At 37.8% G+C, this 267,915-nt stretch overlaps 54 protein-coding genes and 1 long non-coding RNA gene across 80 annotated transcripts in view; 27 read left to right on the forward strand and 28 right to left on the reverse strand.

Annotated features, from left to right (window-relative positions):
- Positions 1-1,987: 1,987 nt before the first annotated feature.
- LOC120013439 (phosphoenolpyruvate carboxylase kinase 1-like) lies at positions 1,988-3,400 on the forward strand. Its single transcript, XM_038865245.1, has 2 exons — positions 1,988-2,800; positions 3,033-3,400. Exons 1-2 carry the CDS (start codon positions 2,017-2,019, stop codon positions 3,065-3,067), a joined length of 819 nt encoding a protein of 272 aa, XP_038721173.1. The 5' UTR covers positions 1,988-2,016; the 3' UTR covers positions 3,068-3,400.
- Positions 3,401-9,066: 5,666 nt separating this feature from the next.
- On the forward strand, positions 9,067-9,810 carry LOC120012653 (early nodulin-75-like). Its single transcript, XM_038864091.1, has one exon. The coding sequence runs from the start codon at positions 9,067-9,069 to the stop codon at positions 9,808-9,810; it is 744 nt and encodes a 247-aa protein (XP_038720019.1).
- A 3,108-nt stretch (positions 9,811-12,918) lies between these two features.
- LOC120012340 (ethylene-response factor C3-like) lies at positions 12,919-14,128 on the reverse strand. Its single transcript, XM_038863729.1, has one exon. The coding sequence runs from the start codon at positions 14,098-14,100 to the stop codon at positions 13,339-13,341; it is 762 nt and encodes a 253-aa protein (XP_038719657.1). The 5' UTR covers positions 14,101-14,128; the 3' UTR covers positions 12,919-13,338.
- Positions 14,129-14,784: 656 nt separating this feature from the next.
- Positions 14,785-15,582, reverse strand: LOC120012342 (DNA-directed RNA polymerases II, IV and V subunit 9A-like). The gene has a single exon (XM_038863732.1). The coding sequence runs from the start codon at positions 15,321-15,323 to the stop codon at positions 14,976-14,978; it is 348 nt and encodes a 115-aa protein (XP_038719660.1). The 5' UTR covers positions 15,324-15,582; the 3' UTR covers positions 14,785-14,975.
- Positions 15,583-17,157: 1,575 nt separating this feature from the next.
- LOC120012341 (ricin B-like lectin R40G3) lies at positions 17,158-18,298 on the reverse strand. The gene is made up of 4 exons (XM_038863731.1): positions 18,136-18,298; positions 17,821-17,940; positions 17,486-17,705; positions 17,158-17,384 (listed from the first exon to the last, which is right to left on the reverse strand). Exons 1-4 carry the CDS (start codon positions 18,253-18,255, stop codon positions 17,380-17,382), a joined length of 465 nt encoding a protein of 154 aa, XP_038719659.1. The 5' UTR covers positions 18,256-18,298; the 3' UTR covers positions 17,158-17,379.
- Positions 18,299-25,575: 7,277 nt separating this feature from the next.
- Positions 25,576-26,632, reverse strand: LOC120013948 (ricin B-like lectin R40G3). Its single transcript, XM_038865936.1, has 4 exons — positions 26,470-26,632; positions 26,168-26,287; positions 25,830-26,046; positions 25,576-25,735 (listed from the first exon to the last, which is right to left on the reverse strand). Exons 1-4 carry the CDS (start codon positions 26,599-26,601, stop codon positions 25,731-25,733), a joined length of 474 nt encoding a protein of 157 aa, XP_038721864.1. The 5' UTR covers positions 26,602-26,632; the 3' UTR covers positions 25,576-25,730.
- A 3,724-nt stretch (positions 26,633-30,356) lies between these two features.
- On the reverse strand, positions 30,357-32,982 carry LOC120012254. Its single transcript, XM_038863592.1, has 5 exons — positions 32,775-32,982; positions 31,298-31,412; positions 31,097-31,186; positions 30,913-31,011; positions 30,357-30,747 (listed from the first exon to the last, which is right to left on the reverse strand). Exons 1-5 carry the CDS (start codon positions 32,840-32,842, stop codon positions 30,646-30,648), a joined length of 474 nt encoding a protein of 157 aa, XP_038719520.1. The 5' UTR covers positions 32,843-32,982; the 3' UTR covers positions 30,357-30,645.
- A 450-nt stretch (positions 32,983-33,432) lies between these two features.
- On the forward strand, positions 33,433-39,980 carry LOC120012075 (DNA repair protein RAD5B-like). 7 transcript variants are annotated; one of them, XM_038863321.1, is made up of 18 exons: positions 33,434-34,735; positions 34,857-34,990; positions 35,117-35,252; positions 35,341-35,394; positions 35,792-35,941; positions 36,066-36,217; positions 36,501-36,588; positions 36,744-36,965; positions 37,140-37,283; positions 37,387-37,539; positions 37,805-37,872; positions 38,056-38,178; positions 38,265-38,364; positions 38,477-38,589; positions 38,693-39,269; positions 39,366-39,437; positions 39,535-39,633; positions 39,734-39,980. In XM_038863321.1, the coding sequence occupies exons 1-18, from the start codon at positions 33,494-33,496 to the stop codon at positions 39,854-39,856; spliced, it is 3,750 nt and encodes a 1,249-aa protein (XP_038719249.1). In that variant the 5' UTR covers positions 33,434-33,493; the 3' UTR covers positions 39,857-39,980. The 7 variants fall into 7 exon arrangements, 4 of the variants coding, with proteins under 4 accessions (XP_038719249.1, XP_038719254.1, XP_038719250.1 ...); XM_038863326.1 differs by having other exon boundaries at positions 35,795-35,941; positions 39,734-39,979; XM_038863322.1 differs by having other exon boundaries at positions 33,435-34,735; positions 36,504-36,588; positions 39,734-39,979.
- Positions 39,981-41,205: 1,225 nt separating this feature from the next.
- Positions 41,206-41,800, forward strand: LOC120013525 (uncharacterized protein At4g14450, chloroplastic-like). The gene has a single exon (XM_038865359.1). It carries the CDS (start codon positions 41,336-41,338, stop codon positions 41,609-41,611), a length of 276 nt encoding a protein of 91 aa, XP_038721287.1. The 5' UTR covers positions 41,206-41,335; the 3' UTR covers positions 41,612-41,800.
- Positions 41,801-46,826: 5,026 nt separating this feature from the next.
- On the forward strand, positions 46,827-49,268 carry LOC120013923 (protein PSK SIMULATOR 1-like). Its single transcript, XM_038865907.1, has 2 exons — positions 46,827-47,046; positions 47,146-49,268. Exon 2 carries the CDS (start codon positions 47,227-47,229, stop codon positions 49,042-49,044), a length of 1,818 nt encoding a protein of 605 aa, XP_038721835.1. The 5' UTR covers positions 46,827-47,046; positions 47,146-47,226; the 3' UTR covers positions 49,045-49,268.
- Positions 49,269-51,196: 1,928 nt separating this feature from the next.
- On the forward strand, positions 51,197-54,260 carry LOC120013585 (bet1-like SNARE 1-2). Its single transcript, XM_038865438.1, has 6 exons — positions 51,197-51,225; positions 52,026-52,176; positions 52,907-52,963; positions 53,047-53,106; positions 53,228-53,313; positions 53,897-54,260. The coding sequence occupies exons 1-6, from the start codon at positions 51,212-51,214 to the stop codon at positions 53,922-53,924; spliced, it is 396 nt and encodes a 131-aa protein (XP_038721366.1). The 5' UTR covers positions 51,197-51,211; the 3' UTR covers positions 53,925-54,260.
- Positions 54,261-58,736: 4,476 nt separating this feature from the next.
- Positions 58,737-60,311, forward strand: LOC120011965 (AT-hook motif nuclear-localized protein 20-like). Its single transcript, XM_038863168.1, has one exon. The coding sequence runs from the start codon at positions 59,188-59,190 to the stop codon at positions 60,022-60,024; it is 837 nt and encodes a 278-aa protein (XP_038719096.1). The 5' UTR covers positions 58,737-59,187; the 3' UTR covers positions 60,025-60,311.
- A 3,874-nt stretch (positions 60,312-64,185) lies between these two features.
- Positions 64,186-68,214, reverse strand: LOC120013229 (ethylene receptor 2-like). Its single transcript, XM_038864970.1, has 3 exons — positions 67,750-68,214; positions 65,509-67,383; positions 64,186-65,034 (listed from the first exon to the last, which is right to left on the reverse strand). Exons 2-3 carry the CDS (start codon positions 67,249-67,251, stop codon positions 64,927-64,929), a joined length of 1,851 nt encoding a protein of 616 aa, XP_038720898.1. The 5' UTR covers positions 67,252-67,383; positions 67,750-68,214; the 3' UTR covers positions 64,186-64,926.
- Positions 68,215-69,840: 1,626 nt separating this feature from the next.
- Positions 69,841-70,968, forward strand: LOC120012654 (FHA domain-containing protein At4g14490-like). Its single transcript, XM_038864092.1, has one exon. The coding sequence runs from the start codon at positions 69,841-69,843 to the stop codon at positions 70,966-70,968; it is 1,128 nt and encodes a 375-aa protein (XP_038720020.1).
- Positions 70,969-73,348: 2,380 nt separating this feature from the next.
- Positions 73,349-83,608, forward strand: LOC120012833 (TNF receptor-associated factor homolog 1a-like). Of its 2 annotated transcripts, none has more exons than XM_038864364.1 (13): positions 73,349-73,559; positions 74,308-74,509; positions 75,311-75,422; positions 76,253-76,341; positions 76,432-76,500; positions 76,584-76,713; positions 77,153-77,311; positions 77,806-78,154; positions 79,007-79,119; positions 80,473-80,623; positions 80,696-81,156; positions 81,260-81,461; positions 82,031-83,608. In XM_038864364.1, exons 2-13 carry the CDS (start codon positions 74,350-74,352, stop codon positions 83,366-83,368), a joined length of 3,333 nt encoding a protein of 1,110 aa, XP_038720292.1. In that variant the 5' UTR covers positions 73,349-73,559; positions 74,308-74,349; the 3' UTR covers positions 83,369-83,608. The 2 variants fall into 2 exon arrangements, with proteins under 2 accessions (XP_038720292.1, XP_038720293.1); XM_038864365.1 differs by having other exon boundaries at positions 73,405-73,427.
- A 1,938-nt stretch (positions 83,609-85,546) lies between these two features.
- LOC120013506 (DNA repair protein XRCC4-like) lies at positions 85,547-88,777 on the reverse strand. The gene is made up of 5 exons (XM_038865341.1): positions 88,571-88,777; positions 88,345-88,487; positions 87,921-88,049; positions 86,925-87,047; positions 85,547-86,041 (listed from the first exon to the last, which is right to left on the reverse strand). The coding sequence occupies exons 1-5, from the start codon at positions 88,704-88,706 to the stop codon at positions 85,799-85,801; spliced, it is 774 nt and encodes a 257-aa protein (XP_038721269.1). The 5' UTR covers positions 88,707-88,777; the 3' UTR covers positions 85,547-85,798.
- Positions 88,778-90,141: 1,364 nt separating this feature from the next.
- Positions 90,142-90,667, forward strand: LOC120013802. The gene is made up of 2 exons (XR_005471480.1): positions 90,142-90,304; positions 90,390-90,667. It is a non-coding gene; the product is annotated as an uncharacterized LOC120013802 (long non-coding RNA).
- Positions 90,668-90,772: 105 nt separating this feature from the next.
- LOC120013800 (uncharacterized protein At2g34160-like) lies at positions 90,773-93,083 on the reverse strand. The gene is made up of 5 exons (XM_038865733.1): positions 92,755-93,083; positions 91,994-92,042; positions 91,555-91,617; positions 91,398-91,462; positions 90,773-91,271 (listed from the first exon to the last, which is right to left on the reverse strand). Exons 1-5 carry the CDS (start codon positions 92,980-92,982, stop codon positions 91,200-91,202), a joined length of 477 nt encoding a protein of 158 aa, XP_038721661.1. The 5' UTR covers positions 92,983-93,083; the 3' UTR covers positions 90,773-91,199.
- A 578-nt stretch (positions 93,084-93,661) lies between these two features.
- On the forward strand, positions 93,662-95,156 carry LOC120013801 (40S ribosomal protein S15-4-like). The gene is made up of 4 exons (XM_038865734.1): positions 93,662-93,801; positions 93,889-94,037; positions 94,135-94,192; positions 94,776-95,156. Exons 1-4 carry the CDS (start codon positions 93,799-93,801, stop codon positions 95,022-95,024), a joined length of 459 nt encoding a protein of 152 aa, XP_038721662.1. The 5' UTR covers positions 93,662-93,798; the 3' UTR covers positions 95,025-95,156.
- A 147-nt stretch (positions 95,157-95,303) lies between these two features.
- Positions 95,304-99,326, reverse strand: LOC120013799 (E3 ubiquitin protein ligase DRIP2-like). Its single transcript, XM_038865732.1, has 8 exons — positions 99,103-99,326; positions 98,836-98,974; positions 98,512-98,611; positions 97,506-97,827; positions 96,923-97,344; positions 96,765-96,815; positions 96,492-96,564; positions 95,304-95,853 (listed from the first exon to the last, which is right to left on the reverse strand). Exons 2-8 carry the CDS (start codon positions 98,954-98,956, stop codon positions 95,683-95,685), a joined length of 1,260 nt encoding a protein of 419 aa, XP_038721660.1. The 5' UTR covers positions 98,957-98,974; positions 99,103-99,326; the 3' UTR covers positions 95,304-95,682.
- Positions 99,327-101,522: 2,196 nt separating this feature from the next.
- Positions 101,523-106,152, reverse strand: LOC120012113 (magnesium transporter MRS2-I-like). Of its 2 annotated transcripts, XM_038863391.1 has the most exons (11): positions 105,823-106,152; positions 105,698-105,727; positions 105,183-105,321; positions 104,897-105,018; positions 104,652-104,726; positions 103,839-104,066; positions 103,704-103,748; positions 103,051-103,095; positions 102,396-102,425; positions 102,134-102,253; positions 101,523-102,041 (listed from the first exon to the last, which is right to left on the reverse strand). In XM_038863391.1, exons 1-11 carry the CDS (start codon positions 106,081-106,083, stop codon positions 101,955-101,957), a joined length of 1,182 nt encoding a protein of 393 aa, XP_038719319.1. In that variant the 5' UTR covers positions 106,084-106,152; the 3' UTR covers positions 101,523-101,954. The 2 variants fall into 2 exon arrangements, with proteins under 2 accessions (XP_038719319.1, XP_038719320.1); XM_038863392.1 differs by lacking the exons at positions 101,523-102,041; positions 102,134-102,253; positions 102,396-102,425 and adding an exon at positions 102,463-102,945 and having other exon boundaries at positions 105,823-106,151.
- A 745-nt stretch (positions 106,153-106,897) lies between these two features.
- Positions 106,898-109,868, reverse strand: LOC120011744 (protein transport protein Sec23A-like). The gene is made up of 2 exons (XM_038862850.1): positions 109,089-109,868; positions 106,898-108,823 (listed from the first exon to the last, which is right to left on the reverse strand). Exons 1-2 carry the CDS (start codon positions 109,800-109,802, stop codon positions 107,162-107,164), a joined length of 2,376 nt encoding a protein of 791 aa, XP_038718778.1. The 5' UTR covers positions 109,803-109,868; the 3' UTR covers positions 106,898-107,161.
- A 304-nt stretch (positions 109,869-110,172) lies between these two features.
- Positions 110,173-112,527, reverse strand: LOC120013286 (phosphoribosylformylglycinamidine cyclo-ligase, chloroplastic/mitochondrial-like). The gene is made up of 8 exons (XM_038865039.1): positions 112,508-112,527; positions 112,195-112,296; positions 111,987-112,088; positions 111,853-111,912; positions 111,276-111,448; positions 111,002-111,104; positions 110,748-110,906; positions 110,173-110,572 (listed from the first exon to the last, which is right to left on the reverse strand). Exons 3-8 carry the CDS (start codon positions 112,080-112,082, stop codon positions 110,405-110,407), a joined length of 759 nt encoding a protein of 252 aa, XP_038720967.1. The 5' UTR covers positions 112,083-112,088; positions 112,195-112,296; positions 112,508-112,527; the 3' UTR covers positions 110,173-110,404.
- On the reverse strand, positions 112,184-112,823 carry LOC120012655 (phosphoribosylformylglycinamidine cyclo-ligase, chloroplastic/mitochondrial-like). Its single transcript, XM_038864093.1, has 2 exons — positions 112,508-112,823; positions 112,184-112,296 (listed from the first exon to the last, which is right to left on the reverse strand). The coding sequence occupies exons 1-2, from the start codon at positions 112,821-112,823 to the stop codon at positions 112,184-112,186; spliced, it is 429 nt and encodes a 142-aa protein (XP_038720021.1).
- A 2,870-nt stretch (positions 112,824-115,693) lies between these two features.
- LOC120013284 (CBL-interacting serine/threonine-protein kinase 7-like) lies at positions 115,694-117,209 on the reverse strand. Its single transcript, XM_038865038.1, has one exon. It carries the CDS (start codon positions 117,143-117,145, stop codon positions 115,835-115,837), a length of 1,311 nt encoding a protein of 436 aa, XP_038720966.1. The 5' UTR covers positions 117,146-117,209; the 3' UTR covers positions 115,694-115,834.
- Positions 117,210-119,500: 2,291 nt separating this feature from the next.
- On the forward strand, positions 119,501-121,507 carry LOC120012277. Its single transcript, XM_038863617.1, has 2 exons — positions 119,501-119,736; positions 121,092-121,507. Exons 1-2 carry the CDS (start codon positions 119,608-119,610, stop codon positions 121,191-121,193), a joined length of 231 nt encoding a protein of 76 aa, XP_038719545.1. The 5' UTR covers positions 119,501-119,607; the 3' UTR covers positions 121,194-121,507.
- Positions 121,508-123,676: 2,169 nt separating this feature from the next.
- Positions 123,677-126,210, forward strand: LOC120012322 (3-ketoacyl-CoA synthase 20-like). Its single transcript, XM_038863685.1, has 2 exons — positions 123,677-124,641; positions 125,277-126,210. Exons 1-2 carry the CDS (start codon positions 123,868-123,870, stop codon positions 126,063-126,065), a joined length of 1,563 nt encoding a protein of 520 aa, XP_038719613.1. The 5' UTR covers positions 123,677-123,867; the 3' UTR covers positions 126,066-126,210.
- Positions 126,211-128,701: 2,491 nt separating this feature from the next.
- Positions 128,702-132,164, forward strand: LOC120011958 (armadillo repeat-containing protein LFR-like). Of its 2 annotated transcripts, none has more exons than XM_038863160.1 (8): positions 128,702-128,965; positions 129,052-129,221; positions 129,323-129,450; positions 129,516-129,787; positions 130,933-131,038; positions 131,128-131,266; positions 131,354-131,481; positions 131,636-132,164. In XM_038863160.1, the coding sequence occupies exons 1-8, from the start codon at positions 128,788-128,790 to the stop codon at positions 131,889-131,891; spliced, it is 1,377 nt and encodes a 458-aa protein (XP_038719088.1). In that variant the 5' UTR covers positions 128,702-128,787; the 3' UTR covers positions 131,892-132,164. The 2 variants fall into 2 exon arrangements, with proteins under 2 accessions (XP_038719088.1, XP_038719089.1); XM_038863161.1 differs by having other exon boundaries at positions 129,537-129,787.
- Positions 132,165-133,200: 1,036 nt separating this feature from the next.
- LOC120011867 lies at positions 133,201-134,693 on the reverse strand. Its single transcript, XM_038863009.1, has 3 exons — positions 134,270-134,693; positions 133,964-134,153; positions 133,201-133,880 (listed from the first exon to the last, which is right to left on the reverse strand). Exons 1-3 carry the CDS (start codon positions 134,654-134,656, stop codon positions 133,282-133,284), a joined length of 1,176 nt encoding a protein of 391 aa, XP_038718937.1. The 5' UTR covers positions 134,657-134,693; the 3' UTR covers positions 133,201-133,281.
- An 8,917-nt stretch (positions 134,694-143,610) lies between these two features.
- LOC120013003 (pyruvate kinase isozyme A, chloroplastic-like) lies at positions 143,611-147,665 on the reverse strand. Its single transcript, XM_038864596.1, has 6 exons — positions 146,889-147,665; positions 146,674-146,764; positions 146,368-146,561; positions 145,213-145,334; positions 144,414-144,892; positions 143,611-144,272 (listed from the first exon to the last, which is right to left on the reverse strand). The coding sequence occupies exons 1-6, from the start codon at positions 147,453-147,455 to the stop codon at positions 143,971-143,973; spliced, it is 1,755 nt and encodes a 584-aa protein (XP_038720524.1). The 5' UTR covers positions 147,456-147,665; the 3' UTR covers positions 143,611-143,970.
- A 138-nt stretch (positions 147,666-147,803) lies between these two features.
- On the forward strand, positions 147,804-150,595 carry LOC120013004 (ADP-ribosylation factor-like protein 5). Its single transcript, XM_038864597.1, has 4 exons — positions 147,804-148,188; positions 148,301-148,387; positions 148,481-148,690; positions 149,928-150,595. Exons 3-4 carry the CDS (start codon positions 148,499-148,501, stop codon positions 150,285-150,287), a joined length of 552 nt encoding a protein of 183 aa, XP_038720525.1. The 5' UTR covers positions 147,804-148,188; positions 148,301-148,387; positions 148,481-148,498; the 3' UTR covers positions 150,288-150,595.
- On the reverse strand, positions 150,421-153,583 carry LOC120013006 (guanine nucleotide-binding protein subunit gamma 2-like). Its single transcript, XM_038864598.1, has 4 exons — positions 153,088-153,583; positions 150,972-151,024; positions 150,842-150,886; positions 150,421-150,745 (listed from the first exon to the last, which is right to left on the reverse strand). Exons 1-4 carry the CDS (start codon positions 153,220-153,222, stop codon positions 150,649-150,651), a joined length of 330 nt encoding a protein of 109 aa, XP_038720526.1. The 5' UTR covers positions 153,223-153,583; the 3' UTR covers positions 150,421-150,648.
- A 3,980-nt stretch (positions 153,584-157,563) lies between these two features.
- On the forward strand, positions 157,564-159,156 carry LOC120013583 (calmodulin-like protein 8). Its single transcript, XM_038865435.1, has 4 exons — positions 157,564-157,720; positions 157,820-157,977; positions 158,093-158,173; positions 158,746-159,156. Exons 1-4 carry the CDS (start codon positions 157,645-157,647, stop codon positions 158,881-158,883), a joined length of 453 nt encoding a protein of 150 aa, XP_038721363.1. The 5' UTR covers positions 157,564-157,644; the 3' UTR covers positions 158,884-159,156.
- Positions 159,157-160,043: 887 nt separating this feature from the next.
- On the forward strand, positions 160,044-163,962 carry LOC120013470 (meiotic recombination protein DMC1 homolog). Its single transcript, XM_038865295.1, has 15 exons — positions 160,044-160,182; positions 160,270-160,352; positions 161,067-161,158; positions 161,238-161,309; positions 161,418-161,456; positions 161,640-161,697; positions 161,791-161,836; positions 161,941-161,986; positions 162,439-162,500; positions 162,625-162,691; positions 162,767-162,859; positions 162,956-163,024; positions 163,106-163,184; positions 163,464-163,630; positions 163,766-163,962. Exons 1-15 carry the CDS (start codon positions 160,166-160,168, stop codon positions 163,808-163,810), a joined length of 1,035 nt encoding a protein of 344 aa, XP_038721223.1. The 5' UTR covers positions 160,044-160,165; the 3' UTR covers positions 163,811-163,962.
- Positions 163,963-165,877: 1,915 nt separating this feature from the next.
- LOC120012656 lies at positions 165,878-166,834 on the forward strand. The gene has a single exon (XM_038864094.1). The coding sequence runs from the start codon at positions 165,878-165,880 to the stop codon at positions 166,832-166,834; it is 957 nt and encodes a 318-aa protein (XP_038720022.1).
- Positions 166,835-167,106: 272 nt separating this feature from the next.
- On the reverse strand, positions 167,107-171,144 carry LOC120012049 (protein TIFY 4B-like). Of its 3 annotated transcripts, none has more exons than XM_038863286.1 (8): positions 170,860-171,144; positions 170,564-170,727; positions 170,269-170,453; positions 169,787-169,877; positions 169,540-169,699; positions 168,344-168,401; positions 168,012-168,218; positions 167,107-167,525 (listed from the first exon to the last, which is right to left on the reverse strand). In XM_038863286.1, the coding sequence occupies exons 1-8, from the start codon at positions 170,975-170,977 to the stop codon at positions 167,468-167,470; spliced, it is 1,041 nt and encodes a 346-aa protein (XP_038719214.1). In that variant the 5' UTR covers positions 170,978-171,144; the 3' UTR covers positions 167,107-167,467. The 3 variants fall into 3 exon arrangements, with proteins under 3 accessions (XP_038719214.1, XP_038719215.1, XP_038719216.1); XM_038863287.1 differs by having other exon boundaries at positions 170,588-170,727; positions 170,860-171,140; XM_038863288.1 differs by having other exon boundaries at positions 168,019-168,218; positions 170,860-171,138.
- A 4,550-nt stretch (positions 171,145-175,694) lies between these two features.
- On the forward strand, positions 175,695-176,732 carry LOC120012138 (EPIDERMAL PATTERNING FACTOR-like protein 5). Its single transcript, XM_038863422.1, has 2 exons — positions 175,695-176,052; positions 176,150-176,732. Exons 1-2 carry the CDS (start codon positions 175,938-175,940, stop codon positions 176,392-176,394), a joined length of 360 nt encoding a protein of 119 aa, XP_038719350.1. The 5' UTR covers positions 175,695-175,937; the 3' UTR covers positions 176,395-176,732.
- A 4,006-nt stretch (positions 176,733-180,738) lies between these two features.
- LOC120012136 (40S ribosomal protein S3a-2-like) lies at positions 180,739-183,190 on the forward strand. Its single transcript, XM_038863421.1, has 6 exons — positions 180,739-180,844; positions 180,941-181,046; positions 181,789-181,929; positions 182,021-182,206; positions 182,460-182,660; positions 182,890-183,190. Exons 1-6 carry the CDS (start codon positions 180,786-180,788, stop codon positions 182,980-182,982), a joined length of 786 nt encoding a protein of 261 aa, XP_038719349.1. The 5' UTR covers positions 180,739-180,785; the 3' UTR covers positions 182,983-183,190.
- Positions 183,039-190,915, reverse strand: LOC120012135 (protein NETWORKED 1B-like). 2 transcript variants are annotated; one of them, XM_038863420.1, is made up of 6 exons: positions 190,569-190,915; positions 190,412-190,456; positions 189,914-189,980; positions 189,515-189,783; positions 185,272-189,191; positions 183,039-184,790 (listed from the first exon to the last, which is right to left on the reverse strand). In XM_038863420.1, exons 4-6 carry the CDS (start codon positions 189,615-189,617, stop codon positions 183,621-183,623), a joined length of 5,193 nt encoding a protein of 1,730 aa, XP_038719348.1. In that variant the 5' UTR covers positions 189,618-189,783; positions 189,914-189,980; positions 190,412-190,456; positions 190,569-190,915; the 3' UTR covers positions 183,039-183,620. The 2 variants fall into 2 exon arrangements, with proteins under 2 accessions (XP_038719348.1, XP_038719347.1); XM_038863419.1 differs by having other exon boundaries at positions 189,914-189,986.
- A 1,767-nt stretch (positions 190,916-192,682) lies between these two features.
- LOC120012024 (protein tesmin/TSO1-like CXC 3) lies at positions 192,683-197,825 on the reverse strand. The gene is made up of 10 exons (XM_038863251.1): positions 197,564-197,825; positions 196,724-196,884; positions 195,893-196,649; positions 194,546-195,027; positions 194,383-194,457; positions 193,931-194,111; positions 193,747-193,842; positions 193,601-193,667; positions 193,292-193,448; positions 192,683-193,204 (listed from the first exon to the last, which is right to left on the reverse strand). Exons 1-10 carry the CDS (start codon positions 197,612-197,614, stop codon positions 192,850-192,852), a joined length of 2,382 nt encoding a protein of 793 aa, XP_038719179.1. The 5' UTR covers positions 197,615-197,825; the 3' UTR covers positions 192,683-192,849.
- A 2,176-nt stretch (positions 197,826-200,001) lies between these two features.
- On the reverse strand, positions 200,002-203,318 carry LOC120013413. Its single transcript, XM_038865208.1, has 5 exons — positions 203,166-203,318; positions 201,783-202,997; positions 201,174-201,701; positions 200,672-201,089; positions 200,002-200,594 (listed from the first exon to the last, which is right to left on the reverse strand). The coding sequence occupies exon 2, from the start codon at positions 202,980-202,982 to the stop codon at positions 201,807-201,809; it is 1,176 nt and encodes a 391-aa protein (XP_038721136.1). The 5' UTR covers positions 202,983-202,997; positions 203,166-203,318; the 3' UTR covers positions 200,002-200,594; positions 200,672-201,089; positions 201,174-201,701; positions 201,783-201,806.
- Positions 203,319-205,136: 1,818 nt separating this feature from the next.
- Positions 205,137-209,533, forward strand: LOC120013784 (serine/threonine-protein kinase STY13-like). The gene is made up of 6 exons (XM_038865715.1): positions 205,137-206,357; positions 207,133-207,254; positions 207,450-207,649; positions 207,744-207,918; positions 208,404-208,538; positions 209,160-209,533. Exons 1-6 carry the CDS (start codon positions 206,030-206,032, stop codon positions 209,364-209,366), a joined length of 1,167 nt encoding a protein of 388 aa, XP_038721643.1. The 5' UTR covers positions 205,137-206,029; the 3' UTR covers positions 209,367-209,533.
- A 988-nt stretch (positions 209,534-210,521) lies between these two features.
- Positions 210,522-213,928, forward strand: LOC120013035 (protein FAR1-RELATED SEQUENCE 7-like). The gene is given in 2 exon segments (XM_038864652.1): positions 210,522-210,537; positions 210,793-213,928. A coding segment is annotated over 1 exon segment (2,256 nt). The 5' UTR covers positions 210,522-210,537; positions 210,793-210,832; the 3' UTR covers positions 213,089-213,928.
- A 398-nt stretch (positions 213,929-214,326) lies between these two features.
- Positions 214,327-215,764, forward strand: LOC120011888. Of its 3 annotated transcripts, none has more exons than XR_005471170.1 (2): positions 214,327-214,493; positions 215,250-215,764. XR_005471170.1 is itself a non-coding variant. In XM_038863051.1 (2 exons), exons 1-2 carry the CDS (start codon positions 214,505-214,507, stop codon positions 215,571-215,573), a joined length of 351 nt encoding a protein of 116 aa, XP_038718979.1. In that variant the 5' UTR covers positions 214,422-214,504; the 3' UTR covers positions 215,574-215,764. The 3 variants fall into 3 exon arrangements, 2 of the variants coding, with proteins under 2 accessions (XP_038718979.1, XP_038718978.1); XM_038863051.1 differs by having other exon boundaries at positions 214,422-214,531; XM_038863050.1 differs by lacking the exon at positions 214,327-214,493 and adding an exon at positions 214,738-215,116.
- A 43-nt stretch (positions 215,765-215,807) lies between these two features.
- On the reverse strand, positions 215,808-219,444 carry LOC120011887 (protein ABCI12, chloroplastic). The gene is made up of 8 exons (XM_038863049.1): positions 219,005-219,444; positions 218,797-218,913; positions 217,834-218,070; positions 217,343-217,507; positions 217,144-217,219; positions 216,667-216,731; positions 216,258-216,428; positions 215,808-216,160 (listed from the first exon to the last, which is right to left on the reverse strand). The coding sequence occupies exons 1-7, from the start codon at positions 219,401-219,403 to the stop codon at positions 216,276-216,278; spliced, it is 1,212 nt and encodes a 403-aa protein (XP_038718977.1). The 5' UTR covers positions 219,404-219,444; the 3' UTR covers positions 215,808-216,160; positions 216,258-216,275.
- Positions 219,445-220,058: 614 nt separating this feature from the next.
- On the reverse strand, positions 220,059-221,489 carry LOC120012657. Its single transcript, XM_038864095.1, has 4 exons — positions 221,220-221,489; positions 220,987-221,125; positions 220,676-220,895; positions 220,059-220,134 (listed from the first exon to the last, which is right to left on the reverse strand). The coding sequence occupies exons 1-4, from the start codon at positions 221,487-221,489 to the stop codon at positions 220,059-220,061; spliced, it is 705 nt and encodes a 234-aa protein (XP_038720023.1).
- On the reverse strand, positions 221,451-226,091 carry LOC120012169 (glutamine synthetase, chloroplastic). Of its 2 annotated transcripts, none has more exons than XM_038863467.1 (14): positions 225,915-226,091; positions 224,439-224,709; positions 224,274-224,313; positions 224,049-224,152; positions 223,920-223,968; positions 223,698-223,804; positions 223,318-223,405; positions 223,110-223,238; positions 222,935-223,009; positions 222,630-222,683; positions 222,498-222,535; positions 222,247-222,406; positions 222,065-222,125; positions 221,451-221,852 (listed from the first exon to the last, which is right to left on the reverse strand). In XM_038863467.1, exons 2-14 carry the CDS (start codon positions 224,690-224,692, stop codon positions 221,713-221,715), a joined length of 1,299 nt encoding a protein of 432 aa, XP_038719395.1. In that variant the 5' UTR covers positions 224,693-224,709; positions 225,915-226,091; the 3' UTR covers positions 221,451-221,712. The 2 variants fall into 2 exon arrangements, with proteins under 2 accessions (XP_038719395.1, XP_038719396.1); XM_038863468.1 differs by having other exon boundaries at positions 225,936-226,082.
- Positions 226,092-226,911: 820 nt separating this feature from the next.
- Positions 226,912-236,732, forward strand: LOC120012773. Of its 2 annotated transcripts, XM_038864258.1 has the most exons (15): positions 226,912-226,953; positions 227,078-227,210; positions 228,149-228,230; positions 228,468-228,571; positions 229,881-230,007; positions 230,536-230,630; positions 231,133-231,256; positions 232,027-232,107; positions 233,266-233,364; positions 234,190-234,348; positions 234,445-234,505; positions 234,617-234,687; positions 235,138-235,182; positions 235,679-235,855; positions 236,102-236,732. In XM_038864258.1, the coding sequence occupies exons 2-15, from the start codon at positions 227,173-227,175 to the stop codon at positions 236,570-236,572; spliced, it is 1,734 nt and encodes a 577-aa protein (XP_038720186.1). In that variant the 5' UTR covers positions 226,912-226,953; positions 227,078-227,172; the 3' UTR covers positions 236,573-236,732. The 2 variants fall into 2 exon arrangements, with proteins under 2 accessions (XP_038720186.1, XP_038720185.1); XM_038864257.1 differs by having other exon boundaries at positions 226,935-227,210.
- Positions 236,733-236,895: 163 nt separating this feature from the next.
- LOC120012777 (guanylate kinase 3, chloroplastic-like) lies at positions 236,896-240,210 on the reverse strand. 3 transcript variants are annotated; one of them, XM_038864266.1, is made up of 2 exons: positions 239,259-240,210; positions 236,896-237,148 (listed from the first exon to the last, which is right to left on the reverse strand). In XM_038864266.1, exon 1 carries the CDS (start codon positions 240,133-240,135, stop codon positions 239,290-239,292), a length of 846 nt encoding a protein of 281 aa, XP_038720194.1. In that variant the 5' UTR covers positions 240,136-240,210; the 3' UTR covers positions 236,896-237,148; positions 239,259-239,289. The 3 variants fall into 3 exon arrangements, with proteins under 3 accessions (XP_038720194.1, XP_038720193.1, XP_038720195.1); XM_038864265.1 differs by having other exon boundaries at positions 236,896-237,164; positions 239,256-240,210; XM_038864267.1 differs by lacking the exon at positions 236,896-237,148 and adding an exon at positions 237,192-237,684.
- Positions 240,211-242,000: 1,790 nt separating this feature from the next.
- On the forward strand, positions 242,001-246,709 carry LOC120012776 (BTB/POZ and MATH domain-containing protein 2-like). 2 transcript variants are annotated; one of them, XM_038864264.1, is made up of 4 exons: positions 242,001-242,728; positions 243,938-244,286; positions 245,634-245,910; positions 246,241-246,377. In XM_038864264.1, the coding sequence occupies exons 1-4, from the start codon at positions 242,343-242,345 to the stop codon at positions 246,243-246,245; spliced, it is 1,017 nt and encodes a 338-aa protein (XP_038720192.1). In that variant the 5' UTR covers positions 242,001-242,342; the 3' UTR covers positions 246,246-246,377. The 2 variants fall into 2 exon arrangements, with proteins under 2 accessions (XP_038720192.1, XP_038720191.1); XM_038864263.1 differs by having other exon boundaries at positions 242,008-242,728; positions 246,270-246,709.
- Positions 246,710-246,850: 141 nt separating this feature from the next.
- Positions 246,851-252,407, reverse strand: LOC120012775 (mitogen-activated protein kinase 16-like). 3 transcript variants are annotated; one of them, XM_038864261.1, is made up of 10 exons: positions 251,677-252,407; positions 250,318-250,405; positions 249,856-249,983; positions 249,684-249,743; positions 249,237-249,386; positions 248,993-249,148; positions 248,700-248,911; positions 248,466-248,567; positions 248,155-248,315; positions 246,851-247,640 (listed from the first exon to the last, which is right to left on the reverse strand). In XM_038864261.1, exons 1-10 carry the CDS (start codon positions 251,698-251,700, stop codon positions 247,357-247,359), a joined length of 1,365 nt encoding a protein of 454 aa, XP_038720189.1. In that variant the 5' UTR covers positions 251,701-252,407; the 3' UTR covers positions 246,851-247,356. The 3 variants fall into 3 exon arrangements, with proteins under 3 accessions (XP_038720189.1, XP_038720187.1, XP_038720188.1); XM_038864259.1 differs by having other exon boundaries at positions 250,318-250,726; positions 251,677-252,405; XM_038864260.1 differs by having other exon boundaries at positions 250,318-250,679; positions 251,677-251,955.
- Positions 252,408-256,655: 4,248 nt separating this feature from the next.
- On the reverse strand, positions 256,656-259,914 carry LOC120012123 (endo-1,3;1,4-beta-D-glucanase-like). 5 transcript variants are annotated; one of them, XM_038863403.1, is made up of 9 exons: positions 259,755-259,914; positions 259,452-259,533; positions 258,876-259,032; positions 258,552-258,573; positions 257,970-258,096; positions 257,763-257,853; positions 257,464-257,553; positions 257,175-257,269; positions 256,656-256,983 (listed from the first exon to the last, which is right to left on the reverse strand). In XM_038863403.1, exons 3-9 carry the CDS (start codon positions 259,021-259,023, stop codon positions 256,813-256,815), a joined length of 744 nt encoding a protein of 247 aa, XP_038719331.1. In that variant the 5' UTR covers positions 259,024-259,032; positions 259,452-259,533; positions 259,755-259,914; the 3' UTR covers positions 256,656-256,812. The 5 variants fall into 5 exon arrangements, with proteins under 5 accessions (XP_038719331.1, XP_038719332.1, XP_038719329.1 ...); XM_038863404.1 differs by having other exon boundaries at positions 258,876-259,037; XM_038863401.1 differs by having other exon boundaries at positions 258,876-259,027; positions 259,428-259,533.
- Positions 259,915-260,780: 866 nt separating this feature from the next.
- On the forward strand, positions 260,781-261,113 carry LOC120012658 (S-protein homolog 29-like). Its single transcript, XM_038864097.1, has one exon. It carries the CDS (start codon positions 260,781-260,783, stop codon positions 261,111-261,113), a length of 333 nt encoding a protein of 110 aa, XP_038720025.1.
- Positions 261,114-264,259: 3,146 nt separating this feature from the next.
- Positions 264,260-267,171, reverse strand: LOC120013505 (endo-1,3;1,4-beta-D-glucanase-like). Its single transcript, XM_038865339.1, has 7 exons — positions 266,986-267,171; positions 266,831-266,852; positions 266,127-266,253; positions 265,646-265,736; positions 265,366-265,455; positions 264,879-264,979; positions 264,260-264,609 (listed from the first exon to the last, which is right to left on the reverse strand). The coding sequence occupies exons 1-7, from the start codon at positions 267,131-267,133 to the stop codon at positions 264,469-264,471; spliced, it is 720 nt and encodes a 239-aa protein (XP_038721267.1). The 5' UTR covers positions 267,134-267,171; the 3' UTR covers positions 264,260-264,468.
- Positions 267,172-267,408: 237 nt separating this feature from the next.
- The window catches only part of LOC120013504 (ribonucleoside-diphosphate reductase small chain A), a 4,294-nt gene continuing 3,787 nt past the window's right edge, over positions 267,409-267,915 (forward strand). The window contains exon 1 of the mRNA XM_038865338.1: positions 267,409-267,699. Coding sequence (XP_038721266.1) covers positions 267,543-267,699 — 157 coding nt within the window. The 5' untranslated portion in view covers positions 267,409-267,542. The remainder of the gene's footprint in view (positions 267,700-267,915) is intronic.

Consider the following 267,915-nt stretch of genomic DNA (forward strand, 5'->3'; position numbering starts at 1 on the left):
ACATTTATGTTACGTGTGCCATCATAAAGACGAAACATTGTTGATCCTGATTGTGCAATATATCCTGACAAAAAGTACATGTAGCTTAATATGTTAAAAGTAATCAGCACTTGCGAAGACTGATGAGGAGCTCATTTCTAATACGCTGGTGTGATGGAATTTGAGCTCCCTGCTGCCGTGATGCTTCGCAGGTGAAGTTTATGAGTACTAGTATAAATTGTTATGGTTGTTCCAAGGGGATTTCTTTTTGAAAGGGTCTTGGCGCTTGGTGTGGTTGCGTATGTCTTCTTCGTTTATTTATTTATTTATTTATTATGCATGCAGAGTCTGGTTGCATGCTTAACCCTCTGAATCATTGTTTTTAATGAATATCATCTCAAAATTTGGGTGGAAAATTGTCGATTCAATCTTCATCTTTGTTTCTTCTTGCCTTTCCCGTGGCATAAGCACGTTCCTTTGGATCTTTGAAAAAGTAAGTACCCTACCTACCCAAATTGAAAACATGTGTTGTTGCTTCCTTTAAAAGTGACTACTGTTATGGGTTAGGAGGAAGAAAATACTGACAAGCAGGTCTTCGTATCATTTTAGAATTTAGAACATATATAGGTACACCAGTTGTTCACATTTGCACGGCATCAGGTGATGTTGAAATTCACGTAAAATCCGGCATAATTGGATGACTATTACACCTACCCTATAATATGATAATCTAAATAATTATGTATGTACGTACGTACGTACGTGTAACGTGGTGTTTGTCATGACGTGCAATTGTTGGAGCATGCATGATACATGTCTTGCTGCTCGCAGTTGTAGGTGAGAAGTAGAAGGATGGTGGGAGAGGTTTTGTTTAATTCAATCTACGTACTTGAGGTATTGTTGGACATTTTATTTATTCCAACAATAGTTGCACGACAAGAACGTCAACAACTCAATATTGTATAAATTTTCTATGTAGTTATCATGCCAATGTCATGAAGTCAATTAATTATACTGTTTTTTGGTGAAGATTATCTTAATCAATCCAATGGGATCCCAAATCATCCCATAAGCATAATTCAATAGCATGCGACACTCATTCATTGAGAGTGTGTGGTGATATGATAACAAAGGGTGGATTGAAAATCATGTCCGATAAATGAGTGACACGCAATAATGTTGTTGAAATGATTATCATTAACATCATTTTTTAATTCAATTTGATTGATATTAATGAACAGCTAGCTTTTTTTTCATTCTGACATATCTTTGTAATTTTATTTAATTTTGTGCATGCATATATACTCTGCACATGCAAAATAATGAATGATCTATTCTATTTGCAACAAAAAAAACTCTTAACAATTAATATCTTAAGTATCCTAGCCGAGCCTAGGATAGTCCTCCACTTGCTTTTCGTTGTTGTCCGTATTCCGTAGCATGAAAAGCACCACATCTGCATATCTGCTCTTTGGTTCCTCCAAAAGGCAATTTATGTAACGAAAAGCAGCTTCACATATCAAATCTTTTTCTTTTTCCCGGAAATCAAAAAAAATGATATATTCTTGGGACCCAAAAAGTGCTTCCCATAGATCCTAATTTAATGTGAAATGTTGGAGAAATGAATCATATATATGTGTTTTTAATCAATGATCATTTTAATACAACTTAGATTTAGAAATTTTTGGGGGTCATTTTGAGATTGTGCATATAAATGCAAACAAATTAAAAGCAACATATGCTGTGGATTTAATCTCAACTTAAATCCTCATTATTGATAAGTTAGTCAATTGATAAAGAGACCAGTTACGTACGGAACTCCGAATAAAGTTAAGGAGGGGCACTCTCGTAAAGTTACCCAAACGGATTTAGTGTTTTTTTTAACCCTTGGATTTAACACGTGGCGAACTCTAATGAGTTCATCACCTCCTCCGAATATTCCCACAGAACATTCCGTTGAGCCATCTTTCCTTATTAAAAGCCAATCGATCATTCCCATGTCCCGCCGTAACAAAACCGAAACAATCAAGAAAACTCATGACCCAGCAACTACGCAAGGACTACCAAATCTGTGAGGAGATCGGCAGGGGACGCTACGGCACTGTTTTCCGGTGCGTTTCTCCTGCCTCCTGTGAGTCATTCGCTGTCAAAACCATCGACAAGCGACTAGTCTCCGGTGACTCCCTTGAGTCACAGTGTCTGTTAACGGAACCCAAGATTCTGCAACTCCTCACGCCTCACCCTCAAATCACGCAGCTGATCGACTGTTACGAGGACGATACGCACCTCCATATGGTCTTGGAGCTCTGTCCCAATAAAGACCTCCACCAGGTTATCGTCAATCATGGTTCTCTGCCGGAATGCGAGGCGAGAGCGATCTTTACTCGGCTGATGCAAGCAATCGCTCACTGTCACAGGTTCAACATCATCCACCGCGACATCAAGCCGACAACGTCCTCTTTCGACTCGCGAAACAGAGTAAAATTGGCCGATTTTGGCTCCGCGGAAGCGATTGTGGAAGGTGAATTGACGAGTGGAGTGGTGGGGACGCCGTATTACGTGGCGCCGGAGGTGTTGTCGGGGAGGGATTACGGGGAAAAAGTAGATGTGTGGAGCGCGGGTGTCGTTTTGTACATAATGTTGGCGGGGTTTCCGCCGTTTTACGGAGAAGATGCTGTGGGAATATTCGAGGCGGTTCTGAGGGCTAATTTGAGATTCCCGAGTAGGGTTTTCCAATCGTTTTCTCCTTCCGTAAAGGATTTGCTTAGGAGGATGTTGTCCAAGGACGTGTCCCGCAGATTCTCCGCAGAGCAAGTTTTAAGTAAGTCGGTCTTCAATTTCATTTTTTTACACTGTTTTCTACTCTGTTTTCTCTCCTGGGTTGCCCTGTCCGGTAGATTACACGCGAACAACCCTCAGCCGTGCAGATTAAGGCATATATTTTAGTCTAATCTCTAAACCCCAGTAGCGGATAAAGGAGTGTATATGGGATTCTACTTTCTTTTCCTTATTATTGTTCAATTAAACAGATGTATTTTTCCCCTCTTTTACAGGGCATCCATGGATGACAAGTAGTGGAGGGACCTGAACAGTGAGTGACTAACTGCTCCTGGAAAAAGCTATGTTGATGAATATTTGGATTGCAGCAAGCGTGAATGTTAGGTAAGGTCTTTGTAAAATCTAATAAATTGAGAGAGAACAAAGAAGCTACTTTTGTAAAGGGTCTGTACACCTTCTAGAGAGAGTATCCTGCTTAGTTTTTTTATTGCGAGGATGGTTTTATGTAGGAAGCCCCCAGTTTGCAGTTCATGGGGAAAGGTTTGCTAGAAACTGAATGAGCAACACTCGTATAATATTTTGTGAGTGTTCTACTTTGTATAATACGTTAATGTTATGCAATTGAGAATCTTCTTTTTTAATCTCTTATAATGGTTCTATATACGAGTTTAATGTTCATTATAATCTTATCCATAAAGCATATTAGTTGTTTGAAAATCATCAATGGCTGGCAATGGTGTACCCCTTGTTGGGGCCTGAAATTGATGAATGTTGGAGAGACATACTTCTGAAAATGGTTTGGTTTGATAGATGACATGACAGAGAAATTCGGGTTTCTGTGAGTAGTACCATTGAACTCGCATGGTAGTGAACGCTTTGTTGTGGCTGCGGTGACGAGTTTGCCTAAGGGCAATAGTTATTAGTTATGGTTCAAACCAAACATTGGTGTATTCTCAGCCCTCTCTTTTTCCATAAAAAAAAAATCCAACCTTTTCAAAATGTAGGGGGAGGGAGAGAATCAAAAGGAAGAATTCTTTTCTTTTTCCTCTTCCTTTGCGGATAAAGCATCCAGAGTTATTAAACATCTTTTTCAGAATTTTGCTGAATCAAATTTGGATTTGATTTTGTTGAAAACATCTAATTTGAATTTGAGAAGGATTTTTGTGTCTAGTTGAAGGGGGACCCTAGTTTGTTTGTTGAAAGTCCCTATCTTGGTTCAACTTGCTTATCTGTGCTAAGAGATGGACTGTGTGTGGTCCATTGCAGAACCAAGTTCTACTACTTGGAGTAGAAAAAGTCAGAAGCAAAAGGCTTACGGAGAACAGATGGATGGCAAATGTAGTTGTTTTTGGCTCTTCCACTTCCACACAGAAATATTGTATCTGCTGAGACTGCTTCAATATTTTGTTCAAAAATGTTTATGAAATAGTCTCTCTATGGATTGTTCTTAAGCTCACTGAGGTGGTTTGGCAAACGGGGTTTGTATTGGGTAGCAAAAGTCAGGTCAGGTCAGGTCACTGAAGTCTCAACGTGCTGTCGAGCTCTTAATTCAGCGGACAGCTATCGTGGGCTGTTGTAATTTGGGCTGAATTTGTGTGTGGTCCTTTTGAGTAAAGTCATTTAATTTAATTGGGCTTGTAATGTAGATCGGTTTCATTGAATATTGGGCCCTTTAACCTTCCTCACGAAGTTTGTTTTTGATTTGGCCCGGACCATTTAAACTACAATGACATACATTTTTAGGCGGATGAATATGCAATCAAATTCAAACTAAGCAATAATAAATTCCCATTTTCAAAGCAAATTCAAAATGAAGAATTTTAACGTTCAAGTTGCGACAACAAGCAAGGCGTGGACAATATTCTCCCGTGCTATCTACCTACTCCCAACTAAGACAGCATCCCCAAAAATTATGATAGGAATTTCAACAGTTGATATCTCAATTATCCCAGTTATTGAGTTGTACGCATAAGATTTCATGAGAATCATGTGGGACATGTAGAGCCCATGAATTCACTTAGATCATGTGCGTCGAACTTCAACAACTACGATAATTGGGATCCCAAAAAGAATGTTTATCATTTTTTATTAGACAACTGAGTCTACTGATTCGGTAGGATTGTAGGAACCACAGACGAATAACGTGCAAGAAAAGACGAATAGGAAATTCAAATTAAAAGTGACACGTGTCACAACAAGATTGGGCCAATCACATTATAAAAGCCATCCCAATTGAAACCTAAACAAAATGTCTTCCAAATACTTGCTTGTGTTGCTTGTTGGAGTACTGCTGGTTCTCACCGCTCACTCTCTTGCCGTTGATCACTTTGAAGATGAAAGCCTGGCTGGTAAGAAGCCACCAGCGCACAACCCCAAGACACCAACAAAGAAAAAGCCTCCAGTCATGAAGGAAGCGTCCACCGATGCTACCAAACCACCAGCAACTACCAAGCCACCTCCTGGAAAGAGGCCACCGCGGTCCGGCTGAAGATGCCGACTAATCAATTATAAGAATTAGTGCCTCTGCATGTGGATTTTTACTGTACCTGCACGTATAAATAAGAGCGTGAGCGCCTATATATTGATGATCACCTTATCAGAACCTACTGTAATTGAGTTGCTGCATGTACTTGCACAGCATGGATGATGGATCCACTATGACAAGTGTTGTTGTCATATAATGTATTGGTGAGGAGTTTACTGGTGTGGTGAATTATGGTATGAAGTTCTTGTGTTGCTGTGCTATGACGTACCTTGAAAATTAATCTTTTCAACAATTTACGCAAACAAAAAACAATTGAAAATGCTAAAGATCTCAGTGTTTTTATGTCTGCTAAGATGGACGCACGTGATCTATGTGAAACCGTTGACCCCACATGTCATGCATGATCAATATACAATCATGTGCGTCAATCTCCTGAAAATAACTAGCCATAAGAGTGCCGTCCATTGTAGATCCGCTGCGGATACAAGGATTCGCAACGTTGAATTGCATTTTCTGGAAAGATCATATAAATCACGGGCTTTTGAATTTCCGAATGTTTCTGTGGACTATATTAATGCATGCATGTAGTCAATTTTAGTGTCTATTGGACACAAAATTGAAATTATTTTCGAAAAAGTTATTTGTCCCAACAACTGGGATTTGTATGGAGGATTAAAAATATAAGTGATTGGCCCCACATGCATTTTTAAACCTCATTAACTTGGATCACTGGGATCCCAGTTATTCGGACTAGTAGCAGGGTTGAATTATTTTTGGTGTTTGGTTAGGTCTCTAACGTTTTGGTAAAATGCTATGAAACACTAAACGGACTCGTAAGCTAGCCTAAATGTTGAACCAAATGGATAGTTTTTGATAAACTTAGGTTGTGTTTAGTATCACTTCCGAAAATTTTGAAAACAAAAATAAAATACAAAAACATAAAACATAAAATTGAAACTTATTTGGTTGAACACTTAAAACTGGAAACAAAAACTGAAAGTATAAAACTGAAAAAAAAAAAAAAGAGTGTGTTTATGCTTTTATTTTCATAATAATGGAATATATCCACACGATTATATTTTTCATAACTGCAACCTTTGCCGTGTCTATTGCAACGTAATTCACTATTGAAAATATCAGCAGAAAGAAAAAAAAGATAAGAATAAAATAATAACCCAAAGTATTTTTGATCATTGTCTTTATATTTCCATGTAATTTGCAATATGAAATCTTAAAGAAAGTGCAATCTATAATAAGTGTAACTAGTTATGTCTTCAAAACTTTTAAAAACTTTTTTTTTCTTGTTTTCAAAAATTTTAAAAACCTGTTTTTGGTTTTCATAAAAACCAAAACAGAAAATACAAACAAACAATATTTTTTGTTTTTATTTTTTGAAAACTAAAACAAAAAACAAGAAATAAAAGTGATATCAAACATACTCTTAATCTATCTTTTCATTTCTTTTCGAGTTAAAGTAGTGGGGCAAAAATCGTAGTGGGCTTTCTACAATTCAATTGATAGGTCCAACCCTATAGCCCCTACAAGCCCATGGGCCATCAACAGGTATGACAGGCCCATTATACTTCACTTGTTAACATATACCTTGATAAGTTACAAAGTATTTTAGCACAACAATGTTAGGGATCCTAGTAATAATCATCGCAGAAGCATCCCAGTAGTGTGGTATCCATTAATTGGATATAGTGACATCATAATAAGGGACCCATTGAAAATCACACCCGATCAATGCATGTCACACATTGTTGAGATATTTTTGTGATAATTATTATTGAGATCTTTATCATTTTTAATTTTAGAGTAGTGAAATTGTTTTGAAATTAAAAGGCTTAAAGTTTGCGAGACTTGAAAGAAGAGAGAGCACGTTTCATTGAATCATTTCAAAAGCTTAATTACATTGAAAAGTCGCAGAAGCTATATAAACTACTGACAGAACAAACGGTCACAAGGACCAACAGAGAAGAAAGAGGGTGGCTAGTCTCATCAAACGACGGGCAAAAGGACAAACAAAACGATGCCGCATAAAGAAGGTGCAACAAAGTATGTTGTCGTTTGGGCCACGTGAGAAGCCAAAAAAAAAAACATCAAACACTGTCGTTTCAAAGGCATTGAAATATTAATCTCCTAACAGGTAGAAAGTTGAAATTGAGTTGGAAGGATTCTCATTTCTCAATCAACTAATCACATTTGACTTGTTGTTTTTTTGTTTTACATAAAAAAGGAAAAAACTTGACATTTTGATCAGGCTTCGTAAGAACGTTTGAATGGTAGTTAGCTAGCTCTGTGAACAACATCTCTAGATTAGTATCAATCAGACAATCACTTTCTTAATTAAGTGGGAATTGGAGAAATGTCGATGTTTCTAATTAACTTCGTCAATCTTTACACACACGTCCTTTGTAGATTTCAAATGATCCTTAAATTAAGATATCATAAATTACCTGCACATTTAAAAATATATAGAGTCCAAAGTTTCCACTTCACTAGGACCCACATGGAAAATGACAAAAATAAATAAATTATAAGTAATTTGTTGACAAAAGTCTTGTCCTAAAATAAAGATATAAAAGACATGTCATAATTTCATAGGTTTTCTTAACTTAATAAGACGCATTTTAAGCCAATAAATCCTAGAAGGTCCGAGAAATCATGTGATGTATTGGATTTGGACTTAGAAAAGCGGACAATATCTTATAATAATAGGGAATGGTTGGACTCGTTTCCTAACATTTAGAACATTGTGCGTTGTGCCTTGTTATAGTAAGAAATAGAGATAAGAAGACAACTGCGTATGATTATAATGAGTAGTTACGGAGAATGTCCTTACAAGAACAGAAGATAGAGCGCAAGTGAAGGACACTATTGAAGAGGAGACTCAGACAAAACAAGAACCTATATTTACCAAATGTATCCCATGCAGAACAGCAGAAGTCCATAGGTAGTCATTCTTGGTTTACTTAACCCAGTTAATAAGACAACTTTTATATATGTTTTGTTAGGTAAAGCCTATACTGTGTGGGAACGGAGATAGAATATGGTGTGCGTTTCTTGTTATGGTCAGTAAAGTAAAAGCTGATTACACACCCCTTTTGCATATTCTAATCAATTATTTTTACAAACAGAAATATGAAACCATGCATCCGCTACTTCACCTCACATGCACACGCATATGTAAAAACGTAAAGAAACACATGTGAACAAAATTTTCTTGTTGGGTTTGTACGCAGATTTTATCCCTATATAATATACGAAACGATTGTTTTTTAGAATTTAAACCAGTGATCTTGAGTTTACACTCCTATTAACTCTTCCACTGAACCACACGCATCCTTCACAAGCACGTTCGTGCAAATTTGAACCAATAATACGAGATTACACCCCTACAACTGTGTTACTGAAAGACATGCACATGCATGGATGCATGGTTTAGTGAATTTAGTACTAAATCGTGGATAATGTGCATGCTTTTTGTGAATTTTGTACTATATCCTTGACATAAAGTTGAAGAGACGTGAGACTAATATGCATGCCAATTGTCAAACTTTTCAACTAAATTCACCTAAAGTTGGGGGACATAAGACTGAAATCCATGCCAATTGTCAAACTTTTCAACCAAGTTCACATGTCAAATTTCAGTAGTGGACCCCAAGTAATCAGAATTTTTTGAGTAGCCTACCAACACAAGGTTATTTAGACAAAACCATGCACACTAATGCACAATGACATGGGCGGTGACGTTTACTATTTCCTCGTGTACTATAAAAGCTACTCAAATGTTCCTAGTTCTTACACACAAAAACATAAACATGTCTTCAAAACAGTGCTTGCTAGGGCTGTTCTTCCTCCTCAGTGTTCTGGTACTTCACACCACTCCCTCTTTTGCTGGTCGATTTGAGCGTATCAAGCCCCCCCACCCACCAGCCAAACCCAAGCCACCCCATAGGCACCTCTTGACAGATGAACTTGATGAGCACAACCCATTGAAAGGCAAGGGCGACAAGCCACCATTCAAGCCCGAGCCACCGAAGGGAAAGGGGGATAAACCACCATTCAAGCCCCTGCCACCAAAAGGTAAGGGCGACAAGCCACCATTGGAGCACGAGCCACCTAAGGGCAAGGGTGGCCACCCACCATTCGAGCATGAGCTACCAAAAGGTAAGGGTGATAAGCCACCATTTAAGCCCGAGCCACCTAAAGGTAAGGGCGACAAGCCACCAAAAGGTAAGGGAGAGAAGCCACCACCAGAGCATCACCCAGGACACATTTTGGTAGAAGAATTGGAGGGCTCGCACAAGCCACCATTCAAGCATGAGCCACCTAAGGGTGACAAGCCACCGTTTAAGCCTGAGCCACCAAAAGGTAAGGGAGAGAAGCCACCACCAGAGCACAAGCCATCCCATGAGCACCACCCAGGACATATTTTGGTAGAAGAAGTTGAGGACACACACAAGCCTCCTCGGAAGCTAACTCCACCAACTTATCCAAAGAAGAAACCGGATCACCCCTACAAGCCACCCCATCACCCCAAAAAGCCCCCAGTTGCCAACTGATGGCTCCAAATCGACCGGCTACCCAGCTCGGTTAAGTACTACTGTTTTTATGCATGTGAGAAATAAGAGCTTCTACTTGTAGTATTTCGCTTCTGGTTTCTAGAAGCATGGCTAGACTTGTACTGTGCTAGCTATTACTATTATGTTAATGTTAATATTATCTTAATTTGCGTCTTTTTAAATGTTTACAGCGTTGGTAAAATGATTAATTACTTCTTACAAAAAGCGCAAAGGGCAAAAGCCCAGCTAGTATCTTGCTACATGCATGTACTACTTGGGTAGGAATTAAGAATGAACAATGAATTTGAGATATAATTTGTAAGAAATTAACGATCATCCTACAGCCTACATGTACATTAGAATAATGTTCAACTTAAAGGACTACTTGTAGGATAAAGGAAGTTTGAAAACCTATGCTTCTGGTTAATCTGATCAAAAGTCTAGAACATCATTAATATCTAGAAAAGAGGGAAATAAGAAAGCAAACCGAGTAACAAGGGATATGGGGCTTTAATTCTTATATACAATTCTCTCTTGAATTTATGCTAAATCATGCTTTAGAATATGTTATTGAGTATTTTTGGTGTTCAAAATGTTAGAATGTAGTAGATTTTCAAAGAAAAAAAAAATTTTAATCCTAAACCCTAAACTTTTTTTTGGTGATCGGAAAGACCCTCAGTTCAACGGCCACTTTATGACTCGTGGGTCAATTTTAAAGCCGGGATGGCCACTCTGCCCACACGGCGGGCCACCAATTTAGTCATGAATCGAAACTCAGTGCGCGAGTAAGATTGGGTCAAAACCCAAAATATGGTTATTAACCCCTCCCAAGAAACAGGCTCATGCAATTTATCCACGAAACTCAAGAAATTACATCCCACCGAATTCGAACGCTCGACTTGAGGGATCTTTCATTTCTAAACCCGACGATATAACCACTGGATTAATGTCAAGTTGTTCCCTAAACCCTAAACGCTAATTTCCTAACTCTTCAACTGTAATATTTCATTTTCAAAAAAACACATGGATTGGTCAACACTTCTTGCTCGGAAATGTGGGCCTCCTCGTATTATAATGGCCCATGAGTATGGCACAAAGGCCACGAGCGGCCCAGCCTAAATTGTTAGATTCGGGTACAGACAGAAGAAATGGTGAAGTTTTGTGCCGCTCTTTCCCTTTCAGTACTTGTATATTTCTTCATAATTTGTACTATAACTAGCTACTATGCCCGTTGTCACAGTCTATTTGCCACTGTCAAATTGACCTTGTTTAACATTGTATTAAAAGCCTAGATTTCACCACGAGAAACTGCAGAAATATCATAAGAAACTCCAAAATATATATATCCGAATTCAAAGAAAAATATATTGATACCTTCACGAGTTGAGGGACACGAGTTAAATTATGAATTATATATGGCTCCTCTCATCATCATCGGAGGCTCTATCCCAAAAGTTGGCACTGGTATGTTTAGGAAAACAAGCAGGAACTCCCAATATCATAAGAAACTTCAAAATATATATATGATTTCAAAGAAAAATATATTGATACCTTCACGAGTTGAGGGACACGTGTTAAATTATGAATTATATATGGCTTCTCTTATCATCATACGAGTCTCTATCCCAAAAGTTGGGGTTGGCTTGTTTAGGAGAACAAGTAGGAACGCACTAAACATTAGAAAAATAAAAGGATCCCTAGCAGTATTAGTGATAGAATATTCTGCACAAGTCTCAATCAAGACCAATAATGTGCCATTTTTTTTAGGGTAATGGGCAATCAGATTCCTGATCTTTGGTTGGATTGTAGAAGCATGCTTCTCTATTTTTCTGAAATTCAGGGGTAATTATGTAATCAAATCAAGCATTAGAAGATCTTGTTATATATATATATATATATAATATCACTCTATGGACATCATTCATAATCTCCCATAGTAGTGTTTGGTAGCTAAATATTAGGGGGGAAAGAAAAGACAAGAGAGTATAAAAATCATTGATATTTATTATTTATTGAAAAAATAATAATTATTTACAAAAGCAAGGAAGAGAATGGACTACTAGTTTTTTTTACAACTTAATTCTTATCACAATCCGTCGACTGGTCACAGATTTTGACCACCATAGGACTTTAAAACCAAGGATTTTTATGGCCACAATAAAGAAGCACGTGATCTAATTGTAGAGTCACTTCCATTTTCTTGACTCCTTAGTGACGTAGCTAGTTGGACCCAAAATCGGTTTTTAAGTAGTTGAATTCCAAAATTATTAGTTAGTAAAACTCAATTTGGCACCCTAAATCTTTATAAAATCCTTGTTTGATAGTTGTTATGTAAGGACTAATGTCATGCTTTATCTTTCGTGGTTTTGGTCTGAGTTTCTGTTACGTTTAATACCATTTTGGCATGTTCTCAGAAGTTTCTTATCCACCAAATTAAGGGGGGAAAAAACATTAATAAATAAAATAAATAATATTCAAAACAAACGACTAGTCAACTGTTGCATATTTTCTTTTGCTCTTAGAATTTTCTTTCGCAGTAAGCTGTAGCTTATTGACATTTATTTTGTTTAGATTAATCACAATCTAATTCAGTGTGTTGAGATATGTATGTGAGACTGAATCCTGCACTGGTTATTCAGGAAAAACAATGCTTTAAAGTATAGATGCAATGATAGAATAGTAAAAGCACAATCTAACTCCGTCTAGTATAACGATTATATTAATTTTCAACGTTAATTTAAAAGATGTGGAAAAAAAACTATATTTGTCTTCAACGTTATATCAAAACGTGGTTTTGATTGTATTACATTTGCATGTCTTTGATCCTATTCACTATGGGAATTTTCTGCATGGAAATTGTTTACATTTTTATGAAAGAGTACCATACCTCAAAATTTTAACACCCTCATGGTGGGAATATCGCATAAACAAAGATTCGTTATTACACTGGTTTCTATAGATAACTCTCTACGATAAAATGTGCATGCATGTGTTTCCATATAAATATATATATATATATATATATATATATATATATATATATATATATATATATATGTATGTATGTATATGTATACACGTGTAAGTTGTGATTGGCTAAACAACGTTTCTTGGCTTTAAGAAAACAAAAGTTATTTTAATGAAATGAGTATATAGGCCAATGAATTACAGTAGAGCCCAACAAGATAAATCCTACAAATCCTTTATACTTTCGTCGAATTTGAAGTAGATGTCATTGTAGTTTCCCTGCAATGTTATTTGTAGACGTATGATATGTTTGCCAACTTTAAAAAATTGTGCGCACCCTACACTGATAAACAGATCGAATATCTGCAAGGACCACTCCAGTGATTCTTGCTTTTCGCGCCTTGTCCGCCCTCATATCAACTAATATATGTTACAAGAAAAAAAAATAGAGATACATCATCAATAAAAAGGGCAAAGTAAAAGATAGGGGTAAAAATGAAAAACAAGAAAAGTAATAGCCCAAAGTAAAAAAACAAATTGGTTTTTTTTTTTTCCTTTTCTTCACAAAGGCCCAGCATTTCCAGATGAATTCAACAGCTCTTCCAAGTAATCAGCACCTAAATCTTCCAACACCACCACATTGTCTATCCTCACCTCTCTCTGTTTCTTACTCCTCCCCATAATTTTCCTTCCCATTGAGTGTTTCCTCTTCAAAGCCATAACTGGGGAGCACCCATCATCCTCTCCACTGTAGTTCATGTCCTTCAATGACTCCTTAACCTTCTCAACTGGAAAATTGAGTGTTGCAGATGAGCCCCTCATTGAAAAAGCTGCTTGATCATAAGCCAAAGCAGCTGCTTCTGCAGTATCAAATGTGCCTAACCATACTCTAACGCCATTTCTAGTGGAATCCCTTATCTCCGCCGCGAATTTCCCCCACGGCCTCCTCCGGACGCCTCTGTAGGTCTTCTCCTTCTTGGGTCTTTCTTCCAAGATTGAATCGAGCTCCTCTTCCTTGAAAATATGTGAAGAGAACGAAGAAGAAGAAGTTTTTGATGTTGTTTCTTGGCTTCCCTCTGCAATTAGTCCGAATAGAAGCATTTCTTCGGAGTCGTTTTCATTGAAGGGGAGTGAATTGAAATCGAAAGATTGGCCGTAGCGGAAGGAATCCGATGACCCAAAAGAGGATTCCGGCGAGAAATTTGTATTTTGAGGGGAGAGAAAGTTAAAGAGATCCATTTGAAGTGGAAATTGAGGGCTCTGGTTTTCAAAATTATGTTGTGATATGACTAATCTGTTTCCTCTGTTTTCAAAGCAGAGCATGCATTGGATGATTACTCATACTCTGCCTCCGTATCCTTATATACTCGAGAAAACAGGGGAGATATGAATGTCGAAAATAACAATAATTAATTAATGAATTACATGGTTGAAAAGAAATAGGTACTGTTGTGAGTCAAAGCAAAATTGATCAAATAGGATGTCATTAATTTGATCAAATAGTTATTTAATTTAGCACCTTGTTGCTAAATTAGTCGCACAAGATCCAAGTGAATTTAGAAATTCCACGTGTCCCACATGATCATGATGCACATGAAATCATTCGCGTACAACTCAACATGCAAGTGACTTAAGGGGCTCCACATGTCCCACATGATCATGAAATCATTCGTTTACAAGTCAAATGCATAAGATCTAAGTGAATTCGGGAACTCCATATGTTCCACATGATCATATGATGATTTGGTATTGGGATAGCAACATTGCTTTCTACGTCCCACTATCACCGATCGAGTATATTGTTATTTTTTTATAACTTGAGAAATCGTCTACTCAATGGTCACTTTGTGACCCCAGGCTAGATTCAAACTCCGGGCCGCACCCTCATTATGCGAGAGGCCTGATTGGGCCAAAGTCTCGTGAAGAAATACTGTAAATAAATCTGCTATTAGTTGAAATCGAATTTTAGGCGCAATTGCACCTTACCCAACAGATCGTCAACTGAGTCACCTCTCGTTGATGAGTATCTTGTTATTATGCAATTAAATAGTTAACACGAACTTAATTAATTAATCCTTCTAATCACCAAAAAACCACAACAATAAGCCTTCAATAAAACTAAATTCAAGCATGCAAAATCCCATTTACAGTTGGTTTCCTCTTCTTCTTCTTGTTCTTCTTTTTTCTTCCATCTCTAATTAATTTTCTCTCCAGCGATATCCACAATTGGGGTTGCCGCAGACATAAAAGAGAGTAAAACCATCATCCCCTCTAGACTTGGCGTTCAAGAAGACAGCTTCTCCATGGTTACACTCTAGGCAACGAACCGATTTCGTGCGAGGGAGAGTTGGGTCAGCTGCCGCTTCCAGCAATTCTTGGGTCAGCTCCCCGGTGGAGTGTTGCACTTGGTTTCTATAAACGCGAAAATTGTCGGCAACCTCCTGGTGGTCGCAGTTGCGGCAGGCGTACAAGAGGATCCTCTGTTTCCTGTCCTCTTTAGGGTACAATATGTTGCTGCAGTCGGGGCAAAACTTGTATGTTGTCATTTAAACAGATAGACATGTGATGACAGATGTGGTCGACCAAGCAAGCAATGGTGGCGACTTTATATACCACTGCCAAATGAGAGAGATGATGCTCATCTAGAAAATCCTGGTGTTTTTTTGTTGTTTTCCTTTCTAGATTGGGCTGGTTCTACATCTTCTGCAATGTTCTACGCTACAACAGATGGGTTCTACTCGAGTCTTCATAAAGGAAAGAATATCTAGCGCAACTGGATATGTAAAGTGGGCCAGCCGGCCCATTATCGGCCTGAGGTCTGGGAGTCTGGGACGGGTTGAGAAAACTTTAGTTACACTCCACTCTTTACTATACACACCTCGACTCTCATTGATTTTCCTTTGACTTTGTGTTTTTTTAGTCACCGGCTCATAACACCCCACCCTCACTGTCTTCATAAAACAGAGCCCTCACTTCTTCCTCCCAAACGACGAAAGTGAGAGAGTGATTTACGGCCATCTAAGTTTGTTGCAGATCATGGAGGAGAGGAGAGGAAGAAGACGCACATCGCAACTGCTTGTAACAACACTCCATCACAATGGCAAGTTGCTAGGTTTTTTTCATATTTTTTTGGGTATGAAGGGTTTGTCGATCTGTGGGTTAGGGTTCTTTGATTTCATGTTGCAGGTTGGGGAAATAATTGGAGGTGAGGTTAACGATGACACTAACCCTTACTTTCACAACCAATTTGGTGTTTGATGCAGCAAGAGTATGGTGTTTGATGCAACTGTTGATTTACATTTCGATTTATAAATATTTATATTTTTATGGGTTACGTTTAACAAAGGGTGTCCTTAGTAAAGAGTGTGGTGTGACTAAAGTTTTCCGACGGGCTGATCCACCCGCTAAACATAAAAACAGAGGCCCAGCCTGCTATATCCCCTACGGGCCTGCCTACTGAAAATTCAAGTTGAGGGCAAAATTTCACCTATAACAGTAATAAAAAAGCTGTTATCAATCATGTGGGCCGGAAATCCCGGTCCAGCCTGCTAAGAGATGATGGGTTGCGCCGTTGACCTTCCGGGTAGCGGGCTCCCGTCCACTGTTCGTTTGACACCTCTAAGTGCAACACTTCATCGCGTAGGGGTCCGGTCCATTCTATCAAATTTTCAGTATAGCCCAATACAGTTATAGTCGGCCCATATATCTCTTGCAAGAAATATATTTTGAATGAAGGCCCAAACACCTTAATTTTGCTCTGCGATCTCTTGTTAGAAAACATAATTTAGCTTGAGAACCTCAAGCATTTCACCAACTCATTCAGTTCATAAAAAACAAAAACTATTTTTCACTCAAAAATGATAAAACCACAGGAACTTAACAGCTTCAGCATCCAGCCAAAACTAGAGACATATAAAACATGATAAGTCTGTCTGCTGATGTTTGATTAGTTGGTTGTATCGTTTTGGGTGTATTAATTCCGTCCTTAATTTGCTTCTTGATAGTTCTATCCAAGGGTTTGAGATCGATAGATCCAAGTATATATATCTAGCCGAACAGCTAGTAAGTAAAATAGTTTTCAAGCAGCGGATATAAAGCTAGAGACATATAAAACATGATTGTACCCTTTAGGATGATGACAGTCAACTTATGGTCGTTGTAGGATTGCATGTGTTGATAACCTATTAAATTTACCAGCTCAATATTACGTGAGGAAATATTGCATGTACTCGAAAAAGTATGATGAATAAAAAAAGAAATATTACTTCAGGCTCTAAGATATTTTAAAACGAAGCGTATATTAATAAGACTGCGAATATAAATAGATTCCATAGGCAGTACAAATTTTAATTCCAAATTAGAAGAAAATGCAATATCAACTTGAGTAACAGAATATCAAGCTTTATAACATAGTAGAAACATGAAACCACACAGAGAGAGAGTACAAACTTTTATTCCAAGCTACAGGATAAGGCAATATCATAGCCATATCAAGCTTTTATTACACGGTAGAAACATGAAACACACAAAGAGAATGGCGTGCATCTTGGAAAGCCAAATACATGACATCTCCTAGAGAAGGCAACACACCATCACAAGTACTCAACCTGCATTTATCATTGGGAGGAGAAGATCGATGAGTAAAAGTATACTGGTAAAGAAAAGAGTAAAAAAAGAGACTATATATTGTGATTTCTATATTCCTTACAACGACGCTCGATTTTCCAGTGCTGGTTTTTATCATCCCTCCAAAACCCGCCAACAATTATAGCGCCACGATAGGAACAATTGTCTAAAGCAGCAGCTTCCAAATGCGTATCGTTAGCATTAAGACTCCTTATAGCCGCATAACCTTCACCACGATCGTCTGCTTGTGCCCACAAGACAGACTTATCAAGAACACATGGATTGTAGTCAACCAATCTCACCTAAAAGTAAAAGAATTTTCCATAGTAAATGATTACATGGGATGAAATATGCTATCGTTAGAATTATTACGAAAAATTAAGAAAACCTGTAATTTTAAGGTTAGAGAATTCTTACCGGAACATAGTGTTTGAAGAAATGCTTTAGGGTTTGACCAGTTGCTTTATTAACAAGAGAAAAGGCAGGCAAGCCCCCTGCATCCTTTATATAGCTGTACTTGTCATCTTTGTGCCAATACTACAACAACAAATAAATTAATGTTAGGCCCATATATACACTAGAATCTACTCATTAGAGATTATATGTATGCAATTCGCTCATAAAAAGCGAATGGAGATCATGAAAACATGCACTTTTATAGAAGAAAAAAAAGAAAATATCGAAAAAGAAATAAAAACTTCAATGGATCATCCTTTCACGAATAAACCTAACCTGACGGTCATCATTTTCATTAATAGGGGCAAGAATGGCCACGCCGTCGCTGACGGTTAAATTGTGGTAGGGGGAAGCCCTGCAGTACACCCTATAAGAAGGTTGGTTTCTTCCAGACATTGTTAAACGAATAAGCTTTGGATGGGATCAGCTTTGGGATAAACGAAACCCCAAAACACCTATTAGTTTACTACCAACTTATGAAATTAAGTTAATTAATGACTCTACCGATTATAAGTCTTGTACATAACTATATATCTGCAATACCTTTGAAGTTTCGTTGCCAACTTGATATTAAAAAAAAAGAAGAAGAATAAAAAATCAACCATGTCATATCACATGTATATTAGTATATACTGTTAGACTATTTATATATAATAAGGATCATGTTGTATCATCAAGAATACATGTTGAGAAGACAAACCTGAATCCATGTTTCCAAAACAAAGAAGGATGGAGTCTTCCACAGACAAATCACCTTATGTTCTTGAAAACACAAAGAACTCTTACTCTTGAATGGGAGAAGAGGAGAAGACGCAAGTGGCGTTTGTGATTTGGCTTGGGGACCACAACCCTTGGCTTGACCTTTATATACTAATTTAGACTAGAATCCCATCAAACCCTAATCTAATTAGTATTAGGTTTCTACACATTATAGCCCATACCCAATAGATATCTCTAGAGCCCAATTAATAGATCACTTATTCGGCCCTATAGAATTAGATAGCCCATAATACAGTTGTCATTTAATATGTAAACCCAACATAAGAAAATAAAAAAAAAAACCAACAATCTCCCACTTGGGTTTACATATGTTTCCTGAGACAATTGTATCACATGTAGTCTTGAGTGCGCACCATAAACTATCTACCTTGAAATATCTCTTTAGTAACAATCTGGTCCATCTCCTATATCAGTATGAGATCAAAGCGGCCTTGGTCACATATATTCGTAACTAGACCCATCAATGGTCACCATACCAACACATTCAATGACATAGATCGAGTATGGATGCATAGCATGGAAATTACATGTAATATGATCTTAAACATGCCTATTCCCAACTGGTCCGACTTAATTCTTTATGAGATCAAACATGAACACATCCAGAGTCAATAATATGAGCAACATACTTTATTCTGCAGAAAATAAATAGAAATGTGCCCAAAAAAGGATTAATAAAAATAAATGCAAACTCCCACTAAAGCTGCACATCATCTAATAAGATAACACCCATACGAGCAGTATGCTCATGAAACACTTTGGGTGGTAAACCCTTTGTGAGCGGATCCGCAATCATGGAGTTTGACCCAATATGTTCCATAGACAATTGTTGACTCTGAACTCTTTCTTTAACAACGATAAACTTAATGTCTACGTGCTTCGACTTCGTACCGCTTCTATCATTATTGGAATATAGCACAACAGACTTATTGTCACAAAACAATTTAAGTGGTCTTTCAATGCCAACCACAACACGCAGCCCAGTGACAAAGTTGCGTAGCCATAATCCATGATTTGATGCCTCATAACAAGCTATAATCTCAGCTGCCATAGTAGACGCAGCTGTGAATGACTGCTTAGCGCTCCTCCAAGAAATAGCTCCCCCAGCAAGCAGGTAAATATAGCCTGATGTGGATCTTAAACTATCTTGGCATCCAGAAAAATCAGAGTCAGAATACCCAATGATCTCCAAATTATCTGACTTCCGATAGGTGAGCATATAGTCTTTTGTTCTCTGCAAATAACGCATGACCCGTTTGGCTGCTCTCCAATGATCCATCCCTGGGTTACTTAAAAATCTGCCTAACATCCCTACTATGAACGCAATGTCCGGGCGCGTGCATACTTGAGCATACATAAGACTTCCTACAGCTGACGCATAAGGAATCTTTTGCATTTCTTCATGTTCCAAATCATTCTTAGGGCATTGTTTGAGACTAAGTTTATCTCCTTTAGCAATAGGGTTATCTCCTGGTGCACAAAATTTCATGTCGAATCTATTAAGAACTCTTTCGATATAGCTCTTTTGTGATAACCCAAGAATACCGCGAGAGCGATCTCGATATATTTGTATTCCTAACACAAAAGAGGCGTCACCAAGATCTTTCATCTCAAAATTCTTAGTCAGAAATCTCTTGGTTTCGTGCAATAAGCCTATATCACTGCTAGCAAGCAGTATATCATCGACATACAAAACCAGAAAAATAAACTTACTCCCACTAAACTTGTGATACACACAATCTTCAACCTTATTTGCCTCAAAACCAAAAGAGATAATTGTTTGATGAAACTTGTGGTACCATTGACGAGAAGCCTGTTTGAGACCATAAATGGATTTCTTTAATTTACAAACCATGTCCTTTGAATCACTGAATACAAAGTTTTCTGGTTGTACCATATAAATTGTCTCTTTAATGTCTCCATTTAGAAACGCAGTCTTTACATCCATCTGATGTAGCTCTAAATCATAATGAGCCACAAGTGCCATTATAGTCCTAAAAGAGTCTTTTGAAGAAACTGGAGAGAAAGTCTCTTTATAGTCAATGCCTTCCTTTTGAGTAAATCCCTTAGCAACAAGACGCGCTTTATATTTCTCAATTTTGCCCTTTGAATCCCTTTTGGTTTTGAAGACCCACTTACAACCAATGGGCTTCGCACCTGCAGGCAACTCAATGAGATCCCAAACGTCATTGTCTTTCATAGATTTCATCTCATCGTTCATGGCATCAATCCACTTTTGAGAGTTAGAACTTTGTTTGACTTGGTGGAAATTGATTGGATCATCTTCCACTACCCCTATGTCAAACTCATGCTCTTGGAGGAATACGATGTAATCATCCGGAATCGCATTTTTCCTTTCTCTTGTGGATCTTCTCAATGGCACATCTGCCTGAGGTTGTTGAGTTTGCACTTCAGGTGCAATTTCTTCATTTTGTACAGGGAGCTCTTCGACATTGTCTTGATATTCCAGATTTGCATTTATGACAATGTCAGGAATAATAGCCTGAACATTATCAACAGCAATAGGAAGAGTAATAAAGTCCTCTTCAAAGACAATGTCTTTAACTTTATCTCCCTCACCAAACTCAACCTCCTCAAGAAATCTTGCATTTCCAGTCTCAAAAAAAGTTCTAGTAGTGGGATCATAAAATTTGAAACCCCTTGACCGTTCGGAGTACCCTACAAAGTAGCAGCTTGTAGTTCTTGAGTCCAGTTTCCTTTCATTAGGCTTGTAAGGCCTAGCCTCGGCTGGACAACCCCAAATGTGTAGGTGCCTAATACTAGGTTTCTTTCCTGTCCACAATTCATAAGGAGTTTTTGCTACCGCTTTGCTTGGAACTCTGTTGAGGATATACACTGCAGTCTTTAGAGCTTCTCCCCAGAGGGATTCTGGCAAGGAAGAATGACTAATCATGCTTCTTACCATGTCCTTAAGCGTTCTGTTTCGTCTTTCAGCAACACCATTCATGCTAGGTTTGCCTGGCATTGTGTATTGCGGGACGATACCGCATTCCTCTAGGAATTTTGCAAAAGGTCCTGGACGTTGTTCACCTGATCCATCAAATCTACCATAGTATTCACCACCACGATCAGATTTGACTGCTTTAATTTTCTTGTTAAGTTGATTTTCAACTTCGGCTTTAAAAACCTTAAACACATCCAGGGATTGAGACTTCTCATGAATTAGATATAGATACCCGTATCTCGAATAGTCATCTATGAACGTAATAAAATACTGCTGACCATTCCAAGAAGCTGTAGGAAATGGCCCACATATATCAGTATGAATCAGTTCTAATACATCCGAACATCTATTCGCACCCAATCTCCTAATGTTTGTTTGTTTCCCCTTAATACACTCAATACAGACTTGGAAATCTGTCAAATCAAGAGGATCAAGAATCCCGTCAGACACAAGTCTTTGAATTCTCTGTTTAGAGATATGGCCCAAACGCTTGTGCCATAAAGAGGCGGAATCCCTGTCAGTTAATTTTCGTTTTGTACCATGCGAACTTATATGCAAGGTTTCATTGAATGAGGCAACAATATCCAACAAATATAGGTTATCAGACAAAGATAAAGAACCAGTAGCAATAAGATTTGAATTTTGAAAGAGACTAAATTTATTGTTTCCAAAAGAACAAAGATAGCCTAATTTGTCCAAAACAGAAACTGAAACCAAATTCCGTCTAAATGACGGTACTACAAAAGTCTCTTCTAAATTCAAAAGATAGCTAGTCTTCAATGATAACCTAAAAGTTCCAATAGCCTCTACTTCAACTGTTTTGCCATCACCCACATAGATGAATCTTTCAGCATCACTTGGCTTTCGGCTCCACAGGCAACCCTGCATAGACACACTTATGTGAGTAGTGGCACCAGAATCCACCCACCAAGTGTGTGTAGGCACAGAAGCTAAATTAACTTCAGAACAAACTAAAGTGAGAAGCATACCTTTCTTGACACGCCAGTTGGCATACTTGGGACATTCTTTCTTCATGTGTCCAGATTTCTTGCAAAAGAAACAAGTAAACTCCTTATCCTGTTTCTTTTGCCCCCTATGTTCAGATGTCCCAGCTGCAGCTTCTTTTCCCCTTTTCCTTTTGTTGTCCTTAAAGGTAGTTGCTAAGTGAGCACTTTCAGCCCTCTCTCGTTTAATCCTATCTTCTTCTTGCACACAGTGAGATATGAGCTCATTAAGAGTCCACTTATCCTTTTGGGTGTTGTAACTCACTTTGAATTGACTATATTGCGCAGGAAGCGAGATAAGAACCAAATGCACAAGCAAGTCTTCCGACAGCTCTAACTTTAGTGCCTTTAGTTTGGAAGAGAGATTTGACATCTCCATGATGTACTCCCTTATGTTCCCTTCACCTTTATACTTCATTGAAACAAGGTTAGCCAAAAGGGTACTTGTTTCAGCCTTCTCGTTTTTCACAAAACGTTGTTCAATTTCCCCAAGGAACTTCTTAGCAATTTCTTCTTCGGACATAGAGCCCCGAAAAGCTTCCGGAATGGAACGTTTCATGATCATAAGACTCATACGATTAGAACGGTTCCACCTCTCCATGTTCACTTTGTCTTCAGTGGAACTATTTTCACTGAGAGGTGTAGGTTGTTCTTCCCGAAGCGCAAGGTCAAGATCCATGCAACCAAGAACAATCATAACGTTCTCTTTCCAATTCTTAAAATTTGTGCCATTAAGCACAGGAATGGAATTGATATTGGCAGATATTGTTGATGCGGAAGTGTTAACTGAATTGAGAACAAGACAAAATAGCAAGCTCACAATCATGTCACAGTACATGAATAAGTAATCAAATAAATTCATTGACATGATTAAACAATTCAAAAAATACCTAGCACAACATTGACATTTAGTCTTTGGACAGAAATATCAATTGCAAGTGGTACTCTTAGTGCAGTAATCAAATATTAACAACCAATCCTGTCAACTAACAAGCCTTTCTTTGGACCGACTCATTATTCACATGGAAATCCTAATAGTTGTCTGATATTTATTACCACAGGCATGTCTATTATTCGGCCAAACAACAACCTTCCTTTAGGCCGATTATCATCCGCATGAACACTGACACACACATCTAAATATTCCAAAAAATAAACTAATCTACATCATAGAGGTTACTTTGGCAACATATAATCTCAATCAATTTATTCTGAAATATCAGACTTCTAAATCCATGCACATAATCATAGATCATCAAAAAAAAAAAATTTGAAAAATATCACTCAATAATACAACATAACCTGCTCCGATACCAATTGTTAGACTATTTATATATAATAAGGATCATGTTGTATCATCAAGAATACATGTTGAGAAGACAAACCTGAATCCATGTTTCCAAAACAAAGAAGGATGGAGTCTTCCACAGACAAATCACCTTATGTTCTTGAAAACACAAAGAACTCTCACTCTTGAATGGGAGAAGAGGAGAAGACGCAAGTGGCGTTTGTGATTTGGCTTGGGGACCACAACCCTTGGCTTGACCTTTATATACTAATTTAGACTAGAATCCCATCAAACCCTAATCTAATTAGTATTAGGTTTCTACACATTATAGCCCATACCCAATAGATATCTCTAGAGCCCAATTAATAGATCAATTATTCGGCCCTATAGAATTAGATAGCCCATAATACAGTTGTCATTTAATATGTAAACCCAACATAAGAAAATAAAAAAAAAAAACCAACATATACGACTTATGAAAAGTTAATTAATGACTCTACCTAATTGTAAGTCTTTGTTTAAGCAATATATATATATATATATCTTCAATACCTTGAAGTTTCGTTGCCAACTCGATATAAAAAAAGAAGAAGAAGAAAAAATCAACCATGTCATAGCACACTCACACACATACACACACATATGAACAGTATGTATTGATTTTTTTTTGATTCACATATAAAGTCAAGTCAGGAACCAGTATTACATCGAAAGAAGACATGAGTTTCCCAGTGCTAACCTATCAGAAAATTTTAATAAAAAGACAATTAATATTGACCTTATATCAGCAAGAAAAAAAAAATCAATAATTCCAGTTCAACCCGCGTAGAGTTTTTCTTTTTTTAGTACAACCATAGTAGAGGTTGATCTAGAGATAGATGCTGTTGACTGTCCAATCTCATCTGGGTTACAGCCAACATAAGGAAATTAATTACATGATGACAAAACTAAACTTGGATTCATAGGAGAATACCAAAAATTTCCCAGCGGACGGATACCACATTAACGTGGATAGGAAATTGTGTGATTGCATGATACCTTGATGCATCGAACTCAGTCTCTAGTTAGTCTTATCGAGGCTGCCAAGCACATCGGTTAAAAACATTAATTTGTATGAGACCCCAAAATCTCATGATAATCAGATGAGTGGAGAATTCTGACAACCATTAGCCGATTAAAAAACTTAATCTGAAGAGGATGACCTCCATAAAACACTCATCAATTAATCGGAAGAGAATGAGACCCCCCACCCCCCCTGCTTGGTGGCTATGGCATGATGACTAATGAGTGATGCGGGAGCTTGGGCTGCGGCTGCGTTGTATCTTCTATTTTTATTGATAAAAAATTTGTTATAGAAATAATAGTGTGCCCTCGAGTCGGCTTGTTGCCCAAAGCCCTAACTTAGGTTAGGACTGGCCTATTGTTTATCTTCATCGACCTTTTGGATTACCAAAACTAAGCTCGGCAGACCTGTTCGTTCACTCTCTCAAGTGCTGGACCATTTTCATTCACAAAAAAAAAAGGATGTTGATTGTTGAATACCCTATATATACAGCACAATATGCAGCAATATATTGGCTTCGTCATGGTGTAATAGATCCTAAGTTATACGAAAAGGCAATATCAACTTGGGTACGTAACAGCCATATCAAGTTTTTATTACATGATAGAAACAGAGAACACAAAAAGAGAGAATACAAATTTTTATTCCAAACCATAAGAAAAGGCAACATCGTCTCGATTGACAGCCATATCAAGCTTTTATTATATGGTAGAAACATAAAACACACAAATACATGACAGCTCCTAGAGAAGGCAGCACCATCACAAGTATTCAACCTGCATTTATGATTGGGGAGGAGAAGATGAGTGAAAATATATTGCTCAAAAAAAAGAATAAAAAAGAGATTATTGTGATTTCTATATTCCTTACTGTGGGGTTCAATTTTCCACTGCTGATTATTTTTATTAATCCAAATCCCGCCCATAATTATAGCACCATGATAGGAACAATCATTCAAAGCAGCAGCTTCCAAATGCGATGCGGGAGTAAGACTCCTTATAGCCTTGTAACCTTCACCACGATCGTCTGCTTGTGCCCACAAGACACACTCATCAAGAACATCTGGATTGTAAGTAACCAATCTCACCTACAGGCATAACAATTTTCACAGTAAATGGTTACAAGGAATGCAATATGCTATCATTAATTGTAAAATTATAAACGACAGATTAAGAAAGTATGCAATTTTAAGGTTAGAGAATCCTTACAGGAACGGGGTGATCGAAGGAATGCTTTAGTGTCTGACCAGTTGCTTTATTAACCAGAGAAAAGGAAGGGAAGCCCCATGCGTCCTTCTTATAGCTGTACTTGTCATCTTTGTACCAATGCTGCAACAACAAATAAATGAATGTTAGGCCTATATATATATATACTAGCAAGTACTCCTTGTAAGTTATATGTATGCATACATAAAAAAAAACGATTGAAGATCATGAAAACATGCATTTTAACAAAAATGAAAAGATTAAAAACAATAAAAATTTAATGGATCGTCCTTTCACGAATATACCTGGCGCTCATCATTTTTATCAATAGGTGCAAGAATAGCCACACCATCACCGACGGCCAGATTATAGTTGGGAGAAGCCCTGCAATACACTCTATAAGTAGGTTGGTTTGTTGCAGCCATGTTTGCAGCCATTGTTAACTGTACGTATAAGCTTGGGATGAGATAAGAATGGGATGGGTTTCTAGGGAGGCCTGCATGCCTTCTTATATAGGCTAAACGAAACAGCAATTAATTTACTACCGACATGAAATTTAGTTAATTAATGACTCTACCTATAATGAGTCTTATTATAATATAATGACCAATTTGGACTCGGATCCCCTCAAATAGCTTCCCTCAAGGGTCTCAAATACTCCCGGAAAATGATATCTGTACATAGGTTTTTTGTACATAATTGTACATAGCCTATGTGGCATGACAAATCATTATGCCACATAGGAGCATTTTAAATAAAATATATATTTCTCTTTCCTGGTTCTTTTGTAATTTCTTTCTCTCTCTTATATGCATTCACTTTCTTGTTTCCTTTTGTTATTTCTTTTCTTCTTTCTCTCTCCACCATTTTCTCTCTTATTTTGCAGCTCCAAGCCGCAGGTTTCCATGGCCAATGGCCAAACTCCTCCATCCGACCACCATACCAACTGCCGCCACTCCCAAAAGAAGCATCATGTCCCCAGTAACAAAGCCCATCCATCATTAGCAATGGACAACTGTGGGAATCGCTCGATAATCCCCCACAATGTCATGACCACCGCCGCCTAAATGAGCTAGATCCGGCCAACTCCAATGACTTTTTGGCCAACCGTTGGTGCCTTTTGATTGACTGAACCAAGGGCAACATTTTGCAACCATTTTCGACCATAACAACCGCTGAAAGTGCCCGAGCCAGTTCTAGACCCAAACGGGTATTTTTGACTCAGCTTGGTTCTCGCTAAATTTTTATTTTTCGACAATCATGAGAGTAGATTCTAAGAGAAAGAGACCAACTACTCTCATCTTTGTGTTTCTACAACCTTAGAGGATACGAGATTGGAATGTATTGTTTGAGCTCGACTTTGTAAAGCTCATATTTTTGGGTCCTTGGTTCCTGCAACAACAATAGCCAAATTTATTAAACAATGTAATAAGATACTCGAACAATATAATAAGAGGTTGAAACAACGTAATAAGATGTTCGAACAATGTAATAACATTTTAAACAACGTACTGTTTGAGCTCTGCTTTGTAAAGTTCATACTTCAGCGTATTTGGTTCTTGCGAAAACAACGGCCGAATTTATTAAACAATGTAATAAGAGGTTGAAATAATGTAATAAGAGGTTGAAACAATGTAATTAAAGGATAGAACAATGTAATAAATTTTAAACAACGTACTGTTTGAGCTCGGTTTTGTAAAACTCATACTTTTGGCCTTGGTTCATGCAAAAACAATGGTCGAATTTAATAAACAACTTAATAAGAAGCTGAAAAAATGTAATAAGAGGCTGAAACCATGCGATAAATTTTAAACAATGTAATAAGAAGCTGAAATAATGTAATAAAAGCGATAAAACAATGTGACTAGAGACAGACGCAATGTAGTAAAATGTTTAAACAATGCAATAAGAGTTTTAAACAATGTAATAGTGTGTTATGGGTGAAATGAGGAAGTTTTATTAATTTTAATTTTGTTTAAAGAGGGAGAGCGGATTCCGACTTGTCTCACTAACATGAGCTCGATTCCGATGAGTTAAGCTTCCCACGGACAATTTGGACGTTCCTATAAAAACAATGTGATATAAGTATGGTTCAATGAGAAAATAATGTAATAAAAAAATCAAACAATGTAATAAAATGTTTGAAAAATGTAGTAAGAAACTGAAATAATGTAATAAATGTTCGTGATTTAATTGTTCCAGATCTTATTACATTGTTCACGAGAAAAGTGTAATTAAGAACGATCAAGCGAAACATATCGACAATAGATCTTGTTGAAAAGAGTTTTACATGCTGATTATGAATATGTAATTTTTATGGAAATCGAACATGTATTTTGAGAGATACAACGTTTTGAAATTCGGTTAAATAAAGAAAAAGTAAAGCAAGTGAGAGAAAAATACATATCCATTTTTAGTTTTAATTTTTTTTGAAATTTGAATTTGCTTTGTCATCAACACATGTGGCATGCCACATGTGCTAGGTACCATTATGTACATAGATTCTATGTACAGCTAGCGGGACCGAATACTCCCATATGCAATATTTAGTAGAGAATGACTATTTATTTTCAACAATACTAGGGATCACAGTAATAATCATTCCAACAGTGTGTGTCATGCATTCATTGGGTGTGATGACATCATAAGAAGGGCCTTATTGAAAACCACATCCAATGAATGCATGTCACACACTGATGTGATGTTTCTGGGATGATTATCACTAGGATCTTTATTATTTTTAACTTATTTTTGTATGTGCATCCCCATATATGCCTTTATCTCTAATGAAATCAACAACTTGATATTTAAAAATTAAAGAAAATAATCAACCATGGGAACATATATTTTATGACCACTTAACCAGTACCTGCTCTTTTTTTTTTTTACTCCCATATGAAGTCAAGTCATACACACTTGAATTAGCATTAGTCATTAGATCTAGCAATATTAGAAATGAGGAATTTTATGGTTCATTTTATATAGACACAATTATGCATATAGTTCGGATTGTAATAAATTGCATGTGTTGACTGACAATATAACGTGCTGCATTAACTCCATGCACTCTTGAGTCTTAATTGGGGAAAACAAAATGTGCATGTCAACGTATTTTATTGTACGTATTAATTGATACTACGTACGAGCATTAACTATCCATAAATACATATATATATATATATATAATATTTGTTGGACACTTATTATATGGGTAAATGTTACTTTTTACCACTGAAAGATAGTTAATGTTACAATGCACTCCCTCATGTTACAAATTAATCACTCATTTTACAACTTTGTTCACGGTTAAATTTGATGATGGGGAGCATGGGGAAGAGGGAAATAATGTTACTAATAACGGTGGGGAGGATGAAGATGACAATTTTAGTATAGTTACAAATTATGATGATCCATAATTTAGGATGGTCTATGAATCTAATGAATTAGACAATTTAACCTCTTTTAATAATGAAAATGGAGGTAGGACGCATAAGAAAGTCAATTCAAAATTTAATCCCAACTATGACATAAAAATTTCCAATTGTGAATTAGTTATGGAGTTAACTTGTATGAAATAGTTTAAGAAGAGGGGTGAATTGTATTTTTCACAAACATTAACTACTCAATAAAATCCTAATTGTGAAACGACTCAGTAAAATGAGTGACTTTATTTATTACGTTTGGAATGTAAGATACTGAGTTGTAACAAGACCTATCTATTACTAACCAAAATTAAAATTTACTCTTTATTGTAGTGACCATACATCATTGCATGCTCATGGCGTAGGGTGCAAATTGTGTAAGGTTTTAAATGCTCTCCTGGTCCTATTGTTAAACATTACTAGAGAGGTAAAGTGGGCCGCTGCGTCGAGAATTCTGGCCTGGCCCGCAAAAGACAGCGAGTCATGCCAGGCCCAGGTAGTCGCAGGCCGGTCCACCAAAGGATAAAACAGCTAGTGTTTGCTTTTTCACCAACTTTGTCAACGAAATGACCAAAATGGCCCCTTAATATCTATAAAATGACTACGTTGGTCTTTGAAGGCTATTTTTATACTTTTGGCAAAAAAAATAAGACATCACTAAAAAACCAGAATACCATTCCCAATGGCGAAGACGCTAGTTTAAGGATATATCAGTCAACAGAAAATGACCAAAATACCCTACCAACAAGGTTGGGCTAAATCGGCTGAAGTATTTTAAACATAGGTGAAAGCTGTATTGCTTATTTGTCATGCAAAGAACCATAGTCGCTCGAAAGTAACGACACTAGTAAACTCCATTAACAATGGAGTACTCCCATAAACGTAACAAGCACAGTGGGTGATGATGCAACATTATCAAAGCAAATAATACCCTCTTCATTAGCTAACCCTACAAAATATGATGCCTGACACAACCATAACAAGACTATCTTTCCCGTAAAATCTAGAAAATCAACCATACAACAAAATTCAAAAGAGCAGTTATCAGACGCCCCTTCTTCATGCCGATTTTGTTTTGCCCGGCTTCTTCTTGAGTTGTCTCCTTGGAGTCGAGTTCTTCATGCCTATGAAAAAGAGCAATGCTCCCAACAGCGCCAATTCCTGCATCGAGGAATAAAAATTTCATAGATCATTCTTAATCTCGATTCTTGACCAAAACCTCCCAAACCAGATACTATTATCAGAAGATTAGAAGAAAAAGGTGTTGAATATGGAAGAAAGTGAACACTAACAGCTCCCATGGCAGCATAAATGCTAATTGCTAACCTGAGTGAACTTGGTAAAAAGTTGATGAAATTCTTTGTTGTCAGCATCATAGTTGTAGAAATCATACAAAATGGGAGTCAGGACTGCCTGATGCAGAAGCTGCACAAGAAGATGGCAACACTTTTATTACGTTGATTTTGTCGATCAATTTAGCTCAAAACAAGATATAGAAAGGAATACATACCAAAAGACAACCTCCAAGAGAGCTGCCAAATATGAAGAGGAGGCCTCCTATGCTCTTCAATGCGATAGCAGTAGCAGCTATAACCTTCATCTGTAAAACTCATAAGCGGACAATAAATTTGAATATGATATGGCAATGTACTTAACAAAGATTCATCCCAATTGTCAAGTTCAAAGAAATGTGAGTCACATATGTACTCACTTCAATTTGCGGTAATTCCATCCCAGTATGAGATCTCACATGATTCGAGAAAACATTGAATTTGGGTCTTAATGCCTTTGCTGCTGGCCCACCATCAATACCAAATTCATTAAATCTATAGATAAGAACAACCAATCAGCGCTCAAGATCTCAATAATACAGTAGAGTAGTTGCACTATTGAAGGACTACAATTGCAAGGATGAATGATTCACAAAATAGGAAACTAATGTCGATACATATAAAGAACTCAACACACTGAGTATAAGTCTATAAATTATGTGAGCATAAGTGATTGACATACAGATCTCAAACCACACTTTCTTTCCAAAATGACCAAAGCCCCAACCAACATGCCACCATCCGTCGAAACCACCAATTTAGTTGTAAGGAACTAGGGAGTATGAACAGTTATTTAATGAAAGTTGTGCAACAGCGAAGCATACTAGCTACACTCAAGTTCAATAGCCAAAAAAAACTCTGGCAAAGAGGATTTGATGATATATCTCTCTTGTTGTCCATTTGTATAGAGAAAACAAGAAAGATAACTAGATAATGCACATTAAAAGACAACTGGTAACATTCTCATGGTAGTGAAATCATAAAATCGAATCGGAATCGAATAAGGGTGTAAAATCGGAATCGTCAAATCGTAAGATTTTACATACTATATAAAAACAAGCATAATTTTCAATATCAAGACATGTCATAATAATAACATAATGCAATAACAATTAGATAATGTCATACATGTTCAAAGTTCTAACGAAACATTTTTTATCTCTTCTTTCCTCGTGTGGCCACACATCCAACGAAACATTCACATTTTTGTTACATGCATTTTCTGGATCTACTTAATTTAAATCCTTTAATCTCTAAAGCTTATATCCACATCTCAAGCTTTGAGTTCACTCCCAATATTGTCTCATCCACTAGAATGATATCATTTACAAATAATATGGACCAAGACATAAGAAAATGAAACAATCTATAAAAAAGAACATCACTGTAAAACTAAAAAAGAGAAAATAGCAAATGAATATAAGCGTAAATATTAAGGCATAAGAATAAATCGAAAGAAAAAAAGGTTTCCCATCAACAAGTAAGGTTTCGCTTATAAAAAAAAATTGTTAGATTCCAAAGGCAGCTAAATAAAAACAGCTAACGAGCAAGAGTCAATAAACTCATTAGATCTGAAGCTGCGGTTATAAAGCCTTGAGTGAGAGCCAGCTCTCGGAGAGAAAAATAATCAACCCTGCGATCAATTCGGTCGCTGGAAAACCAGAGAAACAAACAACTAAAGTAATTTTGGATGATTTCGACAATAAGCAAACACCAAAGATTCAAAAAGCATCACCGTTTTTCCTTAACTTTTCTAGGCATACAAACACACAACCTCACTTAAACTGGACACGAAAATAACAACGATAACAGGCATTTTATAAAAGAAAAGGGAAGGCGCGGATCTAGGGGACTTACTCTTGCCAAGCAGAGAGAATGAAGACCGAAGCGAAAAGAAGTCTCCCAGCAAACGACAGAAAAGCCATAGATGTTCCACCGAGAATCTCTGAATCTGCCGAAGCGAGTGTAGAAATCGAGACAATCAGAGAAATAGATGCAGCAAATCAAGCGGACGGCGCTTCCAGAGGGAAAATTTTGGGCCGGTGCCGCTCCATGCTCAAGGCAGTCGCATTAAGTTTCACACGTCGGTCAGCCAATCAGATTGGTTCTTTTAGAACAAAAGTGATGACCTGGTTAATGAAGCATAAAAACTGATGACGTGGCATAAGAAATTAGCCAGTCGTTAGCAGATGCCTAGTTGATGGGCCGGGTCATTATCCACTGAAATTGAAGGCCTGGGCTTCAGAGAGAATTGATATCGTGATGTCCACTTTGGGTATTAATTAATTATTAACCCATAAATTAATCCACGAAACTTTCCATTAAAATCCGCTTGCCAGCGATGTCCAGCTGTCAAGCCATGATTAGCTCCGATTTTTTTACCCTACTTTTCGCGGGAAAAACTCAAAATTGAGTATAGGGAAAAGATAAGCCGCCAAGTCTTACTACAGTAAATTTGCTCTCGCGCCAAAATTGCTCCCTAATAAAAGCCATTGCCCACACGAAAACCTCCATTTTCTTCCATCATCTGCTCTCAATACTCTTCTTCCCGGCCGTGTATTGAGATCTCCTCTAACATGGAGGTCATGGTTAAAGAAGAAGAAACCATCCAACTGATCACGGCTGTACTCGGATCTGTTCCCGAATCAGGTGTTTGCGGTGACATTCTTCAATCTAGCAACAACTCGGAGGCAAAACACGTCATCGACGATCGTGGCATTCCGAGCATCACGAAAACGGTCACCGGTACCGGGGTTCGGATATCAGCCTTCGTCAACAATGAAATCGAAGAACCGGAGTCGCTCCATGGGCTCAAGCTGGAGATCGCAGTAAAGGAAGAGCCGGATTTGGGGTTCGAGAGTATTGTCTCAGTGAAGGAACATGTAGGTTTGCAGTCGGCGGAACAGTTAGTGCCCGATACAGAGGACTCAATGGCTGTAGATGAGGTTCCCCCTTTATCGATTGTAACGGTGAAGGAAGAACCCGGTTTGGATTCTGAAAGTAAGGTGTTCGAGACGAGAGAAGTTGTTATGGAGCCTGAACAATTGGTGACCAAAACGGAGGAATCTTATGGGCCCGTGGAGGTTCTTTCAATATCGATTGTGACGGTAAAGGAAGAACCCGGTTTGGGTTCTGAAAGTAAGGTATCCGAGACGACAGAAGTTGTTATGGAGACTGAGAAACAATTGGCGACCAAAACGGAGGAATCTTCTAGGCCGGAAGAGGTTCTTCCATTATCGATTGTGACAGTAAAGGAAGAACATTATTTGGGGTCCGAGATGGTCTCTGTTAAGGAAGAAATAGATATTGAGTCTCTGAAACAAATATTACCATTATCGGTTGTTGAAGCTATGCCGGAGGAGGAATGTCTCAAAACGGAAAACAAGCAACATGAGAAGCCAAAAGAAACAGAGCCTGAAATGACGAAGAAGCAGCCTGATGGTAGCAATAAGCCACTGTTACCTCAAAAGAGTATCAAGGATATGACATTTGAAGAGTATTGTATGTTCATAGAAAACAGAGATAAGGGGCAAAAGGTGAATGCCAAAGGGAAAGGAGTACCTCAGTTGGGGCTTCAGAGGAAGTCAAGCACATGGAACATACGTGATTGCTGGTTGAGGGATCAATCCCTGGAGGATGGGGATTTCCAACTGGAGGATGACTGGCATCTTGTGGGGCGTACTATAGTTACCGGCATCTGCACCACAAAGGGCTGGAAACTGGTAGACAATGAGATTGTACACTTTGCTTTCCCTTCTGCTCATTCGCATTATAATGCGCAGTGGATTGTTCGTTTCTCTACCAAAAGATTCGGAGAGGTTATATTCATCTTTAATCTCTTTAGATAAATTTATGTCTTTTCACTAATTCTTTTGTAGTACTTATGCTTTTATTTTAAAGAGCAAAGAGTAGTATGGTTATCCTATGTTTTCTTTTTAGATTGGGAGACTGCCAATGGAATGGGGTAAATGTCTTGTTCCGCTTGTTTCTTCTTCAAAGGTGAAGGTTCTTGGTAGATGTATATTTGCTCCTTCAACCCTTCATATGATGCAGGAAATCATGCTATATGTAAGGTAGGAGTAGTCATTAGCTGGTTGGTTCCGTACTTGCCTTTTGTTTGTTTCTATACATGGTTTTAGGCAAGCTGAAGTCAGATTTGTGTGCGTTCAATTGGGTTTATTGGGCTTTTATTGTGGCAGCTTCTTTATACACCAGTCAATATTCACTGAAGGTGATACGTCTACATGGAGATTGGATTCCCCCTCAAAAATTGACTCCACGATCCATCCTCTCCTCACCCTATTCAAATTTTTAAAATTAAAACCATGTCAGAAGGTGTTTGTATCTCCCCTGTGGTCATTTTGTGGTTCAGCTTTCTATCAGACGTGATATTAATGTTGTTCTTGTGTTTCGCTTTAAACAGGCTGAATTCACTCCAGAAGAGCTTGATTCTCGGAAACGCTCACTGAATCTTGAGGTATGTTAGTCTTTCAAACCTAGCCTTTTGTTTCTTTCTCTTCAATTTTCATAATCTCAGTCGCTTGAATAATTGGAGCTGCTGGATATAATCCTTGAGTGCCACTAAAAATGCTTTACTTACTCATGACAGGTTTATATTTCACTTTTAGTGTTGATTTATTATGCATTGACCAATGGATGTTTTACCCATCAAAAAAATTTCAAGAAAGCCTTTCCTTGCATTAGTAAATGACATTAAAATCACAAACCTACTGCTTTTTCCTTAAAGAATTATTCTTGTACACGTGGGAAATTTCAAGCATATGGTTGAGCTCCACAACATGCTCTGTTGAGTACTTGAGTTCTAGGAGTAAAGACAAGTGCATTACAAAAGCAAATATCTATGGTTTTTGAAGCAGGATGATACAGATGCTGCAGCAATGTTGCCTATAGTTAAACGAAGGATGGGTTGCCAGCAGTATCCAGAACAATCCAAAGACGAACAAGCTATTTCAGAATCATCTCTGAATAAGATTGTTGGCACTGCAGAAGTGTACAACTTGGAGGTATCCAACTCTATAGTGTTGGTTCTTTTATTTATTTGTTCAGAATTTTTTGGAAATGAAGGTTAAGAAATCGTGTTTTTTTTCCTTTTTAATCATTTTGTATCTCCTTTTTGAAACTATGTAGGAGATGGAACCCCCAAGTACACTCATGTGTGAACTAAGGCCCTACCAGAAACAAGCCCTCTATTGGATGTCGGAATCAGAGCAGGGGATTGATGTTGAAAGAGCAGCAAAAACTCTTCATCCATGCTGGGCAGCATATCGTATATGTGACGAGTATGTGGTTTTTCCGGTAGCTAAACAACTCTGGTATTAAAATAAAAGTGGAGAGACAATTTTCAGAAATTGAACCATGACCTTTAGGTTGTATCCCGGAAAAATTACCACTTTGCCACATTAACCTGTAAAAAAAAGTGAAGGCTAATTTTGTTTTTTTATGAGAAAACAAAAAAAAACAATTGAATAGGAAGTAGGTTTAAACTTGGTGGTCTTACTAGTTAGATTTGTTGTATAGTTAATGTCTTCACAAGTTTGCACTTTGACAAAAATTGTTCTTTAGCAGGAGGGCTTCTTCAATATATGTGAATATATTTTCAGGGGAAGCAACTACTCAATTTCCCACTGCCACACAAATGGCAAGAGGAGGGGTAATTTCCTGAGAATAATCTGTGTTTCAAGTTGTTGTCTATGTTACTGTAAATTATTCTATTGAATTTTTGTCTATTAACTAATGCATCATTTGTTTTGGGTAACAACGTATAAAATTAATATCATGTTACTGACATGGTAATTGCGTATGTAGATTTTAGCGGATGCTATGGGTCTTGGGAAGACTGTTATGACAATAGCTCTAATACTTGCAAGGCCAGGCAGAGGAAGCTCTCATAACCAAGAACTCGTCTTGAGAGCAGCAGATGATGCAGGAAACTCGAAAGGAAAAAATGGTGCTCGTGTGAACACTCCATCTAAAGCAAATGGTGGTACTCTTATTGTTTGTCCCATGGCTTTGTTAGGCCAATGGAAGGTGACTTTTCTGATATATTTTTATGCATTTTGATTCTCTAGTCCGCTTCTTTTCATGATGTTCTTGCATTAGAAAGAATCTTTGGCAAAAGCCTAATTTACTTACTGATTTTAAATTTGAAAGGAACAAGTGATTATTAATTTTCCTTCAACATTGTTCATTTGATAATTTCAGGATGAGCTTGAAACCCATTCAGAGAGGGAAACTCTTTCCGTTTTTGTTCATTATGGTGGAGATAGAACCAATAACCCCATGGTGATATCAGGATATGATGTGGTTTTGACAACATATGGTGTCTTAACCGCCTCTTACAAAAATGTAAGGAAATTCTTGCTTTCTTTCCTTTTTCCTGTTTTTAGTTTCCTCTTATCTTCACTTACAAAATTTAATATTAAAGTGGAATTCTTGAAATGTAATGTAGGATGGAGAGTGCAGCATTTATCATATGGTTGATTGGTATAGGGTGGTGTTAGATGAAGCTCATACCATTAAATCCTGGAAGACTCAGGGTGCCCAGGCTGCCTTTACCTTGTCCTCTCACTGCCGGTGGTGTCTGACAGGAACCCCGCTTCAGGTTCAGATTGGTTCTTCTTTAATATGATGAGTTTGCAATAGCAGCATAATCGCTTTTACACATGGGAATTTGAAATGAAATGAAGTTCTTAACTTTAAAAGCATTTTTTTTGTTATAATTCATCAAGTTTAAGCCCTCAAATTGATTTGTACTCGTTACAGTTTTTTGAAAATGAATATTTTTGCATTCTATTTAATATTTAACGATCATATTGGTCATCCATTTTTTTTTCTCTTTTGAGCTTATTTGTCGTCTGTTGCAACAGAATAATTTGGAAGACCTCTACAGCCTTCTATGCTTCTTGCATGTGGAACCTTGGTGCAACTGGGCATGGTATGATAAATCAATTTGAATTTCAATTATTTGAAATATCTTATCTTTTTTCTGTTTACTGAACAACGAAAAGATAAGGGTGACGATTTATACTTTAGCTTAGATAGTACTTTTTAATTTATTTCTGTAGCTCTTAGGTTGTTCATCACCACCACTTTGTTGATATAACTTTGCTCTTGATAGGTGGAATAAATTGATTCAAAGGCCTTACGAAAATAATGATCCAAGAGGACTGAGGTTGGTTAAGGCTATTTTAAGGCCACTGATGTTAAGAAGAACTAAGGATACAGTGGATAAAGAAGGAAGGTGACTATAGGCTTCCTCCCTCTTTTATTTCATTCTGCTGCGAGCATCGCCTTTTCTTTTTCTGATGGTGGTGTGTTTGGTTATAGGCCCATACTTGTCCTCCCTCCCATCGATATCAAGATCATTGAGTGTGAACAATCCGAAGCTGAACATGACTTTTATGATGCCTTGTTCAGAAGATCCAAAGTAAAGTGTCTTAACTGCTCATTTATCTATGTCTTTCACTCATAACTGAGAATGAACTTATGTAATACAGATAATTTAAAGCTTTTGTAATCTCTTGTGCTATGTGAAACAGGTCCAGTTTGATCAATTTGTTGCACAAGGGAAGGTTCTTCACAACTATGCCAATATCCTTGAGCTACTACTGCGTTTGAGGCAGTGTTGCAACCACCCATTTCTTGTTATGAGGTAGTTGACTGAGGTCCACATATAATGCTTTCCCATGTTAGCTAACCTTTTCCCACAACATTGTCTCATTTCTTTATTTATAATCAATTATGAACTCATGCAGTCGAGCGGATTCACAACAGTATGCAGACTTGAACAAACTCGCAAGAAGGTTTGTGGAAGTGAATTTTGAGTCATCTACTCCAAGGCAGGGAGCCCCAACCCAAGCATACATTGAGGAGGTTGTTGAGGATATCCGTAGGGGTGAAAACAAGGAGTGCCCAATATGCCTAGAGTATGCAGATGATCCTGTACTCACACCATGTGCTCATAGAATGTGCAGAGAATGTCTTCTCACCAGTTGGAGGACCCCAATAACCGGGCTATGCCCTATTTGCCGTACATTGTTAAAGAAAACCGAACTCATTACATGCCCAACAGAAAGCAAGTTTCGAGTAGATGTTGAGAGAAACTGGAAGGAGTCTTCAAAGGTTTCAAAGCTCTTGGAATGCTTGGAAAAAATTAAACGGTCAGGTTCTGGTGAAAAGAGTATTATTTTTAGTCAGTGGACATCATTTTTTGATCTCCTGGAAATTCCATTGCAGAGGAGAGGGATCGGATTCTTAAGATTTGATGGGAAACTGGTGCAGAAGCAGAGGGAAAGGGTTTTGAAGGAGTTCAGTGAAACCAATGAAAAAATGGTAAGCAGATAGTTAGTAGTTTATCTTTTATCCTTCTACTTTCTAGGTGCTCCAACATCAAACAATGTTAACCTTTTCAGATATTTTACCCTTCAGGTGTTGTTGATGTCTTTGAGAGCTGGTGGTGTGGGCTTGAACTTAACTGTAGCTTCAAATGTATTTTTGATGGTAAATTTCCACATCACTTAAACAATTTCCTTTTCTAGAACTTCACAAAAAGTTCTTCTATTGATGTTAAATCTCCTCCTACTATTCGAAACGTTAGGATCCCTGGTGGAATCCTGCTGTAGAGGAGCAAGCAATCATGCGAATCCATCGCATTGGACAAAAGCGAAGAGTACATGTTAGAAGATTCATTGTCAAGGTAAGGTTCATGGGATTGAATACATTATTTACGTTAAAATTGACAAGATAAATTACTGGTTAATATCTTGAGCAAGTAATAAAATGGAGCAAATATGCAGGACACAGTGGAGGAGAGAATGCAGCAGGTCCAGGCAAGGAAGCAACGCATGATTGCGGGCGCCTTGACTGATGAGGAGGTTCGATCAGCCAGGATTGAAGAGCTCAAAATGTTATTTAGATAAGTTGTCTTATTTCAACTTTCTGGTTTAGAAATTGGATGTATAGCCTTTATCATAATGGTTTGAACTTTGAAGGAATTAGACATGGCTGGGGGGGTGGGGGGGGGTGTTGTGAGTCCAAATCCATTGGTGCATACTGCATAGCTTGCAATATTCTCCATGGTTTTTTTGTAAGTTGTGCGTCGTTTGGTTGGTTTTGTGATATGTCCAGCTCAGCCTTTGACTATTCTTCGATTCTGTTGCCTCTCCCCTCGGTTTAAGACTTTCCTCGAGCTTGTTGGATTATTCAGCTCTACAGTATTTCGAAAACAAGCAAATTAAGCAATGACAAAACCAAAGAGAATGATGGTTAGCTTGGCTTCATTTCCTTCATTCGGCTTGGCTTGAAGTCGATGATAGCCAGCTTGAATTTTGAAGGGCATCAATCAAATTGCGAACTAAATTAAATGGGAAGTTGGGAGTTCAATTTATCAAATTAACAAAACAAATTTGACTTGGTTGGGATTAAATTAGACGCTAGAATTTTGACTTCTTCTGTTCATAATATTATTCTAAACACATTCTATTTAATAATTCAATTGATTATGTCTAATACCTTTGTCACTTAAATTGCAACTCGTATGTCAAAATTTGATTCTATTGCAAAGAAGGCTGAATCGGGAGAATAAAGGAAAAATGACTATCCATACCATTTAAAGAAAGAAAATTATAAAGAATAATAAAACTTATCATTAAATATTTTTACAATCATTTTATGTATTTAAAAAAGAGCAGAAGACATTCCTAATTCAATCAAGTGAAACATAGAAACAACAAAATAAATTTTAAAAAAATATTTTGTAAAAATTGACAAAGTTAAAAAAACATTCTAATAGTATCAAAATAGCATCAATTGATATATTGACATGTGATACGTACAATTAGGCTTCCACCATCAACCGAAGAGAAGCCATTCAAATTAACACAAGGCATAATAGTTGAATCTATCCAGAGTGTAGTCTAATGATAGATTTGGGTAACTACACAAAAGCCATAAAACAATCCATTGAGTTAAATAGTGAATAATTTGGCCATTATTATTTTAAACTTTTTATTTATGGGTTTTTTAAAAGTAAATGAAAGAGTGATTTAATTAAAAAAATAAATAAAGAAGAAAATAAAAAAAAATTAAAAAAGATAAAGCCAAGCCGTGTGTGACAACTGACAACACTAACGAGTGATGAGAATCCCAGATCAGTGGCGGGTATTCATCAAACACATACGACTCGTTCACTTTTGACTCTTTCTGGACCCTAACGCCCTCCCAACGTGGACGCCACAGGCCACCTATATATACACCCATCTGTATTTCAATTTTCAACCCCAACACTCCTCCATTTCTGTTCGCTACAAGTCTCTCTCTTATCTTTCTCTCTCTTTCTCAAATCAAACACTATAATCTTCTCTTGACGAAGCATCAGAGTTTCCAATCAGTCTTCTTCGATGGCCGATTCACAGAGAAACAGCTCCAGGAGCCAGCGGAGGCCGGCGTTGCTGCAGGTAAACCGGGCGCCAGATTGGAACGTGGCGATTCCGCTTCTGTCGCCGATTGCTACTTCACCGAAGGCGGTGGAACAGATGGCAGATCCACCGCGTCAGAAGGAGCCGCAGCAGCGCATGGGGAGGGAGAAGCCGGTGGTGTTCAAAAAGTGGCAGCATCCGGCGGCTCCGTTTTTCTGCGAGCAGGCTCAGTTAAGGCAGGCCTTTGTGCCTGTATAGTATATATAGTAGAATTGATTTGTAGAGGCATAAAGTAGTGCTTAGATCTCCAAAAAAAGGAAAAAGAAAATAAAGACACAGACAGAACAAGACCTGGTAGTAGTGTATGAATCTCTCATTCTCCGTTTGAAAAACGCTGTCCAAATATATTACAAACTAATATTATCAATTTTGAGTTAATTACCCTCACGGCTATGTTCTTCTTAATTTGTCGTCATTGGTTCACCTATACGATTTGGACAAATTAATATTATCGGCTTTGAGCAAAATATCCCCATATCGTGAGGTGAGATATTTCCCTTTTAACCTTAGTCACTTATGTTTAAAATTTTTCAACCAATCATATTTTCGAGATAGTTTTCTATTTTCCAAAAAATAAAAACAGAAAATACATAGAAAACCGAACATACCAGACAGACTCTAAGAGTCTTTTGAGTGACCATGATTCGGAAAATTTTGACCAAAATAAGACTTTACTCATCAAATCGAGAACTAAACACAGACATGTACGTAACTATAGTAACTAACTAATTTATTTACCCCACCCTAGGTAGAAGTTGATGATGAATCATGAACGGTTAATGGAGCTAAAGAAGTTTGATATGACGAAATCAACAAGAAAAATGATGCGTACGTTTGGAAAGAAGAAAAGTTGCACCGATCCCACTTGAATGGACATACTCTCATTCAAATAAATAAGAAAGATGGAAAAGGCAACGTCCAAAGTCTTCAAGATGATAAAAAATATAAGTTGGACAGAGTATAACGCGTAGTTACAAGGACGTTGCTTCTAATGATATTTTGAGACACTTGTTTACGCCAAAGAATTCAGTGAACGCCTGCAATGCACATCATTGAAAGTGTCTAATTTTTTTTAGAATAAAATTGGTATTAATTTCCTTAGTATTGATTAATATCAATGTCCTCATCAGTTCAAGTCTTCAAAGCAACAAAAAAAAAAAAAAAAAAAGTCTTGGCCTCACCAATAAAAAAAGACTGAGAAAACTTCTAGAGCCAGATAAAATTTCAACTAGTTTTTTTATGAGAGACTATAAATATTATATTAGCCTGAGAATCTCTAAGTCTAAAGTCCAAGGGTACTTATCTCCATTAAATCTGGGTCCCCAGATGGTCTAATTATTTGTTGGCTACAAAATATCTCAACAAACAAAGACGAAATAAAAAGGTTGAATATTCTCTTCACAAGAAGACAATAACTAAATAGCATCGTACGAATAACAAGACCTCAAGTTTTGACAATTTGGCCATGCATCTTCAATAATCAATATTCATGAGATTTTTCTGGAAACTTACATGTAGTGTAGGGGTGGCTAAATTCTTTCTGATCCAAATTAAACAAAGTTTGAACATTTGGGTACAAACACAAAAAAAAATATTTGATTTAAAACCGGATCTTGGTTCAAAAATATAAATATTGTTTGATTTACTTATTCAGACCTTAATCAGGATTATATTTTTGTTCTTATTTATTTATCTGGATTTAGACCAATCCGACTATGGTCAATTAAGTATGTCCGAAATCCAATTCAGATTAGGGTTTAGATATGTAAATATTTTGTAAACAAGGACCCTCCTAAAAGCTGTTAAACTTTTAGGATGGATGAACTTCTATATTTTATATTTTATATTTTTAGTGGGGCCAATATATATTACTTTAACCCATAGTTAAATCCTCTGGAGAGAGAGACGTGCGATTTGTGAGTTATTGTACGGGCTTGATGAGAGTGAGCTTAGTCTGTCGGATCCGAGAAAAGAAATCGAAGAAGGCTACCGTTTAAATTCATTTGAGTCCACAAAGCCCAAATGCAACACCTATGACCTAACTTTACAGGCTAATAATGGCCAATGCAAAAATAAAGTAAGCAACTAAGCCCATATGTTTCGGCCCAATTTGATGTCCGAGTTGTCAAGATTAGCTCACAACATTGTATGTGTTTGGCAGTGTGTTGTAACTGTGTTCAGTTGCAACACACCTCACAGCACCACAGTTTTTTGTGACACGCCAAACAGCTTTTGCGTTCTAACTCACCTCACAGCACCACAGCTTTTTACCTCACAGCACCTCACCACACCTCACCACACTCCCAAACACTTACAATATATGTTGACTTGTCCTACGTAATCAAATTAGGTCAATTATTGTATTTTAGATTAATGTACAAGGTAAACCTTGAGTGATTTTATATTAATATTATTAGTCATCTAATATAAATGTAATTTTGATACGTCAAACGCACCACACCGCACCGCACCACAGTTTTAAAAGTTATGTGCCAAACAGCTTTTTGCGTTTCAACTCACCTCACAGCACCACAATTTTATAACTCACAGCACCACACCACACCTCACAGCATCTCACAGCATTCCCAAACAAGCCCAATTATGAAAATTAAAATCTCGATCGCTATAGTTCTCGTTTCACGAAAAAGACCCTCCCCACCAACACCAAATAGTAGAAACAAGATTGATTTGATTACTAGAGAAGTCATTGACAAAATTGGTAATTTCATTTTTGTAGCATATTCGTAATTGAAATGTTGGACTGTGACATTTCACATCATTTATATATTCTAACACTCGTATACTCTCTCTCCTCACGTGGATAATCTGACGGCCCAACATGCCTACAATAAACGAGGCCCAATACTGGAAACTAGAGGTAGTCACACAAGACCCTCACTTAAGGTTTGAACTCAATACCTCCCGTTTTGATACCATGTCAATATTAATTACTTTGTCATTTAACTCGATAAATTAACCTATTGAATTGAGATATTTCACATCATTTATATATATTATAACACGAAAGTCAAAAAAATCAGCGCCAACCATCTACACTTGGCGAAAGTGACCTTTCCAATATTTATGTCAGGAAAAAGAGGTCATTTGGTGAGGCCGACAATGAACGAGACGCAAGTCTTACCTATTTATCTTTCATCCATGAAAGGTCATCTACTCTATACGCACAAACTTACATGCATTATGCATTGTAAGCATCAATCTCTCCTCTATTTATCTATGCCACATTGCAACTACTATTAAAACTACACACTTTTCCTTTTCAATGGTGGATAGGGTTTAGAGGGTGATTTGCACAAAAAAATATAAAAGTTATCTTCACTATGACGTGTGTATATATGTTCCTAATCCCTTGCAATAATCATAACAAACACAAATACATATTAGGTTTGATCATTTTCATGACAATATAATTGATTGTATGTATCAATGGTATTATCAATAATTTATCAAACTCTACATCGAATCGAGTTTGAACTCAGATGTATGGTCCCAGACGAGCTCGAGCTCAAACTCTCACTTTAGAGTTCGAGTCAAACTCCAAAAGGCCATAATTTGACTAGACTATACTCAATTACAACCTTAATTTCAGTACGTTAGGAAGTTGAGGAAAATCGTGGACATATATGGTGTATATGTTAAGAGATAAAATCTAATATCAGTGGGACACAAGTCTACCGAGTGGTATATATAACTAAATTCACCTTTAAATAGATATTTTCTTAGATTTAGTGATTTGGGCCTTGGCCTAGTTACTGGGTTTGAGAGAAACAAAAATAAGAAATTACTTCTTATCAAAATTTTGAGCGCAGGTTTTGTGGTAATGACTCCTGAAGTGTCACAGAACAGGACTACCAAACTCATTGTTTAATTCAAAGTTTTAGTTTTGTCTTGCATTCTTCTTTTTGTCACTATGTCAAGTGTCCCGATGCACTTTTTGGTATGGCACGCTTCCATGTGGACCTCTAATCATCTATCTAATTGGCCCACACTTTTGTTTAACTCCTAGATTTTTTCTTTTTTTTTGGACGTATCTAGAAAATAAATAGACGGGGTTTGTTTTGTGACGGAACAAAAAATTTATATAATGAGACGAATTATTGACGGGAGTTTGGGAGCGAGTGAGCGACACCTCAAATTTGTTTTTAAGACTATTTATTGAAAAGTAACAAAAAATAAATAAATATCTTGTATTGGGAGGGATTATGAATTGGGATTTTAAGACTAAATCTATATGAAATGGATTTATTTTGAACGTTGAAGCGGGTTCCCTTTTGAGTGTTTGGCTCTCACGCTAAAATATGATTGTTCATAGAAATTTGGGGCTTGAGCCCTTTCAATACACACATAAATCCGCCACATAATTCAAGACACATAGATCCGCCACTGAGGACACCAATGATGCACATTAATTATACGAGCTCTTTTTCCTGTTGGTACACACCTTGAGAAAAAATAATGCAAAGCTGGCACATATACACACATACATATATATATATATATGTGACATATAAATGGGTTTAGTGTGTTAGGTTATTGTCAAGAGCTGGTATGTAGATGGAGAAGTTGTAACTTAATTACTTATAAGAGGAGCAGGTATGCACCAAAATCCCCCGAACTTTGGAAAATCTAAGGTTATCCCACGAACATTGATTCCTCTAATCTTACAACCAACATTCCTCTAAATTTAAAGAAATGGATGGAAATCTTGTATCAAACATGATAAAGGCATTTTTAGTTTACTAACATGATGACTTTGATGATCCATTATGAGATTGATTATTGATTGCTTCAATGAGTGATAATATACATGTGATCCTTTGACTTGAGCACTTTGCACAAATTGATTTGTGTGAATGCTTTTGAGGGCAGAAATTTTGGACCTCAAAAACTTGAGCTAGATCCCCACAAATAATTTTGTCACACTTTCTTCTAGATGGATGAACTAATTATAAGTAGAGTATATTTTGTACACTCCATGTAAATGTACATGAGAGGATTAATTTCAAATCAACTTTTTTGTTAGCTGCATTGCTTTCGAAACTTTTGGTGGTTGAATTTTCTCATGTTGACCTTGGAAATTTCAGTCAAATCAACCTCTCGGGTGTATAATAGAGTGGTTGATGCCCTGCCTATGATTTAGGCACTCGATCGAATCAGTCTCAGACTCTCACTAATGTTAGAGTCGATTCTCCCTCCATTTATACTCTACTTACTTTTATTTGTAATCTCGTTTTTGAGTAATGAAATTCATTCTTTAAAAAAAATTAAAAGTAACATATTTAATATTTTCACCAGAAAGGGAGATTTCGGTAAAATAGCAAGGAACGAATGGCAATAGTGATCCTGGTAGAGAAACCCATGTCTACTTTTGAAATACAGTTCTTCAAAATGGACAAAAGGAAACCAGCTCCACTAATCCCAGCTCCTACAAAAGTCCCTCACTCAAACCGGAGATTCTCATTCTCCAGTCTCTTCATTTTCCCTCCACTCACGCTTCCTCTCCTTCTCTCAACAGATCCACGCAAGCCTCTGCTGCTCGTGCTTCGTCTCCCGCCAGCACTGCAGTGACGGCTTGATGATGTTTGCGCACCCTGAGACCACCACTCCCTGTGGTACCTTTTTCTTTCTTTTACTCTTGTGTCAGTACTTTTTCTTAACTGGGTAAGTTGACCATCAGCTACTGCTTCCGTCCTGTTTCCCTTTCGTTTTAGATGTGAAGATTTGAATATGATACTCTAATTGAGCTCTGGGTCATTTCCACGAACACTTAATAGACGCGAAAGCAAGCAGCAATGGTTGCAGAACCTTGGTTGCTGAAAATGGGTAACCAGGTGAGTTCCAACCTCAAACACGCGCTCCTTCTTGAACCTTACAAGAGAAGGAACCGGAGAAAACCAGAAGCCAAAGAGAAGGAGATTGTTGGTATTCTCTCATTTGAGGTTGCCAACGTTATGTCTAAGACGGTGCTGCTATTCAAATCCCTGTCCGATTCCGAGATCTCGAAGCTCAAGTCCGAAATCTTTAACTCCCAGGGAGTTAAGAACTTGGTTTCTTCGGATGAAAACTTCCTTCTCGAGCTTGCTTTGGCGGAGAAGCTCGACGACCTGAACAGGGTTGCTGGTGTTGTTTCTAGATTGGGGAAGAAGTGCACTGAACCTGCTTTGCAAGGGTTCGAGCATGTTTATGGGGACATAATGAGTGGAGTAATTGATGTGAAGGAATTGGGGTTTTTGGTGAAGGATATGGAGGGTATGATGAGGAAGATGGAGAGGTATGTGAGCGCCACCGGGGATTTGTACAGTGAGCTGGAGGTGTTGAACGAGCTGGAGCAGGCAGTGAAGAAATTCCAACAGAATCAGCATGAAGAGAGTCGCAAGGCGTTTGAGCAGAAATTGATTTGGCAGAAGCAGGACGTGAGGCATCTCAAGGAGATTTCTATTTGGTCTCAGACTTACGATAAGGTTGTGGAGTTGTTGGCGAGGACGGTATGTACTATTTTTGCCAAGATTTGTGCGGTATTTGGGGATTCTGCTTTGAGGACTCGCCTTCTCGAAGGGGGTTCCTCTCCAATGAAGAATGATTATGGACCTGTATCGGGTGAAATTGGTGAGTGCACACAGGTGCAAGTGGTTTCCGGGCCACTGAGACGAATTCTTAGCAGAAGCAATAGTGGTTGTCAATTGGGTTCAATTGAGAGACCGGCGGTGGTGAGAAAGGGGAAAATTTTAAAGTCTCACGTTGGTTTACAAAGAGGAGAAACTGCATTTTTTCAACATGAAGATTATAATTTTCCATGTGGGACTAGTCCGGGGAGGCTAATTATGGATTGCCTTAGTTTGAGTAGTTCGGTTTCAAGGTTTGATGATGCTGACAATGTTGATCGTGAGGGTGAGGACCGAAATAGCCAAATTTCGCGTTGCAGTGGTGTTACTAATGGTGGTTTCAGAAGTGAGCATCCTAATCATGCTGATTGTTTTAGTCCAACCAAACTTGGGGTTTCTTTCAATGCATATCCAAAGCAAGCAAAGAACAATGTGCTAAGTAGCACATGCTTTGGTCCAAATAGTAGGTTGACAGTTTATGCTCCGCCTTCTACCGTGGGAGGCTCTGCCCTAGCCTTGCATTACGCAAATGTTATAATTGTCATAGAGAAGCTACTACGCTACCCTCACTTAGTAGGTGAGGATGCTAGAGATGATTTGTATCAGATGTTACCGACTAGCTTAAGAAAGACTCTGAGGACTAATCTCAAGGCCTATTTCAAGAATTTCGCGATATATGATGCTCCGCTTGCTCTTGATTGGAAAGAGACGTTGGATAAGAGATTGTGGTGGCTTGCCCCATTAGCACATAACATGATCAGGTGGCAAAGTGAGCGTAATTTTGAGCAGCAACAAATTGTTAAGAGGACAAATGTTCTTCTGCTTCAGACTTTGTATTTTGCTGATAGGGGGAAGACAGAAGCAGCTATTTGTGAACTTCTTGTTGGTTTGAATTATATATGTCGCTATGAACAGCAGCAAAATGCACTGTTAGACTGTACAAGTAGTATTGATTTTGATGATTGTATGGAATGGCAGTCTCAAGACAGGGCTTCTTATCTCAATTAGTTATATTATCAAATTTGGATGGCTGAAGCAGGCTGTAGAAACAGTTACCTGTCTCTTGATATACATGAGAAGACATTTATGATTCGGCAAAATGTGAATAAGCTTTGCTGAATTGCTTTGTTGTTGGATGCTGGATTTGATTAATTTACTTCACTGTCAGGTATGGAGAATTTTTTGACGTACATAGTGACGTTTATTAATGAAGAAGCAGCATATCTGTAGAATGTATACATGCCTTTCTATACAATTTATAGAAGTTTTAACTTTGAAGCATTTTTTCTGAGTTACTATTTCATTGCCATGACTAGTGTGATGTTTTGTTCTTTTAGTGGCTGAAACTGATGATAAATAAGTTCATTTACTTTCTAATGGCTGTCGATGGTGGATTATGCATGTACTGCTTCAAACTGGTGTTATAAGTAGAATGTTCATGGTTTATATGCTCATGCGTATACATTGACTTGCTTGTTATGCATCAAATCATGCCAGAGTGGGGAAGAAATTGAAAATCTACAGAACAGGATTATGTGTGGAGTCTCAAGAATTAATTGATTTGAGATTTCCCTGCAAATTCAAAAGGATGGTATTTCTGAAAAGACAACTGCCCCGTGCATTTGTTTTCAGAAGTAATATTACTGAGTGCTCTTGAAGTTCATATTTCTTTGTCATGAATATTCCTCCTTCGAAACTGTCTGTTTATGAACATCAGGAGATACCATCAAACTATCGCATAGTGCTGTCAGATCTTTTCCTTGTGTACTTTTTGAATGGGGTTCACCGTTTCTGCAAAAAAAATTCATCCTGGGAGGATGACTCTTATATTTTGATCTTTCTTTTATCTTACTCTATTGTTATTATTAGAATGCATACACTTGACAATGGTCTCTGCTGCATAACAAGAAATTGCTGCATTGAAGACAGTTGAATCTTTTTTTCTTGGTAGTTAAGCGGGAGTGGGGGCTCGGACTTGGGTACCTCCCAATTCGAGTATATATGCCTTAACCACCTTGACTGAGGGGTTATTGGGGGGCCCTTTGTTACCATTCTGTGGTTTTGGTTATGTTTTTTTTTGTGTGATTTATTGGCTTCATACACAATATCAATCTTGGCAGTAATTACCTTGTACCATTACAGAAGAGCAGCAAGAAGAGGATCCTTTTAGCCTTGTGAATATCAATGGATACAATCCAATCCAACACGAAATGTATCATGTGGTATTAAACAGGGGGTAGAAGAGGGCATTGATGGTGTAATAAACGAGCTCCCTTTGACCTCACGATGTGGTTGGATGCCATTAAATTGATGGAACGAGGTCAAGAGGCCTCTCTTGTGCACATTCAGTAACTTCAGACATTGCTTGCAGGACCCAAACCAGATTCTGATTTCTACCAAATTTAGGTTGCTTATTTAGTGTCGGACTCAGGACCCAGTTGCTTGATGGTGGTAGCAGACAAGTGAAATATTTGTGAGCCTGAATCCTCCTTCGAATACATGATCAGTTGACGAAAAAATTGTTCTTTTTTTTTGTTCCCTTCTCATGGTGATGTTTACTTCGCTCTGGGCCATGGGTCCGCACATATTTATTTTACATGAACTGTCGTTATTGGTTCTTAGGCCCCGAAATCTCGTCATTTGTATGAGAGACGCTAGGACTTTATTTATATATCACCCGGTTTGAGTTATATCAATCCGACGTGGATATAGTCTTCTAACTTTTATTTCAAAAATCACTTCAATTGTAAGGATAAATCAATATAAAGATGAGTTTTGTAAAGTTACTCCCAGGATAAGGTATTGTTGAAGAAAAATAAGCTATAATTGGAGGAAAAAGAAAATACAGCAGTGCCAGCCACCTTGAGGATCAATTATGGGTTATCCTCCTCGGCCCGGTACAAATTACTTTGTTGCTGTCAATGGGCCTACTAGAAGTAGTGTCATTCGCAAACGTGCTTTACTGGCCCAACCCATTTATTTACTTAAGGGCTATGGGCTTTCCCATAGAAACGTGAGACTGTTACGTCACGGGCCAATCAGATATGGCCACATTGTCTTGTCTCACTAGCCAAGTCTGTTAATATTGGATTTTCTTTAGCCCCAAATCGGAATTCAAAAACCGCGTCAAGCTCATTTCCTCTGTAGTCTCGGTGAACAATCGGAGACCGAAGCGATGAGCTACAGAAGGTTCGTCGATTATCAATCGCATTTTCCTATTTTTTATTCACTCTTGATCATATGTGTTCGATTTAGAATATCCGTATACTTCATAGATTGTTTGCTTGGTAATCACTTCGTTGGGTCATGGAGATCTGTTTATCGTTGCGTTGCGTTATATTGGCTTCTAGGTTTATTAATTTTAAGTTTTAGTGTTTGCTTGATTTGTCTACTGGTTGAAGCTTTGCATTTTGTTTGGATGGTACTTGCTGCATGCCGGCATTTTCAGTTCCCCTTTGGCTCTTTGAATGTTGTTTTGTATTCGATTTAAGCGCTCATTATTGATACCTCTCCGTTATGACTTGTGCATGACAAGTAGATTGGAATGCAGATAAGTTCCATAGAAGTGATATGAAATTTACAATGTAGATATTTTGTGTAGTAGTCGGGATTTGACTTTCGAATATTGTTTTCACCACGCTTCATCAGCGCCTTTGTTGTTATTTTGTCTTGGATGGCAGTGGGTAGGGGGCGGAAATTTGGATTTTGGCGGGCCTCTTATTAAGTACAGTTACTACGGTATGATTGTTCTATGACAAAAATTGTGGTTGTTAGAGGTTACAGCCTTTGTTCCAATTTTTGGTGCCTTCTAGCTGCTAATGTCTATAACTTCCTTTCGTGTAAATTACTACCAAAATTAGTGTAGTCATTAGACCTCTACTGTGACAATTTATTTATTTTGCGGGAGTTTGCTTCCTAGCTATGATGGTCTGATAGGTAGCTTTCTTTGTATTTGTTTTATTTAATATGCTCCATACTTCTTAATGCAGGGAGCATCGTGCTTCCAAAGCTTCTCTCTTTGATGAAGATCTCGAGGAAGGTGGTCTCAGGACATCTTCCTCATACTCCCATGATATTAGTGAACATGATAACGACAAGGCTGTGGATAGTTTGCAAGACAGAGTTCTTTTTCTTAAAAGAGTAAGTTTCATGTGACAATTAACTTGTTTAGTAGCTAGTTAATCAGGTCATTAATTTTTGGATCCATCTTATGATGAATTGAAATGCATTCTGAGTTTCAATGTTTAAATAATTTTCTAGTACACCAACATTTCTGGTACTAGGCTTGAAAATTCCTATCTATTCACTCCTCAAGTGTAAGCTTTGCGTCTACCGGATACTATTATTGTATTTGGCTTGTGTTTGAGGTTGCATTTTCCGGTTAGGGACCCTTGGATCACTGCCTTGCCAAATTTTGGAATAATCATACCCGAAAGGTCCTTAGTTTTTCTACCCTATATTCTATTAGTTATGGTTGTACGTAACAGCTGGGTGTGTTGGGCCCTGTGGATTGGAGAGAAGCATTTCTTCTTTGTCCACATGAATCCAATTCTACACATTTGCTTCCTCTACTTAAGCTCACACACAAGTAAAAATAGGTTCATGGCCTTCCTGTGCAATTTTTGATGAAATTGCTGCGTATATGTGTCTATGCATGCATAGTTGCATACTCTTGCATGTATTCTCAGAAATATTGACAGTATGGAGAATTAAATTGGTGCTCAAAAAAATGTAAATGCATATATATGTTCATATGACTTGTGGAATTTAGAAGATGATTAGAGAAATGAATTGCCTTGAAGTTCAATGTTTTATAAATAAGTGTTCTATTGGTTAAGCAACTCTTGATATGCGTTTCAATTAGTGACAGTTAACAGGTGATATACACGAAGAGGTGGAGAGCCATAATCGTTTACTTGAAAAAATGGTATGCACCTTGCGTTTGTTAAATTGATGATTCCTGGAACTTTTTTTGTTCTTTGTTCTAAATGATTATTGGTGTGAAATCAGGGAAGCAACATGGATTCATCAAGGGGTATAATGTCCGGAACAATGGATCGATTCAAGATGGTACTTAAAACTGGATTTCAGTCTAGTATCCCCCCCCCCCCCCCCAAATGCTTATCCCGATTTTCTTTATTAGTTCTCATAGAATGGCTGAACTTAACTTGGTAAGACTCTTGTTTTGAAGGTATTTGAGAAGAAATCAAACCGTAGAATGTGCAAACTTGTGGGATATTTTGTGTTGTCTTTCCTGATGATATATTGGCTCATCAGGTAAATGACTGAGCTGTTTATTTTGCCTTTAATTTGTAATATAGTTTCTGTATGTTTATGAGTACGATCAATTGGCATCATCAGTTTTCAAAATTTCTCCTTGTGACTTGTGAGGAGTATCATCAAAAGGGTATTCTGGTGTTCAATAAGTAGATAACTGTGGAACAAGTCCAATTAAATTGTGTTCCAGTATATTTATACCAATCTACCTTGTCACTAAAAGCTCAGTATGGTCTTTCTTGTCAACTAGTCGAGATGTTTTCCGAATTTCTGGGAGTTACAATTATGCATTGAATGGTTGGTAAAGAAAGCATGTCTTTGTTGTCTGATTTCTGGCTATGAAAATCTATATATAGATGTAATGTTAAGTGAATAGATGTTGTGAAGTTTCTTGGGCTTGTACAGTTGTCTTTTTTATTATTTTCCATGCAGCCATTTGAAAGGCATGACTGAGGAGTACTACTATTAAATTTTTTAATGCATGATAAATTAAACCTTCCATAATAATGTGTGCTGTATTATCTCTTTACCATTACAAAAAATAATGTGCGCTGTCAATGCTGATTAACCTTTTTGTTTGCAGGTTCCTTAAATATTTCATGAGCACTTAAGTGGAATTATAAAAACGTATTCTGGAGGCTGCATTTAGTTGCCGGAAGGAGACTAAAGAGATTCAATCTTGTTCTCGAATTCTGTTAAAAAAAAGCCCGCAAAACAGCTCATGGTTCCATTGCATACTCATGTAAGATGATCCCCAATGTAATTGGGGATCCCAGGCTTTTGTTTCGTGTTTAAGCATTGTCAATTTCAATGGGTGACTTAATTGTGGTGCTCAGTTAAAGAATGTTTCCACCATCTTTTGGTCCCCCTGTTTGCTTGTATTGTACTTCTGTACAGTAGCTGAGAAGCAATTGAGAAGAAACATATCCCCCCCTATCATTTGAAAATATACTTGAATAATGCAGTACAGCAGGAACCTTGAACCTTGTTGCGTAGGAATTGTTTACCTTTTATCTTATCTTGGCACTGGAAGAATCAAAAGTTTAAAACAAGGCAGGGAAAGTGGAGTTGCATCATGATTGGCAATTCCCTTGATTGCGAGATGAGTCCTGCTTTTTGGTGGCAAATAGTTCTGTTATGCAGTCACTAGGAGTGCTTCACTGCTTCCTTGTTCCTTCCCTGCTTTGTGAGAAAAAAAGAAAGAGGACTTCCCCACTTATCATTACATCTATTAGACTGGCCGTATTTGATTATTGGTCCATATTAGAGTGCCCATATTTGCCGGATCGAAAGAAAATCTAGAGGAGCAATAGAATCCCACATTCTGGTCTAAGGTACCAAGGCCAAGAACAGATGCCAACTAATCAAAATCCACAAGACTAATGACCAGGTTTGACTTCCTAATCCCTCTCTCCTATCAAGTGTCAAGATTAAAAATTTACGACAACCCAACCGAATGATTTGTAAGTAAATATCGACTCTCTCTAACACAACCAAGGTTTGTGCCGTAGAGCTAACAAAATCTTGAGGTAAACCGATGTATCGACAATGAACCGGAGCTCAAAGAGAACAATATTGAGTTGTGTGAGAGGGTTCAATCTCCAATCTTCAACCAAGTTTTTTCTAGGCTCAAGCCCAAGCAAAAAGTATTGGTTTATAGTGTTTGTGGTAGATTTTATAACATGTTATGTGAACAAAAATCTCAGTCCAGTTGAATGCGGCCTCTTGATCTCTACAATCCACTTGTTTGATCTGACATAACCCAACCCATAAATACGAGGAAGTTTTTACACTAAAAATATCACATAATCGAGTGATTTATAAGCAAATATCAACTCCATTCTAATAAGAATGCGACTTTGCACTCTACAGCTCCAAAAGTGTCTCAACCCTTATCTCAAGCTGCAGCCAATCTCAACTAAGAACCAAATTAAGCTAGCTGGGTTTTATCTTTCTTGCTTTCCTTTAGCCGTTTTTCTGGGCACTTGACCTAACTTGAGATGAAGAGAAATGTCTTCTTTCTTTTTTCCCGTTCTTTTGTCGTTCTTAGCATTAATTATTAGTTCACGATCTGGACTTTCCTCTACATTATCCTCTTTAAGGTTTCTTATTTCTTGTCTATTTGGGGTCTTGCATTGCATTATTATGTGCCATGACCCATCCCCCATCCTTTGTTGCTACTTCAAGTGGGGAGTTGCTTTGACCCAATCACTACTTTTTACCTTTCATCATAATTCATAAGAAAAGGATCTCAACTTTCTCTTCTGCTCACAAATTTTCATGGAATAAGCCCAAGCAGTAAATAAATAAAGAATTTAATTTATATTCTTGTTTGATATTATATACACACATGAATTAATTAATTAATATTCTAACTTACATAACGTGACGTTCTTGCCAATTCCCACCAACCTTGGAGTATTATTGAACTCAAGGTGAAGATCCAAAAGAAAATTCTATAAATTTATAGTATTATATTAAACAAAAGTGCAAATTCAACACCTTTTTTTTTTTTTTTTAGTTTCTAAGACTTCCAAAATTTTAGGAGCACTAAGATGGTATCATGTTCCAGAAGTAAGATAATTCAATTCACACAAATTTTTTAAAGATTAGTACAAGTTAAATAGCTAGATATATTATTCTAGATTCCCCTTAATTTTCCTTGGATTTATCCTTTAAATTATTTTTCACCAGCAGCATATATGTCAAATACTATTATATGAAGTGGGTCACTCAATTAAATATCTGATCCAAGTAGAATCTAGAAGTGCAACAAACCCCATATATATTAATATACGTAAAAATGATACATTTGCAAGTGTTAATGGGATTGTTGATCTTGCAAAGAAGATGCTTGCAACAATAAATGATTTGGTTATCCGCTTGTAATATACATACTTATGACACTAGCGTTAACTCTACCTGTCGCATCTGTAACTATAGAAAAACATTTTCAGTTATGAAAATTGTGAAGTATCAATTGTAAAATCGGATGGGAGATGAATGATTCAATAATTATCTAGTTACATATATTGAAACATAAGCGTTTAATCAAATTCCTAATAATTTTCACTGCCACGGACCTCCACCACTTATTTACCCCCAACAATTCTAATCCTAGGTCCACCCTACTAGTGCATTATACTACTTGCGATTTGCCATAAGATCATATCAATGGCCCAACATCTTTATAACCTCACAACTTATAAAGATGAACCCACAAATTTTGTGGCCATTAAGTGATTGATATATAATCATGGTGTACAAAACATGTTGTGTTGATTCACAACTACCAACACAACATTGTAACATCTTTCTATGACAATGTGATTGAGCCAAGTCTTGTCATCCTAAAAATGTCAAAAAGATTTGTACTATACTTAAAAGTTATTTCAAACATCATATTATTATCTAATTCTTCTTTGCCAATCTAATAGTTATAAAATTTCCGAATTTGGAACCCTAGCAAGTCATTATTCTAGTAAACACCGAAAGGATTTAAAACAAAAAAAAAAACAAAGGGGGTGTAAAACAACATGTAGGACCATCTTCACGTGATATCACGTGTGATGGCTAAACAAATCTTAATAGAAAATAATTATTAATTAGCAACTTGGGGTGCAGCATTCCAAGACTAAAAATTAAAGTCGCAAATCAATGGACCCCACAATTGGTTATAATTATTGAGTCTCCTAATTATAAAATAATCCCCCCACCCCGCCCCGCTATCCTAATCCTCCCATCCTCCAACATAAAATCCCCCATCACCATGGGGGCACTAGGCTCTTGTAAAATAATAGCACCCTTTCATTTTCCTTAAAATATAAAATAATTTTTAAAAAAATCCCAAAGAATAACAAATAGAGTAATATGTAAGATTTTGACCTTGATTCATCTATTCAACTATTAGATTTCAAAAAAAAAATGTTACACACTTTGTATCTAATGATTTAGAACCATTTAGATTTTTCATATTTTTTGTAATGAATTGGGTTTTATTATTCAACATAGTAGGAGTAAAATACAATATTAGATTCAAAATTATTAATACTTATCTTTTATTTTATTTTTTAAATATTGATCTCATAAAGCAATAAATAAAAGGATTAGAGATGCTCAAAATATGATGCCAAAAGTCCTCAAAATCTATGATGCATTAAAATAATCATTGATTAAAAATACACATATAGGACCCACTTCACATCCAACACTCCATATTAAATGGAGGTCTTTTGAATGTTAATTTTTGAAGGTCTCAAGCGTTATTCTAAATAAAAAAAAGAGAAGCTTATTCTCATGACCATGTTAATGAGACCAAGAAAATCCAAATATATTCTCCTTTCCAACTAGTGTTGGCACTAATGAACCACTTTAAGATAGTGATTTGAATTAGCAAAAGAATTTGTCAGCATTAATTTGAAAGAGAATCCACTAACTCCCCATTAATCAAATGTAGACTCCATATTATATCATTATATTAAGAAAAAAAGTGGATCAAGGGAATAAAAATAATTAAATAGAAAACTTGTGCGGTGGGGGAAGCTGAATAGCAAATCCATGTTAGCTTTTCTTTTTGCTGCAATTCACTGGCTCTTATTCTTGTCGTGGAGTACACGTCACTATCTCTTCTTCCATCAATTATTCGATTAAACATTATTTTTTTAATACCCCAATTCTTCAATACACCAACACATTAATTTAATTTATTATTTATTTTTTTTATTTTTTGCCGTCCAAAAATTGTAGGGGAAAGAAGAGAACCCAACAAGTCTCCAAGATGGTGGTGTCCGTGCGGTGTGGGTGCGAGACTACGTACATGCACTTACACTCATATCGGTCCATTCTTGACTTTGAAATGTTGGGCCACGAGAAAACGACGTGCTCGCCACCTGCCCCAGCTGCTGGCGACCCCCACCAAAAAAACCCTAATTTCCAAACACATCCTCCTCTAAAAAAAACAGCAGCGCTATCCTTTTCTTACTATAAATTCTTTTAATCAGAATGATACCATACAATCTTATCTTTGAACATTCGAACATTAATTTAAACTTAGACAGACATGCATACAAAAATTTATCACCTAACGAAATGGTAAATTGAGTCAAAACATGATACGTAAACATATACGATATATAATTATGCATGCATACAATATACAGAAGTGATTGGGATCTCAGTCATCTCGATAATCAATTATGTCCCTTGATTGATGTGCATCAAGTTTGTAGACCCTTATACTTACATCAATCAATTGTCAAAATTGATTACTGGAATAACGATGATCTCATTTACTGGACTCCCTAACATTTTTTATCATATATACAAACAAAAAACATACATCACACATGACGTTGAAAGTGAAGCACCAAAAAAAAAACACTATGCACTACAACGACAAGAACAATCCGTTGCTTCCTTGCTCTACCTACAGTTGGTCCTAATTTATGTTTAAAATCTTCACTCTCTCTCTCTCTCTCCTCCATCTGTGGTTAGTGATCTCTTTGATCAAATTACCAATTGAGGAAGCATTCTCTAACTTTTCTCTGTTCCTTTATACTTGATTCCATGAGCAATATTGCATCTAATTCTTTCCTTTTCTCTTCTCTCTCTCTTCCCTTCTAGTGGTACAGTAAGAGACCTAGCTTGGCTTAGCTATTTGCAGCCTTGTTTCTTACCGAGTTATTACTTTTGACGACTTTTCTGATCTCAAAACTTCCAGTGAAGAAAACAAAGACATCACAGCTGTTCTGTTCGTTCATCATCGTCATCTGCAGGAACAAGGAGGTTAAATTTGAGTTAGTATTTCTTGTGTTGGAATCAAGATTTGCAAACCTGGCAAATCACTGGTGGACGGGTCAGGTGGGTCTGCAGGGTATGGATCACCCGGCAGCCAATCCACCTAACCTTAACAACAAAGACAACAACCTGGAAATCTCAATCAACCACCACCACAACAGCAAAAGAAGTGGCGCCGTCGACGACGAAGATCGGGACACTAGCGACGAGCCTAGAGAGGGCGCGGTAGAAATCGGTTCCCGTAGGCCCAGAGGCCGTCCTCCCGGATCCAAAAACAAGCCAAAACCACCCATCTTCGTGACCCGTGACAGCCCAAACGCGTTCCGCAGCCACGTCATAGAGATAGCAGGAGGAGCTGACGTGGCTGAGAGCATTGCCCAATTCGCTAGAAGGCGTCAGAGAGGCGTTTGCGTGCTCAGCGGAAGTGGAACGGTAGCTAACGTCACGCTAAGACAGCCCGCGGCACCAACTTCTGTCGTGGCACTTCACGGTAGGCTCGAAATTCTCTCGCTAACAGGAACATTCCTACCCGGACCCTCCCCACCCGGCGCAACCGGACTAACAGTGTACTTAGCCGGCGGGCAAGGGCAAGTGGTTGGAGGTAGTGTTGTAGGGGCATTAGTGGCGGCTGGACCAGTAATGATCATTGCGGCGACATTCACAAATGCCACCTACGAGAGATTGCCTCTCGAGGATGATGATGAAGATGGAGGTGATCGGATCAAAAGTGGAGGGAGTAATGGTTCACCGCCGCCGCCAATGATGGCAGGTGGCGGTGGACAATCGAGTGGATTGCCTGATCCGTCGTCGTCACAGCTGCCAATGTTTAATCTGCCGCCGAATTTGATGCCTAATGGTGGACAGTTAGGGCATGATGCGTTTGGTTGGGCACCTCATGTGAGGCCGCCTTACTAGTGGTGCTGTATTGCAAGGTAAGATTGATTCCAAACAAGGTAGAGAAGATATATATGTATATCATCTCCATGGCTTTCTCATGGTGTTCAGTAGTAGTATATTCAAGATGATTACGTATTTTTAAAAAATCGTCTCAATTCATCCTATTTTATCAGATCCGAGATGTGATAGGGTTCCGAAGGATGAATTGGATATGGACAGTGTATATTGTTTTTTTCTTTTTTGGGTTTGCTTTTCTAGCTCTGTGTTTGCAATAAAAATATGAATTCTGTCCTCCTTTTTTATAATGTTCTTCCCAATCACTGATCTAGTTGTTATTAATAATGGTTCTTCTAGTGATCAATTAATTTTTGTTATTTATGAAATAAGATACTATAAAATCATATATCAATCACTGGAAGTAATTACAAATGTATGTGAAATGATGGAGCCGAGCTCACATTGATCTTCTTGTATATATAGCTCAATTTTAGATAGTGTTTGTTGGTGGTGGGGTTCTTAGAATTTTACTAATTTCGTGGTTATGTTCTGAGAGTAGAGTTGATTGTCTTTGTTTATCTTTTTTTTTTGTTTTAAGTTTTTGGGTTCTGGTTTCATTGTGGTTGGTTTCTTTTCTTTGGCTAATTATTTTTCATTCAGCCGCTGCTTTGTTGAAGATCTGCTTCTTTCTTTTGTTGTTTGGTCAGGCTGGGGTCGTGTTGTTGTTGGCTTCTTCTGGATTGGATAGAGAGATTTTCTTGGTTGTATGTGGGGTTGCTACGAGGTTCTTGGTCTTTCCTAGTTTAATTCTTTTTCATTAATAAAGTTCTGGTTTTAAAAAAAAACTCTAATAACCTAATTTTCCATGATGAGCAAAGTGGAGTATATCCATAATTCTGTAAATCTTAAAGCCAAAATTTGTAACGAAGTGTGTACATACAAGCTCTGACTCGCACTAAATGAAAATAAAATATAGTTTTAGAAATTTCCTTGAGCTTGTTCGATATATATATATATATACATTGATCAGTATTGTTGGAATTATTGTTGGAATTATGGTGCTTATTTTAGATATTTTGTTTATATAAGTTTTTTCAATACTCCAATGTTGGGATTAGGCTCGAGTTGTAATTTAATACAAGTTTTTTTATAATATATATGTATTGCCCGTCCATGCAATTTAAATTCTATGCAACTCCCTTACAATTCAAATATCAAGTATTAATGAGGGAAATTTTAAATTGACATATCATGGAATTCAAATCTCAAATGAATAGCACACAATCTCGATTGGAATGAGCAACAATTTTTGGGAATCTCAAGCAAATACAACAAAATTCCATATATCAGTACTATAGACGAAGATTAATTTTGCATTGCTAAATCCAAACCAATAGTTTTTTTTTTTTTAAAAGATCAAATAGACCTGATTGTATTTATTTATCCAACAAATTGAGTTATAATTCAGACCTGTAAACACTTGAGTCACCATAAAGATAGACTACAAATAACACATGACTGAAAAAGAAAAACAGGAAAACATAAACACTAAAACAAGAAAAATAGGAAACCACAAACACTAAAATCGGTTGTCGCCGGACATCCCGGACGACAATCAATAATAGTTATTCATATAATTAAGTTCTATTAAAAAATCGTTTCTTTTCACCCTTTTAGTTTTCCAATATATAGTGTACTAATTAAATGCATATCTTTTGGAACAATTACATTTGATGAATGTTTGACATGCATTCAAAAACCATATAATTATGTATGCCATGAGTTGCATGCTTCTACAATTGAAAACTATATATTTTGTTATAATATATATATAGTAAATCTTTGGCGTGTTTCAATTATTGCATTCATATGATTTATATATGTTTTCCATACAGTGAACTTCCATGGCGACATGAAAACATCAAAGTTAGAAGATAACATATATTAATAAACTGGAGCCCAAAGATTAATCTATTGTTAGTGGGTGTCTGAATTTTTTTATTATACATTAATTTAGAGAACCATGTGATCCATGAATTAATCTATACATTTGACTACTCAATTACTCAATTATATTCCATAGATAAAACAGGTTGCCAAAAAAAACTATAATTTGGGAAGAGTAGAAGACTAGACTACAGATTAGATCAACATGCATGGCACACTAAATTTGGAACAACTTTTATAAGATATAAGACTGAATATAATATATATATATATATATATATATATATATATATATATAGATTACTGCAAATTAATCACTACATGTGGATGCCTTCTTTGCATCTAATGGTATTGTCTACTTTGAGATACCTCTACGAACATTCTTACCTTTTCCTCTAATTTAATTTCAAGAAAATAAGCTCGATTCCCTCACTCAAACCCATAACATATTTAGTTTGAGAAAATGAATACTCAAATTACCATCATCTAGTTTTGGGAGAGACGACCATAGTTTTATAACTCACGGGCGTCCACACTTGAGCCTCTCGCAAGCAAATGAGGACATCGAGTGGGTATGTACTCTGTACAAATGCCGGCCATGCATAGTACAAAAATTGACCATCTTGAGTTGTGACTTTGTATTGTACCCATCACGTGTAAATGATTTCCATATCTTCTTTATATCGCCACTATTTCCATCTTCTTCTCGATGACAGCAGACAGCTTTGTTTTTTTTTATGAAAATAAATCATTGACATTTGGCCCATATAAACCTGGATACTATTGAATCGCTCCTTTCCCCATGGTATATGACGAGTGTAGAGTGTTTGATGTAGAGAGTTGAATTTGAATTCTTAACTGAAAAATATTCATCCCCAGTTAACTTGGTCTGGAGTACCTTTAATTTTATGTATATTCTAATCAAACATATTAGGATGTTTAATTTACGTATATCCATTGTTTAATCAATTAATTCAGGTAGCATCTCACCTAGATGACAACTCATACATACCCTAATGTGAATGTATGTATATTTTGGGCCAAATATTTCTCTGGGTGACGTGTTGGCGGTCAAAGCACAAAACTCAAGAATAAATACAAAGAAGGTGGTAGTGGGGAGGTTACTTAATGCTAACATGTCAGTTACAAAGAAGTGAGGGAGAATTATATCACCCTCACTCTCATTCAGTGAGAAGTGGTTACATCACCCATATTGACTACCATTACTCAAAGTGGTTACTCCAATACCCATAACGCTTATTAATCAAGAGAGTCACTGGTGAACAAAGTTACACAAGATGAGTATAAAAAAGAGCAAAAGGGAGAAAGAAAGAGGGGATCTGATATGATTTTAGCACTCGCAATCTCTTAATTCTTACCCTCAAAACACTCTCTCTAACTTGAGCAACATAGGTTCTCTCCAGCTAAGAAGAGCCTCCCAACATTTTCTTTTTCCTTATCATTTGTCTTTGCAAGTCTGGAGGTGGAAGGAATTGTCAGTCAAATTATGCTGCTTTGTTAGGATATTAACAAGCCAATTGTCAGACATGTCGTGGTTCTCGTGGATCTAAATTCTAAGAACCAATGGGCCTTCGCAAATATAAATCACTCATCACTTTAGATCCATTCATTGAGGCCTAGCTACCATCTTCCTGTTAATTCTTTTATTGGGCTTTTAGACTTGTATGATTTGGTTTGGGCTTCAGGATTTCTATACCAGAACTGAAGGGCCTAAAAGTTAAAATACATCCACAATGAATCAATTTTCACTTGCAGACATGGCCGCCGCCCAAGGCCCCAAATCCTCAAGATTCCATATCTTTGAAAACCTATTATTGTTATAGTAGCCCTAAACCCATTTAAATAACATAAGACATTTATTTTTTTTAAGAGGCCAATTTTTTAGAATTCATCCAAGATCTCTAGAGACTCAGGTACGCCGATGCATTGGCATGAATCATTCAATCATATGAATTAAGTCCACTGAATATTATAAACATAGAATTCAAGTTGCTAAGGGTAAGTGTAGATCACTTGATCATACGATCCAATCCAATGCCAGGAAAGACAAAGCTGGGGGCTCTATTTTATTTGGGTACAGATCCCCTGCCACAATACTTTTCTTTTCTGTATAAAAATCACTCTCTACGTTACCAGGCATCTCATCTGCAATAAAGCATGCACAAGTTGCGTGCGACAAGATATTTCTTTTCGGTTCGAATATGATCCGAGGAATGCCTTGTGAACATGGCATTGTTAATGCTTTAAGAAATAATGAGTATTTAGAAACAATGTTAGCTGTGTCGTAAACTTTTAACTACCTATGGTCATATAATTGTGCAGAAGTGTCTATGTAATAAAGAAGACAAGACCAACATGAAAGAGAAGCTAACCGTATACCATTGTTTCTGAATGTTGTGTATGTAACATCTATGAGCTGTAAGTTCATGGGGTATTTCAGGGGCTAAACAGTGCTGCTGTATGCTTACCCTCTCCAAAGATCCAGGATGGATTTGAATGGATCCAGGCTGCTCAAGTTCTGTAACATCACACAACTTTGTTTGCAAGCATCAAGATTCTCCGAAGCTTATTGGCAATTCCTTGCAACTGGACCGGTCTTCGAATGACTCCGTTAATCCCACTTTGCAAGCATCTATCCCACATATCTACATCAGCACTAACAGTCAAGGTCACAATCAATGGCCAGCTACAGCTTTGAAGCTTCCTAATTCTCATCGCAACTTCATCTCCATCCAACTTCGGCATCTGAAGATCCAGAAGAATAATTTGGAAAGACAGATTTGAGGGGCCAACAGCACTACGGCACTCAAAACGACAGATGAAACAGCAAAAACAGTGCAACAAAGTTTCTCAAGCAGCCTCCGCGTTACAGACCTGTTCATGTCATCATCATCAGCTATAAGGAACCTGCAAGCCTCTAAAAAGGGAGTTGGGGTTTGTGTGGTCCAAAGATTCTCAGATAGCTATTGCAATGGATGGTCGGAGTTGAAACCGTAGGACAAGTGCCATACTTTGGGCATCACCGTGAGGGTTTGGGACTACCCAGATGTTACCTTGCATCAACTGCCATTATAAGAAAGTAAGAGATGAGGGATGAGAACATTCGAACGAGAGTAAATAATGTCCAAGCCATCTAGAGCTTCAACCACGCTATAATTTTCAATACAGAAAGCTATGTGCTACTGAAGTGCCCAACATACAGTTAAAAAATGAACAATCAGACATGCAGGCCGGATAGGAAACATTCCAACAAGACATTATTCAGAAATCAAACGACAATTGAACTAAAGCTTCTTAAACCACATATAACTTTAAAGCTCAAGGTTGCTCGTTGAATATTCTACCATGATGTAAGAGAAGAAAAGTATCCTTCGGCATCAAAATAATTTATTCACGATAATCATGGAGGAGCATTTGGATGCAAATAATTATCTCAATGCACATTAGCTCACTCAAAAGATGTGTTTCTTCTACAATCATCAACATCTAAGAGGAAGAAAAGAAAAGGCAGACAAACACACAATTTACAGTTCTTACCTGCACTATTTTTTTACAAATACTGAAGCTCAAGCCCTCATCAAGTCCCTCGCTTGCATCTCTCTTTCTACCAAGCTGCACTGCTGAACTTGAGGCGTCTGATTGAGGACCACTATCCTGTACCCCGATTTCAAATCTAACATATACATTCCCATCAGATGAGCTCTGTTTCCAGCCAGCCCATCTTTGATCACTCCATTCCTGACTTCCACCCACTGATATAACTCTAAGTATTACCGACCCTCTTCCATTGTTGCTGCTCAACAGATTCCCAACCATATGCAAGATCACTTGAAAAACTCTTCTTTCATCACCCATGACATGATCAGGTAAAGTATTGTCAACCACAGTGGAGAAACCAAAGCCCCTATAGACACACAAGCACTTGGCAAGGCAAGCTGCTTCTCTTATCATGGCGTGCAAGCTGAAAGATCTCATCTCCAGTGGAAAGCTACCACTATTTTTTGCGGAAATCTCCATCACATCGTTTATCAAGGCAGACAAAACATCACTTGTCTTCAGCATCGCATCAACAATAAGTCGTTGATCAGTACTCAAATTCCCATCTTGAATCATTGAAAGCAAACCCAAAATCAAGTGCATTGGCCTCCTCATGCCATCACTCATAACCTTCTGAAATGAGTTTCTAGTTTGGCTTGCCATCATAGCATTTTTCTTAGCCTGCTGCAGTGCTCGGTTCTGCTCCTCCAGTTTTTCCCTCATCAGCTGGGACTCTTCAAGAACCGCTGCATGAGAGAGAGCCACAGCCACCTGATCAGCAACCACTCTAATTATCTCTACTTCCTGGTTGCTCCAAGATCTTTGCTGCTGGCATGGAAGGACTAAAGCCAATATGCCATAACAAGTATGGACTAACTCTGGAGTTCCTCCTTTGAAATTGGAACCATGAAGCACTGGAACCCTAATTGCAGCGACTGGTCCTGACTTACCAGCTTGTCCACAACTTGCCACAGCTAGTGCCGAGTCAGGCACAAGGATATTTACTCCATCGCTCTTTGTAATCCTCTCAACATCCGGATCAGTAATTGCTAAAGAACAACTATAGAAATTCCTCATATTCAGCTCATGAGTTAAATTCATCTGAGAATTGGTCTCATTAGGCATCCAAACAGCACAAGTTTGCAAGCCCAATGTCTTAGATAGCTCAACCAGTGTTGTATACAAAATCGTATGCCTATCAAGAGACTTCCGGATCTCTTGAGTAAGCATAGAAACATGTAAACCAGCTTCTTTCTGTTTCATTATCATCCCAACCTCACGCCCAAGATCCCAGGCTTTTTTCTTCAACATGAATTCCCGGACCTTGACTCTGAGAAGTAAGGGAAGAAGGGTAATAAGTGTAATGGCAGTGGCACACGATACCAGAGCAGTCAAGATCTTGAAAACAGTGAGGGCTAGCATCAGCTGAAAAGTGTGTTCGACATAGGTCCAGGCATTTAGCAGATGAGTCAACCCACACAGAACGATGAAGGCAATGAACTGAAACAGGACCCACTTGAATGGAACATTCGAGCAGCTCACAAAGTACAACAGCTCAAGAGGAATCGAAAAGTAGGCCACAGCAATCAAGAGATCACTCACTCTTTGACATTCCAGAATGCTCTCAATGCTCCATAGGCTCCCTTCATCGTCGCAATTACATCTCGGGAAGCCATTATTGGCCGCAGATCCAGATATAAGGACAGACGAAATCAAAAGCCCAGATGCCAATATCCTCAACATTGCATACAGATTGACAACTTATTGCTTCTAGCTGCTTCAATTCATTTGAATACGAAACTAAAAGGAGAGGTTTTAGAAACCCAAGGCTCCATTCATTGGAACCTCAAAACCCCAATCTTTAAGTTTTATATCCTGTGAAACAAAATTGAAAACCCAACAAACTTTTAAGGACTTTACAAGAGATCTAACATAGTACCTCCTAGGTTCCGAAAATTAATCAAATCGAGATTTTTTTTTAATCAAATACTTTTCTTTTTCAATTTCTGTTTTTCCTTTCAAGATTCCCCAAAATTTTCGATTTTATTAATTAGAGAAAACAACACAGTAACTAAGAAAATGACATTTCCCGTGAAAAAAAAACTAACTTTTGGAAAGCAATTCCGGAAAAAGGAAACACCCTAATTACGCGGACGAAAACCCACCGATGTACGTTCTTTTTAGGAAAATTAAGAACAGAATGAAGAAGAAATGCAGGCTAATCAAGCAAAAAATCCATACCGGAATATTATTCAAGTCACGCCCAGCTCCGGATCATGTTAATTAATCCACAAACAGAGCTATAGAGGCTTCCCTTCGTCGGGGCATTTATAGAGGCAAGGAGTCCAGGCACAGCCCCTCAAAGTCCAAATATTTACTACCGGATATCTCCATAGAAGAAATTAAAATAAGGGACCCACCGGGCGCCAAATCCCAACCAAAGCGCAATGGTACACCACCGCCGGAGCAAGAAGCTGTTTTCTCTACAGGAAACCGAAACCCGACCACTTCGCGTCGCGTAGATCGGTGGATTTGACACTGCTACCACAACCGCCACTATCAAGGTTGTCGCTTACGTGAACCAAACGGACTCCGATTTCATACGGTTCGAAGGGCTCTCTCACTCTCTTCTCCGATTAAACGGCAAGAAGGGGAGAGGTCTGTAGAGACGATAGAGAGAGAGGAATAATCTTGTGCGCAGTTTCGTAAGCGGAGTTGTAATTAAAAGGGAGAAAGAAAGAAGAGGGACCCGCAGGGGATTTTAAGTTTTAACATGCTGAGAACTTGGACGCTCATTTGAATAAGAAGTCAAAACGTCTTCGTCAGACTCAAACAGTCAAACAATGAACTTTTCAATTTAATAGCTCTTTTAAGTTATTCAATGCTTCTATTCCCTATTTTAGGGCTCAACAAAATGAATCAATTCATCGATTTTTTTAAAATAATTTACACATTTCTTCAATAAAAACCGAAGCAAAAACCATCAAAAATTGAAATTTTTTTCGGTTAATTATACTTTTAGTCACCGAAAGATACGCATAGTTCATTTTTAGCACTGAAACATTTTTTGTTACAAAGTCGTCACCCATTGTTCCAAAATGAGACTTTTTAGGTACTCGGTCATATTTGTTACAATAACGGGCAGGGTCAATGCTGAAGTGGCATCTGGTCAATGATTGTAAAATTGAATGCGCTTATATGGCAATTTAACATGGTTTTGAAAAAAGAATAATAAAAATGACATGTAATTAAAAAAATTTAAAAAAAACTTAGAGTTTCTCTTACCTCTCCCCCTCTCTATTACCTCTCCCTCTGCTACACTAAGTTCACCATGGACATGCCGATAGCCGGTGACGCCTTCAGATACCTCCCGAACGACTTCAACGAAATTGATTATCCAACACAATCCCATTAACATTCATACCCCTCAAACTGTAACCATAAACCGATTTACCAAGCCATTGGTGGAAGCTAGTTATGCAACAAGCTCAGAACTGGACTATGGATATTTGGCTCCCACAAAATGATTTACCAAACCAACCTCCCCCGCAGGATGGCCATGGTATCTGTGTAAGATATGAAGAGAAGCAGACCAGACAATACACACCCAAATAGTACAACAAAAGGTACACATTAATAGGGAAATAATCTCTCTCTCATAGTCCAGATTTGTACAAATTAACAGGGAAATAATCGGTTGAAGAAGAAGAGTGCGATGGTGGTATTCTTAGAGCTACGGTGAGAGAGATTCAGGCAAAATGGCAATGGAGCTGACAAATGGGGAGGTGTATGTTGAGGATTTTGGAGACTTATGTGGCAATATGTAAGGATTTATTTTTATTTTTTTTCCACATGAGCATATCTTGACCAATGACCTTTAACTAAATGCCACGTCAATGGAACGCCTGACCGAACTTAATGCCACATCAGCGAAATTCTGCCTGAGTACTTTAAAAGTTTCATTTTGAAACAATGAGTGACGATTTTGTAACAAAAAATCTTTCGGTGTTAAAAATGCATGACGTCTATCTTTCGGTGACTAAAAGTATAATTAACCCAATTTTTTTTGACAAAATCGACTGTTTGATTGGTTTAGTTTATACAAAAAAGGGTGACTGAAACCGATCGCAAACACCATTACTCTCTTTCCCTGTGAAAATAAAAATGCAATTGTTGTGGGTTGGGCCTTAGAGTGCCGCAGCCCATTTAATTTTTAAAGTTTTTTGTTTTTTTATGAGGTTTCTTTATTAAAATTTTAAAAATGATCTGCCGATCCCCTCAGCTCGAAAAAATTTGAACATATCAAACCCCGCGTTGTCTTCTGCGAACACCATGGATCCGCCTCCTCTGAAGCTTTTGATGTTACAAGGCCCTCGCGAGGGGGAGACGCTGGAATTCGGGGTCCGATCTACAGTCCGCGTCGGGCGGGTTGTTACTGGAAACAATGTGACCATCAAAGACGCCGGCATATCGTCCAAGCACGTCTTCATCGGATTTGAGTCAGGTCAGTGGGTCATCCGCGACCTAGACTCCTCGAACGGTACCTTACTCAACTCCTCCAAGCTCACTCCACAGACGTCATACCCTATCAACCATGGCGACACCATCAAGCTCGGCGAATACACATCCATCCTCGTCAAAATCGACGACCTAGATTCTGTGAAACCGCCCAGGATCGCCGGACCGGAGGGAAACATGAGAAGTAGCAATGTAGAAGGATTAATTGAAGATAAATCGCAGAGCACTTCGCAGATTTTGGAGAATCGGCGGCGAGGGAGGCCCAGGAAAGGTGGGGCTTTGAAGAATGAACTTAAGAGCCTGGGTATTCCGGAGGCTGTAGGTCCTGCGAAGGAGCAAAATTGGAAGCCAGAATTGCAGCAAATGAGTTTGAGGGTTACCCGGAGTGGAAAGAATTTGAGTGTGGATTGTACAGCAATGGAGATCGATGATAACAAGATCAGACGGGGAGCAAGAAGGGGGAGACCCCCACGTCCAGAGCCACTGGAGATTATCCAAGTCGATGATAGTGAAGACGATAAAGAAAATGTGAAGGAGTCAAACCTTGAAGAAAGAGATAGTGAAGAGGACAAGAAAAAAAAAGATAATGATCGGGAACCACCACCAGAGAGAGCTAGAGTGGATGCTGTAAAGGAGAATGTGAAGGGATTAACCATGCAAGAAGATAATTGTAAAGAGGATATAAATCAAAGTGAACATGGTGTTCCGAAGAGCAGTAATAAGGAGGAAGAAACCCTGGATTTGGAGAAAATGACTCTAGGACAATGGTTTGATTACATGGAGGTTCATTTACAAAAACAGATTGTTGAAGAGACTGAGGTGTTGATTGAGGGTATGAGGCAGAAAGCTGAGCAAGTTCACGCATACAAGATGCAGCAGAAGAAGAAAAGGGCAAAGGAGAAGGAGAAAGACAAGGATGTGGTTCTTGTCAATGTTAGATAGATGGTCCATCAGATAGATGTTTTGGTAATTGGCACTTTTGTTTTGATAATCTTATTGCTTTTGCCAAGAAAAATTAGAGATGTCTTTATCTTTTGTGGTAACTATAGACTAGTTTGTGAATGTGTATTTCATAGGCATATTGAAGGTCCTGCATATACCTTTATGCTATATATGTTTTGTCATATCTGATATATAGACCAGCATGATATCTTCTTCGTGGTGCAACTAGACAAAAGATCTGTATTCTTGACTTGCTATTTGGATACTTGGTTGAGAATTTGAGATTTCTGGTTGTATTTTTTGAATATTATTTGAGATTTCCCCCGGTATAGATGTTGTGCATTTCCACAGGATTGATTGCTAGGTTGCTTGGCCACTCTCAGAGTCTCAGTCTCAGGTCCTAGTGAACTCAGATATTTGCTTTAAAGAACTTTTAGTTAGTTTAGAACTTGTGGGAGCTAGCACATTCTCTCTCTTTTTTTTGGTATCTAATTTTCTGTTTCTTAATATATGGGAAGGACTCAAATTTTCACCTGTTGTAGCTGTACTTAATTTTCTTTCCTGTTTTCTTGGAAGGGTTAGTTGTATGGTTTTGGTGAAGAAACCAGCAAATCGCTTTGAAGGTACTTTTATTCTTTAATTGGTCTGTTTGGAAATCTTTGGACTTTGGAGTTATTCATTTCATTTATTATTGTAGAATGAAGACTTCATTTTCGTATTCATGGCCTTCTTGATATTGCTGTTTTGTGATGAAGCAGTTATTGGGGAGTTTGACATTGATCAGATTGGTGTTGAAGCACCACTAATGCATAATGTAGAGTAATGGTCTTGGGCAATGGCCAGAGGCTATGTTTGGACACATGATAGCATATAGGAGAACTAGGTTGTTTTGTTTAACATGTTTCTCTATGCAGAAATATGTTGGACCAAAGTTTGCAGATAGGATTTAGGATTTATGTGTGGTTCACTGGTGGAAGACTACTTGAGGGGGTTCGTCCTACGCCGTAGAGGCTGGAGATCAGTTTACCTTAACCCATCAAGACCCCAAATTTTGGGCAGCTCAACAACAAATTTAAGTGACCTTTTGATTGGTTGAATCTCCTCCCTCAATTCTGCCCTCTTATATATGTATTGTTACGTCTGTCTTTTATTCAGTGCATGTATTATGCAAAACTTGCCATCTCCCCTCTTTTCTAACGCTTGTCTTCATGGTGCTTAGTTACTATTCCTCGATTGTGCCTATTGAATGGTATCCCTATATAGTATATATCCTGAATTAATGACTTTATGTATGCACTTGACTACTCAATCTCTTAGTCTCTAATGCATTTCCTTGGGGATTCACAGGTTTTCAGTTCTTTATAATATTCTTGTTCAGTTTTGTAGCTATCCTATCTAAACAATTATCGGAGATCCTTCTTAGTGGAAACTCGATCAGGACGTGGAGTACTGAAACAGAGGATATTCATCACAAAGACAATTACAGCACGTCTTTATGGAAGTTTGGATGCTTTAATGAAACGGAAACACTACATGTCTCTAATTTTGATGTCCATAAGTATCCATAATCTAGATGGCATGAGGAGAAGTGTGGGGGACCATCTAATACAAAATGGTCCCTCACACTTCTCCTCATGCCACCTAGATTAGGGACACTTATGGATACCAAAATTATGGACACATATCATTTTGGTTAATTGAAAATAAATGGTGCAAGGGAAGCCAGTTTCTTGCTCACCAATAATAATCTTACCTATGAGAGATTCTCATCTATCCATCATCTCTCACATTTTTGCAATCGCCCTTCACTCACTTTTACGAGTAGAGGGCTAAGGGCCTCCTAGACTTGGATAATTGGATTGGAATGAATTGATTAGGGATTGAGCTGCTCAGACTTGAAAGTGGAACTTCGACAATGAGTGGTTGGATTGAAAGTCTGAAATGTTTTTGGTGGGTGTCCTTGTAACTAAAATTATACCCACAAAAATTAGTCCCCGGTGGTTTACATTGGATCCATTTCTATTTACAAGAATATGTTATTATTAGGATGGATTGTCCTCGACTTCATTTAGTGTGAGAGTTTTGTGCACGAGAGATGAGATGTTGCAAGTGTCCAAGTAAAACCATAACCAGATGGGCTTGGATTCATACCCGGGTCACGCAAATCCACTTCCTTTGCCCGACCCTTATGAGTTATGTACAAACCCTAATAAAACCAGTTTTGATTTAAAAAGAAAATCAACTTTTTTTTTTTAAAAAAAAAGACGTAAACTACTAATGGGGTCCACGATTGGGTCAAGGCAATCAACAGAGGACCATACCATCTTCTTGTTTAATTTAAATTTTTTAATCTTTATTTATTCATATTTTCTGATTTTTGGCTTTAACCCCTTTTGTTTCTCACATAGAGGAAACAAGATACGTAACGCCGAAAAAGGATTTTGTTTTGGTAAAATCAAGTATACAATCTTCTCTTTTCGGGCTCCGCCTCTGCTACCTCTCTCTCTCTGCGTTGCTACCTGAACCTATCTCTATCTCTGGAATCTCAGAGCAGCTGCCCCGTAGCCTTATTTGAGGAGCCTGTGGTCTGGGTTTGTATCAACAATTCGATCTATGTGATTTAGTTTTTGTTCCTGAGGTTTCTATTTGTAATTGAATTTTTGTTCTAGCTTTGATTCTTTGAGGTTTAGGTTTTGGTCTTGATATTGATGTCGGCGATCTTCCGTTACTGGTGACCTTGTTTTGTGGGTAATTTATTTAATTGGGTCATTGGAGATGGTTTCTCTTGTAAAGGATTTTGGTTATTTGATTTAAACGGAAAAAAAAAAAAAAAGGTTGGCTCCTCTACTTTGATTGTCAATGTTTGTTCATAATTTTGATGTTAGGATTTATTGCTGTCGGGTTTCTGGGGATGATGTTTTTATGTTTGGCTGTTGATGATATTGAGGAAAACCATTGTTAGATTAAGCCAAAAATTTAAACCTTTTATTTTCTTTATAAGGTTTTATTAAGAAGCCATTAATTGCATTGAGATGACTTGACTAAAGTTTTCTAGCTCTGGTGGTTCCGAAGGAATGCCGAGTTGAATACTCAAACTACTGTTGTTTTTTGTACATTTTGAGTAGCCAAATAGATAGTTCTTGTATTTTTTGAGTTTTCTGGTGGTTCCGAAGGAATGCTTGCATATAATTGTAATCCTAATTTGATTTTGGAACTTCGAATTCTATTAGAACTGATGGTTAATCCGTAAATGTAACTCTGTATCTATTTTTTTTTAACATGCAAAATAAGGTGGCTCCTCATTGTGACAGTAATTTTATCTGGTTGTCTTTTATCTAGCAACGTGAATTGAAAGTTTGGTTGGAGGATTTTGAGTGGGAAATGGCGGGAACTGCGAGTGAGGAGTCTGGATTGGGAAGCTCTATGGATGGAAGTTCTAGTGCAGCGGAAGCATCGGGAGAGTGGCGGTGTTCTGAACAAGTTGAAAATGGAACCCCATCAACATCACCCCCTTATTGGGACATTGATGAAGATGATGATGGTATTTTTCTTTGACCTGGCCATGTTTCTATTAAATTTATTGAGTTGCACACCGATTTCGGCTACGTGCTATCTTGATGATTGATAGTAGAACTTAAATAAATTGATACAAGTATTGTGGTTTTATTTGATATTTAGCCCACGTTGGCTTTGAAGAAACATTTGGTTACTTTATGTTGATACAATGAAGGGAGTCTAATTGGTCATGGTGACATCCCCCAACGGTTTCTTAGTTGGCTGATGCTTTTTGTGGTTAGAAGACTGAGGATCTTTGACTATAAATTACCAATCTAAGCAAGTACCTATTTGATTACTTGACCCTTGTGAAGATGTTTAGACAGGTGATCGTGCTTACCACTGGAAAAATACCATCATTTTCAATTCTTTTATATGTTCCCCCCCCCCCTTTTTTATCTCCCTGCCTCCACCCGGTCTTGTTTGAAGTTAGGTTAATCCACATAGGAATGGTTACCTTAATTCTGCTTGTTTAAGCATTCTTCTAGCTTTCGATATTCTTGGAAGTGAACATGGAGCAAATGAACATAGAGGAAGAAAAAGATAATCCGTCTATGAACATAGACAAAGATAATCTCAACTTCTATGTTCTCAAATCATTTCAGTACTTCAGTTTAGGAAAATTAAATTTTCAGGTTTTTTATGTTCCTGCTGAAATGCATTATTCCCTTTTCCATTTCTTATACAAACAGCGAATTTCATGATTACTATTTCTGTACGTTTCTTCATTTGTTAGGTTCAAAGTTGTTTGTGGTTATTGTTCATCGACAGGTTTCCTTCTTTACAGGGCCAAAACCTTCCGAGTTATTTGAAAGACATACATGGGAGATAAAGAAATTTTCGCAGATCACTAAAAGAGAACTTCGTAGTGATGTATTTGAGGCCGGCGGCTACAAATGGTATGAGGCTTTGCATATGATGGTTTTTGCTGCTGTTTTTTGTAATTTGTTTCGCTTCTTTTTCCTTTTTTCCGGTCACAAATGTCATTCCTTAGAGAGAACGAAGTTTGGTGCCGCAGTGAGGTTGCTCTATTGTAGCCAAGGTATCATATCCGCGATGTGTGGTAAGGTTCTATACATTGGCCTCCATCAAAGCTGTAGTGGTGGCAGGCAGTCATGATTTGTAATTGTGTGATAACCCTTTCATCACTGAAGGATTTCCAGTGTATTGTACCAGAGAGACAAATTGTGGGTACGAGTTACTGTCTGGATTGCAACAAACTAAATATGAGTTTCTTTACAATCTCATTGGCGACAGATTTCTGGGGAAACAAAGTTGTTTTTCTAACATCTTTGCTTCTTCATTTTATTGTGAAATCTACACATCACTGATTAGATCATCTGGAAGAGAGGAAGAGAATGTAGATTGGCTGATGTTAGAGCCATAAGTGGAAGCTCTAGGGAAAAGAGAATGTCTAGGCTTCTCATCAATTTTGTTATATAACAAGAGTGAAATTTTGTTATAAAAGGATGTGTATCAGAATGCCCCTGAAAACAAGGGACCTTCAATGACTTTAATTCAGGATATGGTTAAAGGCTTAAACCTATTCGATTACAGGTTCTGGTAGTTCTAAAGAAAATTTGCATCTGGATATAATTCAGTTTCTCTTGTAGATGACTCTCTGCTTTTGTTGTACTCTATGGATGGCACACCTTGGCGCCTCCTCAATGAATTCCTTCCTTTGGCTGCTCAAAACAAGGTTTTTATTTAATCCTTCTGTTCATGACAGGTATATTTTAATTTATCCCCAGGGCTGTGATGTTTGCAACCATCTCTCTTTATTTCTCTGTGTTGCCGACCATGAAAAACTTCTTCCAGGTGTGCTATCATTATTGAAATTCCATGTTGATCTTGTCTGTATTTTTGTAATAGTGCAGTCACATACTCTTTTTTTTTTTTTTGAAACAGGTTGGAGTCATTTTGCACAGTTCACGATAGCTGTGGTGAATAAAGATCCTAAGAAGTCAAAATATTCTGGTTGGTTGGTTTATTGTTGGTTTGGCTACTCAGTGTCATACTGTCATTTCCAAGGTATTTTATGCTGACAGAAAATTCTGCAGATACACTCCATCGATTTTGGAAGAAAGAACATGACTGGGGTTGGAAGAAGTTCATGGAGCTATCAAAAGTGCTAGATGGGTTTATTGATGCCGACTCTCTAATTATAAAGGCCCAAGTGCAAGTGATCAGGTGCTTTATGGTTTGTTATTTTTTGAATGTTTTTATGTGATGCTTTGTGCCAATATCTTTGTGCTGTAACTGCTGTTGACTTTGTATGCTACCCCGTCCTTTTAGATATATAATGATGTCTATTCTGCGACTTTCTCTTTTAACTAGTGTATATTAGCTCATGTGTTGGCATGGTGCTGCTGTGTATGTTTGCTTTCTGTCAATTCTGTCCCATTGATATCCCCGATGTTGACAGTCTAAAAAAATAGCTTAAATTTTCTGTGGTCCCATCTTGATGTTCATCTGATTTCTGAATCCGATGGGGATGGGTGATTTGCACACTCCTTATAAGATCTCTCATGGCACTTAAATGATGGTTGACTGTGCCTTCTCTACTGAATTTTTAGTAGTGTTTCATATCTAGATAAGAATTACTTATTTTTTTGCCTTTTGTTTACAGGGAAAAAGCTGATAGGCCTTTTCGTTGCCTTGATTGTCAGTATCGGAGGGAACTTGTTAGGGTGTATCTGACAAATGTTGAGCAGATTTGTCGGCGTTTTTTGGAGGAGAAACGAGGCAAGCTGGCGAGGTTGATAGAAGATAAAGCTAGATGGTCAAGGTATTGTATGTTTCTCAGATATTAGTAGTCAGTTTTAAATGACTGAAAACCTTGATTAAAATTTTGGCCCCTGAATATTTTGTTTCTCATAGCTGTGGTGTCTTAAGGCTTGGTCTCTTAAAGTTCTCCTGCTTCCTTTAAAAGTTGATTTAGCTTTTGTGTTGACCAAGTATTTTTGTTCTTATGGTTGAACTTTTTCCCCACTCGATAGTTCATTTGGTGTTTCACTGCTTGTTCTACGACATTGTCTCCAGGTTCTTTGACCTGGAATTTTACTTGTGTGCGTCATTGGCCTATGAATCTATTGACTTAGTATTTTCTTTTGTACAGTGCCAAGCATTCTGCAGCCTGCACTAGTATTATTTTTGTGAACTGCATTACTTTCCTGTTCTTTTCAGCCTTGTGTTTTGATATTATGTGTCGCCTTCTTTAGTTACTCTTCTGGACAATGTGGAATTTGTTTGATGATAATAGATGATTTGAAATGTTTTTAGCTTCCGTGCTTTCTGGTCGGCAATGGATCAAAATACTCAGCAGCGCATGTCTAAGGAGAAAAGAGATGCAATACTTAAAGTTGTTGTGAAGCATTTCTTTATTGAGAAGGAAGTCACTTCAACGTTGGTGATGGACTCCTTATATAGTGGATTGAAGGCTCTTGAGGATCAGGCTAAAGGCAAGAAGGGGAGGGCGAAGTTGTTAGATGTCGAAGAAATGCCAGCTCCTATTGTTTGTGTGGACAAAGATATGTTTGTGTTGGTGGATGATGTGCTTCTACTACTTCAGAGGGCTGCACTGGAACCATTGCCTCCTAAAGACGAGAAAGGCCCTCAAAATCGCACAAAGGTGAAGTTGTATTGCATGTTAAACCCTCTGGTGACTCTCATACGAGTGTCTCACTCTATGAGACAATGTATACTGCACACGTTCAGTTGTCTTGCCATGGTTTGCCTGTACTTTAAAATTGTTATTGTAGCTACTAATTTCTGTTTAAAATTCCCTAATTATTCCAAGATTGTTCCTCTGATGAGAGAGTGAGCCTTGTCGGCGTACTAATTTCAATTGTCTTGCTATGGTTTGTCTGTCCTTTAGAATTGTTATTTTAGCTACTAATTTCTGTTAACAATTCCCTAACTATTCCAAGATTGTTCCTCTGATGAGAGGGTGAGCCTTGTTGGCGTTGTCACAATGCTAAAGTTGTCCATTGCAACATAGAAGTCTTAACAATATAGTAATAAAAAAAAGTTCTTGACATACTGGTAGCCTATTCCTTAGGACTATAGAATCAGGACAAGGTTCAAGTCATTTCTCACTAATAACATAACAATAGAAAAAATAACTTGTCAAAAAAGAGCCGTAGGAGTACTATTCTTTTTTAATTTTCTTTGAATGAGAGGTTGGGCATTTACAGGCCAAAGAGAAAATCTGCATTAGAATAGCAGCACTATTCTTCTTTTAAGTCCTGCAAAAATTTGGCTTTATGTGAATGGTTTTGCATGTTAATGTGTCTCAATGAAATGGAAATTGCCAGGAATGGAAGGCTTTCTGTGCTTATCTTGCACTATCACCTACTTTTGAATTTCTTATGGTCTAATTTTTTTTTCCGGTTTTTGTAGTTCCCATCTTCTACAGATTTCTGAATACATTGATTTTAATTTGATAATCATTGGATACCACAAATTTTCTATTTTTATATAGGATGGAAGTTCTGGGGATGACTTTAACAAGGACTTCATTGAGCATGATGAAAAGAGGCTTACAGAATTGGGTCGTAGAACTGTGGAAATATTTGCCCTTATCCATATATTCAGGTAATTTAATTGAGAAAATGCTTTTGGGTTGTGTGATTTAACTGTCTTGGTGTCAAATATTGCTGCCATGAAATTGTTAGCAATTACCTTTTGTCTCACTTTCACGAATGGGATCAACATTACGAGTCTCTTCTTTTGATTTGATTATATTCCTTTGTTACTAAGAGAAACCTTCAAGAAGCAAACTGATGAAGTTTCTGTACACTGCTGTTGCTATGTATGCTGAAATGACTTTTACTCTGCAAGATGGGTCCAATGTGGCCCAACTTTTTACAGTGGTTAACCACACTCAACAATGATTAAATAAAAAGTAATTTTGATACTCCTGTCTCACAAATCATGGTCTTAAGGAAAAGCAGTAGTTGCTTTGCAGTTTGCACCTAGTATTTACTAGTATCGAAATATCGTTTCTGGGTTGTACCTGCCTTGTGCCCCTTTAATAAATTTTCCTCATTCATAACAAGAATAAATATCAAATTTTCTTCATAAAAGAGTTGACATATTTTTAGGTATCCAAGAATGAAGTGAGATGTATGATGACAATTAAAACAAGAGTTGTCAACTATGCCTTCATTTGAAATTATGCCTACTCATATGGTGTTCCAGCCTAACTGGCCACCCGCAAACCCCCCTGACCTTGAAGTCAGAGGTTCAAAATTTCAAATCCCCCTCCCCAATGTAAAAGCGTACTTATTACTTATAAAAAAAGAAAAAAAAATCATGCCAACTCATGTATAGTCTGAATTGTGTCTTGATATGGTTATCTGAAGTAGTGTTTTTCTTTAACACCTCTCTATTGAAGAATGTTTTCGTGGGACACGATTTTACTTGATTGCTAGGCTTTGGTGTGGTTTTTGAAATTGTCGGGAAAAGAGAGAGAGCTGAAAATTTAATTTCAATTCTCTTTGCACCGGAGGTTTGTCATATAATATGTGGAAGGCCTTATCCTAGTATGTTATTGAATCTTGGTTCCTTAGACCTTTTACTTTTCTGTAATTTACCTAGACTGGATTGGACATTTCACGTATGTAAGCAACCATTTGCTTCTTGTTTTTTACTCTACCTAGCAAAAGAAGAACCAAATGGTAGTAGTATTGGATTTCGGGCACTAGAAAGCATAATTATATGGAATAGGTTCAGTTAGATTTCATTTTCGCTTTTCCCCTGCTCATCTTTGACCTTTAACAGATTAAAATGGAGTAATCAGAGTCTTGTATATTTCTCTAACCAATGGAGACATGGTAATAGGGGGTTGCTATCGTCTGATATAATTTTTTACTATCATCTTTCTCCAGCAACTTTCATATGTGAATCTCATCTTTATGGAAAAAAAAAATTATTCTTTATATGCAGCAATAAAATTGAAGTTGCCTACCAGGAAGCTGTTGCTTTGAAGAGGCAAGAAGAGCTTATCCGTGAAGAAGAGGCATCATGGCTAGCTGAGAGTGAGCAGAAGTCCAAACGTGGAGCGCTAGAAAAGGAAAAGAAATTAAAGAAGAAACAGGTATATATTTTCAATGTCGGGTCGCGAAATAAAATTTGATTGTAATCACTGGTGATGTCTTGTATGCTGCAGTCTAAACAAAAGCGGAACAATCGCAAAGGGAGGGATAGAGGGAGGGAGAGTGTTGTAACCCAAGAGAAGCTACTAGATGAATTACCTAGTGAAACAAGAGACTCCTTTGTGGAGGATGAGCCACCTGTGGTTGAAAAGCCTGATGTGATGGAAGATATTTCCGATGTGTCAGACTCAGTGGATGGTGTTGCTGAGGTAGTTCCGCTTGATTCAGAAGAAAGGGATGCCAGTCTTGTCAGTTGGGATAATGACACATCAGAAGTTCATCATTTAACAGAAGCTGGTAGCAGTGAAATTGATGGGCTGTCATCTGTACCGAATGGAACTGATAGGAGGAGCTCATCTGCGATGGATGATAGCTCCTCAACATGTTCTACAGACTCGGTCCCCTCAGTAGTAATGACTGGATCCTACAAGGGAAGTTCATTTTCAAACTATCAAAATAAAAAATTACGTAGCAGGTAAACTGATAGTCTGCACTTATTTTTGCATGCCGATCACTTATTTTTGCATGTCGATCTAGATATGTGATATTGTATCTGAATTTGTATCTGCTATTTATAGAGAGAAGAGTCGACAAGGTAAGGTCACATGTGATGGAGTAGGTTGGGCAAATGGAATGGATAATCGGACAACTGTGCCTGTAGTAGATGCAATGGATATTCGTGATGCCTCTGGAAATAGCAAAGCTGGTGAATCTGAATCAGAAACTCCTCAGTCCATGCAGGGGCAGATTAACTGCATTGAGCAGAGTGCATTTAAGAAAGTGAGTTAGTGTACTCTGTTATCTGATTTACATTTTATGCAGACATTGAGAGTGTTTGTAGCTTAGAAATCTCTTAACAAGCATGACAACTTTGCGTATTTTATGTGTTAATTTAATCTTTTTGTTAGCTTTTCTCTTAACCAACCTTGTGGATATCATGTTTCTTAGGGTTCCCTCCCTCCTTTGCCATTTTGTGGGGACTGTTTTTAGGACTATGATTTTGTGAATGCAAAGAATTGATTCAAAATTCTCTCTTTAAGTAAAGACCACATTTCCACGACTAGAACTCCCCCACCCCACCAACCCTAAAAAAATTGGTAAGAAAATCATTGGAATGCTTTTCGCAGCATGATTCAATACTTTTTTTTTTGTTTTTGAGAAGAGCATGATTCAATACTGAATGTTGAAGGCTGGTTTGTCTTGTGCTTTTATGTTGAAGCTCTCATGGTAAATTACTGGAACCTCTGGAGCTTTTTGCTTTCTGCTGCCTCTTATTCAAATCACATCATGGTTTGCCTTTTTCTTTTAATTTATCTATCATGGTGATCATTTCCTTTTCTATTTGATAGGAAGAAGTTGTACCACCCAAGAAGAAATTGGACTCCAAAGATCTCGATGTGGAAAGATCTAATAAAGAAAAGGCAATAGCTTCACCGCCTTCTCCCAAAAGCCCTCCCAGAAATCTGCCATCTGGTCTTCCATTGAAGTCGGGGCAAAATGTTATGTTGAAGTCAGAGCAAAAGATTTCCGCTCCAGTGGATCCTGCTCCAGTTAAGAAAGTTTCATTAAATAGCTCACCACAGAGTGGAAAAGTCTCATCTTTAATCACTTTGTCCCAGAACTCACGCATGTCCAAACTAGAGGCCTCGAATACAATAGCTGAAAAACCAACAGAAAAACCCGTGCCACAGCAAGTGCCTTCAATGTCAAGGCCTTCTAGTGCTCGTCTAACCATGGTTCAGACAGCAACTGGCCGGTTGGGTCCTGATCTGTCACCAGATACTCATAGTCATGGTCCACAGTCTTACCAAAATGCCATAATGAGTCACCCCGTTGGTTCAGGTTCTGCTGCTTTTAACCATCCCAGCCCTACAAGTTCTGGAATAACTCCATCTACAGCATACTCACAGTCACCATCCTTGTTATCTGCCCCCATGTTTGTACCGCAGAGCTCTGAAAGGGTAGGCCTAAACTCTGTTCAGTCTGGCTTCTCGTATGGCATGGGGACTGTGGATGTTGTACAGAATGGGCCTCAGTGGCTTGAAGGTTCTCAAAGGGATGGCAATAGGATTCTTCATCATGATCCTTCTCCTCTGCTTAATGGCATTCAATACCTCGACTTGTACAAGCCTGTAAACGTTGGATCACGGAAGCATTTCTCCCCTGAGTTTTCAGCTTCTACTTCTGGATGTCACACCCAGGGCGTGGTAACAGATGAGTTTCCACATCTTGATATCATCAATGATTTGCTTGATGACGAACAAGGGATTAAAAGAGACAGGACGAACACAGTTTTCCAGTCTCTTTGCAATGGGCGGCTCTTAAATCGACAATTCAGTTATCCTCGTGAAGTGGGTGAATCAGGTGACTTGGGGACCTCATCCAGTTCTGGCAGGATTGAGCGATCACAGAGTTACCAAGATGACAGATTCCGGCGGGGATATAGCCCACCTAGCAGTCATTTTGACTCGATGGGGGACTTTTTTCCCCGTTCTAATCGTTCGTTACCTTATGCTAATGGGCACATTGATGGGCTGATGCCAAACCATTGGCAGCCGACTAGTTATGACCTATCTTTACTAGGCGGCACGAGGAATGCGGATGGTGATGGCTATCCATATTATAGTTCAAATTTGGCATGTGGTATCAATGGCTATACTGTCTACCGGCCTTCAAATGGACATTGAAGAAACTGTGATGGAGATCTTCCTGCTAACCAGTGGGGTGGAAATTCATTGTATTAATGTATGAAGGGATGGTTCTTGGTCTCAGGTTGTAATGAGGCCGTAACTCTATTATCAAAACACATTTTGTAAAGAGTGTTCTCCTGCATTGCCTTTGACTCCAGTCTTTGTTCTGATCAGGCTTTAATAGACATTGGGGTCTTGGGTTAATAGTTGAAGTTGGCATGAAGAATTTTGATTGACAATACGGATTAGTGTCTAACTCGTTGCTGCATCTTTTTTCAATGCAAGATGTTAAAAAAAAAAAAAACACATGAATGCCAACTTGTCAAGCTCACCAATGAATCTATCATTGAAGTGGGATTTTCTACTTTCGATCAGAATTCTCTCATCTCTGATCTGTGAAAGGGTCAGCTCAAGATATTGTGAAATGGGTCATACCCAGTAGCAGCTCATGCCTCATTGTAGGTGTCTAATTTCCACTCCTCTAAATGATCTACTTTAATTTTTGGTTAAATAGAACGGTTTATTACATTTCATCACGGAAAGATAGATCGTGTTCTAATTTGTATACTGATTGTTACCTTATCTTTCGTGCTTTTCCACCTCCTCCCTTGGCAGCTAGAGTCTTGGTCATCATCACTTTTGATTTTCTTCTGCTCCTCCTGAACTAAGCAAGTAGGCTTCCTCGGTAGTCGGTAGACATTAGCGAAGTTGATTGTCTGAAAGTATCAAATTTTGTCCAAATTATCGATTTGACACAATTTTGAATTTTAGGTTACCAAATTGACACACAATTTATTTTTTGGTGATGAAATATTATACTAATGCTCGTAAAAATATATTATCAAATGATTAGGGCCGTGATATGCATGAATTTTTTCATATTATATATTTAAGAAAATAACATCTATATATTTTCATAAAACTAAATTGGCTATTTGCATGATTTAGGGATTAAGTATTCTTCAGTATTAATCTTAACTTTTATATATATATATATTACAACGTCATCATTGTATATGGACCGAGCGATTGTGGGAGTCAATGTGATCTGATCCTCTCACCCTTGGATTAATGTGATAAGAGAGGTTACCAGAGTCAGGCGAGCTAGGGTTTCTTTTCGATTCCACTATAAAGACCACAAACACGTAATGACTTCGTCAGACCAAAATGAACACGTAGTGTGTGCACCCATTTTTGGGTGATTTGTACGGCGGTATATGGCCATGCCTACATCACCTCTTTGTAAAGAGAAACCGCGGTCACACGCAGACTGACTAATTTCTCTCAGCTGCTTCCACCGCGTTTCTCTTTGCAAGTAGGCGACGCAGGTTTTGGCATTGCTCGACGACGCCGTTTGCTTTTTCATGGTTTTGAGAATTGTTGATCGCGATCCTTGCTGATCAGTTTCCATGCCGTCCAGTCTTGAGTCAGATTTGGCTTGGCGGTGTCAACTTTATGATGATTTTATATTTTTTTTTTATCTATATAAAAATAAAAAAATTTATGATTTCATGTCTCGGAGGATCTGAATCACTGTGATTATCTATCTTTCGTTTCAAAAAATATTATGGAATTTGAGTTTTTATCTCCCTTTAAAAAATTGAGTTTTCCACAGACTCTGTTCTCCATAACCTGAATGAATCTGTGACTGTCAATAATGTCGAAGAGTGCGTACTCCTCATCCTCTCTTTTTGCTTGCCAAAACCACAAATGATGCACAAACCAGTAAAAATCTAACCATGAAACGACACAGTCAAGTGAGTAACCAAGAAACGACTCAGTCAAGTGAGTAATCAATACCAATTTGTAACATGACTTATTTAGTAATAAGAATCATCAGGCCCAGTCTAACTAAACCTAGCCAGCCCATCATATAAGGCCCATTCAAGTACCCATCATATATAAGGCCCATTCAAATAGTGGTTATCCCTGTATCTCAACGAATATATTTAGACCATATCTGCTATCAAAAGGAAATTACTAATGTCTATCCTCAGGAAAAGAGTGGATCATCCACCCCCTTGCAAATAAGTCTATGAAGGTAATCATAGTCTTTTCACAAGTGAACATCTAGAGTGTAATGTTTAGATCGTGTTTAATGGGGGTGGACCTAAATAGGATGGACCTAAGAAGGTCCCCTATCAAAACTGTTCTTTCTCAAACCTCTTTATATATAAGTGGCCAAAAAGTAACATTTACTCGAATGAAAACAATTTCATGAGCAGTATGTGGAAGAGAGAATATACCTGCCCTGCCTTCTAATATTCGATACCTTTGAACTTACACTCCTCCAGAATCCTCAAAACTACCAGAGCATATAAAGTTAATAAGATATTTACGGATATTGGGGATTGGGAGGTTGACAGAGACACAAGTAAAAGTACAGATAGAGCTTATGATAATGCAGAAGGCCATTTGGTTAACATGCTATCTCCGGGTAGTCCTCTTTCGACCACGAGCCCTACTTGGTGCTACATCCTTTGACATGCCTTCACGTTTCTTTGGAGATTCTTTGTCACTCTCCTTGTCCTCACTTTCGTCATCCATGATCTCAGTTCTGTCTGTGAACTCTTCATCTTCTTCTGGCAATTTCCCAACTGTCTTCTGCATAGAAAGCTGATCTCGAAGCTCCCTCAGTTTGGCTTTCTTTGAGTTCAGGACCGCAAGGAACTACCAGTTCAAAATGTCCATGTCAGATTCTAGTATTTCACATTTGAACAAAAGAAAGAAATGGCATCCCCAATATTTGGTTAATTTTAACACCCATAACTTACATAAGAGTCCAATAGACACTACAAACTCAAATCACCACATATAATGATACATCAATTATCATCATGGCATGAGAAAAATAATGTCTCTTGATTCTGCTTTCCATACCGATCGGGCAACATGAAGTGAGATTCATCAATAGATTATACTTTGTAAAGGTAGAAAATCACAGATATGTCTAATAAGTTTTTGGCATAATTGTTCCAAAACAACTTAAGTAGGGTTTAGTGTCAACTGTCAAATTTCTCTTACTAAAGCTTACTTTTACAAAAAGTTCAATTATTATCAAGTTTCCTAGAATTACAATATCAATGGGAAAAAATAACGACTTTCTTCCTTTAAATTTTCTCTGATCCTTTGACAGTTCCAGATTTAACTCTACTGTTTCAAACCTTCAATTTATTATTTTAAACATGACCGAATTTCAATCTTAATAGTCTAAAATCACAAAATTTTACTGTTCGTGTCCCCGAAACAAACCATAACTCCCACTTTCACTTTATTAATACCAGTCATTGTCGAACCTAACCCCAATAGAAACTCTAATCTCTGAACTCGTTTCTATCTAAAGCACCAAATTAAGCCTTTAAGAAGTTCCAAGAAAGTACATCTTTAAGGCCATCATACATCAAAAACTACTACTGATGTTTCCGTATATGACCTAAAAGGAACGCATCAATTGAGTAGAAAAGCGTATGCCAGAAAATGATTCAATGAAACGTATTCTGCAAACTCATTTGTATTTTTTATAGATCACTATAGAAAGTTAAAGGGTTTACACCTTGGCATAAATTGCAGACTCAAACTCCATCTTCTCATTGTTGAACATCTCACTCTGTGCTAAACACATCTCAGCTTCCACTTTCAGCCGCTCGAATGATTGGGTCTTCCTGAAAACTTCTTCCTGCACATAAATACGAGTATATATAAGTCTAATGAGGTTCTACAAAAATTGTTAATTTAACAGTTTGTATCACCCAAATGTGTCATTGTGCCTAGCAGTGATGATCTGATGTATATTCTCTTAAATATTGTAAACTGTATTTTATCTGAAGTTGAAACTTTCAACTAGGCTGAAATTGAATACTAGGATGGTAATATTACGAGGGGAGACTCATTTAAGTTATATAATATTTTTGAATGAATGGACTTCATATTATTTAGATATATAATAATATGATGTTGCATAGCAGATATAAATGATATAATGGATTTCTAACATCAATTGCTCCACTTTGATAACAATGGAATGCGAATTACCACCAAGGTGAGCATAGATGGTGGAATGGAATATAGACCACCAGAAATGGCGAATGGGATGTAGGGCGGCATGGACTGGCCATTCCATCCTACCAAACATGAAGTAAATGTTTCTTATCCTCATTAGTCATTATGCATCTTATCCTTTTGTACTCTATTCTCGGGACGTTAGTTTCTTTGTACCAAATTAAGAAGTAAAAAAAAGTCTACAATATGGATGCTTCGTATTTCCTAACATAGCCAGTAATCAAGTAATAGATTATTAGTAGGAAAGGAATGAAGTCGGGCTACAATCATCCTCGTCCTGTTGACCATGATGCATCATCTATGATTATATGCAGAAGAGGAGATTACTGTACATTACTTGTTTGTACACACAATCTCCAATTGAAACAATTAATTGTTGAAATTATACTGCTCTAGAAAAGCAGCATACCAAGGGGCAGGAGTTCGAATCCCCATCCCCTTTGAAGAATCAAAAGAAGAAAAGATATATCAGAACAATGTGAAATCTTACACTTAGCCTTATATTTGCATCCATAAGGAAGTCCAAGATCCCAGCTGTCGTCTTCTTACTATTAGGCGATGGCTGACATTTCCATCGCCATTCAAGCTTAGTTCCTTCCCTCTCAAAGGTCCACGATAACTGCAATACATAGCACCACCATATCAAATCCCATTTCCTTCTTTTAAGTTTAGAAACTAAACCATTCTTCATATACCCACTGATATCAACAAATAATTTTATATTTTCAAAAAAAAAACCCTTAAAATTTTGATTTAGAATAGTGAAATCTTGGTATTTTGTTCAGACGAGATTGGCTTGAAATCATTATTTAAAACCCTTGAATAAATCAAATCTCTCCACAATTTCTCAGAAATAAACAGTAATTAATCACAAGAAAAACTGTATAAATTGAGGAAAAGGAACAACAACTAACTCTTTTAGAGCCATCACCAGCATCGGCAAACCCATAGACCGAACCAGGCTGTTGAAACCCTAGGTACCGCTCGGCCAATTCGATGTATTCACTTACTGGTTGGTCCCACTGCGATGCTCTCTCACTCACGTCCTCCTCTGAAGCTGCAAAAACACAACAAAATGGCGGCAACAAACAAATTAGGGCAAGAATATAATGTAAGAGTGTGGGAGTAGTAGTAAATCACCATTGCAGATCCAAGATTGCTGGCCATCAGTAACGAAGAGGTCGAAGTGAGAATCGAACCAAGTGCCTTTGACGAAGATAGAGTCCTCGGCGTTTGAGAGCTGGAGCTTCAGGCATGTGTGTCTGGCTGTATCCATTTTTTCTTTCTCAGGGAGAAAATGGGTTTAGTTTCTTCCAAAAGAAGCCTTCGGATCTTCCCGCCTTCTCCCAACTCTCCTTTCCAAAGCCCAAGCTCTCGATTGGGCCTAATAGCCCAAAGTCATCCCCTCTCTCCATATCATTTTTTAAATGAATAAAAAATAGGGACTTTTGGAGGCCGGTACATCAGATTATACTTAATTGTAAAAAAGTGCAGTCACTAAAACATCCTTTTAAAAAAGTACACTGGGATCATCTTTTACCAAAATAACCTCAAATTTGATTTTCTCTCTCCACGAATTGTGATACAATAGTGATACTTTTAAATAGAAGATCCAATTTAGTGTTCAATTTATATCTTTTGCTTATAAAATGATGATATAAATGTTAGAATGTAAATTTGATTGCATTACATGTCTTTCTAGTTCAATTATGTCATTTTAGTGGATTTTTGGTGTTGGTGATACTATAGTGATACATCTCTGCAGCTGTAAATGTTTTTCCAAAACGAGCAAGAGATGTACAAACCAATAAAAGAAAACCGAGAAAGGAAAAGTGATTAGGAAGAAGAAGTATGCATATTGGTTCAATTACATCATTTTAATGAATTTTTGGTGTTGGTGATACTATAGTGATACATCTCTGCACTTGTAAATGTTTTTCCAAAACGAATAAGAGAGGTAACCAAGAAAAGAAAATCAAGAAAGGAAAAGTAATTAGGAAGATGAAGTATGCATACTAGTTTCATTGTATCATTTTAGTGATTTTTTGGTGTTGGTGATACTATGGTGATACTATAGTGATACATCTCTGCAAAAAACGAACCAGAGTTCAGATCTGCAAAAAAACAAAGCACAGCCCAGATTGAACAACGAAGCATCGTCCAGATCTGTCAAAAACAAGGCAGAGCAACTCGACGCAGTCCAGATTGAGCAACGACGAAGAAGGCGATGAAGAGAGGAGAAACTCGACCAAAAACGGAGAAGAAAGCAACGAAGAACAAATTCAGATCGAGAACAAGAAGAAGAAGAAGAAGAAGAAGAAGAAGAGAAAGAAGGAGATAACTTTTAGTAGAGAAGAAGGAGAGAAAGAGAGGAAGTTGGATAGTTGGAGGGAGAAGAAGAAGAAGAAGAAGAAGAAGGAGGGTATTGTAGGTATAAACTAAAAAATATCTTAAGTCAGATGACCAAATTACCCTTAAATTGTATTTTTTTACAATTTTAAAAATGTCCATGACCTTTTTACAATTAAGTTGTCTAATGTGCTCTTATTGCCAATTGTCCGTAAAAAATATGAGTCGTTCTTGGCACACGAATTTCGACTCACTACACACTTGCTTTTAACTTCACACTCGAATCTCGCAAATAACTTGCTAATCTTTTTTTAAAGAAATTAATTGAACAAATTCTTGGTATGGAAAACATGTGTGCTTTTGCAGGACACTGTAAATCAGTGTATGGTTCCTATTCTTTTGCTCCACATCCCTACTTAAGGTTGTTGGATTTGCTTATGAAACAACAGCAATGATGGTTTCATTTCAAGTCATACCGACTGAGGGTTCAACAGGTCTGGGTTCAAACCTAAAAGGTCACTGGAGGTTGTAGATTGTAATAGAAAATGATAGTGAATCTCCCACCACCCTGTAATACTAGGTTCCTTATGTTTTGCCTTTTGACTTGCAGCCGCTTGCTCGCAGGTAGTCAGACACTTGCAGAAGCTCTGAAGACAACAGTCGATGTAGCTGCTAAGATTTCAAACAAGAGTGTGCTTCCTTCTAGCTAACCTCCGCGCCCTGGGGAATGGGAGTGCTTGTATGTTTGTGATTATCAATAAAGTTGTGTATTTGATGCGAAGATTATTGAAACAGGCTTATCTTTGAGCAAACTGTGAACTAGTTTAATTACTTGTATCTAGTAATGGGAACATGTCACTCCAATAATCAGTAATAACCTTAATGTCTTATGCAGTTGTTGGCCATACTGATTACTGAAATTCTTCTCACTGCAGGAGCATTAAAGTAGCTAGGATAATTGCAAAACGAACCAAATTCGATCTCTTGCTTGCATCATGTGTGTGTGTGTGTCTGAGGGTGAGAGAGAGTTGATGAGGCTAAATGCATGGTGGTTATTATTCAGTAAAATGAAGCAGTACATGTTCAAATGGAGTATGGACATGATGTAGTAAAAGTTTTGATATCTAAAACAGCACTCACAGGAACTGTATGTGCTCAGCAAACACAGAAGAGCTGAGCAAACAGATACAGTGCATGAGTAGATGCAGTAAGTTAGATATCTACACAGCACTCGGAAGAAGCGAGTGATATGAAAAGCACATCGATGCCTAGGTTTACTCTATACAATATCTACTAAGCAGTTTTACTGTACTGGCTTGCTTATTGTATCTTTAACAGATATTAACAGAGAGCAGTATGACCACAAAACTATCATATCGATCAACATCAGACGACAGTAGGAGTACAACTATTTGAGACCTCAGCAGCAGCTTACTATTGCACCAGTGGGCTCCTCAAGTTCCTCGGCAACCTTTTCAAGCACAATTTCAATCTGGGAATGGTGAGAAACAAAATTTTCTAAGCATACGATTATTTCAAATCCAGTGATAAACTACAAATAACAACTGTGGTGCTTGTAAAAATGGACAGAAACCAGTAATAAGCATGTAAAAACAACCTTAGCCTTTGTAATCAGGCGGCCCTTATCCTCATCCTTTAAGGGAATTGTAGAGGTCTCAATCTCTGTAACATTTTCAATTACAGTGAATTCAATTAAACTGAGAATCAAAGGAGAATTAATAGGTGTATTAAGCATACTGGGTTTCATTTCTTACTTTTCAGAGTTGCCAGTCCATTTTCTTTCAGAATCTCAGAAATTGTGACAACAGTAGGAATAGCTGGATACAATAGCAATAGATGTCAGTCGATTCTCAGACAATGAAAAACAATTCAAGGGAATTTCTTTCGGAAGACCTAGAAAAACATTTTTTTTATGTTCACTTTCTACCATACTCAACTCCTTAACTCATGTAATCATAAAAAGATCAAATTGTTTTTCGATTGGAAAACCTACTGAACTTCATGCATTAACCACAAATTTATTTCATTCCATAAGATACAAGAAAGTGAATATCAGCATATGTAAACATTCAATCATAATTGGGGGATTCCTATTACTGCAATAATGCAGAAAGTAAATTCAATAGAAGATTATCCTAGATTGATAACTAAGCAGCAGAACTGTCCAAAACAAGAAAGATAAGAGAAAGATACCCATCCCCAAGGCAGAGAGCTCCACATCATTGTATTGATTGATGTACTTCTGAGACAAACAAAGAATTCCATTAGTGAAAATCTTATCAAAGAACATGTGTGCAATTCATTGAAAGCACTCTATCATCTGAGAATCAGAAAACAAATTCTATCACATTAATTCAATTAGATCCATTCATCATTTTCATTCAAGAAAACACGAAAACCCAATCAAATGCTGTCTCAGGGAACAATTTGTCCGCAATTTTTTGTAAAAGAGGACGTGAAACCTTGATTACTCTACCAAATCACAAATACATAAGTTCTTTAAGTATTTTCTCCCCAACCAAAAAGAACATGATTTGGCTGAGAAAGCAGGGAAAACCTTGATTTAATACAGCCAGAAACGCCAAGATCCTCAAACAGAAAATGCAGAAATCAAGTAACAAATCTCTATTATTACATTGATGATGACTTGATGAGAAATCTTTGCAAAAGAAATCGCACCCCTAATTACCCTAAATACTCTACAAAATCCCAAGGACACAAGTTCTTCGAGTATTTTCTCACCAGCCAAACAGAGCATGATTGGGCCAAGAAAGTAAGTGAAAACTTGGAAAATGCCGAAATTCAACATCTAGATACAGAAATAAACCAACTAAAATTTTCTAAATCAGAAAATTTTGGAATGATGAGAAACATCCGTGATACAAATATGATCGCACAGAAAGAAAAAGAAGAGAAACACAAGATTACATAGAAGAGATGATGCGCAACAATACCTTGGCAAGATTCAAGTAGAAGAGGAAGGGTTTCTTGGTGTTAGAGACTTGAATTCGGTTCTTCTTCTTCTTCTGAACCGACTCAGCACCAATAGTAGAAGCGATCTTTCCATCTAGATCTCCATCCGTAGAAATCTCCAGAACAACAAGCTTGTTGTCATCGTTGGCGTTCTTGCCTCCGTCAATAGCCTTAATCTCCTTTACAAGAGCCACGGCGGTAACCTCCATTGACGATTCTTTCTCTCTCTCTGCAAAAGGCGGGAAATGTTGTTAAAGTGAAAGGCTTTGTGAATGCGGTTATGAGTGTGGACTGGCACTGGGGCGGTTTTTATAGTCTATACCCAACAGCTGAGGATGCGATTAGCGACTGACACGCGTCAAAGTGTTATTGGTTAGGGTTTTAGGTTAGTTATCTATGGCGGCGCCTGCCGTAACTGCATTGGAACTGTTTACTTGATTCGACAATGTGGGTATTTTGTGAGTGCGATCTGGGCCAAAATCATTAATGGGCTTTTATAAAATAAAGCCCACAGTTGATTTGCTAAGGGCCCAATTAAACGAAAATAGAGTCAGGCAGACTGCCTCAGCAAAATATAGAGAAATGGATGATTAATCACCTGTAGCACCCTGCTTGAATGGGTAGGATCACAAACCTCTATCATGTCAAATTTGGTGATTCTGACATGGATTTGGGGACTCGACAATAGCTCACATGGATCTTGATGAGAAGATAACCTGGCCGTTGACCCGTGGGCTCGGCTGTATGCAAGGGCGGATTTTGGCCCTACAGGTCCTTGCATTCAACATTGTTGCAAAACGGCAGCGCATGATGATTGCCAATTTCGCAAAATTGAAACGTTTTTGCCTGAAAAATAATTTTGTAATATTATAGGCCCTTATTTGCAATCATCTTTTCCACTCATGTTAGGGACTTGGGTTTCACTGATGCTCTTGATACGAATATCGCACAAACGAAAACCCTAGCGGCCACAGAGTGAGAGCCATTCCGACTGAGAGCTTCTGATTTCGGAATTTAATCCAATTATGGTGTGTTCTGACTTCATGGGATTGCATCTTCGTGTTCTCTATATGTCTCTCGATATATAATTGCTGATATTGGTGTTTTACATGTAGGCTGATGTTGAGACAGACGTGGCGGCGGCTGGACTGCCTAAGAAGAGGACATTCAAGAAGTTCAGCTTCAGAGGCGTTGATTTGGATGCTCTCCTCGATATGTCCACAGATGAGCTCGTGAAGCTCTTCCCTGCTCGTGCTCGCAGAAGGTAGTCTTCCATGATTAACATTTAGCTTCCCGTTTATCTTGTTTTGCGAAATGGATTTAATTCAATTTTTTTTCTCTGGTTGTGTTGTACTCCACAGGTTTCAGAGGGGTCTCAAGAGGAAGCCCATGGCCCTGATCAAGAAACTTCGCAAGGCGGTAATTATTCCTCTTACACAATGATTTTTTATGTTGTGAGATCCTTATTAAAGAACTAATTAGGGTTATTTAGTTTACTTCCTAGCTCTTGGATGTCCTGTGCTTAGATGTGTGTTTAGCTTGGTTTTTATGTGCTTGCTGAAGATGGAGAAATTTTGGATGCTTCTTAAGTCAAATTTTCTTTTCACCAAAGAGAATGAATACTTGTGTAAATTAGCTTGAGTTCCGCCACACCTTACTCATATATGGATGGCGTGCTACTTCAACAATGCTGATAAGAAATTGTGTGATTGTTCTGGTGCTTGCATGTTTGTGAGTGCTGATTGGATTACTTTTTTCGAATGGAGATAGATGATTGTGTGATTGCTCTAGTGTGTGTTCGTCATTAACTATTCTATGTTGTAATCTTCCTTTGCTCTCTGACACCTTGATTTTCCTTTGATGTTGTTTGATGGAAGCTCTAAAGTGGTGCTTATTTGTTCAATATTTTGATATTCACTATGAACTTTTGTAATTAATTTTTTTTTGGGATAATTATTATTAGAATTTCACAATCATACGTCTCTTTGATTTTCTGGATCAGAAAAGGGAAGCTCCCCCCGGTGAAAAGCCAGAACCAGTCAGAACCCACCTGCGAAACATGATCATCGTCCCTGAGATGATTGGAAGCATCATTGGGGTGTACAATGGCAAGACCTTTAACCAGGTTGAAATCAAGCCTGAAATGATTAGTCATTACTTGGCTGAGTTTTCAATCTCATACAAGCCTGTTAAGCACGGCAGACCTGGTATTGGTGCTACCCACTCTTCGAGGTTCATTCCTCTTAAGTGAAGTCTTTCTGGCAGTCTTCTTGTTTTTGTTCATGAAAGACGGTCTTGTTATTTTAGTTCATAACCATGTTTGGGAAAACATTTACTTTGATCAAATTTTGTGCTACTATCCTAGATGGTTGATGACTTCTTATGAATTTGAGTTTATAGTCCAAAACTATAGGCCCAAGACCATGAACTCTTGGCCCATGCTCATGCTCATACCTCTGTAATTTGGGTTTAAGCCAAGTAGTATTCTCAAATGGTAAATTTTGCTGGGGATATCACAAAAACATAAGACATATCTTGATGAACTGTGGACTGAAAAACAATTAATGGATATGCTCTGTTCCAGCTTAACTAGGAGCATAATGCAATACTAACATCCATGCATAGTCAGGTATCAAGTTTTCCTCCACAAATTAATGGATGGGGCCATTATTCACCACATAGACCCAAATAATAAGGATCTGTCGACTACCTGTATATGCTACATATGCTATGTATTTGAAATTTAGCTCAGAACTATCTTTTAGTGTCAAATTTCCTACAAGCATGTTGAACAAACAAAGAACCCAACATGTTTAACTGCACGGGAAATGCACGGTGATACGGATTGAGCATGAGAATTGAAATCAGCGTAGGATTAACCAACTGCAACCACCATTGCAACATCTCTACTATGGCGGAGCTTTTCGGCCATATGACAGAATCATTATAAACTCTTTGGCTGAGCTGCCCACCGTTGTCTGTATACTTCCTGATTCTTGTGCTGTCTGCTGCCACAACTCCACCAAATTATGCAATTGCATTGTAGAAAGCATTGGTTGCCCTCGCAATGAGATTTCCACCTGAATGAGATGTAGCAGTGAGTTTGACTTTGTCAAATGCCATGGGCTTGTACTACAAAGATCTTAATTTTTATAAATAATATTACAATGCATTATATTGTTTTGCAATCGGTAATGCATGACTGAATCCTAATTGTAACTTAAAATCCTAAATAAAATTTACACCGCCTCTTAACCACTAGAAGTCTTCTGTCTACCACATAATTCCTTCTTTACATTTGGCACTAACTAAGATCGTAACTTTTACAGTTAATGAAGGAATGCAGCATAAAAACAGGCCCTAATTTCTTGTCAATGTTCAGAATGTTGTAATGAATACAATTACGCATAGAACTTGTTGAATATCAGCACTCGAAAAGTTTAGCAAACATAATTCCTGTAGTCTATTTTGCAGGAGACCACAGAGAAACAGTCAAGGCAAAGGGTAGATGTTTAACAATTGGCATGTAATTGGTTCACAGTCTATCAAGAGAAGGAAATGCATCAAATGGATTAAATGAGGAAGATGGTTTCTGAGTGATTTGCATATCCCTATCATCTTACCATTGATCTTTTGAAAAAAGAAGAGCAGCCTGGAGGAATCTACCAGGCAACATATATAAAAACAGACATTTAGATAGGGGTAAAGATGACGGTACCTCTGATTCGCTGGCAAGATTCAGCTTCTTCACGAGATACTTTTTGATGAATGAAACAGGCAAACTGCCATTCCTATAGTTGAGAGAAACAATCAGCACCAGTTGAACTACTTCATCAACAAAAGTTATAAGTAGCATCTCTGCTAGAATAATACTGGAATCATAAAGGCAGTTGACTAATCAGAAGTGGTTGAAAGTGTCATCATTTAAGTTTTCAGTTATAATCCATAAAAACATTTTATGGAGAAGAGAAAACGAGCAGATAAAACTTACTTGACTCTTAAGTAGCATGGAGATATTTGTGGCAAAGGTAAATCTCCTTCCCTGAAACCATTAATCAGGAAATCAGAACATAGTTTACGTGAGCTTACAATATCAAAATAGAACAGACGGATTAATTCTTTCGAAGTGCCAAAAGTATAAATTCTTACTGGTCATCGGAAGCAACTAATGAGAACCAAATTGGACTAAATCTTTGGCCAAGTATGCTGTTGGAATTAACAATAGATTGAGCCAAAATATTTGATCCCTCTGACGTTGCTCCTCTTCTTTGTCGTGATCTTTTAGGTCTAGCCAAACCTGGTGGATCAGGAGCTGAGTTGCTTTCTTCCCCATGAACTTTAGATTTATTTCTAAGTTGCCTTCTGCGGGTTTTGGGTGCTTGAGGTCCATTTTCATGGGCATCAGGTAGGCTCAAGGTGAAAGCAGTCTGTGGTGAATTCAACTTATTAAGCTCAATATTGGTTGCAGCTTCAACTAGGCGATTTAAGGGCTTCCAAGAATCAGTTATCTCTTCTTGTGATTCAGCATTCTCAGGCACGTGATCTATAGAAGCCTCCACAACAAAATTATTCTGCAGATGACAAAAAAAAAAATCTGACGCATTTAAGAAAAATTGCATGCCCCATTTAAAAGATAAAAATTGAAGAAAACCAGCATATCATAAGTTTATCGACCATAAAACTAAAAGATCCACAGTATTAAGTTCAAACAAACTGAAACTCGCTACTTTACCTTCTCTCTGTCAGTCAAAATCTTGCTTGAAATCTTAGAAGAGCTTAAGCACAGTTCTAAATCTTTCACAACGGTGACAGCCTCCTCTATGTTAAACTTCAGTTCTTTTGGGGCAGAATATTTCCCTGGGATACATTTTCCTATTCCTCTAGTTAGAGTAGACTTGACCAATCCTTTGGGCATGTTGGCTGCCAAAGAAGAAAGAGATCTCTCCTTTCTTCTGGTTGGCAATGGGATTGGCGGCACCGCTTCAGTTGCTTTTGCCTTTTGTCTATTGGAAGGGAAGATTTTGTCCCTTAGGTCTTGCAAAGTTTTGTCCGGCCTGTGGATTTCGCAAGAAGAAATGAAGACCAAAGATGCACTCAACTTCTATCATCTTTTAAGTTCTACTCTAATCTTGAAGATGATTTCAAATCTGATGTATAATGTCATTCAATTGACTATGAACTTAAAACGTAATATTTATGTAAGACAGGAGCTACCAAGCATAATAGTTTGAACATAAGGAGATAGGAAGAGATTTTTCACTCCTACGAACAAAGGGATCGCAATATTTCAGTCAAAACCATGATTATAAAATCATATAACGAATAACAATAACTGCAACAGATAAACACCAAAAAGGAATGGAAGGAAGGATCATCCATGGTCAACAGAATTACGCCATTTGATCTATGCTAACACATAGTTCCGCATAATATATACATCATATTGAAATGCATTATAGCTTTGGCTTGCCATTGTTTGCATATGCCTTTTTTACTTTCACAAAGAACCGAATGGAAAGATCATCATATTATAAGCCTCATGCCAACAAATTTTCAGGATTCCTGCAATATGGATTTCACAGGATTACCGTACTTAACTTTAGTTCACAGAGAGCACAATGAAAATAATACGATTTCAAAAAATTCCCAGAATTATGGATAGAAATACTGTCTCCACGAGGCAAAAGAATTATGCATATCTCAAAAATCAGTAGAGGAGGATTACAACGATGAGGTACCTAAGCTTCTGCAGTGGAGCACCACCGAGGTCGACTTTGCATACTGGACAGCTATTCAATCCCTCATCCGTAAACTTTTGATATATGAACTTCTTGCAAACTGTTTTGCAAAATAAAGATAGCATTCATAAGTCATCACTAGTAAAGCAATATAGAATATGGACAATGGATCCCCGTCCGCTTACAGGTTAAACTGAACTAGACTAAACTAATATGGAGATATTCTATTACAAAATAGCCCCAGAAAAACAACAAAAGTAGACCGAAATCAAACAATTCCAGAAGCTTATTGAGAGAAAAATCAGCAATCAAAGAGAAACTCACATGTATGGTGACATTCAGGTATTACAGTAGCGTCGGTGAAGGGCTTCTTGCAGAGAGGACAAGTTATGCGTCCAGCGAGATTCTGCAACTGTACCTTCACTATCTGGCTCCGCATCATCATAACGAACTGTCGCCGACACTGACAATCACACAATCAAAGTTACTTCACCGATTCGCTACAAATCACAGACATTCTCCACAAGAATTTCACAAAATCAAAACCAGAACGAACAAATTAAGCAGAATGACAATCAATCTCCGTCTTACTCTTATCGTGATTGATGCGCTCCATAACGGAGAAAATGGAGACAAATTTGGAGTTTTGTGGTTTGGTCTTGTTCGATTAGGAGAATGACTGTGCGATTGATGAACTTTCCAAGGCGAAGATGAAATAAGGTCAAACAATCACACCACCAACAACAAAAACACACAACTCTCTGTTTTTTGGTTTGTTTCGTTTCGTGTTTTTCTGTTTCGAATCTGACAGAGAAAAAAAAACGTGAAAAGCATGACGGTTGCTCATATTGTGCGCCGGGGGAATCTACATGCCGCTTTGTTTATTCATTTTTTATGTGCCGTTTCATCGGGACGGGAGTAGCGATTCATTGTGATTGTTGAGCTGGCGGCCACAATTTTTTTACTAGAATCGGCTATCATTTTCTTTTTAAAATAATGTTAAATCATTCATTTTTAAAAAATAATGTATTAAAATTTAGGAGTTAGAATTTAGGATTCGAGTATTTTTTTTCAATATATATACATATATATATTGGTAATTGAGGAATCACCCTCTCTAACATGTATTTCAAACAACTAAATAGACATAAATTTCTAGTTATCAGAATAATTCACACCATGCTAGTAATAGATAAGATTCGACCAAAAACCATAACAAAAATTTCACGAAGGAAATATTTCAGTTGATTAGTTTGAACTTCCAATATCAAACATCGTAAGTCCTAAGTTCGAAGGGATAACCAACTCGGATATTATTTAGTGATTTCAAAATCTATATATTCTAACATTATAAACGTACAAAATACTCAATAATATATTTAAATCATAATTTAAAATAATTTTGGAGTGAAAATAGTAACCGATTATAACTAAAAGAACTGTAACCTCTATTTTGGTTTGTCCGAGTTGTCGCGCAGCACATGGTGACATGTGTCCAAAACCACAAGGCGGCATTGGCGTACGTCAGTTAGTTTAGTTTGTACCATGTGAATGTCACGTGGTTATTATGATGAAGTGGTGGTGACGTCAAAGCACAAGTCAAACAAGGGAAGAACAGCCAGCTCAGCTGGCATCCTATTCCTATCCACCCCATAAAAAGCCCAATATAAAAATTAAAACCCTAGTCAAACAAATCTGAGTAAGAATGACTTAATGCTGATGTCATGATCAAGTGATATGAATGAATGGCCCCACATTATGCTTGATAGATGACCGTCAGATCTCTATCACCAGGTTTGTTGATTAAGACCAAAGAATGACTGCAGATATGGTTAGAAAGTGGGAGTATGAATGAGGTGTGTATAGGGTGGCTGTCAGCCTGTCACCAAATGTTTTCTGCATTTTTGGCACCAAGACAAGAAGAACCAAACACAATAAAAACTATCCTAAACCAAAACTTCCTCCTCAATCCTGACAAATTCTACCCTTTTTTTATAAATTTTTAGATGATCTGTAAAAGAATCAAAAAAAAACTTTTCTTTTTGTAATTAATAATTCAATAAAAAAAGTTCATCTGATTCTCCCAATTTCAAAGAGGGAGACAATTGGGATCAAGAAATTATAACATTTGTTGAAAGAAAAAAAAAATTCCTTTGAGAGATCAAGAGAGAGATAGAAGAAGAATGATTAGAGAATACCTAATTTTGCATTCAACTTATGGTTTGTGTTCACCAACAACACCGTATGATCGTTCCAGATTCGTTCAGTGTATGAACCCTTGTGTCGTTTTGATTTCGCTTACTTTTCCGATTTGTATTCACCAACGTCGTATGATCGTTCGCGATTTGTTCACAGTGATGAACCCTTGTGTCGTTTTGATTTCGCTCTCTCCGATTCATATTCACCAACGCCGTCTAATCGTTTCTCCATTCGTCAATAGTATATGAGTTTTTCATCGTTCTATTTTCGCCCTAAATCTTTAGTGATTTGATAATATCAATAAGTATCTCAATTTATAATCTAATTGATCCATTGAATTGACTACGTGTCATCGTGATTACGTGTCATTCCAATAGGAACTAAACGCATCGTTTTGATTTTGCTCAACTCCCTTCAATTATTTGATAATCTCAATAAGTATCTCAATTTATGTCTCTCAATTGTGTGATTGTGATTACACATCATTCAAATAGGAAATGCATTATTAATAGCATTAAATTGTTAAAATCGAGTTCTAATTGTGATATATAGTACTTTGAATATGTTTTTAGAATCTTAGTGATATTTTTTTAGAATTGGGGTCCAAACTAAAATATGGACCCCATTCAACCTATTGATGATTATCTGTTTTTCTTGGTTTACATTTTTCTTGTATACATTAATCCAAGAATATTCTACCATATGCACATGTTGTAATTGTATGGCAGTATCTGAAAACAGATCTTGAGGGCATCCTAAAGCGCTCATGGTATAAACCAAGTTTTTGTATAAGCAGGTTGAATTTAACTTCATAGAGCCAAAAGGATCAAAAGTTTAAAGAACGAAATACCTGGCCATTGACTTCAGGGTTCAGATTCTACCAGAACTATCGCTAATTTATTGTAAAATTTACTTGTTAAGAACATGAATGCTAATAACAAGATCCTATCTCCTTCCATCCCGTTACGATTTGTTTGTCCCACATTGCTTGGTTAAGCCGATGTATCCACAAGAACGGTATATCCAAAGCAGACACCTCCTGCCATCTACAGCTAAAACATGGGGATACTTTATATAAATTTATCCGGACCTGGAGGTCAAGAATGCACCCACATTTACCGCTGGTGCCTGGTTGATAGAGAGAGAGTCTCCTAGATCTGGTATGAATCCAATGTCTTTTAATCCTAGAGTAGTGTCCCATTTCGGTCTCAAAAATTCCATCTGAACAGGGTAAAAAGCTGACTTCAAGATCCAACTAAACCCTTGCGGCGAGCATAGGCTACAATCACCGCAAACAGAAGTGCACTACCTACTCCCGATATAATGACCACCTAGCAATGGACAAAAAACAATATCATTCATTGATCTGGAAAGGAAATTTTCTGTCTGAAAAGCAAACGTCGTCGGAATAAACTCTGCTTACCCATTTAAACATGTAACCATGGTCCATGTTCCAAGTATACGGAATATTCATGCCAAATATTGCCGTCACCAAAGAATAGATGGATACGCAAACAGTTCCTGAACTGAGAAAGAGCTCTAACTGCAGCACAATGCAGAACAGAATGCAAGAAAAAAAAATCAACAAAACATGTTTCATTGCTTGACATATCAAAAAAATTACCTAAAACAAGGGAAATAAATTAGTCATGGATATTGATGAATGGAATAGAAGAATAAAGAACCTGAATCAGCTGATTTCGATGATTATCAAGCTGCAAAATGGAAGCACAAGTTCTACTCAAATTTTTTTAATAAAAAATCCAGCCCTACAGTTCTTCCAATAAACTTCAACATTTCAACAGTGACTGAACAGCAAGAAAATAGGGAAAAAGCAGCCGGTTCCGGACAACCAGTTCAACCAAATTTCAACTGTGACTGAACAGGTGAAACTAGAATAATCACTAAATCGAGTTTATTTCTCCGAATAAAAGAAAAGTGATAAAAGCTAAAGAAGTTGAGTAGTCCGGTAGAAGAGAGGACCAAGGCGCACAACTTCTTCTAACAAAGTATCCTTTAATATTAGCTTATGGAAGAACAAAATGATGTATGCTGCTGCAACGTTCACCAGATTATACTTGAGATGTTCACCTAAATAGCTAATGGAGGAGTGATGTGATGTACACTGGTGAACCATACTCCAGACTGTACTTGACTGGTACACTGAAAATGGACCTGTCTCAGTGATTGAACTCCAAATTCGTTCCAGTTTCAACTGGTCTTCATTCTGTTTGACTAAAGACTGAAGATCAGTCAGAAAAATGACCACTTCCTGGTCTAGCCGGTCAAAGGTCTAGTTTGGTCTAAAATCATCTAGTATACAACTATCATAATGCATACCTGAATATTAATATAATCTTCTGTGTCGTCTATATATTCTCGCAGCTGCATATGTCAAATGCAGGAAATTAGAGAAGCTCAGTTGCTGGCAAAAATAACTCAAAGTGATTATTGCAATAATTTAGCATAGCAAACAAACATCTCATTGAACAAAGCCCTACCAAAAAAAACTCCGATCAACTAGTTGGATGTACTAAAGACACATGAAGATAGAACATGATTACAACTGAAATTACATGCATACTGATTGAAAAACATTGAAGGAGATGACATTCTAGCAGACAAAGCACGGATTCAACTACCGCATCTAAAATCAGAGAAAAAAAAGGCATATTTGAAAAAAAGAATCAGTAAATGAAGATGGGGGGACATAATATGACAAACTTCAATGAAAAAAAAAGTTCAGCTGCTTGGTTACAAGTAACCACTGAGCCACATGTTTGCATGTTTGCCTGTTGGACACAAATAACTCTACATAGTGTAATTCAACATCATGAATCATCCATCACAGTAGCCCACTTCTCCATCTTCATGACATAAATTCGCTTCACAATGAATCGTTAAGGAATGTTTTGGGCCCATATTCTTTTCAAAGGTTTTTGGCCCATGATACGAAATATGATGAATTCAACTGATAGACATATAGCGTTTACCGTGGTTAATCTGTTTAAGGTCCCATCAATTTGCATGAAGTAAGCCTGCAATACATTCCATGATTTGTTTTAGATTCCAAATTTCAGAAGAAGAAAAAAAATCATGAATAATATAATGCAAATTATTGATACGACCTCTAGCAACATTTCAAGCTCCTCCACATCATTCTCATCTCCACGAACTGTTGCCACACTTGCTCTACTAGCTCTGGAAATCTTTGAGCCAATGGTAGGGGAAGCAGGAAGCCAATTGGCACCACCTGAACCGCTAACTGGTGAAGATGCCCCAGCCAATTTTCTTGACAAGTACAGATCAGCCATATCATCATCGTCGTCGAGAAGCTGTTCTAGTTCATCCCTCACCTACATTAAGTGATGAGCATGGTCACGTATTGGTCTTGCATAATCCACCTAAGCAATCAGCTTGTTGTGATGTGCATTTTAAGATATTGTGGAAATTTGTCTTTATTATACCTCATTGTAGGAGTTTACAATTGTATATTGTTTTAGTTAATATATTGTAAATAAGGAGATTCGGGTTAACTTTAACATAAGCCGTGAAGTGTACTACATCAATCATTTGTATGACAGAAAATACTGAAAAACAGATAAATGGATACAATATTTTGTTCCAAATAACAAAAAAATACTTTATAAATGAATTTGCAATTGGTTCCTATGGCTATTCTTTGGTGCTTATGGAAGGGGAAAAAAAAGGGAAAACCTTAGACAATATAGAATCTTTCATTTATGTTCTTGTTGAGAGTATTTGTTCTAATTTAAAGCTTTGGTGCTCTACTAACAATCTTTTGAAGGCTATATGTATTGCCTCCTTGTAACCTTAGTGCACATGCTTGGGGCATATGAATATGTATATTAATATGTGGACACTTCACAAATAGTAAGGATTTGTAACCACAATATTTAGCACATCATACACACACATACCTTTTGAACCCGTGCAGTCAACCTTGTCATGGCACTCTTCAATTTACGAACCCTGTCCAAGTTACGACTACTTATCTGCATGTTAAGCGATTTACAAAGAGTCACAATCATGTTAAACCAATAAATACTTTACCGGAAATTTTAAAAAGAAATACAAGAAAAATGATTCTTCTTAAGTTGAAAAGAACAATTGACCCAAAAAGCTAGAACCAAACAATCCGAAAACTGCTCAAAGGATTACTTACCTTGGAGGTAAGCTCATCTAAAGCAGGATATGCAGCAGTTTCTAATTCCGTTGTACGTGCAGCTAGAAAACTACATATTGCTTCCAATGCTACCTCTAAGGCTCGAAATTCAAAGGGAGATTCTGCAATGCATATTCTACATTATTCCACTACTGTAGAAATATAGTAAGAAGAAACAATATCTCGTCTTAATTGGTCATATTTGAAAATGAACAAATAATGCATATTGATCACATGAATTTGACTGGCATTTTAACAATTGAACCATATAATCAATCTGACATACCATCCTCTTCACACACTTCAACATCATTCTGCCCACCAAGGTACTCTGTTTTGGAGTTTGCGTTTACAGGAGGCAATCGCCTTCGGAGCTCTTGAACAACTAGGACAACATTTTCATCCAGCGGATCTCGAAGCAGTACCTGTTCAATATCATAGATATAGCAAATTAGCAATCACATGGAAGTCCCCCAAGTTATTTTCTTATTGGAGAAATCAAGGAGTGGACGAAAGTTGTTTGCATTTTAACCAGGGTCAAATCTGTTGTAAATTTGGCTGGAACTGCAAACATCAATTCATCACTTATTATTTCTTTGCTTGGAATGGAAAATCCACAATGATGGAAAAAACAAACCAAAATCTATCATATATTTCCTGAATGAACAACCAAATTACAACTTTTTTGAAAATAAAATAATACTCTGGAAATTTATTAGGTTTCATTTCAGTCAAATCAAACTCGCTCAAATAACTAGCATAAAGCAGAAAAGAAACGCAATCAAGCGGGATAAGACACACCTCCTCAGCAGTTATGATCGCCTTTATATGCTGCAATCACATGATTCAAACGCATTTCATTCACTGCACTGCAATCAACAACAAAAAACCAACAAGAATTGAGGAGAAGCATACGAAGGAGTGACCTCAAGATTCAAGATGATGGCGCCATCACGGCCGAGAATGGTGGAGGGGTAGGAGAGGAGGGGGTCGAGGATGCGGAGGTCGCGGGCATGGATGAGGACGTGTTGCATTATGTATTGCTTGTCCCACTCTTTTGTGATCTCGTTCCCCGTATTGTCGAGAATCATCCAGCTCGTCTTCTTCTTGACATTCGTCGCCGCCATTCCTCCACCAGCTGTCGGCAGCAGCTCCGCTGGCACAACAACGTATCCGTCCTTTCCCATCCTCCCCCACCAGATTTCTCACATCTTATTTATGTTTTCTTTCCAAAACAAAACGAAGGCGGTTAAAAGAGGCAACTCCCGTGTTTACTCACAGGCGCAATTATGGGGCTTCTGTTTTTTCTTTATTTACTCATTTATTTTTTCTTTTAGAGTTAATTTCATTGGACGATACTGTAAGATTGCTACGAGAAATTATCCAATAGTGATGAAGATGGTGCCAATTCACATGTAATTAGCGTATTTTTGAAATTTAAATTACAAACTACCTATTTATATCCTCAACTACCAACTACTCATATATTTGTCACCAACCACTTGTGTCAGTACCATTGAATAATTTCTCGAAATGCTATCATTAAATCACACATAAATGTTTTGAAATAGTCCATAATGATCCTCATAGCTTTGTCTTCACATCTTTCTCTGAGCGACGTGGAATAAGAGACTTAGCTCTGTTGTCACTAAGTAGATCGCCCAGTGTCACCAAACTTGATACTCCATAGCCATATTGCCCCGCTCACTCGAGTCGGGTGCTACAGGTGTTTTATTCTCCATAAAGGAAATTGAATTACAAATCTTTTGTGGATTTTGCAACTTGCCAACTAGACCAGAAACAGAACCTGTTAAAGCAGCAAAAAGGTTGAGAAAACCAAACATCAAATCCTAAGGTCTCCCATTATCCCCTCAGGCCATGACCAGACTGGTCCAAATGTCGAACTATACATGTTCTCCCTTTTCATTTAAAGATGGTCATCCAACGCTGGTCCAACAAACTTCCAAGTTAAATTAGAACAAAAACGAGTATGCGAACTTGAAAAGAAATAAAATAATGAACTCCATTCTCTAAAATCATGCAATCACAGTGACTCTCGCAAACCTCAATGGATACAAATAAAGCCTAAAATCAAACCAAGGAACCTCTGCTTTTACTGAATAAAGAGAAACTCAAACTCAACACTCGTCGTATCTATTTTGGTAAACCAGTCAGTCTCCTCAGCTCAAAAAAGAAGACTTCTTTTACTGTAACTAAATATAAACAAATGATTTATAAACAATATACACACACCTCTATTCTGCATTAGCCCTGTACTGCCAGGGTCTGCAAATGATCTATGAAAACTTCCAAGCTCAAATCATCAGTAAATATAACATCTAATCCTTCTGTATACGTTGAATTCTGAGTAACTGATGGATTTAACTTGGCTAGAAGAAACCTAGCCTGACTACCGTGCTGATCACATTTTATCAGTTTGGGTGCTGGAATTCTTTCAGCCACTAATTGCTCTGCATCAAGCTCTGGGGCTTCCAACAGCTTTCTCAGGTTTTCATGGTTTGGATCTTTGTGATAGCCAAGCTTCCTCCACTGAGCAATCTTGGACCCACAGTGAATAACCACATGGAAGTAAGAATCAAAAAGCAATATAGTATCAGGAGAGATCGAGCGAACATCAAGGAGCGCCGGAATAGGAGGCCCATCAAATGAATATTGAAAAAGTGTAGGTTGGATCATTATAAGAGAACCCACTACACCCTCACGGTTTAGCATCAGCCGGAAGAAAGCAGTCTCATCAGGAGTGGTGTTAAAGACATCAATAAATTGGGACCTTCTCAAATAGAACATGAATTGGGGGTAAAGGGAGAAGTTAGATGACAAATGGAAGGAAGATGGATCTTCCTGAATGTAATCGCCAAACTCAGATGTAAAACGAACAAGTGCATCATCAAGCCACCTGATAACATCTCGGGCATAACAACTCTCTGCACGGTTGATGGCTAGCCTAGCCATGACTACGGCTGCTGCTTCTTGATCAAATCCAGTAGAAACTTCCGATGACTTGCTCCCAACCCATCGTCTTGCAGCAGTTGTCACCCTCCGACGAATTCCCAAGTTCCCGTGCTGATATTTTGTTATAAACTGTATAAAAAATGCTGATCCAGGCTGGGGTTTTCGAGAATCACTCACTTGGAAAAAGAAAGCAATGCATGTTTTATTAGTGAGAGTACCCAACTTCCATATATAAGTACCACCCTCCCCAATTTCATTGTCGCTGACTAAATTATTCTTTTTCCGAAGAGAGAGACAAGGCCCAAGCGCTCCACAAATTTTTACATCTTCTGTTGTCACTATTTCAATGGTTGCGTCAAAATACATCTTCAAATGTCCCTCTTTGTCACGACTGAAAATGTACCGCAAACATTTTCTGAATTGATCAGACTCAAACGACTCCCCTAGCATCATGAATCCACCCGAGAGCTCAACAGGGACTTTTAGCTCTGCTGCTCCAACTTGATCAAGAGAACAAGCAAATAGATCAAGAACAACAGCAGTATCGGATAATCTCTGTGACAAACGCTTGTAGAAGGAGCACGACTTTCTGTAGTATGGCAAATGACCATTTACAATGTCTCTGTGAGTTCTGATGGCTTTACTAAGATCTGCATCTACAATAGTTCCAGGACCCAAAGTTGCAGGCCCAGATGTGAAGACCATGATTCGGGAGCCTGTATTATTAATTAGGCATCCTTCCAAAAGTCCAAGTGCAGCTGATATGGCCGCTCCTGTGCACCTTTGAGGTCGATGGCCTGGCATGACTTCTGATGCATTAGAAATTTCTTCAATTGCAGTGGTTACGTTGAATTCACATTCAGACACAGTTAGCAAAAAACCATGCTTTTGGACTACTGGTATCTTCCCAACATGCTGTTGCTTAGTACAACTAATGCCCAGAAACTGTTGTGTCTGAGGATTTAGTAATGAAAGAAAATAACAAAACATTATAATTTGATTGAAGTAACAAGAATAAAGAAGGACTGACTAGTTCTTAGCATTTACTGGCAGAAAAAAATGGACTACTTATTAATGCAATCAAGCCATTCAATTTTAGCAAAAGATTTCTAGCATTTCAGAATATTAATCAAAAAGCAGATTTATAACAAGAACACTAGAGCTCAGCTCAAGATGGTAAAGTATCTCTAAATAAATGAAATTGAAGCTCAGTTCTTACCTGCTCAGCTGAAAGCTCACGACCGCCATGAAGAACCACAACCCTTGAGCACTCCCCGTACCCAAGATCATGCACCTTAACCATGGAGTTAAATGTAACCAGCCCCACCAAAGTGCTCTCTGGCAACTGCTCCACGACCCGTAACAACTCATTCTTGACAGCACTCAACTCCTCCTCCGCCATACACTCATCCACCACGAACACAAAAGCAGGTCCCGCCCTCCTGACCTCCCCACCGCTACCTCCACCGCCAACCTGCGCCAATGAACCCACCGATCCCATCGCCGACAGAGACCCGGATGAAGAAGAGTACAACCCGGACCAATTAGGAGTAGTGCCATAGAAATTGGAGGTGGAATTGCGAACAATCTCGTACTCCACTGAACTGTAAGTGGGGAAGAGCTCAGCAGGAAGGTTAGTGTCAGTTATGCCGGCGTAGGATCTGGGGAAGGGGTTCCGATTATAGCAAAATGGACAGCACCAGATACGGGACCGGTAGTCAACGCGAGCATAAGGATTCAAAACGGCACCGCATTTGGTACATACGAGGGGTTCGTAGGAGAGCAGCGGAAGCTCCGACAAGTCAGACTGCATCAGTGGCGTGCACATGATGGCAAGAGGGAGTACGAGGGACGTGGTCTCTGTTTTGGTCGTCGGCCATGAGTGCCATGTCCACCGGAGGCCCTCGATCGCCTCCAATTCCACGAAATCCATTCTTAGATTTCGATGATGCCTTCTACTTTACGTGGGGGTTTGAGTAATCAGACATTCTCGATGATTTTATTTAAATTTTTAAAAGTGTTGCTATGACAATTGACAGGGATGTATGCTTCTATGAGGGACAGACCATGGTTAGTGGCAGGTTGAACCAGTATTTCATTGCCACGTATCAAAGTCCTCCCGATTATTGCATTCGTGTGACTGGGTCTGGGCGGTATAGATGTAAATGGACCGGCCCGGTACAGTCCACTAGTGGGCCGAGGCCTGGCACGGGCTGAACCAGACTACGAAATATTAAAATAGAGACCCGGCTTGTTGGCCCGCATACGAAAAAGAGAATTAAAGCGCAAAATGCACACAGAAATCAGAAACAGAAGCTGGTTTTAAATTAATTATTGCTCATTCAAAACTTTCTCAACAACATGGATACGCAGAATTCCCCAGATTTTGGGGGAGGTCAACCTGCATTATAGGGTAAGGAAACAATTCCTTCACACCTCTAAAACTAAATTTTACTTATCGAAAGCCAGGTGTATATGTGGTTGCAACAGAGGAGAACCAGGAATGTTAACAACACTAGCAAGATGGTATCATTTTTAGCAAAACCTCACTCCTTCACCACCACTTACAACCTCACCGATGCGACGAGCCTTGTAAGAACTTTCCTCCAGGATCTGATGGGCTGCCTCCGGGCTCACAACAGCAACCATTCCGATTCCCATGTTGAAAGTTCTCCTCATCTCAGTATCAGTAATTTTTCCCACCTAAATTAAAACCAAAAAACCGGAAGAACAAAAAAAATATCAACAAAAACTTCATAGAGGAGATAGAAAAGGAGAAATAAACTGATGGGAAAACAGTTGCAGACATATCTCATGAGAGTTCATTCAAACAGGCTTCCAATTCGAATTCCAAGATAACAAGTCAAATGAACTCTACCTGTTGGATCCATTTGAATACGCCTGGGATTTCCCAAGAGTCGTTATAGATGACAGCACCAAGCCCATTAGGAAAAACACGAGGGATATTGTCTGTAAAACCTCCACCAGTGATGTGGGCTAACCCCTTCACACCTCCCTTTCCGATTAAGTCAAGTACCTTTTTTACCCAAAAAAGAAAAAGATGAAGACTTCAACCAGAATGCAAGATCACTAAGCAAGAATAATAATATTAAATAGGGATTGACGGAGAACCTCTTTCACATAAATGACAGTTGGAGCCATCAAAGCTTTGCCTAATGTTATATTTTCACCAGGCAGTTGATCATTTAGAGAGAGGCCACTTTGAGCCAAAACCCTGTAAAGTTTTTATAATGAATAAGGTTAAGGATTTTGGCACGAGGTTAGAGCAGTCTTAAAGAAAGCAATTGCAGAACCATGTTTTCACGTGGGTGACAACATCATTAGCATGGGCATTAATTAAGCCAATATGGGGGAAAAAAAAGAATTTGTAACATCAGTAACCAACCTCCTCACAAGTGAGAAACCATTGGAGTGCACTCCACTGGATGGCAGACCAATGAGGATGTCACCAGCAACAATGTTTTTCCCGTCAATAACGGCATCCTTCTTAACAATGCCAACCGCAAATCCACTAAGATCATATTCACCATTTGCATAAAAATCTGGCATCTCTGCAGTCTGAAATGTGCAAACACAATAATAGGTGTTAAGCACCACTAGTCTGAGATATAAAGAAGGGGGACATGGTAGAGAACTGGAAAGACCTGAAGCAAACAGAGTAGAGAACAAGAGAAATAAGGAAGCCCCCAATACATACAGTTGGCATCATGTAGAATTAGCATGGAAAAATGGCATAAAGTAGATAACTATGAGAAGTCAAATAAATAGTCTTACAAGAGGATGAACAATTCTTAGCTGCCATTGTATTCAATCAATTAAAATTCAACACCATCAGTAATATATTCAATAGTTTTCTAATCAAATTTCTCTTGGTAGTCAAAACGAGAATACAATATGATAATTTATTCAAATGCATTCATTGACACTAAGCAAGTATAAAGAAAATAAATAAATGAACATACCTCTCCCCCTAAAAGAACACAATCAGATTGTTGGCATCCATCAACAATACCTTTTATAACCTAAAAACGAGAAAAGAATATTAGTGCTCAATCAAAGCATAAATCTTCGATCTATATAACTGAATATCATGCACCTTTTCGGCAAGGTCAACGTCAAGATGGCTAGTAGCAAAGTAATCAAGGAAAAATAAGGGCTTTGCTCCGGAAGTTACAATGTCATTGACACTCATGGCAACCTGAAGCAGAAGCACATAGGCATTTAAGTAGTTAATTACTTAAAAGTTCAAACCAATGCAAGAAACTTAATTACTAACAAGAAGGCATATCTCATCTATATTGAACCTTTTACCAGATCAATACCAATAGTATCATGAATTCCAGTTTCAAATGCAAGCTTAAGTTTTGTACCCACACCATCCGTGCCAGCGACAAGGTACGAATCACCTGTTTAGAAGCATTTCAGAAAACTTAAGCACGAAACCAGTGATAGAGAACAAACCCAATACGATTCCTACATCAAAATTTTCAAACATTTTCCACTTGAAAAAGAAATCCAAACTTTCAACAACAATTCTCTATCTAGCATCAGGCCCCAATTTAAGAAAATTAAAACGAGAAGGGGAAAACAATAGATGATACAGAAGATGAGTAATACCAAGAGGAAAAAGACCCCCAAAGCCTCCAATTCCAGGGGCCATCTTAGCGATTCTCCTCACAAGCTCCGACCCAGCGTCTATATCTACGCCCGCATCCTTATACGTAAGTCCGGTATCCGTACTACTAGACTTAACGGTAAATTTATCGTTACTAGGTTTCGACATCGAAAGTACTACGTGGCTATTGGTAGCTCTCGCAGAGAAGCAATGAAAGGCAGCAGAAATTTGTCTCGTACGTCGAGATTTTCGAACAGAACCTGCAACAACAGCACAACCAGACAGCTCCGAGGCTGTCGAGAAGGTGGTGGTGGCCATGGCAGAGACACCCGAGGGAACGAACTTACAGTGAAGATGTTTAGTATAGTGAAGATTAGGGCTTTGGGGTTTAGCCTTTTAAGTTGAGTTACGGGAGGCTTACGGATCCCAGGTTATGGGCTATGCCTTATTGAACAACCCAAACTGGCCCAAAGTAATGGGCCTGTATTAATTACCAGGCCTGAAAGAAAAAGAACTCTAGGTGGGCCGGTATTAATTCCCCTCCCTGCACCTCCAGTCATTACTTCAAAATCAAATGGCTCCATATTTAGCAAACTGGGCCTCACCCCATAATTGGCCCAATAGGTGACCATTAAGTATGGGCCTCAACGAGCTGGATTTCAACCCAGTATCTGCCCAATAAGTGACCAACGAGTTCGGGCCCTAGCAGGCTGGGCTTCAACCGAAAATACTGTTTAATTTTGTTCATGATATTAATTGTACCTCTCAGTAGGATGAACGATTTTTTTTATTTTTTTTAAGGAAGGGGATGGGGATGGGGAGGCTCAAACTCGATACCCTTATGAGATATCACATATATGAATATTATCTGATCTATTCGTGACGAATTCTTCCAGAAGATGCAGTTTATATTAATACATGCATACTCGTAAAATATGATTAATTTAATACTATGGTTATATTAATATCATATTTTCTTTTATTGGTCATATATTTTACGAATCATATGATAAACGAAAGTGTACAAGACAAAGGCCATAATGATCACAAAATTAATCAAATAAACAAAATTATACATTTCATCATAGCCAAAAATAATACTTGAGAACAAGAAGCCAATCGAGGGCAAGAAAAATAAAAAAAAATTATATTCCATCACATTTAAAGTATATGAAAGTTGCATTAATCTAAACAATAAACCGTACTAAACCCAATAAATAAAAAAAAATTAAAAGAAAACTATAATTTTTTTTCCTTATTATTTTTAGGCAAATTAAAAGACCAATCTATCACAAAAACCCTAGACTAAATAACTGGGGAAACTAGGCAGAGTATCCCTCTTCAAACGCCTAGCCATCTCTTCAAGACGGTGAGGAGGAACAAAGCCAGTGTTCTTCGTATTGGCAGCCCACCTAGCAACCCTATAAGCCCAAGCATTCGCTTCTGGAAATACAAGACGAACGCCACCACCAATGCACTTATCAAGACTCTTTGCAACAACTCTCACAGAGTCAATAATCTTCTCGCCCACCATACCCGCCATACCCGGATCATAGCGATTATCGTTCATGGCAGTGTTGATGCCATGAATAACTTCTCTCGCGTCGCCTTCGAGAACTATAAAATACTTGTCTTCCATGCTCTTACCGCATTCAATGGCAGCTCTCGCAGCTAAAGCCTCTCCCACGACAGTTGGATCATCTATTGGGAGTTCTGAATCATCTTTTGGGAGTAAATCTGAGAAAACCAAGACTAATTCTCCAACAGAATCCCTGGCTACAACTCCCACTGCCCAAAAGGTTGGAGCGGAAACGACGTCGAAGTTGATTTTGATCCACCCTGGTGGTGGAGGAACCCATGAATTAATGCATCTGCGAATCATACTGTCTTCGATCGATCTTCTGCTAGTTTATGATACTGATTGATATATATATATATATCTTCCGAGTAGTAGAAACTAGAAAGAAAAGGTTGGAAACTTTGAAAAGTCTACTACAATACGCAAAATAATAGGTCTCACAAACTGTATCAGTTCATAGGTAGGATATATAATCCTGACCTGGTTAGGATACGACTCGTTAGAGATCTACTAGAAATCAAATATTCAACTTAGTACTTACCTCCATTAGCCGAATTTAATAGAGGTGTTAAAAAAAATCGATCTGTCAAATCGATTGATTGGTTATTTTTAAAAAAAAAAATTAAAACTTAATGATAATCGTTTGAAATAATCAACCGATTGATCGGTTAAATTCATGGGAAATTGAATGGTTTACACCCTTAGAATTTAGTATGTTCTGATTGTCCATGAATACAATCGATTTGTTATTCTATTGGTAAAAAAAATATATGTTATTTATGTATTTAATTTTAAAAACTGTTTGTATTTTTTTTTAAAAAAAACCTCAATAACTGAATGGGAGACAATCACAAAAGTAAATAATTGCATGCTAAATTCCATCTGGGAGGACCTGGGCCCATACAACAGGGCCTTTGCAGTTCGAAGAGATACTTCAGCCCATTAGCCCACCGCCTGTGTGTGCACTGTGCCGTATTGCATTTCGAATAGATACTTGCGCACACGGAAGGCGTATAGTAGGGGGGCCTACTCTTTTGGGTTTCAGTAGCTCCCAGTTTTGAATTTTCTCCAATGTCAATGGTCCACATTTTTTAACGAGTTAACCGCTTGTTATTTAGAAGAAAATTGGGATTTAAGAGGTGATTGGGTTGATAAACGGTTGGATTAGACATATATGTGTCCAATGTTCAATTTCAATGTGCTTGAGCTGTATGCAATGGGAGGTTCGAAGAGGCTGTGGGAACCTTCAAGGAAATGCTAAATGCTCTGCTATTCGACCAGAAAATTGTACATTCAAATCACTTGGACTTGTTCTGATCAAGTGTGGAATTTTCAAGACAGGGTGTAGGCAAGTTGGAAGTTATTACAACGAAAAGGGATCCTCATCATGGTTTGCAGACGTGGATTTCTGCCCCTATCTTCTGTTTGTTGGGCTGGTTGACGAAGAAGAAGATGCCTGACAATGATCTGTAACCCAAAATTGTACCAATTGTTTTGGTAAGTTGTGTCTGCAAAGATTCATAATGTATCAAGCAATGTATAGACTTTGAATAGACTCTTACATATATGGATCCGTTTGGTAGAGTTTATCAACAGTTTATACGCTGTATAGAACCGTAAAATATGAATATATATTATACGTCGTCGTTGTATCCGACCAAACGCCTAAAATGTGCTAAAATACATCAAATTTTGTGATTCCTTACTGATTGTATACAAACGCAATTCAACTACATGAAACGTCAACATTTCAAATTGCAGCAACAATGGCTTCCGTACCGTGCCATGAAAGAACAACGTCCTCAAGCCCCTCCTTTAACTCCCACCACTGATTGTCCTCGAATTCCTCACCACCGCTCCCAACCACCTTCATCTCCACTAACAACAGTGACGGAGCCATCTCCAACACCTCCACCGCCACCACTGCCCTCCCTTTCCCCAACCCCATAGCCCCACGCTTCCCTTCCTTCACTCTATACCCAGATTTCATTCCCACCTCCTTCACCCTCTCCATCACTCTCTCCAACGACTCCCTCGACGTGAACCTCTTTCCTCTACTGTTATTGCTCGTCGCCTCGAACAAGCCCGACAAATCGAGCCCCGACGACAAGGATATTATATCAAAGGCGTTCATGCTAGTGACGATGTTTTCTAGTTTAGTACTAGGCTTGGTTGCTTGATCCATTAAGCCGTCTTCGCTTGGCAGTTGTAGTGATTTCTTGAACCAAGAACTCTGCATTACGGCTTCTATGCTCATTCTTGTATTCGGATTCGGATCTAGTAATTGATAGATTATCGATCGCGCCGGCTTCGATATCCAATTGGGCATTTTGTATTCTCTCCGGTGAACCTTTTTGTACATCAAAGGAAGGTTGTTATCCTTGAAAGGCAAAGATCCTGCAAGTAATACATACAATATGACTCCACAAGACCACGCGTCGGCTTTTTCGCCGGCGTATCCCCGCCGGGCTACAACCTCCGGCGCCGTATACGCCGGCGTACCGCACGCCGTGTGAAGCAATCCGTTCTTGAGCTGCTCAGGCAAAGCCGAGAGACCGAAGTCCGAGACCTTGACATTCCCGTTCTCATCCAGCAACAGATTCTGCGGTTTCAGGTCGCGGTGAGCGACGCCGTTCTGGTGGCAAAAGTGGAGAGCCGAAACGAGCTGCTGGAAGTACATCCGGGCCGATGATTCCTTCAATCGTCCGCTACGGAGGACCTTCGAAAAGAGCTCGCCGCCGGAAGCGAGCTCCATGACGAGGTAGATCTTGGTTTTCGTCGCCATGACCTCGTGGATTTTGAGGATGTTCGGGTGGTGGTGAAGGCGGCGCATGGTGGAGATTTCGCAGGTAATGCGAGACTCCATGGACGGATCCAGTGAGAGGATACTCTTGTCGATTATTTTGATGGCCACCGGAGTGTTATCAGCGATTGAGCGCGCTGAATGAACCTTGGCGAAGCTGCCGCGGCCCAACAGGCGGCCCATCTTGTACTTGTTGAGGAGTATGGAGGAAGATATTGGTGGAGGGGGAGGTGGCGGCGGCGGGGCCCCATCCACCATGGCTGCGTGAGTTGCGAGGTCTGGACGACGCAGAGTGAACCCCCAGACTGCACGGGAACGAGTCTTGTTTTTATAGCTGGAGAGGAGTAGGTCGGTTCCGAGTGCCACAAGATTCCAGGTGTATTCTTTCTTTTAGTTTCCGAAATTGCCCTTTTTGTCTTCTTTTTCGGTCCGTTGGTTGTGCTTTGTTTTTGGTTTTTTCTTCACGAGGCATAATTCATAAAAAAAAATTATGTTAAGACTTTTATTTTTTGCTACAAGAATAATTAATTGCTATGGATTTGGGTGGTGTTTTTTTTTTTTTTTTGGGTACGGTGGATTTGGGTTTTGATACTCTCATTTATGATAAAATCGTATTATTTAAATTTTCACGTATTGTTTGAGGAATATTTAAATTCTTTTTGTGCACCAAAAATGTCCCTTTTTTTGGGGACAAATATCATAAATTATTTTAAAAAATATTAGACTAGTTATAATTTTTAGCTCGTAAGATGTTAATTATGGGCTTGGTTTGATAAATAATTTGAAAAACAACATACATGTTATTTTAAATGTGAGCATATATGTTGTATAAAATGTTGTGACTCTTAGGTTTAATTTGTGTTAATAGCATATATGATGTTTAAAATGATGTGAAAAATTATGTACGTGGGTGTTGTGTATTTTTTAATTAAATATCAAATTGTTTCACATTAAAGTAATTTTCAACCAAGGAACATGTTCAATACTTAAAATAAAAGAAAAATCAATTTGTGTTGCCTAGTGTAAAGTACGAGGTTGCTTTCTCTCGTTACGAAATCTGTAGAGGTTTGCGCATAACAATTGGGTTTAGCTTGACGACTGAGAACTCGTCATGTCAACCATTGAAGGTGTTAATGAGAACCCTGATTCATCAAAATGATATACACAATTCTTTATCACTCCATTGGTGGCTCGGGTGTGGAGGTTGTGATACTTGGAAGTTGGAACTCCATGAATAATAGTTAAGTTCAATTATTTTTTACACGTTTTATATATATTAATCGATATGTCATATTCTCATAGCGTCCGTCTTTTACTTGATCTAAAATTTGACTTGTTTTCCAACATGTGTTCTATCAATTATGGTACTTGATTAAATTTCTTCCTACAAATCAAATCAAATTAAAATAAAAATTTATGTTTGTGGTTCAAGAAAAATCATGTTTTACAAAAAAAAAATAATAACTTATGGGATAATGCTTGAGACCCCCAAAAAATGACCCCCAAAAGGTCCCCATTTAATGTAGAGTGTTGGATGTGAAGTGGGTCATACATGTATGTTTTTAATCAATGGTTATTATAATGCCACATAGATTTGGGTGACTTTTGGGGGTGATATTTTGGGGGTGTCTAGCATTGTCCTAATTTATGAGTGTTTGTTGTGTGTCATAAGAAACATAAATGTGTTACGGAATTTTAAGAAAAAAATAGTTCATAAAACAAAGGCCTAAAAAAGAGAAAAATTTCAAGATAATCTCTCTATTGTGGTCAAAAAGCAAGATATATATACACTAATACACATAATATATTTTGAGTGTTTTTCCTTTTGAAACAAAATATTATCTTAGTATGAACAATTTCCTGCCTTATTACAAAACTATTGTGGACACTAACGTAAGATATTGTCCTTGCAAGCCAACATCTTGGACCCTGCCTTTTGGAAAAGAAAAAGAAAAGACAAGCACGTCTTTATGATTATTATGCTTCATAAATCAATTAAATATTTCTTTGGCATATAATGGGAAGGCAATTCCTAGTCGTTTTTTTTTTTTAAACGAGTGAGGAAGGATTCGAACTCTAATTATACCATCTTTATCACTCTAACTAGTGACTCGGATAGACAATTCCTAATTGTTGAGGAGTACTAAAAGGACAACTTTCTCACACCAAAATTATATCATGTCTCCATTAAAAAATCTAAATGATGATCTTGAATATTTAAATGAAGAGCAAACAACATTGATTCCTTCATTGTCACTAGATATCCTTAAGGTGGCTACAGAGAAAAACCTAATTAATATTGGTTAGTGCAGCACTTACGTAGTTGGAGGCATTAATTAGTTTACAAGGAAGGCCCAACAGCTTCACCAGATCCGTATGAACAAATACATACCCATATCGCAAAGCCCGTAGTCCAGTTCCACTAACCTTAGGCTACAATGAAGGCCCAAAAGCTTCAGCGGATCCGTATGATGGGCCACATGACTCAGCCCACGCCCATATACACGTCATCAAGATATCCCTCCCTCCGGGCCTCCACGCATTCATGTTATGACTTTTGAATCGCAGTCACAAAGCGAAGCCCACTGCGACTTTCTTTTGTTTTCAAGAGGGGAGAGAGAGAGAGAGAGAGAGAGAGAGAGAGAGGAGAGGAGAGTGAGAGAAAATTATTCCAGCACTTTCTCGGAGATTTTATCCATCGTCTTAAGTGTCTGGAGAAAATGTCTTCTGTGGGAACATCAAAGGCAATGCTGGAGATCGCCAAGTTCGGGCTGTATGTGAGCGTTCCGATCTTTCTTATGTATACTTTCGCCAACAATACCAAGAATATCCAGAAAATCATGGGAAATGTACTCTCTCGATCTAATATGTTCATATTTTGAAATTTTATTTTCCATAGCGTTATTGATTATCAAATTTTGGTGGAGAACGAAATTAGTATGTTTTTAATAGGTTTTCGAGGTTTACCTGCACTTAGTTTTCTTTAAATATATAGATTTGTTCTGGGATTTTTTTTTTGAATTATAGGTTCTTGTTAGCTGATTTTCTAGATTAATATTGATCTGTTCTTTCTCTATTCTTGGGAGGAAATCGGATAGCTGATGGTTTTGAGATCTTGATGTTTGACGATAGCATCATCAAATTGGAAATTTGATTCTGTGACTGGAATTTTTCATTGCTCTTTGCCAGAAACTTAAAATTAATGCTGTTCAATTGCTCATCATTTTGTTTGGCGCAATAAATTTGCGGAAATTGACACGAGCTTATGCAAAGTAATTGAAGTTCCGCTGCCAATCAAAGAATCTATTACTGCTGCTTACTTGCTGTAAATGTATTGGATGAAGTGATAACTTAATGCTCGTATACCATCATGGTTTTCTTCCTTCAATCTCAATCAGTGGTTTCAGTGTTTTTGTTTTTTTTTTCCCCTGTTTTTATTGCCGTTGTTGCTGTTTTTTTTGAAGAATTTTGCGTCTACTATTTATTGCCTGCTTACTTTTGATGGGATATTCACATATTTGACTTCTGTACAATTTTGCCTGGTTAAGTATAGAAGCCAGCCAAAACATAGCGAAGTGACATCGTAATTGCTGTGTAACTAATACAGTGGACAGAAGTGCTTTTGTTAAATAGTCTTTCTTAGCACTTGCTGGATGAAAAAGGTGTTTTGCATCTCTTTGGTTACGTGGCTTGTGTTTTTGCTGTTTCACTGTTGACTATGGTTCGAATGCTTTCAAGCTTGTTGGTTTCTCAGAATTCTTGGCTACTAAATCCCGCTAATCTTGCAAGTTAAATAATTTCTTCATTTAAATGCTCAAGTCTTCATAATTTTCCTTGTTGAATGTAGGTGTCAAAGATTGTGAATAATTGAAACAAGCTTAAGTACTAGTTTCAGCCATATTGGTTTCTTTGAGAGTTAGGTATTAAATGGTATGATAGGGGTTTAGATTGCCCATGTGTGATGCCAAAAATTGTTGGATGCAATGTTAGTTATACGAAAATAATGGGGAATGCACTGAGAAATAGAGAAGAAAAGGATTTTATTTCAACAAAAAGGAAGCACAGGCTTTATTGCACAGAATCTTTGATTGTCAGTGGAACTTCAATTACTTTGCATAAGTTTCTTAATATTATCTTTAATTCCTGAGGTTTTCTTTGGTTACTATTTACTAATTTCTAAATCAGTTCTATTTCCTTTGTGAAGCATTCTTATGTAGTTTATCCTCCGGAGGGACCAAGGCCTCAGTCACCAGAAGAGTTAAGAGAGATGGCACGCAAATTGGCTCAGAAGAAAAACATGAATTAATTCTAAGGGCTGTATGTGACTTACTGACTTTGTGGGGCTTTCAGGTTGTATTCGGAGGTAGTTTTCTCTGTATCCTTCCATAATATGCAGTGTAAAAAGCTTAGATGTATATTCTAAGAATATGATATGTATTTTTAATTTGGATATTGCACATTTATGTTTTACTGTCATATATGTTCACAATTCACATCATGAAAACTGCCTCTACAGACTCCAGCAGCATTGTGGGAGTCTTGCGCATCATGTGTTGTTTTGGGAACATGGAACTCGATTCTTTGTGAATCTAAATGAGTAAATTCTGTTGCTTGGATCTATACACAATTAGTGTATAAACTATAAACATCATTTTTCTAGGGTATATTTCCTGCCTTTTCCCTCTCCTCGGGTTTTTTTTCCCCCTTCATTTGACAAAATGATATGCCCTAATTTTGCCTTGGTCCTAGCTGAGTACTTGTTCCCTGACTTGGGAAGATTACGTAATTAGCATTCATGTTTATCCAGTTTCAACTTTAAAGGCTATTTCTTGCTGAAGTTTAGTGGTATGTGGATCTTCTGCCGGAGATTGAGAAGATGATGACCGAGGACTGCGGTCTTGTCATGTTCATCCGAACTCTGATTATATGCCACAAAGTACTTGAAAACTTCTGGTTGCGCTGAGGAGAGCCAAAAACTGAAGGCATGTGAAAGGATAAATATTACTCTGCAGAGCTATCTTATATGGCCTTATTTTACTGAGATAGCTTTGTTTTCTTTGTATTTCCATAATTCCATCAAAGTTCTGACCATACGTATTTCAGTTTACATATTTTAAGAATTTGAGATGTTTCCACGAACTTCATAACCAATGGCCCACCTCAATGTTTCAGAGTACTTATCAGAAATAACTTTCATGTTCAATGGTATGTACGTTGTGGTCACTAGGTACCATCAACGATCCATGCATGGTTTGTAGTTGTAACGGAGAACGATATCATTTATTATTCAATATGTGTCAAAACTAGAATCGTTCGGTCTGTACGTACAAAAGTTTTTCATCCAACGACGTGGTAAGTTTGGTGAAAACCTAACGCGTGACAACAATGGTTGCTCCCAATGAGAATTATTGAACTTAAGACCTCCCTAATCCATACGACATATGGTTTGAGACCTAGAGAGATTCATCAAAGTTCTATCATCCAAATGGTTCCCAACTAATCCTTTAGACATGTCAAATCTCCCTAAAATGATTAAAACTTGGGTATAAAATTTATCCACCCTTGGTGTTCAGCTGGTGACAGTGGGGAAGGATTAGGGTACCCTGGTAAGTTAAGAGCCAAAAATATCAAGTAGTAGGGGTAGCAAGTTGAAACCAGTAGGGTCTACATGAACCAGAATTCCATTTAAGAACTGTCACTGACACATTACTCATTAGTTGAGCCATTAACAGACCAGAATTTAAGGCCTTCAAGTTGTCTTCACAACAGGACTATTGGTAGTTGGCTAATATTAATTAGTTGCTGTCCCTAATTAATCTTTGCCAACTCTAAGGACATGTCCTCCGTATTTGCTATGGTAATTTTTTTTTTGTAAATTTTAAACTATGTGTAAGCTTTAAACATTTCAAATAAAATGATGAAAAAGAAAAAGAAGTTCAATTAAAATTCTACCATTTTAAATATAATAATAGAATTTTTTATAATCATCATGTGTATTTTAGTTCTTGTTTATTGTTAGTCTACATTTTAAGGATAAACATAAATTAATAATGATGTTGTTCACTTTAAAAAGGTTTATTCATTTTAAAAAAGGTCTATTCATCATGTTTATTTATTTTAAGGATATTATTCATTTTTAAAATGTTTATTTAGCATTCTAATGATAATCATTATGTTTATTCATTTTAAAAATACTAATAGTAATCACGTTATTCACAACTCCATCGTTAGATTTTTTTATTTAATTTTCAAAATAATGACGCTATACTATTTTTAGCTTCAAAGTAGTCTTTTTTTTTTTACGATGACGTTGTTGCTATTTTATTAAAAAAAATGACCAAGTGTTATTTGGGTATTTAATTATATTGAAGATGCTATTTTGGGGAAAAAATAATATTAAATTCAACTTAATTAAGAGTGTCATTTAGTTCACTCAAATGTGAAATACCAATACCAACAAAAGGTGACTCGATTGATAATCGATTGGATTAATCATACGTGTGTCTAAATTTGATTAATGTGTAATATCACTATATCAGTCCAGTTTTGACACGTAAAGCATTCGCATTAGAAGGGATGGCAAAGCGGGAAAAAAAGACGTAAGAGTAGGGCAAATGTTTAGAGAGGAAACAGCCTCCCGGAAGATCCCGCGAATTTCCCGGTTGGCAAATTGAATGTACACGGCGGTTTAACAATTAAGAGTTCGTTGGGGTAGTTGTATCCTCCCACCATTTCCCTCTCTCTTTAAATTCATACACTCTCCCCCTCACTTTCTTGCAAGAAAACTCAATTTTTCCTAACTCTCTCTCTCTCTTTATTAATTTCTGCTCTCTTTGATTCGCAGGCTTAATTTCTCATCTGGGTTTTGCATTTCTTACCCAAATCTTATTATAATACTTCCAAGTAAGTTGATTCTTCTGGTCGACTCCAACTCTTTTGGATATTTAAGGTGGGTTTGTGGTTGCTTTTTGATTCCAACAATGGCAGAAGAGAATAGGCAGAACCCAAGACCAGAATCCTCTGTTGTAATGGAAGGAAGGGCAAATAAGCTGCCAAACTTTCTCTTATCGGTTAGATTGAAATATGTGAAATTGGGTTACCATTACTTGATCTCTAATGCTATGTATCTTCTGCTGTTGCCACTCCTATTGGTTTCTTCCGCTCATCTTTCTACCTTCACTTTAGACAATTTTATGCAGCTGTGGAGTCAACTGAAGTTCAATTTTGTCTCTGCAACTCTGTGCTCTGGTCTTATTGTTTTCTTGGCTACTCTGTATTCCACGAGCAGACCAAGAAAAGTCTACTTGGTAGATTTCGCATGTTATAAGCCTCCCACTGAACGCATATGCACAAGAGAGATTTTCATGGAGAGATCAGCACTTGCTGGGTTCTTCACAGAGGAGAATTTGGCATTCCAGAAGAAAATTCTCGAGAGGTCTGGTTTGGGACAAAAGACTTACTTGCCGGAAGCAGTGATGCGGCTCCCGCCGAACCCGTGTATAGCAGAGGCAAGAAAAGAAGCAGAGACTGTGATGTTCAATGCAATCGATGAACTCTTGTCCAAAACAGGGGTTAAGGCTAAGGACATTGGGATTATTGTTGTGAATTGCAGTTTGTTCAATCCGACACCGTCTTTGTCTTCCATGATTGTGAATCATTACAAGCTCAGAGGGAACATCTTGAGCTTTAATCTTAGTGGTATGGGCTGCAGTGCTGGTCTTATTTCAATTGATCTTGCCAAACAACTCCTACAGGTTTGTTGCCATCGACTTATATTTTCTGTCCCATTTTTGGGGGGGTTGTATACACTGCTAGCATATATGGAGTATAAAAAACCCATTTAATAAACCCACTTGTCAAGATGTCTAGGTGTCTTTGGGTCACCTTGTAGCACATGGCTCGAGTGGACGGGGTCACAAACTTTCACAGTGGCAAGTTTGGTGGTGTTAGACGAATCACCAAGTGACCATGAGATCAAGTCTCTTATCTCACATCGTCGAGGAAAACATGTAAACAAAATATAATAGGTCAAACTTCTAAATTAGTAACAAGTTCTTTTTCCTGAGCTCAAACTAGTATGGATTGGTGTTGGGCTTACTAAGACAAATCTGTATGGGTCAGTACAGGCACACCCAAAACAGACAAAATGTTAATAAAGTGAAGGGACGAGTTGTTATAATCATAATTAAAAGGGCCTAGGAAGACTAATCTATGCGGACCAATATGAGCTGATCCAAAGCGGATAAATGTAATTGATATGGAGGGACCGGTGGTCGTAACAACTACAGCCATAATTAAAGGACTTCTTTGATCATTGTCACCAGATTTACATGAAATGAATATGGGTTTTGTACTTTTAATGGAACATTGTGTTCTTTCATTCTAACAGGTACATCCCAACTCATATGCTCTAGTGGTAAGCATGGAGAACATAACCCTCAATTGGTATTTTGGGAATGAAAGATCTATGCTTGTATCAAACTGCCTCTTCAGAATGGGTGGCGCAGCAATCCTTCTCTCAAACAAATCATCTGACCGCAGGCGATCCAAGTACCAACTCATTCACACTGTCCGGACACACAAGGGTGCCGATGACAAATCCTACAACTGTGTTTTCCAGCAAGAGGATCCGAACAAAAAAGTTGGTGTGGCTCTCTCTAAAGACCTAATGGCAGTTGCAGGTGAAGCACTTAAGACCAATATCACAACACTAGGACCATTAGTTCTTCCAATGTCAGAGCAAATACTTTTCTTCGCAACTTTAGTTGCGAGAAAAGTGTTTAAGATGAACATCAAACCCTATATTCCGGATTTCAAGCTCGCTTTCGAGCATTTCTGCATTCATGCAGGAGGAAGGGCAGTGTTGGATGAGTTGGAGAAGAATCTTGAGCTTTCTGAGTGGCATATGGAGCCATCAAGAATGACACTTTATAGGTTTGGAAATACTTCAAGTAGTTCTTTGTGGTATGAATTGGCTTACTCTGAAGCTAAAGGGAGGATCAGGAAGGGAGATAGGACATGGCAGATTGCATTTGGTTCAGGATTCAAGTGTAACAGTGCTGTGTGGAAGGCATTGAGGACAATCAATCCTGCAAAAGAGAGGAGTCCTTGGATTGATGAGATTCATGAGTTCCCTGTTCATGTGCCTAAAGTGGAAGCCATTAATGCTTCTAAATGAAGCCTCCAATATTCCGGGCGGACCCGTAAACGAGGGTGCCCGAGATCTATTGTAATTGTTTTTATTGCGTAGCTGCTGAAATAAAAATGGATTTGGGGCTCTGAAATTAGCTAGGAATTCTAGAGTCTCAAAATTTGACATCCAATGATGAAATCACATTACACATCATCATCGCTTATTTTTATCCAAGGGCCATAAACTCATGCCTTTTCTCTCTCCCTCTTTTGTCCATATGCTCATCAGATTTACAATTCCTCTGACTATGCCACCACCGTCACCGATCACCACCCCGCTAGTGTAGTCCTCAGCCACCCTCTATCATCACCGGACATCTCCTAGCTGCCTCCTCGAGCTACCTGCCAGACCACTCCACCCTCTTCCTTGAAGATTTGAAAGATTTGGAATTTGGGTATTTTTGGATTTCGAATTTCAAAAATTATTTTCTTAAATATGTGAAAGATCTGTTAAGGATTTGAACATTTGTTATATGGTAGGCTTATTGGAGTGCTTTTAGCAACCACACTCATTGATGGAAGGAATCATTTTCTTGACAGCTATAGCATCTCCGTCCAAGGCAGGAATCTACTTTTCATGGCTTAAAACTCTTAATAATAAATAACTATGTGGCATGGCTGAACAATTAGACGAAATTTGAGACTCTCAAATTCCTAACGAATTTGAGAGCTCCCGAATCCAATAAAAATGTGGTAATCAAATTCATCGCATGAGAGTAGAAAATATTTCGGATTTATATTCAACGGCACATAATTTTCATGTCTTTTCTTTGGTTTGATGTTTTTTGGAATAAAAAATATATTATTGGACTCGTAAACCCAATGTAAACACATTTATAAATTTTTAAAAAAATTGTAGTGACTTTACACTAAAAAAAAATTACACATGGCCCAGCCAAACAACCACTCCATGTGGGTGCCCGGAGTCTGTCATAATTATTTTTACAACAAACCCCATTGTAAGTTTAAAAAATTATGAATGTATTTTGATCAACACAACAATATATTTCTACAAATCCTTTTACGGCATCTGTGATACAATTCAGACAGGCGATCTGTCCAACACCTGGTGTACAAGGATATAGCCCCTCTTTTTTTCTTGCTGCTCCACCTTTTGACTCATTTGTTCCAACTCCAAAGTCCCCTCGATCAAAAGAGAGAGGAGGGTCTTGCCTAGCCCTGAGGTAATGGGCTTGTATTTGGGCTTTTGGGCCATAAGAAGGGTAGCTTTAGTCACACCCCGATGTTTACTAAAGATACTCCGACTTACGTTGACTCCGCGTTGACTTCATATATTTTGATGCTGAGGATTAAAACACCCCATATCATTCAAAGCCTTGGAAGCTCAGAACAGAGGAGAGTGTCTCTGTCGACGGAGACGTAGACGCAATGGAGAACGAAAGCTAGAACGTCATGGAGCACGGAGGGAGAGCTCTGGTGACGCCGCAGGCACGCCACTGCTACAATGGTGAGTTTTCAGTGTTGTCCTTGTATATGGAGTTGAGATAAAACACCAAATGTTGGCGTAGACCATTGGCTCCCCAATAGCCAGATGTCGCTACAGGTGATTCGCTCAACGGACACCGGATCTGTGACAATTTGATGCTGAGGGAGGTTATCCCCTCATACCTCAAGTTCATAGAACTCAGATGATGTCATTCACTTTCGAATAAGCACAAAGACCTAAAATAAAAATAAATTTCATTTCAAAAAGAAGATCTCTCTGGCCCCGAGCAAGCTATTCAAGAAGCCACTTTCTAGCTACTAGCTTACTAAGCTTATTTCCCTCCTTTTGGAGTGGTGCTTGAAAGTAAAAAAACTTTAGGAGTTGTATACTTGTATTGCTCCAACCAAGGAACAATTGTATGATGGGCAAAACCCTTTTGTGGATTCCCAAAATTCTGTAATTAGAGGTTCAATTCTTTGATACTTTTATTTAATTCTATTTTGGGGTTTTGTTGGTTATTGGATTTGTGCTGAGCTCGTGATGCTTTGATTTAGGTTACCTGTTTGAGGGACATCCGACCGTGGATCCTAAACCACCATAGCGCCTCAATGGCTGGTGCAATCAAACCTCTTGAACAACTAGCAATTTGCTCAAACAACTCATAAGCGGGTTAGATAATGTGGGGTTGTATAGGCTGGGCATCTTGTGCTTTGTTTTGGTTATAATTGTTGTGGATATCCTTTTAATTATCTGCATTATGTGCTCTCTTTTTTTGTTGAATTTTGCTTAGCATGTCTTCTAGTGAATGGCATGCTCTGTTTTGTAATGAAATGCAACTAATTCCTCTGTTTTCTAAACTCTTTTTTGGGCATGGGGTACATTTGTAAAATGTTTGATATTTTATGTACTTTTGGTGTCATTAGTAAAATGTTAAAAAATTTGGGTTGCTATCAACTTGGGGTATGTTTAGTAAAAATCGGGGTGTGACTAAAGTTTCCCCCATAAGAATATACTTTTCTCTTTGCTTGAGCCCAGTGGCACAGCCATGGGTGTGTTCTCGTTCAGGTTAATATTTTTATGCAATTTAAACAAGGCCCAAGAAGGCCCAAATCTCATGGCCTTAGAAACAGCCCATGACTCGTTGCAGCCCAATATTTGTAAAAAGTTGCAATTTCCGGTCACGATCACACTGATCGGACTTGTCTGCCCTTCCTCAAAGACAATTCCTACACCGCCATAGCCGTATCTCCTCGAAACAATAATGCAGAAGAGGGAGCTGGGCAAATCAGTGGGCGCAACCGGCGCGACCACAGCTACGCCGGCCAAAAGAGGTCGCCCATTCGGCAGTACCAACAGCGTATCCGCTGCGTCGGCCGTCGATTCCGCCGCTCCCTCGAGTCTCCTTGGGCCGTCTCTACAGGTCCACACTTCCTTTGCCGGTAATCTTCTCAAATTCCTAGATCGTACAATACTAGATTTGAATTTCAAGTGCGAATTCTCATTGGATCTGTTGTGTTAACTTCAGATCAGAACAATAGAAGGATAGTTTTGGCGCTTCAAAGTGGGCTAAAGAGTGAGTTAACATGGGCATTGAATACGCTTACCCTCCTGTCCTTCAAGGAGAAAGACGAAGTTCGCAAAGACGCAACTCCGCTCGCAAAGATTCCTGGCTTACTGGATGCTCTTCTCCAAGTTGTAGGTTTCTTTTAAGGTTACGATTATTTGAATGGCCAGTTTCCCTTTATTGCATTCTTCCCTGTTTGAGATGGTTTAAGTGTTCATTATAAATTGAACAGATAGATGATTGGCGGGATATAGCGCTACCTCGCGAGCTTGTGAAAGCTCCTAGGGTTAGAACACTAGGTGTGAATTCTACAGTAACAGGTTTCGGGGATGAGTACCTTGCGTTTGGGGCCAACGATAGGTAAGCTTTTAAGTTTAAATTTCACGTGATTGTGTGAAATTCAGAGTGAGAGAATGTAATTTCAGTGTGGTGTTTTTGCGTGGTAGCATGGGGTCTGGTTCAGCCGTAGGTGAAGGGCAGAAGAGTGCAGGGAAAGTTCGCCATTCTGAATGGTGGATGGAGGAGGATGGATTATTTAATTTGGATGAAGAGGGGAGGGCGGAGAAGCAGCATTGTGCTGTGGCTGCTTCGAATATCATACGCAACTTCTCCTTCATGCCAGACAATGAAGTCATTATGGCTCAGCATCGACATTGTTTGGAGACGGTTTTTCAGTGCATAGAAGATTATGTCGTAGGTGAGACAGTGTGTTATTGGTGACAGTATAACCTTCGTTCCATAATTATATTCTTGAATGTCATCTATAATGCTAGCTCTTTCCTCCCCTTGAATTTATTTGTGCATGTCATAATTTTAAACTGACGATGGACTGATTCTAGATTCAGTTGGTTTGATGCCTACGAAGTGCTGCCATCTTTCTTCTGTCCTTGTTCAAAGGTTAATTTTCTCAACGTTCAGTATGGTCAGGAAAAACTATTGAACATTTCTTGGGAATTTATTAGACCCATTCCGTGGGGTAGTGTGCCAATGATAATCTTTTTGTAGGCATGTCATGAATGATTACATTCAGATTTGTTTATGCCTTCCAGTTACTTGTGTTGCACCCCTTTTGTGTCCTTTCAACAGAATTTTATTATCAAAAGATAGGCAATGTGCTGTGAAGGAGCATGTGGCGTGGTATCTGATTTTGAATATAAATATTTTTCGATAGTACTGAAGATCATATGTTTCAATTTTTAATTTTTACATAGTTTAGAGCTATTAAATGTGTTGATGAAATGAATAAATATGGCATGGTGGCATGTTCTCACATATATGGCATTAGTTATCTGAATTCTTCCTATATTAAGATGTGTATACTGAAATATGAAGTTAATCAATCTTAGGCACTTGAACTTTTGAACTGGAATGTTGGAGTTTTTTTACTTCTGCATCCTTATTGCCTGCACTTAATTTCCAAGTCTTACTTCTACCCTTTTTTCTTTTTTTTTTATCCACTATTTTCCTTGTGCATCCTTATTCTCTGCACTCGCAGGGTCCATTTTTTTTCTCTGCTCCTCCTCCATCTCTCTCCAGTGCTTTAGTGATGAGTGGGGACTTTACTTTGAATATCTCATTTGTTTCTAGCTTGTAATTTTTCTGGGTGACAGTCGTGAAGCATCATATGGAAATTGTAGTTGTTGCATCAAACTTGAGCTGATATGTTTTCTTATGCTCTGTTTTTGTGCAGAGAATCCTGAAAGATAGTGTGTTGGTTTTGGATTTTTGAATTATTACTTGATATCACAATATTAAATAGTCTAAGTATAAAGTATCACATTGTCTCTTTCACTGCATTCATGCTTTTGGTTGTAATCCTCTTAAAGTTTCCACCTTGAACAGAGGATGAGGAACTTGTTACAAATTCCCTTGAGACAATTGTGAATTTGGCTCCATTGCTCGACCTTCGAATCTTCAGCTCTTCAAAGCCATCTTACATCAAAATTACGTGAGAGATCTACCCTGCATTTGGCTTTAACCTACGTCTTTAGTCTTTTAACTCAGTTATCAAATCTCATGATTGTTCTCATTGAAAAGCGAGAAACGTGCTGTTCAAGCCATCATGGGGATGCTGGGATCTGCGGTCAGAGCCTGGCATTGTGCAGCTGCTGAATTACTGGGACGTTTAATAATCAATCCTGATAACGAACCTTTCCTTCTTCCCTTTGTTCCTCAGGTTCATATTGCTTTAACCAATAATGTTTTTTTTGTGTTGACAGAAACACATGTGGATTATGCATATGATTATTCTGAATTTTTGCAGATCCATAAGCGATTAGTTGATCTTATGAGCTTGCCGGCAGGTGATGCCCAAGCAGCTGCTGTTGGTGCACTCTATAACCTTGCTGAAGTTAACATGGACTGCAGGTTGAAGCTTGCCAGTGAACGATGGTAATTTTCCAGCATTTTCTTCACAGTGCTTTATGTTTTCTTTTCCCTCATTGTACATCAACAATGCAAGAACTAAAATTATGCTGAAGGATGTTACCAGGTAACTTGCTGTATGTTTGATATGATGTTTTCCATCTCCATTGACTTAATTCAGGGCAATTGATCGACTGTTGAAAGTGATCAAGACACCACACCCAGTACCAGAAATTTGCAGGAAAGCAGCAATGATATTGGAGAGCCTTGTTTCCGAGCCGCAGAACAGGACCTTGCTATTGTCTTATGAGAATGCATTCGCAGAGATACTTCTCTCTGATAGCAGATATTCTGACACATTTGCCAGGATATTGTATGAATTGACTGCAAGACCAAACAATAAAGTGGCTTCCGCTCGGGGTATTTGGGGTATGTAACCTAAATTCTTAATCATTTGTAGGTTTGAGTACTTACTGTAATTTATTAGGTTCATAGTTAGCCACCTTTTAGGCCCCGTATATGCTGGCTGACTGTAGTAAGGCTTTAGTTGGTCAAAATGTCAAGACAGCCTGCTAGGTTTGTTAAATTAAGGCGATCCGTCTAGACGGATCCATCATCAAACGTAATTTGATACTCCTTTGTGATCCAGTTCCCCTTGGTTTGAGTGTGTGGTATAATAGTTTCAATGAAATGTAAGAGCGTCATAGTCTGCTGCTGCTGCTTGTATCTAGCTTTGACTCCTTGAGATAATTGGGTTTTGCTATTTTTGTTTTCGGCTCTTGCCACGGGAGGATCAATGATCGTGAGGCTCCTCTGCATGTGTGCTGTTGTTTTGTTGATCGAACCTCTTACCCACCAAACTAAAGAGTACATCTAAACCTTAATGTTACAGGAAGACATAATAATCGAGTTGATTTATGATTGCTGATTGAAGATGTGCTTGAAAGTCACATCCTCAGAGTCGTTATGCGTAGTGGAATATATATACATGTATATATTCTTGCTTTTGAGAATTTTAAAAGACGTCTGCCAAAAGAGAAACTGAATATAAGTGTAAGAAAAGTGAAGAAAGAAGTGAAGAAAGAACAAAGAAAAAGTTAGCCAAGTGAGGAACTGAAGAAGAAAGACAAAGGAGTGAAGAAACCTAATGTTATTGTCCATGTCACACACTAAAATAAATGTTTCAATAAAAGAAAATCACTATAGTCTGTCTCCTTACTCATCTCCTAAGTCCTAACCTATGGCCGTTTTGGCTTATTATATTAAAATTTTAATATCCTAATTCCATGACTTTATATATAATTAAGAATTTAAGTCTGGCCCTTGTAAAGCTTAACTTCTCTGGAGCCCGTGAAGTGGTGAATTTTATTCTCGGGGGCCAGTATTTGAAGCAAAAGAGGAGTTAAAAGACAAATAAAGCAAATTTTATCACGGCGATTGAGATACCACGAGTACCTCCCGTTGTCAACAAACCCAAGTTCAGCAAGAAGTAAAATTAATTATTTCAAAAAAGATAAAAGAAAAAAGTTAATGCCCTCAAAAGATGCGAAATGTGTAAACAAAACAAATTACTCTCATCCTTCTTCCTTCCTTTGTTCCCTTGCAGAGAAACATGACCCATATTTTAAGAAACTAGTTATTAAAGAAGTGGCTTTTTGCCATTTTTTGATTTAAATTTGTTTTATTAAACATGATAATAGATTAGTTGCCAGGGCCCTTGCAAAAAAAAAAAAAAAAAAACTGAGAGAGAAGGATTTTTGTACTATTACCGATTATACTATTTTTTTTTACCTGAAAATTGAAAAAAAAAATATATCCAAAATTTTTTCAGGGTTTCTCGTTTAGAAGAGAAGCTAATCCGGTGACTATTCTGGCGCTTCTGTCAGAACTCCTTGGTTTCACCGCCGGTGGCTGCCACTCGCAGTAATTTTTCACCTGCGAATATGACTCAGAAGTTGTCGTCACTTCCGCTTCTGTTTCCGTTACCTCTCCGAATATCAGGTCCAGTTCTCCGCACTCACTCGCCGCCTTCTTCTCCTGGACTTCAATTTTTGTGTCCTCGGAGACGGCGGTCTCGTTTTCGGGAAATGGAGAATCCTGGATTTCAACTTTGGTGTCTTCCACCACTGCGGCGTCGTGTTGGGAGGCTCTGGTGTAGGGAGACAACCATTTGGCACGTATGTACTCGGCTTTTCTCCAGGGAGGGAAGTGCATTCCCTTCTTCTTGAGGCTCTGTTTGGCTGCCTCAGCCACGATCGATACGATCTGCCCTAGCCGGTCCACTTTCCCGACGAAGATATAGGGCACCGATTGCAGCATCCCCTTGTAAGAACCAGTCGATCGGGCTATTTCAAACTCCGATCGAAAATCAATGTCTACCAACAATCTCTCCCCTTCAACGATCACATCAATATATTCGTATTCACCTGTACACAATAACAAAACTATCGATTTTCTCAATTTATTTTTGAAGATAAGAAACATTGTTTTGAGAGAAATTCAGAGGTACCTGCAGGAAAAGAAGGGGATTGATCCCATTTTGATTTGCAAATTGAGGAATCGTAACCGAGAGAGAACAGGCTATCGGCTACGATCTTTCTCAACTCGTCCTTTCGCTTTTGATTCTTGTTCTTCTCTACGATCATCGCAGTATCTGCTAACAGGTTTCTCTCTACTACACTTGGGCAAGGAATCAAAGTCTGTTCAAACAAAATGTCCACTGACCATCAATTGATTTCGCTTTCGAAAAAAGTTCTAGATTTTATAAAGCTTCGGCAGATAATCTGCGCTATGTTAGGTTTGAAAGAAATTTTACCTTGAGTAAGTCGCAGGCATCACCAGATGATCCGCCGTTGATCGACTCGCCAAATGCATCAAATTCATCATCGGAGCTGTCGTTCCCGTTTCTATTAAAACAATTGCAGCGATTGCGGCCTCGAAGCTGCTTCTCGTTGCTTTCTTCCATGTAGTTCTGCACCATTTTCGCCAAGCAGACAGAGCTCGGCTCGAACTCGTGAGTAGCTGTTCCGTCTTTGCCATCTTGTGTTTGTTCACCAACACCGGGCTTGTCCGCCGAGGAAACTCGAAATTGCCGATCAAAAAGCCTCTTGAGCCGAGATTTCAACACAGGTTTAGCGGGTTCGGGTCGGAACTGGGGATCATGATCGGAATCGATTGGCTGGATCTTCATAGGGAAAGGCATAACTCTGAAGACGATGAAAGAAAGTGACGAAAACCCAAGATTAAAGGTCAGAGATGAATTGGAAGTTGCTAATTATACTCGGTTGAAACGCCAGTGTCAGTTCTGCTCCATTATGCAGAGCTTTAAAAACCTGGATTCCCTTCTAAAGTCACAGACTCACAGTGACTATTCAATGACTGATTCAGTGATTCTTGTGCATAAATTCGCAAAATACATGAAATCTCTGCAGCCAAACACTGCTACTTCCGATCAGTCCTCATTTATCAAGAGGAACACTGCACCGCGATCTCTAAAAGTCTTTCCGGCCAAAAAATTCGCTGAAAATATCTGAAATCTACCAAAATTATCTTGCAAGCGAAATGGGATACCTTGCTCTACCGAGTATGGCCAGAAAAGAAAGGGAAAAAAAATCAAGGTAGAGAATCGAATAACTTTTGAGATTGAAATTCAGTCGAAGATCGCTTTTCTTGGCTTAAGATTTTTCGTGAAAGACATGGTTGCGATGATCAAGGAGACGAGCATTGTTTGTAGTTATGAAAGATATGATCGCCGGAACATTCATTTCTCCGCCGATACACTGATCTCCGGCAATGGATCAGTGAGAGAGAGAGAGTTACAAAAGGCTTTTTTCAGAGGCCTCTGGTGTATTGAGAGCGATGGAGTGTGCAAGTGAAGGTTTGGGACTTTATTGGGGAAGTTGAAGGATGAAGTGTCGATGACGTGGCTTAGAGTGTCCACGTATAATCCTACGTGGTTTAGTTTATCCAGTAATGTAAGATCCAACCTACTCTTGATCCGTTAATTCATCGACATGTGGCCTTGTTTGTCGTGATTGGTATCAACACCTTGCTATTAACCTAGTGATTATATCTTCGAATTTATAGATGAAAGATCTTTTAGGTCGGAAGTTCAAACGAATGAGACGTAATTTCTTAAGATTTCTTGGATTTCGTGGATCGAGAGTTGATGAGACGGGTATACTTTTTGAGAGGGTTTAAGAGCCATATTTTGGGTCTCGATCCAATCTTATTTGTGCGTTGGATTTCAGCTCAGGATTAAATTAGTAATCCTAATCATCCCGAGTTTAAAACTGATTCAGGGGTCACAGGTCACAAAAAAATCATGATTGGTAACTTTGTTACTTAATGACTGAGTTACCCCCAACATTATGGTGCATTCGTTGCGGGGACATGGGAAATGCATTTACATGATAGTGGGGCAGATTCGAAATTTGAAAGAAGGTGGAGGTGAGAAATATGGGGGAGGGGGGCGGGTTCAGGTGGTTGAGTGGCTATGAGATGGATGGTGGAGAAGCACGCGTAACATTATGCGACACGTGTTTTCGTTTTGTTGGTTGATCGGTTACTTGGAAATCAGTTTTTGAAACACGAAATTTGAATGCACGAATCTTTTTATAGCCGTTGGATTGATCATTCTATGTTCCCAATACAGTCCCATGATTGGAAATGAGAGTAATGTGCACACGTGAAAAGACTATTTTACCCAATGAATAATAACTATTTTACGAAAGTGTTGCATTTTCTTTAAAAAAAACGGGGGAGAAATGATTCAAACCTTTTTTTATAAGGATGATACACACTATCTTTATCACTCTAACTAGTGACTCGGGTGTAAAAGTGTTGCATTCTTGGTTTTTCTTTGTTTTCTTATTATTTAACTTTATAAAATGTAGTGTTTTGCCATATATTTATTGGTCGTTTGAAAATAATTAATGTTTACCATAGAGAAAATACTAAAAAAAAGACTTGAAATTAATCAAATCATGAGATTTTAGTGAAATTAATTTCGACTCCACTCACTCTTGCACATTGACCTTGGCTTTGTTAAATAAAATGGCAACACGTTAAACTCATCGTGGATGATTAATACTTGTTAAGTTAATGTCAATGTTGGAGAAAACAATAATGTAGTGTCCATTATGGGGTGCAAGTTAATTTTTTTAATATATATGTCAAATTAGTATTATCATATATATACACATTATAGATTCTATATACTACTAACATACAAATTAGATAGATTTTAAAGTTTTTTTTTTTAAATTATTAGCTACCGCCACATGTCAATGTTGGGAGCTTAGTTTTTGTAGGTTTTGGGGTGTTTTCATGGGTTAGGGTAGAGGTGTGAATTGGTCGGTTTGGTCGGCTATTTTACATTGGGACACCCGGGCCGAAATTTCGGTTTTTTTAGATATAGAAAACCGATAACCAACGGTCACGCTTAACTTGACATGAAAACCGCCCAACGGTTTTCGGTTATTATGGTCGGTTTTTCGGTTTTTTGGTTATTGGTCAAATATTTGGGCTTGATACACTAACTTAGTATACTAGCTAAATATGTGAAAAATTAAATAGCCATTTGGCCCTTGCGCATAAGGCATATGTTGCACATCCAATATCCATAATTCAAAGAAGTAAAGAAAGATTGAAAGACTAAAGTAAAAAACGAATTTAAGGTCTAAGGACCACACTTGGGCCATTGATTCAAAATTCAATGGTCCAAATTACAATTATCATTATAATATATTTAAGTCATTAATAATAAGAAATTATTAAGAATAAAAGATTATAATTTTATAAGTAAACTTGTAAATTTGTACATTTGTAAAACTTTAACTTACTTAACTATATTATATATTTAATATTTATAAATATATAATTTCGGTCGGTTCGGTCGGTTTGATCGGTTTGTCTTGATAAATAAAAAACCGACCGAATTTTCGGTTTTTTTAACCTAGCATAACCGATCAATTCGGTTTTCACTTACATGTATTATATGAACCACCCAATCAATCGGTTCGGTCGAGCGGTTCGGTTTTTTCGGTTAATTTTCACAACCCTAGGTTAGGGAATGAGTGTTCTTGAAAAATCTATTCTAGCTTGGGAGTTATTCAAAATGTGTTCTCATGGGTTTGAAAAACACTTTACACTATTTTACCCACTGAATAATGACTATTTTACGAGTGTGTTGCATTCTTGGTTTTTTTTTTTCCCCTCTGTTTTCTTATTATTTAACTTTATAAAATGTAGTGATTTGCCATATATTTATTGGTCGTTTGAAAATAATTAATGTTTACCATAGAGAAAATACTAAAAAAAGACTTGAAATTAATAAAATCATGAGATTTTAGTGAAATTAATTTCGACTCCACTCACTCTTGCACAATGACCTTGACTTTGTTAAATAAAATAGCAACGCGTTAAACTCACTGTGAATGATTAACACTTACTGAGTTAATATCAATGTTGGAGTAAACAATAATGTGGCGTCCATTATGGGGTGCAAATTAATTTTTTAATATATATATATATATTATAGATTCTATATACTACTATTAACATACAAATTACATAGATTTTTTATTTTTAAGTTTTTTTTATTGGCTACCCCATAATGGACGCTAAGGTTGTGCTTGGGAGCTTAGTTTTTGTAGGTTTTGGGGTGTTTTCATGGGTTAGGGTATGAGTGTTCTTGAAAAATCTACTCTAGCTTGGGAGTTTTTCAAAATGTGTTCTCATGGGTTTGACAAAAAACACTTTAGAACAGCTCTTTTTTTTTAACCGCGAGAACGATACTTTATAAGTTTATTTTTTGAACATACAATATGAGTCTAAACTTGAGTTGTCAGACTTACACGTATAAAAGTTTTTCACCTGATAATATGATAAGTTGAGCCAAAGTCCAGCGCGTACCCACAAGGACATTGCTCGCAGTGAAAATCGAACTTAAAACCTTTTGAATCCATATGGTTTAGCTTCAGAAAAATTCACCAACTAAACTATCACCCAATTAAGTTAACACTTTAGAACAACGAGAGAAGATGTTTAGATGTACGTGTTTTAAAAGAACAACTCCATGATTCATGCATTTTGTAGACAGAAATAATCTTAGTCAAATTAATAACTTCAAATCACATTGAAAATTTTAATTTTTATTAAACCCATGAGAAACACATGTGAATTAAACTCCCCAGCATAATCTTGTATCATTCAAACTCCATCATTTAAAACATTCCAAAACCACAAAGCATCAAAAACACATAAAACACACATACAAGAAAAATCAAAAGCTCATGGGTTAACAATACCCCCTGAAAATCTGAAATATTTTTCATATAAACGTCAGCTTTTATGTATCATATATATATATAGAGGAATTTTCACATAAAGGTCTCATATAAAAGTGAAAAATAAGGGTGTATGTTTACACCATTGATTTGAAACACGTGAGACATAAGGTAGTGGACTCCACTTATCATCTCATTCATCTACACCGTTAAAAAATAACCCTTATTTTACACTTCATACATTAGATCCTCGTGTGAGAATTACTCTCTCTATATATATACATACAATATTTGTAGTGCATATCAACAGTAGAATTATTTGACCAGACCAAAGCTTTCTCCCTGAGTGGGGCACGTGAATAACGACAAAAGGAAAGTTGAAATTCTAATAATTACAGTGACAAAAAATTGATAAGGCATTGTAGTAAAATTTGTTTGTTTACACAGTACAGTAATGATGTTGTTATTGATGTTTAAATTATTTAACAGCTGGGGTGCTCATTGCAAATCCGTAATTAGTCAAAAGTGTTGAATTAAGTGGATCATTAGTACTTTATTAGAGGAGCCATTAGTTGGAGTGTAATGAATTCACAAGAGAAAATTAATCAAGAAAAATATACTCGTATATGGTAGTCATTTGTGGATAAGGGTTACAAGTGGGTGAGTTATAATTATGTGAGAATATTGCTAAAGAAGACAAGTCACACATCAAATGCCCAAAAAAGGGTTTTGTTTTTTGAAAAAAGTTAACATAGACTTCTCTGCAATCAATATTCTTTGTATGGTAATCTGCACTACTGGTGTACTGTCCCTATATTCTAGTGCAAGCAATTAAAAAAGGGTCCTATATATATATATATATAAATTAATATGTGCCTTTTTATTTTTGTTCATGTTTTGAAATGATGCAATTTGTAATAATTTGTCATTAATCTGTTGGCTTTATTTGCTTTTATGTGTTATAACTTTAATGTGCCACACTTAAGTGAACTTCTTTTGATGATGTCTATTGAAATAATTGAAAACTCATCATGATTTAACTCTCTTTTTTTGGGAAACATGGACCTAATAATGCTTTAAATTTTCACTGTTTTGGATGAGATGCCTTTAAGATATTGCAATTAGGCCTTTACTTTCACAATTGCCAAGAAATTAGCCCTAATTTCAACCCTTACCTTTCCTCAATCCCAAAAGTTACTTTCTCTTCTTTTTTTTTAAAATATTTCTTAATTGAGGGTCATTTGCTTCGCATATATTTTTGAATATGTTTAGTATATGATGCTCGAAATAGTCCTATTTTTAGTAAAAGATATTTATCGATGTTAGAGTAGTGAGTCAAACTTAAATTTTCAATTAAAAGAGCATATCTCCAGACCAACTCGACCCCTCTCGTTGGGTTAGGCTAATTTAGATTCACAATTATTGAGTTCTGTTTGGGACATTGGATTGCACTAGATTGGAATGGGTTACCATTATCATGTTAATTGTTGCAAAATTATGAATTAAGAAATAAGAAAAACAAAAGTACATGCTTTTAATTTGTTTTGGAAAAAAAGGATTTTTGCTAAAGAAAGAGTGGGGTATAAGCCTAAAGTTGATAAGTCTCATTTTCCATCAAAACTAAACAAGGAGGTTATCAATGAGTGGCCCTCTCTTTATCTCCTACAAATGTAATGACAGATGAGGAGTCCCAATCCATATAAATGACCCCACAAATTATAATAACAATCCCTTAACATATTAACCCCACGTCATATATATATATATATAACATCTATTGTAATAGGATTAAGGAGTATCCATTAAATGCCAATTAAAAATTTATTATTTAAAATAGCCAACCGAATCTCTATTGAACAACCTTAATTTATTTCAACCAACCCATCCAATTATTTCATGGTGGATGTGAACAACTCTTTAGGGAATCAAAAGGGAAAAAAAATAGCTGTTTTGGGTTGAAGATGCTAACATCATGAGGACATATGCACTATTTTGGTGACCATCCTCTACACAAAAACCACCTTGTACTATACTAAAGAAAGGTCATCTACTATACAACCACTTCAACCCAAAATACGAGAGCAAATGTCACTAATCTCCAAAAAAAACACCATTTGTTGGCCTACCTAACACTTTGTTGTTTTCTTCTCAAATCTATCTCTATCTAATTACCTTGTTAATTAATTTATTTTTCACAACACAGCCTTGCACACACTCTATATTTGGACCCACAATATTTGAGATATGTAATAGCCTTTACTTTCTTGCAATATTTATAAACTAAACTTTACTAAATAATAATAGTTATGGTTAAGTACATAATAAATAGATGCATATGGTATACCTATAATAAAAGGGGTCAAAGTCCCCATAGAGTGGAAGTCATGTGTTTCCCTACAGTTTTAATTACAGACGTTACGATAAACAAACTAGACGTATATGATTAAATCTGTAATGACTTCTATTCTATTGTAGAAGCCTTTATCCGATTGTGAAAGATCGACTGGTGCATATAGGATATACCTAGGTGCACCTAGAGGTTATCATCCCCTTGTAAAGCAAACAAATATTGAATTCTATGTATTTACTTATGATGAGATGAAGGTTGATGAAGACATAAAGATATGTGTGAAAATGAAAGTCTTACATATATAAGAAATGATGGCTCTGTCTTTGTTCTATCTCATCAACACTCAAAGTAAAAACCTCTCCTGTTTGGCACTATTTATATATATATATTTCATATTTGTGGTTGGAATAATGTATTGGGTTTGCTTTGTTTAGTTGTGAATGTGGTTTAGGTCACTATATATATATAAATAATTGCACAATCAACTTTGTATTATTTGTAAATTTGAGTTTTTTTTTTTTTTTAAAGATGTAATTTTTAGTTTGAACAAGTCTAGACCAAAGGGGGCCCAAACGTAAAATAAAATGTCATGACAGTTTGTATTTTTCTTTATAATATGAAAAATACCCAGATGATATAAGTAAGATATGAGGTTAACTAAACATGATCCCACACTTGTGAAAGATTTATTTGTTAGTTTTGGGTGTGATTTGAACTTTGTTCTTCAGTCAAACAATCAGATATGTACTGAGCTGTTATTGTTTTTGGGTGTTTGTTTTCTTTACAATGAGGAAACAAGGTTAGTGTATAAATATAATGCACAAACATCTGTTTCTTATGATGGGATATAAAATTTAATCTGAAAAAGTCCACAACCATGAAATAAAGAGCTAGTAGGGGTCCAATTGTGATCATATCATCATATGTGGCAAGTCATATCCATGTCTTGTATTATTATTTTTGTTGTCATTGATGAAGAGGTGCCAAAATTCTAGAAGAATTTCTTTCTCCACTAGAGAGTGAGTGAATATACGTTAGGTAGTCGTGTAATCAAACTCTTAAACCACTTAACTTTCATGATAAACAAGTGAGGGTATGAGCTATCGAGTTCCCCTCTTACCAAACTTGTTAGCAAACAATCATCTCCAACGTGCGTCTTAACTGAAAAATACCCAATGATATAATGAGGAGATTATTTTTCCCCTAGCTGTGTGCGTTTAGCTCTGCCTAAATGAGTAATTAATCAATTTCATCTCAAAGTAGATAAGTTACAGGTGAGACAATGTAACAAGTTGAACCAAAACACCACATATGAATAATGCTACAGACTCTCAATTTTTGACCCTCGCTTTACCCCTAATTCAATGTGACGTGTTTAATAGTTATTAATTATAAATATATATGTAGAGCTCATTTAATATCCAATATCTCACATTGATTGCGGGGTAAAAGGAGGAGGATTTGGGGGCTCACAAGTAAAACAGAGATTATGCCACTAAAAGCAAATGATCATTGCTACTGAAGCAGGTAATTCATCTCTAGGGCTAGGGTTTTCAATCACTTTCCAATACCAATTTCAACAAGTTGCAGAGTCATTGAGGCATCTAGAGGGGGCCCAACAAGTGGTGTATGGTTTAATAGTCTGACATTATACTGGTGACAATGTGAGCCCACCTGTGGCTTGTTGCACTGGTGGGGAAAACTAAAAGCTAGTGTGTGGTTGTGTTGCCTTATTGGGACTCTGTTAGGAGAGTTGTACAGGCCCATTTTTGGCCAATCTATTACAAAAATATCACTTAATAATTTCCTCTATAACATGTGTTCCCCACATGACAGGCACTGAACATCTTATATATAATTGGACTTCTTTCCCTTTTTAGGCTGTTTAATTCAAACTACTATGTTAGAAACCACTTGTAAGTTTGTGTACCATATCTCACATTGTTGTTTAGGTATTAAAATGCTGTTAGAAATCAAACACTAAACACATCAAATATATTGTTCGCTCTGTGCCACCAATTCACACACATTTGTTCTTTAGGGGTTGACGTTATTGGCTCTTAGGGCTAGAAAACACATCACTTGTGTGAGATGTACAATAATATTATGTATAAACTACTGATTTGGTTATGCCAATATGATGTGGTATATAGTCCTAATACTAATGGGTTGCGTTATGTCAGACCCAAGTACCCAACAAATGGGCATATATAGGCCACATATAACAAGTTGGTCATTGCATTTTAAACCTCAAAGCCCCAAAGCCCAGCAAAGGAGGCCCATGCGGCCCAGCTAAATTGGCTTTACTTAACAAAAGCATCTGCCAATAGGCCCAATATTTGTACATTTGTGCATCCTTTAGCTGGTAGTCAAATTCTCAGGGCAGGAATCCATGGAGAATGTGTATTGTTGCCTGCATATTTAGAATAAGTCATACGGGCACCAAAGCCACCGGCCTTCAGATTTTGGCGCACCCATTGACCTCCAAGAACAAATTCCAACATGGGAACCTCAACCTGTCAAACCATGTTTGCATTGGTATATCCGAAATGGCTCAAATGGATCGATAAGAGATGGCAAAATGCAGCTATTCCTCTTAACAAGTATACTCAATCTAAGCCAAATAAGATTACATGGAACAGTGGGGCCACCTATCATAACATTACTGCTGCCAGAGTGGAAGGAACTAAACCTCCCTGCATTCCTACAAGAAAAGATCCGGGTTAAGGTTAGCAGGTAGAGAGGGCGGAAGCCATGATTTCTTGTTCACACCGTCAATTTTGTCACGTCTTCTTTTGAATTAATAACTCAGATGTAACAGTTTTTTAATCTAGAAGAGGGTTGAAAAACATCGCAATCCCAATTGAAGTCAAGTTCTCAAGGAACGTTCATAACTTGGATGGACTGCAACATGTCTGAGACAGCAATGACACGGTCACCCGATTTGATCATCCCCCTGGCCTTTAGCAGGGAGAATGTTTTGTTAAGATTGCTTTCCATATCATCTGAGAAGCTCAGACGGAGAGGTATCAGGCCCCACTGTAGGTTCAGACGCCTCCGCACAGACATCTCTGAAGTAAATGCAAAGATTGGACAGTCAGGTCGGCAACGCGATAGGAGTGATGCCATGTGCCCAGTCTTGGTGTACACGAAAAGAGCATCCACCTCCAAGTTGTCAGCTGCAAAATGACATTCGCAACATATGACAACCCATGCAGCAATAAAAGCAGCATCGAAGTTTAACCAATCACTCAAAAGAAAAGGGGAGACCAAGAAGATAAATCAAATTTGTCAGGGATATGTAGAACCAAAAATCTTACCCATTTTGGCAGCAGAATTGCAAATTTCTTCTGAAATACAATCCTGAAATGAAGATCCTACTTCCGGAAGTTCCATAGATACATGGCGTTTGTCTTCCCTCCACCACTTCTCAATTCTTAGACTGACACTTCTCAAAACCGCCAACGCCTTTTCTGGAAACTGCCCCATGGCTGACTCTCCAGAGAGCATCAAGGCATCAGCTTGTTGCCCTACTGCTTCAGAAACATCCGCAACTTCCGCTCTGGTTGGTGTTGGGTACTCAATCATAGATTCAAGTAGCTGAGAGGCAACAATAACTGGCCTGTTTAGCTGCCTGCACACCTGCACGATCTTTTGCTGAGCAGATGGGACCTGTTCCAGCGGTATCTGAGCACCCAAATCACCTCTAGCAACCATAGCTCCATCTGATGCTTGAATGATCTCTTCCAAGTTCTTCAATGAGTCGATACTTTCTATCTTTGCAATGACAGCAATGTCACTGTATCACCACCAATAAATCCAAAAGTCAATTCAAGAAAGATTATCTGTTATAACGTCAAGAAGAAAAACACATATCATAGATGCTTTACAATATGCAGATAGCCAGACCCTAACATGATCCAACATACTTAACACAGTCGCATTGTATCATATGGAAGAAATCAATAAAACTCAAACTTAGAAAAGGAAAGGTTTAGATGATCATCATTTCAACTATACACCATCAAGAATAATCCAGTCTGATTGAAAACCAGAAAAATGCATGATGACACTTTAACAACTGAAGAGAATACGCATAATAGATATTGACTCACTTACCTATCACGAGACTGAGCAGCTATATAGCTTTTGAGATGATTAACCACTTCAGCAGACTTTACAAATGATATTGCAATAAAATCAACACCCTCTGCAATCCCAAAATCAATATCCAACCAGTCCTGGAGGATAAAAAGTTCAAACATGAGGCAAGGAATTTGCATTACAGGAACATGATGGAGTAAAATGGTAAGTGATGCGCACATAGCCCGGCAACGCAAGAAACAGACATAATTGCGATAAAGAAAATGCAACAAAAAATGCACAACTAACAGGTCGATCATAACCACCCTCGGCAAACGACTGCAATGGAGGTGATTCAAGTGCCAAGACTGGGGCAAAGACAACAACTTAGATAATGGCCACTGCTCGACTACATTCCTACACCCAGAGCCTAGTTGTTTATTGAAATTCTCTCTTGTGCTTTTCTTTTCTCTTCCTTGTTTCCCTGCCTTTTAGTCTCTTTCTATTTCTCTTGATGCTTTACCATTGACAGGAGAGCAAAATCTCCATGCATATTTAAAGACACGCAGCCAAGGGAAGCACCACTGCTTTCCTAGGACGAAGAGCAGAGTCACTCACCCAGCAAGCAAGCTTTCTAAATGAATAAGCATCCACATAAATATTCATCAGATCAGCTGCAGCTCTTCTCAAGGCTGTGGCTTCCTCTGAAATAGTGATAAGCTTTAGGGCCAGAATCAAATTCCGATTCTTGCTCTCCAGATATGCAATACATCAAAGACACTTACCCTGAATTTTGGCCGGGTGATCCACATATCAGATAGAAAGTAAAGTGACTTACAGGAATAATCCCTTTTCAGCCATCATATAAGTTTGAGAACCATGGCTCTCCATTTCTCACCTAGGTGAAATCTCTCTACAGAAACCCTCAGAAATCTCCACCTCCAATCTTCCTCTAAACTCTGAGTACTCAGAGTTTATCACTGATTTGCTGGCCTGGCCATTACTTTCTCCTCTCTGAGAATATCCTGGAACGTATCTGCTAATCCTTTCTTAACAGTTGAAATTTCTCCTATTAGGCCACTACATGGCAATCCCGTATCTCCTTTCGTCAGTGCATGTCAAATCATCCACATTCAACTGAACAGCTGGAATTCATATGGTAAACAGAGCAGATAAAGAAACATGACCAACCTTGGAAGAAATGGTGGGAAGCATTGCATTTTTCTCCTGTACTAGACGCCTATCCCTCCAAAATGTCAGATTAGCCCGTGGTAGCATCAGTCCTGGATCAGTACATCTACATTTGACGTCCGGACCAATCTTTTCAATCACCTCAAACCTGACCATCCCACCATCCACAAGCAGCTCATCCCCAACCCTTACATCTGTATAATTTTTAAAGAGTTTAGATAAAGACTCCACATAACGATAACAATGCATATCAACATAGGAAAAAAAATCCATTATAAAGAAATAAATAGAAGAAAAGATAATAACCTTCCGCAAAACCATCATAGTTCACAGAGATGGTGTGCTCTGGAAGCGGTGTATCAAAGGCCCTAACACTAAACGTCCATATTTCGTCATCCTGAATGATAAATCAGATTTATGCAGCAAAACATTTCAACAAATTAATCAAGAGAAAACACTTGCATTAAACAGAGAACTCTCAATTCGCTGAATGTGGACATACTTGAAAAATTAGAGCTTACCTGGGCTTTGGCTGAAGAAGCGCCGCCGAGATCGCCCATGTGGATCTCACTGCCCTCAGTGTCCATCATGACGGCGATGGCGTATCCCTTTTCCTCGTTGAGCCTGCGTACACGCTGGATAACTTGTCTGTGCCAGCCGCGAGTGCCATGGCACATGTTGATGCGCGCCACGTTCATGCCACCAACGGCAAGCGTCTCCAGCTGCTCGAAGCCGCATGTAGCTGGTCCGATGGTGCAAACCAGCTTGGTCCGCCGCGTGCTCCTAAAGCCATTCTCCTTAAGCTCCGCCTCAGTCACCGCATCGACTTCAATTGACGAATCTGTCTCTGGAACTGCCGCCGGCGTAAACTCGGATGTCCGTGGCACTCCCTTGCCATTATCTGTAACCAGGACTGGCGTTGGTGAAGAATTCGGATTGGAAGAGGCTCTGGTTGAGATAGAGTGCCTGGGAACGATGATCGGGAAGCGGCAATCTGAATTGAAGAGGGATGGTTTCGAGTAGGGGTTTTTAGGTGAAGCGAGGTACCATGTATGGGAAGGAGTGAACAAATGGAGAGACTGTGACATGGTTACCGGGCAAACCAGGTCGCAAGAAGAGAATATGAAGTCGAGGGAGCGAGAGAATTCTGCAAGTGTAGGGGAGAAATTAAATTCGCGAGGGAGGCCGAGTGACTTGCGGCGGAGATAAGGAAGTGCGATTTAAGAGATGTCGCCAATTTAAGCGAGGAAAAGACAAAATATCTCAAACGGCTATGTACGGTGGGGCCACTTGGAGTTCTTCTTTGAGGAATTATCAAACAAGCCCTAAATTTTGATTCGGTAACAAAAACACCCTTATACTTCTGAAGAAGTCCATGTTGAAGGATAAATCGTGTGTGGGGTTTGGGAGCGTGCGACCCTCCTCAACGTCGAAGGAATTGTGTTCTAGAGATCATGGGTCCTTGTTGGAGTCTTGTTGGACCATTGGAATAACTCCATTTTTTAGTATTAATTAAATTTGACACGATTTATTTGATCGAATTTTGATTCGTTGTGTAACCTATTTTGTTCTTTTAAGTTCAAATCCGTCTTTAAATAAGGAAAGAAAGAGAAGGATTTGGAGCTGAATATGATAGGAACAATAGAGCATTGAAAAATTAGTTTTTTGTGGAGTTACGGGGTCTACTTAATAAAGGGCGGGGCATTTGTCATCATTTATTTGCTCCCCAAATCATTTCTTCGCCAAAAATTAGGGCTCCTTGCGTCTCGATCCTCTCCATCGACAAAAATGCTCAAACGGCCATCACTGCCGTCGATTCAGGTTCGATCGCTTCTATTGGCCTAATTTTTCTAGATCTGCCAGCAATCACGATTTGATCATTTATTACGATCTTTCTTGATTTCGGCTCTTTGCATTGCTTCTTGATTTGCAGTTCATTTATTGATATTTTTGAGGACGATTTTCTGAAGAGAATTGGTTCCTTGATTTTCGACCAAGCCCAAAACTAGGATCTTTCGAGGTATTCCTCTCCTTATTTCTAAGGACGTTTCGGCCGCATCTCATTACTAATATAATTCTAGTTCGTGACTTGAATTTTGATATGTGCATATAGGTTATAAATTATAACGAAATGGGTGCATTCATATCGAGATTTTGGTTCATGTTGTTCCCTGCGAAGGAGTACAAGATTGTGGTTGTTGGGTTGGATAACGCGGGCAAGACCACGACGCTTTACAAATTGCACTTAGGAGAGGTAGTCACTACTCACCCTACTGTTGGAAGCAATGTTGAGGAACTTGTCTACAAGAACATTCGATTCGAGGTGCGGTGGAAACTTTGAACTTCCCTCTATTTTATTTTTTGTTCCTTGTTTTCTCAAGGTTTTATTTCTTGTTGAAAGTTAGTACCCTCTGTGTATGCAATTTTTTTTGGGGATTTTTGTAGTTAGCAGGAGGCAAATGGATTAAGAGTGTATGCTGATCCTTTCTCTTCTCAGAGAAAAGATGATTTATCTTCTTCAAATTACAATTATTTTATGAATCAGTAGGGATTTTAGGGAAAAGAACAAATGCAAAACCGATGAAGAATTTCCTTGTATTTAGAAATATGAGGATCTTCACTATGTCTATTCTATGTGATATTATCAACACTTTTTAGTTTTTTTAGCTCATATTTTGTTGTCTTCTTGCCAAAGGTGTGCAGAGGGTGTAAGATTTTGATCCCTCATCTTCAAAATCTTCCAAGGCAGGCCTTAGCATAGGGCATTATAAATCGGACAAGCAAAGGCTTCCTCTCTTTAGATATCTGAAATAGGCTTTCTTGGAGTACCAATGCTTTATATGAAAAGATTTGTGCGGTCAGTGAACCACCTCATTCGTTTTTCAGACATGAAAGTTATGGGATTTGACTTTTACACATTTTGGAAGTGTTATGGGTGTGGTTGAATCCTGTTGAAATGGAACTTGAAGCCTGGAATTTTCGTACTTGACCGTATGAAATGCTAGTATCTTTCTCTCCATTTTTTGGATCTCATGGATTAGGAAATGAATGATAAAGGTTTTTGAGGCTTTTGGGGGAGTGGTATATCTACTTAGATGGTCAAAGATAGAGGGTTTTAACCTGTTGCCTTTTGGTCTGGAGGGCAATTCAAATCAGGGCATTTTCTTGGATTTTAATATATGACATGGATATATTCATCTCAGCGTTTTGGTTTTTCTATTTAGTGAGCTTTTATGGATTATTTTCGGTTTAATAGTTGCACTCAGATTCTTGCCTGCAGTCAAATCCTTGCCTACTGCAATTGTAGTTGGGAGGCTTCCCTTTCCAGATAAAGATGTGTGCACTTGTTTGGTTGAATTCTTGGTTAGATCATGTCTTTAAGAAATTGTGTTGCACGATTTGAATGACTAACTTGGTTGTGCCAAGTTCACTTGTGCGTTACTGTGGTAGCAATGACCTTGTGCCCTCACCCTCTTTTGCCCTTTTCCCTCTTTTCTTTTTGAAGGCAACCCATGGATATGTATCAATAATATTACATGGTTATCTGCTAATTTTATTAGGTCTGGGACCTTGGTGGTCAAGAAAGGCTGAGGACATCATGGGCAACATATTACCGTGGAACTCATGCTGTTATTGCAGTGATAGACAGCACTGATAGGGCCAGGATTGGCATTATGAAGGAGGAACTTTTCAGGTTGCTTGGACATGAGGATCTTCAACACTCTGTTATACTTGTTTTTGCAAATAAACAAGACCTCAAGGATGCGATGAGCCCAGCTGAAATTACTGATGCCCTTTCTCTACACAGCATCAAGAATCACGATTGGCACATTCAAGCCTGCTGTGCAATTAACGGTGAAGGGCTCTATGATGGTCTAGGGTGGATCGCTCAGCGAGTTACTGGGAAAGCCCCAAGCTGATTGTGTGATCAAGTAACTAATACTGCGTTTTTTGTTTTTTTTTTCCCCTTTTTCAGATGCTTGAAAAAAAGAGAGGATGAAATGGTAGCATCTTTTCTGTACCTTTTTAGTGTGCGAGTGATGCTACTCTTCATCAAATCTGTAGATTCTTTTTGACATTTCTATTTGTCCTGAAGAATTTGTATGTTCTGTGAATTGAAGCATTTCATTAAACATTTGTCAATGAGGAAAAAAAATTTTGCTAGAAAATTGTAAAACTTTTTGCACAATGGAGCATTACATCGAATGCCAGTGGCTCTCTATTGGAACTTCTGTGTGAATATTTTTCTCAATGATTTCAGCTAGGCTTGATTGAATATTATCAGAGTATCCAGCACCTGCCCCCGCACCTGCAACCCTTTGATTCTTGGGGGCCTTCAAACCATCTATCCCAAAATGGATTTATGGGTCCATTTGTCCTGTTAAAAGCACAATAATTCGGAAATTAGAATTTATTTACAAAAGGACATTTTGAATTTGCAGGAAAATAATTAACCGAGGCAGTAGTGAATTACACTGGGAGTAATGGGTCTGGTCTACTTTCAACATTAGTCAGCATCCTGCCATCCAAAAAAACAAATGTAATAATAATTATTACCATAAAACTGAACACTCCAAATACTTGACATAATTTTTCATACATACTCTTTGCATGCAGTTGATGCTGCCTCCATTTTCTCTAACTTTTCAAGCTCTTCCTGCACATACAGTTAAATTTAAGAGAATCAATACGGAACTAAACATAAGCTTAATCGACAATCTGTAGCAGAAGGAACCGAGATGGAGAGATAGTTGTATCATAATCTAAAGCCCGGAGGCAAACTCCAGAGTTCAGATCACTAGACTAGCAGGTTGTCCTCAATTTGAAGGGTACTGACGAACTATTAAATCGAAGATCAGTTCCAATAAAGATCTCTCTCTAATACTTGATGCAAGAAGAACGATTTTCCATGGCATCAAAATATGTGATCCTACTCCAGTCCCAAATATGAGATCCAATCAGGTGTCTTCCCGACTGCCCTCTCTTCGCCATGCATAAATTGTTCTAAGATTTTAGCCCACTCACTTACAGTTGTCTATGGAGACATCTTCCATTGCACACAAGGAATAGCTCCTGTAGTTGTATAACATGCATTAAATATTATTTGGGTACCGGCACAAACATTTTAAAGAGATGCTTGTGGAGAACCCCCAATAAACAATAGCAGCGCGAACAAGACACAGGAAGATGCAAACTTTGTCCTTATGGTTACGTTTGGAGAGCAGTACCACGGGTCAATGGCAAGGGTGCAAACGTCTCCCTGAATGGATTTTCACTCTGTTTATCCAACATTTTCCTAATTCCCAATTTCCCAGGACTTAAAAGATCAAAAGTGTCTCCAATGGGGGCAGGAACAATGATAAAACAGCTACCCAACTTCTCCACAAGAACAATACACTCTTGGAATACAGGGTAAAATTGAGAGTCCGTAAATTTAAGCTAACAACATAGTTTATTTTAATAGCTTCCTGCAGCGCACATTAAAAGCTATTCTTTAATATGTCCACCAGCCAATGATGCTAGACCTATCTCCTCTGAGTTTAAAGCCCTGACATTCTATTTCCTGAACACTGGTTTTCTCTTAGCCTTTTGAAAATGATGTAATTTGCGGTCTTTGATATTTGTGTTTTATTTACAATATTCACAGTTTCCCGTCGTTTACTGAATTAAGACCCTCAAGAATTTAAAGAAACAGTACCCTTCAAATATCAACTAGAAGACATCAGAAAAATGGCGTAAAAACTTAAAAGAACTGAGATCAATGACTCGTACTGATGTATCACAATGGTTGCACTCATTGCTGGTAGTTTGAAATAGTAGGGAAAGACAAGTTAATTTGAATTTCATTTTTCATAATCCTGGATGGTAAATCACAAGCCTTGGTGACAAACTCTTGCATGATTGGGAAATTTGCCACCCACAGATTCCAATGAGAAATAGTTATCCGAAAAGGGAAAAAGCCTATACACGAACGTATTCTATTCTCTTTCTTAATACCGGCAACATAACCACTAAAACTAAAAGCACAGACAAATTTCAAACAACCTCAGATCGAAGGGCCAAATTCATTTAAGATGGAAAGCCTCAAGTCTTTTTATAGGGGGAAAAAAACTCTCAAGTCTCAAGTCTTCAAGAGATAACACCCTCTTTTTTCTGCTCATAGGATGTAAGATGACACACACAGTGAAACGAAAAGCCTGTAACTTCCAAGAGTAAATCATTGAGGAACAATCAAGACAACATTAATCAGTTATCAGATTAAGTGGGCGTAAAGGCTCCTCAGAATTACACATTATTATAAAAAGACCATTAAGTGGTAAATCCAGCAGGATAGCTGGATAGGGCCAAAGTGCCAAACATGTCTCCGAGACTCCGACACCAGTTTATTTCAACACAACCTAGTCACTAGCAGAGAGTTTGACATTTAGTTAATCAAAGATGTGGATTTTTTTTCAACATCAATGCTCTATATCTAACAGAATTCACATGTTTGAAGTCAAAATTTGCAATTCCAAATCCAAAATTGAAGACCAACAAAGGTCTAATCACTCTTGTCTTCCCATATCCATGAACAAATGCACTTAAACCTTAAAGATCCCCTTCGAGACCAACGAATTCCATCCATAAACAGCCGAAACTGATAAGATAATAAACTAAAACAAGACTGAATAGCTCAAACAAAAAAAATTTCGCTTTAAGAAAAGCAGACAATGAACTGACCTGTAAGAATCTAGCCTCTTGTTCTAGCCGCTTCAACTCCGCCTGTATCCTATGCTTACCTCTCATATCAGACGATGACAAAGACTGAAGTCGCAGGGTAATCGGGCCCGCGGATTCGGACCTACCCGATTGCATCTTCGTCCCCACACTAAAAGCCCTATGAATTTGTTCTTACAATTTTGTTTTCTTTGAAAAATATCAGAATGGAAGAAAGTTGTATCAATAAATTGACACCGTCAGAGAGTAAAATAACGACGACCCATAAATCTCCATGGCCCCATAATCATTTGAACTTAGCTATCTTCCATCAAAGGACAAAGGAATATGAGATCGAGAAAAACGGGATGACAATTCTTTGTCTTTTTGTGTACCTTTTACGATGGAATGAGCAGGAAAAAAAGAGAACTTTTATTCGCTGTCGAATTGGGTTTTCCGGTTGTGTATGAAAGCTGGCTGTCTTTTACTCTTTTTCTCTCATTGTTTGCCTTTTGTCTTTTATGGAGTCAGTGAAAATGAATCTCTGCCAAACAGAAACAGGCACATCTGTGTTCCAAGTTCCAACCACTCGATGACTCTTAACTGTGATACGACCATGAATCTTGTACACTCTGCCACTCTGGCGAAGGTTGAGACAGTTGCTTAAACCTTAAACACACAAGAAAGGAGGAGGCCTTCTTTGAGTGGGCCAGAACACAATAAGAATTGAAGCTTAAAACTGGTTTTAATGTGTCAGCCCACATAAAAAGATCTTAGGACTCAACGAACTGTGGATCCATTACCAAAGTAATGTATTGGGCTCAACAACCGGACCGCAGTATGGGTATCGGTTGTTGACCTTATTGGGCTTATAACTGGACAAGCCCAAAGTAGTATTTAATTATGGACAATCCACTCCCACCGCCATCTCTTGATCCCTTCTCGGCGCCATCCCGCGGTCCGCATACCTGGCATGCACTACCGGTCGATTCCACTAGAAAACCACGAATAAGCCTTCTCAAGACAAGAACCAAACTGTACGTGAGAATTAGGGTTAACAGTGATAGGTGTAATGGCAAAAAATAGCATGGGCCCATCAACAACGGAAGCCCAAGCTAGAGTCGATCTGAATAGCGCTGTCGAAGACTTGCGTCTGGGACGGTTTCCTGCATATTAAGGGACGGTTTTTTGAGGGCTTGAAAGTCCACGCGGAACTGTGACCATGACCCTATAGAAAGTCCATGACCGTGTCATACATAAAGACGGTCTCTCGGCCCAATTTAGGCGTCTAACCTCTACTCTTTCTGCTGTAGCGCATGATTAGACAAAGTGAAAATTTGAAATACAATATAGCTTCTACTAGTTTCAATCCACTAATATTTGAACAAAGTACGGATATTATATAAAAACTAGTGAGGAGCTCGTGCAATGTCAACAAAAATAAAGACTGCTTCCATATTATTTTTTTTCCTAGAACCAGCAATTCCGAGACAAAAGTAATTGTCTGGCTCAACTAGACTAATTTGCCATGCTACGTAGTGGAGTTTATTTACAGATATTTTATATCTTCACAAGTATTATATACAATAATATTTTTTTAACATATATAGTTATATTATAAAGTTGAAATCTAATTATTATGCAAATAACACACATTTTTATTTTTTAGAAATTTTTTTTCCCTATCGACTACTGCCGAGGGTGCCCGGGACCTGCTGTAATAAAATTACTACAGCAGGTCCCGCTGTAATGTATTTTATAGATAGTAAAAAATTTTATTTTTATTTTTAAAAATCATAAATATGTAGTATTTTCATAACGAATTCAACGGTATATTTTTTGTTTGAAACAAAAATCAAATTCATCGTGATCAAAACATTGAATAGTTTGAGTTTATATCCGATGGCCTAGAATTGTCGTGTCTTTTTCATGTTGAATTTGATTTTTGTTTCTAACAAAAAATATATCGTTGTGTTCGTTGCGATGAACACTACATATTTATGATTTTTAAAAATAAAAATAAAAACTTTTAATGTCAAAAAAGCATATTATAATGGTGTCTGTTGTAATTTTATTACAGCAGGCCCCGGGCTTCCCTACTGGCGACATATATTTCAGTTTTTAATATATATGGATTTGACCATCTGACGAAGACTTGCACACTCCCTCTTATTGAAGCAAGAGAGAAACCGTGTTTGACAGAAAAGCACATTAAATTCATCATTTAATGAGTCATAAATTATCGAAAACCTTTTGTCCATTGCTTTTGTAATGAAGAAAATGTGTCTGATGTACGGCTCATGGTTTGAATCTAGCCCAAAAATCACAAAGTGGTCGTTCAATTAGAGATTTCTCAAGTTATCAATAAAAAAAATAAAAATACATTAACGTTAGAGATTTCTCAAATTATAAATAAAAAAAAAAATAAATTAACGTATGAGATTTGAGAGCTTCATAATCTTTTAGAGTATACAATTTCATATTTAATGATGAATAAAAAATCATACAATTTGATTTAAATTATAGATTATATAATTTTAAACCAATTGCAAAACTTTCAGAGAACTTACAGTAGAGTAGGTGACGTGTGTGGGCAAAACGCGTTGAAAACCTAAAAATGTGTTGTTGTTAGGGCAAATGCAATGAGAAACAACTTACTGGGCCAATATTTTTGTTGGCCCGGTCTCACCTCTATTACACAAAAAGTCAAGTCAAACACGTATTCTAATACAGCCACATCAACAAAACACAAATTTCTATACACTTTTTCTTCCCACACACTTTCTCTTTCCACCCAACCCAACAACATTCCATTCCTCTATATTATCCACAACAAAACTACACCAAAACATCAAATATCAATACATTCACATCAGCAAAACATTTATCTCAATACAACCACATAAGCAAAACACATTTTACAATACAGCCACATCAGCAAAAGACAACATCTTTGTTGACCCAATACCAATTCACCATTACATTTGCCCTTATCAAGTCTTATTTCGTGCGAGGAAGGGATCAGCGTGCCTATTGGGGTTGAAAAAGAGTGCACACCTCCCCATACCAAATACCATCTTTGTAATAATTTTTTTTAGAATGAGAATAGAGTATTATTAAATTGGACACAATTTGGGATGGGATACTCTTATAATATCATCCCATAAAAAGAGAATAGTTACAAAAAGAGGATAAAAAAATAATTGAACTCTTTGGGCCAAGTCGAACTCAAGGTTGGCTAAATTATCCGCACAAAAATTAGTCTCACGATAAACGTGTCTCACATGAATGACTCAATCTTAACAAAGAAGACGTTTAATGCGCATAAGCAAATGAGAGTGAGCATTTGTAGTGACAATCTCTTTATTTAAAAGATTAACTACTACTTGAGAATCCACCTTCAACATGACCTTACGGAACCCAAGCTCTCAAGCTTTTTGAAGGCCAATTAGAACTCCCCATTGCGCCGCATGCAGAGATAACACTTGGGATAACTTAGTTGGCTATCTATCCGTATTTAAGATATATGGTACTCGAGGTTGGGAGTTTTTGAACCAATCACTAGAGATCTTTTTTTGTGAAATCTTGATTCCGTGAGTTTATCCCACTTCTAAGTCCCTTCTCGCATGAACTTTGTCTCAATCTTATTTGTTGTCAGTACTGATAGGTAGATATATGGTACACGAGGTTGGTAGTTTTCGAACCAATCACTAGAGATTTTTTTTTTATGAAATCTTGATTTCGTGAGCTTGTCCCACTTTTAAGTCTGTTCCCACATGAACTTTGTCTCAATCTTATTTGTTGTCAGATCATACAAACTGATATGTAGAAAATCCCACGATGGCACAACCAGAGCCAGCCTCCCCACCATCTCAGCCCTTTGGGCTGTGGCAGTTCCCAGCCCATCCACATGGAAAATGCTGGACTCTAAGTTGAAGACCTGCACCAGCTTATATGCTGGACACAAGATCCCTCAGTAACCGATGTGGGATTTTATCCCTTAACACTCCCCCGCACTCGTGGACTGGGCTTTGCCCAAGGCCAACGAGTGGACTTCTTATCGGGGACGAGCGCACACCTGCTCCGATACCGTGTAAAAAATCTCACGATGGCACAACCAGAGCCAGCCTCCCCATCATCTCAGCCCTTTGGGCTGTGGCAGTTCCCAACCCATCCACATGGAAAATGCTGGACTCTAAATTGAAGACCTGCACCAGCTTATATGCTGGACACAAGATCCCTCGGTAACCGATGTGGGATTTTATCCCTTAACATGATAGATTCATGCATTGTTACCTAAAAAATAAATGAGAGTAAAAAAGTCGTGATCCAAAAGAAGGGATTTTGATTCTTCACACAATAAGACCAATATATACAATAAACCCCAAATCAAGTCATATGGTTAATTTGATTATAATGTAATAATCTATTGCAAGTAAATTAAAATAAATTGAACCCTGCATTGACCACATTGGAATCCTACATATACCCAGCTAAGATTGAGCTATACTCAACATATTACTCTCTCTCTCTCTAGCTAGCTATAGTGGTTGGAGGCTTCTAGGAAACACAGCGCACATCATGGCAAATGGTCTGAGTGACGAACAGATTGTTGAGTTCAGAGAAGCCTTTTGCCTCTTTGATAAGGACGGAGACGGTCAGTTTCTTTTGCTTCTAGCTCTTTTAATTGCGCAACAATATATATGTTTTAGTTTTATATGTATAGGTTGCCTGTTTAACTAATTAATGTGTGTAGGTTGCATTACAATTGAAGAACTGGCAACAGTGATAAGGTCACTGGATCAAAACCCAACAGAAGAAGAACTGATTGACATGATTAGCGAGGTTGATGCCGATGGGAATGGGACTATTGAGTTCAATGAGTTCTTGAACTTGATGGCCAAGAAAATTAAGGTATATATCAGTGTGTGTGTATATATGTTATGATCAAACTAAGTAGTTTGATTTTAATTATGAGTAATTGTACTTGAAAGTGAATCTGTTTATGTTTATTTTTGTACATATTCAGGAGACTGATGTAGAGGAGGAAATCAAAGAGGCATTCAAAGTGTTTGACAAGGACCAAAATGGTTACATTTCACCTAATGAGGTAATTTTTTTAAAAAATTTTATTTTATTAATAAACTTGAATATTTCATTCTTTTTAAAATAGTATCCTTTATGTACTGGCAGTGGCAGCTAATTAATTAGGTGATTACGAAAATTTTATGTTTATGAGGGTTTTTTACGGTGGGACCTACATGCACAAGGGTAAAACTCTTCGGGTTTGCATGCTAGCCCACAAACTATCCATACCAAGCAAATTCATGAATAACCATGTGTGAACTCATGTATCTGAAGAGAATTGAAATCTGGTAGAAGAATATGGCTAGCATGCACCTTAGCAGCGGGTCAACACCATCATCGACATGTCGTGTGTGTGTGTATATATATATGATGTGTTTCACCTTGTTCATATTAATTTATAGGAGAATATTAGTATATTACAGCTGTATGTGCAATGAACACTTACTATATTTTAAGAAACAGGGGATCCATGTATTTGAATCACACATTATTCTTACTTAATTATTTTATCTTATTTAAGTGTTTTTATGAATCTAGATCCTAATTAAAAGAAATTAAACTTGTAACATATGTTTACTGTGTCTATGAACGCAGTTGAGGCATGTGATGATCAATATGGGTGAGAAATTAACAGACGAAGAGGTGGAGCAGATGATTAGGGAGGCCGATTTGGACGGTGATGGCCAGGTTAATTACGATGAATTCGTCAAGATGATGATGACCGTCGGATGAGTCCTTTCGGTCAACGTGATCAGAACGACCGTCGGATGAGTCCTTTCGGTCAACGTGATCAGAACATCTTGATGATTCAAATTCGTTTATTTTCAAAGCTAGGTCTCTCCCCCATCAAATAATCCTGTCCCCATAACTAGAATGACTAGAAAAAATCAGCCTATTAGATTGTTCATTTCTAAATTCTATTAATTTCCATTTTGTATTCTTTCATTAATGAACTAGTCTTTTTTTCTTCTTTCTTGGTGGGTAATCTATTTTATGTTAATTGTGTTTTGTTGTCCTCTATATAGAATAATGCTTGAGATCCCTAAAAAGTGACCCCAAAAGACCCCCATTTAATGTGAAGTGGGACCTATATGTGTGTTTTTAATCAATGGTTATTTTAATACCACATAGATTTGAGAGATTTTTTGGGTCAAATTTTGGGGGTTTCTAGCATTGTCCATATATATATATATATATATACAGCTCAAAAGACGTGTATATTGGTGTGAAGTTTCTCCTACCTTTTTTGGTTGTAAATGTCTGACTTTGACTGGCCAAGACAAATGGTCGGAAATTTAAGTATGCTTTCAAAGTAATTTATCCTGCCTTTTTGGAATGTCCGTACCATATATGTTTTATTGCATGCGGACACATGTAAAACATATTATTTACAGATATTTAATCTCATACATTGGATCTAACCAATGACATTATAAAGTGATTATGAGAATTACAAAACAACCCAAAGAACTTCATCTTTCTCACCGTTGCCCAAGCATAAAAGTGTATTGTCTGGCAACCGTTTGACGTGGCGTCGACCAACCAAAATTTTTTTATCGAACTTACAGCACAATGTATGTATCAAACTTCTCTAACAATATATAGGAAAGCAATCAAGTAGTAAGAAGGAGAAAACCGGTCTGTTTCTGATATATCTCCATTATCAAGTATCAACACTCCATATGCATTATCCAATGTTTCAGGGTTGTTGGGCTAATAAGAAGGAGAAAAAGCCTGCAAACTTATTTAGTAGTAAGATTTGAAGCCCATTAGAACTCCAAAAAGCCCACTTCATCAGAGCGAAGTCCTTATTAACACACTCTAGAACAGACCCAAACACGGATCTGAACCAATATTTGGCCCAATTTAAGCAACCTGAATCGTCCCGATTCCCGCCCTTTAAATTTAGCCGATTCACAGACTCGGTGCTACATTTTCATTTCAAATCTCTCTCTCACACACAAACGCGCAAAATCACGTTCTGTTTGGGAGGTTTCGTCTTCACTAAGCAAAGATGATAGCTACTCTCAAGTAAGTTTCAGAATGTCAAGCTCTTGATTCTCTCGGTTACAATTCGATCACAAAGCTTCTTCTAACTATCAATCCGATGGCGCGCAGAGCTGAAGAGCAAAGCCAGTTACAGCTCGTCGAACGAGAAGAAATCGACGATGAAGAGGACTTGTTTGAAGCGATCGACAAGCGTAAGCAGCACTAGTTTTATGTTCTCGATTTTTTTTGGCAGACGATGTTATCGTGTTGGATTTCGCTTTGATTGTGTGTTGATACTGAAACATAACTCAGTTTCTCTCTATATGCATGTATTATGTCAATTTCTCGCTGTTTCTGTTCATGCTATTTGATTCTCGGTTCCTATGTGTTCTTTTCTCTTTATCTCTGTCATTTCTCTTTGATTTAATGACTGGCGATTAGTTCGCTTTCTTTCCTATTCATTCTCTGTCCGATTGTTTAGTCGTAGTTTAATTTCTTCTTGATTGCCTTCTATTAGTTAATCACTTTACGAGGTACTTCGTTTCTGTTTCATTGTAGTTGTTCGCCTTCTCTCGTTTATCCAATTTCTTATAAACGATTTATCACAAGAGAGACTGTTGAATTCACTTTTCATTCGGTTCTTGAGCATCAAAATCCAGTGGATCTGAATTCGTTTGCTCTTTACTTTGACATCCCTTAGATTTTGAATGAGAAGACAGTTGATCAAATCCAAATTGTACGAGAATTAGTAGAGATCAATTTTGCACGTAGATTTTAAGTGAATAACCCTAGTTAACCTAAAAATGTCACCGCTGAATAACCATTTTTGTTAAGTTTCAACAGCTTTGTACGTTTGCAATATCAGATCCTGATTTCTATCGATTATTATGTTATTCTTGACATCTGTTGCTCTATCGTACGTGCAGTGATCTCCCATGGAATCAATGCTGGAGACGTGAAGAAACTCCAAGATGCTGGGATCTTTTCCTGCAATGGCTTGATGATGCACACAAAGAAGGTAAAAAAGTTAGAAAATTCAGATCTGTTACTTCGGGAGAGATTTTGTGCTCTGATTATTTTGATATTGATGTATGCAGAACTTGACTGGGATCAAAGGACTATCTGACGCCAAAGTCGATAAGATATGTGAAGCTGCCGAGAAGATAGTTGTATGTTCCACTTTACCAATGAACTAAGATCTATACTATAACTATCAATCTTATTAACCTTGGCCCTCTGTCTTTGATGAAATTTTTTTCCCCTCTTTTTTTGTCCAGAATTTTGGTTATATAACCGGAAGTGATGCTCTGATCAGAGTAAGTTACAAGTTATTCAGCATTTTCATTGTTTATCTTAAATAAAAACACTCGTCGAGTCCATAGGTCACAAATGCTATTTGTGATGTAAACAGGATGCTGCATGCATCAACTTTATAAACATGTTTTGTGTACTTATATTTTATGATGAATCTGAAGGCAAATTCTTGTTCTCACTTATAGAGGAAGTCGGTGGTTCGCATCACAACTGGAAGCCAAGCCCTTGATGAACTCTTAGGCGGTAATGTTTCACTATGAGATGTCCATTTCTGTCTACAACTCCATATTCATTTTTCATCCTGTAGTTGATGACGTGTTTGTATAATTAATGAAGGTGGGATTGAAACTCTGGCTATTACAGAAGCATTTGGGGAATTCCGGTGAAAATAAAAGCTCATTTCCTCCTAAATGCATATGTACTGTTTGCTTACTAATTTCAAATATATGTATAACTTCTTTGCTTATCGTCTCCATACTTGTTCAGGTCTGGTAAAACGCAGCTTGCACATACACTCTGTGTGTCTACACAGGTTCGTTTTTCACCTTCATCATGACCATTGAATTAATTCTATGATATATTATATATGGTGTGTCTATATGTTGCTGCTAAAATCTATTGGATTTGTTTCATGTATAAGTTATTCTTTTCATGAAAATTTTGAAGAAATTCAAACAGCATTGGAATATTTAACTATGCAACATGTCTGGATTCTGTGATTAAAGACCTAAAGCATGTTGGTTCTGATTGCTGATTGTTTTCCTTTAAAGTATTGCAGCAGATGATTTGTTCTCTTTTTATGTCACCCCGACTATTTCTGTCTTCTAAATTTTTTTGATGTGAATTGAATGCTAAAATTTCTATGATTTGCACTGTTTCTCTCACTTCTGGTGCTCAGTGTACCAAAGATTACTAGTGGTGTTAACACCCCCATTCATGTGCAGTAGCAATATGTGGTAATGAACATTCTGGCTTCTCATGCAGCTTCCCACAAACATGCGGGGAGGGAATGGAAAAGTTGCTTACATCGATACTGAAGGAACTTTGTATCCTTTGTGTTTATCAAACTTTATCTTTAAATAACCTCTTTGATGTTCCATTGAATATCACACGAGATTTGTTTATGATAGTGCATGCGTATTTTTCTTCCTTAACGACACTCACTTGCAGTCGACCTGATCGCATTGTACCAATCGCTGAAAGATTTGGCATGGATCCAGGTGCTGTCCTTGACAATGTAAGCATAATGTTCTCAATATCAGCAACTATGGAAAGAAATCTTAGACTTACATGTCTCTTCTGAATTTGAAAGATCATCTACGCTCGTGCCTACACGTATGAACATCAGTATAATCTCCTGCTTGGGTTGGCTGCAAAAATGTCTGAAGAACCATTTAGACTTCTGGTAATCTGTTTCTAATAGAATTGTCCTATGAATGTGATGCTGTACTGCTGTTATTACTAGACACTGGGGTTTCATTTCTGTGCGTTGTCCTTTCAGATTGTGGATTCAGTGATTGCTCTCTTTCGAGTGGATTTCACAGGAAGAGGAGAGCTTGCAGACCGCCAGGTTAACTTATTTAACTTATTAGTGTGCTAATATATGACCTTTTTACTGCATCTTCAAGACATTTCTGGTTTCCATGTGCAGCAAAAATTGGCACAGATGCTGTCCAGAATGATAAAGATTGCAGAGGAATTTAATGTTGCAGTTTATATGACTAATCAAGGTACATTTTTTATTATAAGATAATCGAGGAAGCATTTGATCGTAAATTTATCTTATCTAGGAAGCCTGGATTACAATTTTGTTTTTCTTGTCTCAACACCTAATGATCCCCCTCCACTCCAAAAGGGAAAAAAATAAATTATCTTCCATGTTTTGAAGTGATGTTTATGAGTACCTTGCGAGTGGAATTCATTGAATTCTGAGTAATGGATTTAATTATAATTGGTATGGCAATACAGAGGTTTATTAGTGAACCATATTATTGGCTTGTTGCTTGCAGTTATAGCTGACCCAGGTGGAGGAGTGTTCATATCAGATCCTAAGAAGCCAGCAGGAGGTCATGTCCTGGCGCATGCAGCCACAATCAGGCTCATGTTCAGGAAAGGCAAAGGTGAACAGCGTGTCTGTAAGGTCTTTGATGCTCCAAATCTGCCAGAGGCTGAAGCTATATCCTTTTTTGTACTACTACATAGTTTTACATCTTTTACTTGCTTTTTATTTCTACATCAGCCTTGCAATTGTAGTCATATGCAATGGTCACTAAAGTTTCAGATTTGGCATTGATTTCCTTACCGGAAACACGTGTTTCAGATAACTCCAGGGGGCATTGCGGATGCAAAGGATTAACTAGAGGATCAGGTTGTGACAACGCAGCTTAGAATTTTGTTTGATATGTATTTGTAGTATTGTAGAAAAGACAGATATTTCATGTTTCTGCTTTCATAGGTTTGGCAAATATTGTCACATAATACGAGAAACCTATATTTTAGTCCTTTCTAGCTTATGCTTGCGTATGGGTAAATGTTATGTTTGGTGATGGAAAGATGGCCTCTGTCACAACTCAAATCCAACTTCTGTGAGATTTGCAGAACGTGAACTACAGTGACTGCATTTCATGTAAAAGAACGTGAAACATAAGAGGATGCAGGCATGTAGATGGCTGCCAGTAAAAATTGAAGCAGCTTATGTCAAATATACCACAGAAGGCACACAAGGATCAAGCAAATTAACTATTATTCAGTATACGCCAAAACCTCTGAGCTTGTCCAGTTGTCCTCACTCTTGAGTAAGAACAACTGGACAATCAGAAAATCCACTTTGTTAAATCAAACATTAGTAGATCAAGAGTAGGGAGGGAGGCAGTTGTGCTACAGATACTATATAGCAAAGAGGTGGCAGAGAAGGATTCTGTACAGAAGACATGTACCATAGTAGCAGATTTTGGCGAGAGCGTAATTTGAAGAGATTTTCCAGTTGGCTTTAGGTTCTGGTGGATCATCATGCTCCGTGCATATACAAATCGACGTTCTGAGCTTCGAATTCTCATTAGGGGCAATCAGAAAATCCACTTTGTTAAGAAGCCAAAGACTCACACTACAACCATAATGAACACTTGCTGAAGAAGTCAAAGACTCGATGTAGTTAAGAAACTCCGTAAGGCAAATGACCCCTTCCTTAAATGCTAGTTCAAAGGTTGAGGAAGATCACAATTAATTCTCCCAAACTGCTCAAGTGACTTCTAAGCAACCAAAAAAGGTAGCTCTATACTTACCAGTTGTGCGACATTATGGCTCAGTCTTTTCTACATGCATCTACTCAGATTCCAAATCAGAAGAAAGCTTCTTCGGCTGTTCAGATACCAAGCAATTGAATTCCAAATAAATTGGGCAATAATATTTCACAATATGCAAATACATTTAACAGTAAAAGTTTTTGGTGCAATATGTAAAATGAACAATACCATGCAGCTCTATATATATTGTGCAATATTTTGAAATGTAGGTTGAGAGAGATGAGAGGTGGTGGTTTGGATGGTCACACCGGCCTCGCAGTAAACACAATTAAGACACGGAGACACCGTTGTGGGTCATTCACACACTATATGGGCAGTCAAGAGAATATCTGTAGGCTCAGAAAGCAACGCAGAAGAAAACCATTATGAATTTTCTTAAGGTAAAAAAGAACTGGGCTTCATAAAACTCAATAGGGGAAACTTCTCCTCCATTGTAGAAAACCCCAGGGAAAAAATTATGAATTTTGTATGCAAGTGGCTGAACAAAAAAATTCTGTTTGGATATACCAGGATTTAATTGAGCACTATTTAATATGGGATAAGTTCTTTCGATTTCGTTGAAGATTGGAACCGTTGGGTGTCACTCATGTATTTATTATAGAATCTGGCGTTGAAGGAGTTTATTTTTATTTTTTTAAAAACAAAACCTATGTGGCAAACATATATGGATCTTAGAATCCGACGTGGATGCAGTAAAACAGTGGTGAGGCTTTTGTTTTTATATATGTATAGAAAGATTTCAATAATTGTTGCCTTTTAATTAGGATATTCTCTCCTTTTTATATATGTATAGAATCCGACTCCCTTCTCTCCTTTTCTCTTATTATGGAGTGGGGGATATACAATTCGAACCCTTTGCGTGATTGGGCTCATCTAGATCAGGATATTCTCTATCGTATCTTCAAGCTCTCGTCTATTGCTGATCTATGTCGTGCCAAAGCTGTTTGTTCATGGTGGAACAGGATGATAACGATATACATAAAACGTTCTGCATCCTCCACGCTATCCCGTGAAGTTCCGTGGCTCCTATATGTGAACGAACTATTTGGCTTTTGTAAAATATTGAATCTCGAAGAAAATTTCTTTATCAGTGCAGTGAAGCGGTTGAGGTTGTAGAGATGATGGACAAGAACAAGAAGTCTGTCTGCTTTGGTTCTTCTTACGGTTGGCTAATATATATAGACAGGTACGTTGATGCATTCCTCTTGAATCCTTTTACAAGAAACAGAGTGCAACTTCATCGAATTGGTTCTCCCTTGGAAATACCTGATCATGCTATTGCTTCTTGTGGACCTGAGCATTACTTCGGCAAAGCAATACTATCATCAGACGCATCTAATCACAGCAGACAAGGTACGTGCTTTTTTGTTATATTAATGTACCATGGCAACAATGGACGCAGCAAGCTAGGTTTTTATAAAAGTGGAGTTAGTTCTTGGACTAAACTTGATGGCTGCGAGCACGGACCTTATGTTGATATCACATGTCATGAGGAAAAACTATATGCTTTGGGCAGAAATAATGGTTCTGTTGAGGTTTGGCACTTGCTTCAAGATTGGCTTCTTCCTGTAAAGAAAGGAGACATGAGTGAGATTGGTTTCGAGAGAACACTACATAACCACCATCTTAAAGAGATCAGGGTTTACTTGGTGGCAGATGCAGCAGCAGGGGATTTGTTACTTGTGATCAAGTATTTGCTGCAAATTGACACTTTTTTTGGTCAGGACGATCATCTCAAAATGCCACAATTTGAATTTTTTAAGCTTGATGTTGAGCAAAAAGTTTGGGTGAAGATGGCTTCATTGGGTGATCGAGCTTTGTTTTTGGGTATAAATGACTCCATATCCTTCGATTCTAAGGAGGGGAAGCTGATTCAACCTGATGCTGTCTACTTCACAGATGATGACTGGTATCGTGACCACAATGGCTTGTACAAAGGATACTGCATGGCCGTCGGCGAGCTAAAAGCTAACCGTTTCGTATTCCGTAATGTTTATGGTAAGGCGATGTTGATGGGACAATATCCAATGCCTACTTTTCCACGACGTACAATATGGTTTGCTCCTCATCCTTGGTAGATACAATTTAGCATAGGTAGTGTTTACCCTATAATCTAGATTTAATATTGGATGTACTAATTAAATTCATCGGACCCATGTGTCCGGAGGAGGATTGAACCCTAAGAATTTTACTATAAAAACTGGTTAAGGTTGTAACTCATATAACAAGTTTGATGACACCCAAGCCACTAATTGAAAATGATAAGATTGGTGTGTATCACCCTAATGACCAATATTCGAATCCCCTCCCCCCGTTTCAAAAATAAATAAATAAAATATAACAAGTTTGATGAACCGACTACAAAACACAGCACTTTATTATGAGAAGTGGAAATTCAATTATCCCTAAAATGTAGCAAACGTTTACAACATAACATAAAGCACAGACAGCTTCCTGCTCTATATCCGGCTAGCTCAAAGCAAAGATGTGTTATAAAGGCTTCCAAGTCTGGCAAAATGGATAAAGCTCGAGTGCTAAGAAAGGTTCTCTAAGAAGGGCTCCAGACAGGTAGAAAAAAAAACTTTATTGCTAGGAAGCAGCTAAGCTAACTCATTTAAAAGGACAAGCAGTAATTGAAGCGTGTTAGATTGGTGTCTCCTTTCACTTCCCCGCTCCGCTGTGCCAATTGTCTACAAGACATCGATCTCTCCTTATTCTCCAGCAGCAAATGAGCAGTGGGTCATATACAAATTCGGCGTCCTTGAACATCTGCAGAGTATTTAAGTAATTACATTTACTACAACATATCGATGTATAGACATACAGATGATCAGTCAGTTGTCCATACAAAAGGGAGTGACTTGACATTGACGAATTCTCCTACCCTAAAACCAAAAATAACCTCCCTAAAATGCTAAACATAACACTGTTCACTGTTGGAAGCATACATTTAAACAGACCATAACGGTGGTGAAGCAGTGGTATGAGTTCCGAAAGGCCAGTGAGTTGAAAGGGAAAGGCCAGTGAGTTGAAAGGTCATTGCATAATGAAACTGTCAAAATTGTTTCAGTTGATTTCTGAAGACAAAAATACCTTCCACAATATTGATAACCCATTGATCAGTTCTCTGACATCTTGTACTAAACTGTGATCTACATATGCACATATTAAATCATGCAAAATCAACAGGCAGATCCGTAAACATGCACCCTCTCACACACCCATGTGAACTTCAATGGAAGAGAGAAACTTTACAGCCTACCGTCATTGAGATCAACAGAATAACTAGCCTTCGCTTGGTTGTCTCCTGAGAACGCAGATGGCCGTCCAGGCTGGGGGGGAGAGCTTGTGCTGCTTCGGCTTGTGTGTCCATTTGGGCTATGTTTCTCAACCTGATGGTTCAGATACACCTCCAAGCCAGAAGACGTGAGCCCTGTATTATTCCTGCCCTTAAATCTTCCCCTAACAAGAATATGACCCAAAAGAAATAGCAAGGAGAAATATAATGGGTTCAGGTTAATGGCTTAGCAGCAACTCCTAAAACAAGGTTACTAGTGACATCCAGTGAATGATATCAAACATGGCACCTGTCTTTCCGCTTTTTGAGAAACCTTTGCAATGACACTTCCCTGCTCCCCTGCCCTTCTGGGAAACCACCAAGTGTTAAAAGGATAGAATCATAAAAGACAATAAATTATATCACAATAGGCAGGGAAGTTATTTTATCAGTATAATCCTATGATCTTTAGTCAAATGACCAACATTTTCGGAAATTTTCTTTTGATGTAGTTCGAAAAAGAAATGGGCTTTAGAGCTTTTGACATTGACAGCAAAGCACACAAAGTTGGAGATCATATGAAAGGAACTAAAGCCAGTAGACAAAGTTTAAGAGGTAAAAAGATCAATCAGAAGAACAAGACCAACAAATTATGCCTTAACGGTCATGCTAAAAAGTTTTCAACGGCTGTAAGAGACCATGGTGGCACCAGCATAATCGTAAAGAAAATATGCATGGCAAACCATGAAAGTACAATGAAATAAATCAATAAGAGAAAATTTTAAGACTTTGAAGTCTCGAAGAGAATGATTTTCATTTTCTTCTTAATTAGCTATCGTAAATTTTGCATCTTTCTACCCAATGCAAAGATAAACAACGATTGTTAGCTTCATGGCAACTACTTTGAACTAATTGAATACAATGTCCTAGCTTTCCCTTCCAGCAGCACAGGGAAGAGCACTTTTAAGAGCAGCACTCGCTTGATAAAAGGATTAAAACAAATGAACCATCATAGCACAAACAGCCAACAAATACTTTTTTCTAGGGTTACTCCTTAGAGATTTTAGAAGATTAGGTTCACAAGGCTCTCGCAATTGCGAGGTGTATGGAAAGTTAGGTATTGAAATCCTTATCCCAAAGAGATCTGGTTCACAAGGTTCTCACAATTGCAAGGTATGTGAAGAGTCAGGTACGAAAATCATTTCGCCCCAGTAGCAGCTGTAATAGAAATTCATGTCCCCAAAGGAAATAGTCTTGCTAGTTTTCCAGTCCCCAAAGGATTTTGGACAAATTGGTTTTCATCGACTAAGTTGTCAGTCTTCGAACACAAAGGTTGAAGTGTGCATTTGTTCTTGGAAAACAATATGGCATACATTACATGCATTTAAGATTCAGTGATCACAGCTCAGAAAAAACCTGATCCAAGTAATGAACTTATGAACCATAATTTTAGTAAACTAACAGTTAAAATAGCAAGCAGTAATTCCTTCCATTACAAAATCCTACCTGTTTGTATAGTATTGAGAGTTGTTCCACCAGTAGGAACAGGACCATGTTTTTCACTTGCAGTATGTGAATGAGATGGAAAGGACCACAGTGCTGAAGTTCTACACAGTGTATTGTCCAAAGGTATAGGACTAGCTGCAAAATGCATTACCGCCCGCGCCTGAAAATCCATATTAGGATGCATGAATGCTAAGCGTGCTGATCAGATATATGCTTCATGTTTCCACAAAAAAGGAAGCTTCATTACCTTATCTGGCGGAACTCCATCATACACATTAACCTTGCCAGAGTAGAAAATTGTCATCTGCCCAACTAAACCATTTGTCACACTTGGACTCCTGCAACACATGCTCTAATACCTTAGTCAAATATTCAAATAAGATAAAGGAGTTGGTCTCTACGAATTAAAAGATACATTTTGGCCTTAAATATCGGTTAAGTGAAACAATTTCCCATCCCTAACCCAATTAAACTGTGCACCAATTGAACTGAGCAGAACATAAAAGATTCTAATGTTAATTTGGAATAAAATATGCTGGATGGCTGCATGAATTAATATCAACAGCAAACTGGTCCTCAAAATATCTTTATCTGAATCAAGATTGCCCAGAGATTTTAGACTTGTTGATTGCAGTTGCCTTATTTTTACAAAAATCTAAAGAGCTTAAATTAGACAAACAAGAATAGCGCAGATATCAAGCAAAAGTGAGCCAAAAATCAAATGGATACCTGGGACTGATAACATTAACATCGCTAGCTGTCCGTGGGCAACCCAATTCCTCCGAGGGAGTGGTGGATTTTGGAGATTCTTTCTGCCCATATGAAATCACCTCGTCCACCGTTGCTGCTGAAATGTGACCAGCACAACCACCGTTGCTCGGCTCCTTAACCGGATAACCCATAGGTGGAGTTTCCTGTGAAGACAAAAAATCCCCTCAACATCGTCAACCCATATCAACTTAACCTCGCAACGAACAGACAAAAAAAAGGTAACAGAGGACTGTTCAGTGTTCAGTACACACACAAGATGTAAAACGCTGGCACTCACGGGCGGCGCGTCTAGAATGGGAGAACCGAGAATTCTGCAGAGGGCACCGGCGCCGGAATCTTCGTTAGCTTCGAGAAGAGCTTTGAGGGATATAACTTGCTGGATCGCCTGCGATTTGTTCCAAGAGGGTCTCCGCATTCCTGTACGGTCACTCCACCATCACAAAACAAGGAAACAAACAGTTGTCAACTCGGAGAATGTTCCGGAACGAGAAAATCTTCCGAAATCGAACAACAAAAATGGAGGGAAAAGAAAGAAGAGAGTGAAGGAACCTTTGTCTTTAAGAAATTTGCGGCAATCTTCGCGGGTGAGCTGAGAAATGTCTTCTTCAGTTAGTTGCGAGAGGGGTTTGTCTAGTACCGACTGCGACGGCGTGGCTCCAGTGTCCATGACGTCAGATTCCCGGCGAGGACTCAACAGCGGCACATCCGAGAGACGCGAATCACGAGCCCCTCTCTCTCTCTCTCTCTCTCTCCGACTTTCTTTATCTCTGAGTCTGAGTCCCGGGTGTCCATTCGCTGGGCGGGGGTGCTGTTTAGGAGCTGCGATGCACCCTAGGCTGCCACGTAGACCGATTGCATCTTTGTTTTACGGCATAACCCAAAGATAATCATCGTACCAAAAACCCTCTTAATTTTCCCCCTCTCAACCTTTGATACACATATGACTAACTCAATGGATTATCAACCAAACCATCTCTCATGAGTAACGGCTTCATTTCACCTTAAAACTTCATGTTCTGCCATTATGTAATAATATGTACTAACATTCAAATTGTAGATGATATTTGAGTTCACTTATTGTCTATAACATAGGGCTATATTCGAACCGAGTTTCGAGATAATGTAACTTTTGATAACTGAAATAATTGACCATGTTCAAATTGATTATTGAATTTTCAACTTTATATTATTTAGTTTGTACATTTGATGATTGAGTTAGATTTGGTCAACTATTTCAATGACCAAAAGTTCAACTCAATTTAGTTAAGTCGAACTTAAATACTAATCCTAATTTTTAACTTCCTTTGTAAATAACTCTACATTCGTAGATTTGCCCTCAAACGACTCACGAGTTTTCATACTTATTTGAGGTTGTACCTATTAAACACAATAACTTAACTAGATTGATTACATGAGAACCACGAGTAGCTCAAATGACATTCATGTGCGTGGTATTTCATAGAAGTCTCGAGTTTGAACCTACTCATCTCCTTCCTCTTTAATTTATAAAAAAAAAAAAAAAAACTAGATTAACTACATTTAAGCAGAAGGCCGTGGAAGATTAAGAATTATTAATTTGGGGTTAATGTGGTTTCTGACTCACGTGTTATCTTGGTTTTGTAATGATGATGATTGATTAATTTAAGCACTTCATTATTGCCTTATCAACTATAATTTTTTTGACAGCGTGGCATTAAGTCTGCTTTACGCTAGATTTCTTTCTTCTTCTTTTTTTTTTCTGCTTCTTTAAGGTAGATGATGACCAATAGAAAAATAGTTTTTATCAAGTTCAGGATAATAATAAATAAATATGGTAGGCCTAAGTCCTCCCCCAATCCCATTCCCAAGTAGTGACTGGAGCGCTGTAGTCGCTTTTTAGAAAGGAAAAAAAATCATATTTCGTTCAAAAAATTCAACGATATATATATTTTTTTAAATAATAATCAAATCTAACATAAAAAATAATATAATAACTCTACATCATGTGATAGGGTTGTACACACTTACTGATGTAACAGAATTCGATTGATTGATTATTTTTTAAAAAAAAATTTACATATTTTTTCAAAGAACTAAACAAAAAATCTACCGATAATAAATGATCAATTGATTGATTAAATTCCCGTCATAAAAACAAAATAAAAAATCGACATTAACTGACCATTCCCTCCTTTACCATCAAATATAAACTCAAAATATTTGATATTTCGACTGTGATAAATTTGAAAAAAATGCATTGTTAGATTTCTTTAAACCGAATACTTTATAATTTTTTGTTTTTTAAATTTAGACCCAAAAGAGGCTACAGCAGAGTTTGCTGTAGCCCCTTGCCATTTACGTGAAAGACTGGTTGTTGTGGGTTTGCCATTATTTTATTTTCTAGGCCCATAATTGACAAACAATAAGCACAGTAAAAACCCATGAAGAATCATTACAAAATAGAACAATAATTGGGGGATTCTGCAAATCTTCATAGTTTATAGCAATGTAGCATATAAACAGTATTCCAGTATGAAGTGTCACTTTCTGGTTTTACCATAGCCATTGAGTGGTCTTCACTCCAAAAGCTTGAAAAAGTAGTAGTCATGGCTGTTTCCTTGCAACTGTTTGTTTCTAACTAGTCCCACAAATTCAAACTAAGGCCTTCTTTTTTATAATGCTAAGAATCTTCAAAGGCCTAACTAGGAGACATCCATGAAAACCAGTCCTTTTCTTGGACTGTCTTCTGTTTCCATGTTAGGCCTACTTCCTGTTTCAATCTCGGCCCTTTATGTTTGCTCCATATGTTTAGGGTTTAAAAGACTGGTCACATTTTAAAGGGACCGTTCCATGTTACACCCCCGTCCCACCTCTTTTTATAGCCGTCGATTTGAATACTGATAATTGGGATGTTGATATGTAAATACCCTTACAAATGCACATGAACGGGGTGGCATCCCATCCCATCTTTTTGCAAGAGCATTTGGTTCATAGTAGAATGAAGTGAGTGTGATATCGAGTGTTCGGAGAGTGTCAAGTGAGAATTATCTTATTTGGTGTGAATTTGAGAGTAATCATGAGAATGAAAACGGTAATAATACAATTATCGAAGTTTTTTTTTTTGACAAAAAAGTTATTATTAATTTTTAATAATGATAAAATTGTCTTTTTTGAAATAAAACTGATCATCGTTTGTGGAGAATAATTCATTCTTATCATTTTGATGAGTATGGACTATTCTCCACAAATGATAATCGAATGTGAAATGAGTTCAGATTTCCACCATCCTAAAACTAAACCAAGCAAGGGAATTCTCACCTTCATTTCCCCTTTAATATATCAACCAATCGTCCCATTAGATATTTAGATCGTACCATCCCACTCTCAACCGTAATTTTATTAATATTTTTTTTATATTAATATGATATTGAATCAAACATAGGTCTTCCAGTTAAAAAAGATTTTCTTCCCCAGTTCCCCTACTCAACAATCCCTCATGAAGTAATCAACATATGACTGAAAAAGTGAACCCTAATTGATCGCATATATTTTAGTTGATTGCCTTATTGGACCCAGACCAGACCAGACCCTGAACGAGCCATATATCTACTGAGCATAGAGCCAAGTTTACGATCATTCGCCTTTAATGCAACCGAACCCGTGGAAAATGAAAATGGAACACTGAGCCAAGATACCAAATCCACTGGCAAGTCTTATTATACAGAGAAACTGGTCCTGCTCCTGCAGCTCTCAATTTATATTTTACCTTTTTACCACAATAAAATGAGAACTGTTATTGTCAAACAACAGGAGGAGGAAGCCAAGCATTGGTCCCACACAGAATTTAATAAGGGTATCGTACTGAGGGAAGGAGAGGAAAGGTCGAGGCCAGGCATGTAATTAGAGAAATGAAAAAGAAAGGTGTTAGGTCAGTAATGGTGGGTCAAGGTCAAGGTGGGGGGTTGAGGCTTCACTGCTTCAGGCTTGACTGAGATGTACGAGACAGCACCCCCATTCTCCCACACCTTCGCACCCACACGGCTCCCCTATATTTGCTGTCTACCTGCCTACACTTGCATGATTGTTACCCTCCATTATTGTCAAGGAGATGTACAAGAAAACATTATATATATATATATAGATATATTATTGTGAAGGAGAGCAGATTGGTGTTATAGGGTGCCTAATATATATATATATATATATTATTGTGAAGGAGAGCAGATTGGTGTTATAGGGTGCCTAATTTTCTAATGGACATACGAGCATTACGAGGAACTACCATGACACTACTGTATGTGTGTTTGTTTACATGTCGAGTTCTGTTACGAATGTTATTTGTCCCGTATTGATTGGTTAAGATAAGTGATGTGAGTTTATAAGTATAAGTCCCCTCTCACATGTATGAGGGTTTTTTTGGGTTCAAGAAACATTAAGTGAGAAGGTTGAAGAAAAACAAAGTCGCACGTAATTGATGTATCCATGGAAACATGATAATCCAAAGCGGACAATATCATAAATGTGAGTAGGGTTGAGATTTTTAACGCGATATCAAAGGATTGTCTTGAGCCTGTTAGACGGGTCTCTACTTGCCCATTTATTAGGTCTGATATAACTCAACTCATAAGTACATGAGAGTGTTACGAATGTTATTTATCCCACATGGCTTGGCTAAGGGTTTTAAAATTTATGCTTTTTTTTTATAAGCTTTAAAATTTATGTTTGAAAGACAACAAACTGAAATCAAAAGGATTTAGCTTATTACTCTTATTACATTGTAAGATTTCTCCACTATTTTGAGGCTATTGCATTTCGTTTTGGGATTTAACTGGCCGTGGAACATAATTTATCTCATATTTTCTTGGAGGGTGATGTTTTTAAGATCGCGACTGCTCTAAATCAAGTGAATTGGTCCCTCAAACCCATAAGATTTTTGAACATATCCGATCTCTACTCAGCTCTACCGTCTATAAGATTTTACACACCCTTCGTGGTTGATGCCCTGGTCTTAATGGAGTGATCGATTGAATTTGTTTCAGTCATGTTGGAGTCGGTTACGCCTCTATTCCGGCTTTACTTATCCATGATTGTAATTTTGTTTGATTGATGAACATTTTCTATCAAAAAAACATGGAAAAAATATAACTTTGATCATCTTGATGAGACAAAGCCAATAATTTGTCTTAACGCCAACAAGTACATACCCCCATCACCTACAATGGTAGATTGAATTTGGTAATAAAATTAACATTAAACAAGAAGTCTCATCTAGTTGTCTCTCCTTCCATATTATATATCTTAATCATTCAGGGAGATGAATCAGATGATGACCCCAGCCTCTTTCTTCCCAAGTCTGATTGGGCCAAACAGTAAAACAAAACCCCTTATCTCTCTTGCTCCCTCCCTCTCTCTTTTTCTCTCTCTAGTCTCTAGGGCTGTGTCTTTGACTTGGACTCTCTCTCTCACAAACCCAAAAAAATTGCAATAATACACACAATTTCACGTTATCTCCTCTGCCTCTCTCTATCTCTCTCAATCTTTTGCCTTCTATGCTACTGCCATTAATGCTTTAAAAGCTTCTCTGCCACGACACACGCACGCACAATTACTGGCCCTTGCTAAAGTGCGGAGCTCCAGCTCGATCGACGATGGGCGTTGTGTGCCGCCACCGCCGCCATTACTACCACAATCATCACCGTCTACTCTCTGCCTTCACTTTCTTCTTATTCTTCACCACCTCGCTCACAGCGTTCTCCAAACTCGGTAAGCCAGACTCACTACTCAGTAACTAACTCGCAACAGTTCATACTTAACTCCGTGTTGACTCTGTCTGAGTTAGTAATAGTATTTCTTTTGTCAGGTGGCGGGTTCCGGGAGAGAGAGGAGGAGGCGAGAGGAAGTGGGTCGGATCCAATTTCTCGGGTTATGACCCAGAAGGGACTAGGTGGGCCGGGTTCTTCTCCGCCCACGTGTAGATCCAAGTGTGGAAGTTGTTTCCCTTGTAAGCCGGTTCACGTTCCGATCCAACCCGGATTCAGTATGCCATTAGAGTACTACCCTGAAGCTTGGCGATGCAAGTGTGGCAACAAACTATTCATGCCTTAAAAAACAGAGTACAAGAAAGAAAAAAAGTTCAAATCGAGAGTTTCAATCAATCATGATTGTGAGCAAATTACTATTTTGGTCGCAGCAAAGTGCAGTAATTGATGGTTCTGCAGATGGGTTCTTTCATTCCCATGTTTATAATATGATTGCATTTCATGTGAGCGACAGGGGAGCTTTGGGAATGCAAGATTTCTGGGAGAGATTACCAAGGGAGATTTCTCTCTCTTCCTCTGTTTCATATTTTGTTAATTAATCTTCTTCTTCTTTTTGACTTGCAATTAATGCAAGTTAAGTACGAGAATGAGAAACATTTGAAGTAGAGACTGTAATTACTAATTACAATGTATTTCTTTATTAAGCTACAGAAGTTATTGCATTTTTTAGCTTCTTAATTAATGTTGAGTTGTTAAGACTTTATCCCACCATAACCCAACAGAGGAGTCGCGTATAAGCAAATGTCAAAGTCCTCTCACACGAACAACACTTTTTTAGGTTTAAAAACCAATGTCCAAGAAAAATAAAGTCTTGTAAGCATTTGGTCTAAAACGGATAATATTGATTTGTAGTGTGCTTAAAGCTTTAAACAAGATCTATATAGTAAAAGCAGAGCATGAGCCTGATGAATATATATGTAGGAATGGGTTAATATCATTTTTGTACATCACCAAAAGATAGTAAGTGTTTCAATTTACATACTGTTGTTTAAAATGTTTCAACTTTATCACCCAATGATAAAATTGTTTCGACTTGGTCTCTCGTACAAATTTTCTCACTTTGGGACAATCAATGTGGTTGACTGTCTAAATATTAATTGCCGCGTATGCAATTTGACTACCCAAAATGAAAAAATCTGTCCGAGACACAATTTTATCATTGGGTGACTAAATTCAAACATTTTAAACAACGGTGTGTAAATTAAAACACTTACTATCTTTCAGTGTGTAAAAATGATATTAACCCTAACGTGGGAATATATGTTGGGGGAAGATCTTTTGGTGATAATTGCTCGGTCGAATGTGATTGAAAAAATGAGTATCAGAATGTGATGGAAACAGAGGAGAGAACATGAATGGAGAAAGACAGGACAGTTTTGTTTTGGGATTTTCTTCTTTTACTGCAAACATTGATGCTCTCTGTTTTCCTTTCTTTTCTTTTCTCTTTTCTACTTTCACCCGCAATCTCTTTCGCCGTTGAGGGATACGACACCATTCATTACTCTACCCAGTACCCAACCCTCACTTTTTCTCCGTATTGTACCTTCAAAGATTTTCATTTTCTATTTCCCCAAATTACCCCTATAAATGGCTCAAATTTCGTTCCACAGGGTGTAATGGTCAAATTTAGATTTTTAAGTAATAAATTTATATAATTAACTCGGCCTATCTTACGAATTGGTATATTTTGTGGGTGATCTACCCAAACAGGTGGAAGTCTCTAAGATTGAATATAAGTTCCGATACCATGTTATATCTTTGAAGAAATTGAGAGCAACGGATGACAAGAAGCAAAGAGGAAGAAATAAAATATGTAGGTGAGAGAGAAGTTGTCAGCTCTTAGCTTAAGACTCGTACAAGTTGTACTTTAAAAGGGTCATCACGTAGTTGGAAGTAAGCTCATGATTATATAAACCACATCACGTGAAACTATCTATGCAATGTGAGACATTTGGCATCTTAACAAGAATCAACTCTTCATATAATCGTTAGGGGAGACCAGAAGAGTATGTTCTCTTCCGAGATTATGGATTTCATTCCTACCTTCAACTTGTACATAGCAGTTTCATGTATGTTTCAAATTCGCACAATAACAAATCAGGGTTTGAAAATGATAGAGTAAATTGGCCAAGTCCACCTCAAAAACCATCAACAATTTAAAAAATTATGTATATATTAACTAGCCAAGCTTATTTTTTATATGAAAATGTAGAAGAAAGGTAGGTGCCAAAGTTTGTCTTGGGTGGATGATAGGGACTTTATAGGGACTTGAAGAGCACATAAGGTTGTTCCTCTTTGTGTTTTCTATGCCTTGAATAAGAGATTTCTAAGCCTTCATGTGGATTGTTGAATAAGAAGGGGACATTTTTTCTTTGAAAAGGCATCAAATAGCCCTTTTTAAGTTTTAAATATATCAAAACGTTATTGGTTTTGTTCCCTCGCTAGGGCATAGGATAAAAGTTATATGGGTAGTATTGCAATTTTGAAGACCCCACCAATATTCTTGTTCTTTTTTAGCAGACACTACAATAGACTTGACACTAATTCAAAATTCAAACTAGTTTTTTTTTTTTTTCTTCATTCATCCGGATGGTGTTGGCCCGGTGATAAGGTATATAATAGTCATATTCTCACACCGGGATTCAATCCTCTTCGAAGGCAAGAATTTATGAATTTTTTTTCATGGATTTACCTAGTATGCATAATCTGTGGGTTAGTACGCAAACATGATGAATTACCTAGTGAACATTCAAACTAGGTTGTGATTGCTTGTCCCACCGTACACTAAAAAACATGATTTTATTCACACATCTTTGTATTATGTATGACTAAATATATCATACTAATCACAAAATATATTGTGTCGATTACAATTACATACACAAATAACTCATTTTGAACCAAAAAAAAAAAAGAAAAAAAGGGACCTTAAACATTAGCCTGGAATACTTGAAATTTGGAAGAACACAAAAAACTATTTGACTGTTTAAGTCATTTTAGTACACACGAGGGGTGACGCCAGGTCCCCGGAACCTTAACGTTACTGTGGAAATATATACATACACTACCATATTATTTTTTCTCTCTGTCACTTATCACAATTAAGGTAAAATATAAGAGTAAGAGTAGTAAAAAAAAAAAAAAAAGACCCCACAAAAGAATTTGGCTTTATTTTTTTGTTTCTAGTCTCAAATCACACATCAATCACACTATGAGAGAAATGATATTTATAGTTATAGAATTCCTATCCTATTTCCACATATGATATGTCTTTCTTTCTTTTACTTTACTTCTTCTTCATTCATTCACTCATTCACAAGACCTTGACTGTTTGATTTGAACGAATTAAACCCATATTTTTACTGTTGTGGAGTCAGAGAATTATATTATTTATTTCTTAATTAGGTGAGACATTGAGAAGGGGAACTGGGCTATGGGTTCAAAATGGATTCAAAATCCCAAAAGGGCGTAGGGTGGTAGGGTTTGGGGGGTCAAGTCAGGTTTGCCCATTTCGTTGGCTTTCGGGGTTTCAGAGAGAGAGAGAGGGGGAAGAGAATCGGAGAAAGAAAGGGAAGAAATGATTTGAAGTGATGTTTGATTTGACAGTATTTTCAGGGGTTGCTGGTGGACTAGGTGGTATAGAGAGAGTACTGAGTAGGCCATCACTTCATTACTCCCCATCTTTTTAGCCTTTTAACTTTGTGGGAGTAGTTTTGCTACGTCTTGTACTTTGTTTTTCACCTTTTCCTACAAATCATGTGTTCATTCATATATTTATTTACTGTAACACATAATTAACCTGCATTCTATTTCTAGCTCTAACTTATGCGCTAGCGAAAGACGCTGTACCAAACACCCAAGAGAGCTTAAATGCTATAACATCATAAGCTTCGATAAGAAATCTTTTTACAGCGGGAGATTCGGAGACGCGAAGCGGTCTCGACTAGACTCAGAATTTTGCGAGAGGAGATTACGACGTGGGCTTTTCTCTTCCCATAAAGCCCCTCTCAATTTCTTGTGTAACCCAAACTCAAGATCGGGCCTCAATCCATACCCAGACCCAGGAGGGGGCAGATCGCGTCTTCAACTTTGGATGTTTTAAAAACGCAAGTCGGATCCGCCATAGAAGAGGATACGAGGGGTCCAAGCAAAAGTGGTTATTGATTCAACAATGTTGGCACTTGGCATTTTCCTTGCATCCAAACACGTGACAACTTATTTGACTCACAGCTTATTAGTTAATGTCATATTTAAGTTTTACCAAACACATGACAATCAATTACTTATTTTTGACAGCTTAAAACTAGTTTATTTTTTTCGAGTAAAAACTCTACCAAACGGATCCTTGATAGGAGGGGCTCCCCATGGTCGATGAGTGACGAGGGAAGGGTTCCGGAAAATTCTGATAGTGATTTGTGTTTAAGAGTAACAATCAGCAGCCCACTAAGGGCCCATCCAAGGCCCAGCATGTAAAGGTGGGCTTATTTATTTTTTAGTTTCATGGGCTTCAACTTTAAAGACAGAGAGAGGTAGAGGCCCACATTTCATAAATTCTAAAGTCACGTCTTATTATTAGAAGCCCGGCCCAAATTCTCGAGTGGCTTATAAACCCTCGACTAGGTTTCAGCATTCTCCTCTCCTCAGTCGCAGTCGCAGCTTCTCCTTTCTTCTTCAACAATGGCCGTCGGTAAGAATAAGAGGATCTCTAAAGGAAAGAAAGGAGGAAAGAAGAAGGCGTGAGTGTTACCAAGATTTTTTTGTTTCAATTTTATTTTCTCCTCCTTTGTTGGTTTGGTTTAGATCTGTAATTTTCGGTATGATATATGAAACAGGGCCGACCCCTTCGCTAAGAAGGATTGGTACGACATCAAGAGTCCTTCCGTCTTCACCACTCGGAATGTCGGGAAGACTCTTGTTACCCGTACCCAGGGTACTAAGGTATTTCTAATGTTCTTTACATTTGATGTGCTTGGATGCTTATGTATATGATTGGTACATCTGTGTTGTATGCGTTTGTTTGTATCGGAGTGGCAGTTTTTTATGCTGCAACCCAGAATTTCTCTGTTATCACTGAAAGAAATATCCGTCGTTGGCTGCTAATTATTGAGAAAATCATAGAATGGTTAAGTCTCAACTTTTGAACTTATTTAAATCTATTGTTAAAATGATTTCTTTTGAATTCTGTCCTTATGAATGTAGGTCATTCTTATGGATTATTGATTTTGTTATCCTTATCGTTTTGTTGCCATAAATTTTACGGTCAAGCTGTTCTTTTGCTTAGTGAAATCATAGATTTTCTGTTGCTCAATTAATGTTTACATGCCTTCTTAACTCTGTTATATTGGAGTTACTTAGTAGTTGTCGAGATAAACATTTCTTTTTATCAAGGTTTTTTTAGAATGCCTTGATTTGTCCTTATTTTGGATTATCTTTTTGTATAGCTTTCTCTGCTTTATTGTTGTTTGTTTTTGTACATTTATTGTTGGATTCTCTTTTGTTTTCAGAGCAGAAAGATATATTTATAGTTAGGATTTCCTTTTATCTCTATCACCTGAGTATTGCAAGCTTCTCCTTTTTAGTTGTCTCTTTTACTTTTGATGCTTTTGAGAGTAGTCAATGTTATTCTGATAGGTGTGTATGCAAGACTCATTATTGCAATTCCTATTTTGGTGTTGAACAGATTGCCTCAGAAGGACTCAAACATCGCGTGTTTGAGATATCACTAGCTGACCTTCAGGGTGGTGATGAAGACCACGCTTACAGAAAGATCAGACTGAGAGCTGAAGATGTTCAAGGGAGGAATGTTCTGACCAACTTCTGGGTATGATGCGAGGGTTTCGATTTTGATATTTTTCGTTCCTGTACTGTTTCAATGAAAATTTAAGATTTTTATGTGCTTTTTAATTATCCAGGGGATGGACTTCACCACTGATAAGTTGAGGTCCTTGGTCCGAAAATGGCAAACTTTGATTGAAGCCCATGTGGATGTGAAGACCACTGACAGCTACACTCTGAGGATGTTCTGCATTGGTTTCACCAAGAGGCGCCCGAATCAGGTCAAGAGGACATGCTATGCACAGTCCAGTCAGATCAGACAGGTATTATTCATAAATTTGTTACATATCTGAACACTCTTTTACAGTCAGAGCATTACTCTCTGCAAAATTTGTTTGAGAAGCTAGATATAGAAACTGAGATACCTGAACAAAGACGTGTATTTCAATTGATTCATTTATCGGCCAGAAACTTGTTGTAATTATGAAACTTATGTTTTAAGGCATATTGGCTTTCAAATGTTGGATTCTTTGTTTTATTGTATTCCCATACACAATTCTGCTTTTGTTTGGCCAGATCCGTCGTAAGATGAGGGAGATCATGACAGCCCAAGCATCTTCTTGTGACCTGAAGGAATTGGTTCGCAAGTTCATTCCTGAGATGATTGGTAAAGAGATCGAGAAGGCAACTTCAAGCATCTACCCTTTGCAAAATGTTTTCATTCGCAAAGTGAAGATCTTGAAAGCTCCCAAGTTTGATCTTGGAAAGTTAATGGAGGCATGTCTTGTTCTCTTTCTTATGAATTTTTTTTATCAAGTATGCCAATGCTTTAGAATTTCAATCGACCTTACCTGAACAATAGAGCTCTTGCTTAATATGCACATCATTGACTTTGCTCTATTGAGGCTTTTGTTTCATCTCCGTCATTTTTTCACATGGTCTTTACAAGGTTCTATGAGCTCCACGGCTCTGTTATCAGTGTTTTCATTTTTGGTTTCCTATATAGGTCCATGGTGATTACTCAGAAGATATTGGTGTGAAGTTGGACAGGCCTGCTGATGAAACAATGGCTGAACCTGTCGAAGTTGTGGGAGCTTGAACGAAGTGCTTTTTCTCTATCATAGTTTTGAATTTTGTTTATGCTTGGGTACTTGCATGTTTTTGCTCGACAAAGCACATTGTTTAGCTGAGATTTATAATTGTGATATTTGATATCGGGAACTTGTTTACATTATGTTTAATTAGGGAACCTCTTTGTTATCTTGAATATTTGTTCGTGGTGTGGTACGTCTTGATCTTGCATTCAATCTTGAGTTTTTAATGCTTCCTGGGAGATAAACTAGACACGAAATGACAGTATGCAGCATGTCTTTATTGCCCATCATTTACAGGCAGTTGAGAAGGGGTCTCCGGTCGTAGCAGCAGCTTTGTTCATTTTAGACCTCCAGCTTTTGTTGTTTGGGTATCGAATGTCTCAACTTTCAGAACAAACTTGAACAAGATTTAATACATAACATGGTACAGGTGACATTAGGCGATTCAGGCAAGCTGAAGCAAACAGCTTATTGTGGCAAGATCATGCCTACTTATATAGTTCTAAGCCAAACTTTTGACAACTGATATTATACTGCTTGAAAGGAACAAAGCTGTAGCAAGTTAAAAGTCAGCTAATCCAGTAATCGGGTTACTTCAGTCCGACGCTGGTTGAAAAGTAAGCTAATCTGTTAACGGTTTACTTCAGTCGCCGGTTGAAGGTCTAGCGCACCCACAGAAACAAGTCTTCTTCTTCTTGGTCTTCTTTCCTCGCCCGCTCTTACTGGTATAAATTAAGTCTTTCAGTAGCACACCAGTTCCACTCTCTAAAAATCTTTCATCCAGTTTAAGCAAAACATCCTGGATGCTCTGCACCTCAAACTGTAACCTTCGTAACTTTTCAGATCCTCTCTGAGCTTCTTCTGTCACTGTGGTTTCAAGAACATTGCCACCTTCATCTAAGCCAGCTGAAGTGCAGTTATCAGGGGACGTAGAACTTTCTTCAGCATCCTTCTTCAATTGATTGTTCGTAGTTAATAGCTGCAGGATAGCCTCTTCTACTGCTTGCAACTGTCTACTTACTCTTTCATATTCGGGGCTGCCAGCCTTTTTGCTACTCTTCTTCATCTCCATTTTCTTCTTCAGATCTTGCACAGTTATTCGAAGACTCGCTAATTTGTGAGTGTCGGAAGCAAGTCTCTCCAGGATCTTTCCCTTCTTCCCTTCTTCATTTGGCTCCCTGTTTTGTGTGTGAAACTCTTGTTTGTCAACACCTAGCTCCTTCTCAACCTGTAATTCTGTTGAACGATGCACATTCCTTTGCATTACATCTTTATATCGATGGGATTTATTGGTCACTGTCGGTGGTTTGCCCCGCTGTCGCTGCTTTTTAAGGTCATTCGCTGTTGCATCAAAAGTATGGCGCTCAACAGATTCCCATTGATCAAGCATCTGATCATTGCCCGCACCAGTTTCTCTGTCACTTGTTCCATACAATGAACTATCTGATACTTGATCAAGAAGGATATCTTTCATCAGAATCCCATTTTTGACCTCAGAAATTTCAGATTTTGTCTTCGGTAACTGAATAACTTCCTGGAGCTCATTTCCATATCCCCTGTCTTCCAAGTGAATGTTGTTTTCTTGATGTGAAGGGTTACCAGATTCTGCCTTTTGCATGGTACTTTCCAGCTTCTTGTTTGTCTCGATGCATTCCTGCATTGCAAGCGTGTCCATCTCTTCTATCATTGCCTTCTCAACTGCTTTAATTGTAGCTTGAATCTTCAACAAATCTGAAATTCCACCAGCTACCACAGCATCATGACCCTCTTCGAGTTCTTGACAGCTTATTTCATTATCTGCCAGTTCTGCACCCTGGAAGAACATCAAGAAATTCAATCAACATGCACCCAATTTACATAGCATGTGGAATTCTACAAGCCATGAGGGTAAGTGTCCTTAATTTTGAACGCTTGTTACCGGGGACGGGTGGTCATCAGGGTTACTTGTACCATAAACAATTGTTCTATCCTATGTGTTTCCATAGAACACTAAATCATGTTGAAGAACTCAAATGTAATGTTGATGTGCCGGTCAGAAAGTAAGAACAAAGAAAAAAAAATGATTCAACTACCCTGTCATATGAATCTCATTTTTTGAAGTACAATGTAGATAGTTGGTCATTCTTCAAAAACTTTGGGTCAATGCTGAAGACCTGGGCCTTTTTTTTTGTTGCAAAATAAAAGTTATAAGGAAAAAGAAGGTCAATGGAGGTCAGGGAATGGAGAATAGCCTTTGACTCAAGAAACTAAATTAAAGTAAGAACTAGACTTAGTACTGGAGGAAAGAACATTACCATTTGCTCTTGATTTTCTGCTGCACAAAGCTTTCTGCGAAGAAGGGCATTGTGCTCTAGAGATGCTATATTATCTCTCAAAGAAGCTATGACAGGAACATAAGCAGACAACTCGGCCTTCAGTCCTCCAACTTCATTTTCTAAGATCTCAACTCTTTCTTTCATTTCATCTACCTCGACACTTTTTGTGGTGCTCTCATTTTGAAGGCTTTCACAAACTCCCGTAAGCTCATGAACCTTATCTTCAAGCAGAACTTCATGAATTGAGGAGGCTTGAAGATCAAAATAAAATGATGCAGCTTCAGCCTCCCAAAGCTCAAACTCATTGCGTCTCTCTTGTAGCTCTGAACTCAAGTGCTGTTCTCTAGTTCTATGTTCATTAATTTCCAAATGTAATGCCCCCACTTCATATTCCATATTTTCATTAAATGCACGAAGGTGATCAATTTCATTTTTCTGATGGGCACTATCCTTGGACAGTTCAAGGAGCTTCTTCTCCATAATCTGATTGATTAGTTTTGATTCTTCATACTCACTCTTCAGTTCATAAACAGTTCCGCACAATTCTGTATTCATGTTCACTGTGGACTTGAGACTCTTTTCTGCTTCCATAAGTTCTACTGCCTTCTCTTTCAAGAAATCCTCGCTCACTAAAATTTGATGGTTCAGTTGATCACTTAAATCTGTGACATTATGCAGCTCCTTGTGCAACTTCTCAACTGTTTCATTCAGATGTTGATTTTCTGCTTTTATAATTTCTAATTTGGCCTTTGATTCTTCCTCCTTTTCTTCACCCTTGCTCACTTTCAGTCTTAACTTCCTGTTGATCTCCAGAAGCTCATGTTTATCTTTTTGGAGCGACCCATGCTGCTCTGTGATGAACTCAAACTCCCCTTCAAGATTTTTCTTCTCTGACTGAAGTTCAACACTCTCCAATTTCAATTCTCCCAGGATAGCTAAGAGCAATGAATTCTCAACCAGCAGCTGCTGCTTCTCGTCGTCATAGCTCAATAGCGAATATTTCAGGCCCTCAATACTATTCAAAAAATGAGGGAGGGAGATTTGCTCAAGTTCAATCTTATCTTCCTGTTCATGAACTACATCATATTGGAGAGCCCTGAACACCTGATGGATGGCCATTCTTAGCTTTTCAATTTCATCTGACAAGAATTCTAATTCCACCTGCTGTTCAAGATTTTCGCTCTCTAGCTCTGATATCAATTTATTTGATAATTTGGATGCCTCAATATGTTTCTGACATTCAATCAATAGAGAGAAGTTCTTTCCTTCCAAATGTTCAATGAATTTCTGCAAGATGAAAATTTCAACCTGAGCATTCACTGCTTTCTCCAGTTCTTCTTCAAAGTATTCCTTCCTTGACTTTCTTTCTTCTTGCAACAGATGGACATGATTTTCCAGATATGCGAAACGGGACTCACTTGACTGCATATAGCATGCACGCTGGTTTTGCTCCACACTAAAGGAAGCCTGTAGTTGCTCCACTTGGGAAAGGGTGGATACTTTCTCCTTTTCCATATCAACATATTTATCTTCTAGTTTAGCAAACCTCTTTTCCAGGTTTCCCAATCTCTTTTCAACATTTTCCAGCTGTGTAACCAGTGAGCCTCTTTCTTGAAGAAGATTGGATTTCTCATTTTGGAGTAACTGGCAGAAGTCCTCCAAGCCTTTTGACTTTACCCTCAAATTATCAAGCTGGGCATTGGCCGCAGATAGGGAGCTCTCCAGCGAGGCATTTTTCTCAAAGATTTTCTGCATATTCTTAGCCATAATCTGTAACTGACCGAGTATGATGACTTTCTCAGCTACAAGACTATATTTTTCTCCCTGGAGAAACTGGCAGGATTCTTGCAATTCCCTGACCTTTTCCCTTGATCCTTCCAACATGGCATTCAATTCCGACACTGAGCACTTCAGAATAGTGTTCTTCTCTAAGATTATGTCCCTGTCGCTCACCTTGTCATATAGAGCTTGCTTCTCATCACTGTCCTTTCTGCATGCTTCTCTAAGCTCTGAGTTCTCCTTTTGCAAGTTTTTCACAGATGACCCGAGGCATTCAGGACTCAACCCCACTGCTTGCACTTGTTGCATTAGAGACTGGTACCTTAGGTTCAAGATACCAAGTTCCTCCTTTACATGGTAAATCTCTTGTTGAAGGGCATTACTTTGCTCCACTTGTAGTGCAACCTCCTCTTCCAGTTTCTCTTTTATCTCCTTCCAGCTAGAAATTTCACTTTGCATATTCATTATTGAATACGAGGAAGAACTCTTCAATTCATTCAGGCTCTGGTTTTCTTCCTTGATGCGCTGTAAGTCTTCTTGCAGATCATGGTTGCACGTCTCCAAATCTTTCAACATTTGCAACTTATTTTGAAGCTCTGATGTCAGAGCTTTCTGCTCTTCTTGAGATTGAGAATGCAACTTCTGTAAAGTTTGGAGTGTGGCTTCAACTTCTTGAAAACGCGAGTGCTCATTTTGCAGTGAAATCTGAAGCTTCTCCATTTCATTTTGCTTCTTAAGACATTCTTGATCCTTCATTGCTATTTTTTGAGCCAAGTTCTCTGCCTCTTCCTGAAGAGATTGCTTTGATCTATCCAAGACAGCACAGTGCTCTTCCACATCTTTTAGTTTTGCAGCTCCCATTAGAATTTCATTGTTCATTCGTCTGGCATCCTCTTGCGCATGAGAAATTTCAGTCTCCATCTTACTTATTTTCTCTAAGCACTGCTCATATCGAAGAGCTGCGGCTTCTTTTTCTTTATTCAGTTCGGAAAGGGCCTGCTTCAGTACCTTACTCTCGGTTTCTGCCCTTTCAGTTTGCTCATTCAGCATTCCAGCATTTTCCTCAGCAAGTGAGATTCTGATCTGCAAAAGAGACACCATCTCAAGACATTGCTCATACTTGAGAAAATCAGTTTCCTTCTCAGCCTCCAATCTAGAAAGTTCTTGCTTAAGAGTTTCAGCTTCTACTTCTGCCTTCATAGCTCGCTCATTAAGTCCTTTTGTACTCTCTTGGACCGCAGATATCATAGTCTCTAGACTCGATATTTTTTCTAAAGATTGATTGTACTGAAGGAAAGCAGCATCCCTCTCTACTTCTAGTTTAGAAAGTGCTTCCTTCAGTATTTTAATTTCAATTTCAGCTCTGTTTGCTCGTTCATCAAGTCCTCCAGCATCATTTTGTGCATGATTAAGTTCCCTCTCAAGGCCCGATAACTTCTTCAAAGTCTGCTGATAGTGGAAAATGACAGCTTCCTTTTCAGCATGAACCTCTGCTAGAGCTTTCTTTATGGTTTGAACTTCATTCTCAGCTTTAACTGCCCAATCAGTCTCAGAGAAATCCTGGATGTTCGGAAACCATTTCTCAATTGATAAGTCGGAGGCGTTGTCTTGCAAACTTTGTCCACTGTCTATTGCTTCATGTACCTTCAACCCTCTTTTCGTCCTTCCTTCTGCAATTTTTGAATTTTGTGGTGTCACTCCGGACCCAAACATCTCATTAAGCTGTTTTAAACCCCTTTTGAGTACATCAGAGTCTGAATCTTCCAAGGCATCTTTATGAAAATCCTCTTTGTCAAGCAATACACCAATGGGATGTGGTCCATGTAGAACTGCTGGTGTCTGAGGCTCAGCTTCAGGATTCGAAGAACCTGAGGGTGATTCATCAGCTAGAACATATGGTACTTGGTCCGGAAATGCTTGAGCCATGGTACGATGAGCCTGGCGGAGCTCCACAGTTGCATGATCGTACCTCTCTGCTAGTGCACGATAAGCTCTATAAAACTCCTCAACCAATTTCATAAGCTCTGGACGTTTCTTGTAGTACATTTCTGCTCTCCTAGCGAAAGAATCTGCATCTTCCTCAATGAGCTTGATCATTGCTTTGACTTTGCTATCCATATCTGTTACGAACAAGATCTGTGTCAGCGGGACAGGATATTCAATACAGACACATACATAGACATACTAATAGTCTAATTTCCGCCTTGTGAAGCAAGTAAGAAATACTAAAATTCGCATCAGAAATTTCGAAAAGTATCAGCCAAATCTATTCTAGTATGCACCACCTTGACCTACCACAGGTTGTAGCACTTATAGAGTTATAGTATCCTATCTTCATGAAGGAAAGCGGCGGACTATTAAACAACCTAAACTCATAAATATAATAAAGAAATCTCCTAACAAAGCAATGCCTAATACAAAAAAGAAGAAAAAAGATCAATACCATTAAGATTATCCTGAAGCCATTTTGAATTCTTTGGGCTAATGTGGCTATCCCACCACCAAGAATACAAACGCCTCGACTCGGAATGTAACGAAGTAGCCATAACTCCAGCAAGAGAGCTTGGTTTGGATTTTTCAAAATCCTGGTCCTTACACCGGTATTAAAATCCCAAGTTGTGGATCCAGGCCAGAGCAAAAACTTATAGGAATTCACCACCCAGATATATGTTGGAAAAGAAGCCTTCTCAGATTTCTTCCTCCTCCTTGCAACTACATTAAAATATGATCAAGTAAGAATAAAATGTTTGAAGTAAAGTTACATATATCTGCTTCACAACTACAGCTAGTGCATATCAGCTACAATGGAATGATAGAAATCTCATAAGTTAATGTATATTACTTGCTCAGAGGTACCACACTTCAACTTTTTGCAGAATTTCAGCTCCTCACTTCAATAGCCTTGACATCTATGTCTTGGAAATAAAAAAGAAATTTCAGATCTTTCAAAACTACACATAACCAGTAAGAAATCGGAAAAGTTATGGTTAAACAATATTGACTATTCCAATTCATCAAGAACCCAAGTTAAAATTGCAGAGAAACCAAACCAGACACTTAAATCACCATAATTGTCTAATTTCTCATAATTGAGGAAGTGAGTCAAGTAATATACAGCATTACACAATGTTCACCGATAACCCAAGAAAATTTCAGAGCAAATGATTTGACATGAAGGAATCCAAAACTAACAGCACAGATTACATAGAAAGCACATTTGGCAACTAGAAAAAACTTTCAAAACCTTACGGGAATATAGTAGAGATACTATCAAATTTAACACAAAGTAAAACCTATAAGCGATCGGTAAACAATTTTATAAAAGATCACAAGGACTTACCAAATAAATAGACTCTAGTGATAAGTTTCCGATCAGAAATCATAACTGCAACCCAAAAAATACAAAACAAACACAAATGAATTCCAGGCTAATGGGTCTCGAAAGAAATCGAAAAAAAAAAAGAAACTTTTAAGGACTATATGGATCATGCCCATACCAAAAATGAGAACTTGCAATGTGGGTTGAAATCAGCAGCTGTGAACACTAAACCCCCATCAGCGTATCGTCCCTCTCACCCCATTTTCTCTCTCTAACCCACAAACTGATTCTTTTATTCATTATATTCTCAGATTTGGTACACTCGCTTTGTCAGTGTCGGCCGCTGTAAAAAAAAAATGGATTCCCAGACAGACTCTCAGAGAATATATTGAGCATGTAAAAGGTTACACGGATGGTAAAAAAATCGTTCTTTTTTGTTTATCGAAAAATTAGTAGAAGACAAAGATAATCCCGTATGCGTAGCGTATCAATCGATGGAGAGTATAAGCACAGCTTTTCGAAGATTTTGATTGATTTGGTTGGGATTGGGATCCAGATAAACGGTCAAATTCTTCAGCTTGTATGTATATCAGTATATTCTGCCTATTTTGTTATATTCTGCCTATTTTGTTACTCTGTAGAGTGTGAAATCGGAATCAATTAATTGACTAATTTGCCCTTGCTTAGGATCACAAAATTGTTCTTCTTTAATTGCGATTGGTAATTCACAACATTAACATTTTAGTTAATTTTTTTGAAATATCGTTGAGAAACATGTTTACAGTTGGAATCGAACTGTGTACACGTATATCTAATCCAATCGATTGTCAATCGAATTAAAAAAATTAATGAAGAAGTCATCATATTATGATAAATTGGTATGGCAAAAAGTGGGAGTACTCTTTTGGTCACACTGGATTAATCATCACCAAACCTTTTTTCTTTTCATGTGACACAAGTTGTTCTTAGGTCATTAGTTTCTTCAAAATATGGACAAATCATAGCTGTTTATTAGACTTTGGAATATATAAATGACTCAATGCAAATAATTTTATGGTATACCTCCGGAATTTTTTTTTCTTTTTTTTAATTGATAACAACACCATACAAATTTCATTTTTTAACATCCGATATAAGCCTAAACTCGGGATATCAGGGAAAAAGAAAATGGAGCTTGTTATTTAGCAAAAAACACCTACAAATTTTTAAAAACAATTTGATTAGTTCAACTGCATTGCCTATTTCATTTCATTTTCAAAGCACTATTAGACATTAACTCCTCAACAGAGTTACAATGCTTCTAAGGCAATAGAGCAAGAAAAACCACCCACCCCAGTGAGGCAGTGATGTGCCATCTCTCATAAAGTATTTGGTAAGAAGAAAGTAGAGAGACACACACACACATATATATATATGTAGCTATTATTTTATTATTTCACACTACTCCAAGACCAATAGGCAATGCACCCACCAACCACAATCACTAATTTGTTGCTTTTAAAAGATTTGAAAGGAATAGAAAGAGTAGATTGCAATGGACCCATAAAGAGAGAGATTCAGATTGTGTCTTAGTCTGTTTGTGGGCAAGCCAGCTATGCCCACCCCCCAAGTTCCCTTACAAGTTTCTGAAAAGTCTTTAGTCCCTACATGAGATGCCATATAGGTAAATGACAAGGCCATTCCTCTCCATGCATCTAAACCCATTATTCATCATCTATAGGAATGATGGTACTAGCTAGACATTTGGGAGAGTTGCCTGCTCTTTAGGAAGAATGAGAGCAATGGATATTCCTATCATAATTCCATAAAGGGCCATGGGAGAAAGTGTTGATGTTTCTGGTTCTGGTGTTTTGGCAATGATTTTAAGATGACCATGAATTTTGGAATGAGTCATGGAAACATCTTTGGGACTTGAACTCACAACATCTTGTTTGTGATAAGAATTATGATAGTTAAGTTAACCATCTCAACCAATCAGCCGTTATTAAGTTAACAACTGATCCCAAACGTAAGTATGACGTAAGTATGACTTGGGTTAAAGCCCCAAAGGAGGAATAAAAAGCAAACACTAGTAAAGTAGGCCCACCAAACCCATAACAAAATTGAGTCCTGACAAAAGCCCAAAGTCAGTCTTCAATTTTCACAAACCACCCCTTAACCAATTTGACTTGAGGGACCTAGTTTTGTCAAGAAGGATGCATGAAGTCACAGGTGCAATGATTCTTGTTTTTTCAGGTCTGAAAGAAACGGCTGAAGTTCAAAGAAGACCATCAGTAAAACATAGGAGCAAACTGACATACAACTTACTATATGTTACAAGACATGTTGGGCATTATGACAGCAAAATGTCAATTTATTATACAAGTAGAGGAACAAACTCATGAACTATATATTACACATGACGCAAGAGCGAAGATTTGAAGGAATATGGTCTGGATTTTATGGGGAAAAACTGCATATCAGTGCTGGGGAGTGAGAGAAGGAAATGAAGGTATTGATTGCAATATCAACTTCCGGCCACTCCTTAGACCAGGCGAGGAGGAGGAACCCATGTCGCAGTAAGGAGGAGTGACTCTTTTCTTATTAGGAGAAGCAGTCTTGATGCCGGTGCTGGGGGAACAGCTGCCTTGCAGAATCTCGGGGATTTCATCTTCTTGAATCGTTTGGCAATGTTTTTCTGTCTTCGGTTGAGATCGAAGAATATTAGGTTTTCCATATCTTTTGGTACTAGCAACGAATTGAGAAGTTGATCCGCTAACAATAACGGATGGTGGTGGTTTGCTCTTCGATGAAAATGGTAGCTGAAGCAAAGGTCTGGCAAGCAAAATATTGTTAATGATATGGTCATAGAAGTGGCTCTGAGCCTCTCAGCACTAGCCAACAAATAGTTCAGATACTAACCTGCTAAGGTGCAACGGTGTGGTAGGAAGAGCAGAGGGATTCTGCTGCTCATCATTCTGACTCTCCGCAACCTGTAAAGTTTTATCCAGTCCTTTCTTTTCAGATGCTTCAGTCTCTTCTTCTTCTTCTTGTTCAGCCCCTGCCCTGAGAGCAGAACCTATAATCCAGAAGTGAAAAAGAATATTAGATAATTTGAATGATTATAGAGGTTAGTTCATTATGACTTTGTGATGAAGAGTCAGGAATTTATGTAAAAGTATGTTCAAGGCTTAGAGCTTATCGGATAAAATGGTTCCATAGTTCACTCACCATCGTTTCGACCAAATGCATTCTTGCACCCTTCACATCTGCAGTTAATGGAGCATCCAACCCCACCCTTCACAAGAGAATTACAATTCATGAATTAGTCCTTTATGTAATGTGAAAAACATACAGAATTGGCCAAGGGCGAAAACCTGGAAGCATTCGCAGTATTTCTTTAGGCAATTTGATTTTTTGCAGTTGCATCCTCTTTTATGTCGTGCCGAAGCTGGTGTTTTGTTTGAGTCATCCTGCCAGTGGAAATGAAACTAAGGTTAAAAACAAGCTGAAATTAAAGGGCAGTAAAGAGAGTTAGGGCTATGCAAAGCGGATCCTAACCCTTATTTCGGGAATACTTTCTGAACTCTTAATAACTTTGGGAGCAAATGCAAGTGGATTGCGAGACTCAATCTGTTTGCGAGTAGCAAGAACAGTGTCCTCATGGATAGGTTTGTTGAAGCATTCTTGACATGAACATGGCTCTATACAGTAGACACCAGCAGCGAAGCATTCACAATAGCTGTGTAAAAAGTACATGACATCAGATGGCACTTCACGAAGACAAAAGAAATGAGACAAAAGGTGGAGCGGGCAATGGATGTAAAGAATATATTACATGAATAGATTCTAGAAATGCACAGTTAAAATAAATTCACAAATTAAGACAACATTGCTATGTGTATCCTGACCACAACATTTGAAATTATGCCCCATGACCAAACAAATAACATCAAACACAAGAAATCTACAATTTCTGTTCTAATATCAACATTCAAAAGATAAGAACTTACAGTTTCAAACATTTTGATTTCTTGCAGTTACAACGCTTGCAAGCATCACTTTCTCCAGCGTGTTCTGTTCTACGCCTGGTGAAATCCACAGCTCAATGTTAGAAGGCGCAAATGAAATATCACAAAATGAATAGATTGGAGAGAAATAGTTATGTTAACACGCCTTTTCTTTCTTGGGCTAATGTGATTGAACTCTTCACTAACTAAATATGAGGTGGCCACAGAAGCATCCTCTGTAAGCTGAGCACCATTTTCAGACGGAACAATATCTCTTTCAGTTGAAGCTGAAGTCAAAGGTTCATCAACAGGTGGTTGAACTGTTGTAGGGGACTGAAATGAGGCAGTGGATCCAGACAATCTAAGTTGTTGACTGCCAGAAGGCAAAATTTCATGCTTGATGCTATTGTTTTCCTTTGAAGTTATTGCAAGCGCATTTAAGTGCAAACCAATTCTGGGTAGAACGCGCCATGAATCATTACCAGGTTTCACAGGCACCAGATGCTTATCTTTAGAGTTAATCATCTCATCAGACACTGATAATAAAGAACTACTTTTTGAACTATCCCCTAGCTTCTTCCGGTGAGCAGCTATTGTCTCAAAATCTAAGCAGCGTCTTCGTACGCCGCGATGCAAACTAGGAACATTCTAGACAAACATAATTAAAAACCATTTCAGTGCTGTCATTCTAGGAAAGGTGTTTCTTGTGTTATTAAATATACAAAGAGAGATTTGAATGCTAAAAGAAGGAAAAGAATATTGCAATTTAAGTATCAACAAGTAAGGAAAGCAAGTCTTAACACGGACAGGAGACCATCATCATCATTGGCTTTATCCCAATAAATTGGGGTAGGCTACATGATCCACACGAGAAAATCAATTTGAATCCAAGCAATGGATGATTCTTCACCATTCGTTCCTATTTTGGGCTACTCTCTCCACTAATCCTAAACCACTCATGTCTTTCCTTATTACCTCGGTCTTTTTCGGCCTCCCTTTTCTCTTTTTACTATCCCCTATGTAGATCTTTTCTATTTTTCTTACTACTACGCTACTTTCCCTATGTTGGATAAGCTCAAACCATCTTAGATGGTTTTCCCTCATCTTATTTTCTATTGGTGTTACTACTACTTTAGATCTAATTACCTCGTTTCTAATCTTATCTTTCCTAGTATTGCCACAAATCCGACGCAACATATGAATTTCTGCTAGGTTAGCTCAAATCTGAAACAACAATCGATATTTTATGATTAACAAAAAAAACAGTGCAAGAAAGCCAATCCCAAACTATTCCCGACATAATTTTACTCAAATATTCCCTACTTTGAACAATTTTTTTATTTTATCATTGTAAAAAACTGCAATCATTTTGACAGTAAAATAAAACAACGTAATATGGATATTCAACACAAAAACTGCAAAATTATGTCTTAATGATATCTACATTCTACAGCCACAGGAGTTCACATTATGCAGCAGAGGTTAATCATTGAAAGAAGTTTCATGTTCACACCTGATTGTCAACATTTATATCTGTATCGCTAGTCATGCTTTGATCAAGATTATCATTGTCGTGACTGCCCTGGTTTATATCTTTCAAATCAACAGTTTCTCCAATTATAGAGGAAGGATCTTCTGTTTGTTGATGTTCACTAAAACCAACTGGATCAACTAGTTGCATTTTATGTGCATTGTTAAGGCCATCCCGTGAGTAGTGTGAAACAAGAGAAGTATGAAATATTGTTCCAGGATCCATTGGTCTTCCCATGAGCCCCTTGAAGGCATCAGTATCACCTGGAGAATTGAAAATCCATAGGTCAGCAGCCTCAGAAATCAAACTCTCCCAGTCACATCCTGTCCCTTCATTCCTTTTTTCAGTCTGGCACATATTTTCTAGGCCTGCTTCACACTCTAAGGAACCCTGCTCAAAGGCCCCCTGAACAAGTGGTACAAGTGATGCTGAGGGGCCAGCCAACTCTGATGCAGAATCTGTCCTGGTACCACAACGAGGTGTTGGGTTAGAGTGGGGGCTACCACAGTCATACTTTACAGTGCTAGGCAGCTTAATTGAAAACCTTGAATGTTCACTAGACTGCTCGACAGAAGCTCCTCCAATGGAGACCACTGCCTTAAAATTTTCATGTAAATCAGCTGAATTATCATAAAGCCGAGCTGCATCCACAACAACCTCACTTGTACATATTTTCTTCCCGTTATCAGATGAAAAATCAGGTTTGGGTAGATCTGGGGGTAAATCCAGGCAGTTATGCCTGAAAATAAAAAGACTGATTAACATAAAGGCACAACTAAACAAATAGCAAAGTCAGAAAATTAACCTGTTCACCTTTTCAGGAATCTAGATTCTTTGTGAGAACTGACGTGGGGTGAAGTGAAAACAGATGGTGGGGAAGCAAATGTAATTGAGTTGAACGACTGGGTAATATGTGTGGACTTGACTGGCTTGATAGGAGAAAGACTGTTGATATAATTAAAGACCGGGGAATCCTGCAGATATAACAAAAGAACCTTAGAGAAGCATCCAGAGAGATGCAAAAAAAGAAGAATATCATGTACACAAAAAATGGGTTAAAAAACAGTATACAAACAAACAGATTCCCTCCAGCACCAAAACATTGTTATCACTAGGCAAAGAGAGCAACTTTTGAACAAAACCAGAGATTGCTGAAGCAATTAAGGATAAAAGTTCCCACAAACATTTAACGGATGTATTAATCTAGGGAAAGTTAATGTCGACAATATCAAGCTTCGTTACAGACTCAAAGTTTAGGACTTTTAAGATGAAATTTCAGACTCGCATGTAGCAACATGTTAATTCGCATCATCTTGAATGAAATATGTCAAAAGCTTCATCGACTTGGGATCAAAAATTGGTCCCTTATAATTGAACATAAAAAATACATCAAGCAAAAAAGGCCTAAAGTTAATATGGAGATCTGAATTACAACGAGCTAGAAAAAACGCCTACTCATTTTCATTCACACAATTCACCAAACAGAAACCGATCCTCACCAAAATACCAAGAATATCAACTCACACAAGAACCCAAATCAAGCACATGCATCAAAGCATAGCAGCCAAAAAGAAAATCAGAATACAACCCAATTCAAGCAAAAAAGGAAACAAAATGGGTCACCCGGATCAGTAGAGAGAGTCAGTGTAGCACCTCAAATTTAGAGAGAGGATTGCCGATCTGGGTCTTCTCTGGTGTGTCCATCTTCAGAGGACCAGGTTCGCATAGCTCATACCCCAAACCAAACCCACTAGTTTTAGCACTTTATCCCTTTTGTATCTTTCTGGGATTTTCCCTCTCTATAATTTTTTGGGTGAGAGTGAGTAGAAGATTAGATTCAAGAAGAAGCGGGAAAGGAGGGGTCGACTGTGAACTGTGGGTTTTTGATTTTCTCGTAGAAATAAAACACCACGAAGCCCCACACACCCTTCACCAGCTGTCCCTCTCCGGCTCTGCCCTGTTTTTTTTTTAATATATATATTGCGCTTTTACTTTAACGAAAAAAGTATAAATAATAAAAAAAAATTGCCTTTTAATTTATTTTCTATTTATTGGGTAGTAGAAGAAAAATATTTAACGAATTAAAATTTAAAAAATTAGATGAATAAAATTGTGGGGATTCCCAAATGGGTTACTGTAAAAAAATATAAAATGTGGCATTGAATATAAACTATATCTAGGGGTGGAATACATGACTTGCTCGTGAAATAAATAAAGTGCTCTGCCTCTATGTAATAATGTATGACACTAGCTTGCAGTATTATACTATTATTGCATTTACCTTTTGTTTTTCCAGAAATCATACGGATCTCAATAAAGAAAATCCAGTTATCTCAGTTGTTGATATGAATGCCTAATAAATCTTAGGGTTCTCTCTTCTTTTCCAAATGTCGTTCAGGGATAGAATACGAAGTCAACTAAGATTTCTATGAGTTCATTCTATATGCCATCCAAACCTCACAACTCACACATCCACCGCCACCTCCACCTCCACCAACCCCTCCACGTTCCCCAACAAGTATCAAGTTAGGCCAAGGTAGCTTCGTCGCCAAGGTTCATTTGATGTGCTCCATCGTTGATAACACTCTAATGGCCATCAAAATAATCGACAAGAGTATCCTATCGTTGGGTCCATCCACGAAGTCTCACATTACTTGCAAAAGTCTCCGCCATGCGTCGCCTTCACCACCACCTGAACATCCTTAAAACCCATGAGGTCATGGTGACGAAAACTTAGATCTACCTCGTCATGAAGCTCACTTCCGGCGATGAGTATACTAGGTGTCCATGTCAGCAACTATGATAGTTGAGACATTCTTTGTCGTGATTTGTTTGAGCAAATGATTATTGTGTTTCAAATTACTTTCTGAACCTTGAATTTGTTTTGACTAATACGATAGTTTTTAAGAGGCTATTTCAAATGCTAGCATATAAACTGTTTCAAATGTTGTGATTGATTCCAATTTATATTGTTAGCATATATACTGTGACAAATGACATACATGTTCATGATGCAATTAATTATAAAACATAAGTAATCAAAATCGTTATTTATAGGGTAAAAACCCCAAAAGTTCCAGAGAGACTGAGACCAAATACCGGGAATTGCTTCAAAGTTCAAAGTGTCTTCTGTATTCTATTGCGTAGGAAATCATCGAAGAGCTAGAGCTATAGGGTCAGCCCATATATAAAAATGGGCTCGAAAGTCTCAATCACAATAACATGGGCTTCTTTGATGGGCCAACAAATCTGGTTGAGGCTCAATTGCAAGCAGCAAAAAACAATTCAATTAACTTTATAAATAAGTGTGGTGCAAGGTTTTCTTATGATCAAAGGCTGAATCTTGGAAGCCCGCCCTTCATCAATCTTTGGACATGAACCATGCTTAAGGTATTGTCCGCTTTGGGCTTGGCCATCACGGTTTTATTTCAAAACAAAGTCTCGCCTCCCCACTTGAATCTATGATCTTTTGATGATGGGACAAATTGGTTTCTCCACTCGGGTTCATTATGGATCTATATTGTACAAATTAGTGTTCTTCACTCTTAACTCATGGCTAATTTCTTTTGTTTCCTTGCCTTCAAGCTGATTGGATATTCTCCATAGAGCTTCTTTAAACTCTTTGAAATGACGTGACCTATCGGTATGACTCGCGAGGTCGCAATCTTCTCGAGTTGCACTCCTAGGGTGTACGTATGTTTGGGACTCGGGAGATAGGGAGCATAATGATGAATATTTTCGGGCAGTCCGTATGGACTCTGAAGGTCATGAAATCGGTTTTTTCACTTAGAATAATACCATGCAGGCAGAGTTAATTGAACTTTACATCACTGAAAGATCATCATTGTTTCAACTCAGTCACCCAATGTCAGATTGTTTCAACTCAGTCACCCATTTTCAAATTTGTTTCAATTTCATCACCCTGGGCAGATTTCCACAAATATGGGCAGTCAACCTTGCCTACATGGCATTTTGACTCTTACGTGTAATATGAGTTAGAATGACAAATGCCACTTGGAAAGTTTAAAAAAAAAAATTTGGCAAATGCCACCTGGACAGTAAAAAATAAAAATCCCTGCATATATCAGATCTGTACAGAAACGTAACAAACTTCTATATTAGTCACTAAAAAGATCAAATTCATTCCAAATTTGAATATTTACATAAACACCTACAATTTCTAATTCTAAACCAAAATAGGCGGAAGAATTTCTAAACCAAAACATACTCTTCCACCATGCCTATGAAGCACCAATTCAAAACAACAAAAAACAAAAGCATCATTTTGTTGAAAAGATAACCAGCTGCAAATACATAGGCAGATGCAAAAATATCCAGTTCCAAAACATCTACTAATCTAGTTAGCACGACCCTAACATTATGACTACTTCCTTGCTCTTGTGACGGACTCTTGAGTTGCATTTAACATGGCGGTGTACCTAGAGCTGCTAGTTGCACCCTGAATTGTAGAAACAATGTTTGGCATCCTCCTAGCATTCGATTTTGTCCTTTTTCCAGGGCTGGTTGATCCATCAAATGCTGCAGTAGATGTAGTAGAACCCCTACCACTGCCACCCCCTCTCATTGGACCAACCCTTCTACCATCTCTACCATGACCCCTGCCCCTAACACCCCCTCTTCCAGCAGCGCTTTCCATTTCAGCGTTAACATTCACATTGGCATGCTGTCAAATTAGAATTGATACTGTTAGTAACAGAATATTGTGCAAATATATCATGACTTGCATTTTAAAGAAGTTACCTCAGATATTGCAGGATTATGACATCCTCTTCTATTGTGACCTACTTCTCCACATTTACCACATTTTATCTTTGGATACCTTCTTCTCAGTCGACTGCTTGTCTTAGGCTCATCATGTTCTCTCCTTCTCTTTTTTCGTTGGTCTTCCAAGTAGTACTTTCATTGGAGGAGGTATGATGGTATCACCACCAGTAGCAATCCATAAGTTCTCTCCATTTGTTGGTTCCACGTTGTGTTGGTACACCCTAAAATATGTTTCCCTTGTATATGCTTGATGCACATAGTCTTCCGGATCTTTGTGAAGCCATCCAATCGCAGCCACAGCATGAGTGCATGGTATGCCAGACAAGTCCCATGACTTACATGTACATGATGCTTGTTTCACATTGACAATGTATTGCTCTGGTTTTTTGCTAACCTGATACAACAAATTATGTGGTTAGTCACCTGATACAACAAATAATAAGTAAAGGCCAAATATATGCAGGTGATAATTACATACCTGAAACACTGACTGTTCTGAATCCCCTGACCATTTTGCTGTCCACAACCTACTTTTCTTGAACTCTTTTACTAATCTATCATGCACTACTGGAACGAGTTTCCCTTCTTTCCTCTCCATCTCTATCCGCAGTCTAACATGCCTATCCATTGCATCGGCCCTTAACTCTTCTAACATTGTGATAATTGGTTTGCCTCTGATTTGAACTATCTTAGCATTAAAGCTCTCTGACATGTTATTCACAATGGAGTCGTTCTTGCTGAATGTGGAGAAAGTTGCCCTAGTCCACAAACACGGAATGATATCATTCAAATACTTCCAAGCCCCCTCATCTAACTCTTTCACCTTCTGCATCTGTGATAGGAACTCTTGCATTGTTGTAGCCTTTGCGCAAGTAAAGACCAATTTCCTATATTGAGCTCCTGGCCAATTTTTACTGAAGTTGGCATAAATATGCCTTACACAGAATCTGTGCTCTATACCATGGCCCATTTCTCTTTCGAGCTTGTCAATGGTTGACACCAAACCCTACAAAATAATACGGCATATATAACGTAAGTACATTAATATAGAATGAATAACATTAAAAGAGAGTGTCAAATGTAATACCTTTTGCCTATCAGAAATGAAGCACTATCTCCTTCTATCAAACCCTCCAATATCCAGTAATAGCTTTCTTAAGAACCATTCCCATGAATCTCCATTCTCCCTTTCAACAACCGCCCATGCTATGGGAAAAATCCCATTAGCGCCGTCATGTGCCACTGCAGTAAGTAATTGACCACCATAAATTGTTTTCAAAAAACACCCGTCTAGACCAATTAAAGGCCTACATCCTGCAAGGAATCCACTTTTCAAGGGAGCCAAGCAAATATACACCCGCTTGAAAACTGCAGGGTCCTCTGGTCTATCCCTATTCGCTAGTAAGTTGCATGTGCTACCAATGTTGGTCCTTAGAACCTCAGACATGTAACTTCTCAGCTTACCGTATTGTTCTTTATGCTTCCCTTCAATGATTTCTAGGGCTTTCTTCTTTGCTCTATATGCATGTGTCCTTGAAATTGCCAGAGACATGTGTTCCTTTGCATATGTCACCAAATCTGCAGCACTTATCTTTGGTTCTCCCCTTATCTTGTCTACCAACCTCATTGATAACCACGTGCTATCAGCTTGTCTGTTTTCAAGTCTTCTGTTACACATATGTCTTTTAACATAAGTCTTGATTTGAAAAGTACTCTCCCCTTTGATTTGGGAACACCATATCATCCACGGGCAACCCTCATTGCACTTTGCTTGGCACCTTGTCTTCTCATTCCTCGCCAATTGTATCTGATAGCCACCATCAACTGCATAACTCTTGACAGCATTCTTAAACTCTTTTAGATCGGTAAACTCCATTCCAAGTTCAAATATCGACTCTTCTGAAGTAACCTTAGGATTGAACTTTGGATTTGCTACCCTACGTCTCCTAATTCCATCTTCACTATCATCTTCATACAACAAGATGTCCTCATTCTCTGATTCGTACTCCAAATTGAGGTCTTCATCGCTGCCAATATCACCACCAATGCCGTAAGCACCACTGCGACCATCATCTCCGCTATCATAAAGTTCAACATTGTCATCACTGCCATCACTACCACTGAAATCATCTCCATTGCCATCACTACCATCCTCATTCCCTCCATGTCCATTGCCTACGTTAACATCAACAGAACCATCATTCTTTTCCAAATTCGTCATATACGCATCAAGGATGTCGTCATCCTCATCATCAAGAGAATAATCAACAACCTCAGACTGAGTCATTTTCTAACAACTAAACTGCATATTAACAAGCAAACAAACACAAAACAATCAATACCATAAAGAGAACAGTAATAAAACCTAAAAATTAAACCTAATACCCAAATTTCTTACAAACTCAAATAAACCTAAAAATTAAAGTAAATTTGAAAAATAATAAAAGAGAACATCAGAATCATCACTTATCAGTAGCAAGAGCTTTCGTTCAAGGGAGATGAATTTTGCAAGGTTGATGGGCTAAGAAGAGGAGAGTTGGGTGATTGCTCAAAGCGAGATTTTTGAGGGCCAAGAAGAGGATCGGCGCAAATCGTGCATGAGGGATATGTGATGTGAGTTGGGTTAGGGTTTTTTTGGTTTTTAATTTTGATTTTTTTTATTCTAACTCATATTACACGTAAGAGTCAAAATGCCATGTAGGCAAGGTTGACTGCCCAGATTTGTGGAAATCTGCCCAGGGTGATGAAATTGAAACAAATTTGAAAATGGGTGACTGAGTTGAAACAATCTGACATTGGGTGACTGAGTTGAAACAATGATGATCTTTCAGTGATGTAAAGTTCAATTAACTCCATGCAGACACATGGCTTTGGGCTAAGTCCCCGTCAACTGGATATTCTCAATTAGTATTAGAAGCTCTTGATTTGTTATTAAATTGCATGGCCTATTTTCAAAAAATAAAATAAAATTGCATGGCCTATTTTTGTTAGACTCTTATTTGCTTTAGACTTTTAGTCTTATCTCTATAAATAGCATATAGACATACCGGCAGAATGGTTGACTTTGAGTCGTATACATATACTCTAAATTGTGTAGACTATAGTATAGATATTAGTGATATTACCTTCCCTTGCAAACCCATTAGCTTCGTTTTTTCTGTATATTAAACTATTAGTAGTTACTACCCCTTCAAATTATCTATAAACCCTAAAATACCCATAAGAAAAGGAGAGTACCAAAGCTGCAAATGTTCAACACAAGAAATAAGTTATTGTGTATAGATGAATTATTCTATGCGCATCTAATTTGTACACTTAAAATACGTACATATATTTTCACCATTGATTTGAAATATGTGAGATCCAAAATAATTACCCTATTTATCATTTCACTCATTTGCATCCTTAAATAATGGTACGTATTTTAAGTGCGTAAAGGATAATTTCTCATCATATATGTACATAGAGAGAGAGATTGTTGGTTGGTGATTCCAATTCTGAGGAAATACATTCATATCCAGGTAATGCCCTCACAATAAAACATTTTAAACTTTTAATTTATGTGGTATGATTATCAGATCTTTACAAAGGATCTTTGTTGTTTGAAATGTCTTGTCCTTGTCCTTGTCCTTGGGTGATTTATCCATCATAACATGTCAAGGTATTTTCCAGATAAAAGTTGGGAAAAATACCTAAAATGGATAATCCCCACAAAAAGTTTATTTATTTATTTATTCTTTATTTTTAAAATAGGTTTTTGAGAAAAATTATTCACAAAGACATTCCTTAGAGTTTATTTTCGAAAATATGCCCTAATTACGTATACAGTGTAAAATCATATCAACCTATAGAACACATTTATATATAAACTTTCTCACGTACGAACCATTCTTACAGATTTTACGATCTCGAAATAAAATGATTGTAATAAAGCATAATAAAGTGAGGGCCATACATATGGAGAATCATATACTGCACCTGTCGTTGGATTTCGGGCCTGTAAAAGTGGTATGCATAGATGTTTTTATTGGAGTTTATATAAATACCTTTATTTTTCAGCTCATAAATCCTAAAATATTTTAAATTAAAATTGATTAAACAACCCTAAATCCTAAATCATATATCGTTAAATCTTAAATTAATTTTAATCTAAGTTATTTGGTTAGACCTAAAACTACAATAGTGATGGTTTATAAGATTAGAATTTGGAACTCCCAAAATATAATATTTCTAAATTAATTATCTTGTAGATAATAGTAATATTTTTTATATGATTATATTAAAAAAAAAAGTTGAAAGTATTATTAGTTTTTTTTTTATATTCCGAATTTTATTATTACATTTTTTAATAATATTATCGTAGGTAAGGACAGAATGGTCAATTGCCAAAAGTACAGGTAATTTATTTGGAGGACAGAGTTCCGTAATGTTTGTCGTACTAAATTTGTTTGGGGGCGGGGCTCCTCCCCTCTCCTTGCCGTTCGGGATTGGGAATTGTAACTCGTTGTTTGACTCGTTCTCTCTTTCGCTATCTTTCTCTTTCGACCTTTAAAAAAAATTCCTTATTTTAAGCCTCTCCGCGCGTCTCTTTCATCTCCCCCTCTCTGTTGTTTGCCATTCAACAGGATTCAAAGAAACAAAAAGATCAATTTTTTCGTCTCTCTATTTGTTTTTATTTTTATTTTTATTGGTTTGGGATTTTGGTTTCTGGATTGGGGGGCTTTGCTTGCACGCGTGCGGTTTCTGGGTATTTCCTTTACTTTTGAAGGTTGAATTTTTCCCTGCCTCATTGGTCTTTGGTCAGATAAAAGGTGGGACTTGGGTCGTTTTCTTAGGGTTTTCTTTTTTTGGGGTGTATGAAATTTTAGACGAATGAAAGTGGTTGGTGACGGGGTTTCTGGGCCTTTGAACTGTTGAATGGTTTTTTTTTTCTTGAATATTGAATCAATAATTGTGTTGTTTTATAATTACAAATATTGATTTTGAGTTATAAGATCAATCATGACGAATTGAAACCGATTTCAGGTAGGTGAAACTGCGTTCCTATTGGGATCACATTTGTCTTTTCTTTTCTTTTCTTTCCTATTTTATTAGACTTATTTGGTTGGTGTTTGATCTGACAATAACTTGTGGTCGATTGCCAAAGTGGTTTACAACTTTTGCTGTTTTGATCATTCAATTCAAACCCATTTATATTTTTCGATCAAATTCGACAACAGCACAAATGGAAATCTCAATCTTTCAGGTGATCATGGCTCTCTAAGAGAATAGTCTTATTTTTCTGGGTTTTGCTATTTTTTTCCCAACATTTCTGGATTTCTATTTGGGTTCTTTATGATGGATTCAAAAACAAGCGAGGATGTTGGGGTTGTTAAGGCTCCGAATGAATTGAATAAGCCAGAGGGTTCTGTGAAATCAATTGAGAAAGGTTCAGGGGGTATCAGTAACAAAGACATGTTTTTTCGAGCTGATAAAATTGATCTCAAAAGCTTGGATGTTCAGCTGGAGAAGCACCTGAGTAGGGTTTGGTCGAAGAACATTGAAAACCGGCCCAAGGAAGAGTGGGAGATTGATTTAGCTAAGTTGGATATAAGGTATGTTATTGCGCACGGGACTTATGGGACGGTTTATCGTGGCACCTATGATAACCAAGATGTTGCAGGTAATTGTCTCTTTATATTCTTATTTGTAAGTGTTTATTGTGCAGCTTGATTCCAAGAGCAAAAAATAAAATTTGCAAGTTTTCTGAATTGTATGGTTTTGTCAAGCTATTAGAAAGGGTCTGTTTTCCTTTGTCATCTTATTTTGGTGGGATTTAAATCTTAATGCTCGCTGTTAATGTATTCTAACTTTTGGTATATGAGTATGTGAATACTAACTTGTGGCGGATAATCTTCCTTTATCATAGGGGAGAGGGTGTCTCCCAACTTTTTTTAACTTGTTTCACTGCTAATCCTGAAAATGGCATTGCTTATTCGCTTTTAGCGTTTTATGGTGTAAAAGTATCTGTACACGTTTATAGAGACCAAACTTGTGATAAAATTCAATCTAGTCATTTATCCAATTGAATTTAACTGGCTTCACTCAAGGTTGTACAAAATAGCTTAGTTGTTTATCTTGTTTGTTCAGTTATGTACCCAGCACTTCATTCTAGGTACAAAGTCGCAAGAAGAAGTAAACATGAATATGATGTCTAAGTCTCTTGGTTTCGTTTGGATATATAGGTTGATGCAGCGTAAGTGGGATTTGATAAAGGGCAGTTGCACAAAGCCTTGCGGCCCTTACCCATGCATTGCATATAAATTTTTTACATGCATAAGACAACTGACTAATGAGTGGAGAGCCCATTTGTCTTGAACAAATTGGGTCCTTCTCTAGAATATCGTAATTTATCAGACGTACTGGAATTGATTTCTTTTTCTCTACTGTGTTTTTAGTGAAGCTGTTGGATTGGGGGGAGGATGGAATTGCCACAACTGCTGAAACCGCTGCTCTCAGGGCATCATTTCGGCAGGAAGTCGCTGTTTGGCACAAGCTTGACCATCCTAATGTCACAAAAGTACAATTTCATTCTTTCACTTCTTTTTTTGTTTATATTATTTCTATTAACATAAGTTGATGTTAAAAGTGGGAGTTTTGGGGCGTGCAAGTTTAAGCTGCGTGATTATTAAGAATTACAAAATGAAGTCTCTTTCCTCTAATTTCATTCTACTAGACATATGATCTTTACAGTTTTTAAAACTTTCCGTCACAGTTTGTTGGAGCATCAATGGGAACTTCAAATCTTAAAATTCCTTCAAAGAATGATGTTGACAGCTCCATCCCTTCGAAAGCATGTTGCGTTGTCGTAGAATATCTCCCTGGTGGGACACTGAAACAGTACTTGATAAGAAATAGGCGAAAGAAACTTGCTTATAAAGTTGTGGTCCAACTTGCCTTGGATCTCTCTAGTGGGTAACTGTTTTTTTTCTCTGTGAATCTTGGTTTGAAAAAGATTTTTGCATAAAATTTTATCAACTAAGATTATCCTTCTTGTTCCAATTTGCAGTCTCAACTATTTGCATTCAAAGAAGATTGTGCACCGTGATGTCAAAACTGAAAACATGTTGCTAGATGCTCACAGAACTTTGAAGATTGCTGACTTTGGCGTTGCTCGTGTTGAGGCTCAGAATCCAAGAGACATGACCGGTGAAACTGGTACCCTTGGATATATGGCACCAGAGGTACTGGTCCTTTATGTTTTAACTCCTGTCATATATTATTTATTATCTCCTTTTGTTTTAGTAGTAGAAGTGGAATTGAGTTATGGTAAATATGAAAGGATTTAAGGGAATAGAAAACAGAGCAATTGTGCACGGGTACTGTTCCGAAAAGAAGAGATGATACTTGAGTATGGACTCTTAAATAAAAGTATACAGAAACATAAAGCACTGTTGTATTTAAGCTAGATCCTGTAAATTAATTACGTGTCAGTGCAAACAGAGAAATTATTCTTTTTTTACCCGTGAGATTGGTGATCACTGTAAACGAAGATATTTGATTCTTTTTTTTCCACACCCCTTTAGTCTTGCTAGACTTGGGACTACATATTTTGCATCTCCCGTCCTGTAAATCCTCCCGACAATCCCAGTAATATTTGAATGGGAGACTTGCTGTTGGATGTTAATCTCACACAGCGGGGTAGGCTCTAATAATATACATTATGTAGGTTCTTGATGGTAAGCCGTATAATAGAAGATGCGATGTCTACAGCTTTGGCATATGCTTATGGGAAATTTATTGTTGTGATATGCCTTATCCTGACCTCAGCTTTGCCGATATATCATCTGCTGTTGTTCGACAGGTAAGTCTTCATGCTAATTCTGCTTATTTCAGTAAATAACGTCGCTCTGTTCTGGATCTGCTTGCTCGTTTCTACAAGTTTTTTTCCTATGCATATTGGTTGCAGTAAATTATTTGTGGACGTATAGATATGCAATATTAAAAGTTGAAAGACCTAAAGTGGTTACATTATCGGTTGTAAGTAGTGGCTGATCATGGAGGAATGAGGATGATACTTATCTTTTTCTTTTTGATTTCAATTATTCTAGGTAATTATGAGTGAAATTAGATTTGGGTGTTTGCATGTATGAAATCATTAGATAAGCAGACTCGAACCCTGGACATCCGTCAATGCAGGAATTCTTTAGGAAATATCACCATTTTTAATACCTATTCGGCTATTCCATTAAAAGGATGGACGTATTCAGATGACGGAAGCAAAAGAATCATGAATTTCTCGAGATCTTTGTTATGAACGGCGGTGCAATTCCATCTCAATTCAATATTCTGACACTGTGCATGATACTGAAGTTGAATTTTGTTAATAACTTATATGGTAATTACGTGTTAGGTAATATTGTACGTGCCCATTGAAGGTGGCATCTAGATCAATAATTTTCACACGCCATTGTTTTGTTTGCAGAATTTACGGCCAGAGATCCCCAGATGTTGTCCAACTTCTTTGTCGAATATCATGCGAAAGTGCTGGGATGGAAATGCAGAAAAACGTCCTGAAATGGATGAAGTGGTAAGAATGTTAGAAGCTATTGATACAAGCAAGGGAGGAGGGATGGTAACCGACGACCAGTCCCCGGGTTGTTTCTGCTTTGCTCCAGCTCGCGGACCCTGAATTTTCTCATCTACCTCATTTGTATGCCATTTCTGAAGTCAAGACTTAAGAATTGTGTATTTTTTTTTACTGCAAACGATCTATGATACGGTACCGAGCTTGATGGAGCTTTAAGGTTTTTAATGTTTACATCTGATCTATGCCAAATAAAACTGTGTTCGCGGTGATATTGTGGTGTTGGGTATGGGTTTGAAACTCGTGAATTTTGGGGGAGCAAGAAGTGTTTGTTGATGACAGTGTCGAGACTGAATCTCACATCAGTCTGTATAACATAGCAGAGTAATAGCAGAGTAATTTATAAGTAAAATTCAATTGCTTTCATATTGTAGGCTGCGTTTTCCTAAATATTAATGACGCTCACCCATAAAGAAGGATAAATATGTGTGGACATTTGATTTAAAGTAGATAATATTATATATATATATATATGTTATATTACCAATCGGACCGGTCCGGTTTTAATAACAATGGTTTCAACATGGCGGCCATTGGCAATCCAAAATGTTTTTTTTTTCTTCTTCTGAAACTGATTTTTTTCCCCTAAAGCCAAACAAGGCCGAGCATGAGCAAGAAGTGAGAGAGAGGAAGATATATCAGGGAGATGATTAGAGAAACCCAGCTCCTCCTCCTTCGTATTTCGATGAACCCTTGAAAGACGAACTCAGTCCTCTCAATTACCGTATTTTCTCGCTCCCTGAATCTCCTTATATTCCCGCCAAAAAGGGATGAATCTGTTTTAGCTAATCCAATAAATTACCCGATCGGCCGGTCCTCTCAATACTGCAGCAGAGCCCTCCGATCTCGGGTCCTTGATAATGGGTTTCGAATCGGTTTCCAGTCTCTTCAGGAGGTAACCGGAAGACAAAACCCTAATTTTTTTGTTTTCTTTGAAGATCGTTTAAGGATTCGCATTTTAGGATTTTGATTGAATTTTTTTTCTAGCTGTGGTGGATTTGTGTATGTTGCTCGTGCTTGATGGATTCGTTCTCGTGAATTTTTGGTTTTCTCTTTCGGGTTTCTTCATTGATCTTAATTCTGCTTGGTAGCTGTGGAAAACAAGACCGATTTGGAGGTTTCGAAATTTTAATTCTGTCATTCTTGTTGAAAAACTTCAGTTAAGTTCAGCTGGGAAAAAAACGTTTAGCGTTTAATTGGCTTTCGGATACTGCAAGTGTGTAACTCAGTCCATGTTTTCGTTATTTTGTTTTGCTGACATCTGTTTATTAGCAAATGCACTGCTGGAATTGCACATAAAATCAGACTTTGCATGCCATTTGGCATGGATAATGAAATCGGATTGATTGCCCTTGATGAAAATTTTTGATTTTCTTTATCTTATCTGCTACTGCAAGGAAGCTTGAAATTGCAGCATACCTTTTCCCGTATTTCTAATGAATGTTTTGTTTTGGTTGTATTTTCAACACAGTTCAGATACTGATCTTAATGGCGGAGAGTGTTCGAACACCATGACTGTTAAAGCATATCCCCTAGGTATTGTACGTGTAAACAATAATGTTAATGGAGAGGACGAAGGGGAGTCTAGATTTGAGCCATACGTTGGGTTGGCGTTTGATTCGGCCGATGATGCTCGCGAATTTTACACTTCATATGCAACCCGTATTGGATTCAAAGTTCGCACTGGTCAGTTGTACCGGTCACGAACTAATGGGTCAGTTTCTTCAAGGAGATTTGTGTGCTCCAAGGAGGGGTTCCAGCTCAATTCAAGGATGGGTTGTCCAGCATTCATTAGGGTGCAAAGGCGTGATTCTGGCGAGTGGGTTATTGACCAAATCCATAGGGATCATAATCATGAATTGGGGCTTTTGGGGGAAAATTCTCCTCCTGTTGCTAAAAAATCTTCAGTTAGTGTCTCCCGCAGGTCGAAGGTCAAATTGGTCACAGAAGTTGATGATGGACAGCCATGTCCATCAGGTGTCATTAACATGAAACGCCTAAAAATTGGAGGTCAAGAAGGACAAACCAAGGCTGAACCATCTGCAGGTCTGGAGTTCAGTTCAGCTGATGAGGCATATCAGTTTTATCAAGTGTATGCTGAAAATAATGGCTTCAGGGTTCGAATTGGTCAGTTGTTTCGTTCAAAGCTTGATGGCTCAATTACGTCCCGGAGATTTGTGTGCTCAAAGGAAGGGTTTCAACATCCTTCAAGAGTTGGCTGTGGGGCATTTATGAGGATCAAGAGACAAGACTCTGGGAGGTGGGTGGTGGACCGTCTTCAGAAAGATCATAATCATGATTTTCATACACAATGGGGAACTGGTAAAAAAAGTTTGAAGGCTTCAAAGAAACTCGTTGAGGAGGTTAATGGGGGATTGGACTCTATGGATCTAGTAGACGTCCGAAGCAGCAACCTTATCACAAGTGATTGAGAAAACAACATTGGAAGTGATTGGTACCAAGTGCTTTTTGATTATTTCCAGACTAAACAAGCAAAAGATACAGGATTTTTTTATTCAGTCGACGTACACGATGGTAGTTGCAGGAGTGTTTTCTGGGCAGATGGCAGGTCTAGATTTTCATGCAGTCAGTTTGGTGATGCAATTGTTTTTGATACTTCATATAGAAAAGGTGAATATCTGGTACCCTTTGCTACTTTTGTTGGAGTTAATCACCACAGACAGCCAGTGCTTCTTGGGTGTGCTCTTGTTTCTGATGAATCAAGGGAGTCTTTCACTTGGTTGTTTCAGACATGGCTTAGGGCAATGTCAGGGTGCCGGCCAAAGTCGATTATAGCTGATCAAGACATGTCCATTCAGCTAGCTATCGCCCAGGTTTTTCCTGGGACTCGTCACCGTTTTTCATTGTGGCAGATCAGGGCACAGGAACGGGAGCTTTTGAGGTCGATGACTAATGACTTTGGGTATGAATATGAGAGGTGCATCCTTCAGAGTCGAACAAATGCTGAATTCAATACCATGTGGAATGGGCTGATAAACAAATATGGATTGAAGGAGAATGTCTGGCTAAAAGAAATGTATGAGAGGCGTGAAAGCTGGGTTCCATTGTATTTAATGGGAACCTTTTTTGCTGGCATCCCAATGAATGAAAGTGTTGAATCTTTCTTTGGTACTTTAGTGAATGCCCAGACACCGTTGGATGAGTTTATCTATCAATATGAACAAGCTCTCGAGCAACGTCGTGAAGAGGAAAGGAAAGAGGATTTTAACTGTTTTAACTTGCAGGCGTACCTTCAAACGAAGGAACCTGTTGAGGAACAATGTAGAAGGCTCTATACACTTACTGTGTTCAAAATCTTTCAAAATGAACTTTTACAAAGCTATGGCTATCTCGGAATAAAGGCTTATGAGGAAGGGACTGTCAGCAGATACGCAGTTCCGAGGTGTGATAATGAGAATGAGAAACATGCTGTTACATTTAGTGCATCCAATCTGAATGTCAGTTGTAGCTGTCAAATGTTTGAATTTGAAGGTGTCCTTTGTAGACATGTTTTGCGAGTATTCAGCCTGTTGGACATAAGGGAAATACCATCGCGCTACATATTGAGTCGGTGGACAAGGAGTGCCGAGTATGGTGTTGTACGTGATGCTCAATCAGGGGTTGGCATTCAAGAACTCAAGACCTCGATGCTGTGGAGTCTAAGGGAAACAGCCTGTAAATACATAGAGACCGGCACATCATCCCTAGAAAAATACAAGCTTGCCTATGAGATTTTGCGAGAAGGTGGAAAGAAACTGTCTTGGTAAACTATCCGGAGCGAGGGCAGACATCACTGCAGGTTAATTTTTGTAGTTCGATTGTGTTGTTAGTTGCTCCTTAGGTCTTAGTTGTTTTGACTGAAGAAGACCTTTGTCCAGATCGTCTCTCTCTCTGAATCATATTATTGAGTACTGCTTGATGTTGGTCGAGGTTTCATTGATTGATTGCGATGTTTGTCATGAAGGCTCAGAGCCACTCCCTGCAACTTCAGTATTAGAATTCTGTGGCTATGATCCATTTGTACATCTTGCTATTCTCCTGAGAGTTCATTTGGTTTGCTTTACATTGATATTTGGTGCATAAACGGTATCAAAGTGAAAAAAAAAGAAAAAAAAGAGAGGATAGTATTGATGCCATGGTTGGGAAGAGGAAGATCTGCTGAATCCCACGACATTTTCGCGGCTATCAGAGTGAGAGGAGGCACGGCAGCATAAGATGGCCAAGTCTAGCAATGGTGTTTGAGATAAAAGACATGAATGGTTCCTGAACATAGAAACAAAAGAGGGGGCAAATGAGTTGCAATGTAAGCCATTCCTTTACGTAATCGTCCAAGGCAAGCAAATTCTCAAAGGGTTATATTAGATTTCTAAAGTATTAATACTCAATTAGGTTGTTCAAGCATGCAATCTAAGCATTTACGAACAATGATTAACTCCTGTTATTAGGACCCTTACGAACTTAATTCTTAAGCCAAGGGTATGTGAGAAGTTGAATGTTGGTTGTTGTCTAAGAGGTGAAGAATATGTTCCCTTACATTACATGGATCTAAACCAGCAAAAGCTTATGTTTCATAACAGCAGTTATTGATGCAGATTCATATTGTCTGATCTCTTTAGTTTTTGTATCAATGGAGGTTTGCGTACATCTTTGACGATCTAATGAATGATGCTTTAGATTTTGTGATCTTTTGGTAGTTGTATGAATTAGCTCAGGCCGAGCTCGAACCTACTAAAAATACGACGAGCGGAGCCTAGAGTTTATCAAAACTCGGCTCAGTCCAGCCCGTCTAACTTGGCCTGCACGTATTTTTATTTTCTGGGAATGATCCTCACTCACTCTCTCACTAGAATCATGACCACCTTGGGCCCGTCTCAGTCTGACTTTCTGGCCATGTCCCATGTATGCTCCCAGCCGCCCACTTTCGCTGACATTGCAATCTTGCGATATCGATGGGTTTTTGATATAAGCTGACGCTGACATAGCAATCTTGCGGGAACGACATAGCAATCTTGCGACATCGATCAATCGATATGGAAAGATTTACCATGTATTTTCTGTAAAGTCATAGAACTTATAATATAAATAGTGCTCACACACGCTTTCAAAGAGTGAATAAAAGCCCAAACACAAAACCCTTGATTCACAAATTGCTCATTTGCTCGCCTACCTCGGGTGAGTATTCCATGTTTTCTCCATTCTTTTGTTCTATGGTAACTTTCTTTTCTTCTACATTAAGAGTACTTCTTGAAAACTTTGAAGCTGTTTGTTTCATGAAACTTCCTATTCACGCTTGTTTGTTCATGGGTTCTTTTCTATGAGCTTTAAACTGCTCCTTGGTGGTCGTTTACTAATCAAAATCCAATCTTTTTCAACTGTTTAAGAAGATTTTGCAAGTAATTTCGACAGACCCACCTCTGTTTTCCATTCTACTTCTGTTGGGTGTTGGAGTGGGGATTATTAGTGGAGTGTTTCTAGGGTTTATGCTTCTTTCATATCTATAATTAACAATTAGTTATTTCACTTTAACTTGTGGCTTGTTTTTGTTTGTCTTAGTGTGTTTTTTTGGGGTTTATAAGTTTGACCTCAGGTTGATGTTGGAATTGGAACTATTGAAGTATGACAAGTTGAAATTATCACTTCTCTTACTGAATTGCCTATGTTCTTTTATGATATTTTGGTTCGTTGTTCATAAACCTTAAACTCACTCTAAATGTTTTTATTGTGAAGACCATAAAAGTTCATCAATGAAATTTATCATTGTCGTCCGAGGACGTAGGCAAGATTGTCCGAACCATGTAAATTGTTTGTCTTTTTTGTATGATTGATTTTTTAAAAATTTTCCCATTGATCATGAACATATTCCCTTTCTAGTGTTAGAATTCTATCAACTTTACTTGGTGTTCTGGTGTTTTTTTTCTTTTCTTGTAGAAAGTGTGTTACTTCACTCAATATATTTCTCGAGAGGACCAAATGAAGCTTCCCTTTGCAAATACTAAGTTTGTCGCTCTGCTCATCATTTTGACATTTCTGCTTACCTCGGTGATTGCCAAAGGAGGCGGTGGTGGTGGTGGTCATGGCCATCGCAGAAGAGAAGGTGGAGGAAGGACTAGGAGTACCTGTCCTGCTTGTGCAATCCTGCCCGGAGGAGGCCGTCACGGCCGCAGTGCATCTACTGCTTCCCATCCATTGCTCATCTCCAGCATGTGTTTGAGATCACTTGTATTGTTGCTTCATGCCATACTTCATATTTGATCTCTGTTACTAGATGATGAAACTGCTTTGGTAGACATAGGCTTTAGGCTTCAAGTTATGGGCCTCTATTTGCTATACTAGTGTTGGGCCAGTCATGTATTGATCTTGACAATTTTGGTGCGTAATTGGCTTATGCGGCTGCTGTGTTAGATGATTGTGTATAAATATCAAATATCCTCTGGTGGTTTTGATCTTATGTGAATTTACCCCAATTGTAATATATAAACATGGAAAAAAAAAATGGATTTCCTTTAAATATTCATAAAATAAAACTATATGCAGAAACCTGCACTTGATGTTTGGGGTTTCAGCTAACTTGAAGTTTACACGTAAAGTGTACAAACTAATATGGAAACTGTTAGCAAATGAAACTTTACAATGCTGAGAGAGGTTGTGGGGACAATCATAATCGGAGAATGAACTCTATGATGCTCCATTGCTTGCAATGCACACAAGATAATCTTTTACTTGAAGTTTATTCTAAATTGGTAGATCCTCATCAGGATACGGATTTGCTTTTGCAAGAATGCATAAACGTCTCTCTGAATTGCAGATTACTTGTGCACCATAGAATGACACTTTTCCATCTGAAAAATGAACCATACAGGTTAAGTGGAATAAGTCACACAAGAAGTTTCTTTCCATACACGAATAAGAAATAAGGGAAAAAACGCAATTCCTTACAAAGGGATGAAATGCATATCAGACGAGGACAGAATTGGACAACACAGCAGCGCCTATAACACCAATCAGGCATAATAGGGAAATGAAATCTGCCATCCCAGCTGATGAGTCGGACGAGAAATAAATTTTATGCGTGTTGCAGTCTCCTCTAAAACCCCTTACAATCATAGCCTTCAAGAAAATCAATGAAATTAGCAACATTTTAAGAAACTTTGGACAAAGCAGACCAACACTAGCAATAATATCAATCGCTATGAGTGCTCATTGGAAAAAAAAAAGGACTTAAAATGCTAACTTGTCAAAGTGAAGACCACATAAGTGAATCAAATTTATCACTTCAACACAAACATCAAATCTAATGACCAAATAGGCAGAAGAAAAGGCATAGAAATCCAGTTGGTGTACAAACCTGAGATATCTGCTCTGCATGGCTGAAAATATTTTTAAAGATCCGACGAATGTAGGCAGCAAAAACTGCATAAATCAAGAAGAAGATCAGAAGGGGGGGGGGGGGGGGGGGGGGCGCAGTGGTGAAGACATGAGTGAGGACATAAATTATATAAAAATGAAAGAAATGCATTAGAATATAGGTATGCATTATGCAAGATGCACAAGGAACGCAAGGATGAAATCATTAAAAACCTTGCCTAACCATCCATCAAAAGGAAAGATATTTAGATCTCAAACAAAATTATGCAAGACATGAACCCGAGAGAGATATACAAAGACAGAGACAGAGAGAGGGAGAGAGAAGAAGCATTAACGGTAACGTTAAAATTTAGATAGCTATCTCCTTTGGGACTATTGTAAGAAACAACCCTGACGCCAAAGTCAAGGGTGCTAGAGATCAACCAAATTTGCACATAAGTTGCTATCCGAACCTTACCTTCGATTGTTTCCATCACGGTCAATTGCTGCCAATGTATCCTACGAGATACAATCCCCAAAGCAACATTACGGACCTGTCAGGACATTATGCTTGTTAATTGTCACAGATCAACCACAAACAGAAATACAAATGATTACATATCTTTCAAGTAGTTACGATTCATTTATGGCAAAATGAACCAACCATCTCCACTTACCTCATCAAACACAAGATTGATAAACCTCAATGAGAGCAACAGCGTAAGAACAATTTCGGCCACTGGAACACCCATTCCAGTCAAAGGAAGCATAAACCACCGCAAAGCAAATGCAAGTTGTTCTGGAGTTGTTGTTGCCAAACAGAGACTTGCGCTTTGGAAAATCTTTCACAAACAGAGGCTTCATTCTCAGAATAGCAAAAAGTTTATTTGCTTTTTTAAACAAATTATGGCTAGTTTAGTCTGCAATGTGGAGACAGATGCATGCACATGCAACATATTCTATGAATTCATCACTGATTCGGGACAATACTTTCTGTTGAATCTCTCCATGTTGACATTTTTTCCTTTTTTGTGAGAGGCACAGATGCATGACAGTCTGAGATTATGCATGATGCATCCAATGCAGTAGAACAGAAGTGTGTAGGAAATTTCTTTTCATTGATACAAATTAACAAAGGCAATAATGAAACTGAGGAAAATTAACCTACTGTGAAGGTTAAGCATGCAGCCGTGCTTGCCACTGACAAGCCCTTCCTTGTAAATTGTAATGGCCCTAGCTTCATAAGTACATATGAATAACCTTCCAAAGAAGTGGGAATATTAGGCAATCCAATGATAGCCGCCGGTGGAGCTCTTGGCTGGACAGGTAACTGTATGCCATCTGTTCCTAGCCCCAACATTATAAACAGAATTCCAGAAAGCAATGATACTCTTCCCAGTTGATCCTACAAGAGAATTGAATGTTCAGCAAATAGTAGTACCAGTCTTCTAGGCTCTAGCTCATTGCTTCTCTTTCCAAAAGGAAAAGCGTTTAGCCGTTTACTATACTCTTTTATTATTATTACAGGATGCTTCATCGGTTATTTCCTTGATCGGAGATTACCATTTCCTCTGGTTACACCTGCTGCGCATCTCTTGCTTCTTTATACTTTCCATTGTGTCACACCTTCACGTCGATATTTGCAGGGGGTTGGGCGGGAGGATTAAGTTCATGTCTATAAAAAATATCATGCTTCCACTAACTTCAACCAAAAGAAGTAATAAAATTCTGGATAAAGTATTTAAAAACTCTTATGCCATTGAAACGTATTGCATAATAATTTAAAACATTGAAAAAAGGCATTACAACTTAAAAGAAGCAGTACAGAGAACTTGGGATGAAAGGCATAATAATTTATAACCAAAATAGAAGCATGCTTTCTCCATTACATTATAGAAAGGTTGAAGCTGGCCTAAAATACCAGAGAAGAGCCATGACAACATATCCACAGCAGTTAAATTATCCTAGATGACCTATCAACTGACTTGAAACAAAAGAATTCAATTACAGTACTACATTAAGTCAAAAACAAAAAGATTCAACTAAATCTGTCAGAAAGTTGTGAGATGAGACCCAACACTCTCAAAATATAACCAATTACATATTTTGAAATTTAAAGTAGTATTCTTACCATCCACACACGAGAGGGAAGAATCCACATTGACAGAATGGCCGTATAAATTACCAGTCCAAAACGCATCACTATGTGTGACCGAGCAGGTAAAAGAACTAGAGCCAAAAGCCATACCTGCATAACCAATAAATCCAAATAACCAAATTCAACTCATATAATAAAGTTACGAAACCAAACTTTGTCCCAGAAAAGAACATAAACAGACCAATTTGATTCTTGGATCCACAGCATGCAAAAACGTAGTTGGAGATGATATGAACTGCCCAATGGGACTGGCAGTGGCACCGGAAATCAGTCTAAAAACCCTATCAGCCAGTAAACCACCCGTCGGCAAACGGTTCACCCAGCCTCCGTCTCCGACATTATTGTCCACCGAAGCTCCGACTACGAGACACCTCTTCTTTACCAAGACATAAGAGGGTCTGGTGAATGAAAGTAGTGGTGTGGAATTCAGTCCGTTTTGAGTGCAAAGTTGGGGGAAATTGAGAGGATTTAGGGTTTGGAGATTACATTTACTCGATAAAACAAAACGAAAAGTGACCGTTGGTCCCGCACAGTACGTGCAGTTCATGAGCGCAGGATTGCAATTTTTCGGGTTTTTCATGCGGGCGAGAAGAAGGGAAATCTAATAAGAAAGGGTCCGGTTGTTCCGCTTTTTCTTTTTTTTAAGGGTGGAGATGGGCAATCAATATCCCTAAACCGGAGAATATGGGTAAACGGTAAGTTATGATCGATTTTTTTTAACGGTTTTTAACAAGAATTTAATTAAACTATTGGTTGGTTATTTCAATTATTCAATCGATTCTCACTAAAGTTTTTGGAAAATAATTGACCGTTCGGTTAGCTAATCGATAAATTCGGTTATTTGGATAATTTTTTAATAGTCTTATAAGAGAGTATTCATCCACTATAAAATGTCCAGTTTGAATCATATCGACTTCTCTTAGAGCAAACTTGTTACCGCAACCTCAACAAAACACATCGTTGTATACAAGTCTTTCCAACTGTTAAGACTTCAAAACCAATGACGACGGTCCGAGAATAACAAAACTGTGCGGGCATTTGGTCTGACATAACCCAGCCCATAAGTACAAATGAATGTCACCTACATTGGATTAACATAAACTAAATGAATGGGGACGGTCCGAGAAGAATAAAGTCGTGTTGACCTTTGACGAACAATATTAGTTTGTAGTGTTTGGGCAGGATTTTCTAACACCTATTCTTGCACAATATATATGTTTTGGCTTGAATTGTTGTTATATATAATACAGAGAAGTTGGACTTACCAAATTTGAGTTTGTGTAGCCTAGATTGATCTCTTTACAAGCCAATCTGCAATCACAACAAGTGCATAAATATATTATGCTTAAGTGTATGGATCTCATATTGTCTCTCGATCCAAGTGTATTGCAGGTCCTTCGAACCCTCTTTTCGCGGAGTGTCTAGCTGCCAAGGAAGCCCTCATTCTTGCGCAGGACTTCAACTTCCAGTCTATCATCGTTGAGGGAGACTCTTTGCTAGCCATCTCAGGATTAAATAGCCAAGTTAGTGATCTATCTGAATCCGGTTTATGCATTAATAGGGCCAAGGAGCTGTTTCCTTTATTCTGTAATGTGTTCCCTCATCATGTCAAGCGTAATGCAAATCGCGCAGCTGATATTTTAGCCAAACGGGCCTTGAATTTTGAGACTAGACAATGGGTTGGAGATCCTCCAGACTTCATTGGGTCGGTTTTGGCTCTTGATTGTACCTCTGTTTCTTCTTAATGAAGTTGTTTTTTTTCTCAAAAAAAAAATAAAAAATATTATGCTTAAGTGGGACTAGGAAGTTTTAAAAATTGAATGGGAATTTGAGAAATTAGCAGATTATGCACCCCATAGCAAGCAGAGTGAGTGACCAAGTCACCATTGAAGAGGCAGCTGCATCATGTATCTCAGAAATATCCCATAGCCTAACATGTTCTAGTCCGGTATGCGAGGTTGCCATGCCTACAACACCAGCAAGGAGGGTGTAAATGACGAAGAATCCGGTCGACATGTTCCCGAATGGGAAGTAGATTGGAAAGATTTGAAGAGGGACTGATAAAGCTGATGCTGCAATCACACATGAGAAATGTTAAGGACTGAAACTACTGTTTGAAGAACTCAGCTATCCAATACAGATTTTATGAACTATCTGCATTACCTGTTTCGCGAGATCTTTGGATTCCATGATTCACTGCCCATGCAGCAATTGTGATTATGATGAAGTAAAGAACAAGATTGAGTACTAAGAGGACAGTGGTTACTTTTTGGTTGGTATAAAAAGCCATGGCTATAATGCTCTGAAACAGATGTGCAAAACATCTGAACTGGGTCTGAGATTGGGAGAAAATATATATGCAAAGTTGCATTACCCCTTGTTGTCTTGCATTGTACAAGGGGGAAGGAATCCAAATGAAGTGTAATCAACGGGGCTTGTTTTTCTGCGGATCTGTCCAAGTAGTAACTTTCTTGCCAGAATATAACTTTTCCTGCAAACCAAACAAAGCAAGAACAAAGTTTCTCCTTTCTATCAATTACTCTGTTAAGTCCAGGTTCCTCTTGTTCTGCTTTGGTGTAGATCAGAACAATATGGATGTTGACATAAAGAGGACAACGAGATTTTCCATGAACTGCTTCAGAAATGGAAAAGAGTCTACTTTCCATAGTAGCAGCAATTCAATATCACTTTAAATGATAAGCTGAAACTAATTGTGAACAGATTTTATTCCAAAGGATGTATTCCATCAGAAAATTTACTCTCAATGGGACATTTATTTACAGGAATCTTCCCCAAAGAACTACAAGGAAAAGGGAACCAGCATTCCTTTGGATATCGAATAACTAATTGCCTTTCCTAATGCTTCATCCTTTCTCCGACCGATCAAATTTAGACCTGCAAGGACAGCTTCTGAGCAGCAAGAGCTTCAGCTTCAAGAGTAGGTTCCCATAGCAAGGTAGTTTCTGCCAGTAATGAGGTCACAACATATGGGTCCATATTTGATGCCGGGCGTCGGTCTTCCAAGTAACCTAACATAATAAAAAGAAACATCAAGGCTCCATATGGCTTATAATGATTAAAAATAATAATTACTCAGATCGATGAAATAAGATTCAATAAATACTCAAGAAAAGCAATGAATTATTGTGGTCTTGCCGCGATGCAATATCAGAATAAGTTCAATGGCATCTTCAACGTCAAGATACTATTTAAACTGATATGATTATGTTGATTGTAGTACCTTTGCCTTGCTTCTCTGTCTCACGACCCACACGGATTGAACAACCACGATTAGCCACTCCCTGCAATCGTATGTATGCATTACCGGTAAAATTTCATATAAAGAACTTATTGTTTCTCATATTTCTGTCTGTTGTCTTTGTTCACAAACTTAGAAGTTTCTAGGGTTATCGAAAAGCATACCCAAGAAAATGTATCGATGCTTGCAGTTTCATGCTTTCCAGTCAACCTTCTCTCATTTCCTTCCCCGTAGGCACTAATGTGCTCTTTATGGCGAAGCGATAGGTTCAAGATTGCCTTCTTTATCACTTCAAAGCCTCCATCTTCTCTCATGCTCTTTGTACTGCAATACCAACAAAAATTCAGTTATCCTGAGTACTGTCAAATTGTGCTGCTGCTTGTTATTTAGCATGCTTCAGAAACATCTACTGTACCTGTAGTTGGTGTGGCATCCAGCACCATTCCAATCACCCTATTGATACAAACAAGCAAGAGAAATACATGTTTATATATACATATAAACATTATTATTGCAGAGAAAAATTCGAGCATTGGTATCTTCATACCTCTATTGGCTTCGGATCAAGTGAAAGGACCACACCAGCTTGTTCGGTGATTCTCTATCGGAACATAGGATAGACAATTGTATGCAAGTTAGTGCCATTAAAACACCTACCTCAACTGAAATGAATATATCCTGACCGTCACATTGGAATTGTACAGAAATAAGAAAGGATCGGGTTTAGGAGAGCTTGATCAGGATAACAAAGACATATTGTATGGATTACATGGAGATGTGTCCTACATGTCAACATTTATCCCTCCCAATAGGTTTGTTTCAGCCATCAATGGGTAGATGGAGAAAGTTTACCTCGAGAAGGTATCTCGCACACCAGATGTGATCTCCAGCTTCAATGCCCACACTGGGACCCACTTGAAACTCCCACTGTATAATATGAACATTACATAGTGAACGAAAACACAAATGGCCACAATGATGCTTGAAGTTCTCAGAGCTTTAGAATTGCTCAAGGTGAGAGGTAAACCTGGCCAGGCATAACCTCCCCATTGGTTCCACTAATGTTAATTCCTGCATATAAGCAAGCCTTGTAATGAGCATCAGATATATCACGACCAAAAGACTTATCGGCTCCAGCTCCACAGTAATAAGGACCCTACATAAGCCACAAATGTGTATTATTATCATCTTTAAGAAACACAGAAAGTTAGCTTCATCTAAGGCAGAAAGATTACTTGAGGACCAGGATAGCCTCCAACGGGCCAACCCAAGGGCCATTTCACATTTTGCTGAAGTAAGGTGTATTCTTGCTCTATCCCAAACCTGAGTTGAGTGATTAGAAGAGGTTAGCACATTTTCCGTCTAAATATAGGTTCCACACTAATCCACATCACAAAGAGTGAAAGAGCTTATATCAATGGCTACAGTAGTGATAAATTATGATCCACTGTTGTATACAGCTACAACTTCCTTTTGCACAAATCAGTACATATACAAGTAGGCCAAGTGTATGAAAGATAATTGTGTGAATGTTCTCACACACAAAGCTCATTCCTTTAATTGTGAAGTTAAAAAAAAAATTCAAAATTTAAGACAGTGATGAAAAAGAAGATACCATGGTAGCTCATCTACAACCTTCTGCTTACTGAAAATCTGAGCAGCCCGGTAACGTTTATTTGTCGGGATGGGCTCTCCTGCTGGTGTGTATGTATCACAAATTACCTTTGCAAGCGAACAGAATAAGATCAATAAAATTACATGATATATAAAGATCAATCTGGAAACGGAAGTTTAATATTACAAAAGTGTAATGATTAGCATCTTAGATGACACTTACCAATATATTGTTACCACCACGGAAAGGATCCTTAAAAATTGCTTGGGGGCTGGATAAATGTTTCAATCAGATCGTTAAATTATAACAAACAAGTACAAAAAAAAATATGGTTTCTGCATAGGATCTTACTATAGAATAACTTCACTGTCTTCACCAGGTGCTTGTCCAGTACTCGATCCATCATAATTCCACTTGGGAAGTTCAGATGGATGTTCAACTGGTTTCGAAATCGTCTGGAATGTTATTTTCCAATTAAAAAGGAGAAAAAGGCTTAAAAAACATGAAAAGAAGCAAATTTAAATCGAAAGTGACATATATGATTTCCACTAATCTATATCATTAACAAGTGCTTACCCTTGACTTGCTACGCAAATCAATCCCACTCCCACCAATCCTGTTACAAAATTTTTTTTGGGTAAGATCATTATGATATAACTGGAAGAGGCCAATATTCACTTTTTACTATACTCTCAAAAGCTTAGAATTCCTACATATACATTAGTAAAGAAGGCTATGTACCAGATATACTCAGCAATGATCTTGTCAGTGTACGGGGAGACGTCCAAGTTTAAAAGATCCTCGATCCGATTGATGGTATTGTTTTCAGATTGAAGTGCAAACACTCTAAAATTAGCGGAGGTTTTAGCTGGTCCCTTCTTTTTCTGTTTCAATAACAGAGAGCCCCACATCTTTGATGTCATAGGACTTGGGTTGCCTGAAAGCTTTGGCATTCTCATCTGCCATTGCGCAGAGGGTGCCAAAATCTGTGCCATTTTTCTGCTACTCCACTCTGAAAAGTTAAAAACACAAGTGTGGCTAATCCATAACATATCACTGAATGCGACATAAACACAAATTCTATGAGCTGTAAATTCAATGTTCAATAACTTTGGTCCATCAGCATAATTAAATGATGAATCCCTCCATGATAGGAAAAGCAACAAAGGATTTCAGAATTGGAGGTTGTTTGGATTGCAGGAAAATGTGATAGAAAATGACGGAAAACTAGTTGAGAGAATCTGGAAAACTCTCAGTAATTTCTCATTCATTGAATTGAACTTAAATTACAAAAGAGAACACGAGAGTTTATATACATCATGGTGAAAAGTTAGATTAATAAAATTAACTATGCCTGTCAAGCACGTGATTAACAAATCAACACCAACAGACTATTTAACAAACTAAGGAAAACAACATCGTATAACAGGCAACCAAGTAAATCATCTAGGTTCAATCTGTTTGCGCGAGTCACAATAAGCAGCATTGACAGAAGCATTATCTACTGTACTTCTAGAAAGTTATAAACAATACACATCTTTATTTTTCCTCTAATTGCAGACAAAATAAAAATTCTTAGCCAAATCATGGGGAAATTATTCCAAAATGAAAATATCATTCAGATAACCTGGCCAGAAGATTCGTTATATTAGTTGACCAAATGGTGTTTTATTTGATCTGAGCTCCCACAAAGAGGAATCAGTAAGGTACAAAAAAATATGGTCAGCTGCCTTAATCATTTTAAGCATGTCTACTTCACACCACCTTCTTGTTTTTTTTTTATATGTCCCACTTGCAGGTGAATTTTGAAGTTAAAACTCAAAGCCTTGTTTTCTTTAATTATAATTCATGTAATTTTCAAATGTCAACCATGGCAGGAGAAATAGAAAATAAAAATTCTTAGTTTACGATCCATGGTAAAGGGAATAAGCAGATCATTTTTTGGGCCTACTCTCTAACCATGGCCAGGTCTTTAGTTTAAACTTTAGCTCTAATGAACATCCTATTCGAAGATCAAAATGTCCTCTGATTCGATCACAAGGAAAACTATTTGCTTAGTCTGTCAACTGATGCTTTCAAGCCAGGAAAGAGGGAAGAATAAAGGAACTCCATACAGTACTAATCCACACTACACATTGGAATATAACCACTACCTCAGATACGAAAAAAGATTGAATTTTTCGCCAACCCCACATTTATTATCTTCAAAGGACTTACCTGGGAACCGTCTGAGAATACCTTAGAACAGCAACCAGAATGTGGGTCTTGCAGGACTTGCTTTGATTGGAAAAAATGAGAGACGCCCAGGGAGGCAGCGAGTTGTTTCTGGTGAGGAAGTCTTGCTTATGAAACGATGTTGCATAGAAAAAAGGTCTCTTGGCTTTTCATATCTAGATAGGGGATGCTATGTGAGTGGCGGAAAATAGTTTTTGGTCTCTTTATTGGAGTTTCTGGTCACTTTGACTTTGGAAACACTTGACACAATGACTAAACAAATACCCATTAGAAAATAGATATTTAAAAAGAAAAATAGGTGTCCAAGGGCACTAGCAAAGATCATTAATGCATAAGTTGGCATACATGGAAATTCAAATCAAATGTGGTCAAATTACTTGTGTGGGTTGTCTAGTCATCTTAGGAGCCGAAAGAACAGTTCTCTACGTTTCCCAAGCACACCTTTGAAATCCTTTTACCTTATATGTTATCATTTGCAGGCCATCCTCATAAACAACGAAGATAACATCTGACATCAATCCTATCACCTGATACGTCATCAAGATCGAAGATAGTTTTGAACATCATCAAGACAAAAGACAATTTTGAATGTCATCAATATCTATTCCTTAAATATTTGAACGAAGCTTAAGGTAAAGGAAGCAAGTTCAAGTGTACTATGCTAATTATAATAATAATAATGAAAACATAATTTATTGAAAAGGGGAAAAAAAAAAAAAAACCTTACAAGCTTACCCTACATTTGAGTTGATTTTTTTTTTCTCGCCCAAAAGAAAAAGAAATAATGATGAACTCATAAGAATTGGGCCCAATTCCAACTGGATCCCACTAATCCGCAGGCCCAACCCTAACAAGCACACACGTGCCAGGACACTTGCATGAGCTTTCGCACGTGGCAAGAGCCACAGACATCCGTTGGGGAACAAAAAACAAACTTCCTTTTGTTTTGTTTTCAAGCAAACCCAACATAAATAGGAGACATGAACATATAGTCATCTACAACTACAACCACCATTCCAAGGTCGGTTCTTTTTTCGTTCCTTTTCTTCTGCTACTGCTATGTTTTTAGAATAAATCATCTCCCGCATACAGAGGATCCTCATCTATGGTCTCTTTCAATTGCTTCTGTTTCTTATCTGTTGCAGTATAATTATAAAATATAATACTGTTTGTACAAAGAGAGCTGCGAAAAATACGGAGGGAAACAGATCAAAGTAGTTAATATCGTCGTGAATTTGGTATGGAGCAGCTCGTAAACTTTATCATACGTCCTCCCAGGTGAGAATTTTACGAGTTTAACTTCTGGGTACTTTCCTTTTTTGTATTTAAAAGTTTTATCTTTTCCTTAAACTGCTTCGTTTGTTTTCTATGATTAGTCTGTTTGGTGACTGGGAAACGGTGGGAAAAGGGAATTTGGTGTTTTTTTTTTTTTTTAATGGAAGTCAAGAAATTGAAAACCCTTCTAGTAATTAAACCTAATATGAAGGTTATAAGTGGATCACGAGATCTGGAATTAAGATTGTTTTCAGATGCCTCTGTAACCGACGAGTTGTTGTTGTAACTATGCTGGGTTTAAATTGTTTGATATCATCAAATTCATCAATAGTGTTGATGATGGATCAAGGAAACGTCTCGTTAGTTTTAGTACACGTGTAGCATCCCTTCCTCTCTTTCTGAAAGGATGGTGAAGATGTGTTTCTATTTGGTGGTTGAGTACTGAACTTCAAGGAGAGGTTTGATGGGATGGCATGTGAGGCTTACGCCTCTTTTTGTAGTTGATTTTGTTATTACTTTTTGTATCTTTCATGATGAAGATGTAGATAGTGAATTAAACTTTTTTGATGGTCAGCTTTGATAGTTGATCTGGTACGGTGAAAGCAATGTTTTACTGTCATAGTCAGAATTTGAAAATTTTGTCAATCGTGTTGTCTGTTGTGTTACATGACCACAGGTGCATAATGTACCTTTGAATATGATAAAAATCTATTTAAAACCTTTTTTTGACTTTTGCTAAAACTTGTAGTTGGTTTATGTGTTAATGTTAGGAATTATGATCTCAATTATCAATTCAAAATTTATGTTTTATAAGACATCTTGTGTTGTAAGAATGATGAATGTGAATATACCCAAAGTCCTATTAAAGGAAATTGGTGATGATTTAGAGGACTTTCTTAGTTGATTTGAGAGATGATTGGTCATCCATGTTTGTACTGCAGAGCTGAATATGATCCAAAACTTGATTTGTTGGACCAAGAGTTTACACTGAAAGGAAAGTGGTACCAAAGGAAGGATCTGGAGGTAAGATTTCGGATTTCGTTCACTTTTTCACTCAGGAAATTGATCAACCTTGTTATAAATAACTTAGAAACAATGGTGCTGATCTGTCATGAAAATTGCCTGCAACTCATGCAACCATGGTAATGGAATGCGAATTTGGTTTGCTCACCCTTCAAGGGTGATATTTTCGTTATACCTATACAGCCGTGTATTCCGTTAGTGAATAAGCTTATATGCTTGGAGTTTAAACATTTACAGGTTAAAAACAGTCGTGGAGATGTTCTTCGTTGCAGCCATTATGTGCCTATCGCTAGTCCCGAAGGAAAGGCCCTCCCCTGTGTGATATATTGCCATGGTAACAGGTAACTGGAAAGTTTTGAGTAAGCAGGGTCAGTAATGTTGTTTTATACAGATTCTCTGCTCTGGTAGATGTCAAGTTTTATTTTCATCATATTCCACTTTCTGATATTTTTGCATATTTATCTTTTTACATCTGTAGTTTTCATATTATAAGATTAGGCTATAATTTTCGCCGGTAATTTAATGGTAAGAGTAAAGGTGGCCAAGGATGATTTGATTTCCTCCAGAAGCATGTGAGTATTCATCGCTTTCTTGTATCCCACTGCTAGCCTGAACATCGATAAGCTTCCTGAAAGGGATTGAGGGAATCTGTGTTGTTCTATCGCTGTTTGTTACTTTGTTTATTGGAAAATATTTTATTAAAGCACCAAGGGGCGTGCAGCCCAAATAGATTATATGGATGAGAGATTTATACGATCGAAAACATTCCCTGAGGAAGACAAAACTCCAAAACTTAAAGCACTCAAACCAGCTATCTATGGAGCATTCCTTGTTGTTGAAGACTCTATTATTCCTTTCAATCCAAATCATCAACATCACAGACATTGGGACCAGCTGAATAAAGTTCCTTTGATGCTTGTTCCTGCCTATTGACTTCCAGGCTATCAATTTCTTATCCCTTGAAGAGTTTGTATCAAAGCATTTGCCCAAATTTTTGCGGACCAGGGCCAATGCAAGGGAAGATAACAATTGATTCCTGCTGCGCCTTACATAAACAACATCTATTCCCCAGTTAGTAGCCTCTCCTTTGCATGTTGTCCGTGGTTAAAATTCTACTCCATACAACCTCCCAACAAAAGAAAACAACTTTAGGAGGAGCCTTAGACTTCCAAATCCACTGCCAGGGAAAGCGAGAATTACCAAGATGCAGCTTATCCGTTAGAAGCTCCTTATAAAAGGAATTCACAGAGAACAAGTTGTTATTTGCTGGCTTCCAACAGATTTTGTCATCAACCGTGGGATTAATTTTTGCGTTATAAAGAAAGCTCCAGAAATTTGTGAAAATCTCCACTTCCCAGTTTTGCACATCTCGGAAGAAACTAATGTTCCATGAGATACCACCAGCAGAAGGCTGGTGTAATTGACAATGGAATCCTCCTTTAGAGAAGCGAGCGTGTATAAGTTAGGAAACAATTCCCTAATTATTACTTTAGGTAAAGAAGGATCTTGCGGCTGACTCCGTCTTGAGTGAAAAATAGTGCCAAAAAAGAAACAAATAAAAATGAATTATAATGGTCTTATCTAATTTCATAATGCCTTCTAATCTTATTTTTGTAAAATAACTGACTGGCGATATCTTGATATTTGCAGTGGTTGCAGGGCTGATGGTAGTGAAGCAGCCACTATATTGCTGCCTTCAAACATCACGGTTTTTACTCTTGATTTCTCGGGCTCTGGACTCTCAGGTGGGGAGCATGTCACGTTAGGATGGAATGAAGTAAGTGTTACCTCCGACGTCTTTTTTTTTCTTCCTCTTTCTGGGTCAATGAAGCTGTCTGATGGTGTAGTAAGTAAACTTGTCATCATCACCATCAACAAAGCCTTTATCCCAAACAATGTTGGGGTCGGCCACCTGAATCAATATCAGAAGAGAATCTATCACATGAATTCTTCTTTGCCCTCCCTTCCTATCAAAAAGCTACAGTTTCGAGTAGTCACAATGAGTCCATGCCCTTAAGTATCATTCCATCCACATCTTTAAGAAACTTGTGACTCATCAAATTATGTATGTTGCTTTTGTTCTATCCTTGTAAACCACATGAGGTTTTCATTTTATAAAACTTTTCAACCTTATATATGTATGATATGATATCTTATAGTTCTTAAAATTTCCATAATTTAGAAGCCTTGACAGTTTGTAGTTTAGTTTGTTCTCCAAAAATTCTGTTTTAGTTTTGTCGCTTCAGTTCATTGATTTCGCGATGGTATATTCTACTTTTCAATAAACATCTTTGCCGTTTTGCAGAAAGATGATTTGAGGGCTGTGGTTGATTATTTGCGGGCAGATGGCAATGTCTCTATGATTGGTTTATGGGGTCGCTCAATGGGCGCTGTCACGAGGTTCTCTTCGTGAACTTGCTGGCTTCCTTTAAGCTTTGCATGAAGTTGTAAATAGAAGTGACGTACGACAGCTTTCGCCAACCTTGTATTAAAGGGTTCTTACTACGGATGTTAATCAATTAGGGTTAAATAAAGGATTTTGGATGATTATGGTTTGAAAGAGTTCAAAAGTAGGGCTTAAAACAGTAGAATCAGATCTGAAATGGTAGGGAAAATAGAAGAAACAAAGAAAATAAAAGATAATGTAAGCATTACACCTAGGGTTGCTCGGTCTCACACCCAAGTAAAGTCAAGTGCTCTCTAAGTCCAAACTGATCATGATTAGTCAACGATGACGATGATGAAAGTCTTAACATTTGAATGAACTATGGTCTTTTGTACTTTGCATATGTTGTACCTTTGCTGTTTTCCTCTCTGGTAAAGAAGTTTATGTTTTTGTCAGGACTGACCGCGGGAATTTACTGTTTATCTCCACTTACAATAATATTGTTGTCTTCCACAGCTTAATGTATGGGGCTGAAGATCCTTCAATTGCTGGAATGGTACTTGATAGTCCCTTTTCTGATTTAGTTGACCTGGTGATGGAACTTGTAGATACCTTCAAAGTGCGATTGCCCAAGTTTACTGTGAGTAAAATCAGTTCCTAAATTTTTCTATTTTTGTGTCTTCTGTTGGTCATTGTCCTTAAAATATAACCAATTTAAACAGATGAACATTTAGAAGATCAATGGAACAAAGTTTGGTGTAACAAAAAGTTACTCATACATGACTTTATATGAATAATTAACATCAACTGTTACTTTCATTTGAAAAGAAAAGAAAATGACACTAACTGTTAGTAATTGATAATGAGATGCAAAGAAGGAGGTCCGTATTTGCATCTTTACTTTATGTCAAACAATCCCCTTCTCCACAGGAAAACTGCAAGAAAATAAAGATACCCTTGCTGTAACTTTGATTGGTTTATCCTAGGGTCTAAATCTAATGGGGCAAGACTGCAAGTGAGCCATCCGCAAGTTATATTCAAGTGGCTCAGCGTAAGCTCAAATTTCAGCCCTCCCTAGCATGAGCTGAGGGTTGTGGTTATTTGGATATATATGGGGGGCACCAGCCACAAGGTAGTTGGCCTTTTATATGAGCCTGATTTCTTTTGTCTTATGCTCCTTTATTGACATTAATCAGATGAATGTCTAATTAAATGGTTCATTAGGGCAGATCCAGATCATCCGTTTAATTGGCTTTTGGGTTTATTGATTATGGTCTTTGCTTGTGAACTTGTGTGTGGCTGTGGCATGGATTCCAAGCTCAAATTAGGAAAATATCACTTACCCAACCTCAATTCAAGCTTTGGTAGTTTACATGTTTAGCCAAGTTTATATGGTGTTGCTTGTTTCAGGTAAAATTTGCAATCCAATATATGCGAAAAGCTATCCAGAAAAAGGCAAAATTTGACATAACGGACTTGAATGCTGTTAAGGTAAGACCTAGAATGTATTTATATGGGTGTCAAATTTTTTACTTTGGCTGAATATTTTGTGATGAAGAATGTACACATTCAGAATTTGCCAATTTTCATTAGAAGTTTAATAAATAAAATTTGGATTGTACTAAGAAATTTTCTGGCTGATTTCTAAATGTCAGTTATCTGGGCATCTCCGTTGTTACCTTACTTGGTTAGAGTAAGACTTCAAATATATCTTAGATTTCTTTAGTTGTCGTGGCAAACAACTCCCGTGCACAAGACTCCCTTTGTGGACGGGGTCAGGGACATGAAGGATGTACGCATGTTACTCCCACATAATATGTGGAAAGGCTATTTTCAAAAATTCAACGTGTAACCTCTAGGTTGCACCGCTGCAAGCCTACAACTCTATCACTGTGTCATATGTTCACTTATCGTTATCAATATCCAATTAATTTAATTTACTGACTGTATACTATTCATATGAGACATGCTCTTCTTAGGGCATGAATTACTTGTTAAACATTGTTCACTAATAAAACCTAAAATCATTCCAAATATGTCTAGATAAAGCAATATTTATTTTTAGATTAAAAGAGCTGTGGCACATTCATGGGCAAGAAAAAACAGCCACTGACAACAAGGCAAATGTTACACTTCCCAGCTTGTAGAATTCATGGAAGCATGTATTTTGTAGTACTTATTTGTGTTTGTTTGTCACATGGAATATATAAAACCTTAAATTTTCTGATATGGTCCTTCTAAGGAGTGCCTGATAACCACTATAAGGAACAGACCAACTTCAAAGTAATTGATTAGGTGGTGAACTAATTTTTTTGCTTTGCCTTGTGTTTTCCTTGTTCTGTTACAAGAAAGACATATTCTTCAATTCTTGACGCTGCATGCAACTTGATCTAATGCTTCTTGTAGTTACCATTAGTCTCTACTGATCACTGGCTTTCGGGCATGAGGCCTGAAAGTAAAGGCACCTGAATAAAGGGATACATGTATGTGGAGAAACAGATTTGGGATTTTTTTTAAAAAAATCACTGGTTAAATTGTGAAATGAATTTCCATCGGTGATCTGTTATGGCATTGATTTTATTATTTTTAATTTTATTACTGTTTGCTATTGATATTGAAGGTAAATCCATTGACTATTTCTTATTGTAGGTGGCAAAGTCATGCTTCGTTCCAGTGTTATTGGGGCATGCCATGGATGATGATTTTATTCACCCTCATCACTCAGATCGAATATTCGAGGCTTATATGGTAAGTCTTTTCAAGTGTGGTTGAACATGGAAATATTCATGTAAAAAATATTCAGGAATTGATGCAGCGGGCCCCACCCCACAGAGGTCCTCCCTCTCGAGGGCGTGGGCTGTCAACCCGAGCCCATCGCAACCCCTCCTGGGCCATGGGCCTAGGGCATAGCCCAACCACATCAGGCCTGCAGACCATACACTCCAACCCATCTGGATGCATTTCTGCAAGCCAAGGTTGTTGATGCTGGGAGTCGAACCCCAGCATCCTTTAACACTAAGGCGCTGCAGCTTGATGGTTGGCACTAAGGCTCAGCGCCTTAGTGTTAAAGGATGCTGGGGTTCGACTCCCAGCATCAACAACCTTGGCTTGCAGAAATGCATCCAGATGGGTTGGAGTGTATGGTCTGCAGGCCTGATGTGGTTGGGCTATGCCCTAGGCCCATGGCCCAGGAGGGGTTGCGATGGGCTCGGGTTGACAGCCCACGCCCTCGAGAGGGAGGACCTCTGTGGGGTGGGGCCCGCTGCATCAGGAATCCCTCTACCCTTGGTTTTACTGGATGATTTTGATTTACTTATTGTCAACAATTTCTTGCTTATGATTTCAGAAAACTCAATTGATTTTATATAAAGATTCCGACAGAATGTTTTGCATTGGTGAAACACTTGTCGAATCTTATTTCTACTGATTTTGATTAAGAAAATAATTTCAAGTGAACAACAAGCATATAAAGCTCTTGCACTCAAAGTTGCAGTTAGAAGCTCTTCTAACTTGTTGCTGTCTGGCATTTCAGGCATTTTATGATGCTTTTTTTTTTATTCATGTACACCACAGGGGGACAAGAATATCATTAAATTTGAGGGAGATCATAACTCTCCACGTCCACAATTCTACTTTGATTCCATAAATATTTTTTTCCACAATATTTTGCAACCTCCCGAGGATGAGGTGGGAGGTTCTTTTTTTGAGACGGTGGATGATTACTCTGGTAAGGTAAACTTCATATGTGTTTTTTGTCTTTGAGTTTGTTAGATATGCTAGACTTTCATATCCATGAATCTTCAATGTTGTGAATGTTCCAACCTTCAGGGCAGTTGGAGTGCCATTCGTGAGGTAGGCTTTGATGCAGGTTCTTCGGCTACACTTGGAGGCAAGACTCTTGTACCTTACATATCTTACTCTGTACTTCTAATTTCAATCAGATTGTCTTTTCTTGGAGATCTTTTTGTTGATTTCCAAATTCACTTATCGATATTTACAGCAACACAAACAAGCAGCACAGCAGATGCCATTAAACAAGTTCGTTCAAGGAGACCGATGAGTCGGATGGAGGTTAATTGTTGCTTAGTTTCTTTCTTGGTTGTCAAAATATCATACTGCATAAATTATTGGGCTGAAAACCTGTTTTATCATCATCAGAGCCTTTACAGGAAACAATTTTGGGGTAGGCATGCTGCTTGAAACCATTTGAGAAATGGCAAGAATTCATTTCATGAATTCTTTTTTGCTATTAGTTCCTATCAAAATCTACATCCTCAACTAGTCCTATAAGAGTCTTCACGTCCTTTCTGATTACTTCCATTCAGAAATTTAATTAATTAATTTCAAATAGTAGTATATTCAACCACTTTAAAGAAGATTAATTATGTAATGAACTGAAAAGCTACCATTGCATTGCAAAGCCCCTGAAGTGGTCTGGAGAACCAGGTCCACTTGAGTGATTTGAAAAGTTGCCAATTATACTTCTGAGGCTTTCTGTTCATTGTTTCCAACACTTTGCAGGTTCCTGCTGATATCCCATCTAAAGATGACCAATCTGGAGCTGAGGTATGTTCATGCCGTTCTAACATTTGACTCTTTTCCAATCATGGCATACCTTTCTTAACCTTGGTCCTTCATGTGAAATGGAAATGAAATCATTTGCATGGGTCATGGATGGATCCCTTTAATTAAGTCCGAGAATTTTCAACTCAATCTCTTCTCCATAGAAAATACTAGGTACACTGTCATAATGATCATCTGGTCCACTCAACTTGGCATATGGTCCATACATGCTCTCATTGTCCCTATTCTCCACCTTGAAATGCTCACAAAAGAACTGATCATCCTAACTTAGCATATGGGCCATACATGCTCTCATCGTCTTCTCTCCACCTTGAAACGCTCACAAAAGGAGTTATCATCCTAACTAGTAGATCTTTTACACCCATCAAGTGCAATTAGCATCCAGGGATGTCAAGATGACCTACTTCTCGTGTTATATCGGAAATAAATCAAAAGAGGAGTTGAAAATCCACTCACATTGGATGAAATTTCACTGCAGGATGAAGAAACTGATGATAAGCATTGCCCGTCATCATCCAATATGATTAGTTTTGACTTATCTAATGGTGATCCCTTTGGCCCACATGTTCCTACCACAATGAATGATGATCAGTTTGTGGAATATCAGCTCGATGACTTAACGGGTTTTCCTTGTAGTGCGGAGGAGGAAGAAAGGGTAAGTTATTGCCTTGCCATTTCATATCTTCATATGTCCAGTGCCAACCAATTTTTTGAAAGGAAAAAGTTGAAAACTTTTGATATTGGCCTTGTGATACTTGATGTTTTTCTTTTTCCTAGGCTTATGTAATTGTTCTTATTGTATATTTCCCATTTGGGTTTCATGTTGTTGATGGCCTGAATAAAGATTATTTCTGCATTGAAAAAAATTTTAATTAGCATTTCACCTGTCAAATTGTTTCAGATGCTAATGGAAGCAGTACTCGAGTCATTAAAGGACTTGGAGATGTCACGTCCTCAAGATCAACCAGCTGGTGTTAGCACTAATTCTCTCGAGTCTTCTCGAACTGATAATTTAGGAAATCATGGTCCCCTAACGACAGATTCCACTTCGACTTCAACGGAGCGTTTTGGGCCTTCGAATGCAGAAACTTCGTCTAGTTCAGCTATTAGAAGCGGCAATTTGGCACCCCAGCACCTATCCCACGATACAAGTGTGTCCTCTGCAGAGCCTGTACGTGACACTCCATCCACAGTGGATACAGAAAGCGCAGGGGCCTCTTCTCGTAGTGATACCTCAGCTAGCGTCCAGAGCTCATCAGATGCAGATTTGTCTGGTGAAACAAAAGCAACGGTGATGGTCGTTCAGAGCCCAACAAACCATATCATGGATGGCTTGATGCGTCGTTGGGACTTGAACTTCTTCCGTCGTTGATATTCCCGTTATTTTTCTCCCCTGGCCTTTTTACGGTCTCAGGCATTATTTTGTAACTAGGACAGCCAGCGATGTTAGAGATAGAAGGTTGCCAATATGTCAAAGATGTTTTTGTTGGTTTTCACTTGACTAGTAATGCATTAAATTTACCGCTATCCAATCCCGAATGTTAAACACAGCCTAATAGTTGAAGCCAACCCCGCTCCCACGACACACAAAAGTAGCGTATACTCTATCTATCAGCCATACTCTCTACCAAACGAATGAACCCGGCTGTTTGTTTCCAAGGTGAAAGCCTATTATACCGAGTCATTGGATCAAGGTTCCCAGCATCTACCTATCCACATAGATTAAAAAATGGTGATATGAATCCTTTTAAATTTGATATCCAGCAACTTCAGACATTGACAAAAATAAATCATATCCGTTTATCAACTCTTGCATGATGCCATAACTTTTGTTAAGACTGGCAAAATGTTGGTACCAACACATACCACCGCAAACTAGCAAGGCGCCGGGTATACAAAACAACTCAATACTCCATGTCCATCTTGATCTTACTTCCAGCATATTTTCCTACAGAGATAAAGATAGCTGGTATGAAAAACCATACGGCTGATTACAGGCGGCTAAAAACACATACAATCAATTATAGCTAAGAGCTCCCAGAACAAAAGGTAGCACGCTTAGAGCATGTCCCAAGAAATCTAAAAATACCGCGAGGGAGACAATTCATGTCCATCACTTCTGTTGTCCAAATGAAAAACAAATGACTATGACAAGACAGGAAAGGGATAGCGGCAGCCACCTTCAGTGAGGACATAATTGATAAAAATGCATTCATTCTGGACCTTTTGATCCGAATGCCAAACCAGCAAATGACCAGCAAAATAGAACAATATTTATAAGGAAGTCTCAAAAGAGCAGAAGAAGCAATTGCGCAATATGCACAAGGAAAAACTAGAAAAAAGGAACTTCTAAATAACACGAATCAAAAAAATATAATAGAAAAAAGGACCATGACTTTTCCAAATTCCAAGGCCTCAAAGATAAAACCTCATGCAACCACTGGAGCAGGGACCTGGCCAACTGAGAAGGATATAGGGTATGATCTGAGAAAGTTATACATACAATCCATCAGGATGTTAATAAATTAAACTAGATGTAGATGTTACCAGGTGACAAAATCTTTTAGACAGGCAAAGACATGCCGCTTCTCTTTCCATGTTTCTATGAACAACAAGAGGTATTCAACATGAAACCAAGTTACAAAGGAAAATTTTGAGCTCTTGTTTATACCAAAAGGAACTGAGATCTTACTTCATAGACAAAAGATGTTAATGGGTACAATAGCGGCTAACTGGATTGATTATGAGTTGAAAGTTTGGAAGGCTGCAACTGTTAGCAAAGGATGGGATGAACTAGTTTCCTCCTCAATTCGTTTGTTAATCACTTAAACTGTCTGAAAGGGAGAAACAAAGGGGCTTAAAGGAGAAGGGTCTCATCTTAATTGTTCTGCTTTCTGAGAAGACAAAATTGAAAGCGTTATTAACGGGCACCAACAGGGTCCACCCAATTAGAAAAGAAAATGTTATTTCGCTGATAGTAGATTAGAAATAGGAAGGCTAGATAGAAAAACCCATAGTTATTTCACTGATAGTATATTAGATGGCTAGTTACGTATACTGTTATTTCGCTGTATTAGATTAGATGGCAACCGCTCTTTTGTTTCTTGGTATAGTGGACCACGCTACATAGAGGAAAATGATTTTTCCTGACATAATAGATTTCATTTCTTGTTCTTTGGTGCTCGTCAATATTTATTTTCCATTCGAAACTATAGGGAAAAACCATTCTATATGTTTTCAAAACGAAAAAGGAATTGAAACAGATGTAATATATTTTCCAAAAACCAGAAGAATATTTAATCTCTCTTTTAAAATATTCTTATACTGGTGTCACAATATTTCAAAATGTGTTTTCACGAGTTATTAAAAAACACGCCATTAAAAGATATAAGCTTATAGCCCCACGGTTTGCAACCCTATCATGTATTTATAACCATGCTTCATAAAACCTACAATGTGAAACTTACAGGAACCAGCTAAACAAGGATACAAGTAAGCTGTAGATAAACACAGTCAAATGAGGCGACTTAAGCTATTCTCTAAGAGCTTAGCTCAAGCTCAATTCGTTTAGTGAATGAACAACGAGCTTAGCCGAAGCCTAAATGGAAGCTTGTTTGATAAATGAATGGAGCCAAGGCTATGTGAAGCTCAGCTAGTGATATTCCTACCTGCTTCTTAGGTTCCCTGATTCTAAATATACTCATCAAAACATGCTCGATGACAAGACCTACGAAACTTTACATTACCTCAAAACGACACATACCACCACCAAGTAAACTCATAGGCAACCACATTTGTAACATCACAGCATAAGAAATTCAAGTGATACAGCCCACCCGCTTCTTATGTTTTCTGATTCTAAATATACTCAAGAAAACATGCTCAATGACGAGACCTAGGAAACTCTACATTACATCAAAACCACACATACGACCACCAAGAAACCTCACAGCATAAGAAATTCATGTTGATGACTGTATGCGCAACGATAGCTGCACTAACCTTGGAGCAAATTATTTAATGAAAAGGCAATAAAATGCGATAAATACAACAAATACCTCAATGAAGAAAATTGAAAGCCCCAAAAAATCAAATAGCCACATTCCTCTGCCAAACCTTAGCCTTCTCCGCATCAATAATACTATCCACCAACTTTACAGCATCATCAAGCTTTCCGTCTGCATTCACTACAACATAGTCAAAATTCCTGACATGTTTCACCTCCTCTCTCGCTGTGGCAATCCTCACAAGCAATTCTTCCTTGTTCTCCGTCTTTCTCTCAATCAACCTCTCCACCATCTTCAGCTCATTCTCCGCAACGAGAAAAACGAACACAGCCGAATTCCCCAGAATCCGCCGCAAAGTCTCCGCCCCCTGAATATCCACCCTCAACACAATATCATACCCTTTCCCCATGTACTCCCTGATCTGCTTTTTAGGTATTCCCTTGTAATCACCATACACAAGCGCGTACTCCAACAACTCGTTCCGCTCTACCATCGACAAAAACTCCTCCTTCGTCACGAAATAATAGTCCCTGCCGTCAACTTCCCCAGGCCGCATTCCGCGGCTGGTGGCAGTCACAACGAAATGGAGATTTTCGCGGACTTCCCTGAGCTTCTTGATGACCGCGTCCTTGCCAACCCCGCTAGGGCCAGAAATGACGATGATGAGCGGGTTCGGGTCGGGGCAAACAGGGTCGGTCCGGAACGATGAACCAATGGAGGACTCGAGGGCGCGAAGCAAGTCGGGTTTGGGTGCTTTGTCGATTGCGGGAATTGAACGGGATTTATGGGTGTCGCCCATTCTGGAGGTGGAGAGGAATCGGAGATGACGATGATGATGGGTTTTCGGGTACGGACAATGATTAAGTGGGCCGAGGAGCGTAGAGAGAGTGGAGCGAGAGAGGGAGAGATAGGTTCTGCGAAACAACATGCTAAAGCATCGGAAGACTTTTTCGAGATGCGAAAGTGAAGGGAGATGCGAAAGTGAACGGATTTAGCTCTCCGAATGTAGGATTCTGTTGTGGAACTGGATTCTTCTGCAAATGGGCGTGGTCTTATTATTGAAATTTTTTTTTTTCCTTATTATTGAATTTTAAAATACAATTAAATCTCTAAGTAATGACAAATTAGAATGATGGGTCTCAAATCTCAATATAATAAAATGAAAATAAGGCACTTTTTATTGGTGAAGACTAATTACACCCCGAATTAACTAAGTACACCTCAAAAATTAAAAAAAACTTCAATCTAATAAAATCCCAATGGACCCTACCACATCTCGTTTCCCCTCCTCCTCCTTCTTCCCCAAAACATTCAAAAAACCCTCTTCTAAACCCTAAAACTCTCCAATGACCGGAACCCAACGGCATTGGCCGAGGATGCAAACCTGGAGAAGTAGAGATATATTAGAACCACTTGCAGTAAATAATATATACTCTTGGAGAAGCAGAGACATATTAGAGCGGCTGTAACAGATGCACCCACTACCATTGAATCAAATGGGAATCAATCAAATATGTCAGAGAATAAGAATTTGAGGATATTGGTTGTTGGGGTTGGGATTGTGGGTTGGTTTTTTGCTATGGCGGCTAAATGGAAGGGATTTGCAGTGGTGGTGTTTGAGAAGGATTTGAGTGTGATAAGGGGGAGGGGCAGTAGAGGGGCCCAATTTAGGTACAGAGTAACGCATTAGTTGCTTTGAAGGCTATTGATACCCAGGTTGCTGAGGAAGTCTATGAGATTGGTTGCAAACTAGAAATTGCTACGGCTGACTGGCTGAGGATGCAAACTACGACTGAGATCTGATTTTCCGGCTAGGGTTAAGGGGTGTAGATGGTATGTTTTAGAAAAAATTAAAATTGAAGTGAACTCAGAAATGTTATATTTTAGGTTGGAGTTTCTTTAAAATATGATGAGTTTAGTTAAGTATGGGGTGTAAATAGTCACCATCCTTTTTATTTTTGGATTCATTTGATAAATAATATTTATTAACATGTATGCTACCTGTTTGTCATGCAACCATTTCGTTGGTAGCATTTCTAAAATAGTTTATATATTATTGGCAAAATTATCAGCCAAACGAAATTATATAAATAAATCCTTTATTGTGTCTTTGATACTAAGTTCTCTAACTCACTTTATTTGTTTGAAAAATTACTGTCTTCTAACGACTAAGCTTCAATTTAAATCAATTTTTTGTTGTGTGTTTGTGGTTTAGGATTGGGGAAGTTCAAATTGTACTAAGGTATTAGGGAATTTCTGATGGTGTTTCAAACCGATTAGAGGATAATTTCTTAAAATTTGGCTCATAAATAAGTCATCCGTAAACAGGTTTAGAATACAACTTGCTAATCGAATATAATCCAATCAGCATATATGGTATAAAATGAAAAAGTAAACATTTATTTGGTTAAATTTGAATTGACCTAATTTGCACAAACAACTATAATAGCACTAGGTTGTAAACTCGTTGGCATAGTATAATTACGAGGATATGATGATTCACCATTGATCGCCACAAGGTTATACTCTAATGAATGATCTACCAAGTAGATGGAGTGATGGAGTACCAAAAATCATCCATTTTTTAAGAGTTGTAGGGTTCTAGGTATAAACCCTTGTAACATTTTACAAGAAATAAGAATGCCAAAGACACACCTCATATAATTTAATTATTGAACACAAACTTGCAAAAAACAATAAACTCACAAAAAGTTATGGAAAGAAATAGATAAAAAAAAAAATAAAAATTAAAGTGGACGATGAGGTAGCTAGAGCGGGCCCTCTCCGCTACCCAATAAATTTTGCTATACGTATCCAGCTCGTCTCCAACTCTTTCAGTTTCACGATTTCGAACCATTCTCCATCACCGGGAGACCCTCCCGGCGTGAACCACCACAACCAGCAATTAACCGCCTTGCTACTCTGCCGTAGGTAGGAGAATACCATTGCAACTATTCACAGAACCCAATTTTAAGCTCTAGTCGACGAGTTGTTGTCATTATCGTCACCCCCAAAACCCTAATTGTACCCAATTGTTGATTCTCGATTCTCCACCAAATCCACTTCCAATTTAGCGGCAATAACGATACCCCGATTGGAAAAAATTAGATCTTGCCATCCAAAATTGGGTGTTCAATGGGCACAGTTGAAGCTTGCAGGGACTTAACAATCTCGTCATCTACGTCTCGTACGGAGACCATAAACGGAAACCATGAGTTCAGAATCACGGGCTATTCGCTCAACAAGGGTATGGGGATCGGGAAGTACGTCCAGTCCGAGACCTTCGTTGTTGGCGGTTATGAGTGGGCCATCTACTTTTACCCTGACGGTAAGAGTCCCGAGGATAATGCGTCGTATGTTTCTCTGTTCATTGCCCTAGCCAGCGATGGCACAGACGTGAGGGCGCTCTTTGAGCTCACACTCGTGGACCTGAGTGGAAAGAACAGACACAAGGTGCATAGTCATTTTGGAAGGGCGCTTGAGAGCGGGCCTTACTCCCTTAAATACAGGGGAAGCATGTGGTGAGTTTTCTTTGTTTTGTTTGGTGTTCGCATGCTGAGTGTAATTTAATATACTGCATCAGAAGCGTGAATCTGCATAACCAAACTGCGCTAACACATATCATTTATGAGCTATTTAGAGTCTCGATTACTTTTGTTCGAATTATTAATTTTTGGATTTTTTATGGATTAGTATAGGGAAACTAGTAATTTTGGACCAGAAGGATACTGGGTGATCTTATGTTAACTTTAAGGTTAATAATAATGTTGAGTAAATCGTATTGAACACAGTTTTTTGCTGTTTTGATATCGTATGCTCTGTGGGGGATACATGCTTTCTGAATCAAACTTGAGCATGCTCCAAATGGAAGGAGTGATAAAATGATCTGAATTGCTTCCATGGTTGCCTAGCTTGGCAATGTATTTGGAAAATCTTGGGTTCCCCCAGGGATGCTTCCCCCTGCCCTCCCACCCGGTTGTTTGGACATCAACATTGGTAAGGGTCCTAGCGGGGGAATCATGTAACACAGTAACAGTTGTTCGCTTGTACGTGCTAGTGGTTTACTGTTGTGTTTTAAAGAACGAAGATTGTTGTTTGTTGGCATTGTGCGTGCAAGTGGAATTATGAAATAGTCACCATATGTTACTTCATGTTCGCCTTCTTGGGGATTATGACATATCTTTTCAATCCTTTTGCCATTTGCTGAGCATACAGAGATTTTAGTTTTTTCCGGGAAGAGAAGTTGGCAAGCATCAAATGGAAAGTTTGGTCAGAAGCTCCCCACTGTTTGGGGTATTTTCAGTTTGAAGAAACAGTTGAACTTTTGAAAGATTAGACGAGTGATATTTTGATGTGAAGTTCGCCTTCTTGTGTCTCTGTTTGTCTGGATGTTGACGGTTTTCTGTTCGGTTTTGTTACTGTCTGTTAATCATAGTTATTTTAGTTTATTATGTTTTGGGTTTAACGATCCTGATTTGTTTCCTTCCTTGCTTCCAAGGGCTGTCTGTTAATCTAGTATATGTGGGTGCTCTCCTGTGTGCTTCTTTGGTATCTTTGATGTCAAATTATCTGATACTCAAGTTTTTATATCAACTGAATATTCCTCTTTTTTGTAGTTGCAGTGCACTCAATCTGCCATCTTGATTTTGGTTTGTATTTTATAGTTTCGAAACATGAGTTATTGTGAATGACCACTGTATTCTAATGGATACAACTATTGAATGGTGCAGGGGTTTCAAACGCTTTTTCAAAAGAAGTATGTTAGATACTTCAGACTACCTTAAAGATGATTGCCTCTTGATACGCTGTCGTGTTGGTGTCGTTAGGTCGCAAACAGAGGGACCTAAGACTTACAGTATTACAGTTCCACCTTCTGACATTGGTCAGCATTTTGGAGAGCTTTTAGAAAGCGGAAAGGGAACAGACGTGAAATTTGAGGTTAATGGAGAATTTTTTGCTGCTCACAAGTTGGTTCTTGCAGCACGTTCCCCTGTGTTTAAGGCACAACTCTTTGGTCCAATGAAAGATAACAACACTGGGTGCATAGAAATTGAAGACATGGAAAACCCAGTTTTTAAGGTTCTCTCCATTTTCCCTCATGTTTGTGACTTCGTATACATGTGTGTATGCAAATATGAATCAATCTCTTGCATAGTATTTGCTCAGCTTAGCTTACAGTTAACACTCAGTAAGGCTCGGAAAGCTTTACTGATTTCTCCTGTGTGGGTATAAAGCATAAAGCCCAATTTAATTCTTCTGCCGACATTATGATTCTTGATTGTGTGCTTTGTTTTCTCTATCTTGTTGGCAAATTATATTCTAGTTGTGCTATGACTTATCTGTCGATTGTCTTAGATGAATTTGGAAAGACCAAAGAGAGAAATGATGGTGAATACTCAAGAATTACTTTGCATATACTTCTCTGGGCTTTGGGTTCGTTTGGGTCTGAGTTTGGCAGCCCCAAACCAAGGTTACAGATGTGAAACATTTATGTGTTACTCAACTGTTCTATTTTGTTTCAAAAAAGTTTTCAGTGATGACCATATACCAGTTATGTAATTGTTGTACATGGGGTGAATTACCGTAGGAACAATTAGCATTTTGGTTGGTTGCCCTTGTTGGTGAGTGGTTGTAATGCAATACAGGATGCTTTACCCACAAATTTACATCTGGAATCTTCTCCCAAGTCGCTGCTCCTTTACACTTCTTATTCACTGCAGTGAAGGTTTACTGTCTTCTTGCTTATCTTCCTGTCTGCTCCTATTTCATACACGTTTGATTTATATTTGTTAATTTGGTAGCATAATACATCATATTTAAGCTGTCAGATATCTCAAATTCAATTTGATTGATATACTTATCAAGAAATTATGTTTTCGGGTTGGCTGTGTGCAGCACTGCTCCTGTTATATATATACGTAAACTGGTCTAACTATATCCCTTTCTTTTGGCAGCAGTGGTAATGATTGTATGAAAATGCCAATTTTAGTACTCATCTTAGTATCGGAGTTTGATATATCTGTGTGCTAGATTATTTTAAGCACATATGATTGTAGTATGGAAGGAAGCTAGTTTTGGTGATATTTACTTTAGTGGTTTGGATGTTATCTTGGCTCCTTTTGGCTTTGGTGAAGATGAAGCTTGGATGATTAAGTAAAACTAATCGACTTGTTAGCAGGTCAACTGAAGATATGCGTGACCATGCATCCATTTGATGTTGCTGTGATCTTGTGTTCCATAATTTTTTGGAATAAGCAGAGTGTTTTAACTTTTAAGTGAACATCAGTGATGCTGTTTATATAAAAAATTTCATTTAGTATTTGCAATGCAGGATATGCTATTTGATTTAGTCTTCCTTTCACTATTGGAAAGTTTCATTGATAGTATTAATCCCTTTTTTTCCCTCGATGGATTGGCTGTTTTTAGGCTCTACTTCATTTTATCTACTGGGATGCCCTACCTGATATGGAAGAGCTTGTTGGTCAGAACTCTAAAGGGGCTTGTACACTGATTGCTCAGCATCTGCTCGCAGCAGCGGATCGTTATGCACTTGAGAGACTCCGATTGATCTGTGAGGCTAAACTTTGTGAAGATGTCGCCATAAATACTGTTGCGACAACTTTAGCCTTAGCAGAACAGCATCAGTGTTTTCAACTGAAAGCCGTTTGCCTTAAATATATTGCAATGCCTGAAAATTTGAAAGGTAATTTTGGTTAACATCACCTCGTGTTTCTGTTGTGGTTGTCGAAGTTTTCATTCAAGTCTTTGCTTCTGAAAATTTTGTGCTGCCTGATGTGTGCTTGGAAGAATCCCTTTGCTTCAAAATTGGTTTAAAGTGGTTTATATTGGGCTTATTAAGGTTTGTATGATCGATATGCCTCTTATGTGGTCATTACTGTAACTTCTTGTTGACGTATATTACCAGTGGTGTTCGTGCTGGTGTACCTTTCTTTGTGCTTCTCTGTATAGGATTCTTTTTGCTTTTGTACTTTTATGGTGATTGAATGACTGCAGTTTTTTTTTTTTAAAAAAGAATGACAGAGGCGGTGCATTGTTTTTCAGCTGTGATGCAAACGGATGGATTCAGGCACCTAAAAGACAGCTGCCAGTCAGTCCTATCTGAACTCCTGCAGTACGTGGCCAGGATTGGCGAGCATTCTGCTATTGTTGGATCTGGAAAAGAGTCATTCTTAGATGGCTGTGATGTGAATGGAAGGCGGGTGAAGCAAAGGTTTCGTTGATTGCAGAAATAACAGAGAGCACCTTGGGCACCTCATGAGGACAAAACAAGAAAATATATTTTTAGGGGCTAGACATTCTTTTTGACTGTACAAAACTGTTTGATGGTTAATAATAACTGCCCAGTTAGACATTTGTTTGGTGTTCAGAGCAATGGCTGATGGTTTGAAGGTTTCGTGGTTTTTGTTTTCAATCCTAAACATCTGGATATCATATATCTTCTTGGTGCTAATCAATCAGATTGTGACATAGCTTTCCCTTGGCCTTTTGCCTCTTCTTTAGCTTTATTTGGCTTGGTTGGGTTCAGTTGAGTCTTCTTTTATGTTCATCTAGGTGTGTGGCTATTTAGTTATCATAAGCATGTTGCAATGGGCAAAGGAGAAGGAGAATATGAGATAGAACACTGGGTCAAAATGGTAATCTCACAAACTAGAAATGGGTAAGAGTTTTCTTGTGATAATTGACACAAAGGGCATAGATTGTTGTTACAGTCGGAGGACTAAATAATCACAAATTCCTATTTTGAAAAGAATCAAGGAAAGAACAGAAATAACTTAGTAGAAAAAACTACGGTGCCACCGTTATTGAAGAACAGGAGAGAAGCTAGTGTCCTGAATTGTTGGCACCATAGGACCCATTCTACACTTGGGTTAGTGCCTAGCGACAGCTTATCGATGGATTTCCTCCGATAAGAGGAACAAACTTCAAACATTTTAGCCCCCTGCAACATGTTACAGTCATGAAATCATACTACTCACATCTTTTAATTTGCCATGAAAGCATACCACTCGGGTCTTTGAATTTTCCATCCATAACGTATGGACCTGGGATGATCTGCGGACTGTGGTTGATGACTGCTACCGAAGAATTTGGATGTAGCAGTTGAGTTCACAGAAAGAACACAGTAGAATCAATACCATTGACTTCCAGATCCACCTTGAGCTGCGGCGACTTTCCGAGCCATGTACTGTGGCTTTGGCTGCAATCCATTAGAACCTCCAACCTCTTCGTCTTCTCCTTTATTGTTTTTACAGTCAGGGTTTCTTCTTGTATATGTTGAGGCAGCAAATTGAGCTGGAACTGCAGAATTTCTAACAATCCTTCGCTGATCAAGAGCCTCAGCAGCAGCTGCCGCCCCACAATTGTTATAACGCATTACCGAACTTACAACTTTCCCAGGTCTTGCAGCACCAGCTGCACCAGTCATTCATAAGAAAGGTCATCGATTTATCATGCAACTTAAAGTGAAGACAGGAAATTAAAGGCGCACTTGCAACTTTAGGGGTCGAGAAGAGTCATTAGATCAGATACCATCCACCCAATTCCCCGCAATTCCCACTCCTTCTGAACCCCAGAGAGCGAGGGCAATTTGTGTCAAAATACAGTAGTACTCAAAATGAACAAGATGTTTGAGAAAAGAGCATATGCAGGAACCTAGTGCCAATTAAATAAAGAAAAAATCTCGCAATCCTCTTTATAGTGCTCTTCATCATTTTGCCACCCTGTGATTATATTCTCGTCACTTTGCCTCCATGAGGTTTTCCCCATTAAAGATACCGTTTTAACAAATTTTGGAGACAGGATCATGATTAACTTCGACTGGTCAAAAAAGAATATTTCATGTGGGATTAATCAAACTCTTTTCACATGAAAAGCTAAATGGATCCTTCTCTCTCAATGAATCTTCTTCGGGAGTAGGATCAGTTACCTTGGATACTTTGAGGAACTTGAAGAGGAAGTCTGGTCATGGGGATCCCAGAACTCCTGTCCATCCGTGGCTTCTCATTTTCTGTGATGCAACAGTTGGACAGGTCTTTTGTGATCTCTGCTGAATTATGTATTGAGCTATCTGAATATAAAACGCAAGACCTGCATGAACAAAATATTATCTTCCCATGAGACGGAACGGCAAAAGTCAATGAATAATAGCATGATTAAACAGCTTTTGACTTTTGAGAATTATGCAAAATTATTAAAAAGGGATAAAACAACATCGAAATGAATTATCACTAGGAATACCTGGGCAACGATGCATGTTGCCTCTCAGGGGGAGTAACAGCTGTGCCATTTCCATAGTGCTCCTCAAGGTAAGCAAATTGTTTCTTGAAATGGTCAACAGCACTGCATTGAAGAAATAAGCATAAAACAGAAATACCATGGATACAGGGTGATCCTTCCAAATAATGAGACAGTAGAATACAGTATAGACATTTTAAAATTAAAATATCTAAAATCCAGAATATCGAGCAATACCTTGGATACATGAAGCTTGTTGGCTCTGATCCTTCTAAGTACTCTTTCAACATTTTAGGATGGTATTCAAGAGTTTCTCTGTAAATGAGCTCTCGTACATCTTCCTTCATTATCCTTCGTCTCTCAAATTCAAATTCCATTTTGGAAACTGGTTGGGCAGAAGGTTCTCTCTCAACTTTGGCCAAACCCTTAAAATATGGATCCGCAAGAGCCTGAAACATTGCAGCAAGATATGCTTCATTAGAAGTTGAAAACAACTGTGAAGGTGAAAATGAAGAGACGTGAACATTCACCTCTTCAGCAGTAGGCCGATCCTTGGGTTCAAATGCCAGCATCTTTTCCAGCAGCCGAAGTGCAAGTGGATCAGCATTAGGGAACTTCTGCGGGAAGGGAATGGGCTTCTTCTTCCGCATGCTGCTTAAGTATCTCCGAGCTTTCTCATTGCGTACCTGCTCAACAATGCCAATATTCAGCAAACATAACAGCATAGACCAAGGAATGCAAGACCGCAAGGCAAGTTAATCACAGGAAACAAACCCTGGCTATAGCTTCAGAAGAAGGCGTTCCCAACAGCTCAGTCATCAGATCCAACTGATGGACAACGTTTTTACCAGGAAAAAGAGGCTTCCCCGTTAAAAGTTCTGCAAAGATACACCCGATGCTCCATATATCTATGGCAGGTGTGTACTGAAATACTAGACAAGATAATAATTAAAAGTGGAAGCAACATCACAACATATAAATAACAAAGAAGGCAGCTGTTGTGGCGAAATAGTTGGAATAAATTAATCATTACAATGGATAGATTCAATGACATTAAATAGGAGACTAAATGTATGCATCAGAAGAAAACTGATACATTGTCATGAAAATAGATTTTATACAAAATATTAAGTTCATATGCATTTAAATAGAACAATAACACAGTACAATAGGAAAGATCATGCTACTATAAAGTAAATGCAAAGTGGTAATAACTCGCACCTTAGAGAAAAAGGATCCACATAATTCAGGAGCTCTATACCACCTTGTTGCAACGTAATCCTATGAGAACATAAATCTCAAACAATCAGCTTCAAAAGCATCGACCATATTGGCACATTACATACAGAACTTTAACTGAAAGCAGTTAGCTTAGTTGACAAATAGAACATACTGTCCAAAATATTGCAGTAGGAGTATCATTAAAAGCTACTCTTGCAAGACCAAAGTCACAAATTTTGAGTTTGCAGTCGGCATTGGCTAAGATGTTTTTAGGCTTCAGATCCCGATGAAAGACATTTGCTGCAAGAAAAATACATTAAAAAAATTCAGAGATCAATTGTGACAAATTAGTAACTAATTGCATGAGTTTCGTGCATAAACTAATTATATTGCAAGGACAAGTTAGTTGAACAACTCCATTGCAAAAGACTCCCTCTGAGAAAGCAGGGTCATGGAAGTGCGGCAAGATGCACAAGGGCCCTGCCCTTGCATTGCCAAGAGACTGTTTCTATAATTTGAACTAGTGACATCTAGGTTGCAAGCAAGCAACTTTACCTCTAGATGAAAGGTTTGGACTTACATTACAAGGACCAGTATATTAAAAAAACATTCAAGGATCTGAAAAGACTATCACCTGTATGTATGTATTTCAGGCCTCGAAGAAGCTGATAAAGAAAGAACTGATAATGTTCTGGGGTTAAATCATCGTTTGCTTTTATCACCTGGTGTAAATCAGATTCCATAAGTTCAAAGACAACATAAATATCCTTAAATTCCCTCCGGGAAGGAGGCAACAAGATGTGCTTGATCTCCACAATATCTGGATGGCGCAAGAGTCTAAGAAGTTTAATTTCACGAAGTATGCGAGTGGCATCAGAGACGTGTTCAAAGATATCATTGATTTTCTTAATTGCAACCTTTTCTCCGGTATGCGTGTCGTACGCAGAACAAACAACCCCATAGCTACCTTTGCCAATTACTTCCTCTATTCTGTACCTGCTACCCTCACCATATTCAGTGAAGAAGTCCACATCCACTAACGACTGCATTATCATATTGATGCAAACCATATCAACGTTACATCCTAAACATCATAAATGCAACCAATCGGTTGCTAATATTGTTTGTGTGTGTATGAGAGAGAAGTAATATGAATTCTAAGAGCAGAAAACAATTTTATTGCCAAGTTTAAGAACAAAAATGTTTGCGGATAGAAAACTTAAAGCTTAACTGATATGAATGCAGGCGAAGCAAATCCACAAAATAAGAACATGCCAATGATATAAATTAGAAAGTCCACATTACAACCTTAAGATGGTAACATTGTGACAGCACATAAAACGTTTTGTCTTCTAGGAAAATTGGATTATAATTGAGGTCGACAAACTACCAGAATCTTAACACGTATATGAATAACTGTTTAGGTTCATAAACAAACACTGAAAACCATAAAACACAACCTATATGCGCATGCATACACAAACACATAAATGATTCTGAGTCACTCAGCAAGAGAATAGTAGTCCAGTCATCTACTGGGTCCTTACATGTATTTGAATGGGGTCATAAGCACGTGACAGAGAAGATGAGACATGAAAGAGGACAAACTTTTACATACCACCCAGACCCAAGGGGAATTATACCCTTCATACAATAACAAATATCAAGAGCAGTTCAAACAACTAATTGGCAAGCTTTGTAGAATCTTTTTGGTAACGTGGAACCCACCCAGCTGCCACCGGGCATCAAGCTTTGCAGACTGATGTATGCTAATTAAGATTTAAGATAAACACGAGCAATTGCAACTCTTGCATAATCATCTAACTAATTGGATCTTCATTCAAAACACCAGATTAATGGACCTACAGATTATACATCAATTACAATTCTTTCATAATCATCTAACTAATTAGATTTTCATTCAAAACACCAGATTAGTGGACCTACAGATTATAAATATACTAGTATATTGATCAGAAACAACTGAACTTACCTTCCTTCTTTGATCATGCTGCATCTTGGCAAGGAAGCATCAAACCCTTCAAATTAATAAATCAAATCGAGGAAGCACGATTGACTTCGCCCTCCAAATCGAATCGCAAGATCAAAGAATACCCAGTCGAGACAACTCCAAATCCACCAAAACGAAAAGGACCCGGAAACCCAATCGCCTCAACAATTTCAACTGCAAAGTACAGATTCAGCAAGAAAAGACGCAGATACTCAATACCAAATCAACCTAATAAACCTAAATTCAAGCGTAAAGACTCCAACCCCAAATCAAAAGAAAGGCAAAGATCACAAATTTGCGGCCAAAGTAAGCAGCTTTGGACACAAAGTTAATATCTTTGGATTGGAAGGAATAAAAAGGAGAGGCGAAATAAAGAAAGCTTAGAGTGGTCTGGTCAACAATGGCGAAGGTCCGTAAATGCAACTGGAAAATGGTGTTTCATAGATCACATCCACTATAGTGGGTTTCCAAGAGAGAATCTAAAGAGCGGATAAAACGCTTTCGTATCTGTGGAAGAACTTTTGGATCTCACAGAGAGAGAGAGAAATTAAAGAAGCGTTTGCACTTTCAGAGTATCAAGCTGTGTACTCCAGAGAGGGATAGAGAACAAGAAGGGTCGAATTGGGATTATTTTTTATTTGAGATCATTTCATTAGAAAAAAATTTATTGAAAATTAATCATTTTGGGTAATAAAAAGACACTTTTATTGTTTACTTTGGGCAAAAAAAAAAGAAATTTTTTTATAAAAGTATAGGATGAATTTGGATGTAGGAGAACTTATGAGCAATTTTGATTCAAAAAGAGACAAGTTGAGGGTTTGGATAATTGGACTCATAATAATCACCATGCAATGGTGGATATCTCAAGCTAGGATGTTTAGCCATCAAGACTAAGTCTTAATTCTTAAAATTTTAGCTCTTGAGGAGTAGAGGAATGTAATGTTAAAAAAAAAGAATAATTTAACATTAAAAGTTAATAACTGGGAGATATTGGAATAGCTTGATTGGTCTTTTCGAACTTAAAATTAACACCAATGGTATTTGAGATCAGAAATTGAAAATTAACTGAGATATTTCTAAGAAGTTCCATGATTTTGTGGGCATTGCAGCTCAAATATATAAAACACATTGCACAGCTCAAATATTGAATGGTCGCTCAATGCTCCGCGTGTCCCTCTCATGCACCTCAATAAAAGAAGAAATATTGGTATGGAGTGGCATCATTGCATGTGCATCACATGATGGGTCTCCAAAAAGAGGGAATATAGGGTAGACTTTATATATATATATATATATATATATATATAGAGAGAGAGAGAGAGAGAGAGAGAGATCATCAAATTATCAAATATGGAAAGTTGAAGGGATGATAATGGGAGACATTATTATCTGTATTAACCTAAACACATAAAAGTTGTCAAAAGCCCTAGCTAGGTCCGTTCATGATTTGGTATATATATAGAGTTGCATGTGACCATATAAATATTCCACGTGATTATGATGCCACTATTTTCATTATTGGATCACTGTGTTTGTGATCCATAAGCAAGCATCCGAGGAGAAGATACAATAATTCAAAGCACCAAAAATTTATCATTACAGAAACCTAAACATATATATATATATATATAGAGAGAGAGCGAGGGGGGGGGGGAGACCCAGACAAAAGGAAAAGAGCCAGAAATTTATCATTTCGATCTGTTGATCCAACATCCCACTAGTTACCGGACAGATATGACTCATATTACCCATAATTCAGGAGTTCTCGGGGGCTGTAGTTATTTTTGGGCTTCAAAATATTTTTATTTTTATTTTAAAAAATTATATATGTGTAGTATTCGGAGTAACGATTCCAACGACATATTTTTTGTTCGAAACAAAACTCAAATTTAACGTGAAAAATGCATAATAATTCTGAACTATTGAATATAAACTCAAAACATTTGATGTTTCGATCGCTATGAATTTGATTTTTGTTTCGAACAAAAAATATGTCGTTGGAATCGTTAGACCGAATACTACACATATATAATTTTTTTTTTAAAAAAAAAAATTTTAAAGCCCAAAAGGACTACAGCAGCCCCCGGGAACCCATAATTCAGTACTAAAATTGGAAAGCAAGACTCCTCAAACATCTTGTTCATCAATTATACTGAAAGGAAAGCAAAAGGTAAGATATTAAAGACTGACACTTAGAGCAAACGGTGAAACCCTTGTAAGTTGATCAAGAGAAAGTTAATAGCTTTACCAAAACTATCAGAGACAAGAAGAAGAGCCATGCATGGTTGAGTAGGCAGGATCAGCGACTTATGAGTTGAAGTCAGTGGTGAATCTATAAAATGAATTGAGAGGGTTTAGTCAATGTATATAAACTAAAATATAATTATTTTTAAAAATTGATTTTAAAAAAAAAAACACATAGAATGTATATAAATCTAAAAAATTGGTTTCATTGTGCACTGCTATATGATTTGCTCTCCAGTCTTTTATTTTTCTTTATTTGGCATATGGGAAATTCCATATATGGCTTTGGATAAGATTGAAACACACAACCTTCAAGTTAATGAAATATCTATATGTGACATCTTCTATATATAATTAGTGAAATCTTCTGTCATACATTTTGTGACTTATTAGAGCAATCAATAAATTTTGTGAAATTTCTCAAAAAAAAAAATAATTTTGTGACATCTTTTGTCATACATTTTGTGACTTATTCTCAATCCGTAGTTGATTGGCTTTTCTAAGGAGGATTGTCATGAGTTTCGTCCATTGACAATGGTGTCGTTGGATAATATTTGGAGATATAGAAATGGTGTTATTCATGGCATGCAGGTGAGATCAGTATATGACTTAGTCCGTGAGATTCATCAATCTCATGAACAGCATTGTAGGGCATGAAGATTGCCCAAGTTTGAGGCCAGCTTGTCTTTGGTGCATTGGGTCCCTCCTCCTTCTATTTCGATAAAGGTAAATTTTGATATAGTTATGGGGCATAGAGTCACTAACGTAAACAAACGATAAAGGCTAACTAACGTTAAACTTGGAAAATATAACATTGGAATCCATGAGATAGAGAAAAGACCCTCAAGTTTTGATGAATTTCTTTACATACCAAAGATATATATAAAGAGCCCTAAGAGCGGTTACAACCCTGATGAAATGAAAAACAAAATTATGAAATTATGAAAATGTCCCTAAATCCCTAAAAGACCCATTTGAGGTCCTAAATAGTGATATTTGACAAAAATATGACGGGAATATAGTAGCATAACTAGTATTGACAATCACGTTGAAACGAATCTCCAACCAAATTTCGCGCAATTCTAACAAGGTGTCGTTTCATTCCTACTAATCGAATTAATTTCTTTATAATTACATGTGCCACTAGTCTTACATCAATCCCTTCCACTTAAAAATTAAAAGAGCTCATCCTCGAGAGAACTTTAGGGCGACGGAGCATCACTGGAGTGGTAAACATTGTTGACTGCAGCAGCGCTAATGAAAACTAGCGGTTACAGAACTATACGCAAGAAGGATACTGAGAACAGCCTAGCTATTAATGTAATGTGATTGGGATATGTGTTTCCCAAGCATTTAACTCAAATCTTAATTACACGAATTATTCTACAGGGATCATGCAATGCAAATCATCATCAGAGCCCTTATTCTAAAACAATTTAGACAATTTTCTCTTTTCCCTATTTTATTCAATTCTTGGTGGATTGAATCAGTAGAAACTATTCTCGTATTTTGAATTTCCCTTTTGTTTAACCACGCTCTGCATGAGTTGTGTATAAAAGGGAAAATTCGAAAACCATGCATGTCATGACATATAAAGAATTTCATAGACAAGTTTGGAAAAGAATGAAACACACAACCTTCAAAAAGAGCAGGTTTTTTCCCCAACTGCTATAATATTGAGACTTCATTCCTATTATTTCCATGCTTTTATAACAAATGAAACATCTATATATGAAAAACAGATAATTTGGGATTAGGCTGAGATGATGATATGAAGAATGGATAATGTTAGGGGCTGTGTTTATCTTAAACTATAATCAAAATTGGAACATTCCATAAAAATTACGAGTTTGAATTTCAGTACCATTATCAAGAAGTTTCCGTTCTCAATACAAATATAATTACTAGAAAGGGAAAATAGATTTATTCTTCTTCCCAAAGCTTCAAGATTGATATATTCTAAGCAAAATTAACAAAAATAATTAATGAATGAAACATTGTTTATCTATAAAATCAACTGCTGTAATCAAAACTTCACAAGAAACTTAAAAAATGGGTTCTTCTTCAACAAGATCATCTGCAGTGTTGATAGTTTTGTCAATAATGCTGTGCATTAGCTTGAGTACTGCATTTCCATGGTGGCCATTCGACAGAACAAAGGTTTATATCTACAATTCCTTTGGTGACAGTACAAACCTCACAGTTCATTGCAAATGGCACACATGTCATTACTCCTGTTGATTCAGACACATATGTTTAAGTTTTATCCAAACATCTTTGGTCGAACACTGTTATTTTGTGGGTTTTCATGGCCAGGTGAGCTTAAATGGTTCGATATATAAATATTTGGAAGAGATAATGCCCGGTGCGTCAGCTCCTGTGCCTGGCATATACATCCTACAGGCCCCTGCTTAATTTTAGATTTTAATAAGACTCTTTGTTATCCATGGAATGCATAGTGAAATTGTTGGTTAGTCTGGTCCAAATCATGTGCCCACAACTACTGAAATAAAATCCAAATAAATTGTAATGCAAAAGGGTCTTTTTTTCATATATTATTCACTTCTTTCTTGTTCTAACAGGGAGAATACATATAAAAAGTCGTGGGTGACTTTTCCCACAGTTGGATATCCGCTGGTTATGAAAGTATCGCGAAGCTTTTTCACCGCAGTTGCTAAAATCTTTAGCTGCTAAAAGTTTCGCCCGCGATTTATAAATTGTAAGGCCAAAGGGTCTTTTTCATAAACTATTCAGTTCTTTGTTCTTAAAATGCATCAAATATCATAGACGAGGTTTCCAGCAATTTAACACACTGACATGAAGAATTCTTCAACTTTCCAAACAATAAGTCACTAAGCACAAGACTTATAAGGATTACAAACGAGAGTTCATCAAAGCAGTTCCTCGTTTAACGTACTTGGTAAACCACTCCAACATGTCTCGATGTGCCTCCTCTGCAGACTTCACAGCGTTTTGATCTTCAACGTCGTACCTCACAGTCCAACCATGTGCGGTACTGGGAAATATCTTCAAGTAGACATCAACCTGTAAAAATCACATTAGCAATGGGTATCATTTTGTACTTCTTAAACATTTCCAAATTGCAAAATCATAATCGTACGTAAAACCCCAATGGATACATGACCCTAGTTAATTTTAAGCTGAAAGGCTAAGACAGCACTAAATCACTTTGAAGAGACACTATCAGGGGAAAATAATAAATGAATCTTTCCTACCTTAGCAGCTAAGACCTCTTCAAACTGTTTTAAGAGCACCGGTGGAGAATACCGATCAATCTCGGCTCCAAGTACAGCCATGGGAACCTCAACACCTGTAATTGAATTGAATTGCTTCTGAGTGTAATTGAATATGCTTTCTTATCTTATCTTTTCTTTTTTAACAGTAGAAGAAATTGCTTTCTTGTCTTTGATTGTGAAGGATGACAACAGAGAGAGCCCACTTTTCAATAAAATGTATTTAAAATCCCAAACATGTTTTTTTTTGAAACAGTACTGGAATTCATACCCTTGATATCATCCACAGCAACTAATGACGGATGTAACAGCACAGCTGCTTGGATAAAATGAGGCTTTGCTAATTGAACCACTACCTTGGCTGAGAAGAAACCAATATATCATATTAGCCAATAAAGTAGCGAAATTGCTACATCAGTAAAAGCGAAAATGCATGAATTCCATATCTATGCAGCTGAAAATTTATGATTCTGTGCAGAAACTTCGTAAACATGCATAAACTAAGAATCTAAGATAATGGAATGGAACCAATAGAAACTTGGAGGATAAAATCATTGAGGTGCATCTCACCTCCCCAACAAAACCCTGCAGCACCAATTGCAGAAACACCCTTCCTTCTTAATGCTTCTATAACTGGCTTTGCATCTTCAAATCCCTTACCCTAGAAAGAAAATGGTATGAGTTGGCATTAATGCATGATCTTCCATCCAAATCTTTTAATAAAACAAAATGCATAAACAAACAAATTCAGTCATGTATCACAAGCCAAGAAGCAACCACTCCATGATCTGTTATCCAAACTGGTAGTGGCTTCTCAACGTTATCAGGATTATATGGATCTCCATAAAAGAAGTCAGGAACCACCACATAAAATCCAGCAGCCGCAATCTTGTCTGCAAGCTTCCTTTACAGCAGAAAGAGCTTGCATTAGCTCCCACAGAAGGTACACTAAATCACTAATATGAATATATAGTAAAAACTCCAAATAACTACTAAAGAATCAAGTAAACCAATATCATAAATTCTTATCCCAATACTAATTATCGGATAATCGCAAAGATATATAGACATGGATACGTTGGTGCAACCGCCATGAATATGTGAATTTGCTATTCATCTTCTATCATATACATGTTGACAGTTCAACAAACTACAGTACTTTACTTAAATAGCACTGAAATTTTTGAAAGGAGGAAAATTAACCAAAACTTACGGTCAAATCTATGTCATCATGCCCAAATTTTATGTGCAGGTAGAGCAGGGCATGCTCAGAAGTCAGAACATTTAAAGAACATAATTCTAACATAACCATAAATCAATCTATTAAAAGGAACAATTCCAAAAGGGTATAAGACATACCTTAAGTTTGGAGCTTCATATCCTATTTGAAAGAAGAAAAAATGAAGAAAGAAATATTAGAAGCTCTTGTTAACAATGATAAAAGGCAAGCCAATACTTGTTAAACATTGGTAAAGGTAAATAGGCTCAATAAAAGAGTCAAATAAAGACAGTCCTTCCATTTATAGGGGGAAAACCAATTTACATCTTTGGAAAGCACAATCTCAGAAACTTATACGTTGATAACAAAAACACTGGTGCCAGAGCAAATTGGAGAAAATTTTTGTTAGTTGATCATCATAGGTCATAGACAAGAGATTAAGAAAGGAAAATGAATAGCTTTACCATAAATATCAGAGACAAGAAGAAGAGCGGGGCTGGAGTAAGCAGGACCAGTGACATAAGTGTTGAGGCCTCCAAATTTCTCAAAATGCCCTGCACCACTGCTTGGGTTAAGTTTTGGAGGGTTTGAACAGCACTGAGCCCCCAACATTCTTCTTTCCTTGCCTCAATCGAACCCAATAAAAAAGACAAACTCACACTCAGTGGTTCCTTAGAAAATGCAGACTATAAATTGTCATGGATGCATCTAGATGCTATAAGTAACGTATCTAGCTATCCGTCATATAAAACAACAGTTTTCACCTGATAAAATTCCATTTTCATATATCCTGTCAACTGTCAAGCAATTAATCAAGTTGTTCAATGCGTACCACATGTACTTGTAAAGTAGTATATAAACAAAATGCTTGGTCTAATTGGATACTTCAGAAAATTACGTTTGTAATAATTTATTGATTGACGTAAGATTTAGGATTGGAATAATGTAGTTCAAAAATATAGACAAACTTGTGATGGCAATTGACATCTACATGAAATAAAATCTAAATCACCCACATAAGGCATGTACTTTGACTGCACCTCTGAACTCCAAAAACCTGAGAGGGTCAGCCTTTCCCAATGTGGGGTACTGGGGTTAATCGTCACAGGTCCTTCACAGTGCCTGCAAATGCCACAAGAAGAGAGTCAAAGATTCAAACTTTATGCCCTAAATTTCTCAAATCACGTGTGGATGTAGAGAAACAGGGTTTTGCATAATGGATACAGACTACAGAGGGATTCACAAGCTATTGCCCAAGTCAGAAGAGTCAAAGAAGAGCTAACACAGAAGAGTCAAAGAAGAGCTAACACTTGAAATGCATGGGAGAAAAAAGTGAATCAAACCTTAATCAGGCGGAATCAAGGCAGGCCCTCCAATTGGGTTCGTTAAAATAAACTTCGATGTGGCGCCAAAGGATTGAATCGCAGACGAGCAAGCTTGAAGAAGAAACGTTTTGGAAGGGAATTGGAGATTGTCCATCGCTGCCATCAAGAATCGCGTTGCATGGAAAAATTCGCCACGAAAGGCCCATGGGCCCAAGGTAGAAAGTTGAGCATGGTTAGGCCCATGGGCTTTTAATGATGTGGGCTCCCCATAAGTGCACAAGTCTTGATCTATGGGCCTCTGAGTAGGTGAACCCAACCCAAAAGGCTGAGACAATAGACTGATCTGATCCACTAAATAACAAATTTTTTTTATAACGTGAAAACTCATTTTCTGTCCACCAACAACTAATTAGTAAACCCTAGATAATATGGAAGATTCTGCAACCCTCATGGATTAGTTGAGGCCCGAGCTGAGACCTAGTATGAGAAGATATATAATGCAACATGTTATGCTGAGTTGAGCAAGGGTCCATCTCGTAAATTGTGAATTAAAACACCCACGGGATTTGAATTCACGACATTCTGCTTGGACTAAAAGTTACCATGGTCAAATTCATCACCTCAACCATCGACACGTTATTAGTTTGAAAAATGAAAACTTCTTATAAAAGTAAGCCCCAAACTTAGTATCTATATTCACTTAACATTATCCATTACTCTTAATCGTCATCATTATCCGAGCTTTTATTCTGAACTTATTGATATAACCCAGTTTGGAGTTTAGCTTGGATAATGATCATGAAGATTAATATTAATGGATCATGTTAAGGGAAAACTTACCACTATAACAAGTTTTCATTTTTCAATGAAAAGATTACTGTATAAATGAATCATACATTCATTCTTCTACCAAAATTTCCAAAGATTCATATATCAAATATTATGCATCCAAGCAAAACATAACAAAACAATAAATGATAAAAACATTGTTCATCTATAAATTAACACACTTGATCTAATCACAAATTCACAGTAAACTTAGAAATGGGTACTTCAACAAGATCATGTTCAGTGATGATCATAGTTCTGTCAATCATGCTGTGCATCAGCATGTGTGATGCATTTCCATGGTGGCCATTTAACAGAACAAAAGTGTATATCTACAATTACATTGGGAAGAATGCAAGCCTTCTGGTTCATTGCAGATCTGTAGACGATGATCTTGACGAGCACTGGCTTTCTCCAGATCCAACGCAGGGTTGTATGATTAAGTTTTATCCAATGGCTTTTGGTAACACACTGTTCTTCTGTGGGTTTACATGGCCTGGTCAGTTCAAATGGTTCGATATCTACAAGACCAAGGCCATAGGTCTTTGACTTGCTCTTGTAAATGTTTAGGGTCCGATCCGTCTTTCCCATGATAGCCTCTTTCTCGTGTTTTTTTTTCCTTCTAAGATGGGCAACCAAAAGTGTTTTTGGATTGCTTTACGAAAAATGAAAACAAAAAATATATGAAAAACAAGCATAACAAACATGCAATAATCCTTACACTAGACTTGGCATTTAAAATCATTTTGTAATGACCAAAAATCGTTACCTTATTTAACGGTGATTATAATGTAACCCACAAGTATGAATACGATAAACGACGTCTTCTCTAGGCGCTCTCATGCTTTGTCGTGATGCCTAGAGGACAACAAAAGTACCCGTAGACTATCAACACTAAAATAATGCCCTTTATCCTTGGGCGAAACACAAGGCAAGTACTTATCTTACCAATCATATCTTCCCTTATCATATCAAGGGAAGCATAGGAAAACAGGCTCATGCTTATCCAAAAAATGAACACCTTTTGCAACCAACATTTCTCCCTAAATATAGAACCCGCCTCCATATTGTCACATCCACCGGCTAAATATAGTATACTCTATCTAACGGAAACCTGTGCCGAGATAATGGACACGAATGCCTCAACCCAATTTGTAGAGGCGTAAAATGGGCTGAGCTTGCCTGCGAACCTCAAATCCTAAGGTCCTGGCATGCGTAGGGCTCAAGGGCCGAGCCGAACGAGCCCATTCTTTTTTAATAAAAGTTTGAAGAAAAATGTGTTGTTATAACTGATAAGGGGTTGAACCATGTATAAAATGAAGAGCCTAACCACAATGCCACAATTTCATTAGTGATGTTTATTCACCAATGGTTAAAATTGGCATGGATATTGTTAAGGGGCTTTATGCTTATCTTCTACAATAGTTAAAATTGGAACATTAAATTTCCATTACAAGTAGGTGAACCCAACCCAAAATGCTAAGACAATGGACTGATTTGATCCACTAAGTAACCAATTCTCCCACCCAGTTTGGAATAAAGCTTGATCATTATCCAAAGATTAAGAATAATGCTTGAGACCCCTAAAATATCACCCCCAAAGGACCCCCAAAATATCACCCCCAAAAGATTAATGGATAATGTTAAGGGAATATACATAACAAGTTTGGAGCTTACCCTTGTAAGAATTAAGAAGTTTTTCATTTTCAATGAAAGGATTACTAGAAAAGGAATATGCATCCACTGTTACACCAAAACTTTCATGATTTGGAATCAAGCTTGGAGAATGATGATGATTAAGATTCATGGATAACGTTAAGGGAATGTACATAACAAGTAAGAAGTTTCCATTTTTCAATGAAAGGATTACTAGAGAGGAAATATACATTCACCGTTATCCGATAAAGAAATAATGTCGGGCTTGGGTAGGGCTCGGGTTGGGCCAAAATTGGCATGAGGTGTCGGGCTTCGGGTCGTGCCCGACCCAACAAATGGAGCCCATGCCCGCCCAAGGGGTCTGGCCGGGCTCGGACCTAGGCCCGCGGGCCAAATGGTGACCCCTACTCTTGTGTTACGTATTTGTCATGGATTTGAATGTTATCAGATTATTTTATTAAAATTGTTAACAATTGTTATATATATATATATGTCTTGTTGTGTGTGTATATATATGCATATGTATCTATATTTTTAAAATTTTGATACATGATAGTCGTAACAATAAAAAAATAACATAATCTCACTTTTTTCTAGTTTGGTTCATTACAAATTTACAATAATAACAAACAAGAGTAATGGTATTACACTAGTAATGTATAGTCGTAACAAACAAGAGTAATGAATACTTGGGTAAATACCCTTCTTTACCAAACAAGGGTAACACTTATTCTCCATAATTATTATTACCCTTGTAACATTTACATAGATAACAAATTATACCCCTAAATTCTTACCCCCATACCAAACGCACCCTAAATTTCCATAACAAGTAGGTGAACCCAACCCCAAATGCTGAGACAAATGGACTGATTTGATCCACTAAGTAACCAATTCTCCAACCCAGTTTGGAATAAAGCTTGATCATTATCCAAAGATTAATGGATAATGTCAAGGGAATATACATAACAAGTTTGAAGCCTACTAGAAAAGGAATATACATCCACTGTTATAACAAAGCTTGATCATTACCCTTGTAAGAATTAAGAAGTTTCCATTTTCAATGAAAGGATTACTAGAAAAGGAATATACATCCACTGTTATAACAAAACTTTCATGATTTGGAATAAAGCTTGGAGAATGACGATGATTAAGATTCATGGATAATGTTAAGGGAATGTACATAACAAGCAAGAAGTTTCCATTTTTCAATGAAAGGATTACTAGAGAGGAAATATACATTCACTGCTATACCAAAACTTTCAAGATTAATATACAGATATGCATCCAAGCAAAATATAACAAGATAATAAATTTTGATTCTATAAATTAACAGAGCAGAACAATTGATCTAAAATCACAATTTCACAAGTAAACTTAGAGATGGGTTCTTCAACAAGATCATGTTCAGTGATGATAGTTCTGTCAATGATGCTCTGCATCAGTATGTGTGATGCATTTCAATGGTGGCCATTTGACAAAACAAATGTGTATATCTACAATCACATTGGAAACAATTATGGCCTTTTTGTTCATTGCAAATCTGGGGAAGATGATCTTGGGGAGCACTGGGTTTCTCCAGATCCAACGCAGGGGTTCCAATGATCATTATTGGTGGCACAGATTTCTATTGTAGCTTTAAATGGCCAGGTCAGATTAAATGGTTTGATATATACAAAACTAAAAGGGATGGTAAGATGTGCCATACTAATTGTGTGTGGCATATACTTCCTACAGGTCCATGCTTGTTTTTAGATTTTAATAGGTCTGTGTGTTACCCATGGAATCCATGATGGCATGTTATTTGCTCTAAATCATGTATCCACGACTGTAATAAAATAATATCCAATAAAGTGCAAGGCCAGAGGTCTGTGACTTGCTCTTTTTTTGTTTACTCTGATTCCCGTGTTTATATTTTTCCAGTATTTTCAGTTTTCTAAGTGATTTCCTGTTTTCTAAAATGGGTAACCAAAACGTGTTTTCGGGGTTGTTTTCTGTTTTTCAGTAAATGAAAACAGAAAATGCAGGGAAAACAAGCATACCAAACAGACCCTTATTTTCCTAATAGGATACTTTGGGTCTCAATTTCCATAAATTTGCAACATGAACTTTTGCATAAATGGGATCAGTTCTGAGGAGTGTATGTGTGTGTGACTAGTCACTTTATTACATCCATCCCATTAGTTCAGCAAAACAGAAAATAACAAGAGCCATGTGTCTGAGGAGTTGAGAGGTTATGATCCTAACCTCACTTTACATACTTGGCAAACCAGTCCAACATATTTTGATGAGCCTCTTCTGCGCTCTTCACTTCTTCTTCATTATCACTGTTGTACCTCACTGTCCAGCCGTGTGCGGCTTTGAAGAATATCTTTACGTAGCTATCGACCTGTTAAAAAACCGAAGAAGACCATATGATTCTCAAAAACACAACACAAACCACAAAGAATCATGGCTATTAAAATTCTAAAATTTTCGATGACAATGAAGGCTACAACAACAATAACTGACCTTAGTGATGATAATAATGACAACTACGGTATGGTTAGTTTCAATGCTTACCCAGTTCCTCTATGATCCAAATACCAATTATCTTCATATAGCGAAATTGAAAGCAGTATGTTAAAAGTAGCCACATACAAGCAGAGTAATCCTTACCCCGGACTTGGCATTTAAGATCACTTCAAACTTCCTTAATAGTTCAGGTGGCCAACGCTCGTCAAACTCAGCTCCAAGTATGGCCATGGGAACCTCAACCCCTGAAGGTAATTCACAACAATAAGTCATTAAAACCGATCCTTGGATCGTGCAAGAGCTTCTAATATTTCATTCCATCAGATTCTACAGCCTACAGGCACACCCTCCACAAAAAGAGAGAGCAATAAATCTCTGAGGATTGCAGTACATGGAACTTTCAGGAAGACGTATGCTAGCAATATTGGGCAATAGAATCATTTGACACCACAAAACACTGTCAGTTCTTTGATCACAACAGATAAAGGAGGAAAAAAAAGGAGTCGGGCACTTTTCTAGTAGTTATTTCATCTTTGAGGTGGTAATATAGGGATTTTCCGTTAGATTACTTGAAAACTGACAATGCAAACTAATAAAGTAGAACTAGCAACAGAGAGCTATCGCTTCTCACCCTTGATATCATCTTCATCAACAAATGAAGGATGTAACAGCACAGCAGCTTGGATGAGCTGAGTTTTTGCTAAGTCAACCACTACCTTGGCTGAGAAGGAAAGGAAAGATAATTAAGTCAAATTAACAATGAACTGTAACATAATGATTTCTAAATTCAGCTTGAATCTTTTTGAAAAATTTTATGTATGATCTGCAAAAGTGTCCTAAACATGCAAAAATTATGTTATGTATCTACCAAAAACATTTGGGAAGGAGAAGCACAAATTTATATATCTCACCTCCCCAACAAAAACCGGCAGCCCCAATTGCCGATATACCTTTACCCTTTAAAGCTTCAATAAGAGGTTTTGTCTCTTCAAATGCCTTAACCTGAAAGGAAATTGGTATCATTTAGCAAATGTGATAACTTTTATCTACACGACAATGCATAACGGCTTCAACAAAACCAACATTTTGAACATTGATAGGGAAGTGCATTGCATCCAAGCAGTTCAAAATCACAAGATTAAAAGAAACGCTCAAGCATATAATGATATAACACACTTATGCACAAATGCGCTTGTGGGTAGAAAGGTAAACAACTCTTGCGCACAAAGCTCCGGCAGACCTTACCCTCCAGTCCTCCACATATGATTAGAGAAGTCTTTGAGGAAATTAATTCAAGTATCATATAGTGGCCATCATAACAACATTAAATATACAAAAAGTTTTAAAAGCACAAATAGAAATACAGTCATGCATCAGAAACCAAGAACAAACCGTGCTGTGATCTTTAATCCAATCTTGCCATGGCCTCTGAGTATTTTCAAGCACCAGCGGATCTCCATGAAAGTAGTCAGGAACCAAAACATAGAATCCAGCAGCTGCAACCTTGTCTGCAAGCTTCCTTTACGGTAACCAAAAAAAATCCCATATTAGGTCCCAGGAGAAGGTGCGGAAATACTAATAGAGCAACTACTTATTAACTGCCAAGCTGTTCAAAAAGAACCATAATATCAATAGCTCTAAGCATAGAACAAGACAAATATGCGGATGGGAGAGCTATCGATCTGAAATATGCTAGTAATATGTGTTACTGACTACATATCCAATCCACAGCTCAATGATCGAACGAAAAAGAAGTTGAAACAAACTTAAATACTCCCCAATCCACTATCACTACATCAATTGTACATATTGATCATGACAGCACACGATGATCATCAATTACAATACGAAAATATAAAAGATTAAAAAAGATTGTATTAACAACATAGAGTATAACTACTTTAATGAAGATGCCAATAAAAAAGTTTTGAATTCTGGAAAATAAATGATCAGATATAGAAAGATAGAGGTATAAAGAAAACATAATTTCATAGATGTTCCAGCGGAAGACTAAAGAAGTAGATTATACTATTGAAAGTTTGAAACTGAAAACCCATTAGCTGGCAAGAGAAAAATTGGGAGAATATGATTAATACCTCAATTTCGGAGCTTCATATCCTGCAGAGGTAGAAAGGAGAACCGGAATCCGTCATGATTAAAACATCAAAGAAAGTAGAAACCCCAGATACAGAGAAAACCCATATCACAGCCAAAAAAAAAACCAAAATAAATATATGAAGAGCTTCTTTACCAAACACATCGGCGACAAGAATAACGGCAAGCTTGGAGTCAACAGAACCGTTGACATACGAGTCGAGACCTCCGAGCTTCTCAACATGCCCAGCTCCACTGGTTGGGTTTACTGCTGGTGGGTTTGAACAACACTGAGACCCTGACATCGTCTTCTTTCCCTCTTTTGAACAATCAACACAAACACACAGAGAAAGCGTAGTCCATAATCTATAAATATATGGAGTTGAACCGTTGACGCTGTTCTACGAAATCGGGTCTTCGGGTTCAATCGGGATTGGCTCAGCCCAATTACTAATGTCAGGCCCAATTATTTCCATATACTTGGCCCAATTGATCACAAAAGCCCATTTCAGTTCAACCATAACTGCTATTTGTGACTGTCATTGAGAGTGATATTTACGCTAACAACAACAATTATAAATACAAGAAGCCAATCCGCCCTCTTATCAAAGGGGTTTTTGAAAGGTTTCTGTCTCTTTCTTTCTTCACAAGCAGAGACCACGACACTGGTTTGTAGGAATACATAGAAGAAAGAGAGAAGAAAGGGAGGTAAAGATGGGGTCTTTGACGAATGGGGTAGGGAGAGGAAGAGAGGGAGAGGAAGAGGTAGAGCCAATACTGAAAGAGCAAAACCAGAGGTTTTGTATGTTCCCAATTCGATACAATCAACTCTGGGAGATGTACAAGAAGGCCGAGGCCAGTTTTTGGACCGGTAGTTACCTCTTCTTCTTCTTTTTTTCCTTTTTAAAGTCCTTTAACCGTTTATCTCTGTATTGTTCTTTCCCTACGATATTCGGTTGTGTTTCTTGTTTTGATTTATTTCACGATTCTTATGATTTGTCTTTAGTTGAAGTATCTTATGGCTTTGTTTAGGTGAGATTCGAATAGGGTATATTTTTTTTTTCTGGCTTTTGATTTTCTTTTCTAA

The sequence above is a fragment of the Tripterygium wilfordii genome, chromosome 13 (assembly GCF_013401445.1).
Source record: "Tripterygium wilfordii isolate XIE 37 chromosome 13, ASM1340144v1, whole genome shotgun sequence".
NCBI lineage: Eukaryota > Viridiplantae > Streptophyta > Magnoliopsida > Celastrales > Celastraceae > Tripterygium > Tripterygium wilfordii.

Excerpts from the sequence above, each read along its gene's own strand:
- LOC120012138 (XM_038863422.1), top strand. The coding sequence starts at position 175,938 with ATGGGCGTTGTGTGCCGCCACCGCCGCCATTACTACCACAATCATCAC. Across the intron at positions 176,053-176,149 it reads CACAGCGTTCTCCAAACTCG|GTGGCGGGTTCCGGGAGAGA; the intron begins GTAAGCCAGACT and ends TTCTTTTGTCAG.
- LOC120012340 (XM_038863729.1), bottom strand. The coding sequence starts at position 14,100 with ATGCTCTGCTTTGAAAACAGAGGAAACAGATTAGTCATATCACAACAT.
- LOC120012833 (XM_038864364.1), top strand. The coding sequence starts at position 74,350 with ATGGCGGGAACTGCGAGTGAGGAGTCTGGATTGGGAAGCTCTATGGAT. Across the intron at positions 75,423-76,252 it reads GAGGCCGGCGGCTACAAATG|GTATATTTTAATTTATCCCC; the intron begins GTATGAGGCTTT and ends TGTTCATGACAG. Across the intron at positions 78,155-79,006 it reads GCCCTCAAAATCGCACAAAG|GATGGAAGTTCTGGGGATGA; the intron begins GTGAAGTTGTAT and ends ATTTTTATATAG.
- LOC120012169 (XM_038863467.1), bottom strand. The coding sequence starts at position 224,692 with ATGGCACAGATTTTGGCACCCTCTGCGCAATGGCAGATGAGAATGCCA. Across the intron at positions 223,969-224,048 it reads GACAGTGAAGTTATTCTATA|CCCCCAAGCAATTTTTAAGG; the intron begins GTAAGATCCTAT and ends ACATTTATCCAG. Across the intron at positions 222,536-222,629 it reads TTGATCCGAAGCCAATAGAG|GGTGATTGGAATGGTGCTGG; the intron begins GTATGAAGATAC and ends TTGTATCAATAG.
- LOC120013506 (XM_038865341.1), bottom strand. The coding sequence starts at position 88,706 with ATGGATACAGCCAGACACACATGCCTGAAGCTCCAGCTCTCAAACGCC. Across the intron at positions 87,048-87,920 it reads ATGCAAATATAAGGCTAAGT|GAAGAAGTTTTCAGGAAGAC; the intron begins GTAAGATTTCAC and ends ATTTATGTGCAG. Across the intron at positions 86,042-86,924 it reads AGTCTGCAATTTATGCCAAG|TTCCTTGCGGTCCTGAACTC; the intron begins GTGTAAACCCTT and ends TTGAACTGGTAG.
- LOC120012654 (XM_038864092.1), top strand. The coding sequence starts at position 69,841 with ATGGATCCGCCTCCTCTGAAGCTTTTGATGTTACAAGGCCCTCGCGAG.
- LOC120013948 (XM_038865936.1), bottom strand. The coding sequence starts at position 26,601 with ATGGCTGCAAACATGGCTGCAACAAACCAACCTACTTATAGAGTGTAT. Across the intron at positions 26,288-26,469 it reads ATAAAAATGATGAGCGCCAG|CATTGGTACAAAGATGACAA; the intron begins GTATATTCGTGA and ends TTGTTGTTGCAG. Across the intron at positions 26,047-26,167 it reads CCTTCGATCACCCCGTTCCT|GTGAGATTGGTTACTTACAA; the intron begins GTAAGGATTCTC and ends TTATGCCTGTAG.
- LOC120012254 (XM_038863592.1), bottom strand. The coding sequence starts at position 32,842 with ATGGCTTTTCTGTCGTTTGCTGGGAGACTTCTTTTCGCTTCGGTCTTC. Across the intron at positions 31,413-32,774 it reads ATTCTCTCTGCTTGGCAAGA|ATTTAATGAATTTGGTATTG; the intron begins GTAAGTCCCCTA and ends TCTTATCTATAG. Across the intron at positions 31,012-31,096 it reads CTCTTGGAGGTTGTCTTTTG|CTTCTGCATCAGGCAGTCCT; the intron begins GTATGTATTCCT and ends CTTCTTGTGCAG.
- LOC120011867 (XM_038863009.1), bottom strand. The coding sequence starts at position 134,656 with ATGCCTTTCCCTATGAAGATCCAGCCAATCGATTCCGATCATGATCCC. Across the intron at positions 134,154-134,269 it reads ATGCCTGCGACTTACTCAAG|ACTTTGATTCCTTGCCCAAG; the intron begins GTAAAATTTCTT and ends TTGTTTGAACAG. Across the intron at positions 133,881-133,963 it reads ATCCCCTTCTTTTCCTGCAG|GTGAATACGAATATATTGAT; the intron begins GTACCTCTGAAT and ends TATTGTGTACAG.
- LOC120012776 (XM_038864263.1), top strand. The coding sequence starts at position 242,343 with ATGGGCACAGTTGAAGCTTGCAGGGACTTAACAATCTCGTCATCTACG. Across the intron at positions 242,729-243,937 it reads AAATACAGGGGAAGCATGTG|GGGTTTCAAACGCTTTTTCA; the intron begins GTGAGTTTTCTT and ends TGAATGGTGCAG. Across the intron at positions 245,911-246,269 it reads AATGCCTGAAAATTTGAAAG|CTGTGATGCAAACGGATGGA; the intron begins GTAATTTTGGTT and ends ATTGTTTTTCAG.
- LOC120012136 (XM_038863421.1), top strand. The coding sequence starts at position 180,786 with ATGGCCGTCGGTAAGAATAAGAGGATCTCTAAAGGAAAGAAAGGAGGA. Across the intron at positions 181,047-181,788 it reads CCCGTACCCAGGGTACTAAG|ATTGCCTCAGAAGGACTCAA; the intron begins GTATTTCTAATG and ends GGTGTTGAACAG. Across the intron at positions 181,930-182,020 it reads ATGTTCTGACCAACTTCTGG|GGGATGGACTTCACCACTGA; the intron begins GTATGATGCGAG and ends TTAATTATCCAG.
- LOC120013470 (XM_038865295.1), top strand. Across the intron at positions 161,698-161,790 it reads CCTTGATGAACTCTTAGGCG|GTGGGATTGAAACTCTGGCT; the intron begins GTAATGTTTCAC and ends TAATTAATGAAG. Across the intron at positions 162,860-162,955 it reads AAGAACCATTTAGACTTCTG|ATTGTGGATTCAGTGATTGC; the intron begins GTAATCTGTTTC and ends TTGTCCTTTCAG.
- LOC120013784 (XM_038865715.1), top strand. The coding sequence starts at position 206,030 with ATGATGGATTCAAAAACAAGCGAGGATGTTGGGGTTGTTAAGGCTCCG. Across the intron at positions 206,358-207,132 it reads TGATAACCAAGATGTTGCAG|TGAAGCTGTTGGATTGGGGG; the intron begins GTAATTGTCTCT and ends CTGTGTTTTTAG. Across the intron at positions 207,919-208,403 it reads TTGGATATATGGCACCAGAG|GTTCTTGATGGTAAGCCGTA; the intron begins GTACTGGTCCTT and ends TACATTATGTAG.
- LOC120012075 (XM_038863321.1), top strand. The coding sequence starts at position 33,494 with ATGGAGGTCATGGTTAAAGAAGAAGAAACCATCCAACTGATCACGGCT. Across the intron at positions 35,395-35,791 it reads AACGCTCACTGAATCTTGAG|CAGGATGATACAGATGCTGC; the intron begins GTATGTTAGTCT and ends TGGTTTTTGAAG. Across the intron at positions 37,873-38,055 it reads CCTTGGTGCAACTGGGCATG|GTGGAATAAATTGATTCAAA; the intron begins GTATGATAAATC and ends TGCTCTTGATAG.
- LOC120012777 (XM_038864266.1), bottom strand. The coding sequence starts at position 240,135 with ATGTTGTTTCGCAGAACCTATCTCTCCCTCTCTCGCTCCACTCTCTCT.
- LOC120013006 (XM_038864598.1), bottom strand. The coding sequence starts at position 153,222 with ATGCAATCGGGTAGGTCCGAATCCGCGGGCCCGATTACCCTGCGACTT. Across the intron at positions 151,025-153,087 it reads AAGAGGCTAGATTCTTACAG|GAAGAGCTTGAAAAGTTAGA; the intron begins GTCAGTTCATTG and ends CTGTATGTGCAG. Across the intron at positions 150,887-150,971 it reads GCATCAACTGCATGCAAAGA|GATGCTGACTAATGTTGAAA; the intron begins GTATGTATGAAA and ends TTTGGATGGCAG.
- LOC120012049 (XM_038863286.1), bottom strand. The coding sequence starts at position 170,977 with ATGGACACTGGAGCCACGCCGTCGCAGTCGGTACTAGACAAACCCCTC. Across the intron at positions 169,700-169,786 it reads ATGGAGTTCCGCCAGATAAG|GCGCGGGCGGTAATGCATTT; the intron begins GTAATGAAGCTT and ends ATGGATTTTCAG. Across the intron at positions 168,402-169,539 it reads TCTCAATACTATACAAACAG|AAGGGCAGGGGAGCAGGGAA; the intron begins GTAGGATTTTGT and ends GTGGTTTCCCAG.
- LOC120013801 (XM_038865734.1), top strand. Across the intron at positions 94,038-94,134 it reads CCTGCTCGTGCTCGCAGAAG|GTTTCAGAGGGGTCTCAAGA; the intron begins GTAGTCTTCCAT and ends TGTACTCCACAG. Across the intron at positions 94,193-94,775 it reads TCAAGAAACTTCGCAAGGCG|AAAAGGGAAGCTCCCCCCGG; the intron begins GTAATTATTCCT and ends TTTCTGGATCAG.
- LOC120012322 (XM_038863685.1), top strand. The coding sequence starts at position 123,868 with ATGGCAGAAGAGAATAGGCAGAACCCAAGACCAGAATCCTCTGTTGTA. Across the intron at positions 124,642-125,276 it reads TTGCCAAACAACTCCTACAG|GTACATCCCAACTCATATGC; the intron begins GTTTGTTGCCAT and ends TCATTCTAACAG.
- LOC120013525 (XM_038865359.1), top strand. The coding sequence starts at position 41,336 with ATGGCCGATTCACAGAGAAACAGCTCCAGGAGCCAGCGGAGGCCGGCG.
- LOC120013003 (XM_038864596.1), bottom strand. The coding sequence starts at position 147,455 with ATGTCACAGTCTCTCCATTTGTTCACTCCTTCCCATACATGGTACCTC. Across the intron at positions 146,765-146,888 it reads CTTCTTCAGCCAAAGCCCAG|GATGACGAAATATGGACGTT; the intron begins GTAAGCTCTAAT and ends TTTATCATTCAG. Across the intron at positions 146,562-146,673 it reads CTATGATGGTTTTGCGGAAG|ATGTAAGGGTTGGGGATGAG; the intron begins GTTATTATCTTT and ends AAAATTATACAG.
- LOC120012135 (XM_038863420.1), bottom strand. The coding sequence starts at position 189,617 with ATGGCTACTTCGTTACATTCCGAGTCGAGGCGTTTGTATTCTTGGTGG. Across the intron at positions 189,192-189,514 it reads GCTTCAGGATAATCTTAATG|ATATGGATAGCAAAGTCAAA; the intron begins GTATTGATCTTT and ends TGTTCGTAACAG. Across the intron at positions 184,791-185,271 it reads CAGAAAATCAAGAGCAAATG|GGTGCAGAACTGGCAGATAA; the intron begins GTAATGTTCTTT and ends ATGTTCTTCCAG.
- LOC120013583 (XM_038865435.1), top strand. The coding sequence starts at position 157,645 with ATGGCAAATGGTCTGAGTGACGAACAGATTGTTGAGTTCAGAGAAGCC. Across the intron at positions 157,978-158,092 it reads TGATGGCCAAGAAAATTAAG|GAGACTGATGTAGAGGAGGA; the intron begins GTATATATCAGT and ends GTACATATTCAG. Across the intron at positions 158,174-158,745 it reads GTTACATTTCACCTAATGAG|TTGAGGCATGTGATGATCAA; the intron begins GTAATTTTTTTA and ends CTATGAACGCAG.
- LOC120013286 (XM_038865039.1), bottom strand. The coding sequence starts at position 112,082 with ATGAGTGTCAATGACATTGTAACTTCCGGAGCAAAGCCCTTATTTTTC. Across the intron at positions 111,105-111,275 it reads GGTTTCTCACTTGTGAGGAG|GGTTTTGGCTCAAAGTGGCC; the intron begins GTTGGTTACTGA and ends AAAACTTTACAG. Across the intron at positions 110,907-111,001 it reads CTGTCATTTATGTGAAAGAG|GTACTTGACTTAATCGGAAA; the intron begins GTTCTCCGTCAA and ends TGGGTAAAAAAG.
- LOC120011958 (XM_038863160.1), top strand. The coding sequence starts at position 128,788 with ATGCAGAAGAGGGAGCTGGGCAAATCAGTGGGCGCAACCGGCGCGACC. Across the intron at positions 128,966-129,051 it reads GGTCCACACTTCCTTTGCCG|ATCAGAACAATAGAAGGATA; the intron begins GTAATCTTCTCA and ends TGTTAACTTCAG. Across the intron at positions 131,267-131,353 it reads TTCTTCCCTTTGTTCCTCAG|ATCCATAAGCGATTAGTTGA; the intron begins GTTCATATTGCT and ends GAATTTTTGCAG.
- LOC120012113 (XM_038863391.1), bottom strand. The coding sequence starts at position 106,083 with ATGGGAAAGGACGGATACGTTGTTGTGCCAGCGGAGCTGCTGCCGACA. Across the intron at positions 103,096-103,703 it reads CCTTAAACAGATTAACCACG|CTGCGAGAATATATAGACGA; the intron begins GTAAACGCTATA and ends TGACATATGCAG. Across the intron at positions 102,426-103,050 it reads AAGATTATATTAATATTCAG|CTTGATAATCATCGAAATCA; the intron begins GTATGCATTATG and ends TCCATTTTGCAG.
- LOC120012775 (XM_038864259.1), bottom strand. The coding sequence starts at position 251,700 with ATGCAGCATGATCAAAGAAGGAAG. Across the intron at positions 248,912-248,992 it reads ATCGGCCTACTGCTGAAGAG|GCTCTTGCGGATCCATATTT; the intron begins GTGAATGTTCAC and ends GCAATGTTTCAG. Across the intron at positions 248,316-248,465 it reads CAACATGCATCGTTGCCCAG|GTCTTGCGTTTTATATTCAG; the intron begins GTATTCCTAGTG and ends TTGTTCATGCAG.
- LOC120011888 (XM_038863050.1), top strand. The coding sequence starts at position 215,066 with ATGAAATTTATCATTGTCGTCCGAGGACGTAGGCAAGATTGTCCGAAC. Across the intron at positions 215,117-215,249 it reads GGCAAGATTGTCCGAACCAT|AAAGTGTGTTACTTCACTCA; the intron begins GTAAATTGTTTG and ends CTTTTCTTGTAG.
- LOC120012656 (XM_038864094.1), top strand. The coding sequence starts at position 165,878 with ATGGACAAGAACAAGAAGTCTGTCTGCTTTGGTTCTTCTTACGGTTGG.
- LOC120012653 (XM_038864091.1), top strand. The coding sequence starts at position 9,067 with ATGTCTTCAAAACAGTGCTTGCTAGGGCTGTTCTTCCTCCTCAGTGTT.
- LOC120012658 (XM_038864097.1), top strand. The coding sequence starts at position 260,781 with ATGGGTACTTCAACAAGATCATGTTCAGTGATGATCATAGTTCTGTCA.
- LOC120013413 (XM_038865208.1), bottom strand. The coding sequence starts at position 202,982 with ATGACTCAGTCTGAGGTTGTTGATTATTCTCTTGATGATGAGGATGAC.
- LOC120012277 (XM_038863617.1), top strand. The coding sequence starts at position 119,608 with ATGTCTTCTGTGGGAACATCAAAGGCAATGCTGGAGATCGCCAAGTTC. Across the intron at positions 119,737-121,091 it reads TCCAGAAAATCATGGGAAAT|CATTCTTATGTAGTTTATCC; the intron begins GTACTCTCTCGA and ends TCCTTTGTGAAG.
- LOC120013505 (XM_038865339.1), bottom strand. The coding sequence starts at position 267,133 with ATGTCAGGGTCTCAGTGTTGTTCAAACCCACCAGCAGTAAACCCAACC. Across the intron at positions 266,254-266,830 it reads TATGAAGCTCCGAAATTGAG|GAAGCTTGCAGACAAGGTTG; the intron begins GTATTAATCATA and ends GTTACCGTAAAG. Across the intron at positions 265,456-265,645 it reads TGCCGGTTTTTGTTGGGGAG|CCAAGGTAGTGGTTGACTTA; the intron begins GTGAGATATATA and ends TTTCCTTCTCAG.
- LOC120013800 (XM_038865733.1), bottom strand. The coding sequence starts at position 92,982 with ATGGAGGTTACCGCCGTGGCTCTTGTAAAGGAGATTAAGGCTATTGAC. Across the intron at positions 92,043-92,754 it reads TCTACTTGAATCTTGCCAAG|AAGTACATCAATCAATACAA; the intron begins GTATTGTTGCGC and ends TGTTTGTCTCAG. Across the intron at positions 91,618-91,993 it reads GCTCTCTGCCTTGGGGATGG|CTATTCCTACTGTTGTCACA; the intron begins GTATCTTTCTCT and ends TATTGTATCCAG.
- LOC120013585 (XM_038865438.1), top strand. Across the intron at positions 53,107-53,227 it reads CAATGGATCGATTCAAGATG|GTATTTGAGAAGAAATCAAA; the intron begins GTACTTAAAACT and ends CTTGTTTTGAAG. Across the intron at positions 53,314-53,896 it reads ATGATATATTGGCTCATCAG|GTTCCTTAAATATTTCATGA; the intron begins GTAAATGACTGA and ends TTTTGTTTGCAG.
- LOC120011965 (XM_038863168.1), top strand. The coding sequence starts at position 59,188 with ATGGATCACCCGGCAGCCAATCCACCTAACCTTAACAACAAAGACAAC.
- LOC120012655 (XM_038864093.1), bottom strand. The coding sequence starts at position 112,823 with ATGGCCACCACCACCTTCTCGACAGCCTCGGAGCTGTCTGGTTGTGCT. Across the intron at positions 112,297-112,507 it reads TGGGGGTCTTTTTCCTCTTG|GTGATTCGTACCTTGTCGCT; the intron begins GTATTACTCATC and ends GCTTCTAAACAG.
- LOC120011887 (XM_038863049.1), bottom strand. The coding sequence starts at position 219,403 with ATGAAAAACCCGAAAAATTGCAATCCTGCGCTCATGAACTGCACGTAC. Across the intron at positions 218,914-219,004 it reads TGGATCCAAGAATCAAATTG|GTATGGCTTTTGGCTCTAGT; the intron begins GTCTGTTTATGT and ends TTGGTTATGCAG. Across the intron at positions 217,220-217,342 it reads TCAATCTTGTGTTTGATGAG|GTCCGTAATGTTGCTTTGGG; the intron begins GTAAGTGGAGAT and ends ATGTCCTGACAG.
- LOC120013284 (XM_038865038.1), bottom strand. The coding sequence starts at position 117,145 with ATGGTGGATGGGGCCCCGCCGCCGCCACCTCCCCCTCCACCAATATCT.
- LOC120012773 (XM_038864258.1), top strand. The coding sequence starts at position 227,173 with ATGGAGCAGCTCGTAAACTTTATCATACGTCCTCCCAG. Across the intron at positions 228,231-228,467 it reads ACCAAAGGAAGGATCTGGAG|GTTAAAAACAGTCGTGGAGA; the intron begins GTAAGATTTCGG and ends AAACATTTACAG. Across the intron at positions 228,572-229,880 it reads ATATATTGCCATGGTAACAG|TGGTTGCAGGGCTGATGGTA; the intron begins GTAACTGGAAAG and ends TGATATTTGCAG.
- LOC120012342 (XM_038863732.1), bottom strand. The coding sequence starts at position 15,323 with ATGACAACATACAAGTTTTGCCCCGACTGCAGCAACATATTGTACCCT.
- LOC120012657 (XM_038864095.1), bottom strand. The coding sequence starts at position 221,489 with ATGGAAAGTAGACTCTTTTCCATTTCTGAAGCAGTTCATGGAAAATCT. Across the intron at positions 221,126-221,219 it reads ATTTGGATTCCTTCCCCCTT|AGCATTATAGCCATGGCTTT; the intron begins GTACAATGCAAG and ends CATCTGTTTCAG. Across the intron at positions 220,896-220,986 it reads CCAAAGATCTCGCGAAACAG|CATCAGCTTTATCAGTCCCT; the intron begins GTAATGCAGATA and ends GTGTGATTGCAG.
- LOC120012341 (XM_038863731.1), bottom strand. The coding sequence starts at position 18,255 with ATGTCTGGAAGAAACCAACCTTCTTATAGGGTGTACTGCAGGGCTTCC. Across the intron at positions 17,941-18,135 it reads ATGAAAATGATGACCGTCAG|TATTGGCACAAAGATGACAA; the intron begins GTTAGGTTTATT and ends TTGTTGTTGTAG. Across the intron at positions 17,706-17,820 it reads TCTTCAAACACTATGTTCCG|GTGAGATTGGTTGACTACAA; the intron begins GTAAGAATTCTC and ends TTTTACTTTTAG.
- LOC120012123 (XM_038863400.1), bottom strand. Across the intron at positions 257,270-257,463 it reads TGCTGTGGATGATATCAAGG|GTGTTGAGGTTCCCATGGCT; the intron begins GTATGAATTCCA and ends ATTCAATTACAG. Across the intron at positions 256,984-257,174 it reads AAGAGGTCTTAGCTGCTAAG|GTTGATGTCTACTTGAAGAT; the intron begins GTAGGAAAGATT and ends TGATTTTTACAG.
- LOC120013799 (XM_038865732.1), bottom strand. The coding sequence starts at position 98,956 with ATGATGATGCGGAGCCAGATAGTGAAGGTACAGTTGCAGAATCTCGCT. Across the intron at positions 96,565-96,764 it reads CCATGCTACTTAAGAGTCAA|GAATGGCAGTTTGCCTGTTT; the intron begins GTAAGTTTTATC and ends TCTCAACTATAG. Across the intron at positions 95,854-96,491 it reads ATCTTGCCAGCGAATCAGAG|GTGGAAATCTCATTGCGAGG; the intron begins GTACCGTCATCT and ends CATCTCATTCAG.
- LOC120011744 (XM_038862850.1), bottom strand. The coding sequence starts at position 109,802 with ATGGATTTCGTGGAATTGGAGGCGATCGAGGGCCTCCGGTGGACATGG. Across the intron at positions 108,824-109,088 it reads GTGAGCTTTCAGCTGAGCAG|ACACAACAGTTTCTGGGCAT; the intron begins GTAAGAACTGAG and ends CTAAATCCTCAG.
- LOC120013439 (XM_038865245.1), top strand. The coding sequence starts at position 2,017 with ATGACCCAGCAACTACGCAAGGACTACCAAATCTGTGAGGAGATCGGC. Across the intron at positions 2,801-3,032 it reads CTCCGCAGAGCAAGTTTTAA|GGCATCCATGGATGACAAGT; the intron begins GTAAGTCGGTCT and ends CCTCTTTTACAG.
- LOC120013229 (XM_038864970.1), bottom strand. The coding sequence starts at position 67,251 with ATGTTGAGGATATTGGCATCTGGGCTTTTGATTTCGTCTGTCCTTATA. Across the intron at positions 65,035-65,508 it reads TTTGTAAAAAAATAGTGCAG|TTGATGCAAGGTAACATCTG; the intron begins GTAAGAACTGTA and ends TTATAATGGCAG.
- LOC120013923 (XM_038865907.1), top strand. The coding sequence starts at position 47,227 with ATGGTTGCAGAACCTTGGTTGCTGAAAATGGGTAACCAGGTGAGTTCC.
- LOC120013004 (XM_038864597.1), top strand. The coding sequence starts at position 148,499 with ATGGGTGCATTCATATCGAGATTTTGGTTCATGTTGTTCCCTGCGAAG. Across the intron at positions 148,691-149,927 it reads ACAAGAACATTCGATTCGAG|GTCTGGGACCTTGGTGGTCA; the intron begins GTGCGGTGGAAA and ends TAATTTTATTAG.
- LOC120012024 (XM_038863251.1), bottom strand. The coding sequence starts at position 197,614 with ATGGACACACCAGAGAAGACCCAGATCGGCAATCCTCTCTCTAAATTT. Across the intron at positions 196,885-197,563 it reads ATCCTCTCTCTAAATTTGAG|GATTCCCCGGTCTTTAATTA; the intron begins GTGCTACACTGA and ends TTATATCTGCAG. Across the intron at positions 193,668-193,746 it reads AATACTGCGAATGCTTCCAG|GGTGGGGTTGGATGCTCCAT; the intron begins GTTTTCGCCCTT and ends TCTCTTGTGAAG.